This window comes from Talpa europaea (genome assembly GCF_964194135.1).
Source record: "Talpa europaea genome assembly, chromosome: 8".
Taxonomy (NCBI): Eukaryota; Metazoa; Chordata; class Mammalia; order Eulipotyphla; family Talpidae; genus Talpa; species Talpa europaea.
In genome coordinates this window covers 29,701,449-29,989,806 of record NC_140075.1, presented here as the reverse complement: position 1 = coordinate 29,989,806, position 288,358 = coordinate 29,701,449, and the positions used below count along the sequence as shown (strand labels likewise).

The window sequence follows — 288,358 nt, the reverse complement described above, 5'->3', positions numbered from 1 at the left end:
CCTCTCATAAAGATATAGTCCCACAGATGTCCATTTGCCCTCCAACTCATAAGTCTCAAATTACGCAGAGAAACAAAAAGAAACTTTTTAAGCCCTGCATCTTTTTAATCATGCCTTTTGCTAAGTTTTCATGACAGTGAAAATCTAGGGGCAGTTAGCAGTCACCAGCCATAGTCAAACCCTTGAAAGTTCATGGATTTGAAGCCTCAACATGTAGCTGCATTGAAGATGGTGGCAGTAGCGAGGCAAATAAGGATAGGTAAGAAATAGCTATTCTACCCATCCTATAAAACTGTAGAAAAGCCATTTTTCACTTCCCCAAGTGCCCCTCGGTGATAAAGATTTACAGAGTGTTGATCTAGGGGCCCTGGCTGCTTCCTTTACTTCTCATACTGAGTCAGTCAATGCAGGATCCCCCCTCCTTGAACACCAACAAACAGATGGTTCGCTGGTCTGTAGCTCTGCCTCCTTTACATGAGATAAGGGGCCCCTGGAGACATTTTTCATCAGGGTTTGTCCAGGGTTTGGGCCAATCCCGTTTCATTCCCGATTCCTAAAGCTTGATTGAAACTCCTATGGGAACAGGAAGTCCCCTAATTAGGAGTAAACCAATATCCTCACTCGAAAATGTTACTGTCTTTTCTGGTAAATTATTCTCTGGTAGTTTGTCTTTTGTTAGGGCAACATGTTATTTCTCTCAGGAGAAAAAAATTTTGATTCAAAGTGTGTTAGGGTAAAAAGAATTGTTAAGTAAAGCTGGTCTTCAGATTTCCTAACTTTTTGTGTTCCATAAACAATTTGAGGAAACCAAGTATCACCTTTTCACAGGGAGAAACGTGTCTGCCATCTGGCAAGCCCAGGTGTGATATGATCTCAGAGAGAGGAGAAAGTTGCCTTGTCGTGGGTTGAAGGCCACAAGGCCAAGCATATGTAAGGACACAAAGACTCTGTATTGTTGAGCTGAATGGCCACCCAAATATCCAAAAAAATGAACTTTAACTTTTTCAACAGAAAGGCAACCACAAGAAATTTGGCAGCTCATGGAGAAAGTTCCTTCATGAATGTGTGACCTTTACAGCATTTCGTCTTCATACACAATTAACGCAGGGTCTGAAAGATGTGTGTATTTCCCTGTTTTGTTTTAATGCAGACTCAGAACACAGGATACAATTTTGCTTCTGTCTTTAGAGCTGTCCTTGCCTTGCCCTCCACGGCCTGCAGCCAGCGGAGCATTTTTGGCCAGACAGAAATATTCTCCAATCCCAAGAATGCCCAGGAACCAACAGACTTAGGTGTTTCCTAAGCTTTTATTTCCTGTGTTCAGTTTCTGGAGTGGAATCCCAGTTTGGCCTTGCTACAGAGACTGGAAGGTAGGAAAGGTGAGAACTTCTCTAAAATGTTTCCAAGTTTTCTATTTACTGGATAGACAACAAACTAATAGCTATTTGGAGGAGCTAGACTGCTGGCAACAATTTTCCAAGAATTTCCAAATTATGCATGACCTAACAGAGGGTGGTAAGAGAAATGGAGTAAGAAAGGAGCAAAGTAAAAAATTATTTATTGGTGCCCTTGGCAATTTAACCTTGGAGTAGACCCCACAGCTAAAATGTGCCTTACTACTACAGTAGGGAAATTAGCCAAGGGCAGTACCAATTAGAGCTACAAAGGATGGTAATTTTACTTGAGAAGGCAACTCAAGGCAAAGGACATTGGTGCTGAGAAACAGCTCCAGCAACCTGCCAGGTTATGTATTAGGTTTGTTTTCACCAGGAGTGTGTGTGTGTGAGAGAGAGAGAGAGAGAGAAAAAGAGAGAGAGAGAGACAGAGAGAGAGAGAGAGAGAGAGAGAGAGAGAGAGAGAGAGAGAGAGAGAGGGATTGAGTAGTTCATCCTGTTTGGAAGAGAAGGTTCAAGGGTTGAGGAAACTCTCTTGAATTTATCTGAGAGTAGGAGGAGTCACTATCTACAGTACATAAAATAAAACAACAGGAAATCAGGAATTCAAATTTTCAAGAAGGCAAAAGGGAATCAAAACCAGAGAAAGTACAATGATAAATGAAAATAATTGGCATAAAAGTGGAGAAAAAGAAAATGTTTGCTTTCTTGGAGATACATGATTGACTTGAGCTTCATTCCATAGATGTTAAGCCCAATCCTTCTCAAGATGTGTGAACTGATGAGGAGGAAACATAAATCACCCACTGCCCCGGACAAGAAGAGAAGAGAGGAGAAGCCTAAGACTGAGTATACAAATGAAACTGGAAACAAATTTTTTACTTCTGGTTCTTGGCTTCAAGACCCTGAATTTATAGCCTCTAGTTAAAAATGGAGCACCTCTTGCAATGTCTGGGGAGGAAATGAAGTAATCCTATGACCTCCAAAATGTTGTTCTCTCCCCCCAAAACTACCTGCTATGAAATCTGGGAACCAGAGTATTTCCTATGGAAGCCTCCCCTCCCAGGCCTGGGGTATGAAGAGCGCCCTGAGGAAGTCCACTCTAAAATGGCACTTGGGCGCTGAGTCACCAGCTGGCCCTTTAGCAGCGAGGATCCCATCACTAGCAGACAGTGGGGTGCCTGTAGCCCCTCACATGTTACACTGGTACAAATGTTAAATGCTCCTCTGCCCTGAAAGGAAGGAGACCACCACCAAAGGGTTATGAGCTCAGGTCTCAGCTAACATGCCAGCAGGGGGGCAGCAAACTCTACCTGGGACTGGATCCTAAGAGGGCTGGATTAAGGGGAGTGGTATATAAATATGATTAAGGGAGAGGTGGCTGCAAAGAAAGCACTCCATGGGTGCAGGATTTATCAAGTCTGGTAAGTACTGGGGAGATGGTTTAACTTGCTGCTAGAATGGCTCTTAGAAAATAGGAAAAGGGCCTCCCTGGTGGTGCAAGGGGTTAAATCTTGGCACTGTAGAGCTATCCGCAGCCACAGCAGCACAAGTTCGATCCCCGGCCAGGGAGGTGACCCACATGGCGCAGATCTCTCCTGTCTTGCCAGCTGCTCCCGTCAGTAGTCAATCCATCCCACTCTGTTTCTGGTGAATCCTCTTACCCTCCCCGCCACCCATACCTCTGGCCTGTACCCCAGTTCTTGTATGCACAGATAAATAAATTTTTTTTTTTTAAAAAAGAAACTAGGAAAAAGCAATGGCCAAAAATAAGGATAGTAGAAAGACCAGACTACCACATATATTATAGAAGGGAGACTCCAAGAGTGAGGGCATAAGGCAGGACATTGGATGGCACAGCAGTGAGAAGCTCAGCAGAGAGTATCCTCTCCAGGCTGGGCTGACCACAGCAGATGCTGCTGCAGAACTGGGCTCCCTGAGAGCAATGAAAGAAAGAAGATAGGATACATAACAAAGGGCAAAAGGCAGAACTTAACTGTCAGGAACAAGAGGAGAGCAAGACTGGAGTGGCAGCCAGGGGCGTCTTCTGTGCAGGAAGCTATGCAATGATTAATAGAACATGGCTTCCATACTGGCAAGATAAATGGGCAGTTAACATGGGCATTTCTTAGTTGTGTACTTCTCAAAAGAAGCTAAGATTGGATGATCAGGAAGTTAAAGTCAACCACTCTCTAAAATGTTGTGATTCTTTAGCAGGTTTCCAGAACAAAATCAGTTTTCAGATGTTCCACACTTTGAGTGGAGAGGCCAGGTCACCAGGAGGAACAACCCCGTAATGAAACAGCAGGTATGTAAGCTGAGGATTGCCTCAGTCGCTCCTGAAAGGGTCCTAAGGCCATTTACTTGAGGCACCATGAACTGAAGGAAGGGGAATTTCACTTTGAAGACTGATGGATACAGAGTCATTCACCAACTGTAATGGTTATACCCCCTGACGTCCAGCTGATGGAGGAGGAAATAAGCCAAGCTTTGCTCCCAATGGGTCAGCTTGATGTAGGGTGCAACCCAGAAATGGACGTCAGCAGACGCTAAGATACACCACAAGTTTCCTTTTTTTCAGTTCTGAGGACTCATTCCCCCAGCTGCCAGAACGATGAGCTGCTAAGATGTTGAAGCTGAGTCCTTCTCCAGGAATTGCCCTTGACTAAAGGGAGATGCCTCACCTAAGGACATGCCACTCCCTAGAAGCAACTCTAGAAAGAATGGAAAATACAAGGGTACAAAGGCTCCCCAGGATCACTGGAGGCCAAGGTTGCAACTCCTTCCTCTACCACTTTCCCTCATTTTCCAGGGTTGAGGCCACTTCCTGCTAGTAAACGTCCTACACACAATTCTTGATCTCAAGTGTTGTTTCCTTGAAACAAGATCTGAAACACAATACACATAAAAATCCTAAAAACATTTGCATACTTAAGACATACACATTTTCACCTAGTAGCCTCATATCTTAATAGACTAAGAAAATAATGAGATAAAATATTGCTGTTGTGACATTACAATTTTAAAAACTATAAAGAAGCTAAATGTTCAACAAGAGCAGGATAACAAAAAAGGATATAGAACTCACTGTGAGACAGCCAGGGTAAAAGAAATGGTGAGCCCTGGGGTTGAGTCCTGTTAGAACAGGTAGACTAAACCATGAACCGGCGAACCCTGTCCAAGCAATTCAGCCCATTTCATTGACCATGAAGCATCTCGATAAGATAAAACCATGGATCCTGACTAATGATTATCTCACAATCTCCTGGAGGGAAAAGGTGGAGAGCCCACAGGTCCCATTGGAATGTAACCCGTCTGCGCATGCCCAGGCCTGGCCCAGCCCAGAACAAGCTATGAAGCTGCTCTTCTCCTGTCTCATGAACTTACCCTTTCAAAATCTCCTGGTACCTCCCTTCATAGAACCCAGTTATATTCCCTTTCCCAAACTGGCTCCCTCATGCATGAGTGTCTCTAATAAAGCCTTGCTTGGTTCAACTACAGGTAGTGCTCTCTGGAGAATTCTTTCCCTTGGGGACAAAGGACCCACTCATTTGGGGTTGAGGCTCTGTAATAATTGCAACCGTGACAATTCATTTTTTAAAAGATATAATAACATATTAAAGTGTTCACAATATACTTTAAATTAAAACAATGATATAGAATTATAAAACCATAAATGGTTCACAAATATACTGTATTACTTAAGGGACGGTCATGTGTAAGAGGAATTAAATGACCCAATGGTAAATGTATGAGGAAAATGCAAGAAGAGAGTCCAATTTTATTTGAGTAGAATTCTATCTCACAGCCAGACCAATTTTAAAATAAAATAAAAGTGAGTTCCCCAGCACTGGATAATTCAAAAATAACATAAATGACCACTTGGCAAACTTAAAGGAAAGTGGAATTTAGCAATAATTTAAATGTTTAAGGTACCATTTAGTTCTCTGAAATTCCATTCTACAGTGGGTAAGTATCTTAGAGATGTGTGGTTCTCGTCTGCTTTTCTTTGGTTTGGTTGGTTTTTCTCAGTTAACAACTTAACTCTTTAAGACTTCTTATTTCTTTGGCTTACTTTGACCATTCAGTAAGAAAGAATTTGTTCGATCATTCCCATTTCAAAACCCTACAAGTCTCAGTCCTTTATCACACAGCCTTAGAGGAAGAGAATTCAAAGAAAAGAAGTTCACTAACGATGACACCAAAAAGTCTCTAGATTATAGGAAAGAGTAACTCAGCCCTAATATTAAGGGAGGGGTCGTGCTTGGACCAACCAATTGTAATGGTAAGTTATGTCTCATGTTTAAATCATCCCCTGTCATATTATCTCACTTGGTAGAGTCCAATCGCACCAAAGCAATTCAAAGACTCTCATTGGGACCTCCCTGGTGGAGCAAAGATTTAAGCACCGCACTGTGAAGCAATCCGCAGCCTCTGCAGCACGAGTTCGATCCCCGGCTGGCCAGGGAGAAACCCACATGGCGAGGCAGACCTCTCCTGCCTCACCCGCTGCTCCCCTCAGCAGTGTATTTCAGTCAGTCTGCCTGTTCTGTTCCCCACTCTGTCTCTGGTGGATCCTCTCTCCCCCCACCCCCACACCTCTGGCCTGTACTCCAGCTCTTGTACGCATAAATAAATAAATCTTTTAAAAAAAAAACAACAAAGACTCTCACTGTATTCCATCACCAAGACCCTGATATTTTCTAGGTCTGAATAAAAACCAAGTATTCTCATTTCCCTGGTTCCTTACCACCACTCCGAGATCGCTCAAACACCTAGAATGGATCACCAAAGACATCAAAGAGGGATTTAAGGCCAGGAGACCACCCCAGTCACTACTCCATACTGACTACAGTCTCTGCCTTGGAAGCAAGAGACTGTATTTATGATCCAATGTCCTCATTGGTGGCCTTTGTGTCCTCCGTTTGTTACAGAGTAGCCCCGATATTGAACGGGTTGCCTGGCTGTGGGTCCTCACCTGCGCGCTTAAAAGGGACTTATGAATATTCCACTACAGGTACACACAAAAGGTTAATAAAAGGTTTATTTACAAGGGAAAAGGAAATAAGGAAAATGTACAACTCAGGGAGAAAATAGGGAAATAAAGTCTTTAATGCGTCCTACCCGATCCGACGACCTGGAAACCCAAAGTCACTCTCAGAGCTGGCCGGACGCTGCGAGCTGGTGGAGAGTCAAAATGGGGGACCCCTCCAAAGCCCACGTGTCTGGCTTTATGCCAACCTGGCTGCTTAACCCCACCCTCAGGTCCCAGCCACCTTCCCTTTGGTGGTGATGGGATATGGAGTTCCCAGTGTCTTTGGCTTTGGCTTGGGGTGGGAGTGGAGTCCACAAAGCCTGTATGGAATTAGCTTTAGGACAGCCTTTTCCCCCCTAACACCTTCAGTGAGAAGTGTCACTTGTATCTCCCTGTCCTGCCCTTTCCAACCAAGGATGTCTCCTTGGCCATGAGAGAGGATTTCCTCAAAGCAAATGAGGCCCTTAATTTTGGGTTCTCAGTTAGTCACCAAGGTGTGCCAATGACCTCTTCTTTCCCCTTTTACCTCATTTTCCTTTAGAATGTGGTTAAAATGCAGGCATACATCAAGGGAAATTGGCTAGAGAAGTAAAAGAGATAAAGTGGCCCTAAAACCTGGTTGGTGAAAGAAGAAAACTAACAATGAAAAATAATTTAGTTCCATTGCCTTCTGTCCACAATCCTGGGAAAATCTCTGATGTACAACCATTGACAGAGGGGGAAAATCCATGCGGAACCAGAACACTTGTGCTTATTCAATAAATATTTTTAAAGCCCATGTTACCTGTTGGGCACTGTTGTAAACACAGGAGATACGTAAACTTAGGCCTCGATTGCATTCCAACAACTCATGGATTTAGAAGGAGATTGTCCTGCAGTACCTGGTAGACAGCACAGCAGTGTCAGACACAGCAGTGCTCTGGACTCATCCATCTCTTAGTTTTTCCCAAGAGTGCTGAGAAAGGGGAATATCAACCAGAAACATCGTGAGAAAAGCATTGCCTGGAACAACTCGGGAAAACCCACAGAGCTGCAGGACTAGACTGAATTGGAGAAAGCAGACACTGGAACTCCAAAGAAGTGCTAATATCTCAGCTTGAGCCCCAGCTCGTGCTACTGCAGCCCTGGGCAAATTTGCAAAGCTGCCAAAGTTGACCTGTCCCAACATTTGCCTGATTATCAACCTCCCAGAAATGCTTTTAAACCACCTTAAATCGGCCCCAAATCCGCCAATAAGCCTAGACACGCCTTTAGACTAGAGTCTGATTAAAATTGCAAATGAGGTTTAACCTCACCAGGGATGCCTCAATAGCTTCTGGCCAGTCTTCCACTAGGACAGGCAGAGTGGTGTAATGGAAAAGACAGGTTTGGGGCCAGAGAGACATGGTTCTCCACCCTAGTTCTACCACTTACTATTATGCGACTTGCAGGCAAGTTATCTAACCTCTTTTAAGGCTCAGTGTTCTTGACCATAAAATGTAGATTAAAAAGCCTGCCAAAACCACCCAAATATATTTTGGGGAGAATTAAAATACAAACAAATGCTTCATTCCTTACTTTTCTTGTAAGGGGACCTATAAACCTCAACAAAAATAGAATAGGCACTAGCAAAACACGTCATCCCAAATAGGGAGCGACTCCTGTAGCTTGCAGCTATTGGTTTCCATGGTTGGGGTGGGATTAGGGGGTGGGAGAAGCTTCCAAATACAAAGTGCAGAGATCCTGGGGCTTACCTTAGCGGGAACCAGGCCTCTGGGCAAAAAGTGGGAAGAACCAAGAAGCACTTCAATCTCGCTATGAAAGAACATGCAAACCAAGTGCATTCTTAATGGCTTCAAAGAGTTCTAGGTTTTAAATTATCTGTCCTAGAAATAATGAAGAGAAGCAGGATAGCACTTGGCTTTATTCACAGAGCTGATATCACTGGGATTCACAACCTCTTACCTGGCAATTCCTCAGAGTTGGTCACTGATATTTCCTAAATTAACTAAAGTCTGGCCTCCCTGGTGGTGCAAGGGGCTAAGCACAGCACTGTGAAGCTATCCGCAGCCTCTGAAGCATGAGTTCTATGCCTGGCCAGCCAGGGAGCAATCCGCATGGCGCAGCAGACCTCTCCTGTCTCCCCTGCTGCTCTCATCAGTGTGTTTCAATCTGCCTGTTCTGTTCTGTTCCCCACTCTGTCTCTGGTGAATCCTCTCACGCCCCCTCTGGCCTGTACCCCAGTTCTTATATGCATAAATAAATATTTAAAAAAATAATAAGTAAAGCTCCTGATCCCCATCCAGCCTCAACTCCCACTGCTTTGCCAGGCAGTCTATGCTCAGCTCCTACTCAGTCAGGTCTCCCCTGCCCTTACTGATAAGCTACTGCTTTCCTGCCTCTGTGCCTGCCACTTTGCTCTTCTCCTCATCTAGAGAGTCCTCCTTTCATGTTTGCTCTTTACCTTTCTCACATACCTGCGCTCCAGATCCAATGGACACTTCTCCAGTCAGGGAGAGGCCATAAAGCCAGAGCCCAGGATCAGTCCCTGTGGAACTGGACCCAGGCACCTTGCAGGATCAGTGAAGTTGGAGATCCAGACATTGTGGGCCTAGAACTGACTAGGGTACATGGCTCTCAACTAGAAAATCAAACCAGAAACTTTTAAAAACATATAAACACGGCCTCCCCTGGTGGCGCAGTGGTTGAGTGCTGGGCTGCGAGGCTGCCCGCAGCCTCTGCAGCGCCAGTTCTATCCCCGGCCACTGGGCGAGGGTCCCACATGGTGCACAGACCTCTCCTACCGCCCACTGCTCCCCACAGCAGTGTACTTCGTCAGTCTGCCTGTTCTGTTCCCCGCTATGACTCTGGTGAATCCTCTCACCCTCCCGTGCTTCTGACTGTACCCAGTGCTTATATAAATAAATAAATAAATCTTTAAAAAAAAACATATAAACACACAGCTATCACCCCAAACATAGTAACTCATAATGATAGAGAATGAGAGTAGAAAATCTAAGGTGGCATCGCAAGACCAGAAACTGGCTCACACAAGGCCAGAAGCTGGAGGTAGGGGTAGAAATGATTAACACAGTCATTAAACAGGCTATATAGAAAAGTAAAGTATCCGGAGGTGCAGACTGAGGTGCAGACCTGGTGGGGATATGGAGATTGAGGGCCGTTGTAAAAAAAAATCACCGGTTCTTCCAAATTGACATAGTCAATCTAGGGGAGGGAGAGGGGCAGCCCAGACCCTGCAAAACTGCCTTCTCTAAATAGGTTCTGCCATCCACCACATCAGCACAAAGCATATGAGACTTTCATAGTAAGGAACTTTAATACAATTAGGAAACAATACAGGAAAGGCAAACAATATAATTTCTAAATCAAGTACCCAAAGTTACCTGTGCCCTCATGGGTAAAAGTCCATCCAGATGGGATTGGCCCAGCACAAAGCACCAAAGCCTGCCACAAGTCTAAAGCATCTTCCAGCAGGGACCCACAGAAAAAGGTCAGAAACAACCAGACAAGTCTGGGAGGAAAAGAGCAAAATCAAAATTAAGATAAAAACCGCCATTGTTACCTCTCCATGTGCTTCCTCCAGGTCTCCTTCTGGCTCCATCCTACTTCCTTCCTTCCTCAGTCTCCTCTGCAGCTTCTTCTCCTCCCTGCTCAGCTCCACCCTCCTTTTGGGTGGGGCAGGAAACCTGGAACCTCCCCCTTTCCTGAGGACCACCCTGTTACAAAACCAAATATAGAAAAAATCCCCAGGCACCAAACCTAGAAGTAATTAACTTAACAGCAGTTAACAATCCCACAAAGGAATGTCTCCCCCCAAAGAGAAGACTGTATCAGTGCAGTTTCTGCACTGGAAAGGGGCAGCAGCCTCCTGCCCACCTGTGCCTGTGCAAGTGTGTCTCTTCACCAACCTTCTCTCTTTGCTTAGCAGCAGAGGCAGCTCTCCTCCCAAGGCTGCCCGCCTGTGACTACGTAGGCCTCTCTTTCAACAAACCTGTCCCTTGCGGGGACAGCTCTTCCTGCCACTTGTGTCTATGCAAGTGTCCTTTATTTTCCTTGTCTTTTCATAATAAACCTGCCCTTTTGAACATAACTAAATGTGCCTGTGTTGTGGGGAAAAGTTGCCTCGGAAAACACCATTTGCAGCATAAAGGGGAGATCTGGTGAAACTTTTCTTGTAGGTAACCCAAGGACCCTGCTCTCTGAACCCAGCAACTCTCCAAACTGACATCAATAATACTTTGGGGCCTGGAGGTGCTGAGCATAGACACTTTTTAAAAGTTCCACCTTCAACTCTAACAGGTAGCCCAAGCTAAAAACCACTGTTGTCAGAAAAGGAATTTTCTATATAAAGGAAATTGAACACTATGGTATTACGGTGAAGATTCAGCAAATAGAACTGATAGAAAACACCACAAAAGGGACCAGATAATAAGTAGTTTGGAATGTTCAATGGCCTGGGTATGAAACCAGTGAGAAGTTTCATTATTTCTCAGAATTATTGGGCTCTAGCAAGTGAGATAATATGACAGGGGATGATTTCTCAGAATTATGCCAAGGGGTGGTATTGTTGAGGAGAGTGGAAAGTGAAAATATCTGGACATTTGTCCTGGAATTAACCAGATCTGTAGATTTGTAATTAATAAAATAAGGATAGTTGAGGGAAAAAATATGGTTTGTAAATCTATCTAGGACAGTGGAATTCTCGAGCAATAAGCAAAAAGGCTTGCTTATGGACAAAGAATGCAAAACAACATGATATCTTGTCTTTTGTTTTGCAAAGGGTGACCACATGATAGGAGAAAAGAAACACAGCAGATGTTGCATTTTTGAACTTGAGTTGCAGCATTTCATACAGCAACTCATGAAATCTTAATTGCTAACATGGTTCCAATTGGCAGGGAGAGCAAGTCACATGGAATGAATACTAAGAAAAGATTACAAAGGGAAGGTGAGGCTCTGTCAAGTCTGCATCAAGAAGAGGTGCTCAGAGAGTGCCCTGCCCTCGGGTCGATGTTTGCTCACTTTAGATTGAATCTAAAATTCTAATTAACAACGTGGAAGAGAAAACAAAAGACCCCTAAAACAAATAGGAAGAAGACTTGCAAGGAAGATGCTGGCAAAACCCAGGGAGCAGAGCAGACTGAGATGGGTGAGCCCACAAGGTTTAACCTATGGACAAAAACAACAGAAAGCTGAGACTATTTATAATAAGGCAAGCTAGCTCATCGGAGGAACATTAATCAAAACCCCTTATAATGCAGAAACAAAAGGACTCATACCACAAAAATGTCTAAACTAACAGGGGTAAAAGTGGACAGCACCCTGGTGAGATCAGACTGGAGAGGAACCAGCAAACCTGTCCCACCCCACCCTACCCACCCAGCCTTCTAATCAGTGTCAGCCTGAGCATGGGCAAAGGCAAAGCGAGCTCAGTGCATTGATTTACAGCTCTGGATGACTTCTTTCTAGAAAAATATAATATCACCAGGTATGTCTACTAGCTAAAAATTTCACTTCATGACCTTTTGCCCAACCACTGTCAAGCTTTGGTCACCATGTACAAATAACCAAAACCTAAAAAGCATTCATACATTAACAGCCTTCCTATAAGAAGAAAACAGGGTATGACCTTTTGCCCAACCACTGTCAAGCTTTGGTCACCATGTACAAATAACCAAAACCTAAAAAGCATTCATACATTAACAGCCTTCCTATAAGAAGAAAACAGGGTGTTGACTAGTCAAAGGGAGAAAGGAATTTTCAACAACCACCAAGGACTGAGTACCTGCTGTGGGTCTAGCCCTATATTACACACATTATTCATCGTTCCACTTAACGACCACGGCAGCGTTGTAAGGCAATGTTGTACACAGGACCTGTGCAGTTAAGCAACTTGGTAAGAACACACATCTAATGAGTGCAAGTGTCTGTATCTGAACGTGCGTCTCTTGGGCCCCACAATGGACACCTTTTCCCTGCAGTGTGAAGAGAGCTCTTGCACATCTTCTCCCTAGTCCCAATTCTGCCTCCAAAGCCTTGAAAGCATCATTCAACTGTACTTGCACATAGACACTTCCGCTGTGGCTTAGCCAATAAGCAAGTCTCTCCTTGACGGTGTTGATGGTTTCCACCACTATCACTGCCCCTCCAGTCCACTCCCAAGCCAGGGAGGACAAGGAGCTCCCTCTTCTGAGAGTGTCCCTACTCCATGGAAATGCTTCATGCAGCACTTTGTGATTTCTAATTTCTAGGGAGTCACCTCTGGCCCACTGGATCAAAAGTCAGGCAGAAGAAATAAAAAAATAGATTAATAAAAAGTCAGGCAGAAGGGACGGAAGGGGGCTATCTGGTAGTGCGGTGTGTAAAAGGACATATAGGGAAACACAGGATTCCTTGAGACGGGCAGATAGCAGAGCTGTTAACATTTCAGACACTGGAGCCAGAGTGTCTGGAAGTAAATCCTGGTGCCATCATTTTCTATGTGAGTTTGAATAATTCCCTGTGCCTCAGCTTCCTCCCTGCAAAATGAGTTGCAATGAGCATTCAGGGTGAAGCACTTAGTAATGACCAAAGGGTGCTACAAAAAACAAAATGCAGCAGAGGCAAAGATCCAGAAGCCTCAAAACGCACTCTCAACATTCCTAGACAAAGACTTTTCATATACTTACTGCCCTTGTTTACTTCCCTGGGGATGATTTCTTGTTTTTTCCGGTGTTACATAGACTAATATGCCTCTGAAGTTGATGGTGCAACTCTTTATCCCAACATGGGGGATTACAAACAAGCAAAGTGAGTGTGCACTGGAGTTGGGCAGCTGCCAGCAATGGGCCTCGTTTGGCAAACAGAAAGGAAGGTTTCCTGGGTGGAGTTGAAGGGGAAATGATCATGAAGTTGGATTCCAAAAGGTCCAATCTGACCATTTCCAGCAATAACAGATGCTTTTTGCTGACTTTAGATAAGGCTTTCATGTTTTCGACCTCTTGGGCAAACTGAGAAGCTGTTGAGATGTTGAAAAATTAAAACTGAACACAGGGTGCCTGAACCCAAGGAAAACATAGATGAATAAGTCCAGACGAGCCAGCAGGCCCCTCTTCCCACCACACCTCATCATCTAGTAGTCTCCCTTAGCTGTGACAGCTGTCACTGTGGCTGCCACCCAAATGCTAGGCACATGCGACCCAACCCTGCTTCTACCACAGAGGAGAGGGAACGGGAAGGGGCCCTTGCTTACCCAGTGGGGTGCATTCCACAGGACAGGGGTTCCCATCACGCAGCCTCCAACATGAGAAGGGGAAAGGCAGGCGCTCTGACACAATAATACACACTGCTGTGTCCTGGCCCCAAAGGCAACACGGGATGCCATCCTTGGATTTCTTGAGATTTCCCAATATCTAGAACATAGTAGGTTCTCAACACATATCTGCAGGGTGAAAGGGTGAAAGAATGCTTGCAAAGGGGTCACTGGGTCACTGTAATCCACTCCTGAAAAGGACAGGGGAAAAGCATTTTGCCAAATAAGGCACATGATAATAAGAGGCCAGCCCGGGGGAGGCGCACCCGACTTGGCATCTGGCCTCTAGACGAGTGTGTGAAAGAATCTCCCAAGGTTCCTGTTAAACATGCAGAGTGTAGAACCCCATCCCGCAGGAACTGAGATTCCAGGGTGGGGCTCAGGAATTTGCCTTTTAAAACAAGTTCTACAGAGATTTCCCTCCAGGTGGTTTGTGGTCCCTGACTACGTGCTCTAGGTCCGACCCCACTGGTAGCCTTCCCCTCTTCAGTTACAAAGATGGTCAGCGTGCGGCCCCACCCATCCCCCCCTCAAGAGAACTCCTTTATCCTCCCAAAAATGAATGGATGCCATAACTTCCAAGATCTAAGTGCAAACAGAGATATTCTGGAGGAAATGGTTTGTAAAGCAACTCATCAGCAAACAAGCCCAGGTCAGCCCCAAAAGGAGTTTCTGGTGGGGCCAAGCGGTAAGAAAAAGAGAGAAACATTATCTGAACCAAAGCCCCTGCCCCACTAAAATTCCTGTAACGTGAAGTAAGAGCCTGCTGCATAAAAACATGTGTCCTTGGAGAGAAAATTCCTGGAAAACGCAGAGGTTTTTCTTGCTTAGTTTTAGAGAGAGTGCAGGGCCAATCTCTCCATTATAAAATATGGGTAATAAGAGTTCAGTGTCCTGCAAAACAGCACAAAAACTTATTTTGATGTTATTAGTGGCTTAATTCTAATAATGGGTTTTTAAGAGGAATAAAATAATAAGGACATTCTTCTGAGTATCCTTACAGAGAGCCAGAGAAGGGACTTTACAGTTACAGTTAAGGGACTTGGCCTTTAGAAAGTCACCTGAGCTTGGAGGGGTGTGTTCTTGACAGCTCAAGTCAACACAAACCTCAGAGCTTGGGAAACAGACCCTCTCTGAACCAGGCTTCAATGTTTCACCAGGTGTGTGCAAAGAAACAAAACACAGGAATAAGGAGGAACTGGCAAGCTTAGTTCCCAACTTTAATCCAATGAAATGAAATGCAATATGCATACTGTATCCAGAAGGGACCAGAAAGACAATGCCAGACATCACCTCGAAACTGCTAGAATGCAGTCTGTCAACATGGGTTTCTCCCCTCTGCAGCAACCTGATTCCCCACCTTCTTCTCAACCAAGATTCTCTTCTGTTCTGTTCTTCTAAAGTTGGTTGTTTGCCTAATAAATACTTTTGGAAGTGTGGAGAAATGATCCCTTTTGCCTGGCGTGAGTACACGTGTCAGTCCAGAGCAGTGTTCAACCCCAAATTTGAGAAAAGAAGAAACCCTTAAAGTCTCTGTAGAATTTTAAAGAATAATAAGTGATAGATCTGGAAGCTCTATCTATTTACAAATGAATTAGACCCTAAAAGTTTCTCTTTTTTTAATATTTTATTTTATATAATTCTTACATCATTTTTCATCTTTGCACAATGTATGCATTTTCATTATGGTTATATTCCCCATACAATTGCACCCCCCCTTTATTTTGACTCTAGTCCTTCCTCTCCCCGCCCTTCCCTCTCCTTCCCCCACCCAAAGTAATGTGTCTCTAGTTTAGAGTTGCTTGTTGATGTTGATTTTTACTTTGTATTGATTAGCCTTTCTCCTGGTCTCTTATTTAAGTTTTCTAAATTCCTGCTATGAGTGAGACCATCCAGTATTTTTCTTTTTTCTTTCTGACTTATTTCGCTGAGCATGATCATTCTAGCTCCATCCATGTTGCTGCAAATTGCATGCGTTTATCTTTTTTGATTGCTGAGTAATATTCCATGGTGTATATGTACCACATCTTCTTGATCCAGTCACCTGTTTTGGGCATTTGGGTTGTTTCCATAGCTTAGCTGCACAGCAAAAGAGACAATAACCAAAACAAAGAAACCCCACCGACTGAGAGAAAATTTTTGCACACAACACTAATGATAAAGGACTGAGCACAAAAATCTACTAAGAGTGGATGAGACTCAACAAAAACAAAGAAAATAATCCAGTCCAAAAATGGGCAGAAGAGCTAAAAAGAAACTTCACCCAAGAGGAAATGCAAATGGCCAACAGGCATATGAAAAAATGTTCAAAATCACTTATAATCAGGGAAATGCAAATCAAAACTACAATGAGATACCATCTTACACCAGTGAGAATGGCACATATTAAAAAAACTAGCAACAACAAATGTTGGCGAGGGTGTGGAGAAAAAGGAACTCTTCTGCACTGTTGGTGGGAGTGCAAACTGGTCCAACCACTATGGAGAGCTGTGTGGAGATTTCTGGACCTACTAAACATAGAGCTTCCATATGATCCAGCAATTCCACTCCTAGGTATTTACCCAAAGGACACAGAAACATTAATTCCACAGGGCACTTGCACCCCTATGTTCACAGCAGCACTATTTACTAAAAGTTTCTTTTTAAATTCATTGTTTAAAAGTCGGAACGGGGACCTCCCTGGTGGCGCAAGGGGTTAAGAGGCAACCTATGAAGCTCGAGGCAGCCACTGCAACACATTGGATCCCCGGCCAGGGATCTACTCACATGGTGCAGCAGACCTCTCCTGACTGGCCTGCTACTCCCCTCAGCAGTGTATTTTAGTCATTCTGCCTGTTCTGCTCCCCACTCTGTCTCTGATGACTCCTCTCACCCCTGCCCCCCCACACCTCTGGCCTGTAACCCAGTTCTTGTATGTATAAATAAATAAATCTAAAAAAAAAAAAAAAGGTCAGAACACATTTGTCCAAAGTGTTATAAAAATTCATAAGGTATGCAGTTCAGATGCTATGACTTCACAATGTTGCTGAAATCATGCATGTGCAGGGAAAACATTTCTGTCGCATATTACAATTAACATAAAATAATTTATACAAAAATATTTAAAAGAATGATCCTTAATGATGACAACTCACGAAAAAATATTCAATTGGAATCTGATGAAAAGTTTTTTTTTGTAGAAACTGTAAGAAAATCTAGATTCAGGAGGACTTTAGATTCTTATTGCACATGATTTTTACAATTCAATTAAATTAATTTTAATTACATTAAAAGGAAAAGGAAAAAACAAATGATGTACAGTCATTAAGGATCTAACTATGGTTAATATTCTAATATATATCTATGTAGAATTTTTATACTAAACATATATGAATGTATTTTTTAGTTGGAAAATACAAAAATGGTTATAATCTGCTTTTTATTTACTTTACTATAAAATTGTCCATTTTATCATAAGATCATTAACATTACATAGCAGGTTTCTCCTTACTCCTGGCCAAACTGAAACAAAAAATTATTTCTCATCTAAATTTTTATTTATTTGATCACCAGTGAGGTTGGTGTTTGCTTTCCTTCAATTAATGGCACTGGCATTTTTTTATATTCATTAATTATCTTTTGTGTCTTCTAACTACTTTCCTCTTAGAGTACTCTAGAGTACTCAGTTTCCTTTGAGTTGAATAGATTATGAATATATATATGTATCTCCTTGGTTTTATATATATGCATATGTACACACACACACACACACACACACCCCCATACGAAACACAAGTTTTTCCATTCCATATAGGTAATCATTTCCATTGTGTCTTATTTATCCTTCCAGTGCTTCTTTGAGCAAACTTTAAAATAATTATTTATTTGATCCATCTGGAATTTGTATAGGGTATTGCATTTGGGTTTTTTTTTTTGTTTTTGTTTTTGGGTTTTTTTTTTTTTTTTTAAGATCTATTTATTTATACAAGCACTGGGTACAGTCAGAAGCGCAGGAGGGTGAGAGAATTCACCAGAGCCAGAGCGGGGAGCAGAGCAGGCAGAAGGACCGAAGTACACTGCTGAGGGGAGCAGCGGGCGGCAGGAGAGGTCTGCGTGCCATGTGGGACTCTCGCCCGGCAGCCGGGGATTGAACTGGTGCTGCAGGGGCTGTGGGCAGCTTCAAAACAGGGTATTGCATTTTGAAAAGGATTGGTTTTCTAACTAAATTTTCTAAGTGGTTATGGTTGATAGCAAAGAAAAATATCTGAACATTTAATTTAAATACATACATCTTGTTGATTTTTAATATGCTTTCAGTTGATTGTCTTGGGTTTTTTGATAGACAATCATATCAACTTTTTTATTTATAGTGATCATTTCATCCTCAACTTTCAAATAGTATTTTTTTCCTAGCTCTTGTTTTATACATCTTAAAAAAAAACACCATTTTTCTTTGCAAAAGACTTATGCTTGCACTACTTCTGCTTTTTAATCTTAAGAATCTTTTTCTATCTAAAAAGAACGGCCAGGGCCTCCCTGGTGGCTCAGGGGTTAAAGACAGTGCGATCAGCCATTGTGGCACATGTTCAATGCCCAGCCAGGGAGCTACCCACATGGCGCAGCAGACCTCTCCTTTGTGGCCCACTGCTCCCCTCAACAGTGTGTTGCAGTAGATCCACCTGTTCTGTTCCCCACTCTGTCTCTGGTGAATCCTCTCACACCCTGCATCTCTGGCCTACACCCCAGTATGCATAAATAAATAAATCTTAAAAAAAGAGAGAATGGCCAACATTCACTATGAAACCTTAACTCATTTCAGAAAATTTGGGTAGTTCATGATCTAGGAAAGGCATTGCCTGATGACACCAGTTAATAAAGAGATGGTCACATATTCAACAAATACCTAGTAATTACTAAATAATTCAGTCTAGTAAATCATTGCCAGTTGGGCCAAAAGTCAAAGATATCACTCAACCTTTCCTCATTTCAGGTTAATGGCAGTTACAGCAACATTTACCATGATGAAAATGGAGTTGTTTAACCCCCACCATCCCAAACAGAAGAGGATATTACACTTACAATATCTCCATCAGGCCCTTGTAGTTGGCATGCCTGAGACATGAAATCACAGAGAATTTCTCTCATGAACCCCCTAAAACATGTCAGCTAAGAGCCTGTAAACATGCAAGTATGGTATTTAATCATAGATTAGTAAGCAACACAGAAAAATCAAGTATTTTTCTCATATGTACTCCTTAAATAATTTATCTATTGCTATTAAACTCCCCAGTGGAAATTCCCCCTGGTGTTGAGGTTAGTAGTAATAGTAATAGTAACATCTGTTGAGAAGTTACTGCAGTCCCAGGCATTCTACTAAGTACTGAATATGGTATTTTCATTTCAACCTCACATTTGTCCTATGAAGTAGAAACTAGTGCCTTCATTTTACCAGAAGTAAACTCAAAAGAGTAAATGTTTTACCCAAATTCAGTTAGCAGGAAGATAGTGAGGAAGGTTTACAGTATTGTAAGTGCTGATAACTTGGACTAGGTCCCGAGAGGGGAAGCGGAGAGGAGTGGATCTGAGCACACTTTGCAGACAACAACAGGTGCTGACACACTCAGTGTAACAGGTAAAGAAGCAGCAGCCAAGAATGACCACTGGGATTCTGGCTTGAGTAACTGAAAATGGCATTTATTTATAGAAGGAAGATTGTGAGCACACTAAGTTGGCATATGTTCCTCAAAAGAGCATGTTGTAGTCATGTTATATAACACACACACAGACACACACACACATACACATATGCATTTATGCATTTCTTAACATGCTCCTGGAGGAGAGTGTTCTTTCATTGCTGTTGTTCATATTGTCTTATCAATATGAAAGAGACCTTCAACCAGGACTTTGAAGTCATCTGTATGGTTGAGGGTTTGATAATGTTTTGGTTCTTTGAAGTAAGTCACACTCCCCCAGGGAAAATCTAGCATCAAACCACCTCCCAAGTGGCCTTCCCCCTTCTCTGTGGAGCAGAGACAACAGTGTTGTCTAGAAAAGGCTTTTCTTTGTCTGTTCTCCCTTAGAGCACATTCTTCATTTCAAAGCTCTCTAGTCTTTGCCAGCCCAGAATTTTACTAATACTGAACAAGTTCCTCATGTTGGATGACAATTCTGAAGGTTTGCTCCTAACTTGCAGAGGTTTCTTTCACTGGTGTGGTTGTTTTGATTTGCATCCGGAAATGCCTTGTTTGTACCACTTCAATTTTATAGCTTTTATTTCCTTTGAATTTCAGGAAATAGTGGGTATTGAAAAGAATAGATATTTCAATTCAAACAACTAGAAGGTGGAATTGAGCACATAGAGCATGGGTCTGATGTTTGAGAGTCACAACCAGCACAGCATGGAAAGTGTTTCTAGCGATCTCTACAAGGATGTCTGCCCAGCTTCTAGCACATCATTTTGTTAATTTTAAGAAAGATTTTGGTAACTCAAAAAATAAGTAATCAATAGTAAGGAGATGGTATATATTGAATACCATTTTTGTTTCACCATAGATTGAAAACCATGCCCTGCTTCAATTTACCTACATAAGACTTTATTATGTGAGGGGGAGTATAGAAGGAGGGGGCCTAATCACAGGTACTGGTTTCCTTCTAGATCATACTTTAGATAGTGTAATTCATGGGGCAACAGTTCCTAGGGATATTAACAGGCATTCTGAAGGGGTAAAGGATCTGGGTTCATATGGGTAATGCTAGATTAAATAAACTTAAACAAGTTTCTTTATTATAGATGTCTAAATCTTTAACATGATGCTAATTTTCATTCTGCATCTCCAGTGCAATCTCTTTAACTGTTTCCCAAATTTATTTAATCCAGAACCTTACTGTTGATAAGTGTTTCGAGGCACATATTTTTGGGAAGCTCTACTCTAAAGGAAAGAAAAAAACACAATGAAGTCCTCAGTTAAAAAGAACCTCATTTTAAATTAGTAGATAAGGGAGAGGTCACAAGAAAATACGGCCTCACACTTCTCATGGAGCCCATCCCCGCACTTGGTCACTGAAATAGAGGGCCGTCATTGTACTGGGGGCTTAGCACCTGGGAACCCCTGCAGTATGGCCATGCATGAGGTGAGTGAAGCTTAGCTACCTCCCCAACATCTTACTACCAATTTTAATGAAATCATGCCTTGCACCAAGTTTGGTTCCACACAAAGACAGTTTCTAGATAAACAGTTACTAACTGCTCACATTTGGTAAAGTTCAAAGTTGTACTAGTTTTTTGTCTTTTTAGGAGTTCCCATCACCACCTTGCATGAAGCATTTCCTCAAAAAAGACATGACATTTCATGTATAAAACAGTAGCAGGATTCTGGAAATCTCTTAGTCCACATCAGACAATTCAAGATTCTTCAATTAGGTGTCTGGACACAAGACTCTTTAGGGATCATGTCTCAGGCAATATCCCTAAGTGAAAGCAGAGTTCACTGGATTTTCTGTTTTCTTCTTCAAAGGTTACAAAATGACTCGAATAGGCGAATCAATCTACATATCTGTATTAGTTTTCTCAGGATGCCATTTTAAAAAAGGCACAGAAAGACTAATTATAATAAAGTAAAAATCAAAATCAGCAGGCAACTATAAGCCAGAGACACACTACGGGGGGCGGGGGGGATAGGAGGGATCACGGTCAAAATAAGGGGGGGTGAGAATTGTATGGGGAATATAACCAAGATGAAAATGCAAACATTGTGCAAAAATGAAAAATGATGTAAAAAATATATATAAAAGGCACAGATTGGAGGCTTAAATGACAGGGAATTTTTTCCTCACAGTTCTGGAGGCTAGAAGTTCAAGATGAAGATGCTGTCTCCAGGTGTGGTTTCTCCTGAAGCCTGTCTCCTGGCAGGCAGATGGCCACCTTCTCAGATGTCCTCTCCTGGTCTTCCCTTTGTGCAAGCTCTCCCTTGTGTCTCATTATGTGTCCAAATTTCCTCTTCTTAGAAGGACACCCATCAAACTGGATGAAAGCCCACCCTTGTAGCCTATTTTTTAATGTAATTATCCAATGCCCCTGTCTCCAAATACAGTCACATTCTGAGATACTAAAGGGTAGAACAGACACATGTATTTGGGACAACTCATCCCATGATGATATCCTAAATGCTGATGGAATTAAAATGATATCTCATATTTGTGTGTCTGTTACAGACCTAATCCCTCTTCTTATAGGGTTTATATAAAGGAATAGTCAATAAACAAACAAAAGATACATCTAACATTCATCTCACTAATTCAAAAGTCTCTCATTTTCACTATGAAAACTCATTTCCAATTTAACTATACTAATCAATAAAGCCTCACCTGCTTCTTTGTATCACTAGTTCCACAGTTAGTCAGGTGCAGGGGCAGCCAGTTAACAGAGCCCAGTAGAAAAGGAGGCTGATGAAACAATTTTCTGGTTTTTCTTTTTTTTTTTTTAAATGTATTCAGACCCTCTGCTCATTTTTAATTGGGTTCTTTCTTTTAGGATTTATTTATTTATGCATACAAGAGCTGGGGTACAGGCCAGAGGTGCTGGGGGTGAGAGGATTCACCAGAGACAGAATGGGGAACAGAACAGGCAAACTGACTGAAATATACTGCTGAGGGGAACAGTGGGAGAGACAGGAGAGGTCTGCTGCACCATGTGGGTTGCTCCCTGGCCAACCAGGGATCAAACTCCTGCTCCAGAGGCTTCAGATTGCTTCATGGTGTGGTGCAGGTGGAGATTGTATCATCGGACTCTTTTCTGCAGTTTCTGCATTCCTGTCCATATTTCAGCACACACGATATGGTATCGTGTTTATGCCAGCTTCAACTCTAAGGGCAGTCAATCACCTTGATAAGAACCTATCCCAGACAGTTAGTTCTGCAGCAATACTCAGGGGACTGCACCAAATGCTCGAGCTGTCTGCAACAGAACAGGGTCCTCTGGACAGCCCTTCATGGGCTTTGGCTGTATTTCACTATTCCAAGTGGTTCTGTGCCTCCAAGAGTCTATGAGATACCTCATGAACTCTTGCAGTTCTTGCACTAAACCCTTCTGCTAAAATTAGCCAGACTTCATTTCTTTGCAATCAAGTGATCTGGTTGGTATAGTTAGCGGTTCTAGGATTTGCAAGAATCATATGTTATATGCTTTCATATAGTATGTATATGACCTATAGTGTTTTTAAAAAGCAAATAAAGAATAACAGTTTTGTCTCTCACATTACAAGTAAATCTCATGTTGACTGGCTGACCTGCTTATATTTAGATGTAAACGGCCTAAAATAGGGAGGGGTAGAGTGAGAGAATCATGTCAGAACTAGAAGAGGTGGTACTGATCATTTAATGCAGATCAAGAAACAGGGTTCTAGAAAAAAAAAATTGCTCAACTTCACACCTGTTTCCATCCCGACTGCCAAAAAGATGTTTTAAAATAACTCCTGTAATGCACTCCATAATTCTCAGCCTAAGGATTATTTTTATTTAGATTTAATCTTTAATGAATACAATAGGTGTTGCTAGTTGCTGGGGCAAAAACTTAGGAGAAACAATTTTCTATTTCTGTTTAGACCCATAACCCAAGGTAGTTAAAAGAGCTATCAAGAAAAGGAAACACAGCTGGGTATTTATAGAGACACACTAGAGCCAAGGTGTGCTACCTGGGCCACCTCTCACGTTGCCAGGGATCTCCCAGCCTTGGCAATGGCTCACTGCACTCTGATTAGTACAGTGAATTCACTGCATTCATGTAACACAGTGATTCACTGCAACCCCCTCTCCCCACCAAGTCATTTTAGCATGTCCTGCTCTGTTCCATCCCTGTTTCTGATAGCACCCTAGTCAGGCGCTAGATCAGCATCCTTTGAGGAGGTAATGGAAGTTTCCCTGGTTAGGAGACCAAGAAGGGAACAAGATCTTCATGCCTCAACTTGGCCCCCATGTCTTCCCTCCCAGGCCAGCTAGCCAGGAGAAGCACTGCTATTTCTAATGGTTGTCCACTGGGGTAATTTACTCCTTCGAGTTTGCCATTCAGCCATAACTGTGGTCAGGGCATTTTTTCTTTTAGTTTCATGTGTGTGTTTTAAACCCAAACTGCATATTATTTTTGGACCTCAATAAAGCGTGTTTTCTGAATTAGCTGCATTTTCACAGAGAATTAGTCTTAAAGCTTCAGTGAGCTTAAAAATAGAATAAAAACTATTTCCTATATCCCCTCCCCTTGGAATTTAAAGTGGTTTTGTGAGTGGGAATTATTTTTGTGGGGGGAGCAGGAAGAGAGGCAGTTTAGCATATTAAACAGATCAAGGGGAAAAAGAAAATAATTTAACAATTTTCCATGTTTTAAGACTTACTCATGTTGATATGGAAGTTTATCCTAGCTATTTAATCCATCCACCCATCTATCCATCCATTCATTCATTCATTCATTCATCTATGCTTTAATTCACAAATTACCCATCAGGTGTATGTGCCAGGTTTAAGGCACTGTGCTAGAATACACAGGAGCGAACCTAAGCATTTAAAAGCAGGATATTGGAACACTTACAAATTAAAAGTACCATGATTTGAGCTTCTGAGATTTTGGATTAATTAAAGCTCAGAAAAAGTGGCACCTATGTTGGCAAGCAAAACTGCCAGCAAAGGAGATGTTAGACAGAACAATCCACAGTAAATCTCATCAGCCAAGAAACTTCAACTTATTATCCCCATCCAAGGAGAAAGTTAATTACTCACTTTGGTTAATTGCTTTCCTGGCTCTACAGTATTATTTTAACACAAGACAAGAGAAAACAAGAAGGGGTTTGAAAGTGCAATCCTTCCAAAATATCCTGGGAGAAACCAAAAACATAGACATTCCTCTCTGGGGCCCATGTGCCTGGTCAGATCCTCTTCCCCAGATCCTATAAGGGCTTGGCGGAAACAAAAATGGTGACTGTGAATATTAACCCATTAATTGGTGTTTCTTCTGTATTCTTTTTTTTTTAAAGATTTATTCATTTATTTATACAAGCACTGGGTACAGTCAGAAGCGTGGGAGGGTGAGAGAATTCACCAGAGACAGAGCGGGGAACAGAACAGGCAGACTGACAAATACACTGCTGAGGGGAGCAGTGGGCGCGGCAAGAGAGGTCTGTCACGCCATGTGGGACCCTCGCAGGCAGCCGGGTATCAAACCGGCACTGCAGAGGCTGAAGGCAGCTTTGCAGCCCAGCGCTCAACCACTGCGCCACCAGGGGAGGCCCTCTTCTGTATTCTTTTGGAAAGGAATCTTTCAAGACTCAGCTTAGAACATCACCTCTTCAAGAAAACCTCTGTGACTGCTCCGCCCCCAACCCTGTACACACAGCCAGTCTGGGATAAGCCCTTTCTCAGCAATCACACAGCCACACTCATCCCTTGAAGCTTGCCCCTCACTATCAGCATAGTGTTTGTGGGTCCCTTCCCCTCACTGGCACTTAGCAGTTATTTAAGAAATGATACTTAACAAATAGGCCATGAAACTTTCAGAGCATGCATCAAGGAAAAACATAAAAAGAAAATATTGTGTACATTTAAATAATAAAGATTATATTGAGGTCAGTTTACATCTATAAACAAAAAAATCTGGCATATAGTGGAATATAAACAATGACCTATCCTAGAGGCTATCTGTACCCCATCACATCTTCAAAATTGCTAACAGAGAGGTAATTAACCACTAAATCTAACCACTAAAGGTGTGGGGTCCATTTATTTTTAATAATGGGGAGCATTTCAAAACAGGATGTTGACACACATACACATGGAAGGCCTATGATTTGAGCTACAGGAAATCTTGGACCAATGTAGGGATTGCAGTTCATTCTTCCAACTCTGCAAGATGATTGCAGGTAGAGAATGCGTGAGCTTACAATCAAACAAAACTTAGACAAGTTCATCTGAAACTTTAATTGGTGTACATGATTATTATTCTGCTATATAGTAATTAGGTACTAGTGGTAAGCAATTCACGTAGATTAATGCAATAATTAGCACAGTCAAGGCACACTTTTCTATCACCCCCACCCTGACTTAATTTATTCTCCAATCTCTGTAGAAGCATCAGTGTCCATTGTGTTCCCGCTGTCAGGTGCTTAGGGAGGCCCACCACACATATAAGACTCCACAAGGCCCACCTCTGCACACTAGCCCTGATCACCCTTCATGCCTGCCTCTTACTGTCCTGGGCAGTGCTCACCATGCTCTGTCCCTTGTCAATCTCCCTCTTTGCCCCTTCCCCAAGGGAAGATTTGATCTAGGTACATCATTAGGAGAGTCTTATTTAAGAAAAAATAATATAAAATTATGAATTCAAAATTATGCAAAAATGGACATCTATTTCAAAATGAAAGAAGTCACAACAAACCAAAAAATAATACTTAAAGTAACGAATATCACAAACATCACAAGATCCAGAAAAAAATAACAAACCATTTGCAATACACACTACTGTGATACTCTTCCACAGACTACCTTCTGACTCCCCACATTTCAAACTTGGTTTCTCCTCCTTTACAGACACGCATCCAGTGTCACACGCATACAGCTTTGTTCTGTCTCCTTAGTCAGATCCCAAAGTTGCCTGCAATCACTTAACTCCTCTATATGAAAAGTATTACAGAGTCAAGTTAGAATGGAAAAATCGGTGAACTTAATCAGTCTTGATTAAACTCTCTTATTTTTGTAAAGGTTACCAAGCATATGACCGCACAAACACATTGCCAGGGCCCCTATATGGCTTTGGAAGGAGTCCAGGCCCACGGAGGGCCCTGAAACTTAAGCTGCATCAGCTCATGGGTAAATACACCTCTGCCCTCTGCCTATGGAATCCAACCCCGAACCTAACAGGTTCAACAAGATCAGGAGGCCCAAGGTGCACTGTGCTTTAGGAAGGATGAACAGACTGACAGCAGGAACTGGAAGGTCAAGTCACACAGACTCCCTCTGCCTCCAAGTCTTGGGACAAAGAGGGAAGGAGGGAACGGTTAGAGTTCTAAAGAAAGTCAGCACTTGGAACTCAAACAAGTGAACTCCAGGGCCTTGAATAGTCATGAGCTAAATGATTTACATGTGTTACTACACTTATCTACACTACAGTCCCAAGCAGGAGGAGGGAAGAGGAAGAAAAGAGAGGAGGTTGGAGAATATGAAGGCCGTGAGGGGAGGAGATGAAGGACAAGGGTGAATAAATAAAATGAACCAGGAAAGGGAAAGAAAAGGAAAAAGAAGACGTAAGAGGGAGGGAGGAGGGAAAAGAAAACGAAGCTTCCTTCACGTACACCTCCTCCATGGGAAGCAGCGGTGTTTATCTTTGGTGTCATAATAAGATCGAAAGGTTTTTTTCAGACTATACACTCACCCTCCTAAATTAGAAAGAGTGACCATTCTTTTGGCTCCATTCTGCAAAATGCAAGTTGTCATGATCTCACTATTAAAAAAGGGAAAGCGGGGGAATCGACCTCCCGAGAGATTGATATCACTGAAGACGAATGCCCAGTCACTCAGCCATTTGGTTGCTGTTCACAAAGCCCAGTGCCTGTAAGTCTTTGGTTCAGATTTCAGTTAGATGCCAATCTCCATGGTGTATTTACTCTTCCAAATTCTTCACACGATTGTGCTGGGTTTTCTCATGTTCGTTTGTCTTAGTCTTTTAACGGACACTTGTAATTTTCTTACAGGAAAAAAAAAATGACAACAAAAAACTTGAAAAGATCACTTAATCTGGACTTCACATGTGAAGAGTAGTCAGAAATTTTGAAAAATTTTAGTTTTTAAATGGGTGATTTGAAATAGCACGCTGAACCTCAGAAAAGTTTGATTTTGGTGGGGGGGCATGTGTTTGATCGGCATCCAAGTCAACTCCTTCATGGAAACTTCCTGGACACTCCATAGCTTTGCAGTCTCATAGACTTCCTTAGACGGGGACCTCTCGAGGCCATTTGACTCCAGATTAACTGCCTAATCCATACTACTGGTAAAGGCATCCAGGAAGCATTTCACAACCTGTCTCAGTAACATTCCAATGTGTTGTGATCCTCATTTTTAGGAAACCCTTCATTATTTCCAAAGATACTGCTCTTTTTTTTTTTTTTTTTGTGGGACCCTTGCTGGTGTCCAGGGAATGAACCGGTGCTGCAGAGGCTGCAGGCAGCCTCGCAGCCCAGCGCTCAACCGCTGTGCGACCAGGGGAGGCCCCCAAAGATACTGCTCTTGCTCCACATCCTTTGTGAAAATGCGATCAGTGCCCTTATAATTTCAATAAAAAAAGAAGTACATAATGAAGACACATTCTTCTCTTCTGCAAACTAACTTGTCTATACTATTTTCCAGCCCTTTAAACATCTCTGTGGCTCCTGTACATAACGGAGATGGTCCCCGAGCCCTTCAGTTAGGGCAGAACAACTAACCACCTCACACTACAAAAGAATGGGTTAGTGCTGGGCTTGAAGATTATTCCACGACTCCTACACACCGGGAAGGTCAGACCACCTCTAGTTCACCAAAACCTGCAGAAGAATCAGTGATTCTCCATCTTGTTCCTTCTGGGTAAGTCTGAAGGAAAATTGCATTTCTAAAGCAACTGACAATCCCAACCTCCAGTAAAATGTGACACCCCTCCAGGACCAGTAGTACATGTCTCAGTAAACTTGAAAGGGAGTCAAGATTAGGAGAACTGAGACTCTGGAGGGGGTTGGGGGGAAGAGACAAGGGTGTTAACCAAAGGTTAACAATCGATTTTCGCATCCCTGCCATCTCTCCTCCGCCTCCCAGGTCTCCCACGTCTCCCCGTCTCACTGTCCAAGGCATATACCTTGTTCTTTACTGGCAAACTAAAAGGCATTTCTGCTGGTTTTAACAGTGAAACATCTTTGAAATCATATGAAGTGAATCTTGAAGTGCAGAATGATATCAAGGGAAGGACTCTACGCTGGAGGTCAGAGACCTGAGTTGTTTTCTGGATTTCTACCACCAAGAGACTCTAAGACCTTTTTCAAACCACTTCACCTCGTTGACCCAAATTTTTCTAACTGGTTGGACCAGATGGTTTTTTCTGGCTTAAAAATGTCCATAATTTGGGGTCTCCCTGGTGGTACAAGCGGTTAAGTCTCAGCACTATGAAGCTATCAGTGGCCACTGCAGCACAAGTTCGATTCCTGGCCAGGGAGGTGACCCACATGGTGCAGCAGACCTCTCCTGTCTCACCCACTGTTCCCCTCAGCAGTGGATTTCAATCATTATACTGTACACTTACATTTTGATTTGTCAGTTATACCTTAAGAAAAGTGAAAAAAAAAAAAAGATTGAATAGAGAGAAGAGTTATGAAAGGGGAGTCAGAGAGATTGCTCCCAAATATGGGCCTCCCTGATGCATCCTGCCCAGCCCTTGAACCTCTTATCTAGAGCACCCTTATCAAAGACAGCATTTGGAGATAATATTGGGGATTATCTTTATTACATACACGCCCTCACTTTCCTTTCGGGTTAAGTTCCCCACTCCCTTCTCTGGGTTCCCTTTAAGATCTCTCACCTTTTCCCTTTTAATACCTCACAGGCTGGTTTCCTACCAGATGAATTTCCTGGCTCCTTCTCTCAGGATCAGCTCATCCTGGGTATTCCTTTTGTGAATCCACTGGACTATATCTCAAAGTTCCCCAAAAGAGGGATACAAGGATAGAAGGAAGACAGAAAGAAAGCTCACCCTTACCAGTCAGCAGGGAGAAGTGCTCAGATTGGGCTGGAGTGACCCACTGGTAAAGGGACAGAGAAGAAAGAAAGGTATGACTTTTCAGAAATGCGCTTTAATAATGTAAGTGAAGAGTCTTTTAAACATATTTTCATTTTGACCTATCCTTATCTCTCTTATCCTAAAGATGTCAGAAGAGGTTCAAGCAAAATATACATGAAAAAGCAATCCAGACGAAGGAAGAAGAGCGACTGGGTTATGACGCTTTGGCTCTAAATAGCAGGAAACAACTTGGCTTAAATAATCCAGAGGCTCAATGGCCTTTCGCTTGGTAGATTTAGTCATTTAATAATGTGGTGTAACACATAGGTTCTTTTCAACTCTCTGCTCTTCCTTCTCCAGCAATGGTCTCAGGCTAACTTGGGCTCCTTTGAGCACCAAACAGAGCTTGTCAGCATTCCTGTTAAGGTAACATGGAGAAAAGACAGCCTGATTTCACCCGGCACTTTATTAAAGACAAGAAAAGGACTTTCCCATAAGTCTTCAGCAAACATCTCATTGGCCAGAATTGGGTCTGATGCTAATTTCCAAATCAGTCACTGGCTGGAAAAGGGGGAGGAGAAACTGTGGAGAAACCGACTCTTAAACCAACAGTTCTACCCCTTCCACAGGAGATCAGTCCCCCAAGAGCATTGCTTCAATCCTGTGGGGAAGGGTGCAATGTTTGGGAGTCAGTCATCTCATCCACTGAAAACTACATGAAATGGCATTGCTGGTTAGGAAAATGGTAAATAAATCAGTCCGTCTATGTCATAAATAAATTAACTTGAGCATAAAGGGATTTGGAAAGTCAAACATTAGAGCTCATTCCAAGCCCAAGTCTTTGGGTATTTACAATATAGTGCTTATATTTAAGAAAATAAAAAAATGGTTTTGAAAAGCTAACTAATAAAGAGTGCAAGGTGACTAGTTAGGTGATAAAGATAGCACATGCTTCAAAATCTTACAGAAAGAAGAACAATGCAACATAACAATGCAATGTAAAGACCCTGGAGAACATTTCATAAAGGAGGAGGAGCTTGGATTGGTTGGACTGGAGGATAAGAAAAGTCCCCTGGTAAAAGCTCTCTGGCTCTGACCATTAAGGTAGCTGAATTAAAAGAACTTTGGAACCAAAATCTAGGGAAACACTCAAAGGGAATTAATTTACGATGTCTTCATTTTAAAGATGCTATGATTTGGACTATTCTAGAATATGAATTTTGGTGGCTGCTCACTTGTAACAAAGTTTCCACTGCTGAACATTTCCAACACACACACACACACACACAAAATCACAATCCACCTTGATGTTCTTTGCTAGATAAACAACTTTTTTCTCAATTGTCTAGTTCTTCTTAATCACACACAATTTTTAAACTAGCTATTACTGACAGTCGGGTCCTCCTATATACTGACTACATGCAATTAGAGGAACTACAAAAAGGAAATCCTATGAAAAGTCATATGCCCTATCATGGTATTTTAAATATGTCATCCTCAAGGATGACAACTTGGCAAAAAATTGGACGCTCTCCCCGGAAGGCCCATCACTTAGGTCCATGTCAGATTTTGGCCCTAACCCCCAGAACTCCTAAGTCAGGGATATACACACTAGAGAGATATTACCCCTCACATTAAAGGTGTAGGGTTTCTTTCCTCGTCTCCCACTCCTGACCCTCTCAAAGCTTCCCAAAGGCATTTAGGTTTCTGGGGGATCTTTTCAGGATATGTCAGCCAACAGGAGTGTAGGTGAGTTCCTAAAGGCACCCCCTTCCTTTCTACCGTAATAATTAGAGTACAGTGACTTTATGTTTGAGATTAAAAAAAAAAAAAAAAAAAAACTTCTAACATCTGATGATGAAGTTCTTCCCTGACACCACTCAGGCTACCTTCCTATTTGAAATGGATGCAGAATGTTAACATTTGTCTCCCTGGTCTGTTGACAGAAGCCAAGTTCCAAGAAAACTCTGGAAGGACCCTCTCCTAGGGTCCCTTATCCACAGAAGCCACTAACCTGAAGGGCAGCGCAGTGAGTTTCTTCTCCATCCACACGGTTTCGCTTAAGGGAGATGATCCCTTTATAAAAGGAAAGTTGTATCCTGCTTTTGTAGGTCTTTCCTGGATCTCAAGCCCTCATCTGCTCTGTATAAAATGAGCAAAGGAACAGGGGCCATCGGTTAGCCATTCCTCTGAAAACTGTTCCTAAGTAGCTGGTGTCAGGAAGAATTAGTAGCAAATGGAAAAGGTGTTGGTACCTTTTAAGGAACAAACAAGATGGTAGGGAAGAAGACGCAGGGGAGGCACGCGGATGGCTGCTGACTGTTCAAAACCGTTTTTGGATGAATCACTACCCATGACTTCCAGGACAGGAATCTGATTTGACTAATCGTCCAAGAGAGACTTTTACTTCTGTCTCTCAGCATCTGAAATCTATCCCTCTGGCAGGTTTTGTTATTACTCAAGCAACAAACAAATGTGTCTTAGGAACACACTGTCATCTTCTAGAGGTATCTGATGTATATACTGAGTTACTAGAAAACACTCCCCAATCCACACACTCCGTATCTTGTCACACAACACTCCCACTCAAGAGAAGAGAAATTGTTGTTTGATGAATGTAAACTCGTGGGTGTTTCCAGCAGTTAGGAGTCCTGCCAGGTATGAGAGCTAAGGAAGGGAGGTGAACCCCAGGGCTTTCCCTGGACCTGTGGCTGACATCCTTATTTGGTGAAGCTACTACCTATGCCCTGTCTGGGACCAGCCTGACATGCAGGACGGCAGCTGCAGCGGCTGCTCACATCCCAGCCGGCCGAGATGAATGGAATTCCAGGCAGCTGGAGTCATGCTGGCTGGGGACAGTGGCTTGGAGACCAGACTTCCAATGACAGAAGCATGCAGCAAGGGCAATTGGTGTACCCACAGCCATGTGCCCACACCTCGGTTTCAGGAGTCGAAAACTGGCGGGAAAAAAAAAAAAAAAAAAAACACGTTTAAAGAGGGGAGAAAAAAGGAAGTAAGATGAAAGGTAGAGGGTAATTTATTACCCTCTGGGTTTGTTTGGTAAATAGTTTAAGATCCTGGAGCCAGATGGTTCTGCAAATCCTCCAACCAGGAGTCACGTTAAGAAGCACGAGTGGGCACAAAAACTGTTTTTCAAGACACAATTTGAGTTTTGGCTCGGGGGACTGGGTGAAGAGTGTGTTCCCTCCACATTCCTGACTAGGAGACGCGGTCCTCGCGGGGCGCCCTCATCAGAGACCGCATGCCGCCCCCAAGCGGCGGATCGCGGCAGAGCTACCCGCCCTGGGCAAAGATTTCCTGGGACCTGGGCGCCCCGCAACTGCAGGAGAGTGAGCCCGACGGGCAGCGGGAACGCGAGCTGCGCACCCCCTCCTGCGGGCCGCGCGAGCCCGCGCTCGCCTCCTTTCCTGGGGCGCGCGGGGCGAGGGCTGGGGCGCGGGGCGCGGCAGGCGCGGGGCACCCTCCCCACGAGGATGGGCTGCTGAGGGTCAACCAGAACCCAAGGGGGCACTTCCTTCACGGCACTGGGTACCCTGTTCCCTGTCGGGCTCATTGTTTTTACACGGGCTTGGCCCAGGCGTTTCAGGAGATGGGGGTCACCTGAAAGCCCCTCTCGGGGTCTCGGTCGAGCCCCTTCTCTCGGGGGGCGTGTGCGCCCTGCGCGGACCGGCCGCGCGCGCCGGAGCCGGAGCCGGAGTCCGCGAGGTCCAGGGCCGCGTGGGCGGGCACCTATTTTTCTGCAAGGTTCCGGGGCTCCTCCGCCCGACCCCCGCCTCCCCCACTTACTTTCTAGCTGGAAAGTTGTGCGCCTGGCAGCAGGGGGGCGGAGAAAGGAACCCAGACTGGCCCCCCTCCTGCTTCCTGCCCGGCCGCCTCCTATTGGCCAGAGGACTCCCCAGGAATGCGAGCGCCCCTTTAAAAACGCGCGGCTCCTCCGCCTCCCCAGCCACTGCACCCGAGCCTGCGGCTGAGTCCCGGCTCTTGCAAGCTCTCGCCGCGCAGCCTCTCGCTCCGGCGCGGCCTCCCCGGGCGCACCTCGCTCCCCGAGCCTCGCCAGGGCCGCGCTGGGCGGTGTGCCTCGCCAGGCTCTCACGGCCGCGGCGCCCACGTCGACACAGGTAAGGGCCCCCCGCAGCCAGCCGAGGGCCGGTACTGCCCTGGCCAGCCACCTCCGGATCCCCTCAAGGACTTATGCGCTCCCCCTTCGCGTTGCCTGGCTTGTTCCTCCCAGCCTCTGGGAGACTCTTCAAGAAGAAGGGTTCCAAAACTGTCCTCTTCCCTCGGGGTTCACATACCAACTCCTCAGGACACCGAGGTCCCCTTCTATTCTCCAGGCTCCCCCTAATCCTTTCTGCCAGCTCTCTAGAGTCTCTGCTTCCCCCGGCCCTCCAGGGCCCCCAAACTGCATCTCCTGGGCCAGCTCTGCACCCTCGGGGAAACCCAAATTGTTGGTCTTTGTCCCTCAGCCTTTACTTTAAAAGGCACAATTTCCTTCCCTTGACTCTAATTTTCTCCCCTATGCCCTGTCCAAAGTTAAATAGTGTTGCCTCTCATTCCAGCAAATGTGGGGTATGGGGATGTGAGATGGGGATCCCCTAGGGCCATGGCCCCAAGCCTGCTCCCAGTTTTTGCCCATCCTCCTGCTTGGCCACCTCTGACCCTGGGTTCTGTGCTTGCTTCCCACTGCAGGCTCCTTGCTGGGCACAAGCAGCTCCATCATGGGGCTGGCCTGGGCACTCGGTGTCCTGTTCCTGTTGCATGTGTGTGGCTCCAACAGCATTCCAGGTGAGTCTATAAAACACCTTTTGTGGGGGGGGAGGGAAGAGGAGGTGGTGCTGGGCTCCCCAGGTGTGCCTCCCTCCCAGCTGTTTCTCCCCTGATCCCTGACAGAACGCCAGGAAGCAGGTTCTCTCCCATGATGGCATTTCAGCATCCTTCTGGCAACTGCCAGGAATTTTCAGCCTGTCCCTCCAGCCCCACCCTCAGAGTTGAGCCCCTCAAACCCTGGCCCGAGTTTAAAAAGTTGTGTTCTGCTCCTGTCCTACAGAGTCTGGGGGAGACAACAGTGTGTTTGACATCTTCGAGCTCACCGGAGCTGCCCGCAAGGGCTCTGGCCGCAGACTGGTGAAGGGCCCTGACCCTTCCAGCCCAGCTTTCCGCATTGAGGATGCCACCCTGATTCCCCCGGTACCTGATGACAAGTTCCAAGACCTGGTGGATGCCGTGCGGGCAGAGAAAGGTTTCCTCCTCCTGGCTTCCCTGAGGCAGATGAAGAAGACCCGGGGCACACTGCTGGCCGTGGAGCGGAAAGACCACTCTGGCCAGGTCTTCAGCGTGGTCTCCAATGGCAAAGCGGGCACCCTCGACCTGAGCCTGAACGTGCAGGGGAGGCAGCGTGTGGTGTCCGTGGAAGAAGCGCTCCTGGCGACGGGCCAGTGGAAGAGCATCACCCTGTTTGTCCAGGAGGACAGGGCCCAGCTCTACATCGACTGTGAGAAGATGGAGGGTGCGGAATTGGACGTCCCCATCCAAAGACTCTTCACCAGGGACCTGGCCAGCATTGCCAGACTCCGCATTGCAAAAGGGCATGTCAACGACAACTTCCAGGTGAGCCTCTTCTCCCATCCCTGGCCCACTGGGGTCCACTGCTCCGTAGCCAACCTGTCAGGGGAGGAGGGGTTCCCGAACAGGAAATATGCCCTCACAGGAAAGCAGTGGTTCTCAAAACAGCCACATAATCGCTTTTAAAACATATGCAGCTGCACCCCACCCCAGAGTTCAGTTCCAGTAGTTCGGGAGTGGGCCTGGGAGTTTATAACAAGTCCCTGGTGAGGCTGATGTCGATGCTGGTATTTTGAGGGCCACACTTTGAAAACCACTAAAGGAAACAAGAAATGGTGTTCCTAGAACAGCCCATTCCAAGGGTTAGATGCTCCCTGTGCTTTCTGCAAGAAAGCAACTTATTTCAAATGCATTCCACCAGTTTTAATATTACTTGATGGACACTCAGAATGAGCAGACTAAATACCACTTTGCTATTGGATTCCTCAGGGGGGTTTCGTTGATCTCAAGTAAAAGGGTAAAATAGTGGTTATCTGCTACTGCAGCTTCTTCCTTGCCTTAATGTCTAGATCTTTGCTACTTGGCTTTGAAACACCCACATTTAGTCTTTGACACTGCAGAGTGTCATTCTATTCTCCAGTCTTAGTATCAGATTCCATTTCCTGTATATCCAATTAGGCTGATAAACTGAATTCTTTGTAAAATACTGACTTGGCAGAAGACACAATTAAGATTTTGAAGTCTTTGGCAGTTTGTGTGTTATTTTGACACGGTGATCTTAAAAGGGAGTTCTTTCAAACTTTTAGACCATCTATTGTGTACTTTTCCTAGCATAAACAGTCTCCCCCACCCATTTATGCCCCCAAACTCTCTAAGTGATGTGTCGTCTGCCCACAGGGGGTGCTGCAGAATGTGAGGTTTGTCTTTGGAACCACACCAGAAGACATCCTCAGGAACAAAGGCTGCTCCAGCTGTGAGTACCCTTTTATTTTCAGGGCATATGGGGAAATCGAGGGAACTCCACCCCTAATGAAACTTAAGCAGTAGTGGTTGTGTATAAGTTAGCCTGGGAAATACAGTCAAGTGGTATACAAAAGTGACCTTAAGGGTATTCCACACATGTAAAAGACAGATGAAATGTCTTTTACAACTAGGGACAGATGAAATGTCTTTTACTTCAAATGACTATTTGAAGGTGCATTACTTTTCTGATTGTGCTTGGGTTTTTTTGTTGTTGCTTGGCAGCTACCAATGTCCTCCTCACCCTCGACAACAACGTAGTGAATGGTTCTAGCCCTGCCATCCGCACCAACTACATTGGCCACAAGACAAAGGATCTGCAAGCCATCTGTGGCATCTCTTGCGATGAGCTATCCAACATGGTCCTGGAGCTCCGGGGCCTTCGCACCATCATGACGACACTTCAGGACAGCATTCGCAAAGTGGTGAGTGGCCTCGGCCCCCAGCCCCTTCCCATGAGTCTCTGAAGGTGTATCAGGGATGATCTCAAATGACTGAAACTGGACACTGATGATTTTTTCCTTTTAGACTGAGGAGAATAGAGTGTTGGCCAGTGAGCTGAGGAGGTCTCCCCACTGCTACTACAATGGAGTTCAGTATAAGAACAACGACGAATGGACTGTTGACAGCTGCACTGAGTGTCACTGTCAGGTAAGGGTGCTTTACAGACTGAAAATGGAGTCGATGCCATGTGTCTGAAGCCACCATCTCAGGAAATACCCAAATGGCCTCACAAATACTTTTCCTGTTCTTAGGGCTGATACCAAAGCAGGTTTTTTTTTAAGATGCAATTATGGCATCACTAAATGCTTTAAACTCTCAGAAAGTTTTTCAAAGCCTTAATTACACTCCAGGCTAAGTATCTAAAATAAAGCAAAATCTTCTAAGACATCTGAATAATTTAACTGCTTCAGTTCAAAGGCTAAGTGTTGAATGTCAGGTACATAAAACCTGTCTAGAATACCTTCCCCCTCACCGCCCCGCCCCCAGGGCTGATTTATATTCAGCTGTGACAGAGATTCTTTCACACAGTACTGATGGTGGTTCCAATCACTCAGCTCAATGTTATTAGAAGTATCTCCTTGGTTCAGATGGCACTGCCTGCAGTGTTTCACTCTAGCTCTCCCCTGTGCCAGTGGCAGGCAAATGTAGGGCTTTGCCAGGCTCTCTGAGCAAAGTCAAGCTTAACTTTAAATCAAAGTGCCGGATTTGGACCAACTTCATTGAATTCACACTTTTCTCCAATATAATCTACAGTTGGGGGGTGGGGGAGGGGACATCATTGATGTTCTTTTCCCCATAAAATTAACATTAAAACATGTTAAAGTCCTGGCTGAGTTTCATGAGCTCAGTATCAGATATAGATTAATAAATTTGACTCATAAAGTCTGGTGGTTTCCTTTGGAAAATTTCTTCATGCTGTCATTCCATTAAGTAGCAATGAAGACAGAACTCTCCAATGGACATGGAGTGACAAGTAACTAGCCCCAGCTCTGTATCTACTATACTGGTGGCCACAAATATATTTGTTTCAGTCTGTAATGGAAATATAGTATGTAAACTCATCTTGTAATGTAGTAACCCATTCCTCCTCACTCTTGCCCTGCAGAATTCAGTTACCATCTGCAAAAAAGTGTCCTGCCCCATCATGCCCTGCTCCAATGCCACAGTTCCTGATGGAGAATGCTGCCCGCGGTGTTGGCGTAAGTTCCCAGAACTGCATAACCATTCTCGTTGACTAGTGAGTTCTGCTGAAACACCAGGTAGCCGAACATACTAGAGCCCTCACCCATTGCTAGCATATGTTTTTATTCAGTAGCAGCTGGTGAACATACGACCATTAGGCTGGTATGCTAAGACCAAAACACCATCATGTGATGGTATAGGCAGCAATGACCTTACTAGAGTTTATTGATCCTGATTGGATGTTTTGAAGAAAGAGGAGATAAATTTATAGCAGCCATAGCTTTAAGTTGACTGCTTTCAGAATTTGACCTGAGTGGCTCAGAGTTAAGACAAACCTGCTCACTAGAGAAATTGACGGGCTATGGTGTTAGCATTGGGCTTAGCGGAACTTGAAAGTGTTGCCCATTTTATCTGCAGGAATAGGAAGGCTAAGGAAATAATAGCAGTTTGAGTTTCAGGACACTAAAAGAAATAAGGCATTATGGCATTATGTCATGCCCTGGCACCCTCTGCCTGGTTTTTGTTGCCAGTATAAATTAATCACTTTATTGAAACAATACTTAATATAGTAGATATAAGTCATAAAAGTGACTCACCATTACTAAGATAAGGAAGATAGGAACAGAGCACTGCCTTCACACATGCCCCTACACCCACTGGCCACATCTCAAAATAAACAGTCCCATCCAAGGATCATGTTAGCAATGTTGGCAATATAATAACCATCTGTGTATCTGTCTGTCCTAGCATTCACTTGGGGTGTAGGTTAAAGGGAACGAAGCAAGCTGGAGACTAGCAGAGATCTGCACTTAAATTATAGCTTGCCAGGAAAACTGCCAACTGATGGCAAGAAAAAACAAGTCCTTGGTCTGATACAGCTAGATGTGATTGTAGTCATGGTGCCTGGGTAGATGGTAAACAAACACACTTACCTCTGTGAAAATATGTGCAGAGAAGGCCCCAACTGCTAGAGTGAGAGGAACAGCACACCATTAGCCTCATGGTCGACTTGGAGCCAGGGCCAAGAGCAGAGCTGCCTTCAAGGTCCCCTGCAAACACATGGTGCCTCCCGTGAAAGAAGTGACTCCTATGAGCTGCCTCAAACTCTAGTACTCTTAGGAGCCCGAGGCTGGAAATGCTTGCCCAGATAACTTAAGGCAGGGAAGGGAAGTTCATTTGAAATGCTCAGAGAGGAGCAGGGAGGAAACAGTGGCTAGCAGACTCACTAGGAGAAGGCGTGCTGTGCTGACTCTGGCATAAGGCTCGATTACCCACATGCTGTGCCCATAATGACCTGGGATAAACCCCTTGGCTCTGGGCCTAGGGAATATATTGCCTTTCACCCGCTGGCACGGGAAGAAAGTCCAAAACAGAACAGTCTAAACAGTAGCTTGTCTTCATAATCATGCGCTAAAGGAACTCGTTTCTCCTGCAGCCAGTGACTCTGCAGACGATGGCTGGTCTCCGTGGTCCGAGTGGACCTCCTGCTCGGTGACATGTGGCAATGGAATCCAGCAGCGTGGCCGCTCCTGCGACAGCCTTAACAACCGATGCGAAGGCTCCTCCGTTCAGACACGGACCTGCCACATTCAGGAGTGTGATAAGAGATGTAAGCATCTTGGTCCCTTGGGATGTGGAGAAATGCCTGTCCTTCATCAGCGACAGCAGCTCTGTAGCATAGAGGTGAAGAGCGCATGCTCTGGACTCTGAATAATCCCAGTTCTACCACTTACCATGTGCCCTGCAGCACACCTTGCCCTCTCCGAGGCACTTCCTCATCTGCAGAATGAGGATGACAATAGTTCTTGATAGGGCTGTTTTGAGATTTTATTTAGATGATGCATTTAAGGCAGTCAGCACAGAGACTGGCTCGTGGGGAGCACACTGTAACCGTCAGCTTTGTGCTTTAGTTAAGCAGGACGGAGGCTGGAGCCACTGGTCCCCGTGGTCCTCTTGCTCGGTGACATGCAGTGATGGCGTCATCACAAGGATTCGGCTCTGCAACTCTCCCAGCCCCCAGATGAACGGGAAACCATGTGAAGGCGAAGCACGGGAGACCAAACTCTGCAAGAAAGATGCCTGCCCCAGTAAGTGTGAATGCAGCGGAACTGCTGAGTGCCCAGCCGCAGCCCTGCCCACCTGTGGCCTTTGGTTCGAGGGGTGATGAAGGGGGAAAAATTACTTCCTAGAGCAAAGTCCTGTATGCTCAGTTCTCTCTTTAATGAAAAACAGAAAGAAAACCATTTCAAACGCACCTCCTCCTTTCCATGTGTCAGTAGCAGAAGTGGCTTGGACAAACTTAGAGTCTGTTGTGACAGGTAAAGGTTTTGAAAACTGACTGTAACGTTTTAATTTTGGTTCATTTTCTCACAGTCAATGGAGGCTGGGGTCCCTGGTCACTATGGGATATCTGCTCTGTCACCTGTGGAGGAGGGGTGCAGAAGCGTAGCCGGCTCTGCAACAACCCCACACCCCAGTTTGGAGGCAAGGACTGCATCGGTGACATGACGGAGAACCAGATCTGCAACAAGCAGGACTGTCCAATTGGTGAGCCATGCTCCAGCTTGAAGTTGTTGTTTTTTTTTTTAACTGAATGCCACAGTCAGAATTCAGGGTGGGAGGGTTGGCTTTGAATGGTCATGAGTGGTTTGATGACTTTAAAAATGCAGATGGACAACATAATCTCTACAAGTTGTCAGTGACATAGACCCACAGTATTTTATACTGGGTTGGTTGTTAAGTGACCAGCATGACGGTAACAGCAGTTTAGACCAACCATTTGCCTGGCTCTCTCATCTCAGATGGATGCTTGTCCAACCCCTGCTTTGCTGGTACCAAGTGTACGAGCTACCCTGACGGCAGCTGGAAATGTGGCGCTTGTCCCCCTGGTTACAGTGGAAATGGCATCCAGTGCAAAGATGTTGATGAGGTGAGGAACTGACAGCAGGAACGCAGACCTGTCCAAGTCATTGCCATATGGCGGTGTTTTCTAGACCTTAAGCCAACTCTTGTTGCTTCCATAGTGCAAAGAAGTGCCTGATGCCTGCTTCAACCACAACGGGGAGCACAGGTGTGAGAACACAGACCCCGGCTACAACTGCCTGCCCTGCCCACCGCGCTTCACTGGCCCACAGCCCTTCGGCCGCGGTGTGGAATATGCCACTGCGAACAAACAGGTAGAGTAAACCAGACTCATAGACCAGAGTAGAGCTGACCTGCCCTCAACCAAAACAACTCAGAATGGGAGGAATGTCATTTCATACCCTTCACAAACAGTGTAGGTACGATCTAGCTTTTAAGAACATGACAAGAAAATTCATTTTAAATTCCATCGGGACAGGGCCTCCCCGGTGGCACAGCGGTTGAGCACTGGGTTGCGAAGCTGCCCGCAGCCTCTGCGGCGCCAGTTCGATCCCCGGCTGCTCCCCGGCCACAGGAGGAGGGTCCCGCATGGCGCGCAGACCTCTTCTGCCACCCGTTGCTCCCCTCAGCAGTGTGCTTCGGTCCTTCTGCCTGCCCTGCTCCCCGCTCTGGCTCTGGTGAATTCTCTCACCCTCCCGCGCTTCTGACTGTACCCAGTGCTTGTATCAATAAATAAATAAATATTAAAAAAATTTAAATTCCATCGGGACAAAGAGTTCATCACATTTGAAAATGCTACTCTGGAGTAAGCTGGGTGTTGATGGACTTGTAAATGCCTGTGTCCCGAGCAATTTCAAGAAAAAGACACATGAAGCCATGGCAGCCTGTAACTTGGGTATCCCCCGGCGGGGGGCAGGGGGCAGGGAGGAAGAGTGGCTCACACTCTTCCCCCCAGATCCTCTCTACTCAAGGTGCCAGGGATCTGGGTTCTCGTTGTCATGGTACCTGGAGACCCTTTAAGGCTTCGTGTCACCATCACAATGTCACGCCCACAGGTGTGCAAGCCCCGAAACCCCTGCACAGATGGGACCCATGACTGCAACAAGAACGCCAAGTGCAACTACCTGGGCCACTACAGCGACCCCATGTACCGCTGCGAATGCAAGCCTGGCTACGCGGGCAACGGCATCATCTGTGGGGAAGACACGGACCTGGACGGCTGGCCCAACGAGGACCTGGTGTGCGTGGCCAACGCGACCTACCACTGCAAAAAGGTAGAGCCAGCGTCCCTCACGCACCTCTGGAGAAAAGGCACATTATCTTTCTCAAAAGCAAGCCTTAGGAATTTTAAATGGTTAAAATTCAAAAATGAACGGAAAATTAAATCACCCAAAGGCAGAGTGACACTCGTTCTGTTTACTATTAAATCACTCGGGACAAAGCACATGCACGGGGCAGGCCATTTGGAAAATGTATCATTGTCAATTTTTTTTGTCCCCCCAAAATGTTCCGTACGCTACCAAATACCAGCAGAGTATGACCGTGTCCCCAGAAGGTGCAACGCCTAGAGGCATTAATACAAATAATATATATATATATATATATATACACACACACACACACACACACACACATATCCCTCAAGAAAACATTTAATTTGTGGTCTTCCCATAAAATAAATGCTCTTAACGAAGCAGCATTTGGTTCTTTCTCTCTTTAGGATGGGTGCACTCCCTCGTGCCTGAACTAAGCAAAAAGAATGCAAACCACAGCTATAATGTGCGTCTCCTCTCTCCTAGGATAATTGCCCTAACCTTCCAAACTCAGGGCAGGAAGACTATGACAAGGATGGGATCGGCGATGCCTGTGATGACGACGATGACAATGACAGAATTCCAGATGACAGGGTAAGGACAAGGTGTTTTCTATTCCTCTTTCATCATTTCTAGTCAGCAGTAGCCTGAAACACTTTAATAGTCAATGAAATTGCAGTGTTAGAGGAAAAAATATTCCCAATTGAGACAAAGGATAATTAGAAATTATTCATTGTGTTTCAGGAGGTGAAGGTATTGATGTTGCCAAGCGAATTTTTTAATGAGGGTTTTGTTTTTCATCCTAACTCCCATCCCTCTCCATACTTGAACAAGAAATGATAACATATCAACAAATGTCACTTTGCTCCTGAGATTCATTACAAATGCCCTTATCTAAAGTACTGTAAAATTTACTTTGGGCATACTGAGGCCTGAGATAATGAAATTATATCTCACTGACTCGTAACCAACAGGAATCCATTTTTCATTCATTGCATCCTAGCTTTTAACTTGTATAGTCACCATCTTACCCTAAGTACTGAGTTTATCCACTGAGTAGAAAGTCATTATGGCGGATTTCCGCAGTTTTATATACTTGACCTGTGTGGCTTGAGGCTCGCGCTGGTTTCCCGGGCATTGGTGCAGAGTGCTGTTTCTTCACTTTGCAGGACAACTGCCCATTCCATTACAACCCAGCCCAGTATGACTATGACAGAGATGATGTCGGGGACCGCTGTGACAACTGCCCCTATAATCACAACCCAGATCAGGCTGACACAGACAAAAACGGGGAAGGAGACGCCTGTGCCGCAGACATTGACGGAGATGGTAAGGTGCTCCCCAACTCCAGTGAGCCCAAAGGCAGCAGTGAACACAGCTTTCCCAGCTTTCCCTCCAGCCCTGGCTGTGGTCGAGCCCTCCGAGGCTGGAGGTGCCAGCTCTTATTTGTCCCCTGTTCTCCGCAGGTATTCTCAATGAAAGAGACAACTGCCAGTATGTGTACAATGTGGACCAGAGGGACACTGACATGGATGGGGTTGGAGATCAGTGTGACAACTGCCCCCTGGAACACAATCCAGATCAGGTAATTGGGCTCCCCTGGGAATCGCTCAGTAAAGTGTTGGAATATCCCTTTTTAGGCCTCTAGAAAGTGAAAAACTTTCATTACCGTGGCTCTCAGTGATTGCAGAGGTAACTGCAGTCTTTTGACATAAGCAGGTTGCCTGATCTTGCAGAGTCCAGTGGATTTTTAGCAAGATGATCTTGTAACTTCAAGCTTGTCTTCCACAAGGTGGCTTGCTCAGGGTAATCCACCACTGTCAAGAAAAATTATACAAAGTGGGAATTTGTGACTGACAACTCTATGATAATCATATAACAATGTATGTAAGACTAAAAATTGGGGGAAAAATCCTTAAGCAAAATAAACCACCATTTTCATAGCATATGATACAATCTAGCCATAAGGATATTGTAAACTAAAAATACTTCCAAAAACTGGAGAAATCTGTTTCTTTGTCATTCTTCAAGTGTTTGACTTTGCAAACAGATTATTCTTTAGCTATGCTAGGGAATGCTATAAATACCTACAAGCAGAACAGGATCCAGATCTGAAAGTTTTTCTTTTTTTATGTAATTGATTATTTTCTAGGGGCAAAGAAGTTAAAACTTACTCTAAAGTGCATTGTTCTGGGAGCTTAAAAAACAGCTTTTTTTTTTTTAATGGGGTTATTTTTATGAAGTTAAGAAAAAGTGCGAAGTCCAGCTTCTTCCTGCTAAAATTTGCTATTGTGAGGTCCCCACTGGTCTAACCAAACACTGGAGAAGCTTACATACGTTATATTTAACAGAAATGATTTATACTTAATTTACCTGTTTCTCAGCTCGACTCTGACTCAGATCTCATTGGAGATACCTGCGACAACAATCAGGACATCGATGAAGATGGCCACCAGAACAACCTGGACAACTGCCCCTATGTGCCTAATGCCAACCAGGCTGACCATGACAAAGATGGCAAGGGAGATGCCTGTGACCACGATGATGACAATGATGGCATTCCTGATGACAGGGACAACTGCAGACTCGTGCCCAATCCTGACCAGAAAGACTCTGATGGTGAGTCAGTAGCGCCACTTTTTAAGAGCATAACTGAAACCAGGACTCTCTGGATGGAGGAAATAAGACAAAGCTGAATGCATTTGAGAGGAAAGAGAGACTAAATGCCAACTCTAGCAACATAGTGAATTTCTCACACCAATAATCATAGTATTTCAGAATTTCACTGAACTGTTGCCTTTTTTGACCTCAGGTGACGGTCGAGGTGATGCTTGCAAAGATGACTTTGATCATGACAGTGTGCCAGACATTGATGACATCTGCCCTGAAAATTTTGATATCAGTGAAACCGATTTCCGTCGATTCCAGATGATTCCTCTCGATCCCAAGGGGACATCCCAAAATGACCCTAACTGGGTTGTACGCCATCAGGGTAAAGAACTTGTCCAGACTGTCAACTGTGATCCAGGACTTGCTGTAGGTGAGTAGTGAGTTCTTAGAACAAAAGGTCAATGTACACATGGGAAAAGCAGCAAATACAAAACCGAGCAGTTGTGTTGCAGGTGTCCCTATGGGTACTGAGAACAAAAATCTTCTGCAGGCTGTCTATTTTAACCTGGTCTGGCCTCATCTTTCAGGTTATGATGAGTTTAATGCTGTGGACTTCAGTGGCACCTTCTTCATCAACACCGAGAGGGATGATGACTATGCCGGATTTGTGTTTGGCTACCAGTCCAGCAGCCGCTTCTACGTTGTGATGTGGAAGCAAGTCACTCAGACCTACTGGGACACTAACCCTACGAAGGCTCAAGGATACTCAGGCCTTTCTGTGAAAGTCGTGAACTCCACCACTGGCCCTGGAGAGCACCTGCGAAATGCTTTGTGGCACACAGGAAACACCCCTGGCCAGGTAAGAATAACGCCCTGTAGAAGGGAGAGAGTGAATGGGTGCTGGACTAGCAGTAGGAATGCTGTGCTGTGGCCAAGGCGCCCTGTTGGGTGTCTTAAATATCAGGTTCCCAGATCACCAACTACAGCATTAAGCTCTACTTTGTGAAAATGTCATAGTGTCTGAGTGGGAGCCTGACAAAACCAAGAGTTACCCTTCAAATCCAAAGACAGCCATAGCCTCTTAAAACAAGAGTTCCTTTCCTGTCTCCTGCTTTTTATGTATTCTAGAGCACACAACAAATGAAAGAGGCCTTGGGAAAAATCCTATATTGCAGCCCTCAAATAGGTCCACTTGTCACCTTTCAAGGATTGTATCTTTGCAATGATACACAAATGTTCACACAATAGAGCTGTGTCTCAACCTTTTGTTTTTTCCTTCAGGTGCGCACCCTGTGGCATGACCCCCGCAACATAGGCTGGAAAGATTTCACCGCCTACAGATGGCGTCTTAGCCACAGGCCAAAGACTGGTTACATCAGGTAAGATTGCCTGACTAAATTTCACTTGGATTGGTGGTAGACATGGTGTGGTAACATACATCTGAAGAGATGTGAACCTATACCCCTAAATCATGTACAGTGTTGTAAACCATTTTTAACTCAATGAAAACAGTTAAAAAAATAATTTCACTTACTGTTATACTGATGGGCAAGATGGAGATAAAAAGTGGGGGTGTCTTAATAAGATTTTCTTTTTCCCTGCAGAGTGGTGATGTACGAAGGGAAGAAAATTATGGCTGATTCAGGACCCATCTATGACAAAACCTATGCTGGTGGTAGGCTAGGATTGTTTGTCTTCTCTCAAGAAATGGTATTCTTCTCCGATATGAAATATGAATGCAGAGGTATGCACAACGTTACACTGAATGTACAGTTGACATCCTTAATTGAGACGAATATCGAAAATGCCAATTATGGGGAAGTCTAAGTTAAAGGCTATTGTAGAGACAGGGTTATGGATATTTTGCTTTTGAAGACACAATAATGAAAATGAAGTAATTCCTCTGAGCTGTTACTTATAAAATCCTGAATTCTTATTAACAATATTAATTTGTTTAGTATCTCTGTATTCTTCATACACAGTGTAAAGGTAAACAGCAGCCAGCTCATGTACAGTATAAGCCACACTAGTAATATTTTTAAATGTTACCTGTTTCTATATCTTACACATGCCTTAGTTTTAGTCATGTTATTCCATCACAGTTTTTTTCCTGTATGAGGGGAAAGGAGTATTGCCTTCCTAATGGCTTCTTAATTTTCTCTTCTAACCTGAGCTTTTTTTTCTCCACTCTTTCACTGAGTGGCCAAGGCACTGAACCCACCATTGGGTCTACCAAAAAATAAGTGCTTAGTAAATGTTTACTGGTTTAAGGCCTGATGCTTACACATGTGATCAGTAAAAAAAGATGATTATGCTCCATGACTGATTATACTCCATGAAATTTATATTTTATGATTTATAAATTATAGTAAGATAATTTGCAAATTTGCAAGTTTCTCAAAGATACTCTTTGAATCTGATTTTTTTAACATTTCAGAAGGACAAAGAAAAAGAGAGGAACCTATATAGGGACAGGCAGGCAGGAGAGCTGCTGATTTTTTTTTTTAAATAAAACTCCCTAGAAAGCATAGTATAAACTTTGGCAGGTCATGCTATGTCAATTTCCTAGCATCAACATCATCTTATAAAATTACATGCTAATGTATTTGAATGATGTTAAACTGTGCTTTTGTCATTATGAAAGTAGATCTAAACCTAGGTTGTTAATTAACTGATGACAAATGTCTTTATGAATTCGTTTTTGTTTATATTTTGATTTCTATATTTATTTAACAGATTCCTAATCCTCAAACTTGTTCAAAAGACTGATCATAACCATGCTGGTATTGTACCTTCTGGAACCATGGGCTTGAGAAAACCCAGGATCACTCCTCCCTGCCTGCCTTTTTTCTCTGCTTGCATCAGTGTGGACTCCTAGAACATGCCTCAAGAAAATGCAGTTTTCCAAAACAGACTCAGCAGTCAGCCTCTGAATGAGAAGAGAATCTTCCAAGGCTATAAACAATTCCTATGGTGTGCTTTTGACATAAGCAAAAGCATCCACTTGCTTCAGTTGGGAGGTGCCTGCTCCACTCGTTTTTTTTAGCATAGAGCAGGGTGCTACTGTGAGGCCATCTCTGAGTAGTGGACTCAAAAGTATTTTCAGGCATGTGAGAGTAGGGAGGACTCATTAGAATTAGTGAAAAAAACACCCCTGATATACTCCCTCTGGAACGGGGGGAGCACTGGCCCCAGCCCTTAGGGGAGAGCACATACCCAAGAGACGATTGTATGAAGAGACTATGGAGGAACTATGACATGTTCAGTACCAAATCATTTTCAGGGGATTGAAAGACTATTGCTGGATTTCATGATGCTGACTGGTGTTAGCTGATTAACCCAAGTAAATAGGCACTTAAATAGAAGCAGGGAAGGGAGGAGAAGATGGGCTTCTAAACCTCCCAATACCTCCCGATAAACCCATGCACCCCGCCCCCCGTACCTGTCAACTGTAGTGACCGGAGTAGGAAGTCAGAATTGGACCAATGTAAGGCAGTGCTGGCTGCCCCTGCCTGATTATAATGAAATTGTTGGTTTTATTCCAGATGTAGCTTGTGCAGATGTAGCAGGAAAATAAAAAAAATACCTACCATCTCAGTGAGCACTAGGCTGCCTCTCAGGGGAGGAGCTGCTGTGCTTCTATTTTTATGGTTAGAAAGGCACAAAATGATTATCAACTCAACTAAAACATTCCTTTTTTTTCCTTTTTTCCTAACTATCATGGAGTTTTCCAATTCTCTCTTTTGGACTGTATTTTTTTTTTTTTTTGACAAACACTTTACAATGTAAAATATTTATTTTTTACTTATTTTGGAGGATCTGTCTGAAAGACGATTCATGAAACAGGAAGAAGCGTGAGGACCATCCATATCATCTTTGTTGCGAGTCTTCATGACTGTAAGATTGTAAATACAGATTATTTATTAACTCTGTTCTACCTGGAATCTAGTTTCATATGGAAAGTGTTGGGAAGCAGGGATCTGAGATTTGCCAGCAAATCTGGCCCAAGAACAGCACAAGGAAAATCAACATGCAGAACTGCTCTTCACTTCATGCTCGGAGTGAATGATCTGGGATTCTTTTTTTTTTTCCCCTTTGTTTTCTCAAGTGGAGTTAGTTGGTTGTCCATTTGCAAGCGTATTTAGATTGCAAAGAAAGCCTTGAGGCCTTTCATACTGTTTTACCCCCATCCCTTATGCTAATTTCCAGGGAGAAAAAAAAAATCTACACTTATTTTTTTTCATTTTTCCAAAAGAGAAAAAAATGACTAAGGTGAAACTTATATACAAATATTACCTCATTTGTTGTGTGACTGAGTAAAGAATTTTTGGATCAAGCAGAAAGAGTTTAAGTGTCTAACAAACTTAAAGCTACTGTAGTACCTAAAAAAGTCAATGTTGTACATAGTATAAAAATTCTTTGCAGAAAAGTATTCCCAGTAAGGAAATAGCATCGAAATGTTAAATACATTTTCTGAAAAGTCGTTTTTTCCTGTCATCTTGTATACCATTGCTTTATTTTTATAAATTATTTTCTCATTGCCATTGGAATAGATATCTCAGATTGTGTAGATATGCTATTTAAATAATTTATCAGGAAATACTGCCTGTAGAGTTAGTATTTCTATTTTTATAAAATGTTTGCACACTGAATTGAAGAATTGTTGGTTTTTCTTTTTGTTTTGGTTTTGATTTGTTTTTCGCTTATTACCCTCCCCCCAGTTTTTACTGTTTGCCAATACCTTTTTCTAGGAATGTGCTTTTTTTGTACACATTTTTATCCATTTTACATTCTAAAGCAGTGTAAGTTGTATATTACTGTTTCTTATGTACAAGGAACACCAATAAATCATATGGAAATTTATATTTATACTTATAGTATCCATGTTTGTTTATTCTCTACCTGCTATGTTATGAGATATGCGTAAGGCCCCTTCTTAAACCAATACAACACACACAACACGGAATGATAGTATGTGATAATGACATCCACAGTTCCTATGATTTAGGATGACTGAGTTGCTCAGGGGTAGGTTCAGAATGCACATTTGCTGGACTTGTGGAATAAAAGAACAAATCATATTAGCCTCCCATAATAAAAACATAGGAAAATGAAATCACCCTCAAGAATGTAGAAGCACAAAGGTTGCAATTTCATATTTTACTAATGTCATTTGTTGAATTGTCTTCAAATTATATTTTCTGAAAACAGAGGGAAAAACAGGACTGAAGCACATGCTACTCTTACAACTACATTTATGGCCATGAATGATGACACTGGCCAGGTGGCAACCATGTGGTGGAGAAGTTTAGAATTAAGTGTTAATGAGAGAAGATGTATCCTTAAAAAGTTAGCCAAATATTATAAATAGCATTTTTTGGAGAGTGAATATACCTTTGGTCAAAAACATATGACTAAAGAAAATGGCAGATTTAGAAGAATCCTAAGACTGTATGTACATATAAGCTATCAAATTATTTCATGAAGAGAAGACCAAAGCATTAAAGTAAGCAGATCTTGAGTTTCAGGTTGGCTAACCAAGGAGTATGGAATGCACACCAATTAATTTTAGTAAGAACAGGTTGAAGGAGACATTTTATGAATAGGTTAAAGGTCAGCATTGAGTGAGACAGAATCCTTCTGAGTGAGACAGAATCCTTCTCACTTGTTTTTTTCTCTCTCATTCTAAAAACACTGTTCTATCTGGGAGAACACGATCACAAATAGGTATAGATTGTCAAATCATTTTATGGTACCCAGGTAAAGTAGGAAGAACTAGAAGCTATTGGTAATGGTTACAGAATTGAGAAAATTGATTTAAAAGAATTCTTAAAAAAAAAAAACCAACACGGGCCTCCCCAGTGGCACAGCGGTTGAGCGCTGGGCTGCGGGGCTGCCCACAGCCTCTGCCCCTCCGGTTTGATCCCTGGCTGCCCACGAGGGTCCCACATGGCGCACAGACCTCTCCTGCCGCGCTCGCTGCTCCCCTCAGCAGTGTAAAAAAAACAAAAAAACACAACACTGTTCATTCTCACAGTAGCCCAACACAGGAAGTCCTGAAAGAGAATTCTAATCCACTTCAGGCAGTGGATGAAAACACTGAAAATATGAAGTTGGGTCAGAAAAAGTGTCTGAGAACAGGAGCTTCCTTGCAGGCATGTTCCATGTTCACTCTGAGGCTGATCTTCAAATCAGTAGGTTGTACTGAAGTAATGGACTTGTTAAAAATTAAAATCACACCATCAAAATAATAGCTTTTTCCTCTATAAGAGTTTATTGTCATGTGTTTCAAAGCATTAGATTGAAGGGCAATAAAATGTAGGTCCCATGGGAACTTACCATCCGTGGTGCCAAGTATTTTTCTTAAGAAGTCACAAGTTAAAAAATCTCAAATGTTAACTCCTAAATCCATTCCTAAAGTTAATTCACTCACTCACTCTCATGCTTTTTCTTCTCTATCTTATTCAGAGGCAAACAGGCCTAGAAAGAATCTTAAAATGAAAACACTGATTTTAATGTGAGCACATTCTCATCTGGTCAGGTTGATTTTATATATATATAAATTTGGAGTCTTTGTGTTGAATTGTATTATAAATGCAACTTACCAGTGCTGTTATAAGTACCTTCACTTGACAAACTATAATGGTTTCACCTAATTTGTGGCAAAATTCATTACTTAAGATCAGTCTGTTTTCCTTTCCTTCACTTAAACTCTGTAACCCAAAGATTCACTATGGCCACCAAAAAAACACATTATAAACTCATAAGCATCCCCGTGCACACACACACACTAAATACCAAATACACATTGGTTTTGAAAGCTGATCTTCTCTGAAAGGTTGATGGGCAAATAGGGCTCCTCTCTGTTATTACTCCAAATTCCCACCCATTTTACCTGTCCCTTCTGATTGTTTTAACCCAAACCCTATAAGATACACAAGAATAACATGTCAAGAATCTAAAGTCATGACTTTTAACTTCTGCAGGCATCCACTGCAAAACCCTCGGCATGCAGATATATTATATTGTAGCACATTGACATCAGCATGAATTATTTTAATACAAACTGAAAGAAGAAACCTGAAAAAAATTGCTAATAGACTCCTCTGAAAATAATAAAGAATTCTACATTTTAAAAAGTCAAGGAGGGCCTCCCCGGTGGCGCAGCGGTTGAGCGCTGGGTTGCGAAGCTGCCTGCAGCCTCTGCAGCCGGTTCGATCCCCGGCTGCTCCCCGGCCACCGGAGGAGGGTCCCACATGGTGCGCAGACCTCTCCTGCCGCCCGCTGCTCCCCTCAGCAGTGTACTTCGGTCCTTCTGCCTGCTCTGCTCCCTGCTCTGGCTCTGGTGAATTCTCTCACCCTCCCGCGCTTCTGACTGTACCCAGTGCATGTATAAACCAAACAAACAAACAAATAATAAATAAATAAATAAATAAATAAGACATGGCTCTAGAAAAATTAAAAAAAAATAAAATAAAATAAAAAGTCAAGGAAATTTGACATAAGCAATCACTACTGTCATCTGGTATCAAGAGCAGAGATCATACTGTGCCAGCAAAAAATAATAATGTTACATATATATTACCTCAAAGTTCATTAAAGGCAGAACAATAGTCAGCTCATTTTTTAATCACAAATAAATTAGACTTCTAGTTTTAATGCCAATTCATTATATGGAATGTTGACATAAAATGTTCATATGAATCCAGTTTACTAACTTGCAACTAGATAAACCCTCTCTCTTGAAATAGTACTACAATTGTTTTAAGTAGCTGATTTTTTTCTCTCTATTTTAATAAGCAAATTTTGATAGATAATAACAAACTGAAGATGATATATCAAATAATCAGTCAAACTCCCACTTAATAAAATTGTCATTGCACTAAGATAGTAAAGGCTCACATCCTGACATTGCTTGGTTAAGGAAATTCATTTCTTCCTATGGCAAATGGTACTTACTTAATGGGCATTAGAGGAAAAGAAAGAAGGAAAAGCAGGGTCAAAACAAATTCATAGTGACCAAACTAGAAAGCTGTAACATATAATATCAAATACAAAGCAATCACAGTACTTCAACTGATTTTACCATAACACACATACATAAAATGTTGGTTTTTATAAGGTATACCTGATGATGCACAATAAAGAAAATAAAAGCAATATTCCCATTTCAGTGAAGAAAAGATACAACAACTGTATCACAAACTTCAAAAATATCAAGAAAATGTAATCCAGAAAGATTAAAAACATTATTTGAGGAATGATGTCTACTATTGAATTCTGAATTCAAAGAATTCTCGAAAAACGTAATTTAACTTCATTTTCCAACTTTCTCAAAGGCATACCCCAGTACATATTTGCTTAAGATTCTTGACATTCTTCTAACACATCTTCAGGATCTTGTTCATCTGCACATTAAAAACAAAAACCAAAGAAGTTCAATAATCAGAAATAATTAAGAAAAAACATTCAACCTATAAGACATTAAATCCTCTTACATGAGACAATAATCACATTCTCATTTAATATTACTGGACAATCACCAAGCTATAACATTTACAAGAAAAATGCAAAAGATAAGGTGAACGTCTAGTTGAGGATGAACTTTTTGAGTCTTCAGGGTTAAAATCATGATGAATTTAGAGACAGGTATCAAAATTATATTTTTCCTTTGTACTAAATTTCTGGGAAGTAGAGGGAAACCAAAAGTAAATGCTGTATTTAGGGTAGATAAGAACTGATCATCTTTTATTTCATCAGTGTGAGGTAAAAAATATGACACTAGTAGAAATGGAGTGGAAATATTCTTCTAATCTTAGTGTGAAGTCTATCAGAAAATGCAGAATTGACAACAGAATCAAAAGAATACAATAAAAGAGAATCAGAATAAATTAGAATGCTCATACATTGCTGGTAGGTAACGAAATAGGGTACAACTTCTATGGAAAATGTCTGGTAGTTCCTCAAACTGTTACCATATGACCCAACAATTCATTCATTCCTAGATATATGTCCAAGAGAAGTGAAAACATAAAACCCGTACATAAATATCTATAGCAGCATTATATGCAACAGCCAAAAGTAGAAACAAAACAAATGTCCATCAATGATGAATGGATAAACAAAATGTGGGATATCCATACAACAAACTATTACTCAAAAATGAAAAATAATGGAGTACTGATACATGTTACAAAATGTATAAGCCTTGAAAACCTTAAGTTCAGTATAAGTCAGACACAATGGCTATATAATGTACGATTTCATTTATATCAAAAATCCAATCTAGGCAAGTTTATAGAGGCAAAACGTACAATAATAACTGCCTAGGACTGGAGGTTTGGAGGGAAAAGGGCAGTGGCTAACTAATGGATACAGCATTTCCATTGTGGGTGAGGAAATGTAAAAATGATAGTAATGAGGGAAGCACAACTCTATGACTATTTTAAAACCACTGCCTGGTGGCCCCAACAAAGATATGTCCACATCATAATCCCTGAAACCTGTGAAAGTTGCCTTATTTGGGAAAAGAGTTTTGCAAATGTAATTAACTGTCTTGAGATAGGATGATCCTGGTTATCTGGGTGGACCCTATCTTCAATAAAAAATTACCTTACAAGAGAGAAGTAGAGGGACACACACACACACACACACACACACACACTCACACACACGGGGGGAGCAGGAAGGGAGAAAGAAAGAGAAAGAGAAAGGCAATGTGAAGACAGCCAGAGATTGAAATGATGAAATCAAAGAACGTCAATAGCCCGAGAAACTGAAAGAAACAAGGAGACATTCTCCCCTCTACGTTTCCCAGCATAGTCTGACACCCTGATTTCAGATTTCAGGTCTCCAGAACTTTGAGATAAGTTTCTGTTGTGGCAATCATAGGAAGCTAATACAGGTATATGAAATATATACCAATAAAGCTATTATTTTAAAAATCACCGTACTGGAGGGGATTATGCTAGGGGAAATGAGTCAGGAAAAAAAAAAAAAGGCAAATACTGAATGATTTCATTGAAATGTGAAACACAAACAAACAGACAAAACTAATCCAAAATGGACACTAGAACTCTGACTTAAGGTTACCGGAGGGGCAAGAGAGGGCTGGAAGCATAGGAGGAAAGGGGTCTAAGGGGCTATAATGGAGGACTATGGGTACTGTGGTGGTGGGCGTGGTGTGGTAACATTTTTCTGAAGAGGTGTTATCCTTTACAGTGCTGTAAACCAACAAAACCTTAGTAAAAAATAATACAATTTATTTTTTAAAAGAATCAACCTAATACTTAAAGCCAAATGATTTGTAGTTTGAGGGAGTGAAGTGACAAATGTATTGATATTGTCAACCTGCAGAGAAGAAATTTTAAACAGGATGAAGAGGAAGGTGGGATGATTGAGAAACAGACCACAAGCCCATGCATGAGCTAAGGGTTGATGGGACCAGGACCCCATGCCTTCATAAGTGCTTTTCTTTCTCTCTAGAGTGCTCCTATTGTTCACCCAGTACACGAATATTCATCCTTGCAGGCTCAACTTAAATGCCACCTCCCTCCGCATCTCCTCAGAATTTATCATCCTCACTGCGGAGTTGCCATGCACTTTGTCCCGAAGTTCTTATTTACTTGTTCTACCCTGCTGTGATTATTTGCTTAAGTGACTGCCTTTATCAATAGACTATGAAATTCTTCAGAACAGTGATTATGCCCAACTCACCTGATATCCTAGAGCAATGTCCTTACGTAGGGGAAATTTTTCCCAGTGGACATTTGACAATGTCTGGAGACATTTTTGGTTGTCACACTAGGAGGGATACTACGGCATCTAATAAGTGGAGGCCAGGAACACTATTCAACATGCTGATTCCCAGGACGGTCCCTCACAACAAAGAAATACCTAGCCCCAAATGGCAATATTGCTGAGTATGAGAAAGCTGCCCTGGAACTAAGAATAGAATCTAGCACAGCAGGAGATCATGAAATGTTTATGGGATGCAGGGACAGTACATGGATGATGAATGAACATGGGGGAGGCTTGAGCAGTGGTATGAAAGCGTGGCTGCACAACAGAATCATCTAGACCCCATCCTCAGAAACTGGCTTAAAAAAAATACTAATGTCAAGAGCCAACCCCTAGAAATTGATTTAATTCTTCTGGGCTGGAGCCAAGGCAATCTGTTCTAAGTATGACCAGGTAATTCTAATGTGCAGCTAGTATGTGTAAGAAGCAATTCCTGAGGGATGGACTCAGAATAATTTAAAATGCCACCCAGACTTTAGGCAGACACCAAGGAGAGAGACCTGAACATCAAAATTATACAAACACAGATGATCCCATACTGGCTATAGGTTTCTCCAAATAAAAATGTTAACCACAAAAGAGTAGAGAACTCCATATGAAGGCATACTTGCTCTCAGTGACTGTGGAGGAGGTTGCCCAGGGGAAGGATAACAGGGCTGGTTGGAGAGATTAGTGTCTTCATTAAAAATGAAATTTAGGAAGAAAAGGCAGGGACTAAGCAGATGGGAAAGAAGATACTTTCTGGACATTATTTCACCACCACTCTATATGCTGTTGTTTTTTACCATCCTAAAGGAGAAGACTCATAAACTGTCTACTCTGAACTTCTCATACTTTAATATGCATACAAATCACCTGCTGGGGAATCTTGTTAAAATACAGGCTCTGATAGAGTAGAGCTGAAGCAGGGTCTGGGACTCTGCATTTCTCACATGTTCCTAAGTGATACCAAACTGCTGATTCCTAAATCTAGTTTATAGTCATTATCTTCAGTCACTTTTTCCTTTTACTGACTTTGCATGAAGCAATGTAATCCAAAGTTCTCATTAACTGATAAAGTGAAAAGCACATTACAATTCACTATCAACACTTTCAAACATGCCATTGTTCACTTTATACTATAAACAAAATGATAATGTGTGATATTTTATAAGTAGATAGAGAAAATAATCAGAGGCAAATACTTACATGAAAAGTCTACCTCAAAAAGAACTGGATTAAATAAAATTAGTTGAAAGTAACTTGAAAAGATATATTCATCAAATAAAAACTTACTATGAACTAAAGTTTTCTTTTTTAAAAAAAAGATTTATATATTTATGCACACAAGAACTGGAGTACAGGCCAGAGGCATGGGCAGTGAGAGTATTCACCAGAAACAGAGCGGGGATCAGACAGGCATATCAACTGAAATACACTGCTGAGGGGAGCAGCAGGTGAGTCAGGAGAGGTCTGCTGCGCCATGTGGGTAGCTCCCTGGCTGGGATAGAATTCGTGCTGCAGTGACAGTGGATAGATTCACAGGTTGTGTCTTAACCCCTTGTGCCACCAGCGAGGCCCTTAAGTTTTCTATTAAAAAGGAATTAACACTAAAAATATTAATATGGCAGTTCTGATATTGTGATCAAATAAACCCAGTGGATAAGGGTTAATTAAGTCACCAAGGACATCTGAGAAGCAATTAGTAGCCTTGGAAAAGTAATTTTTCAAGTAATATGTAGGAGGTCTAGAGACACAGATTGAGAGAAACACAACTCCAGCAAGGCAATGATGAGTTACATATTTCACTATGAACACACCAAAACATTTTTTAATGGGGAAAAAAGCTAATAATGTTATTATTTTTAGAATCTCACCACTCCACTGCAAACCATTTATTACAACAAAGAAAAGTTTCTCAAAAGATCTAGTTCCTTTGAAATTGTTCAGGTGGCATACATCAACACACACTCCCCTCCAACCACTGCAACAGCCTTCTCAAAAGTCAATCCACCCGGGGCCTCCCTGGTGGCGCAAGGGGTTAAGCACAGCACTATGAAGCTATCTGCAGCCTCTGCAGCACGAGTTCGATCCGCTGGCCAGGGAGCTACCCACATGGCACAGCAGACCTTTCCTGACTCGCCCACTGCTTCCCCTCAGCAGTGTATTTCAGTCAGTCTGCCTGTTCTGTTCCCCACTCTGTCTTTGGTGAATCCTCTCACCCTCCTCCCCTCTGGCCTGTACCCCAGTAAAAAAAAAAGTCAATCCACCTGTAACCAGGCTTCTCCAAATAAGTAACAATCAGACCATTTAATGGGCAGAACTTTAGCATGCAGTATATTCTAACTTCTGTGTAGTTGCTGTTGGTAGAACTTGTTCTACCTGAGGACCCTAACAGATCATTAGTATTCTTATATGTAAACCGATACCCCTATCTCTCAAATAAGCACAGAGAAACCTTATGGTTTGCATTGCTGCATCAGCCTAATTGCTCTATAACAGGGACTCTGATTTCAGTAGTCTGGGTAGGGGCTTTGGACAGTTATAAAACAAGCAAGCAACCCTGATGATCCTAATGTTCACCTTGGTTAGCAATAAATGCTCTGTGGTTTGTAACAGTGCTTCTCAAATTCCACTGTATCACCGGGGATTTTATTTATTATTCATTTATTTATTTATACAAGCACTGGGTATAGTCAGAAGCACAGGAGGGTGAGAGAATTCACCAGAGCCAGAGCGGGGAACAGAACAGGCAGAATGATTAAGTACACTGCTGAGGGGAGCAGCGGGCACAGCAGGAGAGGTCTGTCGCGCTATGTGGGACCCTCACCAGCGGCCGGGGATCGAACCGGCACTGCAGAAGCTGTGGGCAGCCCAGCGCTCAACCGCTGTGCCACCAGGGAAGGCCCTCACCGGCGATTTTATAAAATTAAAGTATAAATTCTGATTCAGTAGGTTTGGGGTGGGGCCACAGGCCCTGCAAGTCTAATGAATCCCCAGGGAATGGAACATACTCTAAGCAGCAAACACTTAATCAGATGACTCACAAAGGCCAAGCATTTGAAGTAGAGAGGGCTGGGTGGGTATTCTGCCCTCCAGCAAATACAAGACTACCTGCCCCTTTCTTCTAAAAGAAGAAAGGGCTGGTTATTTGTTTTTTTTTTAAAAGTCAGAAATCCAGACTTTTAAAGGAAATTTCCTGATTAAAGGTTAACTCCGACATAAGCCAACCACATCCAGTCAATGGTATAGTCACTTTATATGGATTTTTTTCAATGGAGCCTCACTAACTACCCCTTAGGATAAGTACTAGAGTCATCTTATTTTATAGACAAGGAAACAAAGGTGCAAAGGGGAGAAGGATTAAGCAGCGTGCCTAACATCACCTGTTAATAGCAGAGTAAGGATTCGAATCAGGTTGTACCTCATCACCCAGAGCCCACGGTCCTCACGAGCAGGCCAGATGATACTGGCCTGCTCCTCAGGGTTTTGGCCTGGGATCCTACTGCTCCTCAGGGTTTTGGCCTGGGATCCTACTACTAGCATGGAATTTTTCTTTCTTTCTGTCCTTTGGGTAGTTAATTTGCTCTTTGGTTTTATTTTCAATTTAGAGTGACGAACCATCCCAGTTTGCCAAGAACTGAAAGTTTCCTGGAAAGATGGACATTCAGTGGTTAAAACCAGGACACTCCCAAACAAATTCAGTCACCCTAGTTTTCATCTAAGTATATCATTTTAAAAATAAACTTATCTAATTCATTGTTGCATTAATATAGAAAATTTTAAGAACACTGTTCACTAAATGAATCCTATGGGAAAATCCACTGTTTTCCTTCAAGAATTAGTATAGTTCAGTCCCCTTCTTTACTATATAACTCACTTTGTGCCCCTTCTGTCCTATTCTATTTTTATTTTTTGTCATTCAGTTTCCTCTTATTACATTAATTTGTGTTGATAACTTGCTCAAATGCTCAGTGGAGAAAAAATATGCTGTACATTTTTGTTTTTATTATCTAGAAAATAATTCAGCATAAAATAATTTGATTAAATAGTAGACTGACAACAGACATGAAGTGTTTTGTTTCTGCAGTGTATTCATTAGAGTCTCCAAGGTTAAGTGGTAGCAGAGAACACTTACCCCCCACTTCCTTCACACTTTCCAGTGGAGAAACCTACAATGGGAAAGCATCGAGTCCCACTCCAGCCTCCTCCACTCTCCCCATGGGAACAAGAGTCAGTTACCTGATTGATGAGTGTACAGAAGAAACAGCATGCACAGCCCAGTGCTTTCCTCAGGGGGAGTCAGCACCCCACTCCTTCCCACCATACCCTGCCCCCAAAGGTACTTCTTTGTTCCTCCACACTACTGATTCTACATGGGCAGGTATCCGCAGATAAGGCTTGAGGTTTCCATCTCTGCCAATAACCAAATGGATACAAGTTTACTTGGGGGAGCCTCCCCGGTGGCATAGCAGGTTGAGAACAGTGCTGTGAAGCTGTCCACAGCCTCTGCAGCACGGGTTCGAGTCTCTGCCGGCCAGGGAGCTACCCACATGGCGCAGCAGACCTCTCCTGTCCCGCTGCTCCCCTCAGCAGTGTTTTCAGTCCTTCTGCCTGTTCTGCTCCCTTCTCTGTCTCTGGTGAATTCTCTCACCCTCCCACGCCTCTGGTCTGTACCCCAGTTCTTGTATAAATAAATCTTTAAAAAAAATAAGTTTGCTTGGGGGCACAGCACAGAGAAACTTGTTTGTCTCCCTGCCTCATATTTCTAGCATAAATAAACAACTGAATATTTATTGCATACAAGGTTTGCATCCTTGTACCATCATACCACTGGAAGTTGCAATACTGAATCATGACAAAATTCCTGAAAATACATGAGAAACTGGGACAGGAAGTTTGCAGGCAGAAACTGAAATAACCACAATGATTTACAGCATTTTACAAATTAATTTCTTGGAATGAATGTCCATCACCGAGGTTTGGAAGTTAAAATACTTAGCAAATCTATTCAAATCATTTTCTTCATTCAGTCTAACTTTTCTTTTCCTCTGAAATCAACCAATTGTTTTCTGGATACCCCACTCCAAGAGTGTATATTAATTACAACTAAGAATAACATTTTATAAAAGTACCAGTCCCAACCTTGATCTCATACAAACATGTATAAATAGGGTCATTCTTAGATTTCATGCTTCTGACACCATCTATGACTCATAAACATATCTCAGTATCCTATTCTACTTTAAACTGCAATAATACCTTTATACTGAGAAACTTAGCAAAAAACTATTCACCAAAAACACCTTCTCCAAGCCTCACCTGTTTCTGGTTTCTCTGGAGGGCTGACTTTCAGATGTTGGTCTTCAGATGAGAGGCTTACATTGGTGTCATACAGCGGATCATCCAAGAAAGAAGGCCTTCTCAGTCGCCCAATGCCAAGAGTCTTTGACATAAAATAGTCTTCTGTGTCACCAATAACCTCCTCTTTGGAAATCTGCATATCCTTTGCTTCCATGACAAAAGTTTGTGACATGTAATGCCCACTCAAGGCTTTGCTGAGATAATAGCCTCTAGATGTTTTATATTCTGTATTCCCAGGTATATTTACATCTTCTACCTCAGAGCCTTTGACCTCTGTTTCTGACTCATGTAGTAACTCAGAGACGACGGATCTGGAAAGGTGGGGGAATGCGGAGGCCATGTCTTCAATGTCTTTCTTTTCCCTATCTGAGGGAAGTTTAATCATGGATTTTTGTTTCAATGTGCATGCATCCAGGAGATACCTTAACTGTTCCTCAGAGAGAAGTGATGTTGGATCTAACTGATAAAACAAAAGTTTTCATAGTTAGTTGATTAAGTGAACACATATATTTTTGGTGAGCTTCCAGTGATACAATATAAATGCAAACACCAGGAAACCCCTTATGCAAAACACCCAAGTAACAAAATTATTCATTATAAAGTATTCAAAATCACAAGGAAAATGCACAGCATCCCTAGAGAATAAGTAGAATCAATCACACATACTAAAATCCCAGCAAATGCCCCACAACACTGATAGGAATGAATTACCGCACCCAATAAACCACAAACACTGTCCCTACATGTAGAAGTAACTTGAGCTAAAAAAGAGATATTAGAATAGCACCTTAGATTTTATAAGTCTTGTGACATTAAGCAGGAAGTAAGCAACCACATCTTTGATAAATAGCCAAGAATCCTGCCATAATCCCCAGTGGGTGTTTCCCTGTCCCCACCAGTCCTCAGCATGAACCCACTGCTACCCAACTCTTTAACTGAAAATAAAAACAAAAACTCAGGCAAATAGGGCATATTATGCCTGCCCCTGGGGATTCACCAGTCCTATGTCTATCCACAACCGTCAGCAGACAATACTGCTGAAGACAGAAAAGGAAGGGTGAAGTGGTGGCGCATCCTGAGATGTGTAGTTGCTTCAAAGCTACACGTCTAGACAGAGGCCAGGGGCATTCCAAGAGCAGTGCATTTTGAGAGAAGGATGTGATCATTCATATTTAATATCTGTTTATAAAGGTTATACTTTTTTTCTTGCAGTAATGTTCTCAGGAAATAAATCAAATGAACGGAGAGATGTTCTACAATAATTCAACTTAATGGCATGCTTCTTGAATTGCAACAATCTCAAAAGGAATGCAGTGACAATACATTGAAACATACTAAAAAAAAAGTCTTCTCTAAAGAATCAACACCTTTCCAGATTTGGAGAGTCCAAGTATATATACTGTCCAAGAAAACACTAACTCCTTTAGAGAGGAGTGACTATCTGAGAACAAGAAGTCCCTGAGGAAATCAAATCATGAATTGCAATGGCTTGAATTTCTAATTCCATAAAGTAAAGCAATGCTGGGCCTCCCTAGTGGCGCAGTGGTTGAATGCTGGGCTGTGAAGCTGTCTGTAGCCTCTGCAGTGCTGGTTCAACCCCTGGCTGCCAGCGAGGGTCCCACATGGCTCGCAGACCTCTCCTGCCGCACCCGCTGCTCCCCTCAGCAGTGTACTTCATCACTCTGCCTGTTCTGCTCCCTGCTCTGCCTCTGGTGAATTCTCTCACCCTCCTGCGCTTCTGACTGTACACAGTGCTTGTATAAATAAATAAATCTTTTTTTTATTTAAGTATTTTATTTTATATAATTCTTACATCTTTTTTCATCTTTGCACAATGTATGCCTTTTCATTTTGGTTATATTCCCCATACAATTGCATCTCCCCCCTTATTTTGACTCTAGTCCATCCTTTCCCTGCCTCTCCCTCCCCCCAGCCCCCATAGTGTGTCTCTGGTATATAGTTGCTTGTTGATTTTGATTTCTACTTTGTATTTATTAGTCTTTCTCCTGGTCTCTTGAGACCCTCCAGTATTTTTCTTTTTCTTTCTGACTTATTTCGCTGAGCATGATCCCTTCTAGCTCCATCCATACTGCTGCAAACTGCATGTGTTTATCTTTTTGGATTGCTGAGTAATATTCCATTGTGTATATGTACCACATCTTCTTGATCCAGTCATCTATTTTTGGGCATTTGGGTTGTTTCCATAGCTTAGCTATTGTATATAGTGCTGCTATAAACATAGGCATGCTGGTGCCCATTGGAATTGATGTTTCTGTGTCCTTTGGGTAAATACCTAGGAGTGGAATTGCTGGATCATATGGAAGCTCTATGTTTAGTAGGTCCAGAAATCTCCACACAGCTCTCCATAGTGGATGGACGAGTTTGCACTCCCACCAGCAGCACAGGAGAGTTCCTTTTTCTCCACACCCTCACCAACATTTGTTGTTGCTAGTTTTTTTTAACATGTGCCATTCTCACTGGTGTAAGATGGTATCTCATGGTAGTTTTGATTTGCATTTCCCTGATTACAAGTGATGTTGAACATTTTTTCATATGCCTGTTGGCTATTTGCATTTCCTCTTCAGAGAAGTTTCTTTTTAGCTCTTTTGCCCATTTTTTGACTGGATTATTTTCTTTGTTTTTGTTGAATCTCATCAGCTCTTTGCAGATTTTTGTGATCAGTCCTTTATCACTAGTGTTGTGTGCAAAAATGTTCTCCCAGTTGGTGGGGTTTCTCTTTGTTTTGGTTATTGTCTCTTTTGCTGTGCAGAAGCTCTTTAATTTGATGAAGTACCAGCTGTTTATCTTTGCCTTCACTATCACTGCTTTGGGTGATGTGTCTGTAAAAATGTCTTTGATGTGCATATGTAGTCTTTTACCTATATTTTCTTCTATGTATTTTATGGCTTCAGGTCTTATGTCTAGTTCTTTAGTCCATTTTGAGTTGGTTTTTGTGCATGGTGTGAGGTAGTGGTCAAGCTTCATTTTTTTGCATGTAGCAACCCAGTTTTCCCAGCACCATTTATTGAACAAACTTTCTTTGCTCCAGTGCATATTCTTTGCTCCTTTGTCAAATATTAGTTGACCATAAATCTGTGGGTTTATTTCTGGATTTTCTATATAATTCCATTGGTCTGTGTGTCTGTTCTTGTTCCAATACCATGCAGTTTTGATGATTATGGCTTTGTAGTATAGTCTGAAGTCTGGGCGTGTGATGCCTCCATTCCCTTCTTTTTTTTTCTGAAGGGCTTTGGCTATTTGGGGTTTTTGGTGATTCCATATGAATTTCATCAATAATTGTTCTATTTATTTGAAGAATGTCATTGAAATTTTTATTGGAATAGCACTGAATCTGTATATTGCTTTTGGTAGGATGGCCATTTTGATAATGTTAATTCTTCCAATCCCTGAGCAGGGGAAGTATTTCCATTTCTTTGTGTCGTCTTCTATTTCTTTTAACAGTATTTTATAGTTTCTTTGTATAGGTCCTTTACCTCTTTTGTTAGATTAATTCCCAAGTATTTGATTTTAAATAAATAAATCTTAAAAAAAAAAAAAGAAAGGTAAAGCAATGCTATTGGCTTTCTCTGAAAGCACACAATAAGAAATTAACCAAATAGGGCCTCCCCTGGTGGCGCAGGCGGTTGAGTGCTGCACTGTGAAGCTGGCCGCAGCCTCTACAGCACCGGTTCAATCCCAGCCAGCCGGCGAGGGTCCCTCATGGCGTGGCAGACCTCTCCTGTCTCACCCGCTGCTCCCCTCAGCAGTGTATTTCATCACTCTGCCTGTTCTGTTCCCCGCTCTGTTGCTGGTGAATCCTCTCACCCTCCGGTACATCTGGCCTGCACCCTGATTCTTGTATAAAATAAATAAATAAATCTTTTTTTAAAAAAAAGAAATTAACCAAATACTCTGCATATAGAAGGCACTGAGATGTGGGAGAGGAGAGCTGTTATTGGAACTAGTTTAATTAACTCCCCACTACTGTGGAGTACCTCTAGTGTAGCTAATAAAAAGTACATAAAGCAAATTTTGTATCATGCTTTTAAAATATATCATGTGCTTAGTAGTTATACTTAATGGCCTTATATTAAAAACTAGTTTCATAGTGACCTTATGACTTTGAGAGCATATATTCCTAATAATTTTTGGGTTTTAAAATTCAGGTAATACACCCTATGGTTAACATACATGTCAAGAAATAGGAGTTGAAATATATATTAACAAGTGCTACTTTTAATCACTAGACATGCATTTAATCATTCAGGTATCCAGATGTAGTATTTTATCCCTCATCAGAAACATTCCCTTCACCCTACTATGAAAACCTTGTCAACTAGAAATGGAAGCAGTCTTTATATGTTACTTTTAAATATATATTTTTAATATATGATTATATAAAATAGCTTATAATAAGTAGATAATTCCCTAGGATTTGGAAAGAATCCAGTAAGTGTCAGTTCTACCAAACGTCTTCCTTCACCAAAGACTTATCATATGAAGTTTTCAGACACTAGAAAAAAAAGTTCATACTGGAGCAGGAGGATGAAGGACTATAAAAGGTTGTCTCTGGAGAAAAACAAGGGGAAAGTAGAAAATGGGTAGATTATCTAATATATCTGGTCACTTCCAAAAAGAATACTGATAGGGTAGATGCTTGTCAACTCTGATGATGTATATTTTGTTAGATACACAAAAAGTTAAAGAAAAAGAAAAACAAAAGCAGTTGTGAACTGTGGAAAAAGTAAAAAGTTACACGGAAAGACAGTAAATGTAGTGATTCAGATAATTAACAGAAATTAAGCAAAATACTCTAGGACCTAAGAGTTATGCAAGAACAGAATACTACTTGCTTCTGCTGTGAACATTTACATAGCCATCGCATTGTAAATAGCAATGATTGAGATAACCGGGAATCGTGATTTAGCTATTTTGGGAAAATGGGAAGAGAGAGGACATGCTTAGATAACAGTTAAAGCCTTAGCTATCTTTATGGAAGTCAATATATAACTGATAGAATAATTTATAGCCTCATAAATGATATAAAACTGGTCAATTAAGAAAGCAAGTTTTTTTTATTAAATTTATTTACACATCTATATTTTACATTGTTGTTCACTTTTGCACGTTTGATTTCTCCTCTCAGGTTCACTCATAGGAGAAATAGATGGGAACCAAACAACGGATCAGGGAAAAAAACAAAAGCAAAAACAAAATAGCAGGCAAACTATAAATCAGAGACATTCAGCAGGGGAGAGGGTGGGATCAAAAGAGGGGCGCGAAGAGCAGAGAAAGCAAGTTATTAAGAAATACTCTAGAGCTGAACAGTAGGCGAAAATATCTAAAGGAATTAAAAGTTTTTGACCCTGAAGAGCAAAGCTAAGGGATGGGGAAATCATGGGGCAAGCAGCTGCCGTTTTTGTTTAAAATAACTTTTTCTTTAATTATTTTATTACTAAAATTAAAGTTGACTAACAATAAAAATATTATTTCTAATTTTCAAATTTCTAAATAAATTTTTTTTAAAAAAAATCTGAAATATTACAATGGAATTCCTAATTGAGTATGTCTTTGGGCATCAGCAGCAGATCCAGGTGTCATGCAGTCCAAAGCCTACATAATCTTAGAGCAGAGGAAGAGCATTCATTAAGAAAAAAAACATAAAATAAGGTGCAAAAGTGAGTTTCCTTTTCTTAGAATGTGAAAAAGTTCACAACAAATTACTGGAGCCTTGAAGAGTCAAGTCCATCTCTTACAAGAGCTCTTTGGGTCACTCACCGGACATGGTTAAACAGAAAATGTTTCCTTAAAAAACTAACCCTTGGACTTTGACAGCAGACAGGAGAGGGGGAGGGAAGGGTGAGAATGAAGTAGGGAGGGGGCCCACAGCACTCTGGTGGTGAACTATGGGTGCTTTGGTGAAAGAGGGGGAGGGTCCTACACTTCTAAAATGCAAACCATGATATAGACCAATGTTAACTCAATAAAAATTTAAAAATGTATTTCCTGATTGCAACCTAGCTTCTCCTCACCGCTCAAAGCTCATACAAGTGAGGGGTCTTTAAGCTTAAATTTCACAGGCTTCATTATAAATCTGCTGTCAGTACCCCAAGATAAAGCACAACACGTTTGGGTGTATGTCTACACAGAAAGAAACTCAACTATTACACAATCACCCTGAACCTCTGGGGGAGGCACCAGATGGGAAAGAAAACAGAGAAGACTAGAGCTTGGACTTTTGTCTGAGCGCTAAACACATCATCTAAAGAACTAATATCTTTCAGCTACGAAATGAGGAACTAAAGATGGTGAACTCTAGATTAAAATGTATGTAGGTCTAAAGTTGTTTATAATGAATAACTACTCTAAAATAGAAATAAGTATAATAAACTGTTCCATTAAAATTAAAGGGTAGCCTGGGAAGAATTTACAAAAACAAGGTAATGCAAAAAGAAAACTTCTATTTCTATAAGTTCTTCACAATTTCTGAGCTCATGAAATAACTATAAATTCTCTGGTCTCATTTCTCCCAAAGAGGAAATGCAAATGGCCAACAGGCATATGAAAAAATGGTTCACCATCCCTATCATCAGGGAAATGCAAATCAAAACCACAATGAGATACCACCTTACACCAGTAAGAATGGCACATATCAAAAAAACTAGCAACAACAAATGTTGGCGAGGGTATGGTGAAAAAGGAACTCTCCTACATTGCTGGTGGGAGTGCAACCTGGTCTGACCACTATGGAAAGCTGTCTGGAGGTTCCTCAACCTGCTAAAAATGGAGCTACCATACGACCCGGCAATTCCACTCCTAGGGATCTACCCAAAGGACACAAAAACATTGATTCAAAAGAACACCTGTACGCCTACGTTTACTGCAGCCCTATTTACAAGAGGCAAAACCTGGAAGCAACCCAAATGCCCAAAAAACAGATGACTGGATCAAGAAGATCCAGTGGTATATATACACAATGGAATATTATTCAGCAATCAAAAAAGATAAACTCATGCCATTTGCAGCAACATAGATGGAGCTAGAAGGAATTATGCTCAGTGAAATGAGTCAGAAGGAGAAAGAAAAATATCGGATAGTTTCACCTATAGCAGGAATATAGGGGAACCCAATAAGACATCAGTGTAAAAAAATAATAACAGTACAAAACACAATGGAGTAAAAACGGACAATTATAAATCAGAGACATCCTGCAGGGGAGGAGGAGGGAGAGAGATCAGAGGGATGGAGGAAGGAGCACAGGGGACTGAGGTGATGGTGCACGGGTGCATTGGTGAAGGAAACTCTATGGGGACTACACCTGAGGGGGTGGGAGGGAAGCAAATATTGTTTAAAAATGAACAATGATGTAAAAAATAAAAAAAAAAGTAAAAAAGCAAAAAATATAAATTCTCTGGTCTCAAAATATTATAAATAAAAGCAAACCAAATATATTAAGCTCTCAAAGTAAGCTAATTTAATTAGATTGTTTCTGGGTGGCAATACAGATTGGAATACTCAACATGAGCCATCTTTCTCATGTTTTGATTCATGGCAGAGCCTTGTCCACAGGTAAATCACTGTTGTGGGAATCAAGTGAGTTAAGGTTGCTGGGTGCTGTGCAAATAGCTATGCACTACTAAGTTATTTACAAATGCGGAACTGAACTAAACTGGGACTCTGTCACAAACATTCCTAAGGGCCCCTGACAGTTAAGTGACACTAACCCACAGCCTTCATCTAAACTGCTCTGAAATGCCTGAGCTAATGCGCTTCATCCCTGAAGGACTCACTGTGCAAGCACAGTCAAGTAACCATCTGTTCAACCACTCCCCTCAAAGTATTCCTCTTTCACGCCAGGTCTAATATTTCAGGATTCATAAACAAATCATTCATGCTGTTCCTGCCCTTCATAAAATTCATCATAGTGAATCCCAGTCTTCATTTTTCTAGACAAGAGCCCAATCCATTTTCTCTCCTTCTATGAAAGCTCGTCTCTTCCCATCTTCATTTCAGTAGCTCTTTCATGGACCTTCTTTCTTGTTTTAGCCAAAAAAACCACACATTGCAAGTCATAAAATGAATGTATTAGATTTTTCTCATCAGGAAAGGAATCTAGTATACTTGTGGTGTTAGTTCTCGTGCATCTTGCTGGTCTTGTTGACCCAGTAGGTGATGGCTTACAGAATAGTAATAATAACTAGCATTTATTAAGAACATACTCTGGCTGGACATTACACATAAAACATATAACCATTCCTTCAATCTTCACAACAAAACATTTCATGAGGCAGGCAATATTATTATTAATATTATTTCTTCACAGATGAAGAAACAGACACTAAGAAATAAACAGGTCATGAAGCCACAAAGTGACAGACCTGGAATTTGAATCCAAGTAGTTCAGGTCCAGAGTCTTTGTGCCCAACCACTGGCCTACATGCCTCTCCCTGCAGATGAGCTCTCCCTCGACCATTTTCCCAGTATCCTTTTTCCAACTGACATTCATGTTTCTACTCATTCTTTCAGATACAAAAATTCTTTCTGAAAAGTAGAAATTTCGGATTATATTACTGAGATTTAGTGTCTTACACAAACTTACATAGTGACCTCCCTTTCAGCTCATTAAAAAACAAACAAAAAAACCCAGCTCCATTCCCAGGGTACCCACTGTTTACATTTCTCCACCTAGATAAACGTCAGTATGGTGAGGAGCTAAATCAGAGGAGGAACGCAACTTATAATTGCTGGAGAGGGAACACTGACTATGAATTACCTCACCCTCATCCTGCCTCTCCTCTTATGCTATGTATTCCAGTTTCCCCAGCCATAAAAATCTCGTTATCTGGGCGGTGGATTTGTTGACAAAGCAATTGAGATTATGTCTTTGAGGCAGATAACCAAAGTCCACCATTATAAGCTAGCAGAGACAATCTTGTCTTTTGATGTAAACTAATGTCCCATGTTGGGTTGTTTTTCTCCACAAGTACTGAGATCCTAAAGACACACCCTATAATGCCAATATGGCTGTCACAAGGGAGAAAAGGATGGAAAGCCAGATACGCGAAATGGTTAACAATGTATAGCTTTCAACGATATCAAGTTCTACTTCAAAAAACAGAACTAGAAAACATCCCATCTTTTGCTTAATTACCAAGATGTAAGTTCACAATTCTGTTGCAGTCACATCTGGCAACATACAAGAAGTAGTTTATTTTAGTCAAGTTTTGGGGCAGTAGGAAACAGAAATAGTCATCTCAAAGGGGAAAAAAGAGGCGGTACTGAAGGTGAGGGTTGTTGTAAAAAGTAATCTCGAAGGTACCACCAAGCAGATAATGAAGTATACACAGGTCTCCTGTGGTCTGGAGGTGAGAGCCACCAGGAACCAAAGTCAAGTATTTTGTCATTCTCTCACTGAGTCACTGTGGTTTCTTAACTCATTGCTCGTCTGATGCACTTTCCTCTCTGCAAATGAACTTTCTCTGCTTATTAGTGGTCTCTACTCTCTCATAATCTCAGCTTGCCTCTGTAGCTTGAACTAGCTCTGGTCTTCACTCAACATGACCTTAACAGTCTGGCACCAACCAATGACTGACAAGGGTCTGTCTCTATGGCCATTAACTCAAACCGTGAAGCAAGACAACCCGGTTGTCTTGATAACGGACCAGATAATGGACTGACAATATCAGTTTCAAAAGTTTATCACTAGCTCAATCAACTAAGGTGAGAGGCACATGGCATGAACATGGCCACCCAAGCCCATGCTATTATCACGCAGGTAAGGGAGATTTCCCAAAGAAGAAGACCAGAGCAGAGAGCAGGGATACCCAAAATAAATGTACCACACTGTAAGCTATCATTGGCATAAAGTAAACAGCCATCAGAATAGACCTGACACTAATAAAGTTCTATAGCCAACCAAAGAATTAACAATCAAGGTGTTTCCAAACTTCATCCATCTGATTCAATGAGTATTCAATCGATAGTTGAGGTTTTTTAAAAAGTAGAACCAGAAAATATTCATTAGTGGATAGAACCATTAGTTGGACTATAGTATATCAAGTCAACATGCTCCCAATAGGCTCATAGAGACTCAATAGGTCTGTGTCACTTGTTGTGGCTCTTTGGGATTAAATAAGTCTAAAAATCATGGGAGTGGGCCTCCCTGGTGGCTCAAGAGGTTAAGCACAGCACTGTGAAGCTATCTGCAGCCTCTACAGCACAAGTTCGATCCCAGGCCAACCAGGGAGGTGACGCACATAGCACAGCAGACCTCTCCTGTTTCACCCTCTGCTCCCTTCAGTCAGTCTGGCTGTTCTGTTTCCCACTCTGTCTCTGGTGAATCCTCTCACCCACCCCCCCACCCCCACACCTCTGGCCTGTACCCCAGTTCTTATATGCATAAAAAATAAATTTTAAAAAATAAACAAATAAATAAAAATAAAAATAACCATCATGGGTGGCAGAGTGAGTAGTGTTCATTTTAATGTACTGCATCAACGGTGCTAGGAAAATGGGCTTATTTCTCCTTCCCCTCCTACCTCCTTCACTCCCTAGTCTATTCTTCCACCTTCCTCTCTTACAATGAGGTTACCCCAATAATCTACAGGCAAGTCTGACAGGTACAATGTACTTAGGAGGCCACACTAAGGACAGAGAGTTCTGGAAGCCAGGTAGGTCATATTTTTAACCAGTATAGTCAGAGGTTGTCTGACCAGAGAAGAAACTCTAGTTAAAAGGGGAGCAAAGGTCATTTCCAGAGAAACGCTGTAAAACATTAGGTGTGAGGGTTGGGACAAGGTTAAAGTGAGTCAGACCCCAGATCAGAAGCCTGGAGGATCTGCAGAAAGAAATAATGTCGGATATGAAGTAGGTCAAGGCATGTGGCCCCTGAATTGGTGAATATTGTGGTAGTGTTAGAAGCCCACTTTTATATGGGGCTTGGCATATCCAAGGGACCATGTAGAACCAGGTACCAACCTTTCCCAGGCCACTGATCTCTGAACAGCTGAGGCAGGGCCTAGAACTTTTGCCTGATGAGAAACTGCTGTGCCCCTGAATTTTCTGTGGTGGCTCCTCCAAGTTCAGGTGGTCTCCACAACATAAGGAACCAAACTCTGTTTCCACCTACCAGGCCAGTGGGGTAGAGTGCAGCAGGAGTCCAGTGCACATGGAAAGAGCGGACGTGGAGGAGAGGGGCCAGAAGGAAAAGGTGGGATTCTTAATTCCTACAATTTGAAAAGGGGCCGGAAATCAGTTTTAGTTGTTGACACAGTCAAAACGGTATAAATATGCTTATAGGAGAGCTAGGCTGACTTTACTACTTTGATTTTTTGTAGGAAAATTGGTGAAAAGCACTTCCAATTCTTCCATTTTGTGGGAAAATTATCATTTGAAGTTTGCCAGAAGTTGTTTTTATCCAGCAGTAGAGACAGCAAATCCACTTGGATCAGATTTCCTTGTTCTGAGCAAGTTGCTGGAATGGCCTGTTTGTCACACATCTATCATTTTCTCCCCAGAAACAGGCGTGGGTTCCAGCTCTGTGGCTGGAAGGAGCACCACACACTCCAAGCAAATGAGATGGAAATGAGATGAGCAAGTCTGTATATACAGTAGTTTTTCTGGTACAGGGTATTGGGCACCCCCCCCCCCCACACACACACACACATTCCCTAGGGAAATATATATACACATATATATATGTGTGTATATATATATATAATATATACACACACAGTCATACATTGATACATTTTCAAATATACATATGACATATCTTAATTTCAGATCAACTTATATATCATGTCAGAACAACTAACCACTGCTATGCTAGACTGCCAGTTTACTGGATAGTAACAGTTATGAAAATCGTTTGCATGGCCTTCGCTCCTCAGTTTGAAAGTTCTATTTTTACTTTGTTGCGATAAACTAGGGCAAGGGAGGGCATAATGAGGTCAGAAGTAAAGAATGCTGTTAGCTATTTAAATGCCTTAACCTGGGCCAGGCCCCAAATCAATCCTCCCCGTTTTGTAGATCAGCTGGAAGATGAGTCAGCTGGAGAAATTTGGTATAATCAAAACCTGGAGAACCTCTGTGTAAAGAGAAGGCTGCCTCACTAGATCATCTCAACTTCAGCTGAAGAGAAGATGACCTGAGAACTCTGTCCCTAGCATCTTCAACACACATTTTCTGGGCTGGCCTGGAGGCAGTGGTGGCGTGGTCACTACACTGCTGTGGTGCAGGAGGGGCTCGCTGAAGGCCAGGTCAGGGGAGTATAGCCAACAGATGTTAGGGAAGATAACCATTCACACCCAGTCCAGAGGGGGAGAGAGGAGGCCATCTACAGAGCTAAAATAGGATGGAGCTCTGGCATGGCCTAGAAGGTAGTACCTGGCCCCCCACAGTCTGTCAATGGATTACACAAGGCCTCCAGATTTTGACCACAAGAACTTCTGCTTTCCAGAGACATGGGCTGGCCCTCCATGTGTTATCCATGCCATGTTCTGAGCACAATTATTCTGTCTTCATTGTGAAAAGCAGCTCACTCTTGTTGGATTACCTGGTCCCCTCTCCCCATTCAAAGAAAGCACTCAGTTGGACCGCACCCACAGAAGAGAGACCACTCAGAGAGAGGTGCTCAACCCTAAGAACTGGAAAGGGAAACAGTATTTCCTTGAGTGGCCACAAAGTTCCCTGACAACACAAATCAGCCCAGGAGCCAAACTGCACTAACATTAAAATGCTCCAACACAACCAAATTCAGTTGAATCATCACCCAGATCTGCACGGCTGCCTGCTGCCAAGCTCAATGGATCTAACAGGGTTTTCTTCCCACAGCTGTGGCTCTGTTATCACTATTAATTCTCCAACTTCATGCCACCCACAGGCACATTATGCCTCCTTGCCTCCCACCAAGGACTTCTGTTGCTGCTGAGCAGTAAGTTGCTAATGAGGAATGATGGTGAGCTGGTCAGTTCTAGGGTCATGCAAACTAGAAGTACAAGTTCGTCCTTAGGGCAGACTTTCAGTAAGGAGGCGAGAAGCCAGTAAATAAAATCCTTTCCCTCCTCTCCCTTGAAGAATTGCCCTGAAATTTCATCACCCACATGGAATCTCTCTGAAGGTCTTCCGCAAGGTCAAGCAATCATTTATACTTGCTGGCAAACAATCACCAGATCAATAATATATCTCTCATATTTGTTCTCCCTTTATTTCACTCCCCTTTCCCCCGACTACGGCTTCTCTTGTGTTGCTTTCAGCAATTAAGCAGTAGCTTTTGCCGCAGACTCTGCAATTCACACTAAGACAGTCACAGTAAGGAACAACTTCCAAATCCTAATAGGGCTCTGGAAGTGGCAACTTGAGCTGAATGGGGTGGGCACAGAGGCACAGGAGCAACAGCTCCACTCTAGCCTCTATGAACTTGTCAAAGTCTCACAAGGTGGTATGGGCTGGGTGCAGGGGCTGTAGAGCTATGGCAAGTAGTGTACAGACCACAGAAAGCAGTGATTCTAGCACCAGCAAGCACAGGGCGGGTTCACTACTGATTCGGGCAGATGGATAAAGAAGAGTCCCGGAGCCCTTGGATTTTACAGGTCTTTTTTTTTTTTTTTTTTAAAGATTTATTTATTTATGCAGACAAGAGCTGGGGCTGGGGGACAGACCAGAGATACGGGGGGTGAGAGGACCCACCAGAGACAGAGTGGGGAACAGAACAGGCAGACTGACTGAAATACACTGCTGAGGGGAGCAGCGGGCGAGCCAGGAGAGGTCTGCCTCGGCCTCACCATGTGGGTTTCTCCCTGGCTGGCCAGGGATAGAACTCATGCTGCAGAGGCTGTGAACTGCTTCATAGTGTGGTGCTTAACCCCTTGCGCCACCAGGGAGGCCCCAGGATTTTACAGGCTTTAGTGCTCCCTCAGGGAACCAGATACACAGGCACACACCAGGCAGGGAAGCTGGTATGCAAGGGGGTAGGCAGAGAGTCCGAGAGGCAGGGAGGCAATCAAGCCTCCCATCACCCCACCCCTTCCCCCAATGAAACTTTATGCTTTCCCTGGGTTCTATCTGGTGTTCTCTCTCAGGGTCATCTTGTGGCCTCGCATCTTCTGTAGCTGGACCTCCTCCCTTGTAGCCATTCTCTATCTCTGAGTGACAAAGCTCTTATATCCCTGGCCTCCAGGTTCAGGTGTGCACACATATGCCTGCCCACACCCATGCTGCATGTGTACATGTGCCCCACAGCCATACTCCCAAGCATCTTTTTTTTTTTTTTTAGATTTATTTATTTATTTATACAAGCACTGGGTACAGTCAGAAGCGCGGGAGGGCAAGAGAATTCACCAGGGTCAGAGTCAGAGTGGAGAGCAGAGCAGGCAAACTGACGAAGCACACTGCTGAGGGGAGCAGCAGGCGCAGCAGGAGAGGTCTGCGCGCCGTGTGGGACCCTCACCCAGTGGCCGGGGATCGAACTGGCGCTGCAGAGGCTACAGGCAGCTTCGCAACCCAGTGCTCAACCACTGCGCCACCAGGGAGGCCCTCCCAAGTACCTTCTGCATTAACTTGATCAAGGCTGCGGGTGATAGCCACAGAGCCAGTGGAGTAAAAAGCCTGACTAATTCACTTACCCTACAGTAATGCTTCAGGATCCTTGGGGCCCATTGTTTAATAGCTGGTTCCTACTGACGCAACTGGATGGGAGCAGAGCACTCTGCAAGGGAGAGGATCAAAGGAAAAAATCCTTTGGAGGTGCAGGAGGAGATTTGCTCAGGGCAGCATAGCTGGAAGGAAAATAGGAATTGAGGCCAAGGAGAGAAAGCCAAGGTCATCCTGAGGTGCAAGTGTTAAGAGTAAAGAGCAAAGGAAAGACAGTACAAGGTATAAAAGAGGCCACAGCAAGGTATTCAGTATTGAAGCGCCTCCACTGCAAAGACAGGAGGCCCCTTTCCTGCTAGGTGGGCAGAGTGCAAACGAGGCCTGAGCCTAAAGAAAGTTAAGCAGGAGCAGACTCTTAACACATTGGCAGCCACTGGAGGATCAAAATAAGAAGCTAGGAGAACCATGCAAACATCTTAGATGTGCCTCCAGCATCCTTTTTCCTGTTGCTGTCCCACAGCTGTTCATATTCTATTTAGGAAAGTTCCCCAGTTGAGTGTTCCTTAGGCTTCTATACTATATTTGTTGGGAGGAGGGCATCTCCAGAAGAGAGAAAACACCCTTAACAGCGTAGAGGAGAAGGAGACTGACATTTCTAAATTTAATTCCTAGCTTTCTCACTGCCCAGGCAAATTACTTAACCTCTCAAAGCCTCAAATTTCTAATCTATAAAATAGAAACAGTATCAACAGACTCCTAACTAGTTGTAAGGATATCAGCAACTGACAACTTGCTGACAACTGAAACTCAATAAGCATGAGATACATGTGTGAAGCTGCCAGCACTGTGCCTGGTGCAGGATAGGTAGAACTTCAGGCAAGGCCAGAACATCAAAAGCAACACTAAGCTTCAAAGTGAGAAGCTGAGCAACAGCCCTACTCAGGAAGTTACAAACTGAAATTCGAACATTCCAAGTTCAGTTGGCTCCCACCCCTGAAGGGTTTCCCTGGGATATCAGAACAGAGCTTTGTAGATTATCTCACTAACAGTCTGCAGCAAATAACTTGTCAGGTGTACTCTGAGTGGGTAAGTGTGGGGACAACAGGGGTCACTGGCTGCTGCGAGAGGGCTCAGAAGAGGGAAAGATGGAATGGGAATCTGTCATCCCCACGGGAAGCTTTACACTCCAGGACAGACACTGTTAAGTCTTCAGTACCAGGAAGTACTGCAGGAACAGGAAAGGAACCACAAAGGGGCTGGTTTTGAGATACTTTTATCTTTGCTCAAAATAATGTCAATGGTCAATATGAGTCTCGTGAAGCACAGGGATGTGGGTGAAACGAGTTTAGTCCTTGCTTCACGAGCACACACACACGGTGTGGACACTTTCCCTTGTCTTCCATAGTCTCCCCTCCTGTTTTGGCTCCCTTCCCTAAAACATCCAAAGATCTTCTGCTGCCTCCTCCACCCTCCATCTGAACATACCCTCCTCAAAAAGTAAACTCAATTTCAAATTATAAAAGATGTTCTATTACTCTCACATCAAAACTTGCCTATGCCAAAATGTGTTTCCTAATTACCCTCACTAAGACTAAGCAATACTGGTCAAAGGATAATCCTTCCAAGGATCAAGTTAGCATGTTCTAGGAGCGTCTTCAAATCAGAGTAACTAAACCCAAAGAAGTAATTCTAGGAATGGGAGTACAGGTCCCAGAGTTGGGTGGTAGAAAAATCTTTGGGAGATATCACTTTTAGCACTCATAAATCAGGCCACACAGTTAGGCCTAGTCTAGTTCTATGAATTCTCAGTCCTGTCAAATCTCAATCAGATCTGATTTTCCTCTTGAGAGTAAATCTAGCACCAGAGATTTAGCTCTATATTTCATTTACTAATCAAGGAGAGCTTTTTCTAGTCACAATGGAAACCTATAGCTTTTCCCAGGGCTGAGCCAGTGCTCCTGAAGCGTTACCCTGTCTAGGCATGTATCTGAACCATCGGATTGCCCCTGTACATTCTGTACAACACACAAAGCCTGACATCATTACATAAACATGAAGCTCCCTATTAATTCTTCTGCTCAGTGAACTGTCCTTTTACATTTGACAATCGGAAAGTGAAATGATGCTATCACTGAGAAGAAGGCTAATACACTGTGAACGACAACTTCCAAGCTTTGCTTGGAATCCAAATTATGGAAGTTAAATTCTCTAGAAGTTAAACAAAAAAGACACTTAGTGAACTGGATCCAAATTCCCAAGGGTCCAAATGGTTTGATGCATATTCTCTCTTAAATGATGCATTTAATTTTCCCTTTCACACAGAGCAAGCAGCTATAAGGGATAACTCTTTCTACTTCCCTCCCTTGTCATTAGTCCTATATTAAGCAAGTGTCCAGACCAGCCTGGGTGATTAATTAGCCACACGAGGGTTGAGGCACGGAATGGATGAGGCATATACCCGGAATGTTGACATACATTATTTCATTTAATTCTCTCATCATCCAATGAAAGGAATTGGGAAATCATTCTCCACATTGAATAGATAAGGAAACTAAGGTTCAGAGAAATTAGGTATCTTGGTCCAAAGCCCAGAACTAGTAAAAAATAACGTTAGGGCTTTTTCATATCCCTAGTTATCTTGACACATACACTTAGAAGAGTTGATTGAGCTCCATTTTCCAGAGGGAGCACTCTGGCAGCCGTATGGTCCCTGACGCACCCCCTCCACACTCTATTTTACATCTGAAAATGTCATATAGCTGAACAGCCCGAGAAAGCCCCTCATACTTCATTGACCTGAAGCAGAAGTGTGAGCAGGAGGCCCTTTCCAGAAAGTGGCAGCTGCCCTCTGTATCCCCCAAACCTGGAGTGCCAGGTTACACGAGTATAGCACCCTCTCTCTTGATAGGCGCTAATTTTCTCAAGGTTGGGACAAAGTCCTTCTCTCTTTATGTTCCCATCCCAAGCATGGAGCCTTGGCACAAGATGGACATAAGCAAAGGTCCACTGGCTGTGGGACACCGTCTCTGAGGGATCCTCCACCTTCTGCAGCATCGCCACACTCCTATACAGTAACCACAATGGTCTGAGTCTGTCCCTCTACTAGTCTTTGGGCCCAGAATACGGCTGGGCATGGGCCCAGCCCCTCTCCTCTGTCCTCTCGCCTCTGGACCCTGCTCTACCCACATGGCTTTGAAAGATAATGGTTTAATCAATGAATGACATTCCCACTGACTCATATTGAACATTGACATTATTTTGAGCAAAGATAAAAGTATCTCAAAACCAGCCCTCTTGTGGTTCCTTTCCTGTTCCTGCAGTACTTTCTGGTACTGAGGACTTTAATTAAAGAGACTAAGGAGACCAAATAACAATTTAACTACTAAAGAGTTGCCTAGTAATGCAGATCCCAGCAAGAGTGGACACACAAATTGGCTAATGGGAAAGGGGAGTGTGATACACCCTTATAGCTTACTGCAGGCAACCATTCAAGCCCCTTGTTAGCAAAGATGATACGAACAAGGATTTGCCTCCCTACCAAAATCATGGCTGCTAACTAAGGAAAACTGCTTCAGATTTACAAAAGTTCCAAAGTGTAATACAAAGCCTACAGTCTGGAGGTCCTCCCTGGTGGCACGAGGGATTAAGCACAGCACTATGAGCTCTGCAGTCTCTGCAGCACAAGTTTGATCCCCGGCCAGCCAGGGAGCAACCTACATGGTGTCGCAGACCTCTCCTGTCTCGCCAGTTGCTCCCCTCAGCAGTGTGTTTCAGTCCGTGTGCCTGTTCTGTTCCCTACTGTGTCAGGTGAATCCTCTCACCCCCCGCCCCTCACCTTTGGCTTATACCCCAGTTCTTGTATGCATAAATAAATAAATTTTTTTCAAAAAGCCTACAGTCTAAGCCTATCATGGTAATAGGGGTATATTTTGTTATGCTATGGAAATAGAACTGAAAAATAATCTTTAATTATGGCTAAGTTTAATTATGGGAATCTACTGATGTACTTATATAAGAAGCCTTACAAGCACACAGAAACCATTTCTTTTCATAAGTATTTATAGGGATGGGGACTTCTCAAATGGTTCTTTATTAGTAAATAAACACTTCAAATCAACAAACCAAAATAGGGTTCCCATCTTCATGTGAACATTTTCTAATCATGTCACATTAACATTCTCTCCTTGATTCTTACCATGATGGGCTAGGATAAGCTCTGGCCTCCTCACCAGAGGGGGTGCTGAGTCATTTATTTAGATGGAATATGGATGATATCAAGACTGACAAGTACAACTGATGTTCAATGTGAGGAATGTTGGAAACACCACCAAATTGAATATGCAGAAATATCTTGGCTGAAGAAACAAAAAGAATGCAGTAAAAGCTTCAGATCTTTCCATCTTCTGATTTTTTTTTTTTTTAAAGATTTATTTATTTATACAAGCACTGGGTACAGTCAGAAGCACGGGAGGGTGAGAGGATTCACCAGAGCCAGAGCGGGGACATAACAGGCAGACCGATGAAGTACACTGCTGAGGGGAGCAGCGGGCTGCAGGAGAGGTCTGCAAGCCATGTGGGACCCTCACCCAGCGGCCGGGGATCGAACCGGCGCTGCAGAGGCTGTGGGCAGCCTAGCAATCCAGCGCTCAACCGCTGCGCCGCTGGGAGGCCCTCCATCTTCTGATTTTATAATGAAGAAAATACTGTCTCTGAAAGTGAGATCAATATTAAACAGCCTATATTTCCTTTTAATGAAATTTCAAATTAGCGTTTGACTCCACCTATACAAGGTAAAAACACAATTTGCCCTAAATCAGTGAATAAAAATACAAGGAGGACGGGCTAAAGTGCAAAAAGTGCAAGGAGGAGAACAGACTAGATTGTGCTTTCATCCACTGCACGTAAATTCCCTTACTGTACTGAAACCCGAGTCTACTAATCCCCAGGATAATCACTGTGACAGAACTGACTTATAAAGTTAGCAATAGATAACTGTGAAGATGTTGTTAATCACTTTAATAAAATACATGAAATTGAAGGTTCATTAGGAATTTTAATATCCTGTTTTAAAACAGATGGAATATTCCATTGCATATTATCAACCTGATTTACCTGAACAGACATTTCATATTTGAGAGCCAGATACTAAAATGTTACATGGAGGTTGTATCACAAGCAGAAACACTCGAGTTAGATGCCACACATACTGCGTAAGAGGCCAAAATCGGTGACAGCAGAGCAGCCCCCTGACATTCCTGAAAGATGAAACTTGGGGCCCTCAAGACTGAAATCCTCAAACACAGAACAGGCTGTCTGGGCACTTGACTTTCCCCTCAGTTCTTCCACAAGCTCCACCTCCCCAGCTAATGGCACCTAAACCACCTGCCCTGTCATCCCTCACGTGACTAAAAGAACCCCCCATGTCCTCTCTACGGCCAACCCTTCCTACTCTGCCCTACAGACAGTTCTTTCTTGCCTCCTGAAGGTCGCTGCCTTGGCAATTCCCACCCTGCCTCACTCTCTTCTGCATCACCGCTTTTCTCCTCTCTACTACTTCCTGCAAGCATACATAAAGGCTGGTCTTCTCCCATAAGAAAAAGTCCTCCGAGGGCCTCCCCTGGTGGCGCAGCAGTTGAGCGCTGGGTTGCGAGGCTGCCCGCAGCCTCTGCAGCACCAGTTCGATCCCCGGCCACTGGTGAGGGTCCCACAAAAAAAAAAAAAAAAAAAGAAAGAAAGAAAAGAAAAAGTCCTCCACCCCCATTCTCTCTACTTACTACTCCATTTCTCTTGTTGTCTTTACAATGGAAGTTCTTCAAATAGTTTGTCAGCAAATCGCTGTATTTCTATTGTCCTCTAAAACCACTCCACACAGTATGGAATAGTCTACCACACCAATGAACGTGCTCTTGGCCATGGCACCAATGTCCCCCACATTTTTCAAGCAGCAGTTAATGCATAATCCTCATCTGAATGGACCTTCAGCAGTGGGTCACGTGCCTGACGTGCTTCATCTGGCTTCCAGATCCTTGCTCTCTCCTGCTTTTCCACCTTCTTCGCTAGTTGTTCCACCTCAGTCCTCCTTGGCCAGCTTTTCCCTACTTCCCTGACCTCTTTACACTGGGAATGCCCCAGGGCTTGGCCCTCCCGTTGCTTCTCCTTCTATACAGTGATCACTCCCTAAGTAAAGTTACATTTACTTACAGCTCTCTGCTAACTTTAAACTCACATATCCCACCACTTATTTAACATTTCATATATGTAACACACATTTGAAATTTAACCAAATTCCTGACGCTATCCTTAACCCTGCTCCTCCCACAATCTTCATTGCACTTAATAGTAACTCCTGCTTTCCAAACGCTCAGGTGAGAAACCTTGGAGACTTGCCTGGTTCTGCTCTTTCCTCTCACACATGTGACAATTCTCCAGAAATCTGTTTTTGAGTGTACCTCAAAATATTTCCAGAAGTTTACTCATCCTCACTTCCTAACACACTATTGCCCTAAACCTTCTTCACCAGATTGCAGCAAAACTTTGCTTCACCAGATTGCTGCTTTCCTTTGCTGCCCAGTTGAGTATTCTCAACCACAGTGATCCTATTAAAAATGTTAATTAAATCATTGGGTGCTTTCTCTGCTTAGAATCCTCCATGGACCCCAGCTCCCTCAAGAGTGAAAATTAAACTCCTTAGGAGACTGTTTCGCTATCACCTTTTGCTTCATATCCATTGCTTGGTCCTCCCGTTGCTTCTCTTTCAACTTATTCTCACATCTATGAGTGATCTTCTGCATCTATACAGTGATCACTCCCAAATTTACATCTCTTAGCCTAAGTAAACTTCTCCCCTCCTCATCCATTGGGTCCAGCCACAACCCGCACTTGCTGTTTCTGGTACATCATGGGCATACTCCTACCTGAGCACCTCTGCCCTTGCTCTTCGTTTTCCTGAAATGCTCTTCACCCATATAACTGTACACTTGGTTCCCTTGTCTCTTGGTTCCCTTGCTTAAACATCAGCTTTTCTCATTGAGCCCTCTCAGGCCATACCATGTAAGAATACAACAGTCTTCATCTATTTTTGCACTGCATTTGTCCTGTTTCTGCTTTCTTTCTCTCCACACATAGCACTTACCCCCTGGCACATTTTAGTTTACTTATTTACTTGGTGCCTGCCTCCTCCCACTAGAATGCAAGCTCCACCAGGGCAAAGATTCTGATTGATCATTCCACGACTCTATCACCAGTGCCTAGAAAAGTATCTTAACATAATGAGCACTTAAAAAATATCTGAGTTAATGAATTAATTTTTTCTTAGAGAGATGTGGTCCACATGAATATTCTTATACCATGATTTAAGCATTTTTTATTTAAGCATTTTTTATTCTCTGATAATTTTTTTTCTCATAGTCGGTGAGTAACATTTGCACTATTTGGTATCCTTGCTCAAATGATTTCATCAATCACTTTTTCTTCTGTGTCACAGTGGTATCACAAACCAATATGTTTCTTTTGTACAGTCTACTTTTGTAAATGTTTTAAATGTAAATGCCTTTAAGACGAATGTGTTCAGTAGCCTTCCTATACCCAAAAGAAGAAGAAGAAGATATCAAAAAAACCATCTCTTTCATAATTGAAACCAAAACAATCAAATACTTGGGAATAAACCTAACAAAAGAGGCAAAAGACTTATACAAAGAAAATTATAAAACACTGTTAAAAGAAATTGAAGAAGACACAAAGAAATGGAAAGACATCCCCTGCTCATGGATTGGAAGAATCAACATTATTAAAATGGCCATCCTCCCAAAAGCAATATACAGATTCAATGCTATTCCAATAAAAATCCCAATGACATTCTTCAAAGAAATAGAACAAATACTGATGAAATTCATATTGAACCACAAAAAAACATGAATAGTTAAAGCCCGATGAAAACAAAGGAGACAAGAGGTATCACACTTCCAAACTTCAAGCTATATATACTACAAAGCCATAATAAATGAAACAGTTTGGTAGTGGAACAAAAACAGACACACATACCAATGGAACCAGAAATAAAACCACACTTATATGAACAACTAATCTTTGACAAAGGAGCAAAGAATATGCAATAGAACACAGACAGTTTGTTCAATAAATGGTGTTGGGAGAACTGGACCTCCACATGCAAAAAAATAAAACTAGACCACTACCTCTCACCGTGCACAAAAATCAACTCAAAATGGATAAAAGAACTGGACATAAGACCTGAAACCATAAAATATATAGAAGAAAATATAGGTAAAACACTATAAGACATACATCTCAAAAACACCTTTAAAGACTCATCACCCAAAGCAGTGATACTGAAGGCAAAGATAAACACCTGGGATTACACCAAACTGAAAAGCTTCTGCACAGCAAAAAAGACATTAACCAAAACAGAGAGACACCCCACTGATAGGAAAAAAATCTTTGCACTCCATCCAAATGATATGGGACTGATCATAATGATATACAAAGAACTTAGGCTCAACAAAAACAAGGGATCATGCTCAGCGAAATAAGCCAAAAAGAAAAAGAAAAATACCGGATGGTCTCACTCATAGCAGGAATCTAGAAAACTTAAATAAGGGACCAGGAAAATGAATAACTATAAGAAAGTGAAAATCAAAATCAACAAAAAACTATGAACCAGAGACACTTTTAGGGGGGCGGGGGTGGGAGGGGAGGGATTGGGGTCAGAATGGGGGGGCTGCAATTGTATGGGGAATATAACAATAAAATTTATAAAAAAACAAACAAACAAAAAAAAAACAATTCAGGCAAGAAGCGGGCAGAAGAACTCAAAAGACATTTCTCCAAAGAGAAAATGCAAATGGCCAACAGGCATATGAAAAAATGTTCAACATCCCTTATCATCAGGGAAATGTAAATCAAAACCATGTTGAGATACTACTTTACACCAGTAAGAATGGCACATATCAAAAAAACAAGCAACAACAAACACTGGCGAATATGCGGTGAAAAAGGAACTCTCTTACATTGCTGGTGGGAGTGAAAACTGGTCCAACCATTGTGGAAAGCTGTCTGGAGGTTCCTCAGTCTACTAAAAATGGAGCTACCATACAATCCGGCAATTCCACTCCTAGGGATCTACCCAAAGGACACAAAAAACGTGATTCAAAAGAACACCTGTACATCTATGTTTATTGCAGCACTATTTACAATAGGTAAAACCTGGAAACAGGGCTTCCCCGGTGGCGCAGTGGTTGAGCTCTGGGCTGCGAAGCTGCCCGCAGCCTCTGCAGCACCAGTTGGATCCCTGGCCACCGGCGAGGGTCCCACATGGTGCGACAGACCTCTCCTGCTGCGCCCGCTGTTCCCCTCAGCAGTGTACTTCGTCAGTCTGCCTGTTCTGCTCCCCACTCTGGCTCTGGTGAATTCTCTCGCTCTCCCTCACTTCTGACTATACCCAGTGCTTGTATAAATAAATAAATAAATCTTAAATAAATAAATCTTGGAAACAAACCAAATGCCCAAAAAATAGATGACTGGATCAAGAAGATGTGATAGATATACACAATGGAATATTATTCAGCAATCAAAAAAGATAAACTCATGTCATTTGCAGCAACGTGGATGGAGCTAGAAGGAATTATGCTCAGTGAAAAGAAAAATACCAGATGGTTTCACTTATAGCAGGCATATAGGAGAACCAAATAAGACATCATTGTAAATAAATAATAATAAAGCAGCACAAAACACAACAAAGCAAAAACAGACAATTACCAGAGACATCCTGCAGGGGAGGAGGAGGGAGAGTGGTGAGAGGGAAGGAGGGAGGAGCACAGGAGACTGAGGTGATGGTACATGAGTGCCTTGGGGAAGGAGATTCTATGGGGACTCAAACTGAGGGGTGGGAGAAAGCAAATATTGTCTATAAAATATAAAAAAATGATAAATATTAAAATAAAAAAATGAAAATAAAAAAAAGAATGTGTTTACTCTCTTACCCTCCTACACTGCATATATTCACTTGGCTTTCATGGTCACTGAAGGAATTTTTCTTTAGTGACACCTGCATAGTGCATAGCCCAGACTTTATAAATCAGTGCTATTTCCTAATACAACTCTCTAATTTATCCAGTAATTTCATTTTTGGCCAAGAACCTTAACTTTCTTAAACCACTTCTCCCTTTATTAATTTCCATTACCGTATTAATAACAATGACTCTTTCAGGACTATTTCTCACAACAAAATTAAGTATCTATACCACAGCGAATATTGCTGTGTCAATAGTGAGAGACATGGAATGGGCTTTGCTGCTGTGTGGACACCAGGAAACTGTCTAGTATACATGCATCTTATACCAATATATCAGTGTCTATATGCTACTCTCCAGGTCTCGTTAGCATATCATAGTATATTGGAGTAGTATAGTGTCCTGTGTGATGGTGAATACCTTGTAGATGAATGGTGACATATGGCCAGAAAGAAGATATAACTGAGCAAGGCAGCAAAGTTACTCTGTTATTGCTACCAGTTTAAAGAAAACTGTTTAATATATTCTCTGTTTATTTGTCTATAGGAAAAATGGTATTTGCCAGTTAAGTAAATGCACGGAAAATACCAAGGCATGTGAGTTGCTCCTATAAAGAAACTGTATGTTGAAGAGGGTAAGTATCACTAATCTCCAAAAGGTTTAAAATTTCCTTTTTCCCAGTCACTCTAAGAAGTATGCCCAGGTTTCTTTCACAAGGCCCTGTCTGAGAGTTTTCCACCTTGTTTCCATTTAAAGGACACTGCACTCATGAATTATCTTTATCTGGGAATTAGTGAAACACTGTGATTACCTATTATAATAGTTAAAATCAAGCCATTATTACAAGACTCAGAAGTTTTCAGTTGTAAAAATCAAGTAGTGTGGCTTGACTTGTAAAAAATCAAGCACCAATATATTTTAATCACAGAGATGCCATTATTAATAGCCATTTCTGAAGATCACTGCTAATTATTCCATTTAAAATGTCCATCCCGTTCTCTATTATGGTTGTAATATGCCCACCTTGCCTTCTGATGATAAGACGCAGCTACTTGAGCTCCATTATATCAGGATCCTAAAGCCCTTAATAACATCAAGAAACCCCATTTTAACTAGAGCATCCTCTACCAGCACCACTGGCTTACAGAGAATGGCCACTAATTCTTTTCCCAAAACTGCTAGTGAGCCCCTCATCACTGTACCACACACTCTTGTTGAAAAGAGTCTCATCAGGACTCTCTCAAATGATACAGTTAAAATATGGAGCTCAATACTATGATCTATCTCCTCCAACAATCTTATCTCCCTAAGTGTTTGGATTGCTCGCTCCTACAGTTTATAAAGTAATTTCTAGTATATTAATGGACAAGAGTCCAAATTTGGGCCCAGCAATCAAAGAAACCTATTCATTCAATGCCACCTATTCATGCTAGTACCTTAACTCAAGAACATTTGGTTAAGTGCTGCTATTGCAAAAAAAAAAAAAATCAGCCCAATTAAAAGTACATTTTTCTTTCTAGAAATCTAAAATCTTCAAAATCCATTCTCATACATCCAACCACTATGGAAAGCTATGTGGAAGTTCCTCAAACTACTAAAAATGGAGCTACCGTGTGACCCAGAAATTTCACTCCTAGGAATCTACCCAAAGGACACAAAATTATTAATTCAAAAGGATAGCTGCACCCCTATGTTTACTGCAGCACTATTTACAATAGGTAAGCTATGGAAACAACCCAAATGTTCAAAAATAGATGACTGGACCAAGAAGATGTGGTACATATACACAATGCAATATTGCCCAGCAATCAAATAAAGGTAAACTCATGCCATTCACAGCAACATGGATGGAATTAGAAGGGATTATGCTCAATGAAATATGGCAGAAAGAAAAAGAAAAATATCGGATGGTTTCACTAATAGGAGGAATGTAGGGGAACCAAATAAGGGATCAGGAAAAAAAATAAATATAATAAATAAAAAACAAATTAACAGGCAACTATAAATCAGAGACATTCTCCAGGGGAGGCAGAGGGAGAGGGCTCAAAGCAGGCGAGGGAAGATCACAAGGGACTGTGGTGATGGTGCACGGGTGAATTAGTGGTGGGAATTTTATAGGGAGTACACTTGAGAGGAGAAAGTACACATTGAACAAAAAAGGAAGAATGATGGTCAAATATATATAAATAAAATAAACAATAAAAGTTAAATTTTTTTAATCCATTCTCAAACATATTCCCCAGATTTTTTTCACCGTTAATCGGCAAAGTCTTGCAGTTCTTTAGACCGTAAGTCATCTCTTCCTAGCTTTGACACTCGGAAATTAGCATTTCAAGGTATGCTGAGACTTAAATTAACTTAGAGACATGGGACTGAGGCATAAGGGACATAAGGAGAACTGATTTCTGTATGCAACTCCTGTTGGTGGCAGAAAATTCAACCAAGGCAGAAACAGACTCAGAGAGAGTGCTAGTTCAACTGGTATGGGGGCTTGATGCCAAATCCTATGATTCTAGTCCTTCTGTTCTAATTCTCAGGTTCCACCTTTTCTCCCTAAATGTCTAGATTTTAACTTAAAACACATGGCTATGAGTTCAATTAACACTCTAATTTGGCAACCCACATGATTGCATTTAGCTCTGGATCTTACAAAATTACACGAATTACAAAAGATAAGAGATTCTTTTATTCCTAGAAACTCCCTAATTATTAACCGTGCTTAGAGAAAAAAAAATAGGAATTTGAGCCCACATACTCTTTCTTTAAGGTATCCAGCCCTGTTAGAAGCAGCTACCTTATTTTATCACACCAGTCTTTCCAATCCTCAACTCTTCACATTATTTCATGGACACTACTATTCGATTCCCAAAAGCCTTTCCTTCAAGAAGCCCTTCATTCTAGAAGTTCACATAGGATTCATTTGCTGACTAGAATGCTAAGTTGTGCCAGAATCTCATCCCTTTAACAGAAGGATTGTACTACCTTCAGCTTTAACTGAGCCAGATAATCAATTCCAGTTCTCCTGTCACTCCCATTTTCCTGAGTTTCCATTTTCTATAACCATTTCTAGTTTGAAAGTTCATACCAATTGGGGTCTCTCTTCACTACAAATAATAGAAATAACAAAAATGAGATTGGAAGCTTTAAGCAAAAATAGAATTATTTGAAACAATGTTGGATATGCTCACAAAATCAGGAAGAAGGCTAGAGCAAGATTTATAAAACAATCAGGAACAATGGGGAACTACCAAAGACAACCAAAATCATGCTGCAGAGTTCAAGGTTGCTATTTCCACTGGACCACTCAGGGAGCTGAGCTAACTCATCAACATCACACCACCACAGACCGATGCCACGGCTGGAACTGCTCCCATGGCTGCCCCATTGAGCTGACATTTCCATCACCTCTGCTGACTTCGAATGGATTATCCACTTCCCTGCTCCGTGCATCAGTTCAGAGTAGGTATGAGTGATAGGCTGTCCCGCTTATGTCTGGTGGCAAAGGCCTATGGGTAACTGAAGAGTGGGACTTCCCAGATTCAAGGGCGAGAGGTAAGATCTAAATCCTGTTAAGATTCACAAAGTGGGGACTTTCCCAAAAAAGGGAGGAGGAATCACATGTTAGGCAACCAGTTAAAAAAATAAAAAGACAAATACCCCCTACAGGTATCTCCTTTACAGTACTGGAAAGCAGCATTGTTACAAAGGAAAAAAGATTCTTATGGGAGCCAAGGTTGGGAATCTTCCACGCTGAGGGAATAACAGAATGTTGCAAAAGTTTTTATTTACTTATATTTGGTGTCGATGGAGGAGAAGAATGTCTTGAAGGAAAAAAAAAAAAAGTTCGTAATGAATAATTCCCTTAAGTTTAACCATGAAAATTAGAGAATCTGGAAATAATACTCTTGATCCCTCATTCTTTTTTTTCAGTTGTCACAAAGTCTGATTCACAAAAAAGTATTTAAAATATCTGCTAATATTTTTCTCAAGAATGTTTTAAAAGTCCACAGGACTTTAGCAGAAGAACATTTGCTACCAATTTGAATGGCTATGGGCATCAAAGAAGAGAAAAATTCTTACAATAACTTGATTCCATGCTTCCATTTAAGTGTGTTTAAAGCACAGTGCAGCAGAGCATGGTGAAGGATCTACCCTCCAATAAGTACAACTAAGAAGAGAAACAACAGAGGATAACAGAGCAGCTATGGAGAGCCAGAAATCTAATTGGAGGAGAAAGGAGGAATTATGTGACTTGGCAAGGGAACTGGTCAGTACGTGGTGATTTACATATTTGCCATTGGTGAGGAGCAGGGCATTTTTTTTTCCTCTATATTAAGAAAACAGAAGCTACAGAAATCTCTCATCTTGAGCAGGGATGTATTCCTCCCACTTGCTATAAATAATCTGAGGATTCTATAAGTACTTTAATTTATTTACATGTTAGCATTTGAATAGTTAAATTCATTTCACTGTGTGTTTTGATTATAGACATCCAGAAGACAAAGTCGTTGATAAAAATGTGGCAAGACGGCCCACAAAAAGGAGTAATGAGAAAACGAGATAGCAAGAAGGAGCCAAAGAGGGACGTGAAGTAAGTATACTACTTTACTGTTTCACGTGTTGTATGTGAGTGTGTGTGTGTGTGTGTGTAACAAATTTGCTCCATTTCAATAAAAACCTTAAACTTCACAATTGTACTACTTTTTTATTTCTAAATGTAAAAGCTAATGTCAGTTATTCACAACAGCCAAGACATGGAAACAACCTAAGTGTCCATAGAAAGATGAATAGATAAATAAGATATGGCACATCTATGCAATGGAATATTATTCCACCATAAGAGAAGGAAATATTGCCACTTGAAACATGTATGAATCTTTTTTTAAGAGATGTATTTATTTATTTATACAAGCACTGGGTACAGTCAGAAGCACGGGAGGGTGAGAGAATTCACCAGAGCCAGAGTGGGGAGCAGAACAGGCAGACTGATGAAGTACACTGCTGAGGGGAGCAGCGGGCGCGGCAGGAGAGGTCTGCATGCCTTGTGGGACCCTTGCCGGTGGCCGGGGATCGAACCAGCTCTACAGAGGCTGCGGGCAGCTTCGCAACCCAGCACTCAACCACTGCGCCACCGGGGGGCCTGACACGTATGAATCTTGAGAGCAGCATGCTAAGTGAAATAAGTCAGACAAAGAAAGACAAATACTATATGATCTCATTTACATGTGCAATCTAAAGAAGCTAAACTCTTATCAACAGAAAGTTAGAATGGTAGTTACCAGGGGCTTAGCAAAGGGGGAAATAAGGAAATGTTTGTAAAAGAGTACAAATTTCCAGTTAAAAGAAGAATAATTCTGAGGCTCTAATGTATAACTTGGTGACTGTAGTTAACAATACTGTATTATATACTCTGAAATTTGCTAAGGGAGATCTTAAATGCCCCTCATAATCCCAAAAAAGGTAATTATGTGAGATGATGGAGGTGTTAACTAATCTTTCTGTGATGATCATAACATAATATATGTATACCAAATCATCCTATTGTATACCTTAAATTTACACAATGGACATGTCAATTACATCTCAATAAAAAGTAGGCCCAAAAAAGCTCATGCTAGGTTAATACTCAACGCCGTAAGTCGAGAAAAAGATAAAGGTGTACCTTTATTATTTTAAATTTAGTCTACAAAACCTGGGAAAGATCATGAAATCACAAATACTAGAGAGAAAAAAGAAAGGAAAAGAAAAAAAAGCAAATGACTTCAAAGCAATGAGGCTAAAAATTTACCAGATTCTCTTGGTTCCCATTGGACACAAAGTTCACTTTTTTTTTCTAAAGCTGAAGCTGCAGAGGTCACTGCCCAAGCAAGAAGGCCTGCAGGAGAGGCAGTGGGGGGTCAAAAGGAATTTAAGAGGAATGACTGAGCACTGAAGGTGATGAAGTGGAGAAAGTACTTTCCTTATTCCTTGGACAACATTTTTTTAAGTGTTTTTTACCAGAGCTCTTCTAGGTCTGCCTTAAAAGCCTTTGCCAGCAAATGAAAAGAAGACTTAGGAACCATAAGCTTGGTCTGTAATTAAACAATTTCAGTTAAAAGCAATTAAAACAGTAACAACAAAAAAAGATAAATTAGAAGTTGGTATACAAAACTCTATCATTATGCCTTTGAAAAGGCTGTCATCAGTAACTGAATAAACTATTTTCTATCAGAACTTTGCAACACAACTGCATATGCAAGAGTTTCTCATGAGCATTACAATTTTCTGACGATTTTTTCCCTCCAACAAGTAATCCTTTTAACTCTACCCTAAAATACATCATAGGGCCTCCCTAATGGTACAAGGGGTTAAGTCTCAGCACTATGAAGCGATTGGCAGCCACGGCAGCACAAGTTCGATCCCTGGACAGGTTGCTAACCACATGGCACAGCAGACCTCTCCTGTCTCGCCCGGTGCTCCCCTCAGCAGTGTATTTCAGTGAATTCACTTGTTCTGCTCCCCACTGTCTCTGGTGACTCCTCTCACCAGCCCACACTTCTGGCCTACACCCCAGCTCTTATGTATGCATAAATAAATAAATCTCTAACAGATAAAATAAAATAAAATACACCATAATATATGTAAAGCACCTTTCCTGCTTGAAGTCACAGATGCAAATGAGAACACACTGCAAAGGACTGACTTTTCAACAGCACACTCTAGATACCCAAGAATGTACTACAGGGATGTATAACAGCTATTTTTTCATATAAATTCTCACTAATGCATGAAGGAAAAAAAAATTCTACAAGTAAGTAAAGGGCCATTTAATATAGTTATAAAACAGTCATTTCAAATTCTTGTCAAAATTGAAAAAACAATGAATAATATTTTATTTCCACTGGACTGTAAGGACTATTTGGCAAGGGCCAAGTTTTTCTTTCCATTGTTGTAATCTCAACATCTAATAGGTTACCTGATACATCGAATAGGGTACCCAATAAATATATGGTGACTGAATAAATGAATATTCAACACACAAAAACAGCCATTCAATAATTCAATAAAATTCAATAAATTTGAGTGTTAGCTATATATTTATGTTAAGTAATTGTGTGTATACACACACACACAAATGTAGTATACTAAAATATACTTAGGTCCCAAATAAAGTCAATTAAAAAATGAAGGAAAGAGGGATTTGGGGGCCTCCCCTAGTGGCGCAGGCAGTTGAGCATAGTGCTGCTGTGAAGCTGTCTGCAGCCTCTGCAGCGCGGGTTTAATCCCGGCCACCGGCAAGAATCCCACATGGCATGGTGGACCTCTCCTGTCTCACCTGCTGCTCCCTCAGCAGTGTATTTCAGTCAGTCTGCCTGTTCTGTTCCCCACTCTGTCTCTGGTGGATCCTCTCACCCCTGACACCTCTGGCCTGTACCCCAGCTCTTGTATGCATGAATAAATAAATCTTTAAAAAAAAAAGAGGGATTTTGGTGAGAAAACAAAAGAATAAGAGAGGAAAATAATAAGATGGAGAGGAAAATGTCACTTATCTTTGGAAGTTCTATTGGCAGTTTATCCACTGCTCATGGCATCTTGAAAACGCTAATCCTTAAGCTTTTAAAGATGTTTTTTTTCAAATGGAATAGCCATAAGGGCTTCCAAGGAGACAGTATTGTTCTGGCTTACTGAGTGCTCCCTTTCCCTACTCCATTATGCCTAACAACAGTAAATGAGAGCTCACCTGTCTAGGCAGTTACTATCAGGACCTGTGTTGATATCATTGAAAGAGAAAACCTTAAAACTGGAAGGAAATACATAAACCATATAATTCAACCCCCTAACTCACAGATGAGGAATTTCTCAGAGGATCTGAATTGCTCAGCCCTGTGTCCCTGCCCCTTGAACCTTTGTTGGGCAGAAACCCGAGCTCTTACACAGTCAGCACATTTATTAACTTGCATTGACCTTAGTTTTAACCATTCAGTTAGAATTCAAGACTTTTCAAACCAGTTCTTGGTTTGAACTGTCTTTACTTCCCTTCTAATAGTGATGTTACAGTCATTCTCAACAAAACTCATGCATAGACAGGGTTCCACTATGATGGCAGAATGGGTACAGGATAGGTAGAAGGTAGAAAAATATACAGCAAATATTTAGATTTCTAGTCTCTTGTTTTCCAAAGATTAGGCCTTCCCCACCTCCAGCGTACTTTGTATTTTATACTTAGGTAAAATTTAATAGACAAACTTATTAAACTGTCTAAATGATGATACAAGACTTCTCCAACCCCACAAATCCAACTGGGAGTGGCAGGAATCAAAGACTTGGAAGGAAGACAGGTATTCGATTGCCACAATGGATGCTTGGGGGGACTCTAAAAAAGTGATACAAATACAAGCTACAGGAGAGGCAATGACATCGGGAGAGCAATCCTCCAAAACTCCCCTTCTCACCAGTTACTAATGAGACCTAATTGGATGCCATCCATCAGGGTACTGATGTCACTTTATTCAAGTTTCTTAATCTCACAAGGCTCATGGACAGAAATGATCCATTACTACATATGAAGAACTCTTACACACCCGGAAATCTTTGGTACAAAGATGCCTCAAATAGCCCTCGAAAGCTATGACTAAGGAAGAAAATGTAGTTACACATACAAAATTTTTCTATTCCTAATTCAAACTGGTAGTTTTTTTTAACTTCTCACTATTCTCCAAAGAAAGGAAAACAAGAGTTTCTCTCCACAGCCTACATCTCCACAGTCTAAGTTGTGGTATCAGTTAATTACCCAGCACCAAGGCACAGAAGCAAAGTCCAGACCCTCATTTTAGAATCAGCATGGGTGGCTGGTGACTGTCAATTGCACCAGTCAGTAAACACACACAACTTTCCTGGAGGCCTGTCGTTGGCCTCTCATCACATCATATATAGTACTCAAGTTATAGAAGTCGGCAAAAAAAAAATCCTCAAAACTGTTTATTGACTATAATTAACAGGGTTTATGATATTTAAAATCAAATAAGCACTATGACTAATACCATAAAACATGATGTATAAAAATGATATAAAACCAACTTAGTATTCTATTTGACTTTCCACTGAAAGTTATTTTTCTAGTTTACCTGACGAAATGTTGTTTCATAGGTACCTGGAAGAACTGTGAGTCATGGCTTCCAGCTCTGTTTGCCACTTTACCATTTACATGATTTAAGGCCAAAATCTGCTCTTTTTCTATGTTATAACCAAATTACACAGCATTAAAACACAAGTCCCACCACCTGTGTTCCAGGCCTTTGCAGCAACCAGCAAATGCAAAATAGAAAAAAATACAGAACTTCGAATAGATCACCAAGCTGCTATTATAAATGTATAGCAGCCCATAAGCCTTAATAATATTCATAAAATCATTGAGCAGTCTTAATTATAGGGTGCAATAAAAAATGCAAATTGCAGTCACAAGTACAGGAGGTGGGTTGGGACCCAGGAAATCAACCTTCATATTTTTTTTACCTTAAATTTGATACCTTGTCATAAAGCCTCCGATTTTTTTTTTTTTTTTTTTTGTGGGACCCTCGCCGGCGGCCAGGGAATGAACCAGCGCTGCAGAGGCTGCGGGCAGCCTTGCAGCCCAGTGCTCAACCGCTGCGCCACCAGGGGAAAAGCCTCCAATTTTAATGTTATACTTGTCAGAGTTAGTGAAAATGAAATGAGTCATAGATATTATCTATGACTCATATTATTATATCATCATCATCATGTAATATTGCAAGTATTCATGGGGCAGAAGCAAAATGCTGTAGCACCAAGTAACTTAGCTGCTGATCCTGTCCTTACAATGAATAAAGCACTAAGTATTTTTTGCTAATTTTAATGACACAGAAGAGTCTTAAGGTCACTTAACTCCACCCACCTCTATTTTTTATTTGTCCTGTTATTTTTAAAGTGCTTGTGGCCCAAGAAACCATTTTCTAGCCTGGATTGACAGGCATTTACTGATGACCTTTCCAGCAGGGATTTCACATGTAAGTGGCTCTCTCCAGCTCACTCACAGATGCACAGACTCGCACAGCTCAAACAGCCAGCTTCTACCTGCGGGTCTTTGTATTTAACTAAATTCTTTCGTGACAGTGATCTTTGGGATAAAGAATGCTGCTTTGGGTAGGAATGCACACACATGTTTTCAGCTATTTTATATTGAGGCCTGCTGTGACTCAGCTTGCAAGTTCAAAATTATAAAATCAGTTTTTTATTTCTGGGGGGAAATGTCTTAGTAGAAGTAAGAAAACCCAGGAAAATCCAAAACTTTTTAAAAAGAGTTATGGGATACGCTTTCAAAATGATTCAGATTTTGGTAAGTAGAGGTAAGGATCGAGAAAGGACATCTAGATGAATCTATAATAAAAGATAATATATAAATGTATTCCTTTATAAGTTACATAGCTGGCTATTTATTGTCATTTTACTAATCACCTTGCATTGGACATATCTTTAAAATAACTTAGCAGTATGATTTTTGCCCAGGAATTTTAGAAATAAAGTTCCTCTAGTGGGGTTTCTCTACAAAATTGATTTAGTACTTGAAGTTGTTCATTTTTAAGTGGCAAACATAATATTGAATCAGTAAATTCATATTCAGATTTTGCCTTTGGAGAAAATCCTATAGTAGTGTAACTAATCCTTGCACTGGAGGTGAAAAAATGCAACAAAATAGTGGCACCATTTTAGACATTGATAGAATACAGTTAAATTACAAAGTGCGTAAGAAAAAAGCAAGGGGAAGAAAAAGGTCTAAGATGTGAAATGGCTGCTGTTTTTATTAGAATGGTATTCAGCTGCATAGGAAAATATTTCAAAGATGAGTAGAAAACAATGAAATAGTATATCACAAGAAACTGTGTCCTTATAGATTTCAAAACTGAGTCATTTGTTGTTACTAGTTTTTTTTTTGATATGTGCCATTCTTACTGGTGTAAGGTGGTATCTCATTGTGGTTTTGATTTGCATTTCCCTGATGGTAAGGGATGGTGAATATTTTTTTTATATGCCTGTTGGCCACTTGCATTCTCTTTGGAGAAATGTCTTTTAAGTTCTTCTGCCCATTTCTTGACTGGATTGTTTACTTTGTTTTTGTTGAGTCCTGTAAGTTCTTTGTACATCTTTGCGATCACTTCCTCATCAATTGTATGGAGTGCCAAAATTTTTTCCCAATCAATAGGGTGTCTCTTTGTTTTGGATAATGTTTCCTTTGCTGTACAGAAGCTTTTCGGTTTGATGTAATCCCAGGTGTTTATCTTTTCTTTGACTTTCTTTGCTTTGGGTGATGAGCCTTTAAAGATGTTACTGAGATGTATGTCTTGTAGTGTTTTACTTATATTTTCTTCTACATATTTTATGGTTTCAGGTATTATATCCAGTTCTTTCATCCATTTTGAGTTGATTTTTGTGCACGGTGAGCGCTAGTAGTCTAGTTTCATTCTTTTGCATGTGGTTGTCCAGTTTTCCCAGCACCATTTATTGAACAAACTGTCTATGTTCCACTGCATATTCTTTGCTCCTTTGTCAAAGATTAGTTATCCATATAAGTGCAGCTTTACTTCTGGGCTCTCTATTCATTTCCATTGGTCTGTGTAGGACTAGGTAATTCTTGTCTGTCTCAAATTTGCCTGAATTTTATCCTAGGGCTTCTGGATATATCTGGGAAAATCTAGACAATATCATTCTTAACTTTTGTAAGAGACAGTGGATGTTACCTAAACAAGAGGGAACATCAAGTATGGCCCTTATTTCTTGATTTGGGTGCAACTTACTACATATTTTACAAAAGTACTTTTGCACTTTGCCCTTAAACATAAATATTCTTTCATAAGCAAGTTATTTTAATTGGCTCTAAGTTTCAAAAATCAATGTCACATTTTTCAACCTTCTAGTTGAGCTTTGGAAAGGTTGGAAAATTTTGCAAAGCAAAGGGAGTGTGCCAACCATAAATTAAAGTCTGAAGGGGCAGAATGTAACTACAAACCTACAGAGGCTCAAAGATCATGAAGTTTATGAATAATAATAAACCTTGGTGACAGTAACTTTCCTTAGCTGAAACCATCAACTAAAACAGTCTGAGACATTGTGTCTTTATACTTCACATCAAGCTTTTTGTATTTTAAACACTCAATTTCTGAAATTTCCCCTCTACACTTGACTCCTTCACAAGAACCTCCTCTTGGAATTTCATGCTCATCACCACTGATCGTGTATAGGCATCCAAGACACCGCCCCTCGCTACAGGAAAGTATATTAACCTCCTGTCACCTGGCTGAGGGTGCCATGTCCCTATCAGTTAGGCTTGGGGGTTTGAAACAGTTGTTCCTGAGATGATTAATGATTGAAAATACTCAGGCTTGTTATTTCCCTAGGGACAGGTCACCCCAGACCCTATGTTAAGGCCACCAGTTAAGACTTCCTGCTGGACCCGCAACCTTTCTAACAAGCCCTCATTTATCAGTCGAATCTGCCAAAATGATTCTTTTCAGGTATGCATCTAAGACACAAACAAGAAGAGAGACCTTTGTTTTAATTACCCATGACTTGCTTTATGGCCTCCAAGAACTTTTGCAAAGTAGTTTCACATTCAGATGTTGAGAAGAATGAACATTTTCACTAGGAGTGAAAAGCGATAATGGTATAATGTTCAAAACCTCTCTGAAAGACCCTGTGATTCATGAGCATGTACTGAAAAATGAATTAGGTGGAGATGGTTCTTTGGACATGCAACTAAAGGTAAAACTTTTTTTATGGTTATCTTTTATTTGTTCAGGAAACTCCTTTTCAAGGTCTGCTGCCCTCATAGGTTGAGAAAATAAAATTATTTAATTCCAGTTTTCAAACTGTTCATGTGAGAGTATAATTATGTTTCTCATCCAAGCATCAGTGAGCTGAATAATTATCAGGCAGTTAATTCAAAAGAAGCTTTCAGAACAAAGCTGCTGTTAAGAGGCATTTAGCACAAAAGCCCTGCGGGTACATAATTTGAGGTTTAGTCCACACTGAACACATGGCTTTGTCCCCTGCTAAGTGGGGTTTAGGTGTCCATCCCATGCCTTTCTGCATGGGGCACAGCACACCTTCGCCCTATCCACAAATTTGTACACCCTCCATGACTCCACTGGTGTGTGTTACACTGGTTTGGGTTTTTTCTAACACTCTCAGGCCATGGGACAATAATTTATAGTTAAAATTGCAGAAAATAATTTATAGTTAAAAGAACTATATTTATAGTTAAAATAGAGTTAATTTTTTTAAAAAAATTTACACTCAATGGCCAAAAACACACAACACACACATTCACACCTTCACACCAAGAATGCAGGAAGTATTTTTTTAAGATTTCTTTTGTTTTTTTTTTCTTTTTTAACTTTTAACTTAAAAAAAAAAGAACATTTAAATGTTCTAGCAATATCTGCTATGCAGGATACACTGAACTAGTATATTGGTTAAAAAAGTTAAAAAAAATTAAAAAAAGTATTGACTGACATATAAAGTCTGGAATCCAAGTGTAAATTTTTTATCACTATCTTTTACCCTTGAGTTAATTGAAAATAGTAAGTTAGTTAGTCACTAGCATTGAAATCATACAAGAATCTATAGATATTTGTTACAAAAGAAGGAAAAAGAGAAAGTTGGCATTGTACTGGCGACATATAATTTTCTAGATCACTTTTATTACCTTAATATAAAACATCTGTCATGTGATCATAGAGTTCATGGCTGTACAACTCGCCACATTATAGTGTTTTTATGATCTGAGTTTTATGTAGATCATTGGTTCCATGAATTAAATCAGAACTTCTGAGGGTAAGGCATATGCACCACAATGTTTATTTAATTTAAAAAGTTCTCCAAGTGATTTTCATCTTCAGGTATTAAGAAGCATTGGCCCAAACCAATGATCTCCAAGATTTTACCATCTTAAGACATATGCAATGATTAAGAACCCAGATGAGACTGCAAATCATGTAAATACAATATACTATCTGTGCACAAAAGTAGAAATAGTTTGGAAAATATGTAATGTGTAATGTAGTGGATGGTCTAGTTCATAAGGGGAGACTTCCTAGAAAAGATGTATGATAAATTGAATTATAAAGGTCAAGAGAGTCAATGAATCACTGAATAAAGTGGCAGGCAGTTCAAGACAGCCCTTAACCTGAGCATTTCAATAACCAGGCAACAATGGTTATAGTTATAATTTTCCTAACATAATTACAATCATCATTATATGTATTTATGATGTGTTTTATCTTTATATTCCTAAAAAGGAATGCTATTTAAGATAGGAATAATTTTTGTATTTTGGCTATTTTTATACCTGTTCTAGAAAATATTTCGTCCCAAAGAGAACTGAAATCTGTGCTTCACCAAGAGTGAATAAAAGAGAACTAAGCAGAGCAGACAGAGGATAATCAATAACTCCCAACACAAAATGAAGCTAAGCACATAGAATTTGACTGAACACTGTTTTAGTTTTCTTTCTTTAAGGGAATTTGTTAACAGTGCTAGGAGTTTTCAGCAGTAACAAGATGCAGAAAGAAAAATTACATGCTTATTCCCAGAAATAATTTGGCAATATACAAACATCCAAAACATTTGGGAAGCCTGTGCCAAACCCATTCCAGAAACTCTAGCTGGTGATGTTTCCTGATGGAGCTATTTATTCTAAATTTCATACCCTGCAAGCATAATAAAGAACAAATAAATTTTTTTGTTTTTTAAGAATTTCATCATTGGGCCTTCCAGTGGCACAGCGGTTGAGCACTGGGCTGCGAAGCTGCCCACAGCCTCTGCAGCACCGGTTCGATCCCTGGCCGCCAGCAAGGGTCCCACATGGCGCGTAGACCTCTCCTGCCGCCTGCTGCTCGCACCCTCAGCAGTGTACTTCGTCAGTCTGCCTGTTCTGTTCCCCTCTCTGGCTCTGGTGAATTCTCTCACCCTCCCACGCTTCTGACTGTACCCAGTGCTTGTATAAATAAATAAATAAATCTTTTTTAAAAAAAAAATCATTTTTTAAAGTTTTTATTTATATATATTTTACATCATTGTCGACTTTTTTTCCACAGTGTTTGCTTTCTTTTCTCAGGTGTAATCCCTATAGAATTTCCACATCCATTTCACCTGTGCACCATCACCATAGACTCTTGTGCTCTTCCCGCCCTTGTTTTGACTCCTCTCCCTTCTCCACCCCTTCGGAATGTCTCTGATTTATAGTGCCCATTTATTTTTCTTTTGTTTTGTAGTGTTTTTTTTTATTGTTATTATTTTTTCCCCTGATCCCTTATTTGGTTCCCCTATATTCCTCCTGTAAGTGAAACCATCCGATATTTTTCTTTTTCCTTTTGACTTATTTCACTGAGCATAATCCCTGCTAGCTCCATCCATGTTGCTTCAAATGGCATTAGGTTATCTTTTTTTGATGCTGAATTATACCGCATCTTCTTGATCCAGTCATCTATTTTTGGACATTTGGGTTGTTTCCAGGTTTTACCTATTATAAATAGTGTTGCAATAAACAGAGGAGTGAGGGCATCTTTTTGAATTAATGTTTTTGTGTCCTTTGGGTAGATCCCTAGGAGTGGAATTGCTGGGTCATATGGTAGTCTCATTTTTCGTAGACTAAGGAACATCCACACAGCTTTCCATAGTGGTTGGAGCAGCAGCCAGCAGTGTAGAAGAGTTCCTTTTCACCACATCCTCGCCAACATTTGTTGTTGCTAGTTTTTTTTAATATGTGCCATTCTCACTGGTGTAAGGTGGTATCTCACTATGGTTTTGATTTGCATTTCCCTGATTATGAGGGATGTTGAACATTTTTTCATACGTCTGTTGGCCATTTGCATTTCCTCTTTGGAGAAATGTATTTTAAGTTCTTCTGCCCATTTCTTGACTGGATTGTTTACTTTGTTTTTGTTGAGTCATGTGAGTTCTTTGTGTATCTTTGTGATCAATCCCTTATCAGTTGTATGGAGTGCAAAAATTTTCTCCCAATCAGTAAGGTGTCTCTTTGTTTTGGTTAATGTCTCTTTTACTGCACAGAAGCTTTCAGTTTGATGTAATCCCAGCTGCTCATCTTTCCCTTCACTTTCTTTGCTTTGGGTGATGAGTCTTTAAAGATGTTACTGAGATGTATGTCTTGCAGTGCTTTACCTATATTTTCTTCTGTATATTTTATGGTTTCAGGTCTTATGTTCAGTTCTTTTATCCACTTTGAGTTGATTTTTGTACATGGTGTAAGGTAGTGGTCTAGTTTCTTTTTTTTAAAAAATGTACTTTTTTTAAAAAAAGATTTTATTTATTTATTTATACAAGCACTGGGTACAGTCAGAAGTGTGGGAGGGTAAGAGAAATCGCCAGAGCCAGAGCGGGGAGCAGAGCAGGCAGAAGGACCAAGGTACACTGCTGAGGGGAGCAGCGGGCGGCAGGAGAGGTCTGTGCACCATGTGGGACCCTCCTCCGGTGGCTGGGGAGCAGCCGGGGATCGAACTGGTGCTGCAGAGGCTGCAGGCAGCTTCGCAACACAGAGCTCAACCGCTGCGCCACCAGGGAGGCCCCTCTAGTTTCTTTCTTTTGCATGTGGTGGTCCAGTTTTCCCAGCACCATTTATTAAACAAACTGTCCTTGTTCCATTGCATATTCTTTGCTCCTTTGTCAAAGATTAGTTGTCTATATGTGTGTCGCTTTATTTCTGCCCTTTCTATTTGGTTCCATTGGTCTGTGTGTCTGTTTTTGTTCCAGCACCATACTGTTTTAATTATTATGGCTCTGTAGTATAGTTTGAAGTCTGGGAATGTGATACCTCCATTCTCCTTTGCTTTAGTCAGGAGAGCTATGGCTATTTGAGGTTTTTTGTATATGAATTTCACATACAAAATTTCATATACCATATGAATTTCATCAATATTTGAAGAACAAATACATCTCAATAACAAAAACATTATAGGTTTCTGAGTAGAATATATCTCTAGTTTTCTATCTCCAAGTACATGTTTTTCTACCTATTACAATTGCCCTTTATTATCTCTTTGTTCTTCAAGATATCAGAGATGGTTGTGGTGCAATAGTCTTGCTTACCTCTCATATTTAAAAAGGTCTGCTGTTTTTGTTTTACTTATGTATATAGAAAAATCAGTAGGTGACCTACTTTATACCCAGAAGCTAGCACTGCATCTCTAAGACTCCTTGCGCTTTAATGTGTTTTGGGTCTTTTCTATCCCTACCTGGCTTCACACCACTCTCAGGTTATCCTTCCCAAACACTATTTTACCATGTCATTTGTGCCTGGGAACCAACAAGTGCTCCCTGTTGGATCAACAGCTCCCTGTTGGATCAACAGTTGGATCACTCAGCTTGCCCATCCATAATTGCTGCCTCTTCACCTCGGTTTCCAACCCTTCATTCCAATTAAGTCAGTATCCTGATTGCCTCCAGTGGAAATCACATTCTCACTCACACACACATTCAGTAAATATCTATTGAGCATGAACTGAGTGCCAGATCCGATGCTCACTCCTGTTCCCACTTTTTGCTCATCCCTGTTCCTCTCTGTGTATTCACACTTTGCCCATTCTTAAAAGCCTGGTCTTCCACAAAACTCTCCTCAACTATACTGACCCCCCACTCCACTTCCTTATATTTAATTAGCATTTTTCAGTGTTCTAGAATACTGTTCTAGAATACTTTCAGAATATATATTCTATTCTGAAATTAATCTGAAAACACTAATTGAAACATGTTTCTCTACTATAGTAATTCTCAGAACCTTTAAAAAGCTATTATCAATTATGAATTCCTAAGAGAGGTATGTAGTAGTCAGCATTTCACAAATTTGCTTGGGCATGGAGCATATATTTTTACAGCATAAGTACAGAGAAATTTTGTTTGGGAAATGTTCATTGCTATTTAAAATTGGTACCACATGATTTACCACTTAATTGCATGATGGCTCTATCATATAACCCTGTTACTCTTCTATTTTATACATCTTAATTCTTTCAAGTATTGAAAATATTAAGTCCTATCTCCCTTATGACTAAAATCAAAGGGTTAAAGCAGAAAATACTGTTTGCCTCAATCCTTGGTAAAATTTTTCTAAGTAAGCTATTCAATGAATGAATAGTTGATGACAGAGACAGGGTGAGATAATAAAAAGAGTGGCGGCACTCTTAAAAGTGACTCATGCAGACCACCTTCCTGGGCCTCATTGTCCTCATCTGAATAATGAGGAGAACCTCCCAGTTCTAATGGTCTATCTTCCAGAAACTCAATGTTATGATTCCTTAAATGAGTGATCACTGTCCAACTATAAAGGTACAAAAGAGCATTGTACAACCCAAGTACAAACTAAGCAAAAGAATCAGATACAAGACTGAATTCATCATCCCCACAACATTCTTAAGTCTTTGTACCTTGCTTTCTTATTATCCTAATAGTACCTTGTTTTGTTATTTGCCTTCTGTTAATTTAACATTCTTGTGATTTGGATTTGACAAAGATTTTACTAGCAGAGAATAGAATGCTTCTCAGATATAACAGTAAAACTCCCAGTGGGCCTCCCTGGTGGTGCAAGGGGTTAAGACACACCCTATGAAGTTATCTGCAGCCACTGCAGCATGAGTTCGATTCCCAGCCAGGGAACTGACCCACATGACACAGCAGACCTCTCCTGTCTTGACCAACTGCTCCCCTCAGCAGTGTATTTCAGTTGATCTGTCTGTTCTGTTTCCCGACTCTGTCTCTGGTGAATTCTCTCATCCCCCACACCTTTGGCTTGTGCCCCAGTTCTTGTATGCATAAATAAATAAATCTTTTAAAAAAAGATTTATTTTTTTAAAAAACTCCCAGTGCTCTTTAATTTGCAATATTCATCCCAATAATTCATCAGATGGAGTCCTAGAGGGCACTGATTCCAGACAGAGGAACTCCTTTAAGGGGGATGATATTTGTGAACCTGTGAAAAACAGCTATATTAAGTCTCCATGTGCAGTTATAATTCAGGTTCTAGTGGTTTAACAAATAAAAACATAGTCCATATCAGAATTTAGGAATTTCTAAGTTAACAAATAATAAAATTTTTAAGCTTCGAGAGTATATTTGAAAAAAAATTGAATGAATTCAAGAGTCCAGAAACAATGACTGCTGAAACAATCTTTATTTCATTATTCTAATGAATTCTGGGACACTGATATGGTTTTTCACAATGTTTAAGGCAAAATGATAAGCAACTCAAACTTTCAGATTTTTCTTCAATAAACTATTAAAAAGGAATAAATACTGCATTTGGTTCAGGCTCTAATGAGTGGAAAGTACATTATTTCTTTTAAGAGCTTTAAGCTGTATGATTCTGGGAAAGTGAATAGGGTAAGCCTCAGTTTTCTCATCTGTAAAGTGCGGTTTATACTAACACCTACCTCACAGGGTTGTCATTCGTATTCAAGAAAATAACATATTCAAAATACTTGAATTGTTGCTATTGCGGTGTGGTCATTATTATGATCATTATTTGATTGTTACCATTAGTATTATTCTTTAAAAGAACAGTTAGAAAAGAGTCTATTAAGCTTTTGGAGGGGAGTCTATCACTTTGATTTGAAAGCCAAAATCTTCTTGCACTATTCTAAATCATCTATAAAAACAGATTCACTTTGGGAGGAAAATAAACATAAAATCTTACTTATATGGTTTCTTTTTGCTTTTAGTAGTCGCTCTCTTTCAACCACAAAGTCTCTGCCTCCCCCAATTCACATCATCCAAGAAATTTAATACAATTAAGTGGGGGAAAAAGTAAAATTAAATTGGATGATACCAGATTGAAACAGTCACATCAATTCTTGACACTGCAGAATGAATTAAGGGGTGAAAGGGAGGGATGTTTTTCCTTCCCAGGCACAAACTGTACTCCCATAAAAGCCAATAACCAGCTGTGTGACTGTGACCTGGTCGAGGAACCACTAGCCTAGAAGACCTCCAAGGTTCCTTTACAACTCAGAGCCTCAAAGGCCACACTGCTACTCTCTGTACAGTCAAGTCTGACAGGGAGGCTCAGTCTAAATATAATCATCTTTTAAAAAGAATCCTTGTACTATTCAAAAATGTAGCTTAGCTCAGTTATTAAGAGTACAAGCTCTACTCATGCTTTCGGTACAGATTAAGATAAAACCAAGTAATGTTTTGATCAAAATTAATTCTCAACATTTGCTACATTCTCAATTAGTATTTTATTAGTCATACATTTTGAACTCACAATTGTGTTTATAGAAGCAAGTTTGTTTATATGGGACTAAGAGATGCTAAAATAATTTTTTTGTGGATTTTGCACACGCAGATTAACAATCAAGAAATCTCATTTATCTAAACCTTCCATTTTTCTTTATTTAAAATCTTGATCCTACTTATCTAAACAGGCTCCCCTTCTACTGGATTTAATTTAAATAACTTCAGGAATCAAAGAAGTAGTAAACTGATGCATGAAATTGTTTACTTTTTTTTACTTCCTTGGCATAATTCAATTGTCATAATATTTACTAATTATTAACAAATGAAAATCCTCAAGCAGACACTGTCTTCTTCCAGATTGGAAGAAATATAACTAACTTATTAATAGGAATTTATTAAGCATTAACTACATGATGTACTAGATGTTTGGGGGGAACAGAGTCTTTAGAGTCTCCACTCTTAATGATTTACAATAACTTTAGTATTCAGTATTGCCTAAAAATGCAGTGGAGGGCAGATGCTCCATTCTCTTTAGCTTGATGTAAAAAGAAACATCCTAGAGGCTACTAGTGAGGGGTTGAAATTGGAAGTATAGTTCCTGGCTGCAGAAGCCCACCTAGTAGAAAGCTATAAATTTCAGGCTGTAAATATGAAGACTTGTACTTTTTCAACAGTATAATTTTACTGTACTGTGTATAGCATGTAAGAATTTCCACTTCTCCAATTTTCCTACTTTCATTCCAAATTGAATTCATATATGCAGGTTAATAAGATGGCATGTGTAAAACATGTCAACCTCTTGAAAGACATTTTAGAAGTCCAAGTATATATTTAGGAAAGTCAAGAATGAACGTGCATAGTAATCAGTAAAACACTAAAAGTATGTGTTTCCTATCGTATTTTTCCTTTCAATTATATTCGTAAGATGTGAAATCTTACTAATACGAAGATTTTATCACTGGAAGAGATTATACATATCATCAAATTAATTATTGCATTAGATAACAAGATAACCTGCTCTACCTTAGCTGTTTAAGTAGAAATTCATAGGTTGCATAAGAACACAAGAAAAGGTGTCTCTCTCGTGCACATGGGCCTAGGATGCTCTCAAAGTCACCTAAACCATATAAATGACATGTTTCTTAAGGTTAAACCAAAAGGATTGGGCTTGTCATTCTTTAGATTACAAAATTACAACCTTTCTCTAGTAGTTATTTCAGAAGAACAGAAAATGAAAATAACCAATGGCTGAAATACTACAGTTGAAAATAAACCTTAAATATATCTATCTAGGAAGAAAAATTGCTAGAGCCCTTTGAGATAAGAGCAAAGATAGTCCCGTAAGAGCAAAGATAGTCCCTTCAGGAGTTTTTAAAAAGGAGGCAAGTCCTTCTGACATAGCAAGTGTATTCATTTTTCTCCAGTCTCTGTGACTACAGGCTCATTAAGGCAGTTCACAAGGATACCACATCAGTCAGGAAGACCTATGACCAGTGGCTCTCAAAACTAAAGGACTAAATGGGGAACAAAATTCCACTTCCCCAAGTATGGTAAATGATGAATGACAAGAAAAAAGTTGACCTATGCTGACGATGTAAATTCCTGTCCTTTAAAGGGAGGCTGCTTGCCCAAAAGCTTAAAGGTGATTCATGAAGTCAATCATGTTCTGGAAAAAGACACACTAGTTGATAAAAATATGATTTCTCCAATAATGATAATAGTTAAGCTGACATTCTCTATTTCCCATCATTTTTATCAACCAAAGACTAGCAGGGCATGCAAGTTTATAAAACTTAAGTACAGATATATTCCAAGGAAATTCCATTTCACCTGTGTTCCCAAAAGTTTTATCAGCACCTGTTTTTATTAGCAATGTGAGAAGGACTACAGCATGAAAAGAGACGTAAGACAAAGTAGAGACCATGCTATATGAGAATTTGCTCTTCTGGAAATGAAATTTAAACTTATAGGGATCTGCACCAGCTTCTTCCCCTCCTTCAGGGGAACTAAACTAATGGCCTATTATATCAAAAGAGCATTTCCATTCTAGAAAGTTTTTCAGAGAAACATGCCTCAAAATGTAACTTCTGTTCAGTGGCAATCATCCAGTCAATTCTTCCGATCTGACATTCTAACAAGATAACAATCTATTTATTGAATGCCTACTACAAACCTCAATATTGCCTGGGAATCCTGGCTCTAAAATACAAAACCTATGCAATCTTGAAAAAGTTTCTTACTAAAAAAACAAAAACAAACAAAAAGTTTCTTAAACTCTCAAGTTTTAGCACCCTTGTCTCTAAAATACTGGTTTGCATGCAACTACTTTTTGAGAGTCAAATTAAAGGAATACCGTCCTCTTTATTCAGATATTCCAATGCAAATGGAGGTACATGGGTCAATCTAGAGAAATACTATGATATATTTGGGGATATTTTTAGGATAGGACTCGGAATATCAGGCAGGTTGTTCTGGACCCTTCCAGCAGTCCAAGAACAACCACCATTTCTGCTGCATATGAATAAGTGTAGGACTAATAGTTGCTGAGATGAAAATAGGTCTGAAGACATCAGTCACTGTCAATGTTTAGGTGACATTCCATTTTAGACTGCAGATAGTGAATATAAAATGACTGTAGCGTCCACAAATTTCAGGAGTCTCTAAATTCCTCCCTGGTGTGGAGTTAGTGGAAAGTGGGATTCTGTCACTCCTGACTGATACTACCAATATAGTCTCAAATTGAAAATTATGTGCTAGAAATTTGACTTCTATGTCTAGAAGTCAAGACAGATGGCCTTGATTGAAATACAGGAGATGGCTAGTCTAAAATTATCCAGAAAATGTTTTGAGCTATGTCAGGTCATTTCAAACCTTTGTTCATAATGCTGTAACGATTTTCCACCTGGAGAAGTACCTCATTTTATTATACTTCACTTTATTGTGCTTCACAGATATTGTATGTTTTATATATTGAAGGCTTGTGACAACCTTGCAATGGGCCTAAGATGTGTTCTCAAAAGTATATGCTCACTCTATGTCTCTGGGTCACATTTTGGTAATTCTCACAATATTGAAATTGCACAGGTGTATCTGTTATAGTGGTCTGCAATCAGTGATCTTTCGTGTTTCTATTGTAATGGGGGGATACCATGAACTGCTCCTCTATAAGATGGCAAACTTAATTGATAAATGTTGTGATCTAACAAGTCTATCAACAAGCCATTCCTCCATCTGGCTCCCTCTCTTCAGGTTCCCCTACTCCCTGAGACACGACAATATTGAAATTAGGCCAATAAATAACCCACTATGGTTTCTAAGTGCTCAAGTGAAAGGAAGTGTCATATGTCTTTCACATTAAATCAAAAACTAAAAATTATTAAGCTTAGTCAAGAAGTCAGGTCAAAAGCCAACATAGGCAGAGTACTCAGCCTCATGAAGCAAAAAGTCAACCAAGTTGTGCATGCAAATGAAAAGTCCTTGAGGAACATTAGAACTACTATTTCAGTGAACACATGAATGATAAGAAAGTGATAACAGCCTTATTGCTGAGATGGAGGATATTTTAGTTTGGACAGGAGATCAAGGCCACAATATCCCCTCAAGGCCGATATCTGCTCCAGAGCAAAGACCTAACTCTCCTCAATTCTATAAAGGCTGAGAGAGGTGAAGCCACCACATAAGAAAGCTGAAGCTAATCGAGGTTGGTTCATAAGTTTTAAGGGGAAAAGCTGTCTCCATAACATAAAAGTACAAGGTAAAGTGGGAAAAACTAATATATAATCTACAGCAAATTTTCCAGATCTAACTAAGATCACTGATGTAAAATTTCACAATGTAAATCAATCCCATATTATTTTGTATAATCTTATTATGGATCATTTTTTATATTAGAACCTAATAACATGACTACTCTGAGAAAAAGCTGAATGACCCGAAGAGTAGAATATAATTCCAAAAGGATTTCATTCATTCACTTTGGGTCCCAAGATGGTCATAATTTTTCTGGGAAACACTGATGAAAAACCATTACCCAAATTGCTGTAAATGTGACAATCTAGACTAAAAGCACTGTGGGTTTGGCTAGAGTTGCCAGACTAATTAACTTTATTTTCTTTTCCTCAGTCACACACCAGAGAAAATCTGACTCTGTAAGAGATAAAGCTTCTCAACCACAAATATTAATTTTTAGGTCATATCTCACAGTTCTGCCCAGTTTAAAATCACTCTTCCACTAAGATTGACTACTTTTTACATCACTTCAGGATACAAAAATATTATTTAGGGCCTCCCCAGTGGCGCAGCAGTTGAACGCTGGACTGCGAAGCTGCCCTCAGCCTCTGCAGCACCGGTTTGATCCCAGGCTGCCAGCGAGTGTCCCACATGGCGCACAGACCTCTCCTGCCACCCTCTGCTCCCCTCAACAGTGTATTTCGTCAGTCTGCTTGTACTGTTCCCCACTCTGGCTCTGGTGAATTCTCTCACCCTCCCGCGCTTCTGACTGTACCCAGTGCTTGTATAAATAAATGAATAAATCTTTAAAAATACATATTATTGAATCAGTCACTCAGAAGTCTGTTCTCCTAAATTCCATTAGTACCCTTCTACAGTATAAGCATTGTAAAGCTTTTATTCTTGGGCAAGTCAGGATGCCTGTGAAAAATTGTTAGATTGCCCACTAACAGAAACTGCCCAAATGAATGAATTAGAGGACTAACTGAAAGCATGATAGTATCCACTTCACAGAAATACTAGTGACTATTACATTAGAAGAATTTTTATTTAATATTCAGCTACTTATCTTTTTTCTTTTTTTAAGATTATTTATTTATACAATAACTGGGGTACAGGCCAGAGGTACAGGAGGGCGACAGAATTCACCAGAGACAGAGCGGGGAGCAGAACAGGCAGATCTACTGAAATACACTGCTGAGGGGAGCAGCAGGCGAGACAGGACAGGTCTGCTGCACCATGTGGGTTTCTCCCTAGCTGGCCGGGAATCGAACCTGCACTGCAGAGGCTGCGGACAGCTTCACAGCACTGCGCTCAACCCGCTGCACCATCGGGGAGGCCCTGCTTATCTTTTTCTGATTAGAGTTATGGTACAGAGGAATTGTGAGGAGCAGCAAATTGCATTCTTCTAAATTTTTTTTTAAAGATTTTATTTATTTATTTATACATCACTGGGGAAGTGTGGAAGGGTAAGAGAATTCATTGGAGCCAGAGTGGGGAGCAGAACAGGCAGAAGGACTGAAGTACACTGCTGAGGGGAGCAGCGGCGGCAGGAGAGGTCTGTGTGCCATGTGGGACCCTCTCTGGGTGGCCGGGGATCAAACCAGTGCTGCAGAGTCTGCGGGCAGCTTCGCAGCCCAGCGCTCAACTGCTGTGCCACCAGGGGAGGCCCATTCTTCTAAAATTTTAATAAAGCTATACTATTTAGCAGGAGTATAGATGTTCCATGCCTAGAATAAATCTAATCAAGCTAAAAGATAACAGGGATAAACACAAAATTTGGAAGAGTCAAAAACCCAGGACCTAAAAGGTTCTTTAGAAGATGAATATAACAAGGGCATTCACCCAAAAAGGAGGAGGAAAGACTTAGCAGGTAAGATGCTTTGAAATAACCAAAGTTCTGGGAATTAAAGATGTATAGTCACACACCCTCCAACTCTTTTCACAATTAATTTGCATAAAGAAAAATAATGATGTGACTACATTAATAGGCAGCAAGGTCTTCTCCAGTCTTCTACACAGAACAGTAATGAGAAATTACATAGATTCCCTTGGTTAGATGGGGATGGTTATCCAGTCAGCACTAGACAGTAAGGTTAGGAAAAATCCACTAACTCAAAAAAAATAATAATAATAATGCAATTGATACTTTGTATTAACTAACTTTCCTTAAAAGTCCATTAATTGCTAATAAAAGCAAGTGTTAGCTCTACTAAATAGCACTTATGAAAGCAAAACAAGTCCCTGCTAATTGCAAATAAAAACAAATCTGGTTAAAGTCATAAAACAAGAGGCCTTAAGTCAAAAAAGTGTCAAATGATTATTGTCTCGTGTATTCTGTACATTTTCTCACCAGCAAAAACCTATCCAGCAAAAATACAAAATGACATATTTAAAATGATGTTAGAAAACATCCTTGATACACTCAAGCAAGCTCTCTTGTTAGGGATTTATTTTAACAAAATAAATTCGGCCCAAAACGACTCATGATGTGTAGAATAAAGATCCCTTACAAGGCAACACTGTGGTTTTCAAATCTTCTAAATGTCATATAATACTGACTACATTTAATCCAACTCTTTCCCACTTGAAAATGAGTAGATCACATTACTGTACCCACTGACACTGGTGCATACTTTTTCAACAAAACCTATGAGTTAGGTTTCACTAACATATTGAATTTCTAAGTACACTCCAAATAATTGGTACAAGAATTTACTCCCCAGGGAATATAATATATACAAATATAAATAAATATATAAATTTTAAATTGCTTCTAAATACAAATAATATATATGCACACACACATGTATATTCTGTTCCATACCTAGAATAAACATATCCAACTCAATACCCAGTATAAATTAAATTTTAATATAAAGTAAAGGGAAGGTAATGAAAATTCACACGTCGGTCTTTGTGGTAACAGTTTTTAGCAGTTATGTTCACATAAATATAATGAGTATTGAAGTTGGTACCCTCATAACACTTTCTCATACTATAGGATTAGTAATGAAAATGGACTAAACCATTTTCACTGAAGGTCACTAAAGCTTCAATGTGCACTGCACTGAGAAAAATAAGGTATGAAACAAAAGGGGTTGCAGAATTAATTTCCAGAATAAAACATTTCCACAGGGAGATAAAAGCGGACAAAAGTCTGAAAGACAGAACAAGATTTTAAGAATTTCTTAAGTCATTATTCAGAGAGCCTATACTGTATGTAAACTCTACTTCACTAGCAAGAAAATCACGAGACAGACAACGCAAAATGGATTGTAACAAAACATTGCTTGAAGGTATTGTCTATCAATTTGTGTCACTGATTTTCGGTCCATTCTTAACTCAGAGCTTTTTGAATTGCAAACATTAAAGAGCTGTTAAAAGAAACAAATGCAGAGAGAGGCAGAGCCATGAAAGAATGTCAAAGGGCTGGAGTGAGGGTGGGAGCTTCACATTTCCACATCACTGGGAGAAGAAGGGTTTTTTTTCCATAAAGCGGAGTATACTGGTCTTCAAAATACAAAAAAGTTCAGCAATAACAGTATTACCCGATGCAATTTATCCCATTTAGAAAAACTAGCTGATGAACTGATGTCAATTAGAAAAAGATGGAGCATATTTTTAATGTCAATTTGCAAGTCTTTTGTGCTAAAAAAAAAAATTAGAACTGAGGAATCTGTTATCATTTTGTCTAAATGAGCAAATTTTAAAATAAATATTTGGATCCCATGAGACCTATATAAATTGGTCAAGAATTCATCCATTTATCAAGTTTATTTGCAGTCAACCAAAACCTCAGACCTACAAGAACCCAGACATCAACCTATTCCCAGGAAGTTCAACTCTGATAGACTACTAGGAGAGAAAAATCATACGACCGAGCAGATTTATTTTATTTTAGATTCATGACTGGGCATTCCCATCTCAGACAACTGTTCACTGACCGTTCCTCCGTCTTCAGCCACCCAAACACACATCCTATACCAACCTCTGCTGAAGACTCTCAACTTTGTTGGGAAAACAAAAGCCTTTCTGAGAGCTAAGTCCACTCCAAAGTCCCCACCGTTAAGTTACAAACCTCTACATAGATTCCTATTTTCCATTTCTCCCTCTCTTGCCAGGTAGAGGAGTCCCTGCTCCATTCAAGGCTCATCCCCACTACATGTGTTTTAAGGAAAAAGTGTAGGGAGCACCAGAGCTGACCTCCCTCCTCTCTACCTTTAGAAGTATTACCTATTTGTCAAAAGTAGCTATTTCCTGCCACTAGTATTATAAACTCCATGAGAGCATATTCACTCACACCAGCTCTCCCACACATGAAAGCGTGTTCATATGTACTAGGTGCACAATAAAAATTCCTTGAATGTTTGTTGAAAATTAAATCCTCTTCTCCCTCCATTCCCATCACCAACATTATCAAAATAGCATTCCCCCAACCACACCCAGGAAAATTAATCACTCCCATAACACTTTATCCCTCCTATAACACAGGAGAGACTTTTAAAGTATATATTCTCCTTTATTTTGATTCTTATTCCACACTGTAAAACAAAGTACTTAAGAGGAAAAACTGTCATTATTTGTTACTTATTGAATTCTAAATAATGCCTGAATAAACTCAGTGAGAGAGACTTTAGCTGAATTGAGGAAAAAGTCTGAAACTGTTTTAGGAATTAATTTTTAATTCATCCCCTATTATTTCACAAAAAAAAATTAAGATAAAATTATCTATTTAGTGAATAATAAAAAATAACTTTTCTTCATTTGAAAAAGTTATTTAGACATAAAGTTGACAAGTAGAGTGCACTGAGAAAAATGGTCTAGTCTGTAACAAGAAAACAAGTATTAAAAATAATTTTTCCCTGATATCATAGACGAAGGCAATAAGCCAATTGACGACTCTGGTCTCACTGACACTGAAATGAACTTTCCTATTCCACCAATCCACACCTTAGATTTTAAGATTTTTGTTATTTTGGAGGTATGTGATGATTTTATTTTGCCAGCAAAAGCAGGGTAAGGTTTTAATTAATGTATTTGTTGCACTAAATGAAATTTTAATGTAATGTGGGTGGGGTGGAAAGTTTCTAAGAACAAGCTAAACTTTTTTCTGGACCATAACACACAGGGATAAACAAAAGCTACTTTAAAAAAAAAAACCTCAGAGTACAATAGCTACTCTTCTATATGGATTCCTACAAGAAAATGATTATGCCAGGAAAACGTCTAATTTCCTTGTTTTCTTTAATTCTTGAGTTACCCAAGAGGTTACATTCACAATGTGGAAACTGATGCTCTTAGAAAACTCTCTCAGACTTACTAATCCAAATAAGCTTAAAAATTAAATATCAGAAATTTCACCTTTTTAATCATAAAAAGAATAAACAATGAAGCAAAAAACTCCACACTAATCGACTCTCTTGTTCATGTTTCCTCAATCGAGTGGTAGATTTCACTGAAAATAAGACAAAGCTATCTCCGCATAACTAATAAATTCAGCCAGCCCACTTTCCAATAAAGTTAACATATATGGCAGAATGACATGGCCAAGATTTAGAATCTAACATCTTTAAGCCTGCAATTTACCAGAAGTATTTTTAATAGTGGTAAAAAAAAAAAAGGTTCCCCATAGTTACTATAATTTCAATACTTCTATTTGCATGGATGATTATGAGGTATTTTTTTAATCCATTAGTCCCGGCATTCATATATACAACCCATTACAATGTCAAAGGCAGTAATTAAACTGCCAATTATTTTAATCTATTCAAAGTGAAAATAAATATTCATATTGAAAGCTGTATAAAGAAAACAGTTTTATAAAACACAAAGACAAAATGGTCAGTTAAATCATACTATCAAATTGAAAAACAAATTTTCAAAATTTTCAAACAAAATATAAATAGCCCCTCTCACTGGCTCCACACATAACTATTCTCGGGTTTTCTTAAGATGCAATATTGAACTTTAGTCAATCATGTCCAATTTTTAGGATGCCTTCAGAACTGAAGTCTAAGACCACAATGAACCAAAAGCAAGTATTTTGCTGCTTCACAGCAGGATGCAGATTCCTTTTCCTAAGCAGAATTCCAGACATTCCATGTGTTTCCTATAAAAATAGAAGATGTCCATTTTAAAGTAGGCCAGTCTGAACTCACACTAGCATAAAATTTCCAAGAAATGCACTTATTATGAAAAGGCTTACGTATGATCTTATAAGCAAACTAGAGATTTCTATTCTTCAGTTCCATCTTTACTTTCCCATTCAACCTTTTCTTATAAGACACTGGACATTGTAAGGAAATGAGCTTTCAATCCAGGGAATAACATTAGATTAGGAGAAAAAGTGGGTGAAGTACTTGATTCTCCCTTTTCCCAAAGAAGGGGCACTTTAAAAGTACTGATTTGAGCAATAATAGCTATAACTTATCACTTCTCATAATTCAGTGTCTTAACCAAAATGAAAATGTATACATTGTGCAAAAATGAAAAATGCTGTAAGAATTATATAAAATAAAATATTAAAAAAGGTAATTTTTAAATAAATCAAAAGTAGCATAATCTTTTTTTATTTTTTTATTTTTTTTAATAAATTTTATTGTTATATTCCCCATACAATTGCAGCCCCCCCATTCTGACCCCAATCCCTCCCCTCCCACCCCCGCCCCCCTAAAAGTGTCTCTGGTTCATAGTTTTTTGTTGATTTTGATTTTCACTTTCTTATAGTTATTCATTTTCCTGGTCCCTTATTTAAATTTTCTAGATTCCTGCTATGAGTGAGACCATCCGGTATTTTTCTTTTTCTTTTTGGCTTATTTCGCTGAGCATGATCCCTTCCAGCGCCATCCATGTTGCTGCAAATTGCATGTGTTTATCTTTTTTGAATGCTGAGTAATATTCCATGGTATATATGTACCACATCTTCTTGATCCAGTCATCTATTTTTGGGCATTTGGGTTGTTTCCAAAGCTTAGCTATTGTAAACAGTGCTGCTATAAACATCGGGGTGCAGGTGTTCTTTGGAATTGATGTTTCTGTGTCCTTTGGGTAAATACCTAGGAGTGGAATTGCTGGATCATATGGAAGCTCTATGTTTAGTAGGTCCAGAAATCTCCCCACAGCTTTCCACAGTGGTTGGACCAGTTTGCACTCCCACCAACAGTGCAGAAGAGTTCCTTTTTCTCCACACCCTCGCCAACATTTGTTGTTGCTAGTTTTTTTAATATGTGCCATTCTCACTGGTGTAAGATGGTATCTCATGGTAGTTTTGATTTGCATTTCCCTGATGACAAGTGATGTTGAACATTTTTTCATATGCCTGTTGGCCATTTGCATTTCCTCTTCAGAGAAGTTTCTTTTAAGCTCTTCTGCCCATTTTTTGACTGGATTGTTTTCTTTGTTGTTCTTGAGTCTCATCAGCTCTTTGCAGATTTTTGTGATCAGTCCTTTATCATTAGTGTTGGGTGCAAAAATGTTCTCCCAGTTGGTGGGGTTTCTCTTTGTTTTTGTTATTGTCTCTTTTGCTGTGCAAAAGCTCTTTAATTTGATGTAGTCCCAGCTGTTTATCTTTGCCTTCACTATCACTGCTTTGGGTGATGTGTCTGTAAAGATGTCTTTGATGTGCAAATCACGTAGTGTTTCGCCTATATTTCCTTCTATATATTTTATGGTTTCAGGTCTTATGTCTAGTTCTTTAATCCATTTTGAGTTGATTTTTGTGTATGGTGTGAGGTGGTGGTCAAGCTTCATTCTTTTGCATGTAGCGACCCAGTTTTCCCAGCACCATTTATTGAACAAACTTTCTTTGCTCCAATGCATATTCTTTGCTCCTTTGTCAAAGATTAGTTGACCATAAATCTGTGGGTTTATTTCTGGATTTTCTATTCGATTCCATTGGTCTGTATGTCTGTTCTTGTTCCAATACCATGCAGTTTTGATGATTATGGCTTTGTAGTATAGTTTGAAGTCTGGGAGTCTGATGCCTCCATTCCCTTCTTTTTTTTTCAGGAGAGCTTTGGCTATTCGGGGTTTTTGGTGATTCCATATGAATTTCATCAATAATTGTTCTATTTCTTTGAAGAATGACATTGAAATTTTGATTGGAATAGCATTGAATCTGTATATTGCTTTTGGTAGGATGGCCATTTTAATAATGTTTATTCTTCCAATCCATGAGCAGGGGATGTCTCTCCATTTCTTTGTGTCTTCTTCTATTTCTTTTAACAGTGTTTTATAGTTTTCTTTGTATAGGTCCTTTACCTCTTTTGTTAGATTTATTCCCAAATATTTGATTTTTTTTGTTTCAATAACAAAAGGGATGGTCTTTTTGATTTCTTCTTCTTCAGATTTATTGTTTGTGTATAGGAAGGCTACTGACTTTTGCGTGTTGATTTTGTATCCTGCCACTTTGCTGAACTGATTGATGAGTTCAATTAGCTTTTCTGTGGAGTTTTTGGGGTTCTCTATGTATAATATCATATCGTCTGCAAATAGTGATAGTTTGACTTCTTCTTTTCCTATTTGGATTCCTTGGATGTCTTTCTCTTGTCTTATTGCCCTGGCTAGGACTTCCAGTATTATATTGAAAAGCAATGGTGAGAGTGGACATCCTTGTCTTGTTCCAGATCTTAATGGAATTGCTTTCAGCTTTTCACCATTGAGAATGATACTGGCTGTTGGCTTGTCATAGATGGCCTTTATGATGTTGAGGTATGTTCCTTGTATCCCCAGAATTTCAAGGGCTTTTATCATGAATGGGTGTTGCACTTTGTCGAAAGCTTTCTCAGCATCTATTGATATTATCATATGGTTTTTATATTTCTTTTTGTTGATGTGTTGGATAACGTTGATTGATTTTCGGATGTTAAACCATCCTTGTGCCCCTGGAATGAATCCAACTTGGTCGTGGTGAATTATCTTATGGATACATTGTTGGATTCTGATAGCTAAAATTTTATTGAGGATTTTTGCATCAGTGTTCATTAGGGAGATTGGCCTGTAGTTTTCCTTTTTTGTGTTGTCCTTGTTCGGTTTTGGTATAGCATAATCTTTTTTTAAACCGAGCATGTCACTATACTCTAAAATATGAAGATTAGGGTTTTTGGGTTTTTTTTTAATATTTCATTTTGCATAATTCTTACATCATTTTTCATTTTTGCACAATGTATGCATTTTCATTTCGGTTATATTCCCCATACAATTGCACGCCCCCTTATTTTGACCCAAATCCTTCCTCTTCCCGCCCTCTCCCCTGGTGTGTCTCTGGTTTATAGTTGCTTGTTGATTTTGATTTTTACTTTGTATTAATTAGACTTTTTCCTTAAGATCAGGGTTTTTGGACTTTGTTTTTTTTTTCTTAAGTGTAGACATCAGGGTAAAGACTTGGTTTCTACTAAAAAAACAATCCAAAAGATCAATGAAACCAAGAGCTGGTTCTTCGAAAAAATAAATAAAATAGATAAACCCCTAGCCAGGCTCACAAGGGCAAAAAGGGAAAAAGCACAAATAAATAGGATAATAAATGAAAAAGGAGAAATCACAACGGACACAGCAGAAATCAAAAGAATAATTAATAACTACTATGAACAGTTATATGGAAACAAGTTCAACAATCTAGAGGAGATGGACAAATTCCTACAACTCTACAATCACCCAAAGCTAGATAAAGAAGAAATAAAACACCTAAACAGACCAATTACAATTAGCGAAATTGAAATGGTAATCAAAAACCTCCCCAAAAACAAAAGCCCAGGACCTGATGGATTTACAAATGAATTCTACCAAACATTCAGAGACGAATTACTGCCTATCCTTCACAAACTCTTCCAAAAAATTGAGAAAGAAGGTATAATACCTAACACGTTCTATGAAGCCAACATTACACTAATACCAAAACCGAACAAGGACAACACAAAAAAAGAAAACTATAGGCCAATCTCCCTAATGAACACTGATGCAAAAATCCTCAATAAAATTTTAGCTATCAGAATCCAACAGTGTATCCATAAGATAATTCACCACGACCAAGTTGGATTCATTCCAGGGACACAAGGATGGTTCAACATCCGAAAATCAATCAACGTTATCCAACACATCAACAAAAAGAAATATAAAACCATATGATAATATCAATAGATGCCGAGAAAGCTTTCAACAAAGTGCAACACCCATTCATGATAAAAGCCCTTGAAATTCTTGGGATACAAGGAACATACCTCAACATCATAAAGGCCATATATGACAAGCCAACAGCCAGTATCATTCTCAATGGTGAAAAGCTGAAAGCATTTCCATTAAGATCTGGAACAAGACAAGGATGTCCACTCTCACCACTGCTTTTCAATATAATACTGGAAGTCCTAGCCAGAGCAATAAGACAAGAGAAAGACATACAAGGAATCCAAATAGGAAAAGAAGAAGTCAAACTATCACTATTTGCAGATGATATGATAATATACATAGAGAACCCCAAAAACTCCATAGAAAGACTAATTGAACTCATCAATCAGTTCAGCAAAGTGGCAGGATACAAAATCAACATGCAAAAGTCAGAAGCCTTCCTATACACTAACAATAAATCTGAAGAAGAAGAAATGAAAAAAACCATCCCCTTTATTATCAAAACAAAAAAAAATCAAATATTTGGGAATAAATCTAACAAAAGAGGTAAAGGACCTTTACAAAGAAAACTATAAAACCCTGTTAAAAGAAATAGAAGAAGATACAAAGAAATGGAAAGACATCCCCTGCTCATGGATTGGAAGAATAAACATTATTAAAATGGCCATCCTACCAAAAGCAATATACCGATTCAATGCTATTCCAATAAAAATTTCAATGTCATTCTTCAAATAAATAGAACAATTATTGATGAAATTCATATGGAATCACCAAAAACCCCGAATAGCCAAAGCTCTCCTGAAAAAAAAAGAAGGGAATGGAGGCATCACACTCCCAGATTTCAGGCTATACTACAAAGCCATAATCATCAAAACTGCATGGTATTGGAACAAGAAAGACACACAGACCAATGGAATCGAATAGAAAATCCAGAAATAAACCCACAGATTTATGGTCAACTAATCTTTGACAAAGGAGCAAAGACTATGCATTGGAGCAAAGAAAGTCTGTTCAATAAATGGTGCTGGGAAAACTGGGCCGCTACATGCAAAAGAATGAAGCTTGACTACTACCTCACACCATACACAAAAAAGAACTCAAAATGGATTAAAGAACTAGACATAAAACCTGAAACCATAAAATACATAGAAGGAAATAAAGGCGAAACACTACGGGTTATGCACATCAAAGACATCTTTACAGACACATCACCCAAAGCAGTGATAGTGAAGGCAAAGATAAACAGCTGGGACTACATCAAATTAAAGAGCTTCTGCACAGCAAAAGAGACAATAACAAAAACAAAGAGAAACCCCACCAACTGGGAGAACATTTTTGCACACAACACTAATGATAAAGGATTGATCACAAAAATCTGCAAACAGCTGATGAGACTCAACAACAACAAAGAAAATAATCCAGTGAAAAAATGGGCAGAAGAGCTAAAAAGAAACTTCTCTGAAGAGGAAATGCAAATGGCCAACAGGCATATGAAAAAATGTTCAACATCATTTGTAATCAGGGAAATGTAAATCAAAACTACCATGAGATACCATCTTACACCAGTGAGAATGGCACATATTAAAAAAACTAACAACAACAAATGTTGGCGAGGGTGTGGAGAAAAAGGAACTCTTCTGCACTGTTGGTGGGAGTGCAAACTGGTCCAACCACTATGGAGAGCTGTGTGGAGATTTCTGGACCTACTAAACATAGAGCTTCCATATGATCCAGCAATTCCACTCCTAGGTATTTACCCAAAGGACACAGAAACATCAATTCCAAAGAACACCTGCACCCCTATGTTTATAGCAGCACTATTTACAATAGCTAAGCTTTGGAAACAGCCCAAATGCCCAAAAATAGATGACTGGATCAAGAAGATGTGGTACATATATACCATGGAATATTACTCAGCATTCAAAAAAGATAAACTCATGCAATTTGCAGCAACATGGATGGCGCTGGAAGGGATCATGCTCAGCAAAATAAGCCAGAAAGAAAAAGAAAAATACCGGATGGTCTCACTCATAGCAGGAATCTAGAAAACTTAAATAAGGGACCAGGAAAATGAATAACTATAAGAAAGTGAAAAGCAAAATCAACAAAAATCTATGAACCAGAGACATTTTTTGGGGGGGTGGGTGGAGGGAGGGGAGGTATTGGGGTCAAAATGGGGGGTTGAAATTGTATGGGGAATATAAAAATAAAATTTATTATTTAAAAAAAAAAGACTTGGTTTCTATACTGACAGGGAGAAAATTTTTGCATACAATATAACTGATAAGGGACTGAGCACAAAAATCTAGAAAGAGCTCACACAACTCAACAAAAACAATCCAGTCGAAAAATGGGCAGAAAAAAACTAAAAAGACACAAAGAGGAAATGCAAATGGCTAACAGGTATATGTAAAAATGTTCAACATCACTTATAATCAGGGAAATGCAAATTAAAACCACAATGCAGTATCACCTCACACCAGTGAGAATGACACACAATAAAAAAGCAGGAAACAATAAATGTTGGCGAGGAAGTGGAGAAAAAGAAACTTTCCACACTGCTGGTGGGAATGCAAACTGGTCCAACCACTATGGAAAGCTGTCTGGAGGTTCCTCAGTCTACTAAAAATGGAGCTACCATATGACCCAACAATTCCACTCCTAGAAAGCTACCCAAAGGACATAAAAACATTAATTCAAAAAGATACCTGCACCCCTATGTTTACTGCAGTACTATTTATAATAGGTAAGATATGGACACAACTCAAATGCCCAAAAATAGATGACTGGATCAAGAAGATGCGACATATATACACAATGGAGTACTATTCAGCCATTCACAGCCATTCACAGCAACATGGACAGAGCTAGAGGGATCATGCTCAGTGAAATTAGCTGGAAGGAAAAAGAAAAATATTGTATGGTTTCACTTACAGGAGGACTATAAGGGAGCCAAATAAGGGAACAGAGGAAAAAATAACAATAACAATAATAATAACAGCAACAACTAGCAAGCAACCATAAATAAGAGACATTCTCTGAGGGAGGGGGAGGAAAAGGGATCAAAACAGGGGAGAGAAGAGCACAAGGGCCTATGGTGAAGGTTCACGGGCGAACTGGTAGTGAGAATTTTGCGGGGAATACACAATTATATAAAAGATAAATAAAAAAAAACTTTAAAAAGACTTGGTTCCTAGTCTTTGTGGTAACAAATGTATAGCTTAATGCAAGTGGGATTTACATGGTCTATGTCCATCCTCACACAGCCTCAGCAGTGAGGTGGGAAGTTCAGATTGGTCAGAGGATTATGTGAGCTTTCTAAATCCTTCATCCAAAGTTTCATCATGTCCCTCTACTTTGCCAGAATCACAATAAGCAACTATAAGTCAAAACAGTTTTAGTCACCGTCCTTACAGAGCCGCAGTCTGATCAAAGAAATAGGCAAATCATACACACAAAATCATGTAATTACTTCTTGTGATCAGTTCTAAGAGACAGTATTAGAGGAAAATAAGAGGGTGATCCAGGCCTCCCTGTTGGTGCAGTGGGTTGAGCGCAGCGCTGGGAAGCTGTCTGTAGCCTCTGCAGCGCGGGTTCAATCCCAGCCAGCCAGGGAGATACCCACATGGTGTGGCAGACCTCTCCTGTCTCACCCGCTGCTCCCCTTAGCAGTGTATTTCAGTCAGTCTGCCTGTTCTGTTCTCCACTCTGTCTCTGTTGAAGCCCCTCACCCTCCCATGCCTCTGGCCTGTACCCCAGCTCTTGTATAAATAAATAAAAAATCTTAAAAAAAAAAAAAGATTTATAAAAAAAAAAATTAAAAGGGCCTCCCCTGGTGGCGCAGGCAGTTGAGTGCCACACTGTGAAGCTATCTGCAGCCTCTGCAGTGCTGGTTCGATCCTGGCCGGCCGGCAAGGGTGGTCCCACATGGTGCAGCAGACCTCTCCTGTCGAGCCTGCTGCTCCCCTCAGCAGTGTATTTCATCAGTCTGCCTGTTCTGTTCCCTGCTCTGTCTCTGGTGAATCCTCTCACCTTTCTGCACATCTGGCCTGTACCCCAATTCTTGTATAGATAAATAAATCTTTTTTAAAAAAATTTAAAAAGAGGGTGATCCAATCAAGTCTAGGGATCAGTAAAATCTTTCCCACAGGGACTGATGCTTACACCAAGTAGGAACTAACTAGGTGTAAGGGGGAAGGGAAAGAACATTTGAACATTCCAAGAATGCTCTTATTGGGAATTAGGAATCAGTATTCAGTATGAGCAAAGAAAGAAGCAAGAGGGGCAATGCCTGTTAGAGGAGCTAATGAGGCGGGGGGAGAGGGGGTAAAGATGGGGGAGGTGTGCAGTGGTTATGGATTTGAATGAGAGAGGAGGTTGGCAAACTCCAAGCAACAGTCAATGCCAAGTATTCTGGTCTTTATGAAAGTAATAGGAAGTAGGGAAGACCAGGATTGCAATTCCTGTAGAATAAATTGGTTGGATGTGAGCCACATGAGATGGAAAAGAGTTGCCAGTCTACTGCAGTAAATCTATTGGTAACAGGAGAGTAAGCCAAGAGGGTAGCAATGGAAAACAAAGAAGTGAGCAGTCTTTAATGATCTCAGATATGGTACTTTCATTGTCTTCTAATAAACTGTATCATTAAAATTCAGAAAGTGACCTCCATAAATATCTGTTGATACAGTCCATTTTGTTTCATGCTTCTTCCTCTCCTCTTTTTAAAAAGTGCTCTTCCCACCTCTAATTGGAATGGCCCCACATTGTAGAAAGATCTTCTCCAGAAAAATGTTAATTTATTTCCTAACACATCGACACTAAAGGTATACAAAAGATACAAAAGGAAAAATGTAAGGGGGGAAACTCTACTCTGACTTCAAGTTCAAATCTTCCTTTTCTATCAAGTGTTTACAACTAACTTGTTTTTGTTATTTAAGAAAACTAGCACATGTTGTGGTTCCTGCCATGAATACCAATACTATGACTTTCACCTACACTATTTAGTGAACACATGAACTTCATTTCTTTGGATGAACAATCAGAACTCTGAAGATTGGGTGCCAGAAGGCCTTCTCTGTCGGAGTCAGAGTCAGAGAGAACACAAACAGGGAGGTCACATCAGTTTGAATATAAATCCATGACCTTTCTTGTTTACACACCAGTCCCTGAGTCACTACAATTCCTGCCTCTCACATTTTCCTCACATACACTGGCCACCCTTTAAAAAATAACAGATATGTCCATTGCAGTATAACATTAATTTGCCAAGACTAAGAGTAGGCCACAGAAGGTATCCTTTTCCACTTTGCACAAAAGTAACTCTAGATCACAAGCAAACTGTTTTTCCTTTCATTTTCATTGGTCAGATGAAAATAATGATATCAGTATTATAATAAATAGTAAGAGAGCCCCATGTGGTATAGCACAGTCCCTGAGCCTCTACTAAGGACTCTCTGTCCAGCTGTGGAGCGTGTGGCTAACAGACTCCAGCAGGTAACTCCTTTTGGCCAGCCTCAGCTTCTGAGAGCCACTTACCTGAGGTCACACATTTTCAGAGGTGGCCTACGTTCAGTGACTGAGCAAGGGAAAGAGAGAGGTCAGTCACTTCAGGCAACATAGGACACTGCTGACTGGAAATCCTCATTCCATAGATGCCCCTTTGGGTTCATGGAGGCTTTTCAAGTTTGTGAGCAGTGCAGCTTCTTGTTCTGCCCAAACCTGTTTCCTCACCATACCTATTAGAGGTGATGATTCTTAAACCCCACCTCAGCACTACTTCCAGAGAATTCAAATTGCCACACACTACTTACTTACTTTGAGATATTAACATGAAACTTAACTACATATTTGAATTGCCAAGAACAGGCTTGCGGAGTAACTTGACTTGACACTATTCTATTAATTAACACAAGTATATTTTGTTCCACATTTTAGGAAAATCAAGTCCTACTTGATATTTTTAAAATTTCAAATTAATTTAATCATATACCAAGTTTGAACATTTGACTTTTTCTCCCAAGCAACTTTAGAAGGAAGACATGAAGCTAAAAATACAAGGCTGAAACCTGAAGTAGCATATGTAATAGAAAGATAGTGACATTGCCACAGTTTTGTAACATGGTACGGAGATCTACTATGTTAAAAATAGACTATTCTTTCTGCAACCAATACAGAAGGGAACTTTTTGCCTCTGTGCTCTACCTAATCCATATATTTAGGGATTAGGGTGAACATTTTCCTTCATATCATATATATCATCAGAACAAAATATACGCTAAATGAAACATGATTTCTAGTTACAATAGATCATTTCAGTTTGTCTTTCAGTGGGTTACAATCATTCTACTCCTTTTTTTTTTTTAAGATTTATTTATTTATTTATTTATACAAGCACTGGGTACAGTCAGAAGCGCGGGAGGGTGAGAGAATTCACCAGAGCCAGAGTCGGGAGCAAAGCAGGCAGAAGGACCGAAGTACACTGCTGAGGGGAGCAGCGGGCGGCAGGAGAGGTCTGCGCGCCATGTGGGACCCTCCTCCGGTGGCCGGGGAGCAGCCAGGGATCGAACCGGCACTGCAGAGGCCGCCGGCAGCTTCGCAACCCAGCACTCAACCGCTGTGCCACCGGAGGGGCCCATTCTACTCTTATAGAGCACAGCTTCATAGTGCCAGGAAGGGCACTGAGCAGGTTTTCTATGATTGGAGGAGACCGGGTAAAGGAGAGTTCTGGAGCCCTCACTGGCTTTCTCAGGCTTTTATTGAGCTTTTCACATGTAGTGCAGCAACCAGGTACGTGGCAGGCAGTGGTACTGGGGTGGGGGGGGGGGTGGCGGGCAGGAGGCAGCAGGCAGGCCTCCATGCCCTGGGGCAAGTCTCTACTCTGGGCTTCTCTGTCGCTTCTTTCTCCCCCTTCTCTCTCCTGTTCTTTCGGCTTCTGCTTCTCTTGGCAACTATCTCAACACTGAGGCCCATGGCCCACAGAAGTAAAGACCAGAACTTAGCAACAATGAAACAAATGCAGGTGCCCACCATCAGGCAATCCTAATGGTGGGAAGGCAGAAAAGCCTGAAAACCATTTACCCTACAGTTTTCAACTCTATCTTGAAAAACAAATTCTGAAATATAAAAAAATGAATACCATCAGTAGGGCTAATTTTATGGTGCATGTGCAATTCCATTATGCACAGGAGTGCAAAAACAAACCCAATGACCAAGACATGTGACCTCTTTCAGTCTAGTTTTCCATACATTACACAAAATTGGTTCTACAATTGCTTAGCATTAATAAATTAACAATCCGCATTTTTACCAGCAAAGCCCATATATTAAACTAACAAAAGATCTAAGGTCTGCTTGTGAGTAACTGCCAAGGCTTTATGCAACTAAAGCCACTTCATTTTAGTTCTTGTACGAGAGTAGAATCATGCTCATTCTAGGAAAGTCTTTTTCCCAACCATTGTGGAAACTGGAAATTAATCTACTTCCCTACTTGCTTATAGTCAATCCAACAATTTCACTTCTATTTAAACTGGAGATAATGTTTAAGACAAGAATTTTAAACCATCCAGGTAAGGATAATTTTTAAAACAATACATGAATAGAAGTGACATGAAGGGAAATGCACATACTAAACCCCTAAAAATGATTACTAAATTTGATATATAAAGAGACCAAAGGCCCTACAATCACTTTCCAGAGTCTATTCATTTAAATAGTATTTATTGATCATCTACGAAGTGTCATTCACCATTTGTGTGGAGGTCTATTACAAAGTGATAGGTCTATTACAACTACTTTGATTGCTGATTTGAAACAGGAAAAGTCAGCAAACAAATTTAGGTGCCAAATCCCCACATTTAGGAAACTGGCAGTTAATATATTCCCATACATTACAATTAAGTTATATAATCATCTATTATGTAATCTAAAAAGCAGTTGTGGTTGTGGTTATTACTCAGTATTCTTTATATAAAGAATACTGAGGAAAAGTCAATTGGTCTGTTGGCTCAATGGAATGTTAAACACAACATCTTTCATAGGCAAAAACAGCTGTCAGCTTTTAGGCAACTGCAATCTTAGTGAAGTTCCTTAGATGGAAAGTCTAAGAGGGTTGCCATGTTTTCCTGCATGTTATTCAATGTCCCCAATAACTTAAATATGCTATAAATACTGAATATTTAGAGATGTCATTGAAATGTTGGGAAGTTACAAACTTCTAAAAGCATTATAAGCATTTATGCAACATTTTTATGAATAGAATCTGAAAAGTATATTATCTTTATTTTAAAAATGCAGTAATATTCTTTATTGTATTCAAAACCAAGTCAAATATACTCTTGAGCAAAGTGAGGCTGCAAAATAACACTTGACAAACTGACAAAATGCCACCTCCTGCAGAGAAAGAGGTGTTGAAACAAATCAGGTTGATTCTTGTTTTTATTAATGGTTAATCACTAACAGGGCATACTTCATTTGCAATGAAAATACTAGTTCATCAAGTTGAAAGATAAATGATAATTGCTTTTTGAGCATTATATTAACTGGGTCAACCTAGGTAGGGAAATAGCAAATGGAGGAAAAAAACAAAGAATTTTAAATAAATAACTGTATTCTTTTATCCTTCAGTTAACTATGATTAATTAAATACATGTAAAAGTAGGAAAGTAAACTAACTTTTTGTGTTCAATATTTTTATCAAAAAATCAACTGTGTGGGATGATGGCATCAGGATTCATTCTATAAAGACTATGTTAGTGTTTAATTTGGTATGTTTTAAAGAAAGTGAAGGCTCCTGCAGACTGTTTTCATTCTATGCCACTACTCCATTCCTGGACACAACCACCAAATTTTAGTGCCACCCCTATAAAAGCCAAGGGAGTAAGTTTATTTTTCCCAAGGTTCAACAGAGATCTCTTGTGCTTAGTGTGAGGGCAGTGGATTCCTGCATTAATGCATATTTTTATTAAACGCGCTCACTTTATTTCAGCATGCTGCAGATATTTTCCAGAAGTTTTTATAAACTGTCTAGTTTTTGGATTTAAAAATACAAACTATAGACATGAATGCCATGTATCTAAAAACTTATCTAAAGTGAAAAATACAAAAAATGTCTCAAGCCTATTGCCTATTGCCTGTGAAATTTAATTTTCAGTGGAAAATGGCCAAATATACCCCAACATTTCCAGTGCCTTCTTCCTTCAGCAGGGAGATGGCTTTCCCAATGGGACAGAGGTTCCAACTAGAGTCACCCACCCACCAGATCCCACTGGATTCCAGTCTCCACACACTAAGCCAGCATCCAGAAAATAAAGATATATTGAAATTCCAGGGAATATCATCTGCACAGGCAGTAATTATAATTGAAATTTTGGAGTCAAGCAGACCAGGGAGTGCTTCCTGATTTTGCCAATTACTAAGTGTGTGACAATGGGCTAGTTGTTGAACCTCCCTAAGCCCCAATTTCCTCCTGTCAAGATAAAGACAAAAGATCTGAGAGATCATTGATCCAAGAATCCAGTGAGGTGCTAGAATCACAGTATTGCGTGGCTGCCACAGGGTTGCTCCATGCAGGGTGATGGCCCTTAACACTGCTCTCAACGTTGAGATTGGCTCAAACACCTTCATCTGTGGGCTGTGCATGGAAAGGGCCTGGCTATAAGTGACGTGACTGCCTATGTCTCCCCTCTCTCCAAAAATAGTACAGACAGGATAGAAAAATCACTGCTTGAAAAGTATATACTTTACTGTGGTTCTTTCAGCATCGAGGGAAAAAACAACTGGCACCTTTAGCACACTCAAGGGAAAATCTAGAGCAATGGCTTAAAAGCGCTTGGGGATACAAAAATCAATTAAAACATCATGGTGATATGACAGCAATAATAGTAATAATCAATACATAATAATAGTTTAACATAACAACCTTGGAGAAAATGTCACACAAATGTTTCAGGTAATTGATGCTCTGAATGTGTTTTTAAATTTCTAAAGACAACTCAGTCAGGAAAGAGAAGAACCAAGATTCATTCTGGACAAAGTGTGAACATAAAATGAAAGCCACTTAATCATCCAGTAATTAAACATCTGGTAAACTGAGAGCACATGGAACTTTTCACTCTGAAGATGTGCAGACCCTAAAGCATATGTGAGTCATGGCATTAAGTCTTACAAACAACTAGGTAAAACAGGGCCTCCCCTGGTGGCGCAGCAGTTGACCGCTGGGCTGTGAAGCTGCTCGCAGCCTCTGCAGCACCGGTTTGATCCACAGCCGCCGGCAAGGGTCCCACATGTAGTGCAGACCTCTCCTGCCGCCAGCTGCTCCCCTCAGCAGTGTCCTTCGGTTCTTCTGCCTGCTCTGCTCTCTGCTCTGGCTCTGGTGAATTCTCTCACCCTCCCACGCTTCTGACTGTACCCAGTGCTTGTATAAATAAATACATAAATCTTAAAAAAAAAAAAAAAAAAACTAGGTAAAACATAGAAGCAACCTAAATGCCCACTCATAGAAGACTGAATCAAGAAGATATGATCTATCAACTCTATGGAATAGTATTCAAGCCATAAGGAAAGATGAAATGTTGCAACTTACAGCAAAATGGAAGTTAGAGGGAATTATGTATAGTAAAACAGGGTAGAATGACAAAGACAATATGGACATTTACACAGTGGATGACTTGACAAAGTAGAATACTTATAAAAACCAGGGGATATTAGCAAACACAGTGAGGTTTCTGAGGTTACGAAAGAAAGGTAAGGAAGGAAGGGGCAAGAGGACGTAAGAGATGGTTGGTGACGGAGAAAAAGAACAATGATATATGACACAAAAATAAAATATATGAGCAAACTTTAAAAAATTTTCATGCAAAATATTTTTCCATCAAGAATTTCCACAAATTCATTCCGCCCTTAACGGGCAAGTCTTTTAAAGACTCAAAAATGTACATTATAAAATGATTACTAAATTTAACGCTGTTAAAAGTGAGTACATCTGATCATTAAAAGTTAGAGAAAATCGAAAACAAGCTCTAAAATGGGAGAGGATATCTCCCATCCATATAATCACCAAAGGATTACTATCATAGTATTTTAAAAACCCTTATAATAGTAAGGAAAGTTCAATCCAATTTAAAAATCAGACAAAAGACATGAGCAGGCATCTGCCTGCTCATTTAAGGGGATCAGACACTCAGTCATACAGACAGTTTCAAAGAAATCTAATGGACCAGAAAAATATTAGGTATATTATTGTGAAAAGGTACATTTTGGAAAATATCTGTCACATAATTTATCTTGCTACACTTGGTACAGCGTCCACCTGCAGATATTTTTGAGTGAATGGGAAGCCATACATTTGCTGAAAGCTCATTTATTAGCCCAATAAGGAAACATCTTTAGCTCTGAAATTAGAAGCCAAGCAGTGGAGCCAAGCAGTCTTCACATGTGGGAAATCTATTGAAGAGTGAATAGAATAATTATTCCCAAGGACCATATATTCTGGATGTTGGAAGGCAGCTCAGTGGCCCATGAAAGCCACATTTGCTCTCCCAACTTTCAGACAACACTGAAAATGTGGGGCTTTCTTCTCCTTACATCGTAAGTCTATTCTGATGATAAATAATTGCCTTTGATTGCCAGATATTTACCAAGCTGGTTGGTAAATCGACCTACTGTGCTGAAAACTGGAAAATCTGCCAGTTCTGAATGTTAGGACAGCACTTAATAGGTATTGGAGAATCTTCAAGTTAAATATAATAGCATTACCATGAGTTTTGACTATTATGGAAATTTAGGTTCTACTCTTAGATGACTTATCCACATTTATATTGAATAAATATAAAATCAGGGTCTTTCTCCTTTGAAAAGGAGAATAAAAATAGTGCTAAGACAGATTTTTAAACTATCACTTTATGTTGGAGGACTATGGGTGCCTTTGTGGTGGTTGTGGAGTGGCAACATACACCTGAAGAGGGTGACCCTATATCTCTAAATCATATACAGTGCTATAAACCAATGTTACCACAATAATATATATAAATATATAGAGACAGATATATGCTTAGTGTTCTTCATCAGCTGTAGTCAAAGTAGTGTTCTATTTGTCAGTGGCAGAGAGTACTAAGTCATAGCAAGAAAGCCCCCGTAAAAATACGGAAATGAGAACACAAATAATTAGATCAATGCCTCATTACAGAAAAGAGGATATTAGATAAATTGAGCTTTCTAAAACAGTATCAAAATTATTAAGCATCTGACTCATGTTCTACAATAAGCAAAAGCAAATATTTTCATTTCCTATGAAATATTCAATGATGTCTTCATTTCAAAAGAACTTATGTATGCATTCCAAAACTACCTGCATATATTGCCAATGTTAGTGACATGTAAATTAACACAATCTTTCTCAAGAGCATGAACTTGAGCTTAATCACACAAGTGTCTGTTCCTTGACCATACTGTGAGTTGAAAATAGTAACATTATTACTCCTTGTATCCCAGGGGCATGATATTGGTGCTTAGAAAACATTTTTTGACTGAATGAAAGAATTTGACATTATGCACCAAGAGTCATTAAAATTTTTCATCCCCCCCTTTAAATCAGTATTTCTTTTTTTTAAAAGATTTATTTATGCATACAAGAACTAGGGTATAGGCCAGAGGTATGGGGGGTGAGGATTCACCCGAGACAGAGTGGGGAACCGAACAGGCAGATTGACTGAAATAAACTGCTGAGGGGAGCAGCGGGCGAGTCAGGAGAGGTCTGCTTCGCCATGTGGGTATGTCCCTGGCCTGGGATCAAACTCATGCTGCAGTGACTGTGGGTAGCTTCATTGGTTGTGTCTTAACCCCTTGCACCACCAGGAAGGCCCTTTAAATGAGTACTTCTAGTAATTTATCTTAAGTAAATCACAGATACAAAAATAAATGCACAAGGACATTAGTTGCAGCATTATTGCTTACAGCACAAAAATTAAATGTTCAACAACAAGAAAATTGGTAAAATGTGGTATTATCACAAAATGCAATGTAGTACTAGGCAGTTATTTAAAATATATTTACAAAGTATAATTATTGACAAGGGGAATTTAAAAATGTGACATTGTACATGCAACCTATACAACGTGTGCACAGAAAAGGACAGGTAGGTTGCATGCTGAGAGAAAGACAAGTAGGTAGGGAGGTAGCTAGATATCTAGACTCTAATATATTACATATTATATATCAATATATATTACATAATATAAAATATTTATTTATATATACTTATATATATGCATGAGTATATATGAATCCATAAAGGAAAAAAACTTGTAGAAAGGAAATACACCAAAAGATTAAAAGTACTTAACACATTTTGCTAATATGTAGAATTTAGCAGTCAATATATTTGAGCTTACAAAAATGCTAAAATTATACTTAATAAATGAAATGTAAATGAATTTAGTTAATAGTAAGCACACTATGTTGTGCATGTTCTAGGTGTAAACTAGCCAACAAGCACAAAAAAAGCATTTGGTATTCAGTCTTATTAATCAGAAATGAGACATTCATAAGGTAGAGGAAAATATGTAAATACAGTTTAAACACCCCAAGAGCAACTCCACCAAAATGAGCACATGCTTTAAAAATAGTCATGCAAATAAAATATCTCATTGGAAAAGTAAATATTAGAGAATATGTTGCTTGAAATATAGAAGCTTTCATATTTGGAGTAATGATAACAGTGAAACACACTTTACCAAAAAAAAAAAAAAACAACTATAATCTTTTATATAATCTTTTAAAGCAACAAAATAAAATACTTGCTTACAAATTTTATGTTCTAAAAATAAAATTCTGTTACCAAATCTTATCAAGGGTGTGGGATTTTTCCTTCTTTAATACTGCTTCATGTTATTTTACTGCTACCTAAAGTCAATGACTATACATCAGATTCCTGGGCTAGTCTAATAGAAACGCTGCATCCCTACAAGAAGGCAAGGTAGGATCGCAATGTGGAGGAGGAGGTAGCATGGAGCCTCCCTGTAGATCCACTCACACCGCGCCACAAAAACTGCCAAAGTTAAACAGTAGAGATCAGATCTACTGATAGGTGGTCAAAGGGTTGGGTTTTATGTTCTTGTTTCCGTTCTTTTTTTTAAATCTAGGAAAAGTCCTCACTATAAAGGTCTGAAAACAAAATTCAAAAGCAAGGGTGAATGGCATCTGGCTATTGGCTATCTACATGCAAGGGTTCATTCTTCAACTGAGTTACTATGCTGTTTAGTATCTTTAAGACAGTTTTTCTCCTTGTGAATCAAAACAAGCTAAATAGATTTTCATAAAACAACCAACACTAGGGTTGTAAGGAAAATAAGAATAATATAATTTTTGTGGTAGCCTAGGCTAAAAGCTAAGCAAGTGGGAATATTTTAAATTCAACTTTAGAAACCAAACAGATTAAAACAACATTTCAAGGCCTTAAATACATTCTTCCGAACCATTGCCCTGGAAAATTGACATGGGGAAAAGAATGCCTATCTCAAGGAAGTTCCAATTTTGGTCATACACAAAAATAATGAGAAATAGAATTTGGGGGCCTCCCCGGTGGTGCACTATACCCAGTGCTTGTATAAATAAATAAATAAATCTTTTAAAAAATAATAATAATAAATAACAAAAAAAATTTTAAAAAAGAAATAGAATTTGGTCATCTGAATGATCAAATATATGTTTCTTTTTTTTTTTTTAAGATTTATTTATTTATTTATACAAGCACTGGGTACAGTCAGAAGCGCAGGAGGGTGAGAGAATTCACCAGAGCCGGAGTGGGGAGCAGAACAGGCAGACTGATGAAGTACACTGCTGAGGGGAGCAGCGGGTGTGGCAGGAGAGGTCTGCTCGCCATGTGGGACCCTCGCAGGCGGCCGGGGATCAAGCCGTTGCTGCAGAGGCTGTGGTCAGCCTCGCAGCCCAGCGCTCAACCACTGTGCCACCAGGGATAGCCAAATATATGTTTCTTATAAATCATAGTATTACAGCATGTTTGTTTAAGTCTATTTAATTATTCAGTGTGTATTGTCTTTATGACAGGTTTTGGGTAAATTATAACACAGAATATAACTATTTTGGAAACTTCCTTTTTAACTATGCCATGAATATAATTGGATTATTTATTTTTTTAAAAAACTTTGATAATATTCTGTGAAGTAGTCTGAACCTGTATTTTAAGAAATTTTCTGGGCCCCCCTGGTGGGACGCAGCCTATGAAGCTGTCCACAGCCACTGCAGAATGAGTTCAATCCCCAGCCAGGGCACTACCCACATGGTGCAGCAGACCTCTCCTGACTCGCACACTGCTCCCCTCAGCAGTGTATTTCAGTCAATCTGCCTGATCTGTTCCCCACTCTGTCTCTGGTGAATCCTCTCACCCCCCACACCTCTGGCCTGTACCCCAATTCTTGTATGCATAAATGAATCTTTTTTAAAAAGAAATTTTCTATTATTAATTCTAGTTTGATTAGACTGTGATTACAAAATACTTCTGAGTGTTAACTTTGTTTTGGAACAATTTACTGAAGTTTTACTGGGTGCTTAATATGTTGAACTGATTCTTTTAAATACTATTTAACTTAGTTGAAAAGGTGACATAATATCTGTTACTGTTAATCATTTATTTTTTTTTTGTGGGACCCTCGCTGGCGGCCGGGGAACAAACCGGTGCTGCAGAGGCTGCGGGCAGCCTTGCAGCCCAGCGCTCAACCACTGTGCCACCAGGGGAGGCCCAGGTAATCATTTTTAAAATACATTAATTAGACAAATATAAGAAATTTTTTGGCCAGACTTCTATTCAGCTGGGAAAGGCATGAAGTTTAATTTTAAAATAAGAGTTCTCCTATATCTGATATAACATGAAACACAGAATAAAGATCTCCTGTTTGATTAAATCTAATTTTGATATGTTGTTTTGATTTTGTTTAAATTAGGTTTTATCAAACAGGTGACTTTAATAGCATATAAAAGAATATCAGATGCCAATAAAAACATTTATACTAAAGCATCTTAATGATTAGGACATGCTAAGAAATATTAATAAGAAGGGGGAGAACAATGTCATTAATGTCACAATGTTATCACAGGCAATGTTATCACAGGCGTTTCCTTGACTATAAAATTCTCCATTTTTCACAGATCAAATTTTAACATTAATATTTGAAATAACCATAAGGTACTATTTCAACCCTCAGCTTTTTAAGTTTGAATCTTTTAGCATTCATCTGACAGTTTTTAATTATGTAAGTCTACGCCACATTAAACTGACCTAGTGAAACTCTTGAGCAAGCTCCCATGGTACTTTACTAATTTCAATGAACAAAGTGTACATCTTTGAACATGTAGTGACAGAAGTAGGGAAATGTTAAAAATAAGGCTCAGAGTCCCAGAAATGGGGAAGAGCTTGATGCATTAAAAAAAAAAAAGTTATTTCAGAATAAAAGGAAATGGTTCTTTTTCTCAGTAATTTTAAGGTAAAATTTTATTTTAAACTGAAAACAAGCATTTTATATAGAAGTTCAAATAAAATGATCTCAATATAGTTACTGGTCTAGTTTGCAACCACTTTCTCCTTTCTATAAATGATATATTGTAATTTGCTTTCCATAATGTACTTTCCTTGCATATACTAATATCTTAAATATTAGTGACCCATTTTTAAATACACAGCACTAAAATCATTATGTTCTGACATTTTTATATGCTTATAAAACACATTTTGTTCCAACTGTTTTCATTAGAAGAAATGTGGCCTGCTGAAAACCAAAACCTACATATTTTACTTTGAAAAAAATAGGCAGCTGGAAATATAAAACCCCACACATTTTCTTTTAACACTGCTTGGGAACTAAAACCTATAATGTGAACTTGACATCTATTAATGGCTTACTGAAAGAAACTGAGACTATGTTTTAACAGAAAGCAGTACTTTGAGCTCATGCCACAATCCCTGGCATTCTCACCGCTCCGCAGGAAAGGGGTGAGTGAGTTGTCCATGAATGCTGAGGCTCCCCGGATGAGGGCTTGCTTTCACAGAGATCGCTGTACCATAGTGCCTCCAGACTGGAGAACACAGAAACAAGTTCTTTGGAATTTAGCCTCCAGGGGAGCAAGCAAATTATGTTAACCACATGCAAACATTTATGCTACTCTGGTTTATTTCCATTACCTTGCAGAAAATTACAATTTAAAATCTGATCTCAATAAAACTATAAGACATAAAAATAAAAGCAGATCTTAAAAGACTATATATGACAAAACATCCATATTTTTTTCTTTGCTTGCCTCATGAAAGGACAAAATTTGTGAAAAACGATCATCATTTAAATTCCAATACTAATCATCATGGTAGTGTTTATATTTTAGTAAATGTTCCTTAAAATACAAATTATCACCAAAGTCTTTGCTATAATTTAAATATCCACAAATGGAGGAAGGATTTGCCCAGAAGTGACTCCAATCGAGGGAAGTTCCTGGTCCAATAACAGCAGGGAAAGACAATGAAAAGACATGTAAGTACATAAAAAGGGGGTGGAGACTAAGCCTATAAGCAGAAGCATGCTTGCTCTTTGAGTGGGTTCTTGGGAAGCAGATCAGCAGAAGACAAGGGAATAGTCAATAGTCTAAATAGCACTGATTTCCAACATATTGACTCAGACACATCTATGGTCCCTGCTAGTTGATCCTGTAATACATATTTTCAGTTGTGACTTCAACACTTAACATGAACCATGACCAATTGGGATGTATCATGGGAATGCAAAAGGCAAAAGAACTAGTATAATAAGTTAGATTTTAAAAATTAAGTCAGAGAAATCACATGATTTGATTTTAAGACAAAGTTAAGTAATTAAGACAGTGCAATACTAATAGAGATAGACACAACATATGAACAGAGTTGAACAGATTCAAATAATAGGTTCCCACAAACATGGCCCAGTGATTTAAAAAAAAGTGTTAAAGCATTTCAATGGAGAAAGAATAGTCTTTAACAATGGTGTGAGATCAAAATGATATCCATATGCAACAAGAAAAAATCCTTACCTAAACTTTATACTTTCTACAAAAAGTAATTTAAAATGGAGTTATATAACCAATGGTAAAATGTAAAGCTAAAAAACATAACATAAAATTTTCATGACGCGGGGTTAGGCAAAAACTTCTTAGACATGACACCAAAAGAAAAAAAAATGATAAATTGGATTGCACCAATTAAAAATTTTCCTCTGCAAAAGATATTGATGAAAAGATAGACCACAGACTAGAAGAAAACATTTCACAAATCACATCATCTGCTAAAGGACTTGTAAGTAAAATACATAAATCACTCTCAAAATTTCAAGTAATAAGATAAATAATCTGACTTTAAAATGGGCAAAAGACAGACATTTCCTCAAAAAGGATATATAGTGGGTCTCCCCTGGTGGTGCAACGGTTGAGTGCTGGGCTGGGTAGCTGCCCACAGCCTCTGCAGCGCAGGTTCTATCCCCGGACACTGGTGAGGGTCCCACATGGTGCGACAGACACTTCCTGCTGTGCCTGCTGCTCCCCTCAGCAGTGTATTTCATGGGTCTGCCTGTTCTGTTCCCCGCTCTGGCTCTGGTGAATTCTCTCACCCTCCCGTGCTTCTGACTGTACCCCGTGCTTATATAAATAAATAAATAAATCTTTTTAAAAAATTTTAAAAAAGGATGTATAGATAGCACTTATGTGTATGAAAACACATTTAACACCATTGGTTACTAAAGAAATAAAAATTGAAACAATAATGAGATACCACTACACCTATTTTAGAATGACTAAATCTTTAAATTCTAACAATGACAAGTATAGACAAGAGTGTAGAAAGAGGGGCCTCCCTGGTGGCGCAAAGAGTTAAGACACAGCACTATGAAGCTATCCATAGCTACTGCAGGACGAGTTCTATCCCCAGCCAGGGACCTACCCACATGGTGTGGCAGACCTCTCCTGACTCACCTGCTGCTCCCTTCAGCAGTGTATTTCAGTCAATCTGCCTGTTCTGTTCCCCACTCTGGCTCTGGTGAATCCCCTCACCCCCCACACCTCTGGCCTGTACCCCAGTTCTTGTATGCATAAAATAAATAAATCTTTAAAAAAAGAGCATAGAATGATTAAAACTCTCATACATTACTGGAGAGAAAGGCAAAATGGGACAGCAAGTACAGAAAACTGTTTTTGCAGTTCCTTTTAAAGTTAAACATATACTTACCATATGAATCAAAAATGTATTTTTGAGTCTTTTTCTCAGAAATATTAAATTTTATGTTCAGACAAAAACATGTACATGAAGCTTTTAACAATTCTACTTATAATTGCCAAAAACTGAAACAGTTCAAGTGTCCATCAACAGGTGACTGGATAACTATGGTATATTATTCATTATATTTTATACAAAGGAATACAGCCATAAAAGGGAAAGAATCAGTGATACCTGCAACAACTTGGATGAATTTCAAAGGCATTATTCTAAGTAAAAGAAACTGGACATAGGAGTATGTGCTGCTTTATTCCATTTATATTATGTTGTATTATGGATGTGGGGAGAGTAGAACAATGAAGGGATGGCATATGGAATTCACTGAAAGAGCAAAGAAATTCTTCTGTATTCTTTCTTACATCTGTTAAAATTCATGGGAACTTACACAAAAGCAGTCCATTTTTCTGTATGTGAATGTAAAATAAAACTTTAAAAGACATCTTTGAAATAATTTAATATTAAGGAAGTATTATTAATTGTGTTAGGTGGATGATGATGGCAGTTATATTTCTAATAATTCTTTACCAATTAGAGATTCATCTGAAGTATTTATGGGTAAGATGATGCAGGTTTTGGATTCACTTTAAAATAACTCCTGTGGGGACAGGTTTAGGGACAGGGAGCATAGACTTCATGATTGTTGAAGCTGAAGATAGTTGATGAAAACCTGGGTTTTCACTATATTCCTTCTGACTATGTTGTATGTGTTTGAAATTTTTTTATCAGTTTTTAGACTAAAATTAAAAATAAGCCCAATGTGAAGAATGCAGAAGACATTAAAGCACCTTATTAAAATTTTGAGAACAGAAACTACAGCTGTGGTTCTTATATTCCTTGCTCACCACTGAACCCAACACAATGCTTGGCTAGGACACAGTCCATAATTGCTGGTGAATGAACAAAAAATAACGAACAAAGGGAGAACTTACCCTTTGTCTTTAATCCTGTAGAAGAAAATAGCACCAAGGATCATAATGAACTATTCTCCTTAATCTAAATTCAAAAAGAGAACACTAGCTTAATATCTATTTTTCAGTGATCAAAATCCAAGTCCATTCTTTATTCCTTCCTTTCTAAAATATTGCAAGCCACATCGTTTCTGTTTTGTGAACCTCTGCAGTAAGTGATCATAACAATTTTCTTACTTGATAAAATACAATGTTGAACTGTCTCTATATCCGGTGCCTAAGCTTTGGCTTTGGCTTCCTCACAAGCTGATGAGGATGAAAATATTTAGTGTGGATGGAATACCCACCACATATCCAAGTACTGTTTTTTGTGCTTTCCTTTCAACCCTACAAGGTAAGTGATTACTATCCCCCTGACAGATGAAGAAACTGAGGTACAGAGAGATAAGTAACTTCTCCAAGATTACAGCACTTACATGACGGGATAAAGCAGAGATGCAAACACAGGCAATTTGGCTCTATCCTTGTCTCAAAACTAACTGCCTCTTATAATGACCTAGAGAACCAGACTCCATTATATATATTCTTGCATATTTCTCAGTAACTAACTCCTCACACAGTGCTGGGCATGCAGCAGGCTCTTTCCAATCTAAATGGCTGGTGTGTTACCTGGGCCATCTTTCAAATTCATAGAACATTGCTAGGGAAAGTTTTTAGCTAAAGTGTGCACTGTTCTGAAGATCCCTCCTCTAGTTCTACTTAACTCCACCATAAGAATATCCATGACAAAAAAAAAAAAACTATTCATATGCAATAATATTAGCACTTAATCAGATGCTAAGATTCTTTATGTAAACATTGGCCAAAATGGATAGCAAAACAATACTAATAAAATACAAATCCTCCTGGGGGGATTTATTTTATATCTCAGTAGAGGTCTTTTATGCGAACATTTCCACAACCCCCATCCCCTACCCCCACTAAAGACACACACAGAGGAACAAAGATTTCTTGTCACTAAGGAGATAAAATGCCCTGTGGAAATTTTGATCATTCTTAAGATATCTACCACTAACAGCTTGTTTTGGAAAAACCTCAATATTTGACACAATTCTAAGTTACATTGGTTTAAGTTTAAAGGATAAAAATACTGATTTAGCCAGTCATCTGTGCCTGTCTTTCTAATGAGATGTGTGTTGCTGCACGTAACTCATCTTAAAAAAAAAAAAAATTCCCAAAAGATGAACTTTTCCACTGATCTTTTTCTTACACAACATTCTACCAAAAAGAGATTAATCCTATAAGAACAAGAATGGCATTTAATGAAACTTCACTGCATCTGGCTATCATCCAGACTTTGGTTAGGCCCCACAACACATGCCAGAAACTATGCTTGTTTTCTGTATACTTAGATGTGAAATTGTTCCAATGAAATGGTAAACTATCACTAAGTTATGATTTTCAAGTTTAACTCAAATCTTTACACATATAATTAGCAAAAGGGATAAATAAAACTATGCAGCTAATAAAACTGATTTCAAATAATGGATATGGAGCATAATTTTAGTGACCACAAAGCAGAAATAAAAACATTATCAAAAAACAGAAAATATTACCTATCAAGAACAATAATATGCCAAGCAAATTCCCACTTACATCTTAAAGGAAATCTGCAGGAAACCCCAAGACCATGGTCAACCTCTTCTGGCACCCAATTCCTAACAGTCAGGAAGGGAACACAGACAGGGTGATGTGACCACTAGATGGCACCTCCTCACCATTTCTCTCCTCTTGAAACCTTATTCCCTCTGCTAGGCTTCACCAAAATATGAGCAGTACAAAATTCAAATTATAGGTGCTCACTTTAACAAAGAAAAAGACAAACAAAAACAAATTAAGTACATAATTTTAATAAAAATTCTTCCTGCAACTTTCTATATATAAATTTTTGGAATATAGTCATCAGAGAATGTCTCATCAAAATGTAATTGCTGGCCTCCCCGGTGGCTCAGCAGGTTGAGCACCGCACTGCGAAGCTGTCCACAGCCTCTGCAGCACAGGTTCGATTCCCAGCCAGCCAGGCAGATACCCACATGGCGCAGCAGACCTCTCCTGTCTCATCAGCTGCTCCCCTCAGCAGTGGATTTCAGTTGATATGCCTGTTCTGCTCCCCACTCTGTCTCTGGTGAATCTTCTCACCACTGTACCTCTGACTTACACCCAGTTCCTATATGGATAAATAAATAAAAATAAAATTTAAAAAAAATGTAATTGCCAATTATAAATTAGTTGTCTGTCTCCCTCTCTCTTAGGCAGTGCATTATTGCACCATTACAATATGGAATTGGGTGGAGTTTAGTTTCTTTTATTATTATTTTTTAAAGATTTATTTATTTATTTATACAAGCACTGGTACAGCACTGGGTACAGACAGAAGCACGGGAGGGTGAGAGAGAATTCACCAGAATCAGAGCAGGGAACAGAACAGGCAGGCTGACAAAATACACTGCTGAGGGGAGCAGTGGGCACGGCAGGAGTGGTCTGTTGTTCCATGTGGGACCCTCGCCGGTGGCCAGGGATCGAACCGGCGAGGATGGAACCAGCACTGCAGAGGCTGCGGGCAGCTTCGCAGCCCAGCGCTCAACCGCTGTGCCACCACAGAAGTATAAATATCTTCTAACTGCACATAGCAGGAATCCTCTCTGCACCTCCCTACACAGGGTAGATAACATGTAAGGATGTGTCTAACTCAAGACAAAATGGTGGCCTCTAATACTTAGAGAATCCCAGCAGATGATGGTAAACAGACAGGGTAGAATGTACATCATAACTTCTATTTTAAACAATGTGTTGGGATTTAAAGAGTTTTAAAACAGGTGTAGAGTATAATCTGGCAGTCTATGACAGTCAAGAAATTTTCCAAGACTTTGATGGCATCATTTAGATTTTAAAAAGAAAATCTGAGTAACAGATATTTGGAATTTTTCAATTTGCTTTGTTCGTCATTGTCAGGGGTACAGGGCAGATGGCTCGGCCTATTTATTTGCATCTAATTGCAAAACATCACCTCAGATTCAGACGGCTAAGAATAGACTGGGCCCTAAATAGAAATTATGGAAATTTTTTTTATGTACAGTTTTCTCCTTGGAAACCTCAGTTCTCACCTTTGCTCCCTGACCTGTGTCCTTCCCTGCTTTTCAACCTCTTGCTCAAAAACATCTGTTTTTAACACTTAATAAATGTGCTTTCTCCACTCTGAACCAAATAAAACAAGGGTCTAAAATCAGCTATTCCCATTCTAAGGTAAATATGTGCCATCCACTTAGCAGAGTTGACCCCTCACTCTGACACGGTCCCCTGACACTTGTTATCTGGCTCTGTTTTAGCTCTTACTACCTCACATTGTAACTGTCTACATGAGGGTCTCCTCTATCATGCTAAAAACTTGTCAAGAATGAAGTTTTAACCTGTATCCCCATAACCTACTATGGTGTTTATAAACAATGTCCTCAAGAAATGCTTGTTTAATTAATGTATCCCCTTGCCTTGACTTATTTACATTTTAAGCCTCCTCTGGAATTGAGAGAAGAAAAGCTTTACCTTCATTTAATGCAGGAGTGCTTATTTTCAAAGTTCACAGGCTTATATGTACATGTATTTGAGCATTTTTCTAGGAAAGAGATTTCACCAGATTCTTAAGGAGTTTCTGACTCTTAAAAGTTGGGACCAAACCAGGCTAAAGAAGTTTAGGTGTAAGGAATCAGAAATGATAATGTATTATTGGACAAATGAGTCTCCCAAGCATTTCTAGAACCATTTCTAGCAACTACCCACCTTGTTTATAGGCAGTATCTTATGAATACAAAGCAGACAAACTAATCCTTACTAAGAAAATGGAACCAGTTTTTTTCAAGGTTGTTGCAACCACATGTATTCACAAAGTACTTTAAAGAAACCATAGACAGAAGATAATGACAAGAACTGGTATATGTCAAATCCTTCATCAGAGAGATAAAGGCATACTTAAGTCATATAATAATTGCCTTAATGTACAAACACAAGGCATAACTCACCAAAATCTTCAAGAGAATATTTTGGAACTGGAGAATCATTTTGTTACAATATTACCTTATTTCTACCTTTTTCTTCTAATATGGGTTTCTTAAGTCATTCATTTCTCAGATTGAAAATGTATCCTTCCACACTTCCTCTAACCAACATCTATACCATTAGTCTAACTCAGAATTATACTAAGAAGCCAGCACCCAAGTACTAGCCTTTCAGGCTTGGATTCAGGTGGTTTGGAGTAGAGTTTTTCTGATGAATAATAAAATCCTGGCTTGGTCCAGTGGAGGAGATCCTTAAAGAAGTTACTCTGTGCCAACTGCAAAGTTAACTGACACCTGTATCCGCCCATATAAAAGACCTTTCCTAACCAAAACAAGGCACAAGGCTGCCCATTTTCTTCCATGCCCAAATTCAACTCTCAGGACCTACTACTGCAAGTGAACAAAAAGGCATGTTCTCATCAGTTGAGGAAAAGGTATCATAGTTGACCACCAGTAAAAAAAAAATTACTCAAAGCCTACTGTCACTTACCTCAGGCCAACTCTGGATCTGCTGCCTTGGGATGAAAAAGAGGGATAAAATAGAAAGTAGGAAGGATGAGGCCAGACCATCTCCCATTCCAAAAAAACTATGACCCTACTGCTCCCACAAGTGCAAGAAAGAGAATGCAGTATGCATTCATACATGACAGTTTCATTCCTATAAGCTGCGACCCGGTAAGGGTTTCAAAATTAACATTCTTCCTCCTCAGAAATGAAGGATCTTGTCCTAGATTATAAGATGGAGCAAAGAGGCCTTGAATTCAGCATTAAGGACAAACTATCTAGTGTCATTTCAGAGGTAAATCTGCTCCCCATTCCTATACCATCCAGTTTCGTCTATTAAAAAAGAGAAATTCCAATGAAGTAAGAGATAGCAGAAGGGGGCCTCCCCTGGTTACGCGGCGGTTGAGCGCTGGGCTGCGAAGCTGCCCGCAGCCTCTGCAGCGCCGGTTCGATCCCCGGCCACAGGCAAGGGTCCCACATGGGTGCAGACTGCTCTGGCTCAGCAGTGTATTTCGTCGGTCTGCCTGTTCTGTTCCCTGCTCTGGCTCTGGTGAATTCTCTCACCCTCCCGCACTTCTGACTGTACCCAGTGCTTGTATAAATAAATAAATCTTAAAAAAAAAAAAAGACAGCAGAAGGGGATATAAAGGGGGCAGTGTTATGTCATAGAGGAGAGGGGACAATGGCTGAACAGTGAAGTGGGTCACAACTGATTTGCTTCTTACTTAGCTCTACTCCAAAAAGAAAGACTGCAGTTCTCTCACCTACTCTGAATAGGCATTGCTCAAGGGGGATAGTTATGAAATGACCTTTTGTATAATTCATTAAAGAGGCTTAAAACCTGGGGTGGGGAGTGAATTAGAAGCATAATGATTGTTTTAAGGAATTAGAACAGCAATTACTTCCCAGAATGAAAAAATAGTTTCTCATTTTATGTTGTTAGTAAATGTAAAATATTGCAGAAAGCTCATAGGTGGTCCTTTAAGAGCCACAAATAATGACGATTTTTTTACAAGGTCAAATAAAAATAAAGAATGTAGATAAGAAAAATGATTTCATCAGGAACTTTAAAAGTTTACAAGTTGAATAGCTGGGGTAACCTCCAGTCAAAAGCACTATGAGCTTTGTGAAAGAGCCCCCCAAAGGGAAATGAGACTTTTGATTCTCACACCAGATGTACTATCAACTAGCTGTGTGGTCTTCAGCAATCACCACACATTAATCCTTTAATTGCCCATGTTGAGGATTATTTAAACACCAAACAAGATATTTTATTTGGGAAATTATCGGCAACTCTAAACCATTATTCACTGTTTTATAATATGTCCCTACAAATTGTGCTTATTATTAGTTCACATTCCAAATCTACCTAAGCATTAAACACCATTTTACAAATTTTCAAAGGACATTATAAAGTTTTGAATTACACTTTAGCCAGAAGAAAATGCAGGGCTCTTTAGGGGGAAAAAATAAATACATCTTCCACATCTTCAATTCCACATCTTGAAAAAAGGGGTTTAATCCCATCACATAACACAGCAAAGCCTGTTATCCTTGAAAGGAAAGTACTAACCCCTCAATTTAAGGACTAGTTACAACTGATTAAAGTCAGGATACTTATAATTTAGTGTGCAAGAATGTATGCTGAAATATAATTAGTGCCTATGAATTAAAGCAGGATGCATTAGGCTAACTCGGAGAATGCTGTTGAAGAGAAGACCGGGAGTTTAAAAAAAAAAAAAAAGAATGATCCTTGTGTTTGCACAGCAGCTAAGCAGCTCACTGTTCCTCTAATTGATCTGAATGGAAAGAAAGGGGAGGTGGCAACCTCTCCATCACTCAGCCTACAACATGCCTCCATGGCACTGCAGTCCTCACAAGGACGGTACAAAGCAGAAGGGGCTGTGCTTTGTGACCTCTGCTCACTTCCCAGCTTAATGAATATGGTAATTAGAGCTCTGCTGCCAGAAGGGAGAGCATCTGCTTAAAGTCCTCACAATAACAAAACTGACATGATGCGATACAGTCAAAGTGCTGACTAAGAATTTTCTTTTATCTCCTTTTAAAGCCATAAAGTGCCATTCATGTTATTACTAGCTGGGAATTTTTAACAGTCTTGCAATGATAGCAATTATTTAACACATGCATGAAACAATAGAGCTTCACACTACTTAATACACCTTTGAGCTCTGTGCCTTCCAATGTTCTCACTGGCTGGATTATACCATCTAGTAGTTCCTGAACAGGTGAGTATACAAGCCACAAGTATACAAATCAAAATGATTTGAAACAACCTTTCCTTTGAGACTGCCCTTGTAGTTCTATTAAAGAATTAAAGCAAGCTCCATGACCATGGGCTAATTAAACAATTTGCCTAGCACTTTACTCTCCATGCATAACTGCTGTAATAAATCTCTGTCAATGGGTCAGGCTGACTACATGGTTGTTGACTTATCCCTACAGCTAATTTTTTCCTAACATCTACCAGAGCCAGATTAAAGAATACTTAATATTTACTATGTAAAATCAATTAAGGTAGAACTGTATTATTACCTTTCTCCAGTTAAAAGAATTCATACAGATACTTGAACACCAACTCTGTAAAGCTGAAAATAATATGACACATACAAAGAAGAAAAGCAAGAACTACTACCTTCTGATATCACCTAGTTGAGGAACTGTGATCAAATAATGATGATAATGATCAAATAATGAAGATCAAGTAGTTCTTCAAATATGTTTGAAGAACTCTCCTGGTAATCAGGAGACAAGTAGACAAGTCACTTAAGCCCCATGTCTTGGTGTCTCACCTGCAACAACAGAGGCAGTGATGGCCACATCACCTAACCTCCAAGGTTGGTATGAAGATCAAGTCAAACTGTAGGGAAAAGCACTTTGCAAACTATATGCAACATAAAAATAAAGGGAATGATTATGCTCGGCAAATGACATGGAGTGATGTTTTTTGTTTTTAACAGATTCAAGGATTTTGCTATAAAACCATCTAAAACACTGAGGCCGAGTGATTTCACTTCATTAATTATGAATTATCACTGCGAGTTCCCTAATCTGCTGTCAAGAATACAGATGATCAAAATTGAAAACCATCAAAATTTAAGAATTATGAAATTTATCTAAATATGGTTTAAATGGTTAAAAACCTGTAAGCTTTAAAAAAGCAGAGCAATTTTTAAAAAGTTCACAATTATATACACAAAATTCTCAATGACTATAGAATTCACATCTTTAAAAATTAAGCTGGAAAATTTTGAGTTACACTATGACCCATTATTCAAAGGCATTTTTAGATAGCTAATCAAAGAGTTAAAGGTAAACCTAACGTGAGTTAAATACCATAGAAAAATCATAATGAATTATAGAATCTCTTTTTCTTAGCCCATTTGTTTCCCTGTAAATCTGCAACAGAGATGCACTGTCAGTGGGGTTTACATTTCCCCAGTATGTTAACCCAGAACCTCAGGGTTTCTGAGATTTTTTCCTTGCTTTCATGTTGGCTGTGCTTCTCTAATATTAGCATATGTCAGCATTTCACTTACTTTCCGAGAGGGCAAACAATAGTCATGCCATGCCCACTGTTTCGACAAGGTTATAGTTACCTACCTGGGAGCAATCCTTGATCTCTCCTCCAGATACATTGGGGTTCACTACCTTTGGCATTTTGACAGCCTACTCCCCATGGCTGCCAATCCCCATCTGTATCCATGTAGCATCCTGTGCCAAATTGTTTTTCCTCTGCTTGTCTCACTCCCCTCCTCTCTGCATAACTCAAGTTCTACCCATTGAGTTTTCTTTCCTGTTTGCCAATGTATTAAATGCCACTTACCTTTTAATATCTTTAAATTATTACTTATATACCCCACTAGTTTTATGTGTCCTGTGTCCCCGATTTAATTTTAAATTCTTAAACATGAAGTTTATATGTTATTATATTTCATAGTCAACTTAATATTACTACGTTACTTTCATAGCCAAAACTATCTATAGGACAGTGGAAAGAAACGCCACTAGGTAGGTAGACTTTCACAGTACCAAAAGACCTATTTTTTTTTTAGATAGGTGCTTCAACTCTTCCCCCACCCCCTCTATTTTACTGAGCTATAGCTGACAAAACATAACATAGCTTAAGTGTACAATGTACTGATTTGATGTTTATAAGTTTTACTACTATTACCACTATAACACTAGCTCTCACTATAACACTAGCTATCACTCCATGTCACCACATAATTACCATTTCTTTTTGTGGTGAAAACTTTCAACATTCAAGTACATGATACAGTACCAGGTAGCAGACATTTCTAATCTTTATACACTGTTAAGAGTTCACTAACTGCTAGAAACTGCTTGAGAAACTGACTCAGAATTTTTTTGAAGGCTTCTTAGATCATGTGGTATGTGCTTTCATATAATGTAGAGATAGAATAAGAAATAAAAATAGCAAACAGTGATTGCTAATTCTCAATTTGTAATATTAAATTTAAAATTAAAAGCAGACTCCCTCAAGAAAAGAAATTACATTCTATGTTTTTACTTGTTGCTGCTTATCTAAACCTTAGATCCAAAGAAATGTAGCTAAAAAGAGATTAGCAGCAAACTTCAAAGCTAATAACAGGCACTTTATCAAGAATATAATTAGATGGTAATTTCCTTGACATTACTTACTCAAGACATATTCCAAAGATGATGCAGGGCTTAGACATGAAAGGATATAAATACTTTTGATAGATGACTTCAAGAAACACAAAGCAAGTTACAACAGTCAAGGACATAAGCCAAGCAAATCAAAGCAAAAATCTGTCTATGTACTAAGCAAGCAAGCAAAATTATTAGCAAATTGTACATTGACTGCACTCCATTTTGATGCTATTTTACAAAATACAATGTTCTATGCTACAAATAAGTAGTACTTTACTACATTTGAGTAAATCTACTACACTGAACCCCAATTCCAACACTCTCTAGTTGTGCTACCTTGGGAAAGTTATTGAATTTTTTTTTTTTATAAATTTTATTGTTATATTCCCCATACAATTGCAGCCCCCCATTCTGACCCCAATCCCTCCCCTCCCGCCCCCGCCCCCCTAAAAGTGTCTCTGGTTCATAGTTTTTTGTTGATTTTGATTTTCACTTTCTTATAGTTATTCATTTTCCTGGTCCCTTATTTAAGTTTTCTAGATTCCTGCTATGAGTGAGACCAAGTTATTGAATTTTTATTAAATAACTCCTCATCTATCAAATAGGAATAACAGTTGAGCCTGCTACACACATAAGATGGTTATGAGAATTAAATGAGCTAATACAGATAAAATGTTCAGATAAGCACCTGGCATATAGTAAGAATTATGTATGAACTAATTGCCAGGGCCTCTTATATAGTCATTATATTTATTTTATGAGATTAAGACAGCATTTTACTCTTTTTTAAATGAAAAAAAAAGTTACAACAGTCAAGAAATATTTCCTACATTTATTCCAACTGATAAGTTACAAAAACAGCCCCTTGTAGTTTTAATACTGAAAAACCAACAAGTAGAGTTTAATTATTTTGAAATAATTAAATCTTTAATATATGTGAAAAAGAGCACATGTTTAAATACATAAAGCTAGCTTTTCAATAAAAAAAGAAAGTGAAAACACCTTAGTAATATAGAGTGAACAAGATACACGTTGCCATTCACCAAAAAGAGCCATAAAATTCCTAATAAACATCTGAAAACATTGCCTAATTCACTAATGAACTGAAAGACAAATTAAAGCAATGACACCATTTTAAACTGTTGGGGCAAAAATTAAATGATAACACAAGTGGCACAGATGTAGCACTCTGGAACACTACTAATGCAAGTAAATATGAAACACCATTTTTGGAGGGCATTTTGGCAACTTGGAGTCAAACTCTTAACACACACTCTGACTCAGCAATTACACTCAGGATTTATCAAAAGAAAATCATTCAACAAATACATGGTGATGCCCAGGGCATCAAGATTTATAATAGCAAAATACTGAACATAACTGGCAACTATGTGGTTCAATAAACACGCTCAAAGATTAGCATATGACATGTAATGGTGAAGCTGGTATGTACTTTATTAACATAGAAATTTGCCCATAATGTATTGTTTGGTGAAAGACTATAAAATGTATGTGGAATATGATCCCAGATTTGTAAAAAGACAAAGAAATAGAAGTGGGGAGGGTACATGTGTGTTGCGGTGGGAGGTGTGAATATGTGGAGAGCATGTAAGTACATGGGGAGCATGTGACTAGGAAAATTATCAAGCAACAGAGTGGTCAAGGATTAACCATGGCTGTATTACTGATTACTTTTCTAGAAGGTAACATTATGGGAGATTTTTTTCCTTTCTTTTTCTCTTTCTGGGTCTCTAAATTCCCTAAAAAGCCATTATACTATATACCATTTATACTATAAAAAAAGCTTTCAAATCATAGCTAGGGCTACATTATTACTTTATAATGGACAGAAATCCTTCAACAAATTCTCCTTCTTTGTCTTCAAAAGAAATCATCTACTATTTCCAGTTAAGCACAGAATTCTTTGTCTTCATAAAATCTATCACTGTTATTTAAAGAAAAAAAAATACCTAAAATTTGCTTGGATATCCCAGAAACCTTTTCATGATATTTTCTAGTACTTCCAAAAAGGTCAGATTGTTGAGATAGTTCCAAATTCCGGAATCATATTAATACAGACTGAGTTTACACCAAGCTCTACAGCTATAAAAATGAATTTTTAATTAAGGCCTCTATGTTTCCCAAAAGTGTTGTCTTCTCTCATCTTTTCCCAATTCCAGGCAAGAAAAATGCTTTTGACAGCAAAATGGTAAAACAAGCTAATTCCCCCCATTTTAGATAGATAGCGGGAATAATTCTAAAAAGACATAGTTTCCTCCTTCTTAATATTCTCAAGAGATGAAATTGAGAGTAGACTGTCTCTTTCCAAGAGTACACATATGCTTTCAATAAATCTTTTACTTCAATTTTCACTTCTCTGCCATTGTTTTTTTAGATCATATCTAACAACCCAGGTCAGACACATTTTAAAAATAAAGTTGGGACATTTTTCCTCACCATTCACATGTGGCTATTGAATATCTAAAATGTGGTTAGTCCAGATCAAGATATGCTGTAAGTATAAAATACACACCAGATTTCAAAACTCAATATAAAAAAGTGTAATATTCAACTAATACTTTTTTATTGATTACATATTAAAATAATGTTTGGATGCACTGTGTTAAATATAATCTCACCTGTTCTTACCTTTTTTGAGTGACTATTAGAAAACTAAAGTTATATATTTCATTTGCACTGTATTTCTTAGGACAGTATTGATCGAGAAAGTTAATACATCATGTTAGGATTCTTATTACCATTTCTATAACTATGTAAATATTAGATCTTCACCACTGGCATTTTACTGGAGGTTTACTCCCTCCACCCATTGTGCAAAATGTCTGTAGCCAACTAATTTTCCCTCCAACTGACTTGTTTTTTGTTTGTTTGTTTGTTTTTTTGTGGGACCCTTGCCTGGAGGCCGGGGAACAAACCGGCGCTGCAGAGCTGCCCTCGCAGCCCAGCGCTCAACTGCTGCTCCACCAGGGGAGGCCCTCCAACTGACTTGTTTTTTGGAAGCTCCTGAATTACTATAATCTGAGCACTTGGTGCTTGTGATTAGTGTTCTCCTCCTTATTGCCATGTACACTGTTCTCCTCTGTGCCATGTACACTTTAACGATGGAGAGAGGTTATAATATGATTCCACTGGTGGAAAGCATAGCCCTCAGACTGAGATTCAAACTCGCATCCCACAAGGCACACACGGAAGTGCCATGTCAATTCCCCAGCAAATGTGCTAATTTCCTTAATTCCCCCAGTGCACGAGTAGCATGAAATGTTAACATTTTACACTTGACTGGAAGCAGCCTACTGCATCATTTAGGATTGCTTTGAAACCATACAACTTGCTTGACATAACCTAGGTTGGATTGCTTTCCTAACTTAAGAAACAGGTCATAGGTAAGTAGACAAAGGGTGAGGAGTGGTTTCGTGGTGACATGAGTGCCCCAGTCTCCTCTCCTGGGATGCTTCCTGAGGATTCAGGCAGTATTCTATGCTTCAACCACAAAGAAAGGAAAAGACCAAGGACAAAGAAAGCTAAGTCTTTGTATCTTTTTATCAGGACATTTCTGCTACTATCCGATTGACCATAATTGGCTGACATGGTCATCCCAAAATATGAGAAAATCTGAGGTGGGAAGCATTTTTAACTAGCACATGGCTGTCCCAGAATTTTATGAGTAAGGATGAGAAAATGGATTTGCGACAAGCAATTCGTAATAAAAAATACAACTACAATTTAGAGAAAGAGAGAGGGAAATGCCTACAGAGATAGAGATTATGAAAAAATACAACATATTTGACAATCTTAATTTGGGATGCAAGGCTGAGAGGATAGAAGCCCTGAAAATATAACGTCTATTATGTGAACCATTTCTTTTTACTGTACTTCTATTTATTTGAATAGTCCTGATATAAATTTTCTGCATTATCTTTGTTGATAGCAAAAGTTTAATCAACGCACCAATAACTTCTCTAAAAGCTCAATTCAGAGCTAACAAATAGGCCATCAGAAAACTATCAGCCTGCTATAGCCTACTATTAAAAAGAGCCCATTTGACATTTATGACTTTATTTTTCTGTTTCCTTCCAACCAAACTGGATAAAAGTAGACCCGTGATTACAGGAAGTGTTTTGGCCCAAGTCATTTGCAAAATTACAAACTCTTATCACTAACCTGATCCAACATCGAATTCAGCACTTGACTCTTACATTTATCTAAAGCACTATTGTTGTTACTAAGGCAGATGTCTTGTCTTTGCTTTTCAGTCATCACTACTAGAAGAGATCACTTTAATAATAAAAACACAAAAATGACTTTTAATACCTCACAAGTGTTAAGGTCCATGCGAAGTGTTAGGGGAGCTGTCTACTGTGGAAGCTGGGCCAACAGCTAGGGGCATTCACTCATTAAGTGAATGACTCCCAAACAATGGCCCTGCAGAAAGCCTGATTCAAATTCTTGCTTCAGCAAAAATTCAAGTTTATAAAATGTCACATATTTGTGTCATTAGCATAAAGTCAGAACCACATAAGATTAGTCCATAAATACTACCCATCTTGCTTCCTGTTTTCTAAAATGGTCCAAGAGTTCCCATATCTGGCTCTTTTCCAAAAGTATCTTCCTTCTTTGATGCCCACCACCATCTACACAAAGTAAAACCCAACTCACTCCCCAAGAGTCAACTCATATTTTACATTTTCCACAAAGCCTTTCCAGATGACTCCACTATAACTGTCTGCTATTTGAACAAATACAACACTTCTTTTGCACTTCTGTAATGTTACTTTATTCTGCCTCATATTATCATATATGTTTACTACCCCTATCCTCTGCCACTAGATAAAAAACCTGACACCATATTCCACGTTTAAAAGAGCTTCATGCATACTAAACACATAGAAATTGTTAACATTTAATAAAATCTGGATTTTTTTTTTACTATATGACAGAACAATTATAACAAATCTTGCAACATCATTGATTGGCATGGTTTTTAAAATGTGGCTATGAATTATGACCCTCAATATAATAATTAGACAATTGTTTTCTATTTGCAGTACAGAGAAAACTATTACAAATATCCAGAAGGATATCCTGTGGTTTTTGAATAGGGAAGACTGATTGCCTATAAGTGTTTACACAAGGCAGCCCACTAACCCTCACAAAAATTCCAATAGAATCCAGTAAAGCAAAGTTTCGTGATTTCTACAGAGGATGAAATATATTCCTGAAATAAAAATTACCACATAGGATTTGGGGTACTAAGGGGTAGTTTCAAGTGGCAGGCAGTCTTAAAATAATTGCTAGAATATTTCAATGTTTGGTAGTCAGAGCATTTGAAAGTAGAGCTGTCTTAAAAATTGAACCTTTGTGATTATCATAACTATATCTGGTTTTGATTCTAGTATGAGCTTAATTCCTGTCCAGAATCATCTCAAAGACAAAATATTCATTCATCACTAATGGGCAGTGCACACTCAGAAAATAAAGAACTTTGCCTTCTATTAGACTGAAATACACAAATTACCAATACTCACTCATTTATGACCTATGAAAAGAATGATTACATATGGTCCAAACTAATAATTTTCAAAACTGTAGTCATTCATATTATTTCTTAAATTATATTCTAGAATCTTTTTATAACAAAAAATATACATTTACATATACATGTGTATATATAAGCACATATGTATGCCTATGCATATGTTTATATACGCAATCCTTAAAGCAGTAAATAATGAATCATGGATTAAGAATAGGAAAACCACAGACTGAGAGAATATTTGGGTTTTTTTTGAAAGATTTATTTATGCATACAAGAGCTGGGGTACAGGCCAGATATGCGATGGCTGAGAGGATTCACCAGAGACAGAACAGGGAACAGAACAGGCAGATTGAAATACACTGCTAAGGGGAACAGCAGGCAAGACAGAAAAGGTCTGCTGCGCCATGTAGGTGCTCCCTGGTTGGGGATCAAACTTGTGCTGCAGAGCCTGCGGATTGCCCCACAGTGCGGTTCCCGACCCCTTGTACCACCAGGGAGGCCCTGGGAGAATATTTGCAACACATATATCTGATAAATGACTTCTATCAAAAGTACATAAAGACATCTTAAAAGTCTACTATAAGAAAATATGCAATCTAATTTTAAAATGGGCAAACGATCTGAAGAGACACCTCACTAAAAATATACAGATGGCAAATGTACATATGAAAGGATGCTTGACATCATATGTCATTAGGCAAATAGCAAATTAAGACAACAATGAGATACTACTACACACCTATTAGAATGGCTACAATCCAAAACACTGACAACACCAAAGACTGGTAAGGATGTGGAGTAACAGGAATTCTCATTTATTACAGGCAATGAACTATTCTAGAAAAGTTAGGTATCTCTTCTCTGGCTGATTTGAAAAAAAAAAAAAAAAAAAAAAAAAAAAACCTAGTGTTGGGTTCACTAAAAGTAGGATGCAAAACTTCAGAAAACCAACAGAACAAAAAAAAAAAAAAAAAACGGAAGAGGGAAGTAAGTGTAAGTGCCAGGATCCTGTACAGGGGTCAAAGGAGGTCTAATTCCAAGAATTTCTACTTTTATTATTGTATTTTCATTTCTATGAGTTCCAACTGGTTTGATTTCAAATATTCCTTTGCCATAGTCTCAAAGGCTCCTTTTATTTCTTTATATATATTAAGCAGATTTATTTTACATTCTGAAATTGACCATTGCAAACTGCAATTTAGGTGGAACTGATTCTCTAGTGTGTTTTCTATTAACGGTGCTTATGATGGCTTATGTGTGAGATGGAGGAGGAGCTCTTTACTATGAATTCATGGTCGGTAAGCTTTATTTGTGGCGATTCTTTCTTGAGTCTAGATTTTTTTTTTCCTCAAGTTTTATTAATTTGTAATTTGTTTACACAACTACGTAACTTTGGAGGTACATTTTCACACATGTCTCCATTTACACACACGCTTCACTCACTCTCCACCAAAATTCCCCATGCCAATGCCCTGTTCCCTTCCCCCTTCCTCCTTCTCCCTTCACTCCCCAGCCCACTTCCTCTGGTAACCTGCATATTTTTCACAGAGTCTCAGAATTATTTTTCTGTGCTTCACCAGTTTGTTTTCCTTGGTTATTTATATTCCACAAATAAGTGAAACCATCCAGTGTCCGTCTTTCAGTTTCTGAAAAGTCTAGATTTAAGTATATTATTCTAAAAGATTTCCCTTTCTTTCTAACTTAAGACCACTTTCAACTAAACATTCAACTTGGGGTTTTCCAGGCCCTACATGTAGTGTGAACTCAAACCCAAACCTTCCATCATGCAGAACTGTAGTTCGAAATTTTCGTGGCAGACATTTTTTTCCATTCCACCTACAACCAAAGCAGAGCCAAACAGGCAGTCAGGCAGAAAGGGAGATAAAGAGACAGAGAGATAAGACAGAGCCACCATTTCCTCCCCAGAATAAGTTTTTCCTACTTCATACATGAGATTTTAACTTTTTGGTGAGTCAGCTCTAGGTGGGAGTTCTGACTTGACCTCCTTGCCCTGAGGTTGTCTCCCGAGTTCCCTACACATGTGTTAGTTCATTGGAGACCAGTAGATACCTCAGGACAGATGCGGCTCCAGGAGTTACTTGGCCCCCCTGATTCATACTGCCTTGTCATTTCTGTTCTCAAAGGAATTCCCACATTTTCCATACTTTTCTTCCAGCTCATACATGCTTTAAAAATTATTTTTAAATAATACATTTTAGGGCCTCCCTGGTGGCACAAGGGTTTAAGACGCAACCTATGAAGCTCCTGGCAGCTACTACAGCACAAGTTCAATCCCTCGACAGGGAGCTACCCACATAGCATGGCAGACCTCTCCTGACTTGCCTGCTGCTCCCTCAGCAGTGTATGTTGGTCAGTCTGCCTGTTCTGTTTCCCACTTTGTCTCTGGTGAATCCTCTCATCCCCCCACACACACCTCTGGCCTGTAACCCAGTTCTTGTCTGTATAAATAAATAAATAAATCTTTAAAAAATAATAATAATAATAATACATCTTATCCAACTTCTTTAGGTTTACTCTACTAATACCTGGTCTGCACACAGCTAGAAACAGAGCTCACTGACTCAGAGAGTTGGCACAGGGACTGGCTACAAAGTATGTAATTTTATATAATTCATAAATCCCACACAGAAATTTGTTTGTTTCAATCTTTTCCAACTTCTTTCCATGGTCATGGAGATCCTACACTTGTCCCAGTTCCACATAATGAATCTGGTTCTGGTCCCAGCCTCACAGATCACTTTGGCCTTACATCAGTCAAGCTCCCAGCTTCAGGTCTAAGTAAGTTGTGTGTTTCTATTTTATTTCTATTCCACAGAGATACACATCTTGATTTATTATCATGCTATATCTTCTTAAACTTTCTACAGTTGGAGCCAAGATAATATAAACTTAGGTCAATTCATGGTCTTAATCAGAAATCAAGATTAAACTATTTTAATAGAATTTTCAGGCAGCATTTTACAAGCAATTTTTTTCATACATCACACACATTTTCTTCTAAAATACTAGCATCAAAACAAGAATGTTAGTGGCTAATGATTTCATTTTAATCAGACTGATGTTGAGAATAAGAATTTATAAAGAAAATCTCTGAGTGATAGTACATCACCACTGGAGCTTGGTGGAGGGTGAATGAAGCATGTGTACATATGGAGGTGTGAAGTTGTACTCCCAAAATTATAATATATAATTTTGTAAATGAAAGACAAATTAATAAAATATGAGAGAGAGAAAAAACCTCTAAGTCCAGTAAACCAGAGACTGGAGGTTTTTTACAATATGTATGAGCCAAAGAGCTAATTCTCTATCTATATATGAACCAAAGAGCTAGAAACCAAAGACCAGGGCAGAATTCAGTGTTAGCAAGATATCACTCTCTAGGAGAAACATAGGACAAGGAGACACAAGGCAAAGCTGAAGAAGGGACATGACAGACACATTTGGTGACTAAGATCCAAGAGGTCAGTTGCTCAGAACTATGGTCTCAACATCAGACGTAATGGGCCTGCACTCAGTGCTCCTCAAAATGTGGTCCACCTGCCATGCCAGTCCTCAAGCTGTTGTTACCAGTCTGCTAAGAGACAAGAAACTATGCCAGAATTTAAATCAACTGTATCATTAAGCAGACCTTTTTTAATGAAGTAAAAAGTACATGGATTTACATTCTGATGAAAGCTCCTACCACATAGCAGTAAGAAACTATTCTCTGACCATCTATAGGAGATTGCTGCTCTAGATAATCCCCATATTATCTAAGATGACTTAGATGGTAACTGGAAGTAGATCTAGGATCTGAAGATCTGTTAAAAAAAAAAAAAAAGACAAAAAAATTGGCCATAGCTGGTTAAGAAAATAATGAAAAGATAAGACTAAATATAAATACTAATAATATCTCCACTAGGTCAGAATCATTTAAGAATTTATTATACTAAAAGAAGATACTAAAAATAACCTTAGTTGTTGGAAAAGACATTAAATGGTCTTACTACCCCATGCTAGTAAATATAGGTTTAATCTCAACCTCTAAAATTGCCATGATTTTTTTAATTTTTGTGCATTCTAATTTTATATGAAAAAATACTATATTGTTTAAATGTGTTATTTGCATATGTGCAGTATGATTTTTTGCAATACTAATTTTACTTCATATAAGTTATATATTTATAATATATAGTGCTATATATTATATTCAGTACATAATATACATTAAAATATATTTATTTTAAATGTATGTTTAATTCTATCCTTCTACTAGATATTGCTTATTCCGGGCCTCCCCTGGTGGCGTGGGCAGTTGAGCACTGTGCTGTGAAGCTGTCCGCAGTCTCTGCAGCGCAGGTTCAATCCCGGCCGGCCGCAAGGGTCCCACACGGCACAGAAGACCTCTCCTGCCTCGCCCGCTGCTCCTCTCAGCAGTGTATTTCATCAGTCTGCCTGTTCTGTTCCCTACTGTGTCTCTGGTGAATCCTCTCACCCTCCCGCACATCTGGTCTGTACCCCGGTTCTTGCATAAATGAATAAATAACACACACACACACAAAGATATTGCTTATTCCTTAAAACATGTATCTGTGCTTGGTTCATGTAATCACACCTATTACACATGACCTCAGTAAATGAATTTTGAAAACAAATTCAGAGAGCAAAGGTGAGTTACACTAAAACCTAGCAAGCCTTAGCATCTATTTCTAGAGCTTCTACTCAACAATAACGACTGAAAAAACTGATACTATTACAGGACAAAGTTACCAACAAATTTTTTATTTTTAAGATGGCTTTCAAGATATGACATATTATCATTCAGAAACAAGATATCTGTGTCTTCTGTAACTATCAAGTCTGTAGATAGTAGATAATGTATTATCTAGATAATATAATACACGTGAAACATTTTTATTATGTAGGAAAAATACAAGGTATATTTATAACCACTCTTGATCCAAACATTATTTGAAACTATAATCTATTACCATATCTAATAAATGGAATAAAAATGATAGCTGAAAAAATATGGGTGCCTTTGTGGTGGGTGTGGTAATGTATACCTGAAGAGGCGGGATCCCATATTTGTGAAATATTTACAGTATTGTAAACCAATGTTACCTTAATAAAAAATTTAAAAACTTTAGGGCCTCCCAGGTGGCGCAGTGGTTGAGCGCTGGGTTGCAAAACTGCCCGCAGCCTCTGCAGCGCTGGTTCCATCCCCGGCCGCCGGGCGAGGGTCCCACATGGTGCGCAGACCTCTGCTGCTGCCCACTGCTCCCCTCAGCAGTGTACTTCAGTCCTTCTGCCTGTTCTGCTCCCTGCTCTGGCTCTGGTGAATTCTCTCACCCTCCCGTGCTTCTGACTGTACCCAGTGCTTATATAAATAAATAAATAAATCTTTAAAAAAAAATTTAAAAACTTTAAGAAAATGCAATTATTCTTAACATCTTATTCTCAAACCACTGCAACTAATGGTGTTTATTCTATTTATCCCATTCTATATACAAATATTAAACACAATCAATGATTTTAAAAAGTTCACTGACTCATTTATTCACTTCACAATTACTCCTGAATACTAGTAGTGAGTCTGTAGGTGTAACATCTGCTTCTCAACCAGTAAATGAATTATCCTGCTGCAAGAAGTTTTGTTAAGATTTCTGTATCAAATAACATAGAAATATATGAGTTTCTAAAAATTTTATGTTCTACTTACATGTTTCAAAATGTGTGGTTTGTTGGTTTTTTGTTTTTTTTTTTTGCCTATGACTACAGTTTAACTGCTTATGTGTAAATACCACAAAATTGTAAACCAATGTCACCTCAATAAAAATAATGTAATTTAAAAAGAAACAAAGTCAAATATTTTTCACATTATTATATACACCTACTATCATACAGAGAAGGAAAACAAAGTTGTACACAGTATAAAAATGCCAATTTAATTCACCAGTTATCATTTTATTCATCTTCCTAAAGATGGTATGAAAGAAAAAGACTATCATTTCTACAGTTCTGTACAATGACACCTAAAAGAGAGTATACTTTTCCAACTCAAACCTTAGTTAATACAGGAATATCAAAGCACATAAGTTAGTCTTAGAGTTTAACTAAAAATATGTCGTGTAAGCGGGTTAGAACATGGTTTTAATAAAAACATGCCAGGTTTGTTCGGAGTTCTTCTGAATTTAGAAAAGATCTTTAAATGGTTGCTAAGTTTAATAGTTTCAGAATGAAACTCAAGTTTGGGAGGAGCCTGAAATCTTTGCTGAAAATTGACTGAACTATGCAGGTATGACTTAAAGAGGTTGAATTTAATGTAAAGTTCACAGATTGAAGCGTCAGAAGAATTGGGGGTTGGCCCAAATCTACCACTAATTGTCAGTCTTGAATAATCATTTAGCTGTTCAACACCTTGGTTTCTAATCCATGAAACTGGCCCTTGTGGTCTCAAAGGCCTCTTCAGCTCTCACATTCTGTAGCTGCAAATCCATGGCATGTTTAGCCATTGCAGACCCTCCATCCATTTAATGAGCAGAAGAAACCCACCGATCTTCTGATTGGGGTTTATGTATTCTTATACTAGGCTAAATGACAAAAGCATGTCAAAATAAGAATCAGAACACAGGATTTACCATCCTTTGTGAGCCGCATTCTTGTCCTCAATGCTCAGCAACAAGGTTTAGAGTGTTAAAAGATTTTAATGCAATAATAACAATACAGTTCACCAAACAAGGCCAAGCTCAGTGGTTTCTAGGAAACCAAAAAGGGAAAGAATGTGGAAGAAAAAAATAGTAGAGACTTCAAATGATAAAAAAATGAATGAAGTTCAAACTGAGAATCTAAAAAAGATACAATAAAGGACTAGAAAGTGTGGTCAATGCATTTAGAATGACTGGAACCATGGAAAGCTTTTCTTAACAATACTAACAAAACATCCTTGAGAATATTTTATCATTAAGGAGTCAAAGAGTTGAGATCAGATTGATGATTCTTTCTTGGAAAATGCAAAATCTAAAATGGAGTTGTTCTGATTTATGAAAGTTACTGCAGGCAACTTCATTAAAGGCATTTTTACCTAGATCTTTATTTAAAAAAAAAAAAAGAAAGAAAAATCCTTAATCTTATTATCACAGTGGAATACTCAAAACTGAGAAAAATTAGACCAATTATTATATAAACCAAATAAACAGTGAATTAGTTACCATCTACTCTAATGCAAAAAGCCCATCATTACATTAAAGAGTTAAAACATAATAAATCAAATTATAAAATTGCCTCAATTTTGACTCTCCTTTCTTTAGGAACAAAGGTAATTTAATAGAAAGTGAAAAGTAATAAAGTTAAATTATTAAGACATTCTATTTCTCTTCATATGGTTGTCAGCATATAGATCACACAGTTTTATAGTTGATACTTACACTCTATCTAGAATTTTATTTTTACATTGGTATCCATTAAAGTCCTATAATAGACAAAATCCATAAACTTGTCATTTTATCATCTTACCAAGATTGAATGGGTAAAGGATGTATAAGTTGTTTGGATATTCTATTTGTAAATACTTGTTTCCTTTTTTGTTTGATTTGGTTTTCCTTGGGTGTTACTTCTTTGGAAATGTGCTTAAAAGTGAATCACAGAGGTCAAAAATATAAATTACTATAATAATTGATCACATGTTTTCCAGAGGGAAAACAGACAATTTAAAAAACTACATATAATATACTGTCACCTCTTTCACACCACTCCCACTAATATATTCATTGTATCACATTTTCCTTTACTTTGATAGGAATAAATAGTGCCTGAAGTTGTTTGAATTTTAATCAATGGTCACGCTGAACATTATTCCTTTTGATGACTGTTCTATTTTTCAAAATATATGAATATATGTTCTCAATCATGAGATGGTTTGATCTCTAAATTTACCGAGTAATCAGAGAATGTTCAGGCATGACCTTTCTCACCTCCTCATCTCTAAACCCGCCTTCTAGGCCTATCTTGTCACTCTTCCTTATCTGAGTCAGAAAAAATAGCATCTTGATTTTCTTGATTTTACCACTTATTGAGAGACAAGTGATCTTTTGTATGTATCAATTACATCTGTCAAGAGTACTTCCTCAGGTGAGTTTATTCAGTCTCAGTTCTGTAAATACTGTTTATAAGTTCATGATTCTCCAGTTCATATATTAAGCCTGGACAACTCCACTCTTACATATTCAACTACCTAGTTTATTGCTCCAAATTGAATTCCTGATCTTCTGAAAACTCCTTATCCTAGAATTCTTCATGCCTCAGTAAATGGCAACTCAAATCCTTCCACTTCACAAGGCCCAAAATCTCTGTCAATTCTTTCTCTTTTATTTTTGCACGCCACCATTCCTTATACTCCTTTCATCCTTTCTTCCCACCCCACCTCTTAACCTCAGGAGCCTTAATTTGTCTATTTGTGTTTACTAGTTTTTACAAGTATTTTGCTTTGCCAAATCATCTGTTATATAAATGTCCAATATTTGTCTTTCATTTCCTTTGGGTAAAAACCCAGCCGTGATATTGCTGGATCACATGGCATTTTAATTTTTTAAGGAAAATACAGATTGCTTTCTAAAACAGCTCCATCTTTTTACATTGCCACCAACAGTGTAATAGGGTTCCTCTTTCTCCACATCCTCTTCAGCACTTGTTTCTGGGGGTTCTTACTAATATGTGTCATTCTCAGAGGTGTTAGATGATATCTCATTGTGGTTTTGACCTGCATGTTTCCATACTTTCAAATATTAGCTCTGTTCACAAATGTGACACATGTATTTTATGGAAAGCTGAAGTATAGAGAAGCATGTGAAATAATATAAAAATACTCATAATCTCAATAAAGATTTCCCTTCAAACAGCTGTTATGTATGTTATAAAAAATGAATTTCTTTTGTAAACCCCCCCCTCTGTCTTCCATGCCCACTAAAAGTAATCACTGCTAGGCATTTGTTACATATCATTCCAGGATTTTCCTATTACTTTTTTATGAAAATGGGACCATACTGATTATTGTCTAATGCAATAGGCTCTTTTTTCTTAATACCACATTACAGACATCTTTCCAAGAGACACAGAGTTACCTCATTCTTTTGATAGCAGTATGGTATTCTATTATCTGCATGTATTACATCTTCTGAAACCAGATCAAAGAGGAGTGAAAGCTTCCCAGCTGATACCTGAGGTATACTCTTGTTTCTTTTTTTACTGATATCAGTTATGGTCTCATAGGTACCACCAATCCCCTTAACTCCTTGATCTTCCAACACAAATACGCAACCTCTCCTCACCCCTGCCTCAACCCACCACCCAATTTTCATTTTTAGTGGATTTCTGAGGGTAGTCAGAGAAGACCTGAAGATTTGCTGACTGATTCCACTTCATAGTTAGGTTTTCCAACCTCAGCTGGGCTGCTTTCATGGTTCACCGCTGCATTTTTTCTCATCCTCATGGGGTACATTCCAGTCCCGTCCTACCCTGCTCCAAGGCCCAATCCCTACTCCACCCTCTCACTCTCATGAGATGGTTTGATCTCTAAATTTACCGAGTAATCAGAGAATGTTCAGGCATGACCTTTCTCACCTCCTCATCTCTAAACCCGCCTTCTAGGCCTATCTTGTCACTCTTCCTTATCTGAGTCAGAAAAAATAGCATCTTGATTTTCTCCAAGGTGTATCTCCCCATCTTCAATTTTTATTCTCTATATTGTATCCCTCCCTTCCATATAGAAACAAGCTGCTGTGAATGTCATATTAATAGTGTTAATAACAACAAACCAACACTAATAAAATGTGCCAGGTCCTGCTCAAAGCACTTTATATATATTAAATCAAGGAACTTAACTAATTCAATTTAATTAACTAACAATCTACATAACAACCCTATGAGGTTGCTATGTGGTAGGTAATAATTAAAACTATCCCATTACACAAACGAGGAAACTGAGTAGAGAGAGCTCAGGTCACCTGGTCAAGGTCTCTCAGTAAGTAAAGAACTGAGATTCAAACCAGAGCTGAATGGCTCCAGTAACTGGCCCTTACACTATGCTGCACGTAGAGGAGCTTACATAATAGGATTATAACCAAAGAGATATAATATAAAGCAGAGTGGGGTCAGAATACTGAATGGGAAGTGAAGCCTGTAGAGCACCCCCTGAACAACAGAAAGTGACTCTCTGAGACAGATGGGAAAGTGAGGGGTTAGAGGTACCAGAGATCACTATATGACCAAGGGTAGAAGGACTGTGGGGTTTGTCTCATGTTGCCTATCTGTGAATATAGCTGTTTCCATTTGTCTCTTCAGTTTATCATTTCAAATTATTTCCACACAAGCAGTTACTCTGACAGCAGAATTCGTATCCATGGTCAACACCTTTGAGAGTCAGCTAGGCAAGCGGTGAGTGGTTCAGCACAAATCCTCCCCGACATAAGACGAGAGCTCAAAGCATAGCACGTCTGTGTTTTTACCATATACAAATTGCCCGTTTGTGCCGGGGAAACAGACCGAAACCACGCAGTTACCCTGGTGATACCTGTCTCTTTAGCCGAATTTGAATACTTTGCCCTGGACAGACAATTAATTCCCTGGGAGATTATTCTTTCTTAGTATTTATCAGAAATCTGTCCCTTTGTGCCTTCACAATCACCCTGGTTTTTTTCCCCTATACTACAAAGAATAAAATGAACACTTCAAGTACTAACCTTTTACAAGTCATCGGGAAGTTAACCTGTGTGATTTCTCTACCCACAAAACAAACACCAGTCTTTTCTTCATCAAACTAAATAAATATGTTCAACCCCATCAATAATGCTTCCTTTAACCTAGTTTTAAATCTCTTCCTCATCCTTGTGATTTTATTAACCAAACATGACCCATTTTGCTTCTCTCTCCCTTAATGTGTAGGAAATCAGTTGTATCACACTGTTAACGCATATGGAGTGAATCCTAAAGATTTGTTTCACATATTCTGCTCCTGGCAACCATGAATCATACTTCCTACCTCTGCGGCTGGCTTTCAGGACCACCATATATCTTCTGAATTTCATGTTACATTTGGGAGCCTTAACCTTACTTGTTATTCCTCCTTCACCTAGCTCCTAATATCTAATCCACTAACACCAACAATACCACCACCACTACATACAGACTAAATCAAAACCCAATTCTTCACTAAACAAATATGTATCAGCAACTGCAGTCTGCCACTGGAAAACAGAATTATGTCACTTTTTAGCCTGCACTGACAAATCAATTTTGAGACCTAAGTGACTCCAGGAGTACCCACCAGAATTCCTTCACTGTCCATTTGTCATTGTCCTCACTCTTTCCCCTCCACCCCTACGACAGGATATAAATTTGAACCTTAAATCATCAATTTGGCTACAATAAATGACTTCTTTTACCCAAATCAAAGATCTTGAAACAATGTTCCACTGCAGTAGAGAAAATAAGAAAAAACAAAAAACCTCCAAAAATAACCATTTCTAGAATTGTTCAGAAAATATAAGCAATTGTTCAGAAAATATAAACTCTGGCTGGTAAACAGTAGGTTAATTTTTTAATATATAAATACAATCTCATATTCTCCTGAGAGAGTATTACAAACTTCCCAAAAGTAACTTTCAATAGAAAATTTAACCAATACTAAACACATAGGAAGCATAAAAACTGAGCATTAGATATTATAAATAACATTATCACTCACCAAAAATGAGTATGCCAAGAATCAGAGGCAAAAGAACAGAGGTCAGTAGCCCAGTTCCATTGATTTCTAAGTAACAAAACCAAGTCTCTGAGAGATGAGGCGATTTATTCAAAGTGACAGAGCAGACTACTGACAAAACTGAAACAAGAACTCAGAGCTCCCGATTTCCAATCCATCAAATACCTAGAAGTCTATGAGGTACAAGGGGGCTTTGCAGAGTTTGAAGCACACATGAAACATGAAACACTCAGCAATTAAAATATTTAGACAATACAAATCAATTTACATGTGTCAACCAAATACCAGTTTTTGAAAGCGAACACAATAAAACATTAAACTGTAAAATTATAATTTATTTGAAGGATTATAGATATTAGGCCTATAAATATTTAGTGATTATAACAAATTTATCACATTTTCATTAACAAAAACAATATTCATCATGAAAAGTAGATAAGGGTCTCCCTGGTAGCCTACAGGTTAAGTCTCAGCACTATCACCGTGACTGCCTGAGTTCGATCCCCAGCCAGGGAGCTAACTCACATATGATGGAGCAGACCTCTCCTCTCTCCCCCGTTGCTCCCCTCAGCTGTGTATTTCAGTAAATCCATTTGCTCTGCTCCCAACTCTGTCTCTGGTGAATCCTCTCACCCACCCCCATATCTCATATCACACAGAACTACACCCTAGTTCTTCTAAACAAAATTTTTTTTAAAAAAAGGAGAGTAAGTAAGTACAAGAAAGGCAGTGTACCAGAGGAGTTAAAAGTTAGTAATTTGGACCCTATCTTGCAACAAATTAGATGTATTAATTAACACTTAATGAGGAATCAAGAGCAACCAGACTACAGGATTTAGTAGAAGACAGAAAGCGATGCTGCTGATAGTCATGACAAGACCATCCCTGGGAGAAAAGATCTAAGTAGAATCATAAGTTCAGCCTTGCTATGGTTAATTTTAGTTAAAATCCAAGTATCCAGTTGGACACACCCTATGGGTACTTGGAAAATCATAATATATAATAAGGCACTTCTAACAGATCAAAACGTCAACCAACACATAATTTAGTTGATATAAGATCTACCTCTTATTAACAATACTATGTCATCAAATGGCAAGCAATTTGAAACATGAAATAGGATCAAGGATTTAGAATGTATTAAAATTAATTAATAAGTAGTAATATATTATTTTGTGAACCAAAATTGTGAGTATTTAAGTTGTAAGTTCAATATGTAAAGATATTATGGAGAACTACTACTAAATTTCTCCACAGAAAAAGAATATTTATATCACTGTCAGACACAGGATATTAGACACATGGATCATTATTCTGAGTCTGGAAAGTATTTCACAGGCTTATTATATCACATAAATTAAATATGATAGTACTTTAAGTTCTATGAATCTTATTTTTAGCTTTTATTCAACTTCTTAATCACACATTCCCATGTCAGGTTTCTTGATTGATTTAACACATAAAACAGTCCAAGGAAACTGGAACCTTTTTAAACACAATCATTAAATAATTATATTTGAAATTAAAAACTTACCACATTTTTCTTCATCTTTCTCAGTTGTTCATCTATCTCTCTCAGTCGATTTTGCTCATCTCGTTGTTCTTTGGTATTTCTAAGTACCTTATCTCCTGGAGTTACTTCCATATTTCTGTTATCACCATTAAGGTCAGGGAGCTAATTGGGAAAAAAAAAATCATGCACAGGCTAGAAATGTACCACCACACACTGCTCCAAAGCAACTGAGCCTTGAAGGTTGGCTTAGCCTCTGAAACAATATTTCTCCCCTTCAAAATGATATAAAATTCTAAACTTTTCCTTTGAGTGAGGTAAGTCCAACTGCACATTAAATAAGAGAAACAAACTCAACCATATGGAATGCAAAAAGACAAGAGTAAAAAGAGCAGTAGCTGGGAAACGGGCACCAGTGCTCTGCTCCCGGTCAGTTTGGGGCCTTGAGAAAAAAATTACAGTTTCTCTGGACTTGAAGTTCATCATAGATAAATAATGGGGTGGGGGTGGGGGAATCCTGCCCTTCCATGTTATGAGAGGCAGTTGTGTAGTAGTGTAAGAGAACTGGACTTAAGAAAGTAAAGAGATTTGCATCCTGGCTCTACCTGATTCCAGACTAAGATGTCCTTAAGGAAATCAATTATCTTCTCTGAAAGGAAATCAATTAACCTCTCTGGGCTTCCATTTCATTGTCTGAATAATGATAATATTAACAAGATCTAGCTGAAGTTTTAATCACACTACGCAAAAGGCATGCAACAAATCTTTGTGCCTAACAAATGTGAACTGAATATGTCCTCTGAAAAGAATGAGCATTGTATTATGCAAGCATTATTAGTAGTAACATTTGAATTGACAGAATCATATTCTCTCAGAGTTAATATTATTTCTAGGTGAAAAAGTGGGTGTTTCTTGACAGCCACTTCTATGCCTAAAACTAAACTTCTAATCTACATCTACTCGGCCACATTGGTGACTGGCATAAATGACATCTTTGAAGACCTTCTCTGTCTCACTAACTCTTCATTATTAACTTGAAACAGTAGTTTTCAATTCTAGTATACTTTAAACATGCCCACAGAGCCTGTGAAAATACACAAAGACAGAGGCACCACCTGGCAATTGTTTCTGTAGGTAAGGACTGGGGACAAACGACCTTAAGAACTGCTACTTGAGGACTGAAGTTAAAGTGTGAGCCTCTTAACTGGTCTAGGTGCCACCAATCTCCCTGCTCATTCTACCCTTTTGCCAGGAAGCCCAGAGAAAAGAATAAAGTCTTCACCCCTTCACAGGCCACACCATCCATCTCTTCAGTCTCAACTCTCATTACTTGGATCTCAGACCCAAAGTATCAACAATAGTCAATACTGCTAGTTCACCATTCCATGGCTCTTCCCTCCTGCTCCTTGTTGAGACTCAACACTTTTTGAGCCCAGTAAAAACACATTTCCACTATGAAATATTCCCTGACACAACCAGGAAGGGACAATTATTTTCTCAGCCATCCTATGTATCCACTCTACATCCCAACATAAACTATACACATGAATTTGTAAGCTCTAACCAATAGAGTGTAATTTTGGTTCTCAGAACTCCAATCATACATTTCAAAAAATTAATTTTATATAAAATTTTAATGAGACTATTAAAAGAGTACATCAATTTCAGGAAGTGATTCATTAACAAATTCTTTTTCCCCAAAAGGGGACTTTTTCTGGTAGCATTTGATCTCTAGAAGCATCCAGAGGGTGAATAATTGTGAGGAATATTTTTAAGAAGGAAACCTAATATTATGGAGGAGTGTGGAATAGATGGCAATGAGGTCTCTTTGCAAATCTAAGCAGCTAGAATTTTATAAACTTTTATGAAGATACACCTATTATGAAGCAAAATATAGTCTTAGTCCGTTTGAGCTGCTATAACAGAATAATACAGATTGGATGGCTTATAAACACTAAAAATGTATTTTTTAGGTTAGCACCATTATTAAATCATCTCAACTGTTGTAGCTGCTATGTTTCACACTGTTCTTAAGACAGAACATACTCTTCCAACTCCTCTTGTCCAGGACAGAAAGGTCTTCCAGGCAGCAGCCAACAGAACACAAGACTCCAATGATGGTGCCATTCAGACAGGGAGAGAGTCATGGCACATTTAATTAGAGCTTCCAGAGATTTTAAAAAAAAGGATCCTTTGGGGGGCTAGGCTGCATGACATTTTGATGCTGTTAGTGAGGGGTTTTTATTCCATAATGGTGTTGCAAGGTAGGCTAAAGCACTTGTTGAGGAGTATCCCAGATTTGGATTGTGGTTGTTTGATGACTGACAGTTTTATTCATATTGAAATAATACCCTCCTAGAAGCAGAGACCACAGCCCCACAAATCTCCTCCTCAACCATGATCTACTCCCCCAACATGTTCAAGATGGGATTCTCCCACAATGGGATGCCAAGCTCTTTCAAAGTAAAATGATCCACTATTTCAAAAGTGAAATGAGCCACTATTTTTATTTGTATCACCCTCCATATGGGTTTAATTCCTTCTTTAAAGAGGTAGAAGTCACTGTGGCCTGTCAGGTCCCGTGGGACATACTTGTGACTGTAAAACCTTAAGAACTGCCCGACAGAGGCAAAGGTGCTCATCTGTGTGACAATGTTTTCACAGTTTTGTGAGCTGGTAGCTGGTGGGATGACAGGAGGTTCTCCTGAAGCACCAGAAAGTGTAGTTGTACCACAGGGGATGCTGCTGGTTCAGGGAAAAGAGTCTTCCTCTTGCTGTTGCTCTGATTCTTGTCTCACTTTTTTTCCTTCCCACCACCCTGCTTTCTTCATTTTGGTCATGGTCCCTATTGTCATCATCTTTCAATGCACTAAACATCTTGTTCATTCTCTCCCCACTGCTGTTGTCAATCTGAAAATGTATTCCTCGCAATTTTGGAGGCTAGGAAGTTAAATATCAAGGCACTGGCAGATCTGGTGTCAGGATGGCCTGCTTCCTAGCTCCTAAACAGTCATATTGCCACAGTGTCCACTCATGAAAGAAAGGGAAAGGGAACTCTCTGGCCCTCATTTATAAAGGCCCTCATTCCATTCACAAGGGCACCACCCTTCTGCCCTAATCATCTTCCAAATGAACACTGGGAATTGGGTTTCAACATATGAAATTGTGAGGGACACAAACATTCAGTCTCTAAAGCCAGTGATCTAAAAAACACCCAAGTTAGATTTCAATTTTAAATTCAAATCAGTTTTTAAAATAAAAAAGGACATCATTTAAATTGTATACAACTATGATTTTTTTTTGGGGGGGGGAGGTTTCTTCTCTCCAAATTTTATTTTTTAACATCATTGTTCATTTTTAAACAATATTTGCTTCCCCCACATACAACTATGATTTTTTTAATATTTGCATAGTCACAGAAAAAAAATAAGTAAATCAGATCTCATCAATATTTTAAATTTTGCTTATCCAGAGCTACCATTAAGAAAACAGACAAGGCATAAACTGAGAAGAAACATCCTAAAACAAAAATTGAACAAAAGACATGTACCCAGAATATATAAGTCCTCAACATCAGTAAGTCACCAGGGAAATGCAAGTTAAAATCACAATGAGAGAGTACTACACACCCACTATAATGATCCAGATGAAAAAAATTGTTAACACCAAATATTGGAAAGGTATGAAACAAATATAAATCTTATATATTGTTAGTGGGAATACAAATGGCACAACCACTTTGGAAAAACATTTGGTAATTTCTTAAAAAGTTAAATGTTGACCCAGCAACTCCACTCCTATCAATCTATCTGAGAGAATTTAAAATGTATGATTCAAAGTCTTGTACACAACTGTTCATTGCAGCTTTAAGCATGTTGTCAACACGAGAATGATAAACTGTAGGGAAAAGCAGAGTTGTCTTCTTCACCTCCATCCTGTGGATTGGTTTAGTCAACATGAGGGAAGGAATATTAGAAGTCTGAAGGTCAGAAGAAAAGAGAGATTAGGATATTTTCCCTTTCTCTCCTTATTTTGGCATTACAGTTTTGGCAGTTCTAGATCTCTGTGATGCCTATCAGGAGGATTTTCTTAGATTCAACTGGATATTATCCTCAAAGATGAACAAAGTCATAATTGCTGCCAGTCTACTCAGAAGGATATAGGTCAGGAAACACAGCAGGACAGTGTCAGGTCTAGTCTTGAGCGGGTGTTTTTGCTGCAGTCGGTGTCTGTAACAGGTACAAGGGGCAAGGAAACTATTCTGAATTACAGGCTTCATATCCCACAGGAACATCACCTCTTGAAATGACCCACAGGACACAGCATCCAGAGCTGTTGCAAGGGACATATCCAGCCACAAGAATCACTGCACTTAGGGAAGCCCAAAGCATGGCTTTCCCTTCAGGTCTCTAGAATTCTCCCAATCCAAAGGCCATTTTTTAGGATAAATAAAGTTGCTTCATCAAATTGCCAGGAAAACAGTTAGAAAATAACCTACAGCTCAAATTCTCATGACGAAAGGGGAAAGTTTGGTTATAGCTTATTCTTCCACCACAGTTCCAGCTCTCCCCAGTTCCAATATACCTTTTCTTTCCCCTGCCCTCTGATGCTAGTCCTTGGGTGTTCCAACACCCCTAGAGGTGCCTTTAAATTTATAGTCCCTTCATTTTATTGTCTTCAAAATTCAAACAGGTACTTTTTCTATTTCTTGCCTAGAACAATAGTTGGTATTGGGGGTTGTGCGTGTGTGTGTGTGTGTGTGTGTGTGTGTGTGTAAACTGGAAGAAAATTTAATCGTGATTAACTTGATGGGAACCAAGTTTTTACATTTCCTGAATTTTCTACAGTAAACTTGTACCAACTTCATGAGCAGAAAAAGTCATTTTTTATTTTAAGGCACCAAAAAAGTATCATTCTACTATTATTTTTTCTCCTCTGAATATGTGACTCTCTGTACCAAATAGGTATTATATTGAAAACTATATTCTGACTTCAGTTCTGGTTAAACAACTCTGTGTACTTTGGAACATGTCAGTTCTCCCTTCCAGTTCTCAATTTCTTTTGAGAAACTTTTTTCCAAGACTAATAGCTCTGAGTTTGTAATTCTCTAAGGATATGTAACATCTTTCTTCAGCCATGATCTCGGAAAACACGAAGTATGTCATGTGATAAAAACAGAGGTCATGAAGGAGAAAGCAAATATACGTCATTGATTCTGACAAAATTTCCCCAGAGGAATAGTCTAGAAGCTCTGTGGTACCAGGTGAGGTTTGAATCTCACATCAAATGCCAACCAGTACTATCTTCTCCTTACCATCAGGAAATAACTTGATTTCCTAAGGTAGAGATGTTTAGGCAGATTCTTTGACCATCCAAAGAATTTCTGTGTTTCTCATTCCTAGAGTAATATTTTTATTCAGAAAAAGTGAAATTAAGTTAGTAAAATCTCTCCAAAGTATAAACAGAACGTCTAAGGAGCAAGAAGAAAGAACTGACCATGAGATACCATCTTACACCAGTGAGAATGGCACATATTAAAAAAACTAGCAACAACAAATGCTGGCAAGGGTGTGGAGAAAAAGGAACTCTTCTGCACTGTTGGTGGGAGTGCAAACTGGTCCAACCACTGTGGAGAGCTGTGTGGAGATTTCTGGACCTACTAAACATAGAGCTTCCATATGATCCAGCAATTCCACTCCTAGGTATTTACCCAAAGGACACAGAAACATCAATTCCAAAGAACACCTGCACCCCTATGTTTATAGCAGCACTGTTTACAATAGCTAAGCTTTAGAAACAACCCAAATGCCCAAAAATAGATGACTGGATCAAGAAGATGTGGTACATATATACCATGGAATATTACTCAGCATTCAAAAAAGATAAACACATGCAATTTGCAGCAACATGGATGGCGCTGGAAGGGATCATGCTCAGCGAAATAAGCCAAAAAGAAAAAGAAAAATACCGGATGGTCTCACTCATAGCAGGAATCTAGAAAACTTAAATAAGGGACCAGGAAAATGAATAACTATAAGAAAGTGAAAATCAAAATCAACAAAAAACTATGAACCAGAGACACTTTTAGGGGGGCGGGGGCGGGAGGGGAGGGATTGGGGTCAGAATGGGGGGGCTGCAATTGTATGGGGAATATAACAATAAAATTTATAAAAAAAAAGAAAATACACACTACCTAAAAAAAAAAAAATAAAAAAAAAAACCATCTGAAAAAAAAAAAAAAGAAAGAACTGTCCCTTAGGTCAACAGATGTTTGTAGATTTAACTAATTAATTACAAAGGGATTCTAAGTTCATTCTTAGTAAATATCTGTGGTGTTGACTGAGTCTTTGAAGTTAAGTAAATTCATTTCTAAAAGCCAAATACAGAGGAAATTACTCAGAGTTTCATAAATTATCTGATATGCAAATAAAGACCAGAAAAATAAAAACCTGCCTTAACAAAGCCAACTTGCCTTGCATTTTCAGGCTAATGCTGTACTTTTCCACAGGCTACTGCTATTTCCTGTCATTAGTTGGATCACTTGCATGGCAAAACTAAAAGTGGGGGTGAGAATCTTTCAACCAGTTTGTTTTTATCATCATGGTATATTGCCACGGAATGAAAGGAACCTTGAATACATAGGAAGTTGAAGATAGAAAAACAAAGGAATATAAACTTCAAAGTAATCTGTACAACATAGGTGGTAAGAAGAATTCCCCAGATTTAACAGGGAATGTTTGACAGATTAGAATTAAAGGCAAGACCTCTGGGGCCTCCCTGGTGGTGCAAGGGGTTAAGCACCACACTATGAAGCAATCCGCAGCCTCTGCAGCACCAGTTCGATCCCCAGCTGGCCAGGGAGCAACCCACACAGCACAGCAGACCTCTCCTGTCTCGCCTGCTGCTCTCCTCAGCAGTGTATTTCAGTAGATCTGCCTGTTCTGTTCCCCACTCTGTCTCTGGTAAATCTCTCACCACCTGCACGTCTGGCCTGTACCCAGCTCTTCTATGTATAAATAAATTAAAAAAAAAAAATCTTTAAAAAAAAGCTATTAAAAAAATTAAAAATAAAGGCAAGACATCTGAAGTAACTTCTTGCTTATTCCGTAACCCAAAAATCCCTATTCTTCTGGCATACTTATACAGTTTTTGGAAATAAGCAGAGATGGTCAATAAGATTTCTAGGCTTGTGACTAGAATATATTAAAAATTTTTAGAGTCCCGCATTCAACCAGGGTATTAATAATTAATTTGACATCAATGCATGGACCTTATTGGAGCTGTGCATATCTCTAAAACTCAACAATAAAACATCTACCAGCATTGTATGTTAAACACAGCTTCATATTTTCTCAATTTTAGATAACATTAAAACAGGAAGAAACCAAAAAAGTTCATCGTTGCTGTCAGCCATAGTATGTCCTCAGCAAGAAAAGAGATGAACACAACTAAAATTTTCCTTTATCAAATATTTGCTCATTTTTCTGTCAGTCTTACCAAAGTGCGTACCAGGGAATCAAAACTTTAAGAACAAGAAAATAAATCAAATTAAGGAAAACTATTATATTCAATTAAACTATTTGGGTTAAGAACAAAGAAATGTCTCTTGTCAATGAGAACTATTTCTGAAGACCCTTTTCCAACCAGGAAAAAAATCTAACCATGAACTGGAATTCTGGAGCTAGTAAGACTAAATGTTACTGATTGCATGAGAGATGAATAAATTACATTTCTTTATAAGAGCCAAACTGAATAGAACGTATTATTGAATCCAGTTGCAAAGGATTTAAGAAACACAATACTTATATAACTCATATATCTTAGATATTTCATGAGAAAGTGGGAATCTGTTACATCTACAAATAAGAAATATGTTAACTAAATTAGGAACATCACTCAATTTTATGGTGGGATTTTCAATATGTGGAAAGAACTTACTGATTTGTTGGAAGGTTAGGAGATGGATACAGAAAGGTATGCACAATTAAACCACAGATCTTAAGAAAAAACTGCTTCAATTAGTTCTCTTCAGCTGAGATGAAATGAAAATAAAAAACAGATGCAAAAATTGTAACCACATGATAGTATTCACATTAGAGCCTTAATATGCCAGCAGTAATGTGCCATTCTTTCTTCTGAATATGACCACATGCTTATCTATCTTTTTATAAGGAAATCAGATATATAAAACCAAATACTGCTTTTAAAATACCATAAAGAGCCGGGTCAGGGCATATATGTGAGGACACTGTAATCAGAAAGCACATAAGGAAAAGCGTTCTTTTCTGCCCCTTTCACAACAAACAACATACCTCCTTAAAATCAGAGCTACATTTCTGGGGATCTCAAATTATTCTGTTTCAGATATGTTGATCATCATCATCAGTGCAGCACTTACAGTCACTACAGTCATATAAGTCAGAACGTCCACATGTTTCAACTCTGTTTGGAAAATGATTTCTTGATCAAAATTTTAAAATCTCCAAAAGAGTTTTTAAAACATCCTGTCTTTATCAAATAACCTTTTCTTTCTCCATGCTTCTATAAGTATATATTTTACTTTCCATTAGATCAGTTCCCAGCTGGTCTGAGTTTACAGCCTACCCTCCTATATCCTACAAGTCACTTTAGGGTCAGAGATGAAGCCACCTATTAATCTGGATACTCAACATCAACCACCACAGCAACTCCTGTGAAGTAAGCTGGCATTCAAAGATGTTTTGCTGGCCTATGTATTATGGCAAATAACATAAATGCATGAAGTGGGCCTCTGGGTCTGCAATACACTAAAGATAGTAGATACACTAGCAACCTGGAAGATTTGTGCTCCAGTTAAAGCAACAGTTGTTCTCAACCCAATAGTGCAGTTCCCACATAATTTTATAATTTTAATTTCTAATTTTTCAAGAGAAACTAGAAATTTGGGTTTTTATATGTGTTCGCCCACTTTTTAAATGTTGGCTAAATATGTTTGTAAGCCCTATGTGGATAAAGTAAACCCATCTGTAAGCCAAAGTTGCCCGAAAGGCCCCCAGTTTTCAACCTCATGCTGTATAATGACAGTTTTCTGCTAAGCCTCGGACCTCTTCAGTCTCCTTCACTAGTTCCTCTTCCTGCTCCTACCTCTCACTATGAAAATGGATGTTCTTTATATTCTTTCTGGATATAATTCTTCTCACTCCTTTGAACCAACACAATATTTGCTTATCTATTCCCAGATGTTTACCTATCTGCCTTGTACCACAGTCATCTACATATACTCTGTGCCTCCCATAAGGAAATAAATTCCTTAAATCACTTATCATTGTAACAATATCACTGGCTTTGTTCTGTGTCAGACTCAGCACTAAGAACTTCATGTATAGCAACTCATCCAGTCACCCAGGACCCTAAAAAATAATTATAATTACTACTTTGTAGCTGAAGAAACCAAAGTTCGGAGCATTTCAAATTAATGTCCAAGTCTATAGAAGTGGAAGTGGAAGAGCCAGAACTTGGAAGTGAGTGAGGCTTTTTGATCCCAAAGTTTTGTACCTGGCTGACTATAAGTCTGCTACACTTCCTTGCACACAGTGAACACTTGATTAATATCTACTGAATCAATTGTTTAAAGAGTGAAATTTATACCTTATTTAAAAGACAATCTTTCTTAAGTATGAAGAAAAAATACTGATGAGTTAATGCTTTGCAGAAGATTAAAAATAAAAATGATTTGATTATATACTATGAATATTTGTGTTTTGGCATTAGATTGATGCCCATTCTTCAACTGAGTAGATACTCAGGGTTTATCTGAGATACTTTTCAAAGTATTTATTCCAAAAGAATTCTGAGCCAAAAATAACTACCCATGTTAGCATTTTTGGCTTGCAAATTCAATGTGCAATATTGATTTTAGTTAGAAATGAGTAAAAGCCAATAGGAAATTAAACAAAAACTCAAAAGATATTCTTTCTTGGATGTAAAAAGCATTATCTCTTTTCAACAACTATTATGTTACATTTCTGTTTCTGCATTACGCAGAACTCCCAAAACTCAGTTCTTTTCTAAGTTTAGATTGTTTCATAAAAATATATATATAAAGTCCATATATAACAACTAAGTAATATACTGAGCTTCCCATTTTTATTTTTAAAATATTTTATCTGAGCCAAAAAGGCAAACTTTGAAACTTTAAATGATGACAGAATCTGATCGTACCCATACTTTATTTGAAGTCTAATGGCTAAATAAATCTCTAAACTATCAGTCTTTCTTTCAAGAATAACATTTGACAGCCATGCAAAGGACATTTCCTACCTTTAGCACCATTATTCAGCCTTGAGATCTCAGCTACCCTTTAAATCTAACCACAACAAAATCAAAACAAAAAACAAAAGCTGTCACATGAAAAGAACAAAAATATCTCTGAACAATTTTATTGCTCCATCTTGGCTTCCTCATTTCAGAAAATGGCACTAAGTAACATAAATAAACTGACAGTATAATTAGTGTCAAAGTCCTGAGGTACATTTGGGTGGGGACCGCAATTCTAATTCTGTTTTCCAAGAACTGTGATTCCAATTCAGAAATTTGTGGTCTCTACTACCACCACCATTGCTGAGGAGCTCAGGAGTAGTTGAGGTTACCCTTTAGAAACACAACCAAAGGAATTTGAAATGGCTCCATAAAGGTTTTGCCAATGACCAAACTTTTTTTTGGAACATCTCAACACTACTGCTCTCCCCTAAAGTAGCTTCAGCCAGTCCAAACAAAGCCAGATCCCTAACCTTTTATTGATAACTTGGGGGAAAGATTCACTATGAAGTAGAATTACTATATTACCTACACGCTACTGATTTTTAAAAAATTTTAAGGACCAAGAAAATCACTTGCATCTAAGATTGTATAGAAAATTATTTGGTGAAATTTTCATAAGACTGAAAGAGAGTTAGTAGAATAACAAAAGATCACCCCAACTCCAAACAAGATATCCCAAAGCACTGACCTAAAAGGGAGAGCAGAAGTATTTTACTTTTCCAAAACTGTTACAACTTTTCTATTTTTCTATGCCTTCCACTAGGTTTGTAGAAGAATATTTGAGGGAAGACTGAGAGGAAGCACATTCATTTCAAAACTCTGACTGGAGAAAAATAGTCAACATAGTGAACATCACTGTTCGGTGTTAAAGAAGCTAGCGATGGAGTAGAGAATAAGAGATTGCCACTGCTCAGATCTAAAACCAAAGGGTAAAGAGAGAAATAAATCCCTCAAAATACTAACTAGTGCCATATCAATTTTCTTCCCTCCCCTCTCCTGGTCATTATCAAGAACTAGCTTGAATCATAGATATAATGATATTAAAATAATAGCTCCTCAGCAAGACCATCCTAGCAAATTACCAACTAAAAGAAAAATGAATAAAAAGTGGAAGGCACCAAAGACAAATACACACTGTTATGGAAATTACTAGCAGTGCAGTTATAGTAATGGAAAAAGCAACTGAAAAGAAGCCTCTCTAGCTAACATTGCCAAATTATGTGAACTAGCTTTAGTATGCTCTTTTGAGTTAAATATACCTGATCATTCCAATTTTCAAATCTTGGAGAAAAGTTGGGAATTGCTGGAGAGACAGCAGAGAGTTCTTTGAGTTTAGTATCGATATCAGCAAGCTGCTGATGCTGGGTGACTGCAAGTGTATATCCTCCTCCTGGGTCCAGCCAGACAGACTGATCACCCTAAAAGGAAACAAGGATACTGGGTCATTTCCATGCTACATTCATTCCCTTAAAAATACCTTTCAGACTGATACATCAGTGCTCAGGAGGTCACAAAATCAAAGCTAAACTGAAAACAATGGAATTAACACTGGGATAGTGAAAAAAAATAGATTATGGTTTCATCATCTACCAACCCCGCATAAAGTGCCTTCACATATATTGTGAGGTTTTCCCCTTTTGGGGTACATCTTTGAGCCTCACAATCTGCTACTCATAGCATTCTTACCTCTCCAGTTTAAAAAAGTAGGTATGCTTGTGATAAGTTGAATAGAAAGAAATCATGTTCACCCTATAATAAACAAGGCATTTTCATATTTTGTCCCTGAAAAGGAACAAAAGATTATAAACTGAGCTGTTTAGGTTTCGTGAGCTTAAACGGTCATCTAAGTCTTCATTCAATTAACAGTTTCATATTGCGTTAAAACCCATTCATAACAATTATTCAAAAGTCTGAACGCCTACTATGTGTAAGCATGACACCGGGCATTGATAATTCAATACAAATTTTACAAATTTCTCCCCTCAAGTCCTCAGTCTCTTGGTAACAGCAATCATAACAAGGTATGAAGAATGATGGAAAGCCCAGGACACCTGGGGAACCAAAGAGTGTCAACTGTCCTGGAAGGGACAGGGAACACTAGTGGTTGGAGAAAGTTTCCAGAGGAACTAATCCATCTTAATCACATCTTAACCATAGAAACAGCACAGATAGCTCTGTACTTTAAAACTGGAGCTGATGAAGGCAAGATGAGAGGCAGAAAACCCAGTTAGAAGCAAAAGGCACAATCTAAAATGAAAGTGATGAATTAAGGAATGTTTCCCGGGAATACAGATAATAGGACAGATTCCAAAGAAACTTAGAAAACAGAATTTACAAAATCTGGAAATAATTTGAAAGATGAGTAAGGAAGGAGGAAAGATCAAAGATAAAAACAAAATTTCTAATTCTAATTTGGAAATTAATTGCAAATTACACCAATAGCTAGATGGTGGTCATATTGGCTGAACTAGGAGACTATGGCAGGCTTGAGGAGGAAAAGGATCCTGAATTCTGTTTAAGGTCTTTTGATATTCACAGATGTCCTTAGAATAACCACAGATTATGTTACATAGTTAAATATATTTGTCTGAAGTTCAAGACCTGGATTGGCAATAAGTATTTTGGATTCACCCATATATCTATAGTGGCTGAAACTCTTGGACGATGGGAAGGGTGAGGTCACACAAGGAATCATGTAGTATGAGGGCAGAAGAATCAGGAAGAACACTAAGAATAAAAGGGGAAAGTAGCCAGCAAAGACACTGAGAAATTTCGTAACTTTGGTTTCATCACTCTAATTCTAGGAATCAATCTCCAGACAATAACCAGAAGAAATACATGCAAAAAACGTATTTAGAAAGACATATTTGGCTGCTCCTGTCCCCAACCTCCTTTACTGTTTCAGTGAAAGTAACACTAAGTAAGTCTTGGTAGCAGTCACGTCCCCACCAGGCATTCCTTCTCCCTACCACTGGCATCAAGAAAAGAAGTAAATGACCTAGATTCAGCCAATCAGAATGAACAGTTTGGATTTTAATTCTTGAGGGAGAGTGTGATGCAAGTAGCAGTTAGAATCCAATGAAGGCAGTAGTGAAGGTGGCAGCACCTATGGGGTGTTGTGGAGCTGGGGTATCTGGTGACTGTGGTGCAGCTCCCTACCAGCCTGTTTCTGAGGAGTCACTGTGGCCACGGTTCCTTGATGTCTGTCTAGCTTACAAACCTGGTTCTCCAAACTTCCCACTATGTCTGTAAGCTGCACAAGTGTCTCAATTAATTCATTTTCTATTTTTTTTTTTTAACCAAAGTTCATCTCTGTTTCTTGCAGCTCAGAACACTGGCTGGTATGTTTTCTTGCCATGGAATTTATTAAAAAGAATAACTACCCCCAAAAGTCCAAATGTTTAAAAGAAACGAAAAAGTGAGCAGATTGTAGTATATCCATACAAGGCTATGCTATATTAATAAACACTTCAAGATATATTTATAAGTTGGCATGTGACAGTTATAAAAAACTGTTAAAAATAATATTACCTAATTACAAATAAAAACCTCTGGTTAATTTTTCCTAAATAAAAATTATTTAAATATTATATGACCAAAATGAGAAATAATAATCACCAAAAAAGTAAAACTATGGAATCAATGACTAAATATTGGCTAGTAAATTTTACATTCTTGTCTGGATAGAATTATTTTTAATGACACTACAGGTAAAAAATCATGTCAGATTAAATTCAACAGAAATTTAAATGTTTTTGCTCTATACAGTTACAGAAAGAAACTATAAGTAATATGCAGTAGAAGGTATCAAGCTCTTCTGTCTGTCTCATACCTTCTAGAGACCCTTTCAATTAGAGGGAGATTTCTAGCTTTTAGGAGTCTTGCCCCACTAAGACAAAGCTCAGAAATGCTCTTCACCACCCTCCTTAACCGCTAGGGCTTAGGCCCCTGGGTCCATACCAGACTCACCAATTCAATATGATGTTGATCTGAGGAATTTGAAGTTTGATACAAAACCCGTTTTGCTGATGGAGGGTGGCAACAGAGGCATCTGACTTTGGTAAATGCCAATAGTTGCAAGTATGAGTTCCCAACATAGGACACCTTTTAAAAATTCTAAGTATCCTAGAAAGATTCAAGGGAATATTACATCCACACAATTAAATTTGCTCTATAATGAATAATCGAAGGGCAAGAGTTCCAGGAAAGAGAGGAGTAAACTGGGAAAAGGAGATAATCACTTGGTGAAGAGCAGATCTGGACTTTTCATGGAGAACTTAATGTCATATATACACATGCTGATCTCAAAAATGAACACCTGAAACTTATCCACTGTTACAATGTAGTGTAACTTCAGCAAAAGAAATTAAAAAATTAAAAATACAAATTACAAAATCCATAATTACAAATTTTAGTTCTCTTTTTTAAGTTGTGTAAGCATTTGTCAGAGATGAGGCCATGGGGTACTCCAAAAAGAAAAGCACACATAGAACTATGAAAGAATACAGCAAATTTGAGAAATGCAAGAACTTTGGTACAGTTTGAGAAAACAGAAGATAGTCACTTCTTCAGTGTTCCTAAAAATTATTTCTAAATTCTCCCTACCATATTTCATAGTCTTCCTCTGAATCACTATTCTTATAATACATTATAACATATAATTATAAATCAAATTATATGAATGTAATTATAATATTATCCTGTCAAAGTCTAACTGGCTTTATATAATTTCTGTATAAAATGTATATATCCCATACCAGAAAAGAAAGTCCTCTTTCTCTTCAGAGCCTTGCAAAAAAGAACTCTCTGCAAATCTTAGTTTAAAAAACAATTTAATCGTAAAAGAAGGCTACATAACTACACAACAAAAGAGAAAGGTTAAAAAGTTGCAAAGAGTTCATATGAGCAAAATGACTAAAAAAAAAAGGTGAAAATTATGCGAAAGATATTTTAAGACCAGAAGGAGAGATCCAGGAGATTCTATTATACCCATCTGTGGCAGACACCTATACAGAAAATCTCCTTTTCCTTCTTCCTTGCTTTCCTCTGCTATAATCACAAAGTGAAATATCTGAGTCCCCAGTCATGCTAGCAGCAACAAAGGCAACAAAGGCCATGTGACACAACATAGCCAATGAGATGCAGGTGGCCATACCCTCCCAAATGAAAAGGCAAAACCTCCAAGGGTTAGGTTACCCCTAACAGGTCCCCCTGTCTTTCCATCTGGAAAATGGATGCATAGCAACAATCTTGCCAACCTAGACACAAAGTCACACTAAGAATTTAAAGCAGGAAGATAGACACTAGCTGCTAGCAATTGGATTTCATGTTACTGAAGAAAAGTAAGCTTCTTATTTGTTTATATCACCATTTGTAAAATTTCTGTCTGTCACATTCCCAACTAAAATTCCATTTTACAGATAGCCCAAAAGGCAAGAAAAGAAATGACGGGAAGGAAGAAATAAGAGAAAGTAATTTGCTGAAGTGAAGAAAGACTTGAACTTTCAAATTAAAAAGGGCCTATAAGGTATGATGAATAATCAAAAATGTTTTCAAGACACACATATAAATAGGTTCTGGAAAGTTTACAAACTCAAATAAAGAAAAAAATCCTAAATACTTCCTGAAAAAAAGGACTTTTGTATCTAGAATCTAGTTACCATTCAAGCTATAAATCGAATGAGAGAAAAATAAATACTTTAAAATGCGTGTACTCAAAAATTATATACCACCATTTCTTCGGGAAAAATGGTTAACTCCAGAAGAATAATTTTTTAAAAAAATTGTACAAATAAACAATTAATTGAACTTAAATACATGGTTAATAATGCAGCTTAAAAAATCTGGCTGCATATTGTTTTTAAAGGTAAAAACATTAAACTCTGGAACTAAAATTCCAGATGATACCAAAACATTCTGGAGGAGAGGAAATGGAAAGAAGAAGAAATCAAACATACCAAAGACCCTGTAAAGATGTAAGATTTCAGAGACTATCACAAGAGGAAAAGAAAGTAAAGTTAAGGGAAAAAAACAAACATAATAAATGAAATATAAATAGGACATCAAAGAAAGATGCAAAAATTATCCTTCAGTGGTCACAATAAAAATGAATAAATCAAATAGCCTCATTAAAATATAAAGAGGAAAAATTATAATAAAGAAACAATAAAAGATAAAGCAACAAAGACAGACACAACAGTAACAATAAAAATTCCTCTATATAGTCTTTGTAAAAGATCAATCTGGATAGACAAGGTTTAAGATATAAGAGAAATAAGACATAAATACTAACAAAATAGTATGTAAAAGGTACTATTAACAACAAAAAGGCACTAGAATGTATAATGAAGATCTATCATGCTATAGTTTGGTATATAGAGAATCATCAGCAGCAGCTTACCCAACCTCAAAATTAAAAAGGACTCTAGGAATGAGACATAGTACCTCAATTCTTACAGTTATCTTAGCTTTTGTTAATAAAACTGTATCACCATGAATCCTAAAGCTCAAATCCTAAATCTCATAATTACATGGATATTTGCAGTTTACCTTACCCACTCTCATCCCTGCTTCACAAAACACACCAGATGCTAAAGAGGCCTGACTGTTCTCTGGATTCCAGATTATCTAGAGACTGTAGTCTATGATGTTCTGTAGATATGCTTTTGGTTTGGGCTGAGGGAGGGGTATAGATATTTTGTTTACCCACTACAGAACATTTTTTAATCATATTAGTTGTCTACATTTAAAAAGAGACATTTTTCCCATTAAAAAGGTCTGTATTCATAAATTCTCTTGACAAATTGGAGGAAACCGGCACCCCAGAGCTGAGATTTCCATGCTGCAGCAGCCAGATGATGCTGGCTGTGTTGGCTCCCACTGGACTGGCAGGTCACCCCGACTTGTCACAGATATTATTGCACAAGTGCACAGAGCAAAAATTGCCCTTTAACTGAGAGGTCTTAGACTGGGTTCCTGAAACATAGCGCCTAAGACAGGGATTTTTGTTCAAGTAACTTATTGGGGCAGAGCTTTCAGGGGACAGGGTGTGAAGAAAGCTGACTTGGACAAGGGAATAAAGCCAGGCAAGGATGTGTCTCAGCTGAAGACCAGATGACCCCTGGGGAAACTCACACTAACAAACTGAACCTTAGGGCTCATCCCATCTTGAGGCGAGGGAGCAGGGCTAAGGGTTGGGGAAGTGCTGTCCTGAGCTGCTGAATTCCCATTTAGCCAAGGGCACTTCTCCAGGGAAGAGGGCAACCATTCACCCTTGGTGCAGGGCTGAGGGATAGATGCACAGATAGTGCCTGGCAGAAGGGATCTGGGCAGGGTGCCAGCAGCATTCACTACATGATATTTTCATTAAACAGAAAGAAATAAATGGCAGGAAACAGGGTTAAGCACTTCAAGAACACAAGGAAAGTATATTTCTTTGTGGAGGTAAAAAGCATTCCCATAATTTAATATGCAAACGAGTGATTTAAAAGCTCAAGTATTCCTTATGCGACCAGCTCAGGTCACATTTGGACCCTCTATTACATGTTGTTCTCCTGTGCTCAATGTGTGCTCCCTCCAGACTCTTCAGGGAAATGAATGTTTAGGGTTAACTGGGAAAATCAGTGTTTAGGGTTACTGAAGACTACACTGAAATACAATGAAGCCAGTTTAGGGATAATAAAAGTTTGAAATAAAAAGACACTGAAAAACACATTCATATGCCATCAAGTGACTAAGTCCATCACATCACAGGCAAAGGTTATTATTGTGATAGCCAAAGTGTAGTAACACTTAAAATGACATAAAATTATCCTTTGAGAGTCAATAACAAATTGACCAAGAATAAATTTGAAAACCTTCATTTAAAACTTTATAAAGCAAAAATAAATAAATAAATAAAACTTCATAAGGCAAGATTTTTTTTAACCCAGAGGATATTGTCTGTCTGAAAAATGATTGTGAATTTGTGTTAGTGGGTAAATAACATGATAAAAAATTAAAATTGAAAAGCATAGAGGTCACTGAATATCAGCATTTACATACCTCAGAACTGGACAGCCCTGAATCTTGATCATCTAGGTCCTTCAAAAGTTCAATCAGCCTTTTCTTCTCTCTGTCACTCATAACCACTGGTTTTCCTGAATCCTTTGCCAACTACAAAATGCATTGATAGAAAATATTTTCAAATCAAAGCAATTCATAGTTAAGGAAAAATGAAAATGGAATCTGAGGCTTCTATAATACAGATACAATAAGGCAAAATTTGTTAGATAAGGCATTTTTCTTTTGCTAGGTAACTTCATTCTATGCCAAATTTTTGGTATCTAGGTCCATTCTCCATGCAAAGATATACCCACTATAAGCAGGATTTCATGTTAATAATTTCAACAAACATTTTATTTAAAACATAAAACAATAAAATGTGGATGGTTTGCAGACCTCTTATATAACATATCAATGCAGCATAATTGCTAAGGCATTTGGAAGGAATCTTCTTGCCACTTCCAGATGGCATAAATCTGCCAGATGAAACTACTTTTAATTTTCAAGAATATCATATCAGGAGTTTAAATAATCAGTTACTACTGTTAAAAGAGTGAAAGGGAAATCTGTGGTGGAGTTTCCTGTGTCAGTATAAATTTTGATATTGGAGAAATGCTACTGCTCTTGGAAAACTAAACAATATAACATACATTGGGCCAGCACAAAGAGACAGATCAAGGTAGTTTCTTGCAGCACATATGAATACGGATAACAGAAAAACTGACAGTTCCAGAGGCCAATCCTGGCAGGAAATGAGAAGCCAATTGTGGAAAAAGCATTAGGTTTGAATTGCAAGGAAGCACTTACCTCTTCTCTTATTAATCCTTCCCACCCACCAATACAATTTTCTAGTGACTCAACTGACTGAGTAGTTTGTCATGAACTTTCTGTCCACTACACTTATATTTCTTGCTGTAAATTCATTAATTAGCACTCTGATCTAATATAGGAGCCCCTGTGTCCTTGGATAGTCTGAGTCTGCTGTAAGGACAAACCAAGTCAGAGTGGAGGGACTGAAGACCAAGGACAAGCCCCTGAAGCAGGGACCTAATCAAGGCAAGTGACCAGTGACCAGCTACTATGAGGCTCAGCAGACTGGGGATGAGGACAACAGAGCAGACACCCATTGTCTTCCCCAGCTCTGTCATGAGCATTTCCCATTCAACTTTCTAAAGGCACCAGGTATAAACTCAGTCTTAATATTTTAAAAAGCTAAATTTACTAATAACAATAATATCTAGGAAACACTGTCCAAATAAATAATACTTATTTACCTAAATAAGTGTTTTTCAAATTGGAGGAACCAGATTTATTCTGGGAGTTACAGTTAATAATTTTTAAAAGGATAGGACATGATAGGAAAGGATGAATAGAAATTAATGAAGTAGTAGTTCATGAAATTCCTCTTCCAATTACATATACTGTTTCAATTTCATATACATATATCATGGTCAAAAAAAATACTTAAAGACACTGAATACAACTATTTCCATTTTCACAGTTCATTTAGTCCCACATTTTGGCTCCTGAGTTTCTAAGTACATACCTCAATGTTTCGCTTAATAAAATCCTGGCTGTGTTTATCCCTGAGCTCAATCTTTTCTGTATTTGAGAAATGTTTTTCTGCTTTGATCAATGTCTCATTTCTTTCCACATCATAGGTAAAATCTAATATTAAAAAAGTTCAAAAGTTTTTCATCATTATAGTTGTGAATCATGGTATGACTTCACTTTAACCACATATTAAAATACATATAAAGTAAAATACACATAGAAGAACTTCTAAATTTCAGGTCCAAAAACATAATATAAATGGAGACTTATTCTTAACACATAAATGTGCTACCACAATTTGCAATGAAGTTTTCAGAAAACTTGTGATATTTATTATTATCTACCAAACTTCTTGCTACTAATTCCTTGGGAATCATGAAACAAGAAAAGAACATGTGAAGAAGAAATCTCTGATGTTATAGGGATTTTAAGATATTTTTTATTTAGGCTTTATATGAAACAAAACTTTCCCTAGAGGCTAGAGTTATTTCTTACTATTTTATTAATTTGCCATTTCATTCTCTGAACAATAAACTTTTTGTTCAAACCTGTCTTTTAAAAGGCCTGAGGATGAGAGTCCTGTATGGTCTACATCCCATTTGCAAAAACCCTTAGAGACTATCTCTGTCAGTTTTTCTAAACCTCTGAAAAGAGGCTTGAGTCAACCTCTCAGATGATCATATCTGAGTGCTCAAAACAAGGGTAAAAAAACTACTTGTGGACTCTTCCCTTTATTCTATTTATTTTCACCTTTTAAAACAAGATCATGAACCCTTCATAAAAGCTCTTAAAAAATGCACAAAGAGGACTCTTCTTATGTAACAAATGGAGTCCACCCTACAAAATAGGATAAATTACCATATTAAAGACCAAAAGGAAAAAACACCAGCCAGTAACTCAATTCAGACAAAGCTTACTTAAAAGTTATCTTTGCTTTATGAGAGAAGTTACCTCAATAAAAAGAATTGAGGGAACTAGCCAATTGGTATATTTATCAAAGCTAATTATCAAATATTCAACACAAATTTAATAAGAGTAAGTTTTTATAATAATAGCTAAAAAACAGGAAAAAGTTAAGGGCTCTAGATTTAAATAAAAATCTGACTTTAAAAAGTTTTACTCAAATTTAAACAGTAAATTTCTAGGCAAATAAATCTACATTTTATAATTGGCATTTTATTTTTAATTCAATCACATACTTATTCTTTAAATCAACTACCAATAAAGTATGTTTCATCACTAGTTTCATCTAAAGTATGAGTTACCTTTTTGTTGAGTAACCTCCTTAGGTATAAAATTTATAACTTGTTTCCATAATCCAAGTTGCAAATTGTTTTAAGTCAAAATATTAGGCTTATTCACTCAGCTTAAGTTTTGTATACTCTTATATAATATTACACTACCTCAAATTAAGTGTATCCAGGTCCATATTTATAATAGTTTCCTTAAAATATACATTTAACCAATTATAAGGAAAAACACTGAATTGCCTGCTGAGAACTGTCTCACTGGAAATGTCCTCTTCTCTTCTCTATCCTGGTGGTGATCCATGGCAGAAGCTGCCAAAATCCTAAGAGGAACCCAGCACTTGCTGGGTTGGAAGAGTGGTTGAATGAGGGATTTGGCAGCTAACCCAAGTCGGATACTGGAATTGATCTCCCTTACAATGACTAACCACAGAATATGCCCTTGGGAATAAAAGAAAGCTGAATACCACCAGGATTCTTTCCATAAATTTTCCTTGTTGCTTAAGCTAGATTTCCAATACTTGCACAGCCAGCTTTTCTTTTTTTTTTTTTTTTGCACTTTCATTAGTAATACTTTTTATTTTTATATTCCCCATACAATTGCAACCCCCTTATTTTGACCCCATTCTCTCCTTTCCCCGCCCCCTCCCCAGCTTTTCTTTATCTCTTTATTATATAAAATTTCAAGCATCCGAAAGAAGAAAAATGGTATAATGAACCCTCAACAGCTAGCCTCAACAATGATCAACTCATCACCAAACTTGTTTCATCAAGAAGTTCACCTACTATCAGCCACCTCTGGATTAAGTCACATCAAATCATTTCATTAGTGAGTATTTCTATATACAAAAAATGATGCAATATGCAAAAATTACAATATGCAAAAATTACATAACAGGCAAAAGATTTATGTAACCTGAAGAGAAAACAGAGAGTAAATCCACACACCTTGATTGACATGCTGTATACATTTTTCATAGTCTTCAGGAGGGACTTGAGTGTGAAACAATGAGAAAAATGTGTCTTCATGCTCACAGCGAGAAGGATCTATTGATTTAAAAAATTCACTTTTCAATGCAAATAAATATGAAGTTATTTGTAAAAAGATAACAACTAATGTCTCTGTATTATTCTTCAATTCCCTCAACACAGACTTTCTGTTTTTTGTTTTGTTCTTTTTATTGCGGTAACATACGGGTTTACAATACTGCATGTAATTTAGAGGTATAGGATCACACCCTTCATATGTGTGTGACTACACCACGCCCAGCACACCACCATTTTTACAATCCAGAAATATGTTTTCCTCTTACAGCCTTGTCAATTCGAGATGGCTGCTATAACGCACATTCCTAACCCTCTCCCAGGAGCTGGAGACCTCAGTCAGTCCTAACACAGCCAAGATCATATTAATATTCATTGAAGAGAAAAAAGTAAAATGAAACTTCTGTATTTTTTTACTGCCAATTTGTTTTTATTCATAACTCCTTTAGTACTGTTTGAATTCCAACTTCATAAATTTGAGAAGGATCAGACTCCTTTATTTTTTCCTCCAACTTATCTTCTAAGTAATAAAAACCTGTTCCTCTATTTTGCATTTGGGTATACAGTCTAATGAAATCTCAATTTCTACAAAAGAATGTTCACATGTCAATACACTATGAAGCCTATTATGAAGCAACTAAAGTTATAAATGAAATTTTCATTCTAATTAGTAAATCAGTCACTTTAATACTTTCACCTATTAGCAGAATATATTATCTATGAAAGAAGTTATGTATGTACATATAATATATATATGAAAGTTATCTATCATCTATTCTTTATAAATTACTATAAGAGGAAAACATATTTTTGGATATACAATTAAATAAATAAAAACTTAATATCTCTATTTTATCCTATTAACAGATATAAGATCATAAATATGAGATCATTTTAAAAGAGCCTTTTTTAAAAAAGATTTATTTATACATGCATACAAAAACTGGGGTTAAACCAGACATATGGGGGTGCAGGGGATGAGAGGATTCACCAGAGACAGAGTGGGAAGCAGAACAGGCAGTTGTACTGAAATACACAGCTGAGGGGAGCAACGGGCGAGACAGGAGAGGTCTGCTGTGCCATGTGGGTTGATCCCTGGCTGGCAGGTGATCAAACTCATGCTGCAGTGGCTGCTGATAGCTTGATAGCGCTGTCTTTAACCCCTGCACCACCAGGGAGGCCCCATTTTAAAGTAATGTCTAAATTTTCAAATAACAGAAAGTGATAACAAGGAAAGAACAGATTTTTACCTGCCTCACTTTACACATTAAAATCCTACAGTATTTTAATATTCTAATTGCTATTCAATACAGGCTATTTCTATTATTCAAAAACATGGTAAACATTATGCAAACAATTAAGTATAAATACAAGCTAACTTTTTCAACTGTTGTTACTGGAAAGATATCAGATCATATACCGCTTCACGTCTGGAATAATTGTGTAGACACACTGTATGTGGAGATTGTGTTTTGGGATGAGATACGTTGGACATGGGTATTTACATTTCCAACATCTGGGTCAGTATAGAGACAAGCTAAGGATAAAAAAACTTCTTGGCAAACCACTTCTTGATAAGTGGGGAATGCAGAACGGTTAACATCTGTAATTGAAGTAATTTGTGAGAAGCCACATTACATAGACAGAGAAGACACATTACTTAACTTCTACTATTTCATAATTAAGATTATAATCCATTCATCAGTTTAAATTCTTTTTTTTTTTTTAGAGGCATGTTTTATTTATTTGTTTGTTTGTTTTGTTTATACAAGCACTGGGTACAGTCAGAAGCGCGGGAGGGTGAGAGAATTCACCAGAGCCAGAGTGGGAAGCAGAGCAGGTAGAAGGACCGAAACACACTGCTGAGGGGAGCAGCGGGCGGCAGGAGAGGTCTGCGCGCCATGTGGGACCCTCCTCCGGTGGCCGGGAAGCAGCCGGGGATCAAACTGGCGCCGCAGAGGCTGCGGGCAGCTTCCCAACCCAGCGCTCAACCACTGTGCCACCGGGGAGGACACAATTCATCAGTTTAGACACACAAATACATTATTGTTCAAAATAAGTAAGAATTTAAAAACACTCAAATCGCTAAGTATGATTACGACAATAATCTGCCCCATTCGTCTTTCAGATATTTGGTGAAATGACTGCAGCCTAGAGCCAAACAACCAACACCATCTTTAGTTTTGTTTATTGTAATAAAGTGTGTTAATGAAAAAGTGCAAGCATAGATAATAGAAATTAATGTGCCCCTATACAAAGAAAACTATAAAACACTGTTAAAAGAAATAGAAGAAGACACAAAGAAATAGAGAGACATCCCCTGCTCATGGATTGGAAGAATAAACATTATTAAAATGTCCATCTTACCAAAAGCAATATACAGATTCAATGCTATTCCAATCAAAATTTCAATGTCATTCTTCAAAGAAATAGAACAACTATTGATGAAATTCCTATAGAATCACCAAAAACCCCGAATAGCCAAAGCTCTCCTGAAAAAAAAAGAAGGGAATGGAGGCATCACACGCTCAGGCTTCAAACTATACAACAAGGCCATAATCATCAAAACTGCATGGTATTGGAACAAGAACATACAGACCAATGGAATTGAATAGAAAATCCAGAAATAAACCCACAGATTTATGGTCAACTAATCTTTGGCAAAGGAGCAAAGACTATGCATGGAGCAAAGAAAGTTTGTTCAATAAATGGTGCTGGGAAAACTGGGTCGCTACATGCAAAAGAATGAAGCTTGACCTCTACCTAACACCATACACAAAAATCAACTCAAAATGGATTAAAGAACTAGACATAAGAACTGAAACCAGGGCCTCCCCGGTGGCGCAGCGGTTGAGCGCTGGGTTGCGAAGCTACCTGCGGCCTCTGCGGCGCCGGTTCGATCCCCGGCTGCTCCCCAGCCACCGGAGGAAGGTCCCACATGGTGTGCAGACCTCTCCTGCCGCCCGCTGCTCCCCTCAGCAGTGTACTTCGGTCCTTCTGCCTGCTCTGCTCCCTGCTCTGGCTCTGGTGAATTCTCTCACCCTCCCGCGCTTCTGACTGTACCCAGTGCATGTATAAACCAAACAAACAAACAAATAATAAATAAATAAATAAGACATGCCTCTAGAAAATTAAAAAAAAAAAAAGAACTGAAACCATAAAATACATAAAAGAAAATATAGGCGAAACACTACGTGATATGCACATCAAAGACATCTTTACAGACACATCACCCAAAGCAGTGATAATGAAGGCAAAGATAAACAGCTGGGACTACATCAAATTAAAGAGCTTCTGCACAGCAAAAGAGACAATAACAAAAACAAAGAGAAACCCCACCAACTGGGAGAACATTTTTGCACACAACACTAATGATAAAGGATTGATCACAAAAATCTGCAAAGAGCTGATGAGACTCAACAACAACAAAGAAAATAATCCAGTGAAAAAATGGGCAGAAGAGCTAAAAAGAAACTTCTCTGAAGAGGAAATGCAAATGGCCAACAGGCATATGAAAAAATGTTCAACATCACTTGTAATCAGGGAAATGCGAATCAAAACTACCATGAGATACCATCTTACACCAGTGAGAATGGCACATGTTAAAAAAAACTAGCAACAACAAATGTTGGCGAGGGTGTGGAGAAAAAGGAACTCTCCTGCACTGCTGGTGGGAGTGCAAACTGGTCCAACCACTATGGAGAGCTGTGTGGAGATTTCTGGACCTACTAAACATAGAGCTTCCATATGATCCAGCAATTCCACTCCTAGGTATTTACCCAAAGGACACAGAAACATCAATTCCAAAGAACACCTGCACCCCTATGTTTATAGCAGCACTATTAACAATAGCTAAGCTTTGGAAACAGCCCAAATGCCCAAAAATAGATGACTGGATCAAGAAGATATGGTACATATAGACCATGGAATATTACTCAGCATTCAATAAAGATAAACACATGCAATTTGCAGCAACATGGATGGCGCTGGAAGGGATCATGCTCAGCGAAATAAGCCAGAAAGAAAAAGAAAAATACCGGATGGTCTCACTCATAGCAGGAATCTAGAAAATTTAAGTAAGGGACCAGGAAAATGAATAACTGTAAGAAAGTAAAAATCAAAATCAACATAAAACTATGAACCAGAGACACTTTTTGTGGAGTGGCGTGCGGGAGGGGAGGGATTGGGGTCAGAATGGGGGGGCTGCAATTGTATGGGGAATATAAAAATAAAATTTATTATTAAAAAAAAAAATCAAGGCAAGTACAGTAAAAGCTAATATCCTTAAATAGCATCACGAAATGTACATCTAACAACTATTAAAATCATTTTTACTGAAGTGTATCTTAAAATGATCCAATATGAAATATGACAGCAATATACTCAAGACTGACTAAGTCTAGTCTATGGAAATAAATGAATTTTGGTCAATATTTAAAAGTTATTCTGGATAATCGCAGAAAACAGGAGTTTAAAAGTATCTACATATACTCTATTTTTTCCTGTTTATATCCAAGTTTCATTAATCTAATTCTAGTATTGTAAATTATTATACACAATTCCTTTCTAAAACATCATTTTGATTCAAATAAAAGTAAACCCTCACTATCACTTATATGATAGGATACATATGTGTACACAGATAATAGACAGTCTATGGTATTAGAACACATTATATGGTATATACCATATTATATGGTAGTATATGGAAAAATGTGGGAGATAGAAAGTATTATTAGATTTTATATATGATGTAAATAACAGATAACATCACTAATTGTAACTGTGAAATATTGTGTTATAAATCACTTAAGAAGTCTTCAAAAAATACAGTATATAATTCATAGTTTGTAAACAGTACATTTTAAAATATGCTAACTTACTAAAAAACAAATCTTCAATTAGGAAAAATGTATAACAATTTCCGTCTTACATTGAAGAAAGATTTTCAAGTAAGCACCTTATGACTTATTATCAGAATACATTGGTTAGTCTAATTTATTCTAATTGACTGAAAAATTAATGCACATCAATATAAGCATTTGTTGGACTAAGTTAAAAAATAGTCCAAGGTCATGTTGCTTCTGTGAAATGTTCAAAAACAGGAAACAAAAACAGAAGTTCCATTTCAAAGTAAGGACATCTTGTTTTGAATATTGAGCATTAAAATCAATGCCAAATTGAGGAACACCCTTTTGAAAAAGATTTATCTATTTTTGCATACAAAAGCTGGGAGTGCAGGCCAGAGTTGCAGGGGGTGAGAGGACTCAATAGAGACAGAGTGGGGAGCAGAACAGGTGGATCCACTGAAACCCACTGCTGAGGGGAGCAGCGGGGAGACAGGAGAGGTCTGCTGCACCATGTGGGTCAGCTCCTGGGCTTTGGATCAAACTCTTGAACATTTGCCTCAGTGGCTGGTGACAGCTTCATAGCAGGGAGACCTAACTCCTGCACCACCAGGGAGGCCCTGAATAATACAAGTCTAAGCCAGAGTAAACTAGGGTGTGACAGGTGAATTCTACCGAACTTTAAAAAAAAAATTTTTTAAGATTTATTTATTTATGCACTCAAGAACTTGGTGCAGGCCAGAGGTGCAGGGGGTGAGCGGATTCACCAGACAGAATGGGGAGCAGAAAAGGCAGACTGGTTGAAAGCCACTGCTGAGGGAGCAGCAGGTGAGTCAGGAATGGTCTGTTGCCCCATGTGGGTCACTTCCCTGGTTGCCTGGGGATGGAATTCCTGCTGCAGAGGCTGCCCATAGCTTCATTTAGTGCTGTACTTAACCCCTCGTGCCACCCGGGAGGCCCCACTTTTGAAGACATTATACCAATTCTCTACAGCTCTGAGTGACTTTCTCATGGTAGAAGGTACTTGAACACTTCATACCTATAGGATCAGACATTTTAACTAAACAATCCATCAGACTGTCTCCTTCAGGCAGAGAAAGACCATTTAGATGCCTCCACGCCCCAGGGCCCCACAGGCAGAGCAGGTCACCTGGAGGTGCCCCCTGCAATAGGGAGCCAGTGTGTCCATGGTGACTGCCTCCTTGCGCCTTCTGGGACCTGCATTGGATGAGAAGAGCCAATAAAGCCCAAGCACAGAGTTACCTGTTGAGGAGGCTCTTTTGTTAGTGAAATCCCCCGGGGAGTGCTACACAGACTTAGATGTGACAAGGCTCAGATGGAAACCAGGAGGCCCTACGAAGCTGCCACTAGCTGGCAGGTGAGCCATTCTCCAACTTGCAATCTCTATTTTTCAAAGGGGCCCAATCCAGGGGGACTTGCTACCGTGGATGTCAGTCCCTGACAGCACCACTCAGCCCGAAGAGCTCCTGCATCGTCTGCACCATCCTTGTGCCCAGGAGCCGACAGCAAGGCTCTCTCAGCAAGGGGCAGGGTGGCCCTCATGGGATACAGCCTAAGATGGGGAAGCAAGGCCCTGGGGTCCCAGCCTCTGGCCCGGGGGCCTCTGGAGGCTCCGCCCTCACAGCTCCACTCCCATCCTGGGGCCCTGCACCTGCTCAGCAGCCCTCAACCTCTCCTTTCCCCCCTTCACCCGCTCTGCTCCCCTCCAGGTACTTCACCAGTCCTGTTGCCCTCCTGGCCCTTCACCAGCTCCTTGGACTTCTGTGCTCCCGGACATCTGTTCTCCATGTCTATGCATCTCATGCTGCTCCTGGTCCCTCTGGCTGGGCCCAGTCCCTGACCCCTCTCCAGAGCCTCGGCCTCCTCTGGTGTGCTCCTGTTCACCATGGCCACTGGGTGGGTGTGGGGTGTGGGGTGAATTCTGTGGAGTGTGGTGGTAATAGTCATAGTCTCTGATTGTATGAACTCTGTGGTGGTGTTTTTCATGGAACGCCCAAGAAATAGGGGGCCATGAATTCCGGGATGCCGCAGTAGGTCCTCAGCAGCACTGCCCCAGAACACAGATACAGCAAAATTTTAAAATGGTTTTGATGATACTTTTAGCTCTGGCCTTGCCACCTCGGCCTGAAATTCGTGTGGACTCTACATCATCAGCATTGTGTTCATGGCCCAGTCTTCCTGCAGGGGCCACTGCACTGCTGAACGGGAGGCGCCAGCCACTTGGCCTGGCAGGCCTAAGGTCACAGTGCTGGAGGGCTTGCGGGCTGGGCTGGTTTTGCTTCTGTATTCCTGGTCCCCCTCCAGCTGGGGGCCTGCTAAGGCAGCGGTGATGTGTTTCTTGGGGCCCTCCAGCTGGGGGGTTGTCACCGAGGTGGTGCTGTGCTCTCTGATGGGCTCCAGGCGGTGGCCTGGCAAGGAGGTGGTGCTCCTCCCCCAGGTGCCCTCCCGCAGGATGCCTGCCTGGGAGGTGAGGCTGGGCATCCAGGCGTCCCCCATCAGGGGGCCAGACCCGGAGGTGGTGCTGGGCTCCTGGGTGTCCTCCGAAGCCAGGCCACCATGGGCCCCAACGGGACCGAGGGCCTGTGGAAGAAGGCGGGGCCCGGGCCCTCCTCCTCCGCCTCCCGCTGCCTGGAGCACAGTATCCAGAAGGTCCCCATAACCCCGTCGTATTTTCCCTCCGAAACCGCCCTGGCGATGTCCTCTCTCTGGAATCCCAGGCCCACATGGCTTCCGTCGCGGCCTCGTCGTGGCGGCCGGGGGACGTCTTGCTGCAGGGCAGGAGTCCGTTCTCCACCCCACCCGGGGGTGCTGGAGGACGCTGTCCAGGGTGCTCCGTGTCTGGGGGTCCCACACCATCACCCGCCTCAGCAGGTCCCGGCACTGCTCCGAGAGGGAGGCAGGCTCCGGGCAGAAGCCGCTCAGCACCAGCGCCCGCAGCTCCACAGGGCTGGTCCCCGCGAAGGCAGCTCCCGGTCACCATGTTGCGGGGGATCACCTCCAGGCTCCAGACGTCCACCGTGGGCCTCTGCAGTCCTGGCGCAGGAAGAGCTCAGGGGCCGCGAATTCCGGGGTGCCACAGCAGGTCTGGAGCAGCGCCGCCCTGGAGCAGGGGGCGCAGAGCCCGAAGCCCGCCAGCCGGATGTCCCCGCGCGCGTCCAGGAGCAGGTTCTGCGGCTTCAGGGCCCGGGGCGCGGCTGACCGGCCGGGAGGACCTGACAGAAGATCCCGCGGGCCTCCGTCTCCCCCGGGCGCCCGCGCTCGCCCAGGGGGTCCTCCAGGGCGCCCCCCCCCACCCCCGGCGCGGACTGCACGACCAGCAGCTCCTCGGCCGCGGTGTCCACCGCCTGGAAAAGCTGCACGATGTTGGGGTGCCGAAGGGCCTTCACGCACCCCCCTCGCGGGCCAGGGACTCCTCGGGCTCGCCGGACTTGGGGATGACCTTGATGGCCACCTCCGCGCCCGGGGGCCCGGGCAGCGCCAGCCTCACCCTGGCGTGGGCGCCGGCCCCCAGCGCGGGCATCGCGGAGCTCGTCATCCCCCGGCAGACGGGCGCCTCGGACGGCGAGGGTGGCCCCTCACCACTCGCTCGGGCCCTGGCTGTCCAGAGCCCTCCAGCGCCAGCTCTGCCAGCAGATGAACCCAGGTGCTGCTCACCTGTGTTCCCAGTACTCGAAAAGCTGATGAAATGCTACCAGGGCTACCTTAACTCCGCCAGCAACACCAACCATGCCCCCCTACCCGGCGCCACTAATACCAGCTACACTAAATAAATGAAAATACACAACCACAAAAATTACCGAGATAAAAGTATAAAAATATGATAAAAACAAACCAATAACAAATTAACCACTAAAGTTAAGAATAAAACAGAGAATAACAACAAAGACAAAAGGACAAACCACAAGGGAACAAACAACAATTAGAAACTAACAACTAAAATAAAAAAATAGACAACAACAAAGGGAAAAAACAAAACACAAATATATAACACAAGGGAAAATGGGGGAAATCAAAAAGAAAAAAGAAAAATTTAAAATTTAAAAACTCAAAAAATTAAAATAAAAAAGAAATAACAGGAAAAAATAAACAATAAAAAATAAAGGAAAATAAGGAAAAAAACCAAAATAACTAAAATAAATAAGTAAATAAGTAAATAAAGAACTAAACCAAAAGAAAACCCAGTAAACCAGCACCCGGCCTCTCCCTCCGAGTCCACAGTCACTGTCCAGCGCTCCCGGCTCTGCCCCCACAGCCGCATTCCGGGCCGGGCTCCGGGGGGCTCTGCCGGTGACATCACAGCGGCTCTTTATGGAGTCAGAGCAGAGGCCACAGCCCTCGCAGAGGGGCGCCCCGGGGCTTTTCAGCCTTCACGAAAAAGCAACTGCTGAGAAGAGTGTGGACAGGACTTACCAGAGACTGAGATTCACCCACTTCAAGAAACCCGTGGACGCTTGCGAGGCCGTTTCCTCTGTAGCGAGAAAACCCGTCCTGGGTTTTGGCTGTTAAAGGTCTCTCCACACAGTCACTCCCTCAAGCCCCGACGCGTCTCCACAGGACACGACACCATCACCCGACATCATAAACGCCATAATGTTGGCAGCGGGAGACGCAACAAAGTCCGTCCTTCCCATCCTAACACTGAAAACTCTCTGGGACACGGTTCTCCCGTTTGTGCCCATGAGCGGAGTGTGCCCATCGGCCACCTCGCAGGCCACAGGCCGGGGCGGCTCTGGCAGGTCGGCAGGTGCTGCAAAGCTCGGCCTGCAGGTTCCCTCCTCCCCGTGTCTGCTGATCTCCTGTCTTGCCTGCTGGGGTGAGGGCAGAGCCCCTTCCCTCACCGTCAGGAGTGTCGCCAGCAGCATGACACGCCATGTGTGTCCGTCACCCCGTGCTGTGGGGACACCCTCTGACCTACTCAGATGGGGCTGGGGGCAGCTGGGGCTGGTCAGCTCCCACCGAGATTTCTGGCTTAGACAGATCTGCTTCTGGGCATCCCTGTTGGCACAGCGGGTAGAGTGCAACGCTGTGGAGCTGCCCGCAGCCTCTGCAGCACCTGTTTGATTCCCAGCCTGGCAGGGAGATGCCCACATGATGTCACAGACCTCTCCTGTCTCGCCCGCTGTTCCCTCAGCAGTGTATTTCGGTCAGTCTGCCTGTCCTGCTCCCCACTCTGTCTCTGATAAATCTTCTCACCCTCCCGCACCTCTGGCTTGTACCTCAGTTCTTGTGTAATTAAATCTTTAAAAAAAAGAAAGAAAGAAAGACCTGCTTGTTGCGCACACTTGGGGTTGGGGAGCAGTGGTTTGCAACGAACAGGTCCAGAAGCTTTGACTCCGAGTCCTGCCAGGAATTGCCTGGCTTCTGGAAATGGTGGGTTCTTGTGAACAATGGGGGTCTGCTGCTGCTCAGGCTGCAGGTTCCTTTCACCCCTCCCCTCCCACCCCTCCAGGCCTACCCTGATCATTCACAAATGGTATTAGTGGAGGAGCAAGTCTCACCTGAGCAGCGTGGAGCACAGCCAGGGCCCCGAAGCTCAGACACATTGGCTCAGGGGTGTGGGTTCTGATATTGCTCCAGCGCCTCATTTGTCTCAGGGCATGAGGACGCACAGGGCAGGTTCCCGCTGGTCCATCTCCATGTGGGGAACCTGACCCATCAGTGGCCATGAGAGGTTCTGCTGCTCCTGAGCTGTGCTCAGAGCAGGAACGGCCACTTGCGTTTCGGTTGCTGACTCCATTGCCCATTCCAGTTTTCTCTCAAACCCCCATGGCCACCTCATAGCCATAAATATCCACCTGCCTCAGCTACTCTGTCTGGAGGGGAGCTACTGTTCTGCGTCTCACAGAGGGGGAGTCTCGTGCTCTGTAGCCCGCCTGTGTCCATGACCCGTCTCAGCCTTAAGGGACTGCAAAACTCCATGGAAAAGCTCCTCATTCTCTTTCATCTTTGAGAACTGACAATGCACCTACCAGCCTGGGATGGCTGCAAGTCACTGGGCCATGACTGAGGCTCCTCACTGGTTGCTCCTGCCTTCCTTAAACATCCACCATCCCGCAACCAGTTGAAGAGTGAGAGTATAAATCAGATCATTCGATCGGATGCCTCAAGACTTTCCATGGCTTACTGTGCTTGTAACGTCACAAAAACCTCTTTTTACAGCCTTCACTGCCCTTGCTGGTCTCAGCCCTGCCAGCCCCCGCCTACTCTCCCTGTCTCCAGCCCTCCTGGGTGAGCTGTCCTTCTTGCATTTTTTTTTATATTTTTTGCATCATTTTTCATTTTTGCACAATGCATGCATTTTCATCTTGGTTATATTCCCCATACAATTCCCACACCCCTTGTTTTGATTCTACTCCCTCCTCCCATTTGTAGTGTATCTCTGGCTTATAGTTGCTTGTTGATTTTGATTTTTACTTTACTATAATTAGCCTTTCCCTGGTCCCTTATTCAGGTTTTCTCAATTCCTGCTATAAGTGAGTCCATCTGGTATTTTTCTTTTTCTTTCTGGCTTATTTCACTGAGCATGATCCTTTCCAGCTCCATCCTTATTGCTGCAAATTGCATGAGTATCTGTTTTGATTGCTAAGTAATATTCCATTGTGTATATGTACCACATATTCTTCATCCAGTCATCTATTTGGGGGCATATGGGTGCCCTTCTTTCTGTCACAACCTGTTGCCACCTGGGGTGTTTGCTCTTGTTCTTGCAGAATCCCTCCCCCCATGTCTGCCCTACCACCTCTCTGACCTTGCTTTGCTCCAACCCACATGTCACTTCTGACCGCCTTGCCGGCAGGGGCTGCACATTTTGTCCTGAACCACATTCTCTCCTCCCTTCGCAGTGTTATCTGCACCTAAATCAAACTAACACATTTTCAGAATTTCACGCTACAATGGAATTTCCACCTGTTTCTTCAGCTCCTGAGACAGTTTTCTATATAGGAAGAATGCTGTTGACTGACCCAAACAAGTCCTCAAACAAGAACATTCTAAATAACAGTACATTTGGACTGTCTCCTTGCCCTTTTACATGTGAACATTTTCTCACTCTATCAGGAAATAGATTCAAACAGTTTTGACTAGGGAAACTTTGTTTAAAGCGATATTTCAAAGTGCTACAAATGACAAATGTCATGTACGACGTCATAAAGGTTTACATCATCAGCCACATTGAGTTTTTTTGCTTTATTTTAACCTGTTGGCTTAATTTTAGAATTGCCTCACAGTCCAAATCGATGTCAATGTGTATGTCTAAACATAAAAGGAATCCAGATAGGGAAAGAAGAAGTAAAACTATCACTATTAGCAGACAATAAGATACTATACATAGAGAAAACTAAAAACTCTATAGGAAAACTACTCAAAATAATCAACCAGTTCAGTAAAGTAGCAGGATTCAAAATCAACACGAAAAATCAGTAGCCTTCCTATACACAATCAATTTCAAGAAGAAGAAATCAAGAAAACCATCTCTTTTACAACTGAAACAAACAAACAAAAAAAAATTGGGAATAAACCTAACAAAAGAGGTGAAAGACCTGTACTAAGAAAATTATAAAACACTGTTAAAAGAAATAGAAGAAATGGAAGACAAAAAGAAATGGAAAGACATTCCCTGCTCATGGACTGGAAGATTTAACATTATTAAAATGGCCATCCTACCAAAAGCAATATACAGATTCAACGCTATTCCAATAAAAATCTCAATGACATTCTTCAAAGAAATAGAACAAATACTGATGAAATTCATATGGAATCACAAAAAAACACAAATACTCAAAGCCCTACTGATGAAAACACTGGAGAAAGGAGGTATCACACTTCCAAACTTCAAGCTATACTACAAAGCCATAAGAATGAAAACAGTTTGGTATTGGCACCAAAACAGACACACAGACCAATGGAACTGAATAGAGAACCCAGAAATAAAACCACACTTATATGGACAACTAATCTTTGACAAAAGAGCAAAGAATATACAATAGAGCAAAGAAAGTATGTTCAATAAATGGTGCTGGAAAAATTGGGTTGCTACATGCAAAAGAAAGAAGATTGACTACTACCTCAGACCATGAACAAAAATCAACTCAGAATAGATTAAAGAACAAGACATAAGACCTGCAACCATAAACTATATGAAGGAAATATAGGCAAAACACTACATGACATACACCTCAGCGACATCTTTAAAGACTCATCACCCAAAGCAGTGATAGTGAAGGCAAAGACAAACAGCTGGGACTACACCAAATTAAAGAGATCCTGTACAGCAAAACAGACAGTAACCAAAACAAGCAGACACCCCACCGAGTGGAAGAAAATTTTTGCACACAACACTAATGATAAAGGACTGATCAAAAAATTTACAAAAAGCTGAAGAGACTCAACCAAAACAAAGTAAATAATCCAGTCCAAAAATGGGCTGAAGAGAAAAAAAGGAACTTCAACAGAGAGGAAATGCAAATGGCCAACAGGCATATGAAAAAATGTTCAGCATCACTTGTAATCAGGGAAATGCAAATCAAAACTACAATGAGATACCATCTTACACCAGTGAGAATGGCACATATTAAAAAAATAGCTACAACAAATGTTGGAGAGAATATGGAGAAAAAGTAACTCTCCTGCACTGTTGGTGGAAGTGTAAAATGGTCCAATCACTATGGAAAGCTGTGCAGAGATTCTTCAATCTGCTGTAGATGGTGCTTCCATGAAAAACATTAATTCCACTCCTAGGTATTTACCCAGAGAACACAGATCATTAATTCAAAAGGGCACCTGCACCTCTATGTTTACAGTAGCACTATTTACAATTGTAAGGTATGAAAACAACCCAAATGCCCAAAAATAGATGACTGGATCAAGAAGATGTAGTCCATATACACCATGGAATATTACTCAGCAATCAAAAAAGATAAACTCATGCCGTTTGCAGCAACATGGATGGAGCTGGAAGGGATCATGCTCAGCTAAATAAGTCAGAAAGAAAAAGAAAAATACCAAATCACTCAGAGCAGGAATCTAGAAAACCTAAATAAGGGACCAGGAAAAAGACTAATTATAATAAAGTAAAAATCAAAATCAACAAGCAACTATAAACCAGAGACACACTACAGGGGTGGGGGGGGAGGGGAGGAGGGATTAGGGTCACAATAATGGGGGTAGGAACGGTATGGGGAACATAACGGAGATGAAAATGCATATATTGTGCAAAAATGAAAAATGATGTAAAAATATATTTTAAAAAACTACTTGAGAAAATGAAAACAAAGCAGTGCAGTCCTGACACTCATTAATAAATGATTGTTAAACACACTGTCCTATCACTGTCAATAGATTTAGGATTTCTTCAGTGGGGGCTCTGAAGGCATAATAAAAGCAACAGGGTTCATTGTGCTGTTGAACGTATAAAGAAGCACCCACATTTTCGGACAATATGATACGCTGAAAATGCAAATGAAATGCTAAATCATAGTCATTCCTCTTGTTCATAAATTTTCAAGTGGGTTTCTCAGAAATAAAAAGAAGTGTTCCTTCCTGGAATGTGGACAATGTTCTGTATTATTTCCAGGTGTATGTATTTCCTCAAATCATATTTGTTTTGCAATGCGTCCCTCTTAGTCTATATTTTGTGATGATTTCTGGGCCTTCTAATCAACATTAACTTGCTGCTCTTTCTGAGAGAAAGTGTTAGGAGGGGAAATGAATCCATCTTTTAGGTAGACCTGGAAGACAAGGGACAAAAGTGCTATACTGTACTGCTTGCAGAATAAAAAAATTCTAGCACTATGAAACCTTAAAAAAATGAGCTGACACTGTACTATAAACCTAAATGTCAAATGCAAATCTATAGCAGCTCTTCCTGCCTGCTTGTGTCTATGCAAGTGTACTTTTTTAGCCTCTCCCTAATAAACCTGCTTTTAAATATAAAAAAACAGCAAACCTATAAAGCCCTAAAGGCAATCATAGGAGAAAAAAATTCTACTAGACCTTGGATTTGGGGACCAGTTTTTATATATAACACCAAAACATGATCCAGGAAAGAAAAAATGGATAAATGAAGTTTCCTCAAATTAAAAATTTCTATCTGCAAGGACATCACTAAGAGAATGGGGGGTGGGGGAAGATGCAGACTGGGAGAAAGTACCTGAAAAGCACATATTGGATCAAGGACTTGTATCCAAAATATCCTTAACATAAAAAGTACAATGTTTAAAATGGACAAATGATCTACACAGAAAACATACACTCACTCTGAAGATGAGCATCTGAAAAGATACTCCACACCATTTGTCCTCAGAAAAGTGCACACGCACATTAAAACAACAATTAGGAACCGTGGTAGACCTGTGAGGATGGCTAAAATGTAAAAACACTCCAACTGTTGGCAAGGATGCGGAGCACCAGGAAGCCTCATTCTCTACTGGCAGGAACGCAAAAAGATACAAGCAGTTCTTACAAAGTTAAACACTCTCACCATATAATCTAGCAATTCTGCTATTTACCTAAAGAAATTGAAATTTTATGTCCACAAATAAGCTGCATATAACTGTTAAAAGTGATTTTATTTCTAATCACCAAAGACTAGAATTGAAGTTACCTTCACTAGGTGAAGGCATAACACTGTGGTACACCCACAGAATGAAATACTACTCAGCAACAGAAGGAAATCCGAAGAAGGAGCCCAGCTTCGTGTCCACAGAGGCAAGGCAGAAGTACCGCCGGAGTCAAGTCAGAAGAGCACACGGAGCACGTGGCTGCATGCTGGGGTACGCCCTCATTTCTGTCTTTGACGCCTCATTAAGACGAGACTGTCCTTTGGCGAGGGTGGCCTCTGGTAAACAGAAGTCCTGCCAGGCGTCAGCAGGTGCAGCAGGGCTGCCCGAAATCAGGGGTGCCAGGAACAAGGAGGTGAAGGTCTTTGTCAGGCACAAGTCCTCAGGGCACATCAGAGTAAGCCCAGAGCCAGCCAGAAGTCAAGGCACTGCAGAGGAGGTTTCTGTTGCTGCCAAGTCATCAAGTCCTCTCCCACATCCTCAGAGAGTCTGCTTCTCCCCATCGCAGCGGCTGTCACTTCACCAATCAAATCAGATCAGTACTTCAGCATCCGAGAAGAGGAAGGGCCAAGTACTTCACAGGCCCTGCCAGACACTGAGTGCTTGCTCAGCGATGCCATCAATCAGAACGTGGATGACCTGGTAGAGTTTCTGCTCCTCAAGTTTCACACAAAGGAGCCACCCACAAAGGCACAAATGCTGAATGGTATCATCAAAAATTATCAGGACCTCTTTCCTGTGATGTTCAGCCAAGCCTCTGAGTGCAGGCAGCTACTGCTTGGCACTGACATGAAGTTGACCCCAGCGGCCACTCTTAGGTCCTGGAAACACTTTGGACCTCACCCTCAGTGATGTGAGCAGAGCATGCCCAAGACGGGCCTCTAGACAAATACCCTGGGTGTGATCTTCATGGATGGCAACAGCGCCCCTGAGGAAGACATCTGGGAAGTGCTGAATGTGACAGGCATGTATGCTGGGATGAAGCACTTCATCTATGGGGAACCCAGGAAGCTCATTACCAAGAGTTACTGGGGAGAGGAACAGTACCTGGAGAACCAGCAAGTGTCCAACAGTGATCCCGCACGTTATGAGTTCCTGTGAGACCTCAGGGCCCACACTAAAACCAGCAAGATGAAAGTGCTGGAGTTTCTGGCCAAGATCAATGATATGTCCCCAGTGCCTTTCCTCTCTGGTATGAAAAGGTTTTGAGAGATGAGGAAGAGAGACCAAGCCAGAGATGCAGCCTGTGCCAGGAGAGGTGCAGAGTCAGCGAGCGGGCCAGAGCCAGGGCCTGTTTCAGAGCCATAGCCAGCAACTTCTTGTAAGAAGAACACTGAGGACCAACCCTCCGAGCCAATGCGCACAGCCAAACCGATGGTAGAAGGGAGAGCTTTTCAAACCCCGTGTCCTGAGCGGGGGCTGATGGGAATCAGGAGCAGAGCTGAGGCTTTGGGCAGTTAAACTGCTGGCATTCTGGGTGTAGTTATGCTGCTGAAGCTCTTGACCAGTTAAACAGCTAAGGCTTCTGACCAGATAAACTGCTAGGCTTTGACTAGTTAAAACTACTCAGCTGTGGGTAGTTAAAACTGCTGAACTTCGGCTACTTAAAACTGCTGGGCTTTTGGGTAATTAAGCTGCTGGAGTTTGGAACAGATAAACTGCTAAGCTTCTGGCAGTTAAACTGCTGGGCTTTTGGCAGTTAAACCGCTGGCACTTGAGCAGTTATACAGCTGGGGCTTTGACAGTTAAATCACTGGTGGGAGGCGTGTCTGCGGAAAAGCTCACCTATATGCCATGCACAGCTTTGTGTGAGCCTTGGTCTCTGAGCAGAGGATGCTCTCTGGGCAGGACAGGCAGCATCAGACCATGTGCCAATCAGTGAATGCTCAGTCTTTCTTCCTGTGTCAATAAGGCCTGTTATTGTCTCACGCTGCGTTTGCCTTTGGGTCTTGTTCTGCAGTCCTAAGCATAAGGTGAGGTCCCACCAACTGAGCCAAACCACAGGTTTGCTCGGTTTCATTCTCTTGATCCCTGTGAGGTCAGAGTTTCCCTCTGTATCTGAAGAGAGAAGCCATCGTTCTAAGTGTGGAACATCATGTGACTCCCGCAGCATGAGTGCATGACATCCTTTTGTGTTCCTCGTCTATAAGGATGACTTAGAGATTTCCTCTTCCTCTCTCGTATTTTAAATACTCCTATTAATACAATATTAAACTTCAAGGGCCTCCCTGGTGGCGCAAGGGGTTACAGCACAGCACTATGAGGCTGTCCGCAGCCTCTGCAGCCCAAGTTCCCCAGCCAGCCAGGGAACTACCCACGTGGTGCAGCACACCTCTCCCATCTTGCCTGCTGCTCCCCACAGAAGTGTATTTCAGTCAGTCTGCCTGTTCTGTCCCTTTCTCTGTCTCTAGTGAATCCACCCCCTTCACCTCTGGCCTGTACCTCAGATCTTATATGCATAAAAATAAATCAATCTTCAAAAAAAATTAAACTTCAAATTCTAAACTTACAAATGGCATTGGTCACAACAGTATGCTATTTAAATCTAGTTTAAGAAGTGAGCGATTTACTAGTTTGTAAAGCAAATTGGGAAATTTTCCATCTCATTTTGTGATCTGAAACAAGGTAATATGGCATTGGAAAAAAGTTTTCATGGAAAAGTAAAATCTTGGGGTCAAGAAATAAAGAAAAAAATAAAAAATAGTTAATTCATAGCTTTCTGTATGGGCAGGAAGACTACTGAGCAGGTTTTCTGATCCCATGCAGACCGGGTGAAGGAGGAGTCAGAGTCCTTAGTGGCTTTTTGCAGGTCTTTTTATTGGGATTTACCCGGTACACAGCAGGCAGGGGTGCTGGGGGGTCAGGAGACTGGCAGGCCTCCCAGCGCCCAGCAAGTCTTCACTCTATCTGGGCTCTCCGGCCTTCTCCCACATTCTCTCTGCTCTTCTCATGGCTCTGCTTCTCTCTCGGGCTTTCTAAAGACTTTTTTTTTGGATTGATTGATTGATTGATTGATTGATTTATACATATGTAAAGGCAGGACTGGACCACAGTGCAGGTTTTCTGATCCCATGCAGACCGGGTAAAGGAGGAGTCAGAGTCCTCAGTGGATTTGCAGGTCTTTTATTGGGGTTCACCAGGCATATGGCAGGCAGGGGTGCTGGCTGGGGGGCTGGGAGGCTGGCAGGCCTCCCAGCCCCCAGCAAGTCTTCACTCTATCTGGGCTCTCTGGCGTTCTCTGCTTCTGCTTCGGCTTCTCTTTCAGGTTCTACTGCTGCTGCTGGTGCTGCTACTGCTGGTGCTGCTGCTGGCGTCCCCCAGTGACGCCGCCCTTAAAAGCGCAGTCTTAACTCAGCTGAATCCCATCTACCTATGCCCACACCCTATTCCAGGTGCCCGCCATCAGGCATGCATTCAGGACAAGGATCCATCATCTATCCTGATGGCGGAAGGGCAGAAAAGCCTGACATTTTCTTTACCCTACAGTCCACCCCCTCAGGGTTTTCTGCCATACAGTCTATACATATATATACACAATTTTCTAAGCAAACAAACAATGCAGCCATGGCCCACAAAAGCAAATACATCAAATAACAAAATACAATATAACAAAATACAACAGAACACAAATAAGTCCAGGCAGGGCACCAACCAAGTGCAAAAGACAATTATTGGTACCAGCAGATGAGCCACCAAATCTGCTGCCGAAGGCACTGCTCATACAAGGGAGGGGAATTACTCACGGCATCTACTATATCACACCAGGAACCTTCAGGCTTCCTGGCCTTCTCTGGCTGTAGTCTCGGCTACAAGGCACACACAGCATCCATCCCCAGGATGCACTAGCTCTGGGATTGGCAATTTTATTCTGTTGGGGGTAATCGCCAACCCTCAGGGTTTCTGTCTGCAGTCTCCAACACTTGGCCTTCACAGCCACCAGTGTGACTCACAGACCCCTCACTCAAGCCAACCCACTGCACAAGCACGTGGGTTGGGGATCAAAACTCTACATGTGGCTTGGACTCCACCCCAAGACACATTCCCCACCCGTCCCCCAAGGACAGGTTCCTCAGCTCCTCACCCTCACTCAAGAATGAGCAGGGCATCACCCACAGGTGATTTTACGAGACTCACAGTTCTTCAGCATACTCAGGCTGCTTAACAGCCACTCAGGGCTTCTCAACTTAGCATTAGTACCAGCTTTTGCCTTCTTAGTTGGCTTTTCTCCTCCACCTGGCTGCTGGGCATGCACAGGCTGCTTTTGGCCATCTAAGCCCACTGGCCACCCCCAGATTCTCAAAAAAAAAAACATAACCTGCCAAGGTCCTCCGCCTTTTGGCGGGATTGTCAGTCCAAGATCATCAGTTCATCAGTCTATCAGTCCAAGTCCATTGGCCTCTCCCTGCTTCAGCAACGGCCTGCTGCCTCAGGGGTCATTGGCTGGTCCTTTCCGGTGTCGTTGGCTGGTCCTATCTGGTGTCGTTGGCTGGTCCTTTCGGGCGTCTCCTTCACGCCAGGTCTCATCCTGTAGCTCGTGGACGTATCCATCTTCTATACCGCCTTGCGCCTCCAGCGTCGTCACAGGCAGTCTTTTACTCCTTAGTCCCTCCAGGTCTTTGGAGGGCTCCAATACCCATCTGCATGGATCCTGCCGACTACGCCAATTGTAAAGGCAGGACTGGACCACAGTGCAGGTTTTCTGATCCCATGCAGACCGGGTAAAGGAGGAGTCAGAGTCCTCAGTGGATTTGCAGGTCTTTTATTGGGGTTCACCAGGCATATGGCAGGCAGGGGTGCTGGCTGGGGGGCTGGGAGGCTGGCAGGCCTCCCAGCCCCCAGCAAGTCTTCACTCTATCTGGGCTCTCTGGCGTTCTCTGCTTCTGCTTCGGCTTCTCTTTCAGGTTCTACTGCTGCTGCTGGCGTCCCCCCGTGACGCCGCCCTTAAAAGCGCAGTCTTAACTCAGCTGAATCCCATCTACCTATGCCCACACCCTATTCCAGGTGCCCGCCATCAGGCATGCATTCAGGACAAGGATCCATCATCTATCCTGATGGCGGAAGGGCAGAAAAGCCTGACATTTTCTTTACCCTACAACATACATACAAGCACTGGGTACAGTCAGAAGTGCGAGAGGGTGAGAGAATTCACCAGAGCCAGAGCGGGAGCAGAGCATGCAGAAGGACCGAAGTACACTGCTGAGGGGAGCAGCAGGCGGCAGGAGAGGTCTGCACGCCATGTGGGACCCTCCTCCGGTGGGTGGGGAGCAGCCGGGGATCGAACCAGCGCTGCAGAGGCTGCGGGAAGCTTCGCAACCCAGCGCTCAACTGCTGTGCCACCAGGGAGGCCCTCTCTAGGGCTTTCTTTCTCTTTCGTCTTCTGCTGGCGTCCCTGTGACGCCGCCCTTAAAAGCCCAGTCTCAGCCTAGGTAAATCCTATCTACCTATGCCCACACCCTATTCCAGGTGCCCGCCATCAGGCATGCATTCAGGACCGCAAGGACCCATCATCTATCCTGATGGCGGGAGGGCAGAAAAGCCTGACATTTTTCCTTACCGTACACATTCCTTAACTCATTTAGTGTGTTACTTTGTAAAATCAAGAGATATATACCTGGATGTGCTTGGTTTTTTTTTTTTTTTTTCAAAAATAGAAGAGAAATTGAATCTTAATGAAAAAATTGAAAAGAAATCACCTGTCAAATCACAGAAAGATATGAATGAATCTAAAGTGAAAGGACCCAATTGTAGCAAAGGCTTCATTGCTCTATGACCACAATTACAGAACATTCTGGAAAAGGCAAAATATAGCTACAGTAAAAAGATCAGTAGGGGCTAGGGGATTAGGGAGAAGAGAAGGATTGGAAATTCACAACAGGAATGTTTACGGTGATCAAACTATTCTGTGTGACATAATGGTATTCACATGACACGATGCATTTCTGAAAATCTGTAAACCTCCTAGGACAGAGAATGAACCTTAATATATTTAAATTTTCAAAAGACTATTCAGAATGTCAGGTTATCCCAGGATGGAATGTAAAAGTGACAAAACAATGCAAATATATTAGAAATGGGTGAAACAATCTCACTGAAGGGGATGGAGGAGAAATATGCTCACCTTCAGCAACTGGAAATGAGTGGCGTGTGCAAGTTAAAAGCAATAGAACCTGCATGTGACATTATATGCCAGTGAGTTTTTTCCTATGGCGTACAGGTTAACAGTCTGATATCACTCTACACATATGGTATAACTGAGCAATTAAGTAAATAGATGGCAGATAGTGAGAATCAAGTTTCTCACTGTTGCACTGGAAGTTACAGATTGGCAAAGGGGAAGACTAAAATGATCGTGTGCTAATAAAATCAGAGACATCAGATGAGGTGGTGGTTAGCTTAACATAAATGGTTACACATAGAAATACATACAGGTATGTGTTTGTTTAATGGGTTTGTATATATACGCAAATATTTCCTTTCTTGGAGGGCCTAGAATCAGTGACTGCCCTAGTAGCAACAAGCACAACTAGCATCCAGATCTTGGCTTCTAACACCATTCTGTAAAAAGAGAAACCGAGGGATCCTTGGAAAAATATCACCAGGACTCAGGTAGGAAATCAGAAGATGAGCCGGGAGCGTCCTGTAGTCCCAGAAAGTAAGGAAGTTCTCACCACCAATGACAAAACTCATCAAAATGAAAGATACAGGAAGCAACTAAAAGAGTTCCTGATGCTCAAAGTTGGAAAAGTTTGAGCAACAAAATAAGTAGCATCAAATTTTAACCCAAAGTATAAAATAAATATCCATGAATACATACTAACATAAATGATTGAATAAAAAATAGAAAGGGAGAATAGACAAGTGTCCCATGCAGAATAATTCAAACTATTTTATGAAAGTGCTCCACCTTCAAAGAGATGAGGCAGAACACCCCATCCCTTTAGTATGGGCTGTAATTTCCTTCCAAACAGGGCACTACAGAAGGAGCGGCGGGGAGTAGAGGAATTGTACAATGGAGAAACTTTACGCACAAGTCCTCAGCCAAGTGATAAAAGTGAACACCAACAGTGATAAGTTATAATGACAGTAAGATGTGATGTAATTGAAATGATATTTTAATTGCATGGCCTTCACTCCAAGAATACAGAACTATAGTCTAATGGTGAGAAAAATTGTACATAAATCCGAACTGCTAAAAATCCTGCAAAATGCCTGACACCAGCACACCTCAAATCTGCCACAGTCATCAGAAACAAATAGTCTTAAAAAGTGCATGGAGGGCCTCCCCTGGTGGCGCAGCGGGTGAGCGCTGGGCTGCAAAGCTGCCTGCAGCCTCTGCAGCACTGGTTTGATCCCCTGCCACCGGCGAGGGTCCCACATGGCCCGCAGACCTTTCCTGCCGCCCACTGCTCCCCTCAGCAGTGTACTTTGGTCCTTCTGCCTGTTCTGCTCCCTGCTCTGGCTCTGGTGAATTCTCTCACCCTCCCGCGCTTCAGACTGTATCCAGTGCTTGTATAAATAAATAAATAAATCTTTTTAAAAAAGTATTAATAAAAAAAAGTGCATGGAAAGTACACAGCCAGAAGAAAATGCATACATTGTATACTAATGAAAATTAATGTAAAAAAATTGAAAAAAAGAAAATACACAGCCAAGAGTAGCCTAAGGGGACCTGAGGAAGAAATGTAACATAGAGGGCCTCCTGGTGGCACATGGGTTACTCCCAGTGCTATCAAGCTATTACCAGCCACTGCAGCATGAGTTCAATCCCCGCCAGGAAGCTAAGGCACATGGCACAGCAGACCGCTCCTGCTCCTCTTAGCAGTGGATTTCAGTAGATCCTGTTCTGCTCCCCATTCTGTCTCTGGTGAATCCTCTCACCCCCTGTACCTCGGTCCTACACCTCAGTTCTTATATGCGTAAATAAAAATAAATCTTAAATAAATAAATAAATACAACACAGAATTCTGGATAGGACTCTGAAACAGAAAAAAGACATTATGGGGCCTCCCTGTTGCTGCAAGGAGTTAAAACGCAGTCCTATGAAGCTATCCGCTGTCACTGCAGCACAAGTTCGATCCCTGGCCAGGAGGCTGACCCACATGGCACAGCAGACCTCTCCTCTCTCGCCCGCTGCTCCCCACAGCAGTGTATTTCAGTCAGTCTGCCTGTTCTGTGCCCTGCTCTGTCTCTGGTGAATCCTCTCACCCTACTTCTGACTTACACCCCATAAATAAACCAATCTTTTTTAAAAAAAAGACATTATTGCAAAAATTGAAAGTTTTAATAAAAAGGATGCACTTGCTTAATAATAACATTTCATACTAATGTAAGATGGTATAATAACAGGGAAAACTGGTAGCTACTATATAGGAAATATCTGTACTAACTTCATAATTTTTCTGTAAATCTGAAGCTGCTAAGGTGAAAACCTAACAAAAACCCTTTTAGATTAAAAAGAAAAAAGGGAAATATGAAGAAAGTTAGAAAGAAATGGGATGCATATACAGTGAGAACTATTTTTTTAATACTATATAAAGGCTTATGAGTAAAATTTCAAATCTCAGCAAAACAGATACTTGAAAATCTCAGTGGCATGGATTTATTCTCAAAATTGACTCCAGAAGAACTAGCAAACTGAAATAGAGAAGCAAATATGACAGAAGCTGAGGAAAGGCAGAGAAATTATTTAAACCAGATGTTTTTGCCCGTGAAATCTTTCAAAATTTTAGGGAACAGATAATTCCCAAGTTATAGAAACTGTTTCAAAGGATAGAAATAAAACAATAGCCAGCCTCATTCATTTTCATAAGTTAACATAGCCTGACAAAGAATATACATGTATACATCCCAACCCGACTTCAACCCCCAACACCATTAACATGCATACACATGCACGTACACAATCACACACAAACACTTATAAATACACTTGGAAAAATTCTGAATAAATTCAACAAATCAAAGTTGGTAGTAAGTTACAAGAACAACCTTCCCTAGCCAAGATAGAGTGGCCCAGTAGTAACTCATTTAGTATTTAAATATATTCATTTTAAAACAGTTAATAAGCTTGTCACTAAAGAAAAACCTTATGATAACTTAGTTAATCATGTGTTTAATAAATTTCAACACTAAGTCCTTATAATATTCAGAATAGGAATACTATTGAAAGGACACAAAAAATTAACTATTTCCAGGTGATCATAAACTAGCAGGACTCAAAGGAAACAACTAAAGGCAATTAGAGGTAATAAGAAAATTGAAGTTATACTGAGGGCTGGATGACACGGACATCGCAACTCAGGCAGTCAGGCAGATAGAGGGCAACTTCTTCCTCCCTCCATCATTTTGTCCAATTGCTCAGCAAATGGGATGACGCCACCCACACTGGGAAGGGGAATGCACTCTGCCACCAATTCAAATGCTAGTCTCTTCCGGAAACACCCTCAGACACACACCCAGGAACAATGCCGAACGAGACATCTAGTCATCCCATGATCTAGGGAAACTGACACATAAAATGAATCATCACAAAGACTGGATGAATGAAGAAACCATTAACCAAGATAGAGAAAGCAGACAAGACCAGGAAGAGGGTTCAGCAATGCAAGTAAGGGGGTGGAAGAAGGAGGAAAACAGAGAACTCACAAACGATACAGACTCCAGGTACTTGGAGAAGAGCATCTTCCCCCTAAAGGAAGAGGGATATGGGGTGGAGGCCAGCACGATTAGGCACAGTGTATCCATGTTCTCTTGACCAGTTACACTGACAGCATGAAGGGGGAGAGCACGGAAGGTGAAATAGTAATACATGCCGATAACTTGGAACAGCTACTTGGGAGAATGCAAAAGGATTGCTAAGCAATGCTGAAAGCCCTATGGAGGTCAAAAACCAAACATCTTTAACTGTGCTCATGGCACACTGGATTCTTCTCTCTCCTCTACAATCAGAGCAGAAAGCAACTACCATATTTTCCTGGAATAGTGCAAGTATTTACAGTTGTAAGGGCAGGAATGGACACAGGGCAGGTTTTCCGATCCCATGCAGACCGAGTAAAGGAGGAATCAGAGTCCTCAGTGGTTTTGCAGGTTTTTTATTGGGGTTCACCAGGCATATGGCAGGCAGGGGTGCTGGGGGGCCCGGGAGGCTGGCAGTCCTCCCAGTCCCCAGTAAATCCTCAGTCTATCTGGGCTCTCTGGCCTTCTCTCGGCTTCTGCTTCTCTTGCTTCTCTCTCGGCTTCTGGTGGCGTCCCCGTGACGCTGCCCTTAAAAGCCCAGCCTCAGCCCAGGTGAATCCCATCTACCTATGCCCACACCCTACCTACTCCAGGTGCCCACCATCAGGCATGCATTCAGGACCACAGAGTTCCATCATCTATCCTGATGGTGGGAGGGCAGAAAAGCCTGACATTTTTCCTTACCCTACAACAGTATTCACAGATTTTGAGTCATCTGGTTAACACAATGCTGTTTTGTGTTTATATTCACTTACAAATTCTGAGTGAGAAGTAGAGGAGGAAAAAGTGACAAAGACTAAATAAATAAATAACACTTATGAGATTCTTGCCAGATTATTGTCTTCAAACCTAGTGGAACCCGCCTTGTTATACTTTGAAATTACTTTCTGTGGGTAACCACTTTCTTCCTTCTGTATTCTTCAGTTTAGAACAGAAATCTCTACAACTATTGTTCTAAGCCTATCACTGAACTTTAGAAGCAGATAACTTGATTTATAGCTTCACAGATCCACAGATGGAAAGGAATTCTGTCTCAGAGTGATTAGTAAAGGAAAACAAAAAGAGGTGGTAAAAAGAAAAAGAAAACAAGAGAGGTGGTATATACACAAAATGGAAGACGACTTCACTGTCATCAAAAAAGATGAAATTTTGCCTTTTATGACAACATGGATGAAACTGGCGAGGATCATGAAAAGCAAAATAAAGTCAGGAGAAAAAAATACAGGATGACTTCACTCTTATATAGAATACAAAGATACAAAACAAAGAAACATAAAACTAAACCAAAATAAACCCTAGATGTCTAACTGCAGAGGAGGAAGGTAGAGGGTAGGGAGCCAAGGGCGGAGGGGCCCACTAGACTAGCATGGACTATGGTAGGACTTTTAAAAAACTATGAGACTTTGGGGCCTCCCTGGTCCTGCAGCGGTTAAGCGCTGGGCTGCGAAGATGCCCGCAGCCTCTGAAGGGACGGTTCGATCCCCAGCCGCCAGCGAGGGTCCCACATGGCATGCAGACTTCTCCTGCCGTGATCGCTGCTCCCCTCAGCAGTGTACTTCATCAGTCTGCCTGCTCTGCTCTCCCCTCTGGCTCTGGTGAATTCTCACCCTTCCGCGCATCTGACTGTACCCAGTGCTTGTATAAATAAATAAATCTTAAAAAAAATAAAAAACAAAAAACTATGAGACTTTTAAAAAATCAGTTCTATGTGGTCACATTGAACTCTAGTTAGAGTCTGGTGGTGGCTATGGTAGAGTAACATACATTTGAACAGGTATGATGCTATACCCTACCCCCCCTAAAATAGACACTGTGTTGTAAGTCAATATTAACTCAATAAAAGAGAGGACAGAGGTTAGATACACATAGGGGAGCAGGGAATATGAAGATGGAGGCAGAAATTGGAGTGAAATAGTCACAAACCCAAGAATGTGAAAGAATATGACAGACACTAGAACCTAGAAAAGGAAAGAATTAGATTCTGCCACCCCAGGCTGCACTGGGAGCAATTTGTTAGCACCTTGAGTTTGGACTTCTGGACTGTGAGAACTGGGACAGAATAAATTTCTGTTGTTTTAAGTCACCAAATTTGTTATCAGTCATAGAAAATTGATACACTGTGATATATGATAATAATGGGTCACCCAACCAGACTTGCAATTCCTAGAATAAATCCCATTGGATCATCTGTATTATTTTCTTACTGTGTGTCAAATTGTGTTTACTAATATTTTGTTCGTAACTTTTGCATTTAAAAAAAAGAATACCCTCTGTCAAAAACACTGACAACGAACACTCCTATCACTAGGTATATTTGTCTCAGAGAACAATGAATTCTCTTTCCATCAGATAAACACTAAGCACTAAGGAAAAACTCCTGGTATGGTAAATGATTTTCACAGTCTTTCTTTAGGAAAACATAAAACTGATGCCTCAAAACCAAGGAGGGACAGACTTTTTAAAAATTTCTGAGATCTCCAGCAAGTGCAAAATTGCCTACTTCAAAAACCTCAGTAAATCTGAGGCTATTATTTCTGGATGATAAAGTCAAATGTGGTAAGAAGTCAATTTAATATGGTTTTCATCTTTCTCTTGAAGTCAAGGCTTCATTTGTAAGTCAAGGCTACTATTTGTAAATGAAACTACACAACTGAACATTAAGTATCACTGTGGTTACTTTTTTCTATTGGCTATCTGTAATGTTAGACGGGAAATAGGATCGATTTTGTGTTTAGCAGCATGGAAAGCAGATTGAACATTCAACAGCCACAAGCCCAAAGTCCTTTAAATAAGAAATTAAGTGAATGAGTTAGGAGAGACAAAGAGAAATATTCATCTGAAGAATTTTTCTCTCTGTTTAAAGGGGAAAAAATAAGAAGAAAAGTAAAAAGTAGGTTTGGGTATCTTTTTATTTATTTATTTATTTATTGGTTTTATGGACTTTTTTAATTTAAATTTTATTTTTATATTCCCCATACAATTGCAACCCCCTTATTTTGACCCCAATCCCTCCTTTCCCAGCCCCCCAACCCCATAGAGTGTCTCTGGTTCATAGTTGTTTGTTGATTTTGATTTTTACTTTCTTATAGTTATTCTTTTTCCTGGTCTCTTATTTAAGTTTTCTAGATTCCTGCTATGAGTGAGACATCCGGTTGGGTATTTTTTTAGATGTGTGTTGAGCCTACAAGTGCAAATAAGATGTTTTCAAAGTCCATATTTTAACTAAATGCTGCCATCTACCGGACAATTTTCAAAGCCTTTTTACTTTCAAGGTAACAGAAAGTGTCATAGAGGTAAACAGCAGAATATTTGTTTTCCTAATAAGCCTTTATCACCTAAAATTCAAGACGATGGAATGATGTGTTCAAATATTATTTTTAATTTTATATTTTTAACTAAGAAGGACAGCCAAAGTTTAGTAATATGAAAACATAATTAATCTCAGAATTGAACAAAGTTTCACAGCATCTTATAACATGCTGCTATGCTATAATATTAAAACTATGAAACTTTTTTAAAAAATCAGTTCTATGTGGTCAAATTGAACTCTTGCATTCATATTCATTTCTTTTACACATAAGGTGAAAATACTCTGCTAATAATAATGTTATTAAACTGAAGATTCCAAAAGCTTCCTCTTCTGGGAAAAGAAGATAATTATACCTAATGTTTGTGAAAAGTATAATTAGACTAATAATTTCATATCAAGTAAATACAATCTCTTAGTTTTCAAGATCTTGAAACTCAGAAAAGTGCGGCAATAAATGACTGCTAAATACATATGAAGTATCAGCTGGAAATATCACTAAGGAATTTGCTTTCTGTTTAAAAAGCCATTAAAATCTAATTAAATCTGAAATAACTAGGAATATAATAACATTGTTTCTTCATTAGAGTGAACTGCTCAAGCGTGAGCTAATCACAGAGACAGTAGCAAGAATGAAGGGCAATAGGCATTTGGTTCAATGAACAGTGTCTTATTCCCAGTCTTTTCTATATCAAACTTACATTCACCTCCCATCTGCTTTTCACACAATAAACACTGAAATACATAATAATACACTAAGGATTTGAAATCTAAAATTAAGACTGTAGTCAAACAATGTGTAAAGTAATGATTCTCCTCAACAAAATCCTTACCAACAGAATCCAACCATGAACCAAAGGGATAATACACCACGATCAAATGGAATTCATGCCAGGGGCACAAGGATGGTTTGACATATGAGAATCAATCAGTGTAATCCAACACATCAACAAAAGAAAATTAAAAACCATAGGATCATATCAAAAGATACTGAGAAAGCATTTGACAAAGTCCAAAATCCATTTATGATGAAGGCCCTTGAAATTCTCAGGATAGAAGGAACATAGCTTAACATGAAAAAAACCATATACAACAAACCCACGGCCAATATTATTCTCAATGGCAAAAAGCTGAAGGCCTTTCCTTTAAGATCAGGAACAAGACAAGGATGTCCTCTCTCACCACTGCTCTTCAATATAATACTGGAGGTCCTAGCCAGGGCAATAGGACAAGAGAAAGACATACAAGGAATCCAGATAGGGAAAGAAGAATTAAAACTATCACTATTTGCAGACGATGTGCTAACACACATAGAGAACCTGAAATTCTTCACAGAAAAACTACTCAAAATAATCAATCAGTTCAGTAAAGTAGAAGGACACAAAATCAGCACGCAAAAATCAGTAACCTTTCTATACACAATCAACCTAAAGAAGAAAAAAATCAAGAAAACCATCCCTTTTATAATTAAAACAAAAAATTCAAATACATGGGAATAAACCTAACAAAAGAGGTGAAAGACCCATACAAAGAAAATTATAAAACACTGTCAAAAGAAATAGAAGACACAAAGAAATGGAAAGACATCCTCTGCTCATGGATTGGAAGAATGAACATTATTAAAATGGCTATTCTACCAAAAGCAATATACAGATTTAACGGTATTCCAATAAAAATCTCAATGACAAACTGGTCCAACCACTATGGAGAGGTGCGTGGAGATTTCTTGACCTACTAAAGACAGAGCTTCCATATGATCCAGCAATTCTACTCCTAGGTATTTACCCAAAGGACACAGAAACATTAATCCCAAAGGGCACCTGCATCCCTATGTTTATAGCAGCACTATTTACAATTGTTTAGCTATGAAAACAACCCAAATGCCCAAAAATAGATGACTGGATCAAGAAGATGTGGTACATATACACAATGCAATATTACTCATCAATCAAAAAAGATGAACTCATGCTATTTGCAGCAACATGGATGTAGCTAGAAGGGATCACGCTCAGTGAAATAAGCCAGAAAGAAAAAGAAAAATACCGGATGGTCTCACTCATAGCAGGAATTTAGAAAACCTAAATAAGGGACCAGGAAAAAGAACAACTATAATAAAGAAAAAATCAAAATCAACAAGCAACTATAAACCAGAGACACACTCCAGGGGTGAGGGAGGGGTGGGGAGAGGAAGGACTAGGATCAAAATAAGGGGCTGGGGTACAATTGTATGGGGAATATAGCCAAAATGAAAATGCATACATTGTGCAAAAATGAAAAATGATGTAAGAATTATATAAAATAAAATATTTTTTAAAAATTCTCAATGACATTCTGCAAAGAAATAGAACAAATACTGATGAAATTCATATGGAACCACGAAAAACCACAAATAGCCAAAGCTCTACTGATGAAAACAAAGGAAACGGGAGGTATCACATTTCCAAACTTCAAGCTATACTACAAAGCCATAATAACGAAAACAGTTTGGTATTGGCACAAAAACAGACACACAGACCAATGGAACCAAATAGAGAGCCCAGAAATGAAACCACACTTACATGAACAACTGATGTTTGACAAAGGGGCAAAGAATATACAATAGAACGCGGACAGTTTGTTCAATAAATGGTGCTGGGAAAACTGACCACCACATGCAAAAAAATGAAACTAGACCACTACCTCTCACCATGCACAAAAATCAACTCAAAATGGATAAAAGAACTGGACATAAGACTGGAAACCATAAAACACATAGAAGAAAATATAGGTAAAACACTACAAGACATACATCTCAGTAACATCTTTAAAGACTCATCACCCAAAGCAAAGAAAGTCAAGGAAAACATCAACACCTGGGACTACATCAAACTGAAAAGCTTCTGCACAGCAAAAGAGACATTAACCAACACAGACAGCCACCCCACCGATTCAAAAAAAATCATTGCACTCCAGTCAACTATTAAGGGACTGATCACCAAGATATACAAAGAACTCACAGGACTCAACAAAAACAAAATAAACAATCCAGGCAAGAAATGGGCAGAAGAACTCAAAAGACATTTCTCCAAAGAGGAAATGCAAATGGCCAAGAGGCACAGGAAAAAATGTTCAACATCCCTTATCTTGAGGGAAATGCAAATTAAAACCATGTTGAGATACCACCTTACTACAACAGTAAGAATGGCACATAGCAATAAAACAAGCAACAACAAATGTTGACAAGGGTGTGGGGTACTCTCCTATGTTGCTGCTGGGAGTGCAATCTGGTCCCACCTCTATGAAAAGCTGCCTGGAAGTTCCTCAGTCTACTAAAAATGGAGCTACCATATCACCCAGCAATTCCACTCCTAGGGATCTACCCAAAGGACACAAAACACTGATTCAAATGAACACCTGTACCCCTATGTTTATTGCAGCCCTATTTACAATAGTCAAAACCTGGACACAACCCAAATACCCAAAAATAGATGACTAGATCAAGAAGATGTGGCATAAATACATAATGGAACATTATTCAGCAATCAAAAAAAAATAAACTCATGCTATTCACAGCAATGTGGATGGAGCTAGAAGGAAATATGTTCAGTGAAATGAGCCAGAAGGAGCAAGAAAAATATCGGATGGTTTCACTTATAGCAGGCATATAGGGGGACCAAATAAGACATCAGTATAATAAAATAATAACAGTACAAAACACAACAAAGTAAAAACAGACAATTATAAATCAGAGACATCCTGCAGGGGAGGAGAAGGGAGAGGGGCCTGAGGTGATGGTGCACGGGTGCACTGGGGAAGGAAACTTTATGGGGACTACACCTGAGGGAGTGGGCGGAAGCAAATATTGTTTAAAAAATGAACAATAATGTAAAAAGAAATGATTCTCTCTAAAGATAGCTTTTAAGTTTCTCATAACTCCAGTTTTCAGCTTATTAACGCCAACAAATTTCCGTGTTAGGACATTAGTAATAAACTATATAACAATAAAGGTCTACAGGATCTACAGTAGTTATGTGGCTCCAGAGATAGAGAACACCACAGGTTTAAGTCTAATATCCATGTCACAAACTTTAAAAATGGAAACATATTTGATAGATCGGATTTGATTTTAGCAAATGAACTTTTGAAAACAAAACTGGTACCATTTAATAAGCACTATCAAAAATTCCTTTGGCAGTGAATTCTGAGACTGGAACAGATAATACCAAAAGGTCAACATGGATCTTCTGATTCAGCAACCTGTCACTCAGGGCTTGCCCCACAGTCAACCACAAGCAGATGTGACCTCTCAGAAATACCCTATCCATTAGAGAAATCAGCTTTCAGTTTCCCATCTCTAAACTACATATTCTGAGATGCTATAACGCTCAGAATCCCATTCCTGACACAGTCCATGTTTTGATTTGGAATAAGAGGTATAGTCTCAACCTTTTATGAAAGTGTAGAAATACTGACAGACATCAAAGAAAGTATAATAAGTTATATTTTTCTAAACTAGTTATCACAAGAGGTTGTAGACATTAGTAAAAAAAGAACTTTATAAGCTATAGGTTTAGAAGTGATTTGGAGTCTATTTTTCTTTTTTTTTTTTTTTAAATGTTGTGTTTTGGTGGCATTTTTAGTCTTTTTTCTTTTGAAGATTCATTTATTTATTTATACAAGCACTGCGTACAGTCAGAAGCACGGGAGGGTGAGAGAATTCACCAGAGCCAGAGCGGGGAACAGAACAGGCAGAACAACAAAATACACTGCTGAGGGGAACAGCGGGCATGTGTCGTGCCATGTGTGACCTTCTCTGGCAGCCGGGGATCGAACCGACTCTGCAGAGACTGCGGGCAGCTTTGCAGCCCAGTGCTCAACTGCTGCACCACCAGGGGAGGCCCAGGAGTCTATTTTTCTTAAATAAGATAGTCATTGTTCAACAATTCTCAGAGAGAACGAAATGGGCTTAGGAAAAACACATTATTCCAAAAATATTTTGAGAAAGACCACAATATACCTGCCCTAATAAAATGTTACAGTAATCAAAATACTATGATACATCAGTACAGACATAAATATTAGAGGAATAAAATAGAAAATTTAGAAATAGGCTAATCAGTGAGTGATAGATTGAGCTTTTCAAATAGGTAGAGTAGTGATAGATTATCAAAAAAAAAAAAGTCTTGCTATAACTAGCCAACAGATTGAAAAAAAAAGTCTATGTTACCTGACATATGACACCAAAATAAATTCCAAGTAAATTAACAATCAAAATTTCTTCATCAAAGGGACACATGCTCTTTTATGTTCGCTGTAGTCTATTTACAGAAGCCAAGTTCTGGAAAGTACCTAAATCGCAATGACACGCAAGTACATTACCAAAACGTGGTATATAATGTCACACCTGTGAAAATGGCTTTTATCATAAAGACCAGGGACAGTGTTGAAAAGGACATGGCAATAAAGAGACTCTTGCACTGTGGGTGGGAATGTAGACTGGTCCAGCCTCTATGGAAAATAGTATAGAGATTTCTCATAAGATTGAAATAGATCAACCACATGCTCCAGCAATTTCACTCCTAGGTATACACCTTATATTCACTTCAGCACTATTTACAATAGCCAAACTACAGAAACAAAGTGCCCTACAACAGATGAGTGGATTCGGATGATGGAGTTTATATACACAAGGACTACTCAGCTATGAAAAATAATAATAGGCCCTCCCCAATGGCAAAGCGGTTGAGCGCTGCACTGCAAAGCTGTCCGAAGCCTCTGCAATGCCGGTTCGATTCCAGGCTGAGCGGGGAAAACCCCACAAGGTGCAGCAGACCTGTCCTGCCTCGCCCGCTGCTCCCCTCAGCAGTGTCTTCGGTCTGTCTGCCTGTTCTGCTCCCCAATCTCACTCCGGCACTTCTGACCTGTACCCCAGTTCTTGTATAAATAAACAAATAAATCTTAAATAACAATAATAATGATGATGATAATAATAAACCCTTGCCTTTGCAGTAACATGGATGGAACAAGAGGGGATTGTGCTAAACAAAACATGTCAGAAGGAGAAAGACAAACATGTCAGTTACAGGTGGAAAACAGAGAAACAAAACAAAGGGTCAGATAAAACCAAACCAGTAACAAATTCAAGAAATCTGACTGCAGAATTGAGGCTACAGAGGGAGTAGAGAGAGAGCAAAGTGAGGAGGAGGCACAACCAACTATGGTGGACTATTGGTGCCTTGGTGGCAGAGGTAGCATGATAACATACACCTGAAGGATGTGATGCTAGACCTCTAAATCATATAATGTTCTAATCCATTGTTACCTCAAAAAAATGGTATGTATTTATAATTGAATACTACTCAGCAGTTGGAAAAAAAGATGAAATCTTGCCATTGCAACTACATGAATGGAACTAGAAGGAATTATAAACAGATAAGGAGAAAAACAAACATCAGATTGTGTCACTATGTGTGAAATACAGAGAAATAAAACAAAGGAATAAATAAAAAACAAACTAAAGGAAACCCTAAAGATCTAACTGCAGAACTGAGGCTACCAGACAGGGCAAGTAGGGAGTGGGGAAGCACAGTGTGGAGGGGCTATGCTGGAGGACTATGAGAGCCTTGATGGTGGACATGGGGAAGGAACATACATCTGAAGAGATGTGAACCTATGCTCTGAATGATTTATGGTGTTGTACTAACATTACCTCAATTTAAAAAATACAGTAAGGAAATAAATAAATAGAAACGTTCTCAATAAATAGGCCTTTTTTGAGCACAGCAACAATTAGCAATAACATACATAAAATGACTAATTTAAAAAATTTAACTTCATAAAGCAAATACCACAAAACAAAAAAAGTTAGAAAAAATGTTTTAGATATTTATGACAAATTATTAGGGCCCTTAATATGGAAAGGAGTCCTTCAAAAGAAAGGCAAACACTGTCTGATTTCACTCATGGGTGAAATGTAAAGGAACAGATACAACTAAACCAAAACAAACCCTACCAATCTTACCGTAGGATTAATGCCACGAGAGCTGAGCACCCAGGATTACTGCTGGGGGAAGGACTATGGGGAAGGAATATGGGTACTTTGGTGGTGAGTAGGATGTGGTAATATACAGCTGAAAGGGATGAACCTAGATCCCAAATCATTCAGTGTTGTTTTTATTTTTACATTGACAGTGTTTTTAAAACAACGTCTCCTCCATAAACAAACACAATTTTTAAAATTAGCAAAAAAAAAAAAAAAAAGACTTCAAATCATTAAAAGGAACACCTCACTTTATAAAAGAACAAATAAGTCATAAAATAAATATTCAGCCTCCCTGATAACCAGAGATACAAATTACAAATTATTGTGATTCCATTTTCATAAACAAAGCTTTCCCACAATTACAAAACCCACTGTGGTCTGGGTAGAGGAAAACAGTACTCAGATACTATGTTGGTGGAAGTCTACATAAGTAAACCTTTCAATGAGTCAATATAGATAAAAATCTTTCAACAGCCCCATGCCTTTAACAAAGTAGTTTCTCCTGGCAGGAATTTATTCAAAGAGGCATTCCCTTTCTAGAGCTGCTATCACAAATGACCGCAAATTTGGTGGTTGAAAGCACTGGAAGTCATTCTCACGGTTCCGGAGGCGAGAAATCTGAAATCAAGGTGTCAGTAAGGCCACACTCCCCCAAGGGTCCTTGGTGACACTCTGCTCCTTGCCCCATCCAGTTTCGGGTGGTGGCCAGCATCCTTGCGGCTGAGACCACATCACTGCAATCTCTGCCGCATCTTTACATCCCCTTCTCCTCTTCTGTGTGACTCATCTCTCTCTGTCTCTTCCTTGTAAGGATATCTGTGGTGGGATTTAGGCCCTACATTCATATTCCAAGATTATCTGCTCATTTTATGATCCTTACCTTAATCACATAAGCAAAGACCCTTCCCCACAGAAGATTACATTCACAGCTTCTAGTGAGTTGGCTTGGACAGCTCTCAGGGGCTGTGGGGGATGTCTGCCTACCATAGAAGGTAGTAATGGAATCACCATCTAAGGATGTTATTCCAGCATTATGTATCATTAAAAAACGAAAGAAATGATCTAAATGTTTAACAGCAGGGTGCCAGTTAAACAAATGAGAATACACCCATATAGTGAATAAATACACAACCATTTAACATGATGCTGATGTAAATCATTCCCATCTTATACTGTTGCATTTCAAAATCATCTATAATTTAGTGGCATACAGTAACAAATACTGCAGGCAAGATCTAGCAACAGATGCTAAAATCAGTGGGCAAAAGTTTGAGGAGAGAAAAGGATATCGTGTAGTCTTAGAGTGTCTCCCTCAAGATATTTATTCATTGTAAAAGGTAAAACAGTAACTTTACAGTGAAGAAAGTCAGCAGATACCACCCGAAGCACGTTTTCCAGGTTAAAATCACCAGTAAAGGGCCTCCCGAGTGGCGCAGCAGTTGAGCACGGGGCTGTGAAGTTGCCTGCAGCCTTTGCAGCGCTGGTTCGATCCCCTGCCACCAGGCGAGGGTCCCACATGGTGCGCAGACTTCTCCTGCGGCCCACTGCTCCCCTCAGCAGTGTACTTCCATCAGTCTGCCTGCTCTTCTCCCCACTCTGGCTCTGGTGAATTCTCTCACCCTCCCATGCTTCTGACTATACCCAGCGTTTATATAAATAAATAAAATAAATCTTTAAAAAAAAAAAAAAGATCACCAGTAAAAAGATACATCAGCATTAGGGAACCAAAGGGCGACTGACTGATAAGACACATAACTTCTGCGGTATCCTTCACCAAATGCATAGCCTCTATCTAATCAAGAGAAAATATCAAATGAGCTGAAATTGAGGGATATTTCACACAATAACTGATTAGGCTCTCCAAACATGTCAAAATCATGAAAGACTGAGGATCCACTACAGACTGACAAAGACAAAGGACTTGTGACAACAAACAAAGGCAATATGGGAATCTTGAATAGGATACTAGAAAATAAAAAGGTCATTAATGCAAAAACTGGTGAAATTTTAACAAGTTTAACAGTATCATATCCAGTGTTAATTTCTACCTTTTGATCATTGTACTACGGTGATAGAAGAGGTTAACTTCAGGAGAAGCTGGGTGGAAATTATATAGGACTCTTGTGGTTTATTGTGTAGCTTTTGTACATGTTTAAAATTAATTCAAAATTAAAAGTTTCTTAAAACCTTGTGGCATGAAACAATGATCATTTTATTATGTTCATAATTCTCAGGGTCAGTAATTTGAGGGACCCAGCAAGAACTATTTGTCTCAGTCTACCATGAATGAGGCCACAACTAAGGTGACTGCATTTGGTGGGAGATCGCTGGAGCAGCTTAACTGGAGCCACAGGTCTAGCTCTGCCTATTTTCTACCGATCTTTGCTGCGGATACAATATTTAGGGTTGCTCCTTCCTATCTCTGGTGCCTACGCTGAGATAGAGGGAACCATCTGCTGTATTAGATACCTAGGACTGCTGTAACAAGCTCTGAAGGGTTGGGTGGCTGAAAATGTTGTGAATTTATTCCCTAACATTTCTGGAAATTGGACATCTAAAATAGCAGGCCATACTTGCCCAAAGTCTCTAGGGAAGAATTCTTCCTTGCTTCTTTGTAGCCTCTAGCTGCTGAAGGAAATCCTTGGAAACCTTTGACTTGTTGCTACATCGCTCCAATCTCTGCCTCTGTCTTCTCATGGCCTTTTTCCCTTGTCACTCTGTCTCTGCATCTTTCTATGTTTTCCCCTCTCTTATAAGGACACCAGCCACTGAATTTAAAGCTACTCTAACACCGTGTGACCTGATTTCAGCTAACTGCATCTGCAAGGATCGTATTTCCAAATAAGGTTACATTGTGAGATTCCAAGTGGACATGAAGTTTGAGGGGATACTACTGAAATCACCACACAAGGGAACTGGCGAGCATCATCCTCCCTCTGCACAGAGATACACCCAAGCAAAGCTCAGCTCCCAATACCAGACCCAGAAAGGAACAAACTGAAGGAATTTCATCCGTATCAAATCAAAGCCCAAGCTAAAGAGGTGCAGTAGCCTGATGCAGGTTCTTACAATTCTACAATGATAGACATTCACTTCATATCAGATAAACAGATTTAAGGATTATCAGAGAAATCGAGGCTCCTGCTGGGAGTCAGTCTAATGACCTAGTAATATCAGGTGACCACTTACATGTGCTAGAGGAATCCAAGGGTACTGCCAATAAATACCAACTGTCTCCCAACCCCGAAAATTGTTACCACTATCTAAGGAAATTAAAGGTACTCCATATACTTTTGGAAGAAGAGGAGGAAGAAGAGGAGGAGGAAGAGGGGAAGGTTAGGGAAGAAGGGAGGAAGAGGAAAAGTAGGAAGAGAAAGAGAGGGAAGGAGGAGGGGAAAATTCACAAATATGTCATCACACAAGGGAATTAGAAAGATAAGTGCAGAATGAATTAGCTGGTATTGAAAAACAGGGCTGAAAGAGGGCCGGAAATAGGACTTCAATAAGCAATGAACTTTTGGAAAAGGGGCTGCAGAAGACTGAGTGAGAAACCTCAAGGGAAGACCCGAGGTAGTCAGGGGACGCTGCATAAGCTTGGTGTCTCAAGGCATCTGAGACACACAGAAAGTAAGGCAGAACAGACACACTGTCCATTTCCTGATTGCTACTGTCCTAGCCTCTCACCCTTGAAGACTGAAACACATGCAAGCTCAGGGGAGACCCATATAATCCTACCAAACGTGATCACTGCCCCGAAAGAAAAGTTAAACTCACAGAGAAAAGAGAAACAATACTTGAATTGCGAATTTTACTTTAAATAGTCTATGACTCTAAGATAAAAATAAAGATAAATCAGTTTCACTCACCAACAATTTCTTCTGATGCGGTAGTTAAAGCCAGAAACTTTTTTGTATTTTCTGTCTCCTCATTACTTTGCAAAGCTTCACTTGTTTTTGCAGACTAATAAAACACGGGGGGGGGGGGGGGGGAGGCAAATACACTTACTAATTTTTTTTTAATTCCAACATGGTTTCCAATTATTCTAACAAGTTTATATGTTTATGTAAATACAAACAAGAAGGTTTGGATAATTTTTATTTCTTTAGTTAGGGAATCTTACAGTGCTTCCTGTTCCCATAAAATTGTTAGTATTCCCAGACAGAGTTAGAATATATATGTCTATCACTGTATGATAATTGCCTGGTTTCAAGTTTCTTAAGTTTCTATTTAATATTTCTGTAACTAATGGGTAACCCAAAGGAATACCATCAAATAATTTCACACACTTCAAGATTAATACTGTTTCCCCACAATAAAAAATTATAGACATTCAGTAAGAATAAGTTATAGATATTTATTTCTCTAGTTTGAAGCATAGCATTTTGTACAATTCTTTTTTTTTTTTTTTAATTTTCTAGAGGCATGTCTTATTTATTTATCTATTTGTTTGTTTGTCTGTTTGGTTTATACATGCACTGGGTACAGTCAGAAGCTGGGAGGGTGAGAGAATTCACCAGAGCCAGAGCAGGGAGCAGAACAGGCAGAAGGACCGAAGTACACTGCTGAGGGGAGCAGCGGGCGGCAGGAGAGGTCTGCGCGCCATGTGGGACCCTCCTCCGGTGGGTGGGGAGCAGCCGGGGATCGAACCGGCGCCGCAGAGGCCACGGGCAGCTTCGCAACCCAGCGCTCAACCGCTGCGCCACCTGGGAGGCCCTGTACAATTCTTTATTTCCAATCCAAAGGTCTTCCTGGGAACCTTTTTAATTTCTTCAATATTAATTCATATTGTCATACAAGAAATTTCCTCAGAAGTCAGCCAATTGATTAAGGATAAATTTATCAAAAACAACCAATCAGCTATTACAATGGTCCTTACCTTAAAAGTGCTCTTTGAGAGAGCTAAAAAGAACCTTCTCTGAAGAGGAAATGCAAATGTCCAACAGGCATATGAAAAAATGTTCAACATCACTTGTAATCAGGGAAATGCAAATCAAAACTACAGTGAGATACCAGCTGACACCAGTGAGAATGGCACATATTAAAAAATTAGCAACAACAAATGTTGGCGAGGTTGTGGAGAAAAAGGAACTCTCAGCACTGTTGGTGTGAGTGCAAACTGGTCCAACCACTATGGAGAGCTGTGTGGAGATTTCTTGACCAACTAAACATAGAGCTTCCATATGATCCAACAATTCCACTCCTAGGTATTTACCCAAAGGACACTGAAACATCCATTCCAAAGAGTATCTGCACACCTAAGTTTATAACAGCACTATTTACAATAGCTAAGATTTGGAAACAACCCAAATGCCCAAAAATAGATGACTGGATCAAGAAGATGTGGTACATATACACCATGGAATATTACTCAGCATTCAAAAAAGATAAACACATGCAATTTGCAGGAACATGGAGCTGGAAGGGATCATGCTCAGCGAAATAAGCCAAAAAGAAAAAGAAAAATACCGGATGGTCTCACTCATAGCAGGAATCTAGAAAACTTAAATAAGAGGCCAGTAAAAAGAATAACTATAAGAAAGTAAAAATCAAAATCAACAAACAACTATGAACCAGAGACACTCTGTGGGGGGTTGGGGGGGCAGGGAAAGGAGGGATTGGGGTCAAAATAAGGGGGTTGCAATTGTATGGGGAATATAAAAATAAAATTAAAATTTAAAAAAAAAAAGTGCTCTTTGAGAGCTTCTGTACAGCAAGAGAGATAGTAAGCAAAACAAAGAGACACCCCACCAATTGGGAGAAAATTTTTGCACCCAACACTAATGATAAAGGACTGATCACAACAATCTACAAAGAACTGACAAGACTCAACAAAAACAATGTAAATAACCCAATCAAAAAATGGGAAGAAGAGCTAAAAAGAAACTTCTCTGAAGAGGAAAAGCAAATGGCCAACAAGCGTATGCAAAAATGTTCAACATCACTTGTAAATCAGGGACATGCAAATCAAAACTACAATGAGATACCATCTTACACCAGTGAGAATGGCACATATTAAAAAAAAAAACTAGCAACAACAAATGTTGGCGAGGATGTGGAGGAACCCTCCTGCACTGCTGGTGGGAGTGCAAACTGGTCCAACCACTATGGAGAGCAGTGTGGAGATTCTTCAATGTGCTAAAGATGGAGCTTCCATATGATCCAGCAACTCCACTCCTAGGTATTTACCCAAAGGACACAGAAACATTAACTCACAAGGGCACCTGCAACCCTATGTTTACTGCAGCACTATTTACAATAGCTAAGCTATGGAAACAACCATGGAAACAACCAACCAATGTGTCCCAAAATAGATGCCTGGATCAAGAAGATATGGGACATATACACAAAGGAATATTACTCAGCAATCAAAACAGATACTTCTGCAATTTGCAGCAATGTGGATGGAGCTGGAAGAGATCATGCTCAGCAAAATAAGCCAGATAAAAAAAGAAAAATACCAGATGGTCTCACTCAGAGCAGGAATTGAGAAAACCTAAATAAGGGACCAGGAAAAAAACTAATTACAATAAAGTAAAAATTAAAATCAACAAGAAACTATAAATCAGAGGCATGCTACGGGGGTGGGGGAGGGAAGAAGGGGGTAGGATCAAAACAAGGCGGGTGGGAATTTTATGGGGACTATAACCAAGATGAAAATGTATATATTATGCAAAAATGAAAAATGATGTAAAAAACACATAAAATAAAATAGTTTCCAAAAAAATGCTCTTTGAGGGGCAAAATTCAGTACCAACATCTGGTCAGCTTCTATCCCTCAATACTACAGACAACAGGAGGTGCAATAATGCTGGAAAGTTAGCTGCGTACCAGATATTTACTGAGATAGAAGGAAATACAGCATGATCCCATACGTAAGCACTTTACAGCTCCTGTAGAGGTCTTGACCAGCACATGAAACAGAGGATTCTCCCACTAGTTAGTCATAAAAGTTCCTTCAAATAACAATGGGAACCAGAGGGGTAATATTTTATATATTTGTGTTTATCTCTCAACTCTAAACCTACTGAAGGAAAAGCAGACATGTATAGTTGAAAGGAGGCACCAAAATCCTTCTCTGTGCCTGAGATGCAGGAGACCCAGCCTGATACTTGTAAGAGAGGCCTGCGGGGGCTTTCCAGGGAATGAACCCCGCAGCACAGTGAATGCCGGACATCTGGTATACTGCAAAGCTACCATCTTTGGTTCAAAAAGATACCTTCCTCACCTCCCCCCGTAACACATATACACACCATTGTCACTCTAGCTACAAATACATCAATAAAAGCAGACTGCATTAACACTATCACAGTCCATCCTTCTCTAACATCTTAAGAGGAAATTGCTTTTTACATGTCAATATATGGCTATTCTTACCTTAAGTTCTTCCCACAGTTTCAGTCTCAATTCTAGACCTTGTTTCTTAATTTCTTTTTCTCTATTTTGTCTTTTCACCAATATCTTATCAAGCCTCTTCATCTTCTGAATAGCATCTTGAAGTTGAGAATCTATGAATTCAGTTGTATCTATATTGTGTTTAAGATAGAAATAAGTTTGAAATTTAATGAAACCATAAAATTTTGCTTTTTTTTTTTTTTAAAGATTCATTTATTTATTTATATAAGCACTGGGTACAGTCAGAAGCACGGGAGGGTGAGAGAATTCACCAGAGCCAGAGCGGGGAACAGAACAGGCAGACTGACAAAATACACTGCTGAGGGGAGCAGCGGGCGGCAGGAGAGGTCTGCGTGCCATGTGGGACCCTAGCCGGTGGCCGGGGATCAAACCGGTGCTGCAGTGGCTGCAAGAAGCTTTACAGCCCAGTGTGCAACCGCTGCGCCACCAGAGGAGGCCCAAATTCTGCTTTGTTTTTTACCATTTTTACCTTCAGTCAACAAATGTTTATGACTGAGGATAACAAATAACATTGGTATCATTCATCTTGATTTACAAAGTGCTTTCATATATTTTTCAATAATTACCTAACAACCCTGTGAAATAGACATTTATCTCTATATTACAGTTGAGATAACAAGGTCCTTGCAAAGCACTCATAAATTTTAGCATTGAACTAGAAGTGGGTTTCATGTGATTTTAAATCCCAAAGTCTTACTACTGTATTCTGCTATACCATCTTCATTCATTACTAGCAGATAAGAATAAGACAAACATACAAACCTAACGGTACTTCAGACGAACTGAAAGAGACATCCTGTACACAAATAACTATAAACCCAAAGCTGCTTCAGATGAACTACAAGAGAAGTCCTGCACACAAGTAGCTATAGCAAGAAGCTGCATGTCAATGACACAAACTGGTTCCAACATATCAAAACAAATTCAGAAAACTATTCCATGTAACTCAACAACTTTTTTCCATGTTCTTTCCATTTGTTCTATGTTCTTGAAGTATTTAAAAAAATTCCTGAATTGTTAATAAGTAACAGTAATTGGTTTGAAATTCAGGGCTCTTTAGAGCTTTCCTCATTTAAACCTTAACTTAGGATTATGATAATGTCATAATAGCATCTCACATTTATAATTAACTGTTAGGTCATGTTTTAAGGACTTCATTTATATAGGCATTATCTCATTTAATAATGAGTGTGAAGTGTATATTATTGTCCCCATTGCACAAATTAGTAAACTGAGGTTATCTGAGTTATATACAAGTCCACAATGATACAGCTAGCAAAAAGCAGTGATCTGTCTGACACCAGAATCAAAGCTCTTAACAGGCAGTCAACATTTCCTCTGTGAAATCTGACAAACGACGATCATCTAGCAATGAGCTTATATCCGAATACTAAAGTCATGGTCAACCCAGTTGAGGTTATTAGATGGCATATTATTCTAAGAAAGGCCAAATTTGATAACTTTTGAAAATCCACTGATGTTTCCCTGTAATGTACATCACTTCTTCTTTAAGGAAAAGGGGATATTATAGATGGAATAAGTTTAATCACAAACAATATAGATCCAATTAATAAGGAGGCTCTGCCAATCTTATTGCTTATGTAATTCAAATGCAACAGCCTATAGCTCTAATTCTCCACTACCCATCCTACCATTCTTAGGTTCCATAAACATAGGTGGTCTCTGTGGCACACTTTTTTAAATAACTCAGACAGTACTGAAACAACACAAACAAACAGAATAGAAACTGGGCCAACAGCTAATCTCAACTATAATAAGGTGTTTCCTGATAACTGTAATCCAGAGTCACCGGCCTAAGTCTGAGAGCTCATCCCAAACATATTGTATAGGAGCAGTTCTCAGACTTTAGGATCTCAGCTTCCCTTTATAGCCCAAAAGAACATGAGGACACAAAGTTCTTTTGGGTTTTTGATCACTGCCATATTAGAAATCAAAACAAAAATATTATAAGCATTTATTCATTTTTCAACAATGTCTAAAACTAATAAAAAGGAGGCATGCATGACAAATGGGGACATGCAGGATCCAGGGGGGGCTGGAGCATCACTGCACAGAAGAGAGGATGAGTGACTACAGGTGGGACTAAAGAAGACACAGAGGGGCGTGAGTGAAACCACCTCCAAAATGCAAACTGACCCAGTGTAGACAAAAGTCATTTTTTCAAGCGGTTACCCCAATTTGGAGCCACATCAGGCTCACCATCAATCTGGCTCTCTGAATAAGGGCATGAAGAAGAACAGACTGTGTTTTAAAATAAAAGATAGATTTGAGCGTTTATATACATGGTAAGTCAACTGGACATGAATTTTTAAAATAGGCTTACAGAAGGAGAGAGAGGGAAATCGGTCTTGTCTGAGGCAGCTTGCATATGTCTGAAGGAGCCCTAATAAAAAAAAATTGGCACAAGGCAGGGAATGGAGGCAAGAACCTTGAATCTTGCTGTGTACCCCTCAATGCCTCACTTAAGATATCTGGATCCCCAGTTCTCTACTTCATAGTGTAGGAAAAACCGCCTTCCTCTGCTCAGAAACTGAAGACATAAGACACTTAAAAGGAACTGTGTGAACACAGAAGTATAATACCACATGCAAATATGCCCAGAGACTACTGTTGGAGGACACCCCGCATAGTGAGCAGAAGGGCCTTGACCCAAGTCCCTAAGGCATGTGAAAACACATGCATCTCGGAGGAAAACCTCTGAGTGACAGGACTTGGTGTTGAGAGCCTGGAAAGTGACCTGCGTGGAGTCAGGCTTCTACAACTCCACAGTCTGAGAATAACAAAATGGAGAGACCCTGTGCAGTGAGCAGAAGGGCCTTGACCCAAGTCCCTAAGGCATGTGAAAACACATGCGTCTTGGAGGAAAACCTCTGGGTGACAGGACTTGGTGTTGAGAGCCTGGAAGTGACCTGCGTACATCTCCACAGTTTGAGAATAACAAAAATAATGAGCGAACTTTCCCAGGCTCTGGCTAGGGGGCGATAAGATTATATGCGTGAGAACTAACCACCTGGTACCCTATGTCTGAAGTAAATAGATAATAGTAAGAAAATAGACTAATCACTCATACATGTTATCATTATATGGTATGCTTTGATGTTACACCTGCTGCAATTAAAATAGCATATAATGAGCACTAAGACAATAAAAGATTTACTGCATGCTAGACATGACAGTCCCCCATGTCTGATTTCCCTCACCATCGTGTCCCAGGTCTTGGACTCACTAGAAGTCCACAGACAACCCCTATACACACAACTCCCAAAGCTATGATTAATCCCTTCTGAAAGCTCTCTACACATCCCATTTTGTTTACCCCTCTCCTAAGAGGAAACAGTGGATCAATTCATAATTTCTGAAATGCCCGAAGACCAATTAATCTTGTAAACAGCAAAAAATAGAAAAAAATAATTTTAAATAAAAGAATAACCACATTATTATGAATTAGCTGTTAACATAAATATAACGTTTACGAAAAATAATACCTCACCTCTCAGAGAACAACAAAAACTATACTACGTGGCACACCAAGGAGATCCATGCATTGTCAGTAGCTGGCTGAAGAGAAATGTGTGGAGGGGTGGTCAGGATGAAGCACAGACAGCAGTACTGTGGGTATATCAGGGGCCCTGGGGAGGAGAGAACAGGTGTGTGGCCCAAGTGAGGCCCATAGTGGAGGAGCTAGGATGCTCTACACAGATGAGGACATCAGCAAGAAGAAAAAAAGAAAACCCTCTAATTGCACTACCAGGGGCCTCCCTGGTGGCACAGGGGGTTAAGTGTCAGCACTATGAAGGTATCCACAGCCACTACAGCACAAGTTCGATCCCCAGCCAGGGAGGTGACCCACATGGCACAGCAGACCTCTCCTGTCTCGCCCGCTGCTCCCCTCAGCAATGTATTTCAGTTGATCCACCTGGTCTGTTCCCCACTCTGTCTCTGGTGAATCCTCTTACCCCCACACCTCTGGCCTGTACCCCAGCTCTTGTTTGCATAAATAAAAAAAATCTTTTAAAAAAATAAATGAAATAAAATACACTTCCCTCCCCCATCCTTTAGGACTGGTACTGACATCCTAAAGTGCACTGTTAGACTACCAAGTCTCAGATCTGGGATCCCAAAGAGGAGGGACTCAGTGATGCCACAAACACTAGCCTGTGCCAGCTCCAACATGTTCAAGAATGCAGTTGGCCCCTTCAAAACCCCTCCCCACCTTGCTGACACAGCAACTGCTCATACCAATCTAAATACTAGTGGAAGCCAGTAGGAACTAAAAATAATAAAAACTAAATTTAAAACTTAAAGAAACCCACAATGTCACTTACTAGATAAGTAAAAGATTAAGTAGTACAACTCTCTAAGTACTGATAACTGACCCAGATTAAAAAAAGGAAAAGAACAGGGAAACTTAAAGCAGCTAAAGTGGCAGATAAAATAACACATACTTGAGACCTCAGGGGACTATCACATCACAAAGAGAACAACTCTCCAGAATCCAACCTCAAAGACGTAAAATATTATGACTTCCTACCAGACACTGAATTCAAAATAGCTAACAGATGTAAAAAAAAACTCAAAGAGGAGAAGGAGAGCTCACAAAGGCAAGTCTATACCATAGAACTCAGAAAAGCCTGTCAAGGAGATACAATACTCAGAACAACAAAACAATGAGCTCAGGAAAAAATTAACAAGCACAAGTAAATTGAAGCTTTAAACAATAAAAGAATTCAGCATGTGAAGAACTCAATAAATGAGACCGAGAGCACTACAGAAAGCTATGGAAAACAGAAAAGAACAAACAGAGAGATGCATCAGTAAGCTCAGTCATCTACAACTGGAAAAGAGAAATATTTTTTTTAATGTAATGAAGGAAAGCTACAAAAACTATATGCCTCCATTAGGAAAAGCAACATAAAGATAATGAGTAACCAGAAGAGGGGGAGAGAGAAAAGGGAACAGAAAACTTATTCAGAGAAATAAGAGATAAAAAGCTCCCAAAGCTGGGAAAGGAACTCAATATCTAAGTCCAAGAAGCTAAAAGAACATCTGGTTATGCAGAGACCTACACCAAGACGCATAGCAAATGGAACTACCAAGAGTTTAAGACAAAGAAAGAACATTAAAAACAACCATAGGAATAAAAGGTACTCCCACCAGGTTTTCATCAGTCTTCTGAGCAGAAATTCTACAGGTAAGGACAGTGGAATGACACATGCAAAATATTCAAAGATAAAACCTTCCAGCCAGTAATACTATATCCTGCAATACTCTTTAAGACATGAAGGAAAAATGAAGGTTTTCCCAGACAAATAAAAGCTAAAATGATTTCCCAACTCTCAACCACTCTTATAAAATGTTTAAAGGATTTCTTCTATCTAAATTTATTTTTTTAAGATTTATTTATTTATGCATACAGAGCTGGGCACAAGCCAGAGATGTGGGGGTGGGAGGGATGGTGTGAGGATTCAACAGAGACAGACTGGGGAACAGATCAGGCAGACTGACTGAAATACACTGCTAAGGGGAGCAGTGGGCGAGTCAGGAGAGGTCTGCTGTGCCAGGTGGGTCACCTGACTGGCCAGGGATGGAACTCGTGCTGCAGTGGCTGTGGATAGCTTCATAGCGCTGCATCTTAACCCCTTGAGCCACCAGGGAGGCTCTATCTAAATTTAAAAAAAAAAAAAAAAATTAAACCAGGAAATAGAACAAGAAAACACAAGACAGAATGACAATAGAAAGCCTCATATATTAATAATCACTGTAAATGTAAATGGGCTGAATTCACTAATCAAAAGTCACAGAGGGGTGGGATGAAGTTAAAAAAAAAAAAACTATATCCTTATACAAAAAAACTCACTTAAGCTATATAGACAAACACAGATATAAAGTGTAGGGAGAGAAACTAGTAACAAGTCACTGAAATTTTCTTTTCATGAAAATTTTTTAAAGACAGGAATGACTGATAATAAATAAAATGGACTTCAAGCCAAACAGGGCAGCATGAGACAAAGATGAACATGACATACTGATAAAGGGATCAAAACAACAGAAAGACATAATGATAATTAACATAAATGCCCCTAACATAGCAGCCCTAGTATATAAAGCAAATGTTAACATCTAAATGGGTTGAGCTCAACATTCTACTTACAGGAGTGCACAGATCAACCAGACAGAAAACCAAAAAAGAAACCACAGCCTGAATTGACAAAAGAGATGGACTCAATGCATACTTAGAGAGCACTCTACCCAGAACAGCAGAAAACAGTTTTTCTTTTTTTTTTAAACTTATCTAACTTTCTTTTTACACAGTTTTTTTTTTTTTAAATAGAGGCATGTTTTATTTGTTTATTTATTTGTTCGTTTGTTTTGTTTATACAAGCACTGGGCACAGTCAGAAGCGCGGGAGGGCGAGAGAATTCACCAGAGCCAGAGCGGGGAGCAGAGCAGGCAGAAGGACTGAGGCACACTGCTGAGGGGAGCAGTGGGAGGCAGGAGAGGTCTGTGTGCCATGTGGGACCCTCCTCCAGGGTGGCCGGGGAGCAGCCGGGGATCGAACCGGTGCCACAGAGGCCGCAGGCAGCTTCGCAACCCAGCGCTCAACAACTGCGCCACCGGGGAGGCCCAGAAAACAGTTTTTCTTCAAGGGTTCAAAGAACATTCTCAAAAGCAGACATATGTTAGGACATAAAACAAATCTCCATAAATTTGTAAAGACTAAAATCATATCCAGCACTTTTTCAGATCTTAATGGTATAAAAAAAAACTAAAAGAGAGAAGGAGTAATGACAAATCTCTGGAGAACAAACAACATTCTATGAAAAACCATTAAGTCAGTCAGGAACTCAAAGGTGAAATCAAATATCACCCAGAAAAGAATGGAAATGAAGACAGGACTAATTATAACCTATGAAACAGAACAAAAGCAATACTAAGAGAGAAAGTCACAGAAGTATAGGAAAGAAAACCGCATATGGAAAATAAAAGCTTACACCTAAACAAACTGGAAAAAGTAGAAAAAGCAAGACCAAAAGTGAGTAGGAAGAAGGAAATTATAAAAATTAAAGTAAATTACTAAGCAACTAAGACTCAAAAAGAAAGATCAATGAAACCAACTGGTGGTTCCTTAAAAAGATTAACAAAATAAGCAAGCTTTTAGTCAGATATACAAAGAATAGCCAGACAACAAAAATATAATCACAACTGAAGGAAGAGAAGTTACAACAGATACCACAGAAACATAAAGGATCATAAGAGAGTATTATGAACAATTTATGGCAATAAATTGGGCAATGTTAAGAAATGAAAAAATTCTTAGAAACATATAACATTCCAAAACTCACTTAGGAAGAAAAAGAAAACTTGAACAGAATCATCCTGAGCCAGGAAATTGAAACAGTGATCCAAAACATCCCCAGAAACAAAAGAACAGCACCACACTTCATTAGTGAATTCTACTCAAACTTTCAAAGAAGAATTAATACTTCTGGGTCTCCCCGGTGGCGCAGCGGCTGAGCGCTGGGTTGCGAAGCTGCCTGCAGCCTCTGCAGCGCCAGTTCGATCCCCGGCTGCCCCCCGGCCACCGGAGGAGGGTCCCACATGGTGCGCAGACCTCTCCTGCCGCCCGCTGCTCCCCTCAGCAGTGTACTTCGGTCCTTCTGCCTGCTCTGCTCCCCGCTCTGGCTCTGGTGAATTCTCTCACCCTCCCGCGCTTCTGACTGTACCCAGTGCATGTATAAACAAAACAAACAAACAAACCAGCAAACAAATAAATAAAGCATGCCTCTATAAAAAAAAAAATTAAAAAAAAAAAAAAATTGGTTGTCTGTAGCACAAATAATGAACTAGCAAAAAGAGAAACCAGGCAAATAATCCAATTTATAATCGCAGCATAAAGAATTAATTACCTTGGAATAAATTTAACTTATTGCTTGATAGCTCATAAAGAAGGTATGCCCCTTTTTCTATTATTTCTACTTAGTTTATAGGAACATGTCATAATAATATTTTAACATCTGTAATTATCATTACCCAATCACCTAATGAGTAAACTACCTGAACATTCAGGGACTGTCTGATGTTGAACCATGTTCGGATTTTCATCTGACCCCTCTTCAACCAATTTTGTTTTCTCATAATAGTTTTCCTCTTTGTCATCATTTCTGTTTCTACAGTCTTCTGCATTACTGATTTCCGAGTGGCCTTCTTTACTAGAGCTCATCTTGATTGTAGTATCAACCTAAAAATTATTTCCAAAGACAGAGTTTTTTTTAAAAAAAAACTTTTTTTTAACACAACAAAACAAAACAAAACAAAAATAAACAGACAACCATAAATCTGAGACATTCTGCAGGGGAGCAGGAGGGAGAGGGTTCAAAATGAGGGCGGGAACAGAACAAAGGACTATGGTGACGGTGCACAGGTGAATTGGTGGTGGGAATTCTATGAGGGAGGACTACATCTAAGAAAAGCAAGCAAACACTGTAAAAAAAAAAAAGGGACCAATTATGTAATATATAAATAAATAATTTTTTAAATAAAGTGTTTTTTAAAAACTAAGTTTTAGATTATTTTAACACTAATGGGAATATTGATGGGGTTTGCATATACACACATGTATATACGAACAACTAGGTATTTTAGAAATATATACTTATTTTAAATGTAACTTAATTGTAGTATTAGATTTATTTTTATTTATATTTTATTTTTTACATCATTGTTTACTTTTGTACAATGTTTGATTTCTCCTCTCAGGTGTAGGCCCCATGAAATTCCCACCACCAAGCACCCTGGATGCATTCACCAGTCTCTGGTGCTCTTCCTGCCCGTTTTGATTCCTCCACCCCCCACACACCATCCCCCCCACCGCTGAATGTCTCCTACTTATGCTTTGCCTACTAGTTTTATCTTTTTCTTGTCCTGATCCCTTGTTTGTTTCCCCTATATTCTTCCTATAAGTGAAACCATCTGATTTTTTCTTTTTCCTTCTGACATATTTCACTGAGCATAATCCCTGCCAGCTCCATCTAGATTGCCACAAATAGCATGACTTTATCTTTTTTGATCACAGAGTAGTACTCCACTGTGTACATACCACATCTTCATGATCCAGTCATCTGTTTAGGGACATTTAGATTGTTTCCATATCTTAGCTGTGTAAATAATGCTGCAATAAACATAGGAGTGGAGGTTTCCTTTAGAATTAATGTTTCTGTGTCCTTTGGGTAGATTCCTAAGAGTAGAATTGCTGGGTCATACAGTAAATCCATTTTTAGTAGTTTGAGTGTCCTCCACACAGCTTTCCTTAGTGGTTGGTCTCCAGAGCTCCCCATCCTACCAGCTGTCAACTATCTTCCTCATCCTATTGACCACCAGCCACTCTATGCTGAACCCCCCCTTCTGTACCCTGTGGCTTAAATGTACCATTTCCTTTACTCTTCATTCTCAATGCCAAATCCCACCTCCATTTTTTTCATTGTTCCGTGTCTCCCACTCCCTATCTCTATTGTTAATCCCAGGAATGTTAAAGACCCTTTAAAAACCCTTACTAACAATCCCATTACAACCACTGACTCTTTCAAGAAAAACATCCATAAGCAACAATAAACCAAATTTTCAGAATGAGAAATACTACTACAGCAATTTTATTTAATGCTAGTTTTTTAAACTCATTTCATTCCCACAACATGACTTGTAGGTGGATAGTACTATTACCCCTTTGAACAACAGATAAGGAAACTAGCACAAAATTGAAGAAATTGACTTGAATTTACCAAAAATATCCTAATTTGAACCCATGACTACAGTTTAGGCTTATAATCACTATGCCTAGGACCAAAGAAGCTAAAATTGGTTTTAGATTCCTGTTTGGATTATAAGAAAAACTGAGTAAGTCAAAACTACTTAGAAGAGCATAGAGGGTCACAATGACATTAAGGAAATTGCCGTGGAGAGTAGTTTAAAAGAACCTGGTGAATAGTGCTGCTATAAACATCGGGGTGCAGGTGTTCTTTGGAATTGATGTTTCTGTGTCCTTTGGGTAAATACACAGCCCAAATGCCCAAAAATAGATAACGGGATCAAGAAGATGTGGTACATATATACCATGGAATACTACTCAGCATTCAAAATAGATAAACAACATGCAATTTGCAGCAACATGGGTGGCGCTGGAAGGGATCATGCTCAGCGAAATAAGCCAGAAAGAAAAAGAAAAATACCGATGGTCTCACTCATAGCAGGAATCTAGAAAACTTAAATAAGGGACCAGGAAAATGAATAACTATAAGAAAGTGAAAATCAAAATCAACGAAAAACTATGAACCAGAGACACTCTATGGGGGGTGGGGGGCGGGAGGGGAGGGATTGGGGTCAGAATGGGGGGGTTGCAATTGTATGGGGGAATATAAAAATAAAATTTATTATTTAAAATAAATAAATAGATAGATAGATATTTAAAAAAAAAAAAAAAACCTGGTGAATCCTTAAATCGACTCACCTAGTTGGGGGAATATGCTAAATTCAGAGAGCTTTGGGCCTGGATTTTAACACACAGGAAGGTAGGAGATGAATCATGGGGCCCATATAATACAATGGGGAAAAAACCCTCTGTGGCTCCGTAAAGATGGAGCCCTCAAATACATACTCTACCTTGAGAAGGTAGGCAATAGAAACACCATCTATCTAAGAGCAAAAGGTAAGAGTAAAAACCATGTCTGGGTTGTGAGTGGGAAAAGTCCTGAGAATTCACAATCATGGGATCATATTTCATGTGGATTTGGGCTCCAATTTGTATTATTGGAGTATTATAAGTAATCTAAGCATATGGGATGTCTAAATTTAAAAAATGAGGGGGGAAAGTAATACCTCCGAGGCATCTGGTAGAAGCAAACACAAAACCTGCTCTAGAAAACACTTTCAAATCAGGCTCCATAAAATTCCCAATAGCAAATCTTCCGTTCCATAAGTTCAAAAGCCATGACAATATGACCAACAATAAGCAACAATTAGTCCACACAATATTTTTTAATTAAGATAATTAAAAATTTGATAGAGATAATCCCATAGTTTAATGGTATAAAAAAATCAAGAAATATGAAAAAATCAAGATATGGTAAAAAACATTAATTTAAAAATAAACTACCAGAAATTAAAAATATATCATTAAATTTTTAATTCAACAAAGAAAAGATTTAATATAGTTTAGGAAATAACTCAAAAATTAGAAAGTGTATGTTTAAAAGTCACCTAAATGACCCACACAGAAATGAAAAATAGAAAATATTAAAAGTAAGACAGAGACATGAGGATGGGGTAAAGTTTCAGCAGTCATGAAATATGAATTCCAAAGTAATGGAATAGAAAAAAGATGCAATTTGAAACATGAAAACAAAATGACTGAGAATTTTTCAAAATAAACCACACACAAATCTTTAAGGAAGTTCTAATCTCCAGAAAGAAAAATAATAAATCCACACCTAGCTAATTAATAGTAGGTACCTAAAACACAACGACAAAAAAGTTAAAGGAAGCAAGAAAAATACCTAAGCTAGGCGACCATATTGGTACACTGAGCTTACAAAAGCCAGATTCTCACTGGCAATGAGAAGCCACAAGTCCTAAATGTAAAACAAAAACTGTAAAACTTTTAGAAGAAAATCTTTGAGACACTAAGTTAGAGAAGGATTTCCTGTTTACAACAAAAAAAGCACAATCCTCAAAAGAAAAATTTTGATAAACGGCACTTAAAAATTTAAATGTTTGCTCTTCCCAAGACATAGTTTTGAGAATGCAAAGTCAAACTACAGATTGGGACAAATTCTTTACAAATTACACATGTGATCAAAAGACTATCTAGAAAACAAAGAACTCTCAAAAGTCAACAGAAATTAAAATATATCATTAAACTACCATAATTTCAAATTAAACTACCTAATTTTCAAATTAGGCAGAAAACTGAACAGGTACTTTTCAAAGAAGAAGATGTGGCACATGAAAACATATGTAATATTATTGGTCACGGGGAAATGCAAGTGAAAATCACAGGTACAGTGGACCTAGCAGAATGTTGTTTTTTAACTGACATCATCATCTGCTGCTGAGGATGTAAAGCAACTGCAACTGTCAAACATTTCTGGTGGTAACAGAAAACATCTGACAGTTTCTTACAAACATACTCTACTATACAACCCAGAGATCCCACTTCCAGGTACTTCCCCAAGAAAAATAAAAATTTAAAAAACAAAATACAAAACACCTCAGGGTACAAATATTTACAGCAGTTTTATTCATAACCACCAAAACCTGCAAAAACCACCAAACGTCTCTTGCAGCTAAGGTTTTGGATACATGTTAGAATTATCCAAGCAGATGCATGTGTACAAGATTTAGACACAGAAGAGAAGAGGGAGCCATCTTCCTACGCTCCTGGGAGGAAAGTAGCAATAAGGATCGAAGGCAGTCACCCATGCATGTCTAGTCACCAGCTTTGTGTCCTGAAAAACTTGTGGCAATGTAAGAAACAGCAGCAGCAACCACTGTTCCCTGGATTGCAGTCATGGTGGAGAGACCTGGGAACCATAACCCAGGGGACATCTCCTTCCATGACCTCCTTTTCTGCTTTCCTTTAATCTTGAGGAACTGAATTCTTGTTTTCACTTTCTGCTTGAAATGCCTACAATGCTTCCTATTTCCTGCATGAAATCATGGTAGACAAAATCTCTAAGCGTTTCTGAATGCAGCACCTAGTATATAAATTAAAAGAATAGACAAATCTGTATTCATCAATTTGTAAAGATTTTTTTTTTTTTCACCATAAGGTTCAACATGTTTGTTCCCTATCATAGGTTTGGGATGGCGGGGGAGTGAAGTTTAAACATATTAGAGGGAAAAAAATGTGTGCTAAATAAAGGGAAGTCATGGCCAGAAATGTATCTACGAAACACATCCCACGTGGCCTTTACCAAAACTACATTTTTTTAATTATTTAATCTTTTTTACAGGAGTCAATGGTGCATACATAGTAGGTGATAGAATACGAAACTTTCTTGTGGGAAAAGAGTTAACAAATGGCCTTTAACAAAGTACAATTCTGAAAAAATAAGGCACGCGCGCACGCGCGCACACACACACACACACACACACACACAAAGGAAACAGTATTTTCATGTTAATCTAAATTCCAAGAAATCTCTGAGTGCTCCTAGAACACGTCCTCTAAACAGGAAACTGAAAACAGGATTTTTACAACAGCCTTGGTTTATTACTGAACGGTCAGGAGTTGTTTAAACCATTTCTCAATGACAATGTACCTTGAAGGACCCAGGTTCCGGGGAGAGCACCTCCAAAGATGCAGTTGAACCTCGACTCCCAAGACGTGTCCTTGAACTTGAGGCTGGTTTTGAAATTCCATCTAAACTGCCCTTGATAATATCCATTGATGTCCTGAATTTTTTAAAAAAATGAAAGCAAGTTATGAGCCACATGTTTAGATGTGTCATTAGTGTTATACACAATAAACTCTCCTCTGCAAGGAAGTTGTTGCTACCAAAGTCACATCACCTTAATTGTATCAACAGATATCTTGTATCCATCAGTCACTAAATCTTACATCACTAGAGGTACAAAATGTGTAGCTCACTATTAGATTCTAAAAGTTGCTAAAAAGAGAAGACAGAAGTAAATGCCATCCAATGGCTTCCTGTGCCTCCAAGAAAAAACAGCTCCGGTGTCCTTGAGAAGATACTCAAAGAGCATTGCAACTCTCAACCAAGACCCATGCTTCACTGTAATCATTGCTAAGATCTCTCTACCTTCCTCTAGTTTTGCCTTCCTTGTTCCAGTTTTTCCCATCCTAGCTCACCTTCAGCCTGGGCTTCCCGCTCAGTTCTGATTTCTTCTCTCCTCCCCTGTACTGCATTTCCATGAGCACCCACCTCCGGGTTACTGCTCCTTTACTATCAACCTTCCCCTTCTAAAACTCATAATTTCGGCCTCCATGGTGGCACAATGGGTTACGTCTCAGGACTACGAAGCTATCCACAGCAACTGAAGCATGAGTTCAATCCAGGCCAGGATGCTCCAAATGGTGCAGCAGACCTCTCCTGTCTTGTCCGCTGCTCCCCTCAGCAGTGTATTTCAGTAGATCTGCCTGTTCTGCTTCCCACTCCGTCTATGGTGAATCCCCTCACCCCAACACCTCTGGCCTATATCCCAGCTCTTGTATGTATAAAAAAAAAAAAAATCTTAAAAAAAATTCAACATCGGCCCTCTGAAACTAGAAAATAAAACATACTTTTCTACTAAAGGACAGACCCTCCTTATCTAGTTACATTGCCAATATCCTCTTTTTCATGTGGCATCATCCCCAGGCCTCTCACCACTCCAGCTGCTCTCTTCACAGCGCTGTTTTTGGAAGCAAGAAATATTAACCAGAGTGGTCTAAGCTAGTGGGAGAATTAAAGCATTGCAGGCACACTGATGCTTCCAGTGTCCTTGATCAAGACCATTTCAAATTTTTTCAGTAATTGCAATAACATGTGTATACTGAGTTAAATGGATGAAACAGAATTCCATATTCATACCCTCTTCATACTTAGTTTTACATGTAAATGGGTATCTGCCAACAAATCCTTCCCCAAATTCCTAATTGCCAAAATCATTTCTCTCCTAACAGAATGAAGATAAGCAATTTGCATCTGGTCCGGCAAGAACATCATCTTTTGCTTACTCTACAAAAATAACTCATCCTTCTCTTTTGAACAATAGAAGCAGAGTCCAAAGAAGTTTGGACCCAGAAGGAAGCACAATCAACCCACCTGATCTCTTCCAAGGCACACAGAGTTAATATGATTTGGCTTCCAATCACTCAGTGAGCCCAAGCCTTTGCTAGAGCCCAGCAGATAAACTCCTTCCATCTCAGCAAATGAAAAACGCACTGATCTCAACATTATTCAAACTCTGCAAAAGGGTTGGGGCTCACCCAGTCAGGAAGGTGCTGACATGATCACTGTGGGATGACGATCACCCTGGGTTGTCCCGTCACAATCTAAAAGCAGGGAACACCAAAAGGCCAGATGTCTTGTGAACGCCCTAAGCAGCCAGTCAAGCAAGACTTACTGCAGCTCACGGAGGGAGGCATGAGACGCAAGCATGCGCTCCGCCAGCACGACACACAGCAAAAAAGGGAGAGGCATTGGGAACCATCAATGACATGAATCGGCAAATGGCTACAAAAATCTTTCAATTTACTTTAGAATGGGTCTATTCTAGTATATCTGCTCCTGAAGATAAGAAACTAAATAAAATATAGCTCACAGGGTAGGTGACATGTGAATGACAGTGTGAAGAATTTAGCTAAAAATGGATAAAGTATGAATAGAGAGCACTGAATTAGGAGTAGATAGATGTAATGAGTGTTCAGGAAGAAATCTCAATAACCACATAGAAATCCCACAGGGAAAAATAATTACATATAATAAGTTACATATACACTGATTTAAGCAAACACTGTGCCTTAACTATATTGAGTGAATGTAAGGAGGAATATGTATAAGGAAGAGTACAATAAGACGTCTAATCAGTCACAACAGAAAATCAAAGAGAATGTCCGAAAATTGATAAACCACAACTAACACGTATAATATTGAAGAGTTCATGATGGCTGCTTCTGGAGAATAAGACCAGGAATGAAACTTTTCTTCCCATTACAAAATATATAGTAAAACCAGAAGGAGGAAGAGAGAAGCACAGGGGACTGAAGTGATGGTGCATGGGTGCCTTGGGGAAGGAAACTCTATGGGGACTACAGCTGAGGGGGTGGGGGGAAGCAAATATTGTTTAAATATGAAAAATGATGTAAAAAACTTTTAAGAATAAAAAAATAAATAACATAAAATTCATAGTTTGGTTTTTTTGTTAGGGGGAAAGGATGTCCTAAGCAAACTCCATACAGGCTTTGTAGAGGCCACCCCCACTCCATCAAGACACTGACACCTACAAATCCCATGATCACCAAAGGGAGGGTTTCGAGGACCTGAGGGCAGAATTAAGTAGCCATGTTTTCTGTTTGGATATATAACCAGCCATGTGAGCTGGGGTCAGCTCTCTTGACCTCACAGTGCAGGCTTTTAGCCAGCTCTCAGCAGGTCAGTGGGATTCCAGGTCAGTGGAACCAGTAGGAAGCATTTACAAATTTATCTCCCTCTTTTTCATCCTCAATTATTCATTTCTTCATTTCCCCTTCTCTTGTAAATAAACCTTTTATTAACCTTTTGTGTGTGCCTGCAGTTTAGCATTAATAAGTCCCCTTTAAGCACGTGGGTGAGGACCCACAGGCAAGACCTGTTTCATATCCGGGTTGCTCTGTAACAGTCTGAATTTTTTTATTGTATTATTTTAATGAGGAGTAAGAACTAATTTTTAAAATATTAAATATAAAATCTTCAGCGGAAGGAAGATAATTTACATAATCTTGGATTTAGAAGACACCAAGAGCATAAATCAAAAAGGAAAAGATAGGGCCTCCCTGGTGGCGCAGCGGTTGAGCGCTGGGTTGCGAAGCTGCCTGCAGCCTCTGTAGCCGGTTCGATCCCCGGCTGCTCCCCGGCCACCGGAGGAGGGTCCCACATGGCGAGCAGACCTCTCCTGCCGCCCGCTGCTCCCCTCAGCAGTGTACTTCGGTCCTTCTGCCTGCTCTGCACCCCGCTCTGGCTCTGGTGAATTCTCTCACCCTCCCGCGCTTCTGACTGTACCCAGTGCTTGTATAAACCAAACAAACAAAACAAAACAAATAATAAAAAAAATAAAATAAATAAATAAGACATGCCTCTAGAAAAAAAAAAAAGGAAAAGATAAATTTGATTCTATAACATTTAATACTCTTGAATCACAGACAAAAGAATTCTGAATTACTGGCACCTGAGAAACTGAGGAAACTAGATACAACACAGATGACCCATAAAACCTTCATAAATTCATAAAACGTTCGTAAATGTCATGGTTAAAGAGTCCTTACCAATGATTTAAGTAAAAGAAACATTCCCATAGAAAAACTGGCTCAGCGCATAAAGAATTCACCTACCACTCCCCCCCAAAAATGATAGAAAGAACACAAACTGCCTACATAATTCTACCAAAAAGGCAAGATTCTCTAATGAAAGAAATATGCAGGAAGGGACCAGAGAGATGAAAAAGGACGTAAGAGGGATGGGTTCTGGACTGGCAGGTTCTTGTGTCCCCTTTATTTTTTTTACTTTTTGCGTATCTATATTTTCTAGTTTTCTATGAAGCATATCTTTAATTCATCATTAAAGAATTTATTTATTGTTGAAAAAGTTCGAGTATTCTAAAGTGTATTCAAAGAAATTAAAATCACCCAAAACTTACCACCCTGAGCTAAAACATTGTTGGTACATTTCTTTTCCACTTTTGCTCTGTGTCTTCTCTGAAAAAATTGGATTCATATATTTCTCACTTAACATTACATAGAGTATTTTCTTACTACATTAAAAGGTGCTTCAAAAATAGAACAGTATTTACTTCAGGATGTTCCACTAAATAGATGGATACATGAGCAGATTTTAAATTGTAACAAATCACTGCTAACGCATACCTACATTCTGTAACATTCATTTCAAACAAAATTAAACTTTTTCTTTTTTTTTTAAAGATTTATTTATTTATGCAGGCAAGAACAGGGGTACTGGCCAGAGGTGTCTAGGGTGAGAGGATTCACCAGAGACAGAGTGGGGAATAGAACAAGAGGATTGACTGAAATACACTGCTGAGAGGAGCAGCGAGAAAGACAGGAGAGGTCTGCCAGCAATGTGGGTTGCTCCCTGGCTGGCCAGGGATTGAACTCATGCTGCAGTGACTGCCAAGAGCTTCATAGGTTGCATCTCAACCCCTTGCTCCACCAGGGAGGCCCAAGATCAAACTTTTTCATATATCTTTATGAGAAACGCAACCATCATAGATAATTTAAAACCAAGGTGGGAATATATGACTGCTGTAATTTAATCTTCTGGGATGAATGGGAAAAGCAAAAGAAAATGAATCCTCCTCTCTTTAGCAATGACCAAGTCTTTTAAAAAGTGAAATTACATTTATTTTCATGATTTTAATGTCTAAAAATTATTTTCTGGTAGATTTTTAACTTTATCTTTTAACTTTATATTTTATATATATATATATAAAATATAGCAATACTTGTCCATGATAGAAAAAAAAATCAAACAATAGAGTGTGAAAATTTTTCAAGTCAAAATTCCTCTCATCTCAAAAATCAGTTCACAGATTTTTTTGCAGATCTCATTTTGTTGTAGGTAAATGCAGACTTTCTATCCTTCATACTACCTGCCCCAATTCCCCAATACAATACAATACACACGCGCGCGCACAAATGGCACGAGGCTTTTACAAAATTTGCTTTTTACAAAATATTTTTTGAACATTTTTCTGTTACCATTTACAGATGCACTTCATTGTAAATGACTGCATAGCATTCCATTGCACACATGTAGCAATTTTTAAATCACTTATGTAAGCTATATATGGAATATTTCTATTAAAAGCAATACAAAAAATTTACTCAAAATGGATCACAGACCTAAAGTAAACATAAAACTGTAAAATATGGGGCCTCCCTGGTGGCGCAGGCTATTGGGCCACGCACTGTTTAGCTGTCCACAGCCTCTGCAGCGAGGGTTCAATCACAGCCAAGCAGGGAGCAACCCACATGGTGCAGCAGACCTCTCCTGTCTCTCCTCCGCCCCTGCTCCCCTCAACAGTGTGTTTCAGTCAGTCTGCCTGTTCTGCTCCCCACTCTGTCACTGATGGATCCGCTCACCCTCCTGTGCATCTGGCCTATACCCCAGTTCTTGTATAAATAAATAAATCTTTAAAAAAATATAAAATATGTGTGATCATAAATTAGGCAAAGATTTCCTAAACACATCAAAAGCATGATTCATAAATGATAGTGTTGATAAATGGCAGTGATCAAAATTGAAACATCAACTCTTCAAAAACATTAAGAAAACAAAGGCCAAATTTTGGAGAAAATATTTGCAAAACACTTATCTGACAAAGTCCTTATATCCAGAATTTCTGAGATATCAATACTCAATAAGAAAATAAAAGATTTAAAAAAAAACACCAAAAATGTATAGCTGGGAAACCAGGATGTGAAAAGCTGTGCAACATCACTAGTCATCAGAGAAATGCTAATTAAAGCCATAATGAGGGCTTTGCTGGTGGCGCAAGGGGTTAAGACACCTAGGAAGCTCCCTGCAGCCGCTGCAGCACGAGTTCCATCCCCGGCCAGGGAGCTACCCACGTGGTGCAGCAGACCTCTCCTGACTCGCCCGCTGCTCCCCTCAGCAGTGTATCTCATCAGTCTGCCTGTTCTGTTCCCTAGTCGGTCTCTGGTGAATCCTTTCACCCCCCCCCCCACCTCCAGCCGGTACCCCAGCTCTTGTGCATCAATAAACAAATCTTTAAAAAAAGAAAAATTAGAATTGCTGAGTTCTAGGACAGTTGTGCTTCAATTTTTGGGCCTGTGCCGAACGACGCTCCGAAGAGGATGCACCAAAGTCTCCTGACAGGTTGTGCGACGGCGCCCGACCCCCCGCGCCCGAAGGCAGGGGTTGGGGTCACCTTCCCGGGGTCCTCCCGGGACGCGTCTGGGCATCTGAGCGCGACGGCGCGGCCTCCACCGCGCGGGGCTGTTTCTCGCCAGACGTTCCCCGACGCGCGGGCGTTTCCGGCGGGTCCGACCCCGCGGGCGCAGCGGCCCCAGGGACGGGCGACGACCCCGACGCGGAGGCCCAGGCGTCCCGCGGGCAGCGCAGGGCGGGGCCGCGGGCTCCTCCCCCCACCCCCCCTCCTCCCCCCCCCCCCCCCCCCCCCCGTCAGGAGCGCGGCCGTCGCGCCGGATCCCGCGACGCCATCTTGGGGGCGCCGAGGCGGGGGCGGGAGGCGGCCCCGCGGCTCCTTCCTGGCCGGGCCGCCCCGGGGGAGACGCCGCCACCGGACACCCTGGGCCCGGCGAGCGCCCTCCCGGTCCCGCCCCGCCCAACGCCGGTCTCCGGCCCCCGCGCCGGTCCCGCCCCGCCCCGCCCCGCCCGTCACGGCCGCTCGCCGGCCCCGCGGTCCTCACCTCACGGGCGCGTCGCCGGCGGCGGAGCCCGGCGGGCGCGGGGGGAACCGCGGGCTGCGCAGCGCCCCCTGCTGCCCCGAGGGGAGCGCGTCCTTCCCGCGCCGCGGCCTCTAGCGGGGGGTGGGGGGTGGGGCGTTGTAGGCGCTGCCGCCGAAGCGCCGCCGCGCGGACGCCGTTTCCCGCCCCGGGCGCGCGAGGCCCCGTCTCGCGAGAGGGGCCTGGACGGGCAGAAGCACGGCGGGGCCGGGGTCTTGGGAGCGGGGCGCCCCCGCGGGCTCTCTCGGGTCCCCGAGGACGCCGCGGCGGGGGCGGGTCGGCTCACCTCGAGGTGACGCCCCGGAGGGTGTCCGGGCGCTCGCTGAACGCTGTCCTCGCCGTGAGTCCCGCTCCTGCGCCTCGGCCGCCTCTGCGCAGCGCCCGCCCCGGGCCGGGGTCGCGGCCCTCCCGCAGCGAGGGCGCCGGGCCCCGGGAGCTCCTGCCTGGGCCCTTCCCGCTGATTCCTGCGCTGGGTGATGTGTGAGGTGTTTCTGCGCGCACTGAGCTGAATACAGTCAGGGTCCTAGTGACTGTCTGCACCTATGTCACTGGCGAGTCCGCCCCTTCTCGGCGCAGGAGGACTGTTTCCCCGCGTCCCCAGGCCGATTTTCCGTGTCCCACCTCCATGGAATACCTGCTCTCCCGCCCCACAGCCCTCGCAGCCGGCCGGGCATCCTCACATGCGGCAGCCCTCCAGCCTCGCTCAGGTAGAGAGCGTGTGTTTTCTGAAAGGGTTTTGGGGGAAGCGGGTCAGCATCAGTGAAGGGAAAGGCTGGAGGCACCACAGCTGCAGCCCAGGGCAGTTCTGGGTGAAGCCTGCCCGGGAGCGCCACCCTGTGCTGCTGAATTCCATCTCCAGCCCAGACCCTTCCTTAAACTCCACACTCTTCTCACTGTGTCACATCGCCACTTTGATGTCAGAAGCACCTCAGACTTAGGATGTCAGAAAAGTAACTTCTCGACACTCTTCTCCACATCAGTAAAGGATAACTCCATCCTGCCAGGCTCAAGCCCAAAACCCTGAAGTCCATCTCAATTCCTCTTCCTCTAGAAATCCTATCATCAACTTGTTATAAATCCTATCAGTTCTACATTCAAAATACATCCAGAATTCACCCACTTCTCACGGCCTTCAGTGCTTCCATCCAGGTCCTTTCTGCGAATGAGGAGAAAATACATTATGGAGCAAATGTACAGAATAAAGGTCCCACCAGAGGAGCACTTTCAGCCCAGGTGCAATTAATACACCAATGCAGGCATAATTAACAAATTTGCTGACTTACACTTCTTTCCCTTGGAAGATACGTGGCCGGGTTAGTCCTCTTGTCTAAACAAACTTATATTTCAAAGAGTCAGATACAGGTGGAGCAGGTCTGTCTCCTTGGGGTAATCTGCTGATGGCTGCAGCCCCCCCACCCCCCCAGCCCCAAGACTCGCCTTACCTGGAAGCAGCATTGCTCTTCACCAACGGTTTTAAAACAATATATCAATCTATGTAACAAATGTTAAGACAATTATGTATAAAAAAACCCTCTGTCTTTGGTCAATGCCCAGATTTTGTGCATAAACTTAGGTTCAGGGTCAGGGTCTGCATGTCTTATTAAAGCTTTCCTGACGTCACCATTCCTGAAGTACAGCTTGTCCTTCCTCTGCCTGGGTAAAAGGCCAGAATTTCTATAACACTGCCATGGTGGCCATGGTCTCACCTAGATGTTTGCATTAATCTAACTGTTGCCTCCTTTGTCACTACTACTCTCAAACAGCAGCCTGGATGAAAGTTTCAAAACCTAAGTCAAACCAGCTGATTTCTCTGCTCAGGACTCTCCATGCAGGGCTCGCAATTTGACAGCCCTTTCAATGCCCCAGATCCTGAATTACCAGGCCCTCTGTTACCTCCACAGTCCTTATCAACTTTGCTCCAGCCTCAGGGGCCTCCTTGTTAGTGTTCTACACTGGAATTTCCTCCCAGTATTTATCAGGAAATTACGTATTTTCAAACACCAAATTTTTAAAAAATCAGCTGAGAAAGCAAGAAAATGGCAGGTATAATTGTAATTCTGCAAAAATTAAACCTTATCAATAAACATGAAGATGTTACTGAAGGAATCCACTGATGTCAAGTCAAAAGCAGAAGCAGGAGACACTGACAGGCTAAGTCAAGTTGAGGTGAACATTCAGAGAACCAGGACAGGAGCACCTGGGAGAGCATCCTGGTCAATCTCTCTCTGAGCTGGTGCCATGTTAAAGTACATGTGCTTTGCCCCAAGGCTAACAGTGATTCTTTCAAAGAAAAGAAATACTAATAAGTATTTTGTAATCATGGTATAACTTCTACAAATCTGATATGCCCAGAAATAACAAATTTGGGGTTCAAAATAAGTGCCTAATTTGGCAACCACCAATCAGTGGTTCTGTGAAGTGCTATTAACCTTGCTTGTATGTCACATTATTCAGATGGTAACCAAAACTTTTCCCTGTGTTCTCCAGTATTTGAATTTTTCCTGTAAGCTATGGTTTTTGGAAACACTTCTAAATTAATTTTCCTTGTTTTTTAAACAAATGCTTCAGACAGATAACAAGTAAAAAAATCAGGAAGAAGGTCGGAAGAATTTTTAAGATGAGCAAGATTTTGAGAAGTGGCAATTCTAATTTTTTATTTGTGCATCACAAAGATTAGTATCTGTTGGGAATTTTGAAACACTACTTGCTCTACCTCCAATAAGAATAGCTACCCACACATGCACTCACTAATGCACAAACTCCTTTAAATATAGTTCCCCCAGTATCCCTATGACTCACTCCTTGGATCCTGATACTAAATAGCTGGGTGATCTTGGGTAAATTCATTAACTTTTGTAGGCCCTAATTTCCTTGTTTGAAAAATGATGTGCAGCTTGTTTTCTAGGTCTTTAATGCACATTAAAAGCATTTTTGGGACATTTCAAACAAATACGACTATAGCTGAGACCATAGGAACATATTAATGAACAGATAAATCATCTGGGGGTCTTGTTAAAAATGCTGATTCAGTGTCAGGTAGGCCCCAAAACTCTAACAGGTTCTTAGGTGATGCCAAAGCTACTGGGGTCCACCAACTTTGGTACTAATGGCACCCAATTCTTATATTTCATGAACAAAGGGCATTCTTTCCATTTTTTTTAAAGATTTATTTTTTTATACAAGAGCTGAGGTACAGGCCAGAGGCATGGGAGGGGGAGAGGATTCACCAGAGACAGGGCAGGGAATAGAACAGGCAGACAGACCGAAAGCACTGAAGAGGGGAGCAGCGGGCGAGACAGGAGAAGTCTGCCACACCATGTGGGTATCTCCCTGGCTGGCAGGGCATTGAACACGGGCTGCAGAGGCTGGAGACAGCTTCACAGCGCCTCCCTCAACCTGCTGCACCACCGAGGAGGCCCCTCAATTTATTTTTTAGCAACTAATGGTGCTCATTAAGAAAATAGCACATTTTGGAGCCTCCTTGGTGGAGCAAGGCATTAAGATGCAGCACTATGAAGCTAACCCCAACTACTGCAGCAGACTTTAATCCCTGTGACCCACATGGTGCAGCAGACCTCTCCTGACTCGCCCACTGCTCCCCTCACCAGTGTATTTCAGTCAATCAGCCTGTTCTGTTCCCCATGCTGTCTCTGATGAATCCTCTCACCCCTAGCACCTCCAGCCTATACCCCAGTTCTTGTAGGAATAAATAAATAAATAAATCTATTTTTAAAAAGGAACAAAAGAAAATAGCACATTTTCTATTCTTGGGGATGTGGGGAGGAATGGACAACTAAGATTATGGTTAAGGATGACTAGGTTGTGACCAAGGCCCTAAGTTTTGGTGTTTTCATTTTTTTTAACTGTTGCTTTTGAAATATATACAACATATGATATATATATAAAGCTAGTGAAAAGAAAATTCAGCTTCAACAGAAACTTAGCCTCTTCACTGTCTGTATCTTTTCCAAACTAAGTCCTATTTGTAACATCTTGTGTAAAAATCATCTTGAATTGTTTTCTGTCAGTCCCACTTTGTTTACCTCCTGCTGCTTCCATTGGCAGTCTACTGAGAAGCTGTTTGTGCCTGAGGACAAACTATACCGAATTATATTTGTCGTGCATGAGTACACAATAAGTTGTCTTTGATTTTAATTTCCTGAAATAAGTCCATGTCAGCGATTGTGGGTGACAGCCTCAAAAGCATTCACACTCAGGTATAAGTCAGAGATCTCCATACATTTCTATGCTGTTTTCAGAAGTGCTGTGTTCAAAAACCCAAACATATTCCAGAGAGTACGGTGCCTTTCAAAATAATTCATAGGTTTCTCCTAGAGTCAAGATATTTTAAGCAAAATCTCCTGGTCTCCTTCCAGGTTGGTGACATGTGGCAGAGTTGGTTTCAGAGTTGGTTTGGGTGTTTGTTTCCAGTCTCTTCCTACTCTTGACGTTCTTCTGAATGGAGTCAGATTTGAATGATTCAGAGACAGCGCACATTGTATTCCATCTGGGTGGTAACTACCATTCCAGTTTTGTTGTTCCAATTTCCCTTCTCTCACCATCAGCTTCAGCCAAATGTAACAACATACCAGAAGAGGATGTCATCATACAGTTCACAAACTAAATAAATAGCCATTTCTTCCGAAAAGCCGTTTAAAGTGTGTGCCTTTGGACAGTTGCTATCTGTGAGTCAAAGTTTATTAAAGCAAATAGACTCTATTAAAAACTACATTTACTGAGTGTTTAGGACATGCCTTAGATACAGCATTTCAATTCACTTTATAACATCTGTGTGTTGACACTATTTTTATCCAGATTAACAGTTGAAATGCAATGCACAGAGAGATTAGGTCCTTTTTCCAAGGCTACTTAGGAACCAGGCGGTACTGGGATTCCAACCCAAGTTCCAAAACCTGCTCTCTTCACCTCCTCACTAGACTGAATTCAAGAAAAGATGGTGTATCCACTAGATGGTGCTAATTATCTTGTGTTACAGGCAAAACTTTAAGAAGCTCTCCCTTGCCTTGGATTTTAGGTGTGTGATTCAAAAAACCACTCTATGTGTCCTGGATGTTTGAGCTATGCTTGGGTACATCTTTAAACAGCCATCCAAAAAGGAAAACAGAAAATTAGAGCTCAGGGAAAAAAAGGAATTTTAAATATCTTAGTACATTATAAATATGTAATAACCCTTGGTGCTTTTAAGGGCATGTACATTAGTACTTACATCAAATCTGAAGACTCCATGAGTCCATATTTATATCATTTACCTTTTATACAAACTGCACTCCCTCCGTGCATTCCAACCCTGCCTGACCATGCGGCCATCCCTGTAATCAAGAGGCATAAACAGGGAAGTAAATAAAGCCTAGAAGAACAAAATCAGATTCAGGAACAGCTAACCTTGTTTTTTTTTTTTTTTTTTTTTTTTATAGAGGCATGTTTTATTTATTTATTTATTTTGTTTTTTGTTTGTTTGTTTATACATGCACTGGGTACAGTCAGAAGTGCGGGAGGGTGAGAGAATTCACCAGAGCCAGAGCGGGGAGCAGAGCAGGCAGAAGGACCGAAGTACACTGCTGAGGGGAGCAGCGGGCGGCAGGAGAGGTCTGCGCGCCACGCGGGACCCTCCTCCGGTGGCCGGGGAGCAGCCGGGGATCGAACAGGCGCTGCAGAGGCCTCGGGCAGCTTCGCAACCCAGCGCTCAACCGCTGCGCCACCAGGGAGGCCCTAACCTTGTTTTTATTCACAGTAAAATTTACTTTTAAATGTAAATTTAGTTTGTATTTAGCACTTTCAAATAAATACGCTTAGTACTTAAAGGCTATGAAATAAACCTGCTAAAAACAGGTTCTCAGATTGTGTTGTTCATAAGGATCATATCAGGCATCACTTAAAATGTTAATAAGACCAACTAGTAGTTACCAGAAAGGAGGGAGTGGGTAGTTAGGCGGGAGGGGGACCAAGGTATGGTGATGCATAGATCTGGCCTTTTAGCTATGAACTAAACAGTATTTCTGATGGAGACAAAAACAGAAAAAGAAAAACAAACTGAAAAGGAGGTGCGCCACTAGACCAGAAACCTGGCTCACACAAGGAAGTGGGGGTAGAAAAGATTAACATAGCCACTGACGCAGCTATGGAAACCAAGATCCTTGGGCCCAGACGACACAGTGCAGAAACCAGTATCCTTAGGCCCAGACTGGTATCCTCAGGCGAGGACACCTAGATTACAAAGCATAACACCCAAGCAGGTATCTGAGGGCTCATCCAAAGGTAAAGATATGGAGATTGAGCCCACTGTGGAATCTCTGGTCCCCTTCAAATTCTACATAGTTATCCAAAATTAGCAACCAATTGACAGCTCACAAGGAGTGAGCCCCTCCTAGATAAAAGAAGACTTTTTCAGGGCAGTCTCTGCACAGGCTCGGGGCAGCACCCCCACTGCCCACCTGTGACTATGCAGGTGCCTCTTTTCACCAACTCTTTCCTCTGCAAGGGCAGCAGCTTCCTGCCTGCCAACGACCTGTCAAGGCCGCCTGCCTGCAGCCATGCAGGCCTCTCTTAGCAAACCTGTCCCTTCTGGGGCAGCTCTTTCTGCCCACTTGTGTCTATGCAAGTGTCTTTAACTGTTTTATCCCTTCCCTAATAAAACTGCTCTTGAAATATAACTACCATCTCTGTCTCATGGAGAAACTCGCCTGGGAAACTCACCATGTGTCGCTGAAACGGGAGCTCTGGGGACACCTTTCCCAGAGTGAATCCAAGAGCCCCATACTCCAAACCCACTGACTCCAAAAATCACAACATTTATACATCTTGATTCTCGACATTGAATGCCTGAAATATTGATGTTATAGTATATCACGTCAGTTTAAACACTGAATAAAAATGTTGATTTTAGTCCCTGGTCCCTAATTCAGTGATGGGGTTGCTACTCTGAGGGGTGCTGTGGAGACCCCTGGAGCCGGGCAACGCAGGGTCTCTGAACACAGATATACAGTTCTTTCTCTGCTGATAGTAAGCTAGAAAAATGAAGACTGTTCTCCCTTCCTACTTCCTTGACTCTGAGCCCTTTCCTGCCTCTTCCTGTCCAGAGGGGAGTGCTACACCTGATTGTGCTGGTCCAAGCATGTCGCTTTTTTTATTTTTTATTTTCAAAATTTGAATTAACTTTATTTCCCCTACAGTCAACAACTTCTCTGCATTGAATTTTAAAGCAACAAAGTAAAACAAAATCCCCCAAATGACAAGGTATCAGAAATCCAGATTTAGTTACACTTTATTTGTGAAAATGTTCAGCTATTTTATTGGTCTGTAAAAGAACCATCATCTGGGTCGAAAATGAATTCTATAAATCAAAGAATATTCTACACTTTGGAAAAGAAAATCAGCAGTAACATTCTCACTGAATATAGGAAATTACATTTTCTTCATAAAAGGTACATACTATTCTGCACTTTTCCACCAAAAGCAGTGGTGTAAGTTACGCTTGTATGTATATATATATATATATGTATATATATATATATATATATAAAAGATATCCTGTGGCAGGAAAAAACCTTTTCTCTCTCACTTTTACTAAACAACTGGGGAAAATTTTCAAGTCTATATAAAGTTGCCTATAAGCTGGAAAGTGAACACGTTCAATCTCCATTTATATTTTAGTGCATTTTTTTGACAATTGTCACATTTTTAATAAAAATAAGAAAATGCATATAGCATTAACGAGTGTTTCATCAAATGCTTAAGGGTTTATTAAAAAAATATGGAGCAGAGGACAAAATCATTGTGATAGATGAAACTTTAAAATGAGAGACATCTAGGCAAAGTTTACGAATCCTTTGTCATTTTGAACTCAGAAATAAACTTCTAAAAGGGTTTTTTCCCTCAATCTTTTGCATGTAAACATAGTGCTAACCTCAGTACTAAGATACCAAACCCCATTTTGGTAAGCAACATCCTATGCAGTTGCCATGATTTCCGAATGATATAAATTTAGCCCTTGAACGAACTATGTATGAAATCTGCTCATTAAGTACCTGATGAAAACAACTGCTAACAGCAGCAATAATGTGTCAACATAAACAGCTATTTAAATCAGTTAGTTACTCAGAGGTCCATCTTTGAAACAGCAGCTTCTTCTTAAAACATAACAGTAAGCAATAGAAAATGTACATTTGATGAAACAGCCTTTGCACTGGAGAAACATGAAAATAAATAAAGTTCAAGGAAGTAAAATTACTTTTCTAATACCTCTTTCTCAGATCTGTGCTAGTTTACTGTTTGCAAGAAGATCGCATCACATTTTTTCAACTGTATTTTACATATTGCTATTTGGGTAATTCAAATAAAATACAGGTCTTGGAAAAGAATGAAAACATTGACAAGTATGCATGTGCCAGGGCATGTCCCTTTTTTTTAAATCACACGGAAAAACCTCTCAATGCCCATTAGTTCAAACACATAAGGATACCCTGAGGCTTTTTAAATGAAAGGAATCAGGCCATGGATTGTCAAGGACTGGGTTGAATTTGGTCAAATGATAGGAGTATCACTGTGGGGATAAAAAGAAAACAATACCAGGAGCCTGGAGAAGCATAAAGAGCACGACACAAGCACACACAGACACACCAACAAACAGAGACACAAGCACAAATTGTGCAGCTATATGTTTTAGACAGTTAATGAGGCTTGTTTTTAAAAGATAGTAAAATAAATAAAAGAAAACGAAGATATCTTCTAGTATCCAGAGTGGTTTTCTTGTCTTTTTTTTTTTTTTTTTTTTTAGATTTATTTATATATACAGAAACTGGGGTAGGGCCTCCCCGGTAGCGCAGTGGTTGAGTGCTGGGCTGTGAAGCTGCCCGCAGCCTCTGCAGCGCTGGGTCGATCCCCGGCTGCTCCCCGGCCACCGGAGGAGGGTCCCACATGGCGCGCAGACCTCTCCTGCCGCCCGCTGCTCCCCTCAGCAGTGTACTTCGGTCCTTCTGCCTGCTCTGCTCCCCGCTCTGGCTCTGGTGAATTCTCTCACCCTCCCGTGCTTCTGACTGTACCCAGTGCTTGTATAAATAAATAAATAAATAGATAGATAGATAGATAGATAGATAGATAGATAGATAGATAGATAGATAAATAAATCTTTAAAAAGAAAAAAAGAAACTCGGGTAGAGGCCAGAGTTGTGGGGGATGAGAGGCTTCACCAGAGACAGAGTGGGGAGCAGAACAGGGAGACTGACTGAAACACACTGCTGAGGGGAACAGGGGTAAGTCAGGAGAGGTCTGCTGTGCATGTTGGTAGCTCCCTGGCCGGGGATCAAACTCATGCTACAGTGGCTGCGGACAGCTTCATAGGTTGCGTCTTAACGCCTTGAGCCACCAGCGAGGCCCTCTTTTTTTTTTTGGGGGGGGGGTCATGTTATTATTTTTTTTGATGGAACAATTGAGAAGATTTTAATAGAGTTTGGGGGCAGGAGTAGAAAAAGGGAAAAGATCTGTACCCGTCTTTAAAGAGACAATTTCCTTCTGTATTAAAATCCACCAGTGTGGGGCCTCCCCTATGGCGCAGTGGTTGAGCACTGGACTGTGAAGCTGCCCACAGCCTCTGCATCGCCGGTTCGATCCCCAGCTGCTCCCCGGCCACTGGCGAGGGTCCCACATGGCACGCAGACCTCTCCTGCCACCTGCTGCTCACCTCAGCAGTGTATTTCGTCAGTCTGCCTGTTCTGTTCCCTGCTCTGTCTCTGGTGAATCCTCTCACCTTCCCGCGCTTCTGACTGTACCCAGTGCTTGTATAAATAAATAAATAAATCTTAAAAAGAAAAAAAATCCACCAGTGTGGTATGATCTCAGCAGCAGTAAAGGCTGGCAAGGACATACAGGTGTTAGAAAAGGAAAAATTTTCTGTAACAACGTGAGACAGGTTCCAGTGGAATACCACTAGGAAGCTGTAAAAACAGTATCAGTTATGATTATAAGCATATTTTTAAAAGGAAATGAGGAAGAGAGCACAGTGGGATCTATTAAGATGGTGACCACTGGGATTGATTTTTTTTCTGTGTCCTTTAATGGCACATCTTACATGTGCAATCAGTGAGGACACATAGGCAATCCACAAATTGTTCAAGGATTTATCCTAATCTTATTTCATGATGGTATATCACACAGAAAATATTCTCCCAAAGGGGGACAAACCCAGTATGCCCAACTGACACATCGTTTCAGCCTCAACCCCACCCAAACCATTCTTTATGTCCCCTAAATCAGTAGTCAATCACATGGCTAAAGGCACCCCTGAAACAGAAATCTTGTGAGAGTGTTAGTCCAAGATCTCCAAGAATTTTACCTGCAAGAATTTTACAGTCCTTGCAAGTGTCATCTCCAAGCCTGACTTATACAGAATCTTTTGGAGCATTTTTAAAAACACATTTTCAGGTTTTAGTCCCAGATCTACTGCAACACAATCTCCAGGGCTGAAACCCAAAACAAATTGCAATTTCAAAATTCCCCCAGGTGATTCTAAATGAAACCATCCACATCCAGCAGGATCGCAGCTGTTTCTCATCAAGGAGGGAAAATCGACACACAGAATCCTTGTGGGGTCCATCCCGCACTGCTCACAGGAGGGACGGCTTCAGCTCCAGATCATCAAAGGTGAGCTTTCTTCGCCACCAAAGTTTGCTTACAGTGAACAGATTTTCTTGGGGGTAGACTACTTTTGAAAAAAAAAAAAAAAAGTCATCCAGTTTGTATATAATCTTGGCTGCTTTCTTCCCCTAACCTTTCCTTATCAACAATGAAAGTCAGCATTTTTCCAACCAAATTCTGAATCCAGGAAGAATTGTTTGAACAGCTGACTCAAGAGCTGATAGAGCAGCTCCAGAGCATTCATTTTGCAGTGGGCTAGAAGGAGCAGTGGTGTAAGACCGGAGGCTGGAGGATTAAATGCACTTACAGCAAATTTGCAGTGAATTAATAAATGCCAGGACAAGACTAGAAAGAAGGCATGTCTTTTCCAAGTAATCTAAGATTACCATTTCTAAGAAAGAGCCGCTTGTCAAAATTTGTCTGCCCTCGCCCGTTTAATGTATCCTCCCACCCCTGGTCAGATTCTCCACACATCCCATTCTTTGAGTTGTTTGGGTGATGTGTATCCCAGCAGATGCCACTGCCCCGGTGGGCAGATCAGCTTTCTCACCTCTGTCTGCCTTGACGCACGTACAGTAGAACTTAAATGCCCCAGAACAGCTGAGTGGATCAAGAAGATGTTGTTCATGCATGCAATGGAGTACTACTCAGTGGTCAAAAAGATAAACTCATGCCATTTGCAGAAACATGGATGGAATTGGAAGGGATTATTCTAAGCAAACTGAGCCACAGGACAAGGATAAATACTGATGGCTTCCCTGATATGTAGAATCTAGAGAAACCAAATGAAGGATCAGACAAAGACAAATTGTAAGCCTGACTCTAGAAAGCAGACATAGATCTGAGACACTCGGGAGGGGAGAAACGAGAAAAGGAGGGAGTAGAGAACAGTGGGGAAGGTGACCTCAGAAAAGGGTGATGGAGGACTGTGGGCATGTTGGTGTTGGGAAAACTATGGTAACCACACCTGAGGGGAGAATCCTATATTGTGAAAAAATAAGGAAGGATGTTTAAAAAACAAAAATTAAAACAGAAACTTAACCCACAATGGAAGCTAGCCCACAATGTTAGCTTAATATCTGAAAGAAGTTACTGGCTGGTTTGGTTAAGGAGCAGACTGTGTTTACCACTAAGAGAAGTAATCAACTTTGTTTTAAAAGAAGGACCTGCAATTCCTAACTATAGAAATTATAAGGGAGACAACAGACTGCCTTAGCAGAGGTTGTTGCCAGTTGACTGGAGAATCCTTTTGGGTATGACTAAGGGAGGAAACACCCTTTCCTCTGTGCAGGAGCTGAACAGGGATGACAGGATTTGAGGAAGCCTGTGAATTCCCCACCTTCTGTCTGAAATCCTCACAGCCACCACTGACTGAAAAATGAAGGGGTGTGCACAGATGGGGGAACTCTGAGGCTCCAGGGAGAGGGGCCAGAAAAGACTTCAGAACAGAGAGGGGCCGTCACGGCTTTGTGAAGGTGGAGGTAGCAGAGAAGGACACTCAGCAGGGTGGGCTGGATGATTTATGGAACTTTCCATGATTCTGCTTTTACTCGGGCAGGTAGGGGAGAAAAGAGAAAAGATAATCATAACTAGGAAGAGTTATGATTCCTACATAAGTAGGAAGTACCAAACAGATAATAGAATTTGTATAACCAGAAAGATTGTGGTTTTCTTGTCATGAAACTTACATCGCTACTGCTAGACAACTCACAAAACACCATTTTCACATATTTTTTTAAAGATTTATTTATTTATGCATACAAGAGCTGGGGTACAGGCCAGAGATGTGCGGGGTGAGAGGATTCACCAGAGACAGAGTGGGGAACAGAACAGGCAGGCTGACTGACATACACTGCTGAGGGGAGCAGTAGGCAAGGCAGGAGAGGTCTGCTGCGCCATGTGGGTAACTCCCTGGCTGGCCGGGGATCGAACTCGTGCTGCAGAGGCTTCAGACTGCCTCATAGTGCGGTGCTTAACCCCTTGCACCACCAGGGAGGCCCCATTTTCACATATTTTGTTCTTCTGGCGAGTCTCTCTACTAAGTTATAAGATGTTTACTTTAGTCTCATTAACTGTGTGCGTACTGTGAGCACTGACTCTTATGTTGGTGATGGAGTCCTGTCATAAAAGACCTTTATTCTGTAGCTAATTTATGAAACGATCATTGAGTAAAAGATATGACACAGACTTATGGTGTGATGTGGTCAAAGCAGAACGATATACAATATACATTTAAAGTACTTAACTTTGCAAGACGATTTTAAATTGTTAGTTCCAGTATGATTTCATTTATTGTAAGTTCATGCCCCTTTCTATATTGAGCAAAGCTGATATGTATGAAAATTTAGATTTATACCAACTATGAAGTGGAGAGTGTTAGCTCTCTCTTTATAAAATAAACTTTCACTTTAAAAGAGGATTCTGGGTCCTCCCCCAGCGCAGCAGTTGAGCGCTGGGTTGTGAGGCTGCCTGCAGGCTCTGCAGCACCGGTTCGATCCCCAGCTGCCAGGCGAGGGTCCCACATGGTGCAACAGACCTCTCCTGCCATGTCTGCTGCTCCCCTCAGCAGTGTACTTCATCAGTCTGCCTACTCTGCTCTCCCCTCTGGCTCTGGTGAATTCTCTCACCCTCCCGAGCTTCTGACTGTACCCAGTGCTTGTATAAATAAAATAAATAAATAAATAAATCTTTAAAAAATAATAATAATAAAATAAAAATAAAAGAGGATTGTGAGCTCCTAGTACAACTTGAAAAAGCAAGTTTTGGTGATTAGAACACATGCCCTGGAGCCAGATAGCCAGATTCACTGTGAGCTCTGCTGGTTTCTTGTTCTGTGACTTTAGACAAATGACTCAACCTCTCTGCGCTTCATTGTCTTCATTAGTTAAAGAGGAGATAGTGGGAGTATCTCCTGGTAGAGAAGTTTTGAAGATGAAATGGTTTCATGTAGTTCAAAATTTTCAGTGTCTGCTGGAGACAGTGAGGCAAGGAATTGAGTGGAAGCATCTGGTCTAGGTAGAAAATCTGTTGCTACATAAAAATTTATTTCCCCCCCAAAAAATAAACATTTGTGTGTCCTTTTGCAAAGCAAGAGTTATTCCTTTGGGACATGCTGGAAGAAATTACCAGTGCCATTATTTAAATACCTATTTCCCCCTTTTTATCTCAATCTGAAAGCAGATACACTTCCTCCTTGACATCAAATTGATGAATAATAGGATCTCCCCATTTATTTCAGAGTGAACTGTAATCAGCTAAAAATAGAAGGATGTTTCCAGGGGAACCATAGAAATCACATTTGTAATTAGATGCTTATCTTCTTCCCATCAGGAATAAAGATAAATGATTGATAAGTAATGGATTTATGAAAGATAATTGATAGGATGAACAAATAACACATTGTTCCTCAAGCAATTGATGCTGAATGATAATTATGTCTAATAAAGTTGTGCTTTCTTATCTTCCACAAGCTCGAGGTAAACATATGCTTGAAAATGTTGAAATGAGGACATTTAAAGATAAATATAAAGATGAACTCAGGGGGCTTCTCTGGCGGCCTAGTGGTTAAGTCTCAGTGCTATCATGCTATCACGCTATCACCACGATGGCCTCAGTTAGATCCCCAGCCAGGGAGCTGCCACATATGATGCAGCAGACCTCTCCTGTCTCTCCTGCTGCTCCCCTCGGCAGTGTATTTCAGTAGATCCTCCTGCTCTGCTCCTGTCCATCTCTGGTGAATCTTCTCACCACCCCTCCACCCCATGTCTGGCCTGCACCCAGTTCTTCTATGCAAAAATAAACAAATAGAATCTTAAAAAATAAAGATGAATTCAACAAAAACTCGAGCCTAATGAAGTATGGGTTCAGAGAATGTTCCCACATTTTGACTTTTGCCTTGGGCTTGCTAGAGTTTAAAAATCATATTCTAAATAATTCTAAATGTTTTTTAATTAATGAATAGTAATATGTAGGGCTCAGAATAATTTCACAGATTTTCTGAATACTGAGTCAAGCTCAATTTATTCTGTCTCTGTCTCTAATGCTTGTAACTTTTCTTTTGAGTGTGTTATCCCGGCAAAATTGTCCCTGAAAAATTGGTAAGGGTCATGTGGATGCCCAGGGGTCGGGGACAGCTCTCCTCCAACAGACTCCAGGGTGATGCGGGGGCAGAAATATGCAAGCCTCCTGTTATGCAAGACAGGATCTGATGGAACCTGCATGAGTGTGAGGCTAAAAAGTCATGCAAGGTCAGGTCAGCACCTGTCTTTATGGAAAATGTTATTTTGTTCACCATGGATTTAAAAAAAAAAAGATTTAATTACTTATTAATACAAGGACTGGGTACAGTCAGAAGTGTGGGAGGGTGAGAGAATTCACCAGAGACAGAGCAGGGAACAGAACAGGCAGACTGACGAAATACACTGCTGAGGGAGCAGCAGGTGGCAGGAGAGGTCTGCGCGCCATGTGGGACCCTCGGTGGCGGCCGGGGATTGAACTGGCACTGCAGAGGCTGGGGACAGCCTCACAGCCCAGTGCTCAACTGCTGCGCCACCAGGGGAGGCCCTTTTTTTTTTTTTAAGATTTATTTATTTATTTATCCAAGCACTGGGTACAGTCAGAAGCACGGGAGGGTGAGAGAATTCACCAGAGCCAGAGCAGGGAACAGAACAGGCAGAGTGATGAAATACACTGCTGAGGGGAGCAGCGGGCACGGTAGGAGAGGTCTGTTGCACCATGTGGGACCCTCACTGGTGGCCAGGGATCAACTGGCACTGCAGAGCCTGCAGGCAGCTTTGCAGCACAGCGCTCAACTGCTGCACCACCAGGGGAGGCCCTCACCATGGATTTTTTGGCATTAATTTTGATTTTTTTTTAAACACGGCATTAATGTTTTGCTTTTTTCATGACGTCAGAGGTTTCTGGTATCCCCTTAAACTCTGTGCCTTCCCTGTCTTACCCTAGTTCTGGGGAAATGCACTCTACTTTTGTTAGGAGGAAAGGATGTCCTGTGCAAACTCTATGCAGGCTTTGTGAACTCCACCCCCACGCCATCAAGACACTGGGAATTACAAAGCCCATGATCACCAGAGAGGGTTGTGAGGACCTGAGGGCGGAGTTAAGGAGCCATGTTTTTTCTTTGCATATGTAACCAGCTATGTGAGCTGGGGTCAGTCTCTTGGCCCCATGGTGCTTGGATTTTTGCCAGCTCTCCGGGGTCATTGGGATTCCAGGTCAGCAGAATGGGTAGGACTCATTTACGAGTTTATCTCCCTCTTTTTTCTCCCGGAGTTATTCATTTCCTCATTTCCCCTTCCCTTGTAAATAAACCTCTTAATTAACATTTTGTGTGTGTCTGCAGTTTAGCATTAATAAGTCCCCTTTAAGCATGCAGGTGAGGACCCAGAGTCAGGCAACCCGTTTCTTATCAGGGTTGCTCTGTAACACTTTGAACAGTCCAGTACATGTTTCTATTAAACATAAATGCAATTTGTTGGCACACATCTAGGACTGGAATTTCTGAGTCGGGGGTGTGCTAAGTTCTTTTCTAGCAGATACTACCAGTTTCCTAACAATTTATTTACTATCTTGATATATCATAGTATAATTCTTTCAGTTTTGCTCTTTTTAAAGATCATCTTGGCTATTCTCAGGTGTTTGTGTCTCTAAGTGAATTTTAGAGGTATTGTGCTGATTTCCACGAAGGAAAAAAGACAGGAATTTTATTGAATCTGTAAACTGATGTGGGGAGAATTGACATCTTTCCAACAACCCTCAATGTCTTCTTAAATCTTTCTCAGTGCTTCATATACCTTTGTATGTCTACCTGAAATAAAATAAATAGCCAATTAGGACATAAAATAGATTGTCAAAAACTGCTCTGCTGGCACAAGGCTTTGTAGCAATTATTTGTTAGTCATGCTGTACACCTCAGACAGGGAGCATATCCTTTCCCCCTCTGGGTCTTGTGTGTACTCTTCCTTCAGTCAGGTGGAATCCTGTTCCCTCCTACCCGACAAAATCTACTTCCTGAAGACTCAATTCAAATTTCACTTCTGTACAGTGCAAGCAGGTTTTTTCTCGTGATCTCCCACTGCAGAGTCCTTTACCTGATTTTGAGGCATCACAGCATATTGTGATGAGCTGCTCCAGTGCTGACCAAGAACCTGTCTAGCGTTCAGTAGATATGTCAGATAAATGGAAACAAGTCAGATAAACGGAAACAAGTTGTTTGATGTAGATGGTTTGTTGGTTGGCATGCTTGTTTTGTTTGTGTGGAACTTCATTTTAATTTGCAAGTATTCATTTACATACACCCTCTTTCCAATAATGTTTTGAAATAGATCCATTGTTTGGTCTGATTCCCATCGAATTTCTAAGTTATTTTAAAAAAGAATCATCAAGTCTGAATTTTGTTTGGGATCCCAGTAAGAAGAGAGCAGATGCAAGGGCAGTCATGCTGTCCATGACCACCAGGTGGCAGCTTCACTCTCTCGATGATCAGCTTGACAATATCAGGTATCTGTAGTCCTGGGTAGGCAGGTGAAAAGAGGAATAAATGACACTTAACTAGGACTGTTGGTGGGGAAATGAAAGTCAAAACTCCGCCCTGAATAAAATGGAGTTATGGGGAATGCAGCATATGGAAATGGATGTCATTAGGCATTTTTTCACAGAATGGTTAGTAAGAAGCTAATTAACAATGCCCACAAATTTAGTAAGGAAAGATGTGCAGGACCAGAGACTGGTCAGACAGTGTTGAAAGGCAAAACAGTCTCCTGTTGACCCTCCACAGCTGGAAACCAGTCTCTTGGGATGGGGAAGTGAAGAATGGTGTGGGCATGTTCCTGGTAGAACCGGGCCCTGATAACCATCTTGAATTCTCCAATGAGGTAGGCTCTCGACATGGTGTGGGATTCTACACAACTGTTTTGTACTGAGGCTGCTGTCCACCCCCAAATTATAGGCAGGCCATGCCAATGTGTTGCTGTATATTGGGAAGTTGGGGTCAGAGGGTATGTATTAACCTCCTAATCTGGGTAAAAACATTTACAGATTTACTTCATTTAATCTTCACAACAAATTAATGATTTAGGTAAACTTATCCCCATTTAACAAAAAAAAAAAAAACCTTGAGGTTCAGAGAGAGTATATGTATTATCCAAAGTCACCAAAGTAAGAGGCTGTGGATTGACAGGCAGTGCGCCCACTGTACCCTGACCCCATGTGATTCCCAAGGAACCCTGCCTCCCACTTCTGAGAGCAATTAGCTTCTCCCTCCTGGGATTGCGGTGGGATGGCAGGAAATAGCGCACGTTGAGGGTCCAGTGCAGACAGTGTTGAAAGGCAACAGAGTCAGCACTAGGGAATGAGATTTCCAGAGGCACAGGGGTCATTCTCACCTCAGTCTCCAGAGCTGCTGCCATTTTGTCTGGACCCTCACACAACATCAGCCTGCGGATGTTGCATGATTTTGCTTACACTGATCTCGCCTAAAAGTGATGTCCTCACCATGCCCGAACATCACCCTCGCAGAGGTACTGGCGGAAGAGAACTGAGTTGTGGGCAGTGACTGGCCCCAAATGACTCGCCACCGTCGTCTCTATCCCTGAACTGTTTGGTTCTATTTTGGTTCACCACAAAGGAACCCCTGAGGCGGGCAGTTTAGTCTTTCCAGTTTTCATTCCGAGTTTGATAAGGACTTTCCATGCCAACATATAAACTGGGCCTCGGACTTGTTTGTCTCCACTAAAGGCTGAGATGTCTCCTTTAATAATAAATCCAGGCATTTCCCAATCAATGGGCCCTGAATAAATTATGAACCTTGAGGAGATTGCAAGGTAAAAGCATCAACCATCTTCCATCAGGACTGGATTTTTTGTATGCCAACAATTTCTTCTGGCCTAGAATGGGGAGATTAAGGCCCAAAGGAAGCAAGGGACAAAGTGTCCAGCCCATGTGTCTATGAAGGGCAGTGCAGCCTCTGATGTTTCTGAGGAGTAGGAAGCCCTGGAACAAACTGTCCTGCTCAAGTCCAGGTTATTAATACACAGCATGTGATCATAAGCTTGGGTAGGATTTAAAATTTGCATTCAAAAGAACCTGAGGAAGCAAATTACCCATTCTCTAGCTGTCTTTTTTATCTACCAACTCTGCAAAGACTGCTAAGATTAACCACATCCCCATCCAGGCCACTGCTAGATTCAGAGGCTTTGCACCAGATGAATGAGCAACTTCGTGAACCCCCGCTCTGAGCCTAGGTGGGGGCTCCCCTGGGCAAACAGGAGGCCCAGCAGGACCCCAGTGAAGGTTCACTCCCCATGGCAACCCCTCCAGGTCCTTCTGGGTTCAGCATTCTTCCTCATCAAGCCAGGCCTTCAGACTGTTGTGGTGGACCACTGGGGGGCCTTTCACTGGCCCCAGCTGTTAGCACCTCCAGTTGTCAATTGAGTCTGCCTGCTGCTTGTCATTTCCTGTGTCATGAGGTGCTTCATTTCATGGTCCATCCTTTCATCAGTGGGAAGCTATCTTAGTGTGGTTAATTTGCATTTCTCTTGTGAGAATTGATGTTGAACATTTCTTTATGTCTATAGGTCACCCAAAAGTCTTGTTAGAGAAGTGTCCATTGAGGTCCTTTGCCCATTTGCTGTTGGGGTCCTTTGTTTCTCTGCTCTGGGCCTGTGTAAGTGCTGTGTGAATTTTGGAGATTAACCTTTTGTCAGATGCTTGGTATGCAAGGACTTTTGAGGTTGGCCTCTTGTTTTTGTGATGGTTTCTTTTGTGGTATGAAATCTTTAAGTTTAAATAGTCCTGCTTGTTTATTTTTGCTTTTGTTTCCCCTGCTGCTGGGGTTGTAGTCCCAAATACATCTTTGTAGTAGGATGGGCCCTGTATTTTCTTTTTAAAAAAAAAAGATTTATTTATTTATGCATATAGGAACTGGGGTACAGGCCAGAGGTGTGAGGAGTGAGAGGAATCACCAGAGACAGAGTGGGGAACAGAACAGATTGACTAAAATACACTGCTGGGGGGAGCAGCGGGCGAGACAGGAGAGGTCTGCTGCACTATATGGGTAGCTCCCTGGCCGGGGTCAAACTTGTGCTGCAGTGGCTGTGGATAGCTTCATAGTGCTGTCCTAACCCCTTGTGCTACCAGAGAGGCCCCTGGTCCCCTGTATTTTCATTCAAGTACTTTGTGTTTCTGTTCTTATGTCCAAGTCTTTAATCCACTTGGAGTGAATTTTCATATATGGTGTTATTCATTTATTTATCTTTGACAATGTTTATTTTCTTTAGCAAATAAAATTTATTTTATTTGGGACAGATTTCTTTTTTTAAGTTGCTATATTTATTAATTTAATGTCATTCTCACTATCAATTTAATCAATTAATAATTAATTATTTTACATTATAGTATATGCTTTTCTTCCACTTGGGTGTTTTGACTGTGTATAATTTTAAATTAGTTAATTTGTTTTGTCATGTAAATCACCAATAGTTAGTGTAGTATTCTTCTTTTCTTTTTTGAGATACTTTATCTTTTTTTATCTTTTTAAAAGATATTTTGAGAAAAGATCATTTTTATGCTTCTGACAACCAATAATCTTATTACAATAATGGCAGATATTCCAAATATCTTAATAATATCCAATTTAATATTAAGAAAGTCAAGAGGAGATACAATATTAACATCTGCCAATGTAAAATAAACAATTTCACATTTTATTCCCTCTGTATTTTCACATAACTTTTCAAAAATAGCACAAATGCACTTCTCCATACTAACTTCTCAGTGCATTTAATACAAGGAATTTTCACATAAATGTGAACATAAATGTAATCGGGGAAGTTTAAATGAAAACATCAATCTTTTTAAAATGTTTTTTTTTTTTTTTAGTTATACATTCTCTTCTTAAGAGTATTTCTAACCCTAACTTGGATAGGACTATGGTATGGAGTTCATGTATATGAAATACTAAGACAGTGCAAGCAATTTATTTTTTTTTAAGATTTGTTTTTATTCATTTATGCATACAAGAACTCTGCTGTAGGCCAGAGGTGCATGGGGTGAGAGGATTCACCAGAGACAGAGTGGGGAACAGAACAGGCAGATGTGCTGAAATACACTGATGAGGGGAGCAGTGGGTGAGGCAGGAGAGGTCTGCTGGGCCATGTGGGTTAGTTAGCTCCCTGGCCAGGGATCCAACTCAGGCCATGGTGGTGATAACGCTGAGTCTAACCCCTGTGTCACCAGGGAGGTCCCAGCACCAAGCAATTTAAACACTCTTTAAAGCTGTCAGCAATAACTGTCACTACTTTCATCACCATCATCACTACCACCACTACATTATCATTACAAATAACTCATCAACCTTGGTGAGTTGATTTTCTAGAAAAATATGGATTTCATCAAAGGTTAGAGAGCTAGATAAAGTAGCTGAATAAAAACTAATAACAATATAAAATTATTCCTAGCCCTAAATAGCTTTAGTCAGAGCAATGTGAATGTTTAAAGGAAAAGGTATCTTATAAATACTGCCCAACATTTGAAAATTACTGAGAATAACCTAGTTGATTTTATGAAAATATCATAAACTGCAACCAAAATCTTAAAACAACAATAACATAATAATAAAATAAATATTTTACTAGTTCCCTTTATAAATAAAATTGTGAAACTTCAAATAAATGTTCACAAATCATATGCATTGGTATATAAAGTCTTTGAGTCTTCATGACAGGATAGAGTTAATTCTAGGAATATAAATTGTATTACTATTAAAAAATTAAAGATTAGGGCCTCCCCGGTGGCACAGCAGGTTGAGCACTGCGCTGTGAAGCTGTCTGCAGCCTCTGCAGCGCGGGTTCGATTCTTGGCCGGCCGGGGAGAAACCCACATGGTGCAGCAGACCTCTCCTATCTCGCCCGCTGCTCCCCTCAGCAGTGTACTTCAGTCTGTCTGCTTGGTCTTCTCCCTGCTCTGTCTCTGGTGAATTCTCTCACCCTCCTGCACCTCTGGTCTGGACCCCAGTTCTTGTATAAATAAATAAATCTTAAAAAAAAATAACTGATTAAAAAATGATAGTGGAACTATGGAAAGCATTTGTTTATGTCGACATACATTAAAATTTGCTAATAAGTGTTTTAAACTTACTGTGATCAAAATTTTTAGAAAAGCAAGATTAGGAAGCTGCATCCTGAATATTACAAAGATATTATCTTCACTCAGGAAGCAAGTCAGAGTTATATATTAAACTCTTGCTCCTGAATTATGCAGTTATGTAGGCTCTATGGGGCCTGGATGTTCGCGGGATTGCTGGAAATAATCAGTGTAGTTCTCTGGAAAGCAAGCACTAAGGTCACTAGGGAACTAAAACAGGGAACCTGCTAGATCCAGATTCAACCACAGCAGAAAAATCTGAAAGAGCAAGGCAGGAGTTGCATTGTCCAGGCAAGACTAGAAATAGGTATTGTTCCTGCCCGCACTCTGCTTCCTATTCTGGCTTCATGGCCCTTTAGGGACTAGCGAGGCAGAAGCCTAGGGTATTTGGGGGCCACTTATAACTCCAAATCATGTAAGAGAGATGAGGAGGAGAGAGCAGAAAAATTTCGCTATCTGAACCTCCTTCCGGCTGAGGCTTCTAGGCCTATATTTTACAGCTCTGGGCTTCTGGGATCTGCCAGCTTACTGGTTTTTTCTCAACCACATTCATGGTGAGTCATCATGATAGTTAGTTCTCAGCCTGGAGGCCGCTGCTCCCAGGATAGCTCATGAGGCAGCCTCCTGATCAGCCACCCCTGTGTCCCTCTTAGTCCTGGGACCTCCTGGACTGGCTGGTACCCAGCTGCTCACCTGAGCATCCAACTGTGAGCAGGGCTTCCAAAGCCATGGCATGAAATGTAAAGTGACAGATAAACCAGAAAAGAAGTCATCACCTGAGTCTGAGAAACAGACTAGATCGTGGCCAAGAGCAGCTCAAATTCTTTGCTCTGAGACAAATTTGCAATTGGGGAGTGTAGCAGCACCTTCTGCCTTCTGCTCTAGAATCTGTGTCTCTAAGTCAGGTCCTGACAGCTAGTGTCCTCCAGGTACAGTCCACATCACACCGCCAAATCCTGGCTGCCCAGATGGCCATTGCTGGGAGCAGCTACCAGGAAGCTTAATTAATACCCCTCATTTAAATGACTATTTCTACCCCAAAGCTCAAAATGACAGTGGTGGTTGTCACTTCTCCCACCACTTGAAATTTACTGGCAGGGGAGGTCTTTTGGGGGTGATACCCTCATAAACATAGCATTCATTGACAGTTGCCCTGTTAACACACACACACACGCACACAACACAAACACACACGCAAAAATGTTGATAGCAAGGAAGAAACCTGTTAGCAATGACAAACTCCAGATGACAGCTTTGTGGCTTAGAAGACAAGACTTACTCTAAATAATCCCCACTCACCCCCAGCACTGAATTTCTAGGTCTTACAGAGAACGCCCCCAATAACCTGTTTAAGGACACTTAAACCCCATGTGCCTCCAGCTAAGCCAGGAGGGAGATCTTCTCTCTGCTCTTTCCCCAAAGAGAACCATTAACAGTGACACAAGGGGTTAAGATGCAACCTATGAAGCAATCCACAGCCACTGCAGCACGAGGTGGATCCCCGGCCAGGGAGCTACCCACATGGCACAGCAGACCTCTCCTGACACGCCCACTGCTCCCCTCAGCAGTGTGTTTCAGTCAATCTGCCTGTTCTATTCCCTGCTCTGTCTCTGGTGAATCCTTTCACTGCCCCCTACACACCTCTGGCCTGTACCCCAGTTCTTATATGCATAAATAGATAAAATCTTAAAAAAAATAGTGACCAGAATAATAAATGTCTATAGTCACGTGAAAACTAACTTACCTTCAGTAGAAGAGTATAGCAAAGAACCTGGGCTGCTTATTAGTAAGAAGACAGGTTTGAGCCTCTGCAATCTCCAGTAGGTAATTACAGGTAGATGTAACTTCTGTTAGTTAAAATTACCTCATTTCCCTCTTGTTCCTGATCTAGTAGTGTAACACGGTGGTCCCCAGGAAAAGGGGAGGTTCCAGGCTCCTTGCCCCACCAAAGGAAGGGTAGAGCTGAGCCGAGAGGAAACGCTGGGGAGAAGGGAGTAAGAGAGCAAGAAGGAGCTCTAGAGGAGGCAATTGGAACAGAGACATGGGGAGAAGCTGAGCTTGTGTGCCAGCAAGCACAGGGCAGGTTCACTATGGATTCGGGCAGATGCATAAAGAAAGTCCCAGAGTCCTCAGTGGATTTTTCGGACATTAATACTCTCTCAGGGAACTGGGTACACAGGTGCACCAGGCAGGGAGGCTGACATGCAAGGAGGCAGGCACAGCCAGGTTGGGGGTGGGGAGGGAGGGGGACAGGGAGGCTGCAAGGGAACCTAGCCTCCCAGCCCCCCACTAATCCTTACACTTTCTCTGGGCTCTCTCTGGCATTCTCTCCTGGTCTCATCTCTTATGTAGTCACTCATCCTCTTGCAGCCATTGGAATTTTCTATGCTTGTCTTTAAGATGCTTCCAGTCTTGGGCTCTAGAGGTTTTAGAATGATTGAAATGGGATACTTATTAGATGGAACATGTAAGGACTTTAGTTTCCATCTCATATTAGAAACCTCCTTGATTACCAAAAGCAAACAAACGAAAACAAACTTAAATGGCTATATCCACTTAACTTGAAAAACACAAGTTGTTTTAGGAATTAGACTGTCTTTGGCTTGAAAGGGATATAGTTTTGGTGAAACTATCCACCCATCCAAAATCTCTTCTAGGAACTTTAGGAAAAAGTGGCCATAAGAAGCGATAGGGAATTTTCTGCCCCACGTCCTTTGGAACCTAAGGGGCATCCTTACAAATATAACTTGAAAAATGTTTTCGTATCTGAAGGAGTTAGTTCAAACGGAATATTTAAAAGTAAATTAACAATTGCTGTCAGTAATATTGGTAAAATGACGATCTCTAAAAATGAGTGCAAGTGGCCCAAATTATAAATAAAAGAGATCTCTGTGTCTGTGTCTTTGCCTTTGTGTCTTTTGTCTCCAGAGAGTTGCTGTGTTAAAATTATAATAAGTGGCACCTAGATAAATTCTAATTTAAAAAAACAAAACAAATTTTGAGATCCAGATCTAAACTTTTTGTAAAAACCTAGTTCAAAATGTAATGGTTCAATGAAAGCGTAAATGTCTTAAATCTATAGTGTTGGGAGTTAATAGTTTTATTATATGTTTAAATGTGTTTAATTAGGGGGAGGAAGCTTGGGGTAGTCAAAAAGAGTTATTGGGGGGCCCCCTGGTGGCTTAGGTGGTTGAGCGCAGTGCTGTGAAACTGCAGCCTCTGCAATGCCTGTTCAATCCTCACCTCAGAGCAACCCACATGGCACAACAGACCTCTCCTGTCTCACCCGCTGCTCCCCTCAGCGGTGTATTTCATCAGTCTGCCTGTTCTGTTCCCCGCTCTCTCTCTCTGGTGAATCCTCTCACCCTCCCCCACATCTGGCCTGTGCCCCAGTTCTTGTGTAAATAAAATAAATCTTTTAAAAATCAAAAAAAAGTATGAGGGATGAAAACTGTACTGTTTTTGAGTCAGCTTGTAAAAGCATGCAGGATCAAGCTTTTGAAAGTATGCAGGACTTGGGCCTCCCCACTGGCGCAGCGGTTGAGTGCTGGGTTGCGAAGCTGCCCGCAGCCTCTGCAGCGCCAGTTCGATCCCTGGCTGCCAGGCGAGGGTCCCACATGGCGCGCAGACCTCTCCTGCCGCCCGCTGCTCCCCTCAGCAGTGTACTTCGGTCCTTGTGCCTGTTCCACTCTCCGCTCTGGCTCTGGTGAATTCTCTCGCCCTCCCGCGCTTCTGACTGTACCCAGTGCTTGTATGAATAAATAAAAAATAAATCTTTAAAAAAATAAACAAATAAATACAAGTATGCAGGACCAGCTACAGGCTGCCCTCCATAAATTGGATGGGGCAGAGACTCGGCTGATGGCACAGAGATAAACCTTCCCCTTCCCATGAGGACTGCAAGGGGGCAGCGTTAGAAGAGGAGGAGCATCACTTGTTAAATACCTTAAGTACATCAGGACAAAGTCCCTCTCCTTGTGACAAGGCCCCTCCCGCGCAGACTCCTGAGGCTTCACACCCTCCACTGCCCTCTGGGGAGGACACTAAAATGGCATCTCCTCCCCACACTAGACGTGGCAGGAAGGGTCACCCTGAGGCAGGACAGTTTCCTCTCCGACAGATGCCACGGGCGACCTGCTGGGTACTTTTGGTCACACCATCCCTTCAGCACCGCAGACCCCCTAAATTGGAGGAGCTCTGTCCCCTCTACCGGCAGGCTCCTCAGAGGATGGCGAACTTGTTCGCCTCTAGCTTCCTCTCCCACCGCCCTACCTGGGCAGATAGACTGTCCATGCTACAAACTTTGCCGACTCTGGACGAGCAGAGAATGGTTTTCAGGAAAGCCAGGGAGGAGGCCGGCCGTCTCCACCAGCAGGACGGAGAATCCCCAGAGCCAGAGATGGTTGTCCCCGTGCTAGATCCCGAGCGGGACCCCAACCATGGGGGCATGGAGAAGTGAGAGCTCTACAAAACATGTTGACTGGTAGGACTGCAGCAGGGAGTCCCCAAACCAAAAAAAATTAAGAAAATCTTACAACTTGAACAAGGAGCTGATGCGGCTCCCTGGGAGTTCCTGGAAAGAATTATTCAGACGTCTACCAGCCTCACGGGCAGAAAGCAGATGCCCCAGAAGATGCTCGTCTGATCACGACGGCGTTCAGTTCATCACACACAGTGCCCCGGACATAAGGAAAAAGTCAGCAGCGGTGGACGGCGTCAGAGACGAGTCCGTCCCAGGGAGTGGACTTGGCACTCCGGGTTTATAATAATAGAGAGGACAGGAGTCCGAAACCTGCGGCAGTTTTCTACAAAGAGAGCACAGGCCAGGATTTCAGGGCAACTAGCGGACGGAGACGGAAACCCAGGAGACGTGAAGCCCTAGGGAGGAATCAGTGTGCTCGCTGCGGGGAAGAGGGACGTTGGAAGTCCAGTTGTCCCAGATCACAGGTGAGCAGCAGACGAAATAATGACAGAAGGCGGGACAGAAGCCTGAGGACACCACGACACGACAACCCACGCAGGGGGTACTGGGCAGAGTGTAGACGGCGCACAAGGTACCCGGAACCAAGGGGAGGGGAAGGGAGACACATGGTTGCCCAGAGTAGAGGCTCAGGTGAAGACGGGAGGGAACACGGACAGAGCAGAAGCATCAAGAGCTCAGGACAGAGGAAGGGAGACCAGTGAAGGTGCACAGAGAAGGTTCAGAGGAACAATCGGGGGGCCAGGGGCTCCACGAGATCTAAAAAGGCCACAATGAACTGACCCAGAGACAAATCCCATTGGTCCTGTGAACCCACCGAGGACCTGAGATATTTATTGAAGAAAAAGACAAAAACTTGAATGTTACTGACTTCTTCTCCAGTTATTGCTGCAGGACGCCCAAGGATTGGCCTTTCTGAAGACTCCCTGAGATGACTCAGGTGCTCTAACCAGTCCTTTTTTTTTTTTAAAGATTTGTTTATTTGTACAAGCACTGGGTACAGTCAGAAGCGCGGGAGGGTGAGAGAATTCACCAGAGCCAGAGCGGGGAGCAGAGCAGGCAGAAGGACCGAAGTACACTGCTGAGGGGAGCAGCAGGCGGCAGGAGAGGTCTGTGCGCCATGTGGGACCCTCCTCCCGTGGCCGGGGATCGAACTGGCGCTGCAGAGGCCGCAGGCAGCTTCGCAGCCCAGCGCTCAACCGCTGTGCCACCCGGGAGGCCCTAACCAATCTTCTTCCTTTCAAAGTGTAGGAGACGTGAAATAACATCCACAATCGCGCATCTGCGGGCAGTATTGTTTTTACACGGAAAGGCTTTTGATGGTGATTTTGGTATTTTCCTTTCAACTTCATTTTGGCCTGTGAATGGAACTGCAGCTGCATAAGATCTCCCACGCTGATAAATGGTAACTAAAGAGCTCCTTGTGTCCATATGTCCTATGTCTGTATGTCCTTTCCTTGTGTCCTTGTCCCTGAGTTATTCATTCCGTCATTTTCCCTTTCTTTTGTAAATAAACCTTTTGTTGCCCTTTTGTGTGGGCCTGCACTGGAGTATTCCCAAGTCCCTTTTAAGCGAGGGGCGGGGAACCCACGGTCAGGCAACCCGGTCTATGTCGGGGTTGCCCTGTAGCACGCTCAGCTGTGTATTTCAGGCAGTCCGCCTGTTCTGTCCCCACTCTGTGTCTGGTGAGCCCCCCTCCCCGCCCCGCCCCTCTGGTCTGCACCCCAGTTCTGGAATGCATGAAGGAAATACATCTTAAAAAAAAAAATCGCACACACAAAAGACAACCCCAGAAAGGGATAAGGTGTTCGCACACCCTGTGTCCGACCAGGGCTTCCTCTGCAACACTCTCACACACACACTCACACACGCGCGCGCACACACACGACAGTGAAGCCCATGGCCCCGCGGGCACCCTCGGAGAGGAGCCCCGCGCTGCGCCTGCGGGAGGGGAGCCGAGGGGGTGCGGGTCCGGAGGGAACCCCGTGACTCGGAGACCGGCAGCGGGCGGCCGCGACCCCAGCCCCGCGGACCCCAGGACCCGCCAGGCGAGCGCGGGGCTCGGAGACGGGGCGCCGTCCGGAAGCCCAGGAGGCCGGGGGTGGACGGGGGACCCGTGCCCGGGGCCAGGGCGGGCGGTTCTGGCTCTTCGGGACCCTCTCCCGGCCCGCGGCAGCGCTCGGGCGTCCGGGGTCCTCTCTGGACAGCCCAGAACTGGGGGTGCCGGAGCGGGAAACCTCCCGGCCCCTTCTCCCGCGGCGGCTCCTCCGCCTGAAGCTCCTTTCCGCGAAGGGCCTCGCGCAGCAGCGGCGCCCGGCCCCCCGCGCTGGACGGCGGACCCGGGGGAACCCGCAGGCTTGGGGGTGCGGAGTCCTCACCCTGCCCTCCGGCACGTTGTCGGGAAGCAGGTGAGGATGGCAGAGGCGGATCTCCTCCGCCGACCTGGCAGGTGAGGACGTAAAAGTAAAACTCCTCGAAAAAAGGACGGACTCTAAGAAGCCAGCAGGGTGGCTGAGGCTGAGGACAGGGAGAGGGACAGGCCGGGGGGAGCTGTCGGGGACTAACAGGTCAGGAGACTAGATCGCGGTTAGGGGGCGCTCTTGCAGAGTGATCCTGGGGCGTCTCTGAGGAGCAATGACTTGGCAATGGCGTGGATGAGGTGACACGGGGGCGCTCCCAGCAGAGCGAGCCCCACGGAAAACGTGGTTATTGTCAGGAGGGCCACGGGGCCCGTGTGTCTGGGGGCGGGGGTGGAGGGAAAGGGGAAATACGCCGTTTCTGTCCTGGTGATTGGAAAACCCGCCGTAGAAACGGTAAATTGTCCCCTCGCTGGACACCACCCAGGGAGTCAGCCCCGAGTCTGGGGAAACAAACTGATGCGCAGCCATGAGGGACATGGGAAATCAATCAATCAATCAATCAATCAATCAATCAGTTAATCAATAATTGCAGAGACATTAAATCCAAAGCCAAAGAGTCAAACAGGAGAGACCCCCACAGGCCCTCCCGGGGCGCAGTGGTTAAAGAAAGCGCCAGGAGCTCTCGCCAGCCCCCGCAGCAAGAGACGGAGGCCGCGGCCGGGAGGAGCGCGCCCCGCTCGGTGGACCCCTCCTGTCTCCCTGCTGCGCCCCTCAGCAGGGCATTCCGGTGGACCCGCCGGTTCTGCCCCCCACTCTCTCTGGTGCATCCTCTCCCGACCCCCTCGGGTCTGCGCCCCAGAGCCTGTAGACACAGCAAATAACTCTTGAAAACAGCAAAGCGCCCACAGCGCGCGCGGGGACACGCACTGACTCCTCACGGTGTGGCTCGGGCCGTGTCAGGAACAGCTGCCACAGGGCACGTGGACCAGCTGGAAGAAGAGGCGTCTCCAGGGCGAGCAGGTGCTGGTGGCTGCAATGGGCCGGGACTGGATGCCACATGGGAACGGGATGATTTATTTTGCTGGGCGATGCGCTGAGTCCGGGAATATCTGGTTAAACGCGCAGTGGCGGACAGAGGTGCGAGGCGCGGGGAGGTAACTGCGCGGTGGGGGTAGTTCTCTCTCCCCAGAGTGAGGCGGGGAGCACCTGAGCTGCTGGGAAAGTCCCCGCGTCTGCGGCCACGGGAGCGGCAGTGACTTTTCAAGGGTCTCCCGAGACACACAAGACGCCGCGATCCTCCGTGGGGCGAGGCCCTGAGCAGATCCCGGGGCGCGCGGTGGGGGGCGCAGGGCCAGAGCGGGGGTCTGGGGGAGAGGCTGCGCTCGGGCTCCGGCGCCCGGGCCGCTGAGGATCACCTGGGCGGGGCCGCGGGGCGCGGGGCGGGGGAGGGAGCGCACCTGGGCGGGGCCGCGGGGCGCGGGGCGGGAGCACACCTGGGCGGGGCTGCGGGGAGCGGGACGCGGGGCGGGAGCACACCTGGGCGGGACGCTGGGCGGGAGCACACCTGGGCGGGGCGCGGGGCGGGGCGCGGGGCGGGGAAGGGCGCACACCTGGGCGGAGCCGCGGGGCGCTGGGTGGGGAGGGCGCACACCTGGGCGCGGGGCGGGCGCGGGCCCCCAGCAGCCGCGAGAGCGGGAGAGGACGCGCGGCGGCGGGACAGGAGCGGACCCCGCGGGAACGCGGGCGAGAGCCCAGAGAGTCGAGATCCCCCGGGGCTGGGGTCCTGCTCGCCCTTCAGCCCCCCGCCCCCGGCCCGCCCGCACTGCGCCCCCCGGAGCGCCGGGAGAGTCTGGGTTCGCGGGGCCGGGAGCCTCCCCCGGGCCGGGCCTCCTCCCCGCCCTGCCCCGGGCGCCCAGCTGCGAGGTCGCGGGGGCCGCGGACGGACTTGCGCCCCGCTCGGACCCAGCGGGTCTGGGGTGAGCGTCCCCTGGGGGGGGGGGTGGTAAGAACCTGGAGGCGCCGCGGACCCCAGAAGGCGGACGCGGCCCGGGAGCTGCGGGAGGAGACGTGGAGGGGAGGGGGAGCTGCCGGCGGGGCCCGCCCGGGACCCCGAACCGCAGGCGCAGAGGGGGGAGCCGGAGCCCGACGCCCCACCCTCTGCCCGGCGCACGGGGGCACCCCACGGACGGACGGCGGCTCACGGCCACGCCAGGGCCTGGGGACGGGCGGGGGGCGCCTTCTCCGTGGCCCCCGGGGTGGGGAGGCGAGGGGACCCTCTGTGGTCCCCGGAGAGGAGAGTCGGGGTGACCCTAAGCGGCCGGGGCGGGAGGGGGGGATCTCCGCTGAGACGCGCCAAAAGCGGCGCGTCGGCCGCGAGCCCTGAACGCGGGGGCCGGAGCAGCTGCGCCTCCTCACGCCCCTGTGGGCGCGGCCGCCGGCCTCAGGGTGAGGGTGAGGGCGGAGGAGCCTGTGGGGTGTCCGCGGCGGAGGGGGGCCCGCAGCGGCGCGCGGGGAGCTGGTCTGCAGGGCCTGGCGCAGGGGCCGCCGGCAGCGGGGGACGAGACCCGGAGCGGCGCGGACGGCCGTGAGCACCCCCCGGGCGGGGCGGGCCCCCCAGGAGAGCTGAGGTCTCAGAGCTCAGAGTGGCGCAGCGGGGGTCGGGGGGGCTCCTGTGGAGACCGCGGCCGGAGAACGTCACGAGCCGGGCGCCCCTGCATGGACCGCGGAGCCCCGAGACTGCGCAGTGGCCCCTGTAGGGCGCGGGGCTGTGGGGGGCAGTCGAGAGAGCCCAAGGCAGGGGTCGGGGAGGGGGCCTGCACACGGGCTCCTCATTCCGCCCTCGGGGTGCCCCGTCTGGGAGGCGCGGGTTTCCGCTGCGCCTGTCGGGGTGCGCTCAGCGGCGCCCCCTGCGCGGTCCGCTGCGGGGCTCAGCGCCGAGAGACACCGGGGGACTGTCCGGAGCCGGCAAAGGGCGGGGGTTGGGGGGAGACATGGGTGAGGGAAGATGGCGTCCTTTCGGGGTTTGCTCCGAGCGCCTCTCTGGCCACCCTCCGGCGGTGAGACCAGGGCCTCTGCGCGCATGGGCTGAGCCTCCCGCCTGCGGGCGGGCGAGGCTGGAGGGCGGGCGCGCGCACCCCACACCCCTGCGCCCCGGGGCTGCGGAGACACGGGCTGCAGCGGATGCTCTCCTCTGCGCCCTGGAGCCGCCTTGGAGGAGACAGAGCCTGGGTGGAAAACCGCATCCCCTGGCAGTTGGTGTTGGTTCCCCTGGGGTGCACGCCGCACCCCTCGCCTGCACACATTTGGGAGGACTCGGAGTCCCCCTCAGGGAGGGAGTCTGTGAGTCTCCCTCCATTTGGGGCTCCTGGGGTGAGTCAGGCCTGGGGAGCGGGAATGGGGAAACACGGGGTGTTTTTGTTGGGTGTCTGGTATCTGGAGTGTCCTGTGCGTTGTTGGGAGCCAGGGGTGTGGTTAGAACTAGGGGAGCTGCCGTGTTTGTCCCATCTGCAAGCCCCCTGGGGACAGTGTTCACCGCGCGGGGACCTCTCCTGCCAGCCCAAGTCTAAGCCGCAGCTCCTGTCCCTGTTGCCCTGCAGGAGCCCAGCAGCCGCTGACAGGGGACAGGCAGGCGCTTTCCTGCCCCTGAAGCCGGGCAGGCAGCGCTCCTTGTCCACACCGGCGGGCTCAGGCCCGAGTTCCTGCTGACTCTGCTCCTCCGCAGCCTCGTCCTGCGGCCAGGCCAGCTCAGGCGCCCCGGCTGTGAGCGCCCTAGGCCGCCCCCGACGCTGTGGGAATGGCTGGTGGCTGGGAGGGCCGGCGTGTCCCCAGGAGGGCAGTGGGCCTGCACCGGGGCTGCTGCTTCCCTTCCTTGGTCCTCACTTGGTGCAAATGGCCTGGTGACTCTACGGTGCAGTTTGGGGAACGGGTTTTCCCCTTTCCTGGGCCCGTCCCTGCTCCCACCCCTGTTGTTTCATAAAAATCTCCATCTATCTGTTAAGCCCGAGACAATTTTTTTCTTGAAGTCACTTTTCAGAAACAGTAAACCTTTTGGTTTTGTGTTTAAAGATTTCTTCATTTATGCACACAAGAGCTGGGCCACAGGCCCGAGGTGAGGGGGGTGTGGGGGTTGGGGGGCTCCCCAGAGACAGAGTGGGGAACAGAAAGGCTGAGGGGAGCAGCGGGCCAGTCAGGAGAGGTCTGGGAGCTCGACCTCGTGCTGCAGAGGCTGCGGACAGCTGCACAGCTTGTGTCTGAACCACCTGTGCTACCAGGGAGGCCCAGAAATAGTGAAGCTTATTGGTCAGCAGAATGATTGGAGAAGTCTTAGGACTCTTAATAGATGATTTTCCTTGTAGGAAAATGCTAAAACACAGTGGACCCATCTAGAGATGCTAAAACCTCATAGAAAAACCATTGCCTGAGAGGGGTTCTAGAACAAGACCTTTTTAACACCTAGTATGTTCCGCTATAACACGCCTGCACGACTCTGATCACTGTGAACCATGTATACATCGATGCATGTCTGCACATAACTGAGCACACAGCCTGGTCCGCAGCCTGATACCAGAATTTCATTTATTTTATTTTTTAAAAGATTTCTTTATTTATGCATACAAGGGCTGGGGTACAGGCCAGAGGGGTGGGGGGGGTGAGAGGATTCACCAGAGACAGAGCGGGGAGCAGAACAGGCAGACTGACCGAAATACACTGCTGAGGGGAGCAGCTGGAGACAGGAGAGGTCTGCTGCGCCATGTGGGTTGCTCCTTGCCTGACCAGGAATGAAACTCCTGCTGCCATGGCTGCTACAGCTTCACAGGTTGTGTCTTAACCCTTGATTCACCAGGGAGCCCACCAGGTGATTCGGTCTTTACGTTATTCAATTGGGAATCACAACGAAGGAAACATCATCAATGGATCCATCATGAAACAGGGAACATGTCACCTGTGAAGGGTCCATGCAGGGGACGGGAATGCAAAAGCCCAGCAGGGAGCCCACGTGGGAAAATGACACAGGAAACCACTCCGACCCGACACACAATTCCCACCAAGCAACCCTGTTGCCCCCGATCTCTCCTCACCCTATAAAAGCCCCTCACCTGTACCAACAGGGAGACTTCACAAAAAGCCATCAGCGTCCATGAAACTCACCTGGAGTCCTTCATCTTCATGGGCACCGCATCAACCCTTCACTTGGCACCTGATCCTTCAACCAGAGCACCCCCTGGCCGGCCCCTCCACCCCCTGGCCCCTCTACCCCCTGGCCCATTTCCCGGCACCTCATTTCCAGCGGTGATGCTTATTTTGTTCTTCTCCTGCTTGGTCTCTGCTGCAGCCTTTATTTCTCAGCACCCCCCTCCTCAGGTGTGCCGTGTAGCATGCCCTCCCCATCCCGGAGGTGCTCACCCTCATGCAGAGGAAGCAATGGGACACTTCCCTCAGGCCCCCAGTTTTCCCAGCTGCAGGTTGCCATAAAGGCCCTTGGAGCACACCCCAAAGAGAAGCAATGTTCCCTTACCCTCCTTCCACCCCACCATTTGCTGCCTCTAGACAATCCCCACCTGCTTTCTCTTGGCCGGGAACCCTGCAGCCCTGACCCACACAGCTGAGGGCGCAACCAAGCACAGCCTCGCCACAGACACCGCGCACACGCGCTTCTTCCCCACAGGGCGCCCGAGGGCAACAGGAGCCAGGCGTTTGCAGGGCCGGCCCTGGAGCTCCCGACTGCCCCCCACAGCCCCGCTCCCCGCAGGGAACCACCGCTCCGTCTGGGCGGCCTCGCGGTCCCGTGCAGGGGCGCCGGCTCCGGCCTCTCCGGGCTGCGGGCCCAGCGCCAGCCACACCCCACCCCGCACCCCAGCTGCGCGCACTCGAGGTCTGGGACCCTCCGCTCTCCTGGGGGACCCGCCCCGCCCCGGGGGTGCTCACGGCCGTCCCCGCCGCTCCAGGTCTGGTCCCCCGCTGCCGGCGGCCCCTGCGCCAGGCCGCGGAGACCAGCTCCGCCGCGGGCGCCCCAACACGCCACTTCCCCGCCCCCCCGAGGCCCCCCCGCCCTCCCCCTCGCGCTCCAGCCCGCGGGCCTCACCCTCAGGTGCCGCGAGGGCGCAGCTGCTCCGGGAGCCCCGCGGCTCGTCCCCCGCGGGCAGGGCTCGGGCCTCGGCGCCGCCTCGGCTGGTCTGAGCGGCTTTTTCAGACTCTCCCGCCTGCTGCGGAGAACCCCCCCCCCCCAGGCCGCCTAAGGCCGCCCCGACTCTCCTCTCCGGGCCAGAGAGGGCCCCCACCGCTCCCCCTGCCCCGGGCGCCCCGAGAAGGCGCCCCCCGCCCCAGCCCTTGGCGTGGCCGTGAGCCCCGCCCTCCGTGGGCTGCCCGGGTGCGCCGGGGAGCGGGGCGGGGAGCGGGGGGGAGGGGCGTCGGGCTCCTGCTCCCCCGCTGCGTCTGTGGCTCGGGGTCCCGGGCGGGTCCCGCCGGCAGCTCCCCCTCCCCCCAGGGCTCCTCGGGCAGCTCCCGGGCCGCGTCCGCCTTCTGGGGCCCGGGGCGCCTCCAGGGCCGTTCGCCCCCACCGCGGGCAGAGCTCGGGGGACGCGCACCCCAGACCCGCTCTGAGCGCGGCTAAGTCCGTCCGCGGCCCCCGCCGCGCGCCCCAACCCCCGCGGCACCGGCTCCGGGGGTCGCAGAGAGGAGCCGCGCCCCTCGCTCCCGCCCGAGGCCTT

The 288,358-nt window shown here is 41.0% G+C and overlaps 2 protein-coding genes and 1 pseudogene across 3 annotated transcripts; 2 read left to right on the top strand and 1 right to left on the bottom strand.

Annotated features, from left to right (window-relative positions):
• Positions 1–34,216: 34,216 nt before the first annotated feature.
• On the top strand, positions 34,217–46,378 carry THBS1 (thrombospondin 1; the record flags this gene model as incomplete). The annotated part of the gene is made up of 20 exons (XM_084240128.1): positions 34,217–34,283; positions 34,546–35,105; positions 35,958–36,033; positions 36,306–36,505; positions 36,609–36,731; positions 37,690–37,783; positions 39,202–39,375; positions 39,677–39,853; positions 40,140–40,313; positions 40,568–40,695; positions 40,790–40,942; positions 41,684–41,902; positions 42,428–42,535; positions 43,111–43,270; positions 43,408–43,526; positions 44,326–44,560; positions 44,754–44,981; positions 45,139–45,410; positions 45,833–45,930; positions 46,156–46,378. 20 exons carry the CDS (start codon positions 34,217–34,219, stop codon positions 46,376–46,378), a joined length of 3,588 nt encoding a protein of 1,195 aa, XP_084096254.1.
• A 6,534-nt stretch (positions 46,379–52,912) lies between these two features.
• FSIP1 (fibrous sheath interacting protein 1) lies at positions 52,913–246,246 on the bottom strand (the record flags this gene model as incomplete). The annotated part of the gene is made up of 11 exons (XM_084240127.1): positions 52,913–52,959; positions 60,653–61,154; positions 167,724–167,864; positions 179,258–179,416; positions 186,042–186,152; positions 187,588–187,709; positions 189,791–189,889; positions 229,240–229,333; positions 232,748–232,896; positions 240,863–241,046; positions 246,121–246,246. 11 exons carry the CDS (start codon positions 246,244–246,246, stop codon positions 52,913–52,915), a joined length of 1,734 nt encoding a protein of 577 aa, XP_084096253.1.
• Positions 205,396–206,635, top strand: LOC311176080 (melanoma-associated antigen 10-like; annotated as a pseudogene). Its single transcript has 2 exons — positions 205,396–205,523; positions 205,622–206,635. The product of its transcript is annotated as a melanoma-associated antigen 10-like (transcript).
• Positions 246,247–288,358: the final 42,112 nt, after the last annotated feature.